The sequence below is a fragment of the Hirundo rustica genome, chromosome Z (assembly GCF_015227805.2).
Source record: "Hirundo rustica isolate bHirRus1 chromosome Z, bHirRus1.pri.v3, whole genome shotgun sequence".
Lineage (NCBI taxonomy): Eukaryota > Metazoa > Chordata > Aves > Passeriformes > Hirundinidae > Hirundo > Hirundo rustica.
In genome coordinates, this window is record NC_053488.1 from 38,141,237 (window position 1) to 38,351,617 (window position 210,381).

The 210,381-nt window shown below is 39.0% G+C and overlaps 3 protein-coding genes across 6 annotated transcripts; 1 reads left to right on the top strand and 2 right to left on the bottom strand.

The window, feature by feature from the left end:
- Nucleotides 1-4,688: 4,688 nt before the first annotated feature.
- On the bottom strand, nucleotides 4,689-154,867 carry FRMD3 (FERM domain containing 3). 3 transcript variants are annotated; one of them, XM_040090729.2, is made up of 14 exons: nucleotides 154,721-154,867; nucleotides 89,695-89,799; nucleotides 75,434-75,476; nucleotides 66,033-66,111; nucleotides 50,920-51,017; nucleotides 49,562-49,685; nucleotides 32,464-32,551; nucleotides 30,579-30,667; nucleotides 27,639-27,702; nucleotides 26,578-26,666; nucleotides 23,223-23,297; nucleotides 22,592-22,660; nucleotides 19,326-19,447; nucleotides 4,689-7,448 (listed from the first exon to the last, which is right to left on the bottom strand). In XM_040090729.2, exons 1-14 carry the CDS (start codon nucleotides 154,817-154,819, stop codon nucleotides 6,853-6,855), a joined length of 1,740 nt encoding a protein of 579 aa, XP_039946663.1. In that variant the 5' UTR covers nucleotides 154,820-154,867; the 3' UTR covers nucleotides 4,689-6,852. The 3 variants fall into 3 exon arrangements, with proteins under 3 accessions (XP_039946663.1, XP_039946664.1, XP_039946665.1); XM_040090730.2 differs by lacking the exons at nucleotides 89,695-89,799; nucleotides 154,721-154,867 and adding an exon at nucleotides 86,420-86,482; XM_040090731.2 differs by lacking the exons at nucleotides 50,920-51,017; nucleotides 66,033-66,111; nucleotides 75,434-75,476; nucleotides 89,695-89,799; nucleotides 154,721-154,867 and adding an exon at nucleotides 49,082-49,146 and having other exon boundaries at nucleotides 49,562-49,681.
- Nucleotides 154,868-169,386: 14,519 nt separating this feature from the next.
- IDNK (IDNK gluconokinase) lies at nucleotides 169,387-180,441 on the top strand. Its single transcript, XM_040090887.1, has 5 exons — nucleotides 169,387-169,499; nucleotides 169,624-169,654; nucleotides 170,019-170,105; nucleotides 173,747-173,790; nucleotides 175,719-180,441. Exons 1-5 carry the CDS (start codon nucleotides 169,459-169,461, stop codon nucleotides 176,077-176,079), a joined length of 564 nt encoding a protein of 187 aa, XP_039946821.1. The 5' UTR covers nucleotides 169,387-169,458; the 3' UTR covers nucleotides 176,080-180,441.
- Nucleotides 180,442-184,181: 3,740 nt separating this feature from the next.
- Nucleotides 184,182-207,902, bottom strand: UBQLN1 (ubiquilin 1). 2 transcript variants are annotated; one of them, XM_040090655.2, is made up of 11 exons: nucleotides 207,723-207,902; nucleotides 198,149-198,300; nucleotides 194,329-194,438; nucleotides 192,684-192,946; nucleotides 191,824-191,982; nucleotides 190,975-191,218; nucleotides 190,348-190,490; nucleotides 189,314-189,397; nucleotides 186,809-186,924; nucleotides 186,328-186,496; nucleotides 184,182-185,555 (listed from the first exon to the last, which is right to left on the bottom strand). In XM_040090655.2, exons 1-11 carry the CDS (start codon nucleotides 207,876-207,878, stop codon nucleotides 185,403-185,405), a joined length of 1,749 nt encoding a protein of 582 aa, XP_039946589.1. In that variant the 5' UTR covers nucleotides 207,879-207,902; the 3' UTR covers nucleotides 184,182-185,402. The 2 variants fall into 2 exon arrangements, with proteins under 2 accessions (XP_039946589.1, XP_039946588.1); XM_040090654.2 differs by having other exon boundaries at nucleotides 184,182-185,558.
- Nucleotides 207,903-210,381: the final 2,479 nt, after the last annotated feature.

The following is a 210,381-nucleotide window of genomic DNA, read 5'->3' on the forward strand; positions in this document are numbered from 1 at the left end:
ACTACACTAAATTTGGCAAAGAGGATTTGGTAAACGTGAAACCACTACAACTCCTTACTTTGTATATCTTTGGAGAGAATATAAATACCATAATTATCAAGGCTTTCTTGTGTATATTCAGAATTTTAAAATGTTTAGCTAGTTTTGAGGTCTACTTTATTAACCCTTCATAATGATTAAAAAAATTTAGGTTTGCTATATCCTTTTTTCTAGGTTGCTACTTTGTGTTGCATTACTTGAGCTTCTTGGGGGGAATATGTTGTGATTTCAGAGTTTTGCTGATCAATTTTTACTAAATGCACTTCTTGCTGCCCTGCCAAAAAAGCACTGATAATGCCAGAAGTCAATATGCAAAGTACAACCATAAGACCAGAGCAGTTACTCAGAGGCAGTAGTGACTCCTGCAGAGCCAGACTTTGAAACAGATGTTTCATAAGGGTCATGATGTTTTATAAAATTTTTGAGAGTGCTATTATAGTATAATTGTCTATAATTGTGGGGCTTTAATAAATATAGCAAAGTGAGTGCTGCAATGCAAGTCATAAACATTTGCACATATCATGCACTATTACAGACTTTAAGAAATCAGTCAAGCTGTCCAGCACACAATATTCAGGAATAAGTTGTATATGTTTTACAGCTCAGGGGCTATACTGAAGTTCAGTACAATTGTTTGTACATCCAGAGTGTGTATTAAATTTGCACATGAGAGGTGAAAGCAGAAGAGAGGCTTTGGAAATGACATTTTGACAGGTGGAGTTCTGTGCTTTGTGAAGGGTAATTGCCTAAATAAGAAACAGCAAAGGAGACTTTGATCAGAAGAGCAACATACATGAAGGAGGAATTCATGAGTACACGGCTGGCAGTAGAAGTTCTGTTTTCAGCTTCTGAGCTCCCTTCCCACATGATACATGCCTGCTGTGCTATTGTAAGGGCACTTAAATTGGCACAGCTATGGGCACTATGACAAGGGCTGTTCACACATTGAAAGATGAGTCCTTTCTCTGAATACTTATAGCACTTCCGTTCTCTAGAGACATGATGTTTTTTCTCATTTCTGAGGTTCCAAAATAAATTTTTGGGAAAACTGTGTGTGGAAAAGGGCAGGGGGAACTGCTGAGGAGGATGTCCCATACATCTGAGAATGCAAAAGTTGTGGGAATATAATAATGGTCCCAAATATATAGTAAGTAACATTTCTGGTGATCTGTTCAAACAAAATATAAGTCAGCTATTGTGGCTTAACAGCAGCTTGAAATTTCAAGACCAAGTTAGACAGCTATGAAACAAAATTGACTCAATCTCTTTTTCACTACTAGTTGATGTGTATTTTGGTTTTATGCCCATTAGTGCAGCAGATATATTTCCTTACATTACCTTTGTAGTTACAGTTCCCTGTGGTCATATCAGGATCTCAGGCAGAAATGGCACATGCCATGAGCTAGGTAAACCCAGTAAAGCAGTGGTGATGGTCACTGTGCTACTGAGTTGGGTATATCCAGTGGTTATACACCTTCTGAGTGAGGATTACAGCTACTGACTTAGCTCTCAAGGAGAAGATTTAAGCAAATTTGGTGCTTAGAAGGCTTTCTTTTGGTTTTGGCTTTGCAGAAGTTCTTTTTTCCCATACCCAAAGTGTATGTCATTGTGTGCATACAGCCCCGTCTCGAGGAAGAAGAACCTGAATATTCAAGCATCTGAAGATTTGAGAAAAACACATAATATGTCATTTAAGTTTCTATTGAGAGGCTCATTGCACTAGAAGATAATGCAAAAGTGCCTGCAGCCCTATCAAAACTTCTCATTAGGGAATTATTCATGTGCATAATACCGAAAGAAAATATTTAAAAATGGATTTAGAATTAGGCTTTTCAAGAGACACCATGTGAAGTAGAGCTTTTCACTATGAATTTGAAATAAGATATATAGTATTACATATGAGAGGCTTTCTATGTTCTGTCTACAGCTTTTTGTAGAAATAGGTGCCCTATTCAGTCAACGTATTTTATCATTCTTCTGTCCAAGAAATACTTACTATATCATTATATAATTATTGTACATTTAAATATATATTTAAATCTTTATATATCATTAAATAGATACAAAAAATGTACTTAATTATTCTTCATTCACAGAAATGTGACCTATTTCACCTGGATTTTTAGTCCATTTAAACTAGTGATGTCACTTCATCTTTTGCAACCAGCAATTAGTACGTAATATTTGTTCATCATAACACTGATGAGGATTCCTGGAGGCCACTTTTCTTCTCCAAAGCATCTGCCATCTCATGAGCTCAACAGACATTTCTTCAGTGGAATTAAAAGTGAGCTAATATGGGAAAGGTCAGAATGAAATAAATAGAACAGGTAATTTTTCAAGCACAAGTTTGATTTTTACTTTTATAACTGTGTTTTGTACTCCATCACTATATTATGCTGAAGCTGAAATTATATCCCACAAGCACTGAGCTGTAGTTGTTTATAGCAGTTATAGCAGTGTGATGAGTTGTGCCACAGCTATAAATTCATAATACACCCTTAAGCATCACAGGGCTCAAATAGTGCCCATGCTTTCTGGCAGTGAGCTACAAGACCTGTGGGCAAATTGTGAACCTTTGTAACAGTGCAAAATAGGATCACTGCAGGAAGTTCATCTGGCTGCAGTATACATTGATCATCTACCTTACAAGAAAGAAACTCCAAGCAAGACATCTTCTAAATGGCACAGGAGCTACCTCAGATTTCTGAGGACAAAGATGTTGAGGAAATCACCTTTGTAAAGGGGTAGTATGAAAGACATAAGACTATGGGATCAGTCTTGTAGTATGTCTCTTAACAGCTGTGACAGCTGAAAGGTACACGGGGTGTCTCAGACATATGTCTTTTTCCATATAAAATGACAGCTTTAGGAAATCTACAGCAAACCCATGCAAACAGAAGAGGAAATTACTTCCTCTGGGATTTAAACGCAACAAAAGCCAACACAACCAAACAAAATGTTAAGAAATGTACCTCGACTTCCAGATGAAGTCTCTTGCTTTCCAGTGCTTGTGATCTCCAGTCTGATCGGCACTGTTGTCAAGGACCTACAGTGACCATTAGCACAAAAGATGCAGCCTAATTTCTTCAAATGCACCTCTGGCATGACATTTCAGTGAGTTGTAATTTTAGAGAAATTTGTGTCATCATGCAGAAAGAATTTAGGGCACATGCTGAGTTTCTGCCCAAAGTAAAAATACTTTGTTTTACAAATGCTAGTTTCATAAATTAGAGACTCGAGAATACAATGTTGAGAAAGATATACTTTATTATTATGTTAAAGCAGGAACACAATCTCTTTTGACGGTTTTAATACAATCTACGTCCTTTTAACTGAATAAATTGCTAAGGTCTATTTAGATCTTGGCACTTTATCTATACAGTACAGCAATATCTTCATCTAAATGTTTTATGTGCTCAGAAAGTAACTTCTATTTCTCTTAGCTCCTCAGAATTATAATCAGTTAACTCCTCAGAATTATAATCAATTGCTTCATTGCAGACTGTAAATTTATTACCAAATGTTTTGCTCTGCCAGAGCTCCAAGTCAACTCAATGTAAGAAAGCATAGCTTTTCCTGCATAATGCCATAGCCAGACCTGCCTCTAAAAGGTTGCAGCCATATGTCCACTGCCAGGGCCTGACTGTAAAACCAGCCTCTCAGTTTTTACTCTGTAGCAATTTTATCTCAGGACTCTGATGTGGTATCTCTCACTCTTATGTGATAACCAGGCAAACCAAGTCTCAGTAAACGAGCCTGAAGCTGTGTCAATAACATCCTATTTTAAGGTTCTTTTTAGTGTCTCACCAGCTGATGAATAAAGAAAATCATACTGAAAGCATTGAGAGAGTTGTAAGATATCTGCACTATGTAAGTACTTTGTGACAAAAAGTATCATTAATAAAAGATCTTTCCCCATAAGAACTACATAACTACAGAAAGCTTTTCTCCAGTGTAATTTTATTAGGGATTCCTGCCATCATATCAACATACAAAACAATCAGGATGTTGACATATAGAAATGTGAAATTCACTGTACAAAGATAAGGCTCAAGTTACAGGTATATTTTCCCCTTACACTCCATTAAATAAAACCATTTTTTAATTCTTCCCAGAGTTGTGTTTATAAATGTTAGACAAACCACAAAATAGATTTCAAGTACATAACATTTTACCATATAATCCAAGCACAGACAGAAATACACAATACTGTACCTATAGATGCTCCACAGTCCAAGTCAGTCATCTTTACTAGTAAAAAGCTGCTACTCTCTCAATGTGCCCACCCACATCCTTCTATGTATGACATGGTCCTGGCCTTTAATTTATAAGACTCTCGTGACTTTTAATTAAATTACTTTGATAGACCAGAGAATATCAGGAAGAAAAGGTGAAAATTTTAAAAGGCCAGGTCTGAATGTATGCACATGGTTAGTAAATGCAAGCACGTGTGCACACACACCTGCATTTAACTCAACAAAAAAATTCACTGCACTGCACAATTTTTGAGATTATATTCTCATGCAACTGAGCTATTTTCTGACAAGAATTAAATCAAACATTACAATATTTCCACTTCTGGAGTGCTGTAATTCACAGGGACAAGACTGTTATAGCCAACCTTTTTTTTTTTTTTTTTTTTTTTTTTTTTTTAAGTGATTATCAGACTTTCTAGGAGGTTGAATGGAAGCATGTGTTCACAGTCCAGCAGGATGTCTGCTCTCACAGCCTTCACCCCTGAAAACACCTTTTCTTTGTTTAGCAACAATACAAATGAATAATTTCCAGTTAAGACCAAGTGTTTACATTTGTTCACACTCCATTTCTATTAGGCTGAATGATTATTACCTTATGGGAAAGGATCATTTAGCTGCAAGTAGCACAGGAAGAAACAGACGTTAAATAACTAATCATTAATGACTCATCTGGGAAACAGATTAGCAAGGACAAACAAAGACAATAAAAAAGCACAGTTGATTAATTTAGTCTTTGTTGGAGGGGAGATGAATAGCAATCCAAAAGTTTTCAGCTGAGGAAAGGAACTCCTAAGCCCTGGAAAAGTTCTGTCTTTTGAAAACTGGAGATTAGAAGGGAAGGGAAAACCGTCTATGAAAATAGTAGTTTTAAAACTAGACACTTGCAAAGGCTTACTAGAGAAAACCAAGCAAAAGAGATTCCCTCATACTGAAACTAAAGGAATTTATTTAGTAGGAATTAGACATGTGGTTACAATCTGTTAAATGCATATCTAGTAAAACAGCCTCAAATATGTCTCCAATTCATAAATGTCTAAGCAGGAGAAGAAGTCTGACGCCAAAATTCAAGTTCCTTAATTTAAATATGAAACAAGGCTGCACTAAGATTGTGGGAGAGGAGGAATAAAAACTTTCTTGTCTTAAATACAACCTCAGTGGTATATTTGAAGGCCTTCAAATGTTTTCAGCATCGACAAGATTTTACGTAAGTATATTCTCTAAGCTATATTGGAATACCTTTAGATATACAAATCCATGTTACACAAAACAGCATTAGATCTTGTAAATGGGCTCATAATAACAAGGAATGAGGTTAAGTACATGGTGCTATATGTGAAAGGAAGCATATTAGTATCCACAGAAAATATGTTGTCTTAGAGATTAGTCATAAAGGGCATCAAGCATGAAGATGCATCTCTTAAAGTGTTTAAGCCGTTTAACTGCGAGCCAGTGGATTATTTTTATATCAACTGTACAGCCTAATGCTTTGCTTTTTAAAAGATGTATGAAAAATTTATTCCTTTTTCACCTCTTCATCTTCTTTATTGTTTTTAAAAGTAGCTCACTCACCTACTGATTTTTTTTCTTTTTTTTTCTTTTTTTTTTTTGCTTACTATTATTGTCTTCTGTTATGTACAGTAATCTACATTTAGACTGAAGACTCAGTCTTTCTCTAAACACACTTGGACTCTCTCTATCTTGTAAAGACTTTCTACAGAACTGATAAAGTGGAAGACAAGCTGACAGATAAGAGGAAGGATCATTTCAGTTCTGCTCACTTCCCCAAATTTTAGAACTGTGCCTTTCAGAAATTCTTTTGCATACGTGCTGTCATTTCCCCTCCTCCAGGTAGCCCCTACTGAACTTGAGTGAACTTTCTGTGTGTTTCCTAAACACAGTCCCTTTGTATAAAGCTACATTAAATTCATTCATTCTCCAGCCATAGTTTAAAAACAAATAATTGGTAAAACGGTAAAAACACCCTACATGCCCCTCTGCATTATTCTTACCAATGTGAATAACACCATAAGTTGTCTTTTACGAAAAATTTACCAAAATATCTTAAACACATAAAAATGTAAAAAAACAAAGGGGGGGGGGGGGGTTGGTGGAGGGAACCCAAAACAAAAAACCCACAAGAACAAAAACCCCAGCATAAACATTGCTTGTATAGGCATTGGTTAGAAGAGATTGTTGTACTAAGGAGTATATTCAAAAAGATTTTCTTTCAATATCAAGAGTTTTAGTGTCATGGATTGAAAGGTTAAGGACTATGAAACTAATTATGACCCTGTCTTATATAATGTAATGAATGAGCTGGAAGTCTGAAATGTAATTGTAAAATAAAACTTCTTTTTGGTTATTGAGAGGTGAGTGTATAAGCTGGTAACTAAAATGGCAATTTAGCCATATATAAAGGGAACTTATGAACTTGAAGAGTCTACAACAAAAACTGTATGAAGGCAGCTGCCAACAGATGGGCCCAGGGGTGCTATGGAAACCTGTCACTGAAATTTTGAATATAGCCCTTAGTTGTATCATATTCATGTAAAATTTAAAAGCTACCCAGCATATCACGGATGAAATTTATTTTGCAAGCCATCCACTGCCTAAGGGGGCAGTAATATTCAATATGAAACTGCTGAAACTCTGGCGTCTGGCGGATTTCGTGGAGGAAAGAGATTTGAAGGTCCGACTCCAAGAGAACAAGGAAAAGCGGGAAAACAAACAACAGTAGTCCAAGGCCTACAAGAAAAAGTCTGGAGAAACTCTTCACAAAAGCATTCACCTCTATATTGCCCATTAGAAAGTCATAGCTCCATCTCAGGGCTCTTCGAGCTTCTTTCAGTTCTTCCTCCTCTGCAATTAAAAATGCATTTTCATCTGCTTCAAATTCCTCAAATGAATCAGTATCATCTTTCTCATTCTCTGCTCTTGTACAGGTATCAAAAAGCATGTCGATCTCATCATCAACGGGTGTGGGCAGCAAACTGGCACTTGGATTGTATACCAACTCTGAGATGGTTAATGGTTCCTCTTTCATCTTCTCTTCCTGTTCAATGGTAAGGTCAACATCCTTCCCAGTATCCTTTACTGGAGAGCTTGAAGTCACTGGTACTGGAATCTCCTCTTCCTTTGGCAGTTGGACACCTGAAAAAATGAGATTAAAGCAATGATACAAAATTTCTTGCAGCCTGGTGGCAAAAGTTAGCCTTCCAGTAACACCTAATAGATGAATGAGAAGAAGATTCTGCAATAATTTTGCATATTAAAACCAGACTGTACACAATTATCAAAAACCGGAAAAGCTTTTTGGAGAGGACAGTATCTTTAAAATGCTGCAGTACATCAGATCTGCTTAAGAGGGACTAATGCAACTACCGTTGATAATAGTGTAGATCAAAGCAGAAGAGAGCAGCTTATTTTCTACTGGAAATCTGACTTCTGGTATAAATTAATACCTACTACATGTGTGAATTGGTCATCTTTGGTGTATAATAGTAATAAGAATAGCAACAACAAAAACTACTAACTCCCATTGCTTTGAGTTAAATGAGTGTGGTAAGGTAATAGCTAAGGTTGAGAATAGAGCATGACATTAAAAAGAGACAACAGATTGTCATGATAAATTCATGTTAACAGTAAAATGGGCAAAAGGAGAGGAAAGTTAACACATGATATGAGGATTAGATATAATTGGAACTGCATTCTAATAGCCTCACCCGTTAAAAAAGCTCCTTCTTGAGTATTTTTTTTTTCCTGCTCATCTACTTCTTTAGCTCTTTTCTCTCTCCTCTAAATTTCTCTCTCCCCTTTACAGTGGAGACTTTCTTATGACACTATTCTCTGCTCAAGCCCTTTTCTCTCAAAACTTAATCTCCTTTTTCCAGTCTATCTCTAACAGCAGTAAGTCTGCAAAGAAGTTGTTAGGAGTTAGGTTTGTTCCTTTTTGTCTTAAAGAATTTTTTCCTATAACGTACTAGGAAACAAAGTGCTGGTACTTAGAGGGTACTTGACTAACACAAAAGACGTGGCTGAGGGAGGGGGAAGATCACATAAATTTGGGGGAGGGAAAAGGACAGGGTTGGGGCAGATGAGTGGGCTCTCCCTGCTCTCAGCATCGGAGAAAATGGTCAGGCTGCTGCTTGCTGCAGAAGTCCACAGTCACCAGAAAGTCTGGTCCTGGGAATTCTACCATCATTCATCATCTGCTCATATGCCCAGGAATTCGGAGCCCCCTTCACCTGCCCTGCTGGAGCTGGGCCAGCCCTGCCCAGCCATCGCGGCTTCTTCAGCACTGCTCACTTTGCCGGGACACCCCCTGCCTGCCGGGACATTCTCCCTTGTGCCTGCTGGGGACTCTCTCCGTTCCATCTACCAGCCTGGGAGTTTTCCACCATTCCAGCTTGGTGCTCTCGGGGTCCCAAGAGATCAGACTGCCCCAGGCTTTGTGAAACAAAGCCCCTGGAGGTTCCTGGTTCTGTTTATTATTAATGCTGAAGCTGTAGTTGTTTGTTTGCCTTGTTATACAGACTAGTAAAGGACTGTTATTCCTTTCCCCATAGCTCTGACTGAAAAGCCTCTTTAAACTTCTAAATTATAATAACTTGGAGGGAAGGGATTGGAATTCCCCCTCCTAGAAAGGCCCCACCCCTCCCTACAGATACCTGTCTTTCAAACCAAGACAGAATTTTACAGCTGTGTACAGATACATCAATACCTCAGTTCCTGCTATTAGGTCGTCGCAGGAGCGGAAAGGAGGACTGTTGGGCACAGTTCTGCCTTACAAAGCAAAGTTAAGACACCTCCTTATGGAAATTTCCCTTTTCAAGTATTCAAAATGGCCCAGATAGATCTCTTCCCCTGTAATTTATTGTCTTTTCCTTGCTCTCTAGACCTCACTGGCCATGCCTCCAGGTGAGGTTTCACATTTTGGCCAAATAACCAAAAAAGACATTTTCTGCTTCCTTTCATTTCATCACTGAACATAGCAACTTGGGTTAGCATCTGATGTTTTTTTCTTCCTGAGCTGGCTTGTGATGCATTCTTGTAGAGACAGCATATTACCAGGTATGGAGAAAGAGCAGGTGAGTTCCTTTCAGCAGTAAATGTGCATAGCTGAAATGAAACCTTGTCCTCAATAATTATTAATTCAATAATTAGTTTGATTTTCATAAGTTTAATTTTACTTCCTATCTAATAATTTCTTGCCTCTACTACTCTGTCCTCTCTTATCACAGCCAATTTAGAAATTCATCACTTTTCAGCATGAAACTTGTTTTCTGCTGTAACTTTTTTGTCCCCACCAGTCTTACATTAAGAGATACATTTGTCACAGTTGTCAAGAGAAGGATACAAACCAACTGAACAGATTTTAAGGATCTTTTTCCTTAGCATCTTTCCCCTAAATAACAGAAGATAATGTTGGATCATCAAACCATACAGTTACTTAAGAGTACACCCACAATATATTAAGTCACAAAAGCCAAATTTGTTTAATGCTAAGACCCAGCATTAAGAATCAGCACATATCTTTAGATACACAAGTACTATCATTTGTTTCTCAAATACGCTTTTCAATTGTTCTTAATATGATTAAAATTTAAGTTGAGCCACTTACTTAGACATTTCAAAATAGTTGAAAGCACCCAATTTTACTTTCCCAAATTTGTGAACTCTGGCCATAGGCGTCTCTGTACCAGCTTAAGTGCAAGGTCAGTAATATATCTTCATTATATTTCTCATCACAGATGACAGCTGCAGCTACCACAAAGAACGGTCCCCCCAGTTTATGATTCTTGAGCCTCCTCTTCCTCCCCAGAGTAAATTCCAGCTTGCGTAAAATACATAGTGAACATGAACAACAGATATCATATTAAATGTCATTAAAATGGTATTTTTCTCAAGTAACTTGCAAAGTTCTAACTATAAGATTAACCTGTTGGTAGAAGACAGCAGAGGAACCTTTTGTTGGTAGAAGACAGCAGAGGAACCTTTTCATGTCCATGTTTTTGTTTCCTGAAGGGTTTGTATTGAAATTGTAATTGTTGCAGCTCTGAAGCACACATTAAATTTACATTCCTTTATTTAATTTCAACTGCTAAGAAGAATTTTCAACTCCTTTATTTGATATTTAAACTCATTAAATCAAAATAACTGCATTTTATATCAGGAAAATACTATCAATATTTGAATCAATCAATATTTGAAAGAATATTTAGAATGGGCATTAAATGCTGCTTCTCCAGCAAGCTCATTTAATATCTTAAAAAATTAAATATATAAAGTTGTTCTTTTTGTTCCTTCGTATTCTCTGTAGCACCTCAACTTTTTTTAAGTCAAAGACTTAAAGAGGAAAGAACAGGCTATTAACCAGGATCAACACAACTGATTCCAGCATAGTTCCAGGCAAGTTGCAATATATAGATAAGTACGTCAGGCCATTTGTATTTGATGTTTTCAAAAGACAGAACTGTAAAATCATTATGGAAAATATAACTTACAAAGCTTATGCAGGCCTGAGAATATCATATTGAAGTACCAAAATTCCACAGTACAATGAATATTCCAGAAACACAATTTTAAGAGAGAAGAAAGTTTTTCTGATTTTTTACTTTTCAGATAGCCATAGTTCTTTTACTCAAGAGAGCCAGTTATCTGAAGTAATAAAATCAATTAAAAAAAAAAAAATCCTCAAAATGTTCCAATAGAAAAATAGAATATAAATTTAAAGCAAGACAAACTCTTTGATTATTCTAGTACTCTACTGCAAATCCTTTGTTACTATTCATACATAATTATTTTGGTACTATCCTCATAAGGCTATAATTTTATATAATTTGCTGGCAAGATTTTGAAAAGTCTACTACCTCTCTAACAATAGTTAAAATTTATGTGGTGTTCACATTTAAAGGACTATGAGCTGAGAATTAAATTACATTTGAGAAGAATCTCTTCTTTCCATTCTTTGGTTTGTATTCTTACTGGCACTTTACATGCCATAAATTAGAAACTTCTAATACATATTACTGGAATATCAGGTAGATAAACTCAGGTAAATTTCTTATATTTTCACAGTGAAAGCTTGCTATATTTTTCTGGCAACTGAACAAATTTTACAAAGCCAGACACCTCATTATCCTAGGTGAAACTCAGTATTCCTCTTCCACCAAATACTGTGATTTCTTCAAACCAGGAACATGAACAGCTGGGTAAAACATCAGATTACTGTGGTCATCTGCTGCGAACACAAACGTGCAAGAGGTCTGACATAAAATTTGTCAGCTGCTAGTATTTCTACAGGGGCCAAAACCAGCAGCTGAGGATTAACAAAATGAAGGGCAGCTCTAGCTCCACAATTCTTAAGAAGCCACAGCTGCTGGAAGTACAGCACCCCAGAAAAATGTATCATCTGCTTATTAAAAAATTCAGTTCACACGTTTTCTGTTGGCCAGATATCCTGCACATGGCTTTTCTTACCAGAAACACAACTACACACCTGTAACAGCCTTTTATATTGGAGAAAGGAACAAGTATGAATATACCCTCATTTTAAAGAGAGAAATAGGAAAGTAGATATGGTCCAGCGAGAGCAGTGCTAGGAACATTTCATACATGCATGTAAACTAAAAATGCCAGCCAGGCTGCAATTACAAGAAATGCTTCCTGTCCTTTTCATCTTCCTCTAGAAATATCATGTATCCTTTGCTTATTTTCCACGTGGACGAAATTCGTTTGTACTATGAATAGCATGACCTTTCAGAGGGAAGGAGAAGGTGATTTTCTCACATGAGCAAAGGGCCTGAATGTCACAAAGAAAAGGCAGAAAAATGAGACAGACTCTAGAACTGCATTGAATTTAACTATTTCCCTACACAGGATCTGTATCAAGCAGGATTTGCATCACAGCCAGACCGCCTGCCTCAGAAACAGGTCACCAATTTGTACCATACCCACATCTCATGCCCATAAAGGACACCTGTTATAGCTTTGCAAGGAGAGTTAATCAATGACAATTTATAGTAACTCCTCTTTAGGCAGTGACCTGGCTTTCCTGCTGGCCGTTAGCGTTTGCTTTAGTCTAATGAGAACTTCTAGAAGGGAGCAAAGCCCTCTCCCAGTTGCCAGTTCATATGGATTGCATGTTGTGTGGCATTACAGCTCATCTCCTAGCTGTGTTGTGTCAGTGTTCAATGTCATGGCTAGTACAGCCACTGAAGGCCACTGCTCTGCTTTTCGCACCCCACAAAGGGCAGCTAAAGCACAAAGGCAGAGGCAGAGCAAAGTATACTGCATGACAGGCATTCTGGGATGCCTGTCTTTAATCACCCTTTGGCCTGGAAGAGTTGTTGATCCCCTTCCAGAAACAGGATTAAGCAGCAAGAGGACTGAGGGAAGCATCAGGGAGAGACAACTGAGTATCATGGGAGCAGGAATGAGAAGACAAGATTCATCTGTCAGCAGTACAGAAAAAGGACCCGATGATGAGACGGCAGTGACTCAGTGTCCAGCACCACATCAAGGACGGTGAGGCTGAAAAGAGCTGAGTACTGATGTGAAAGCTTAGCACCCGAGCAAAAGGGCAAGTCAGACATTTCAGCAGTCCCACTCAGCTTGGGTGACTCCTCCTGGCACAAGTCAGATTTGTTCTGAAAGGCTCTCAATGGGGTTCTCCTGAGGAGTTATGTCCCACATTAGGAGTGTTGCACAAGCTACCTCCTGTGCTTTGGTGCTGGTATACATGTTTCAGATGCTGATATACTTTTTTTTTTCTTTCTTCCTGCACGTGTGCTTCAAAAGGAATAGCATATTAAGAACAGTACTACAAAATCAAGGTGTTTAAGAATGAATGTTGTCCCAACATACAAATCTCTTGTGATTGGTATCATATTAAACCAGCAAGATGTCTTGCATCTGTTTGGAGCCAGTATTAACCTCCGAGATGTAAGAATACAAAACACATGTCAATAATAATGCTTTTTCAATTTTGCAACTATTTTTGCATCAAGAGAATTAGGTGCATTCTCATAGATTCTACTGTTTCCTTTGAGTGGTAAATTCAAAAAGCAAAGACAACCAGGAGCTGTTGCTACTCAGAAACGAATCACTTCAAGAAGCAGTTTCTCCTGTATCAACTGCACTCACTGCTTTCTAATTTTCAGATATCAAAAGAGGAACAACATTCTAATCTTTGCCAGAACATTGTCAGTTAATTCTTTGATTAAAAACTAATTTCCACAATGAAGATTCAATGCAAAGATTTAATGTAGGTTAGTAAAAACTGAAATAATTCAACCTATTGGTGCCCAAATATCAAAAGCAAACAGTACTACAGAAAGAATGGAAAAACAAATTTTAAAATGTCTTATGATACTAAGGAAATGCACATATTTACTGACAGAAGGCAATAGATCTTTGGCAAGGGCATTTCCTAAATAAACCACCACTTTTCTGTCCAAAGCAATACTGAATGTTTTTTGTTCCTTTGGTTACACTTCTCTTGTGTGTAGTAAAAAAAGGAAATAAATCAGACTCTGCCCAGGCTGCACCTTCCTCCACCAGCCTCAGTACTATTATTCAGTATATGAAATTATCCAGTATCTAGAAAAATAAACCAAAGAAAGCTACAATCTGGAAAACTATTTGAAGTAACAAGCTGAACTTTCTCAGCTAGTGCATTCAGCTCACATTCAAAATCTACTGCCTTCTAGTTTAACAGCTATTTAGTTCTGTCATAAATTACTACAGTTTCAAAGTATTTCCCCCCACCTCAGTCCCAGAAAAATACAAAGGCAAAATTCCAGTCCCTCATTTGTTTCCAATTAATAAATAAATCTTTTGTAAGATAATACAACAAATTTATGTTTTGTCTCATTCATTCTCCACTTGTAACTTTGTTCTTGTCAGTAATTTGTCCTTATTCCCTGCTATACATGTTCTTTACAGTCCAGTTCCTTTCCAAGAGACAACTATTAACATAAACAAGGCTAAGAGGGTTAAAAAGGGGGGTTGAGTAAAATAAATGTAAATTTACCAGCCCTTCTGGCTGTGATCTTGGAGCCATGCCGTAGTAAACGAATGCACACTTCCTTGTTGCAGTGGTTAACCATCCGCAAATGAATGCTTCTCTTGGTTTGGATTTTTACAAGACATTTCACCATTTTGACTATTAATTCCTCTTCTCAAAGTCTTGTAAAAGCTCTAGCCATATCAGCTTTGACCTTTTATTAAGTTCCCACTGAGTTTTAGGAGACTTAACAGAAGTCACTCTCAATGAATCAAATGACAAGCTTCTAACGTGGCCAACAAAAATATCCCAGCAGGGAACAGAACCAGAGGTTATTTTTAAATGTTTCCAAATGCCTCATAATGTACAATACAAACTTTCACAGCACCCATCTCAGTTAGCAGTTGCTAGCATAACAGCTGAACCACACACAGAGGCATAAAAATATCTAAGGCACCAAAACATAGTGCAGTAAAAAAGGAGGCCAGCATTCATAGTCCTATTATTTTTCTAAAAGGCCTTAATATATCACTAATGTCAGTTCCCCATCACTGCCTGGAAATTATTTGTGAAACACGTAGATACAATGGAAAAATCCTATGCTGTGCTTACAAACCTTAGTCACAAAGCAAACCAGTGAGACAAAAACACATTCAATTTCTAGCCTAGAATGAAAGCTGACTTGCCCTTGTGAAAACAAGAACAGAAAATTTCTAAGTCTGGAAAAAAAAAATCTCTCTTTACATATAAGCTCCAGTTCCCACTTGAGGACAATTGTTAGACAGACTCTTATCCACCAGAAAGAAATGCTGTTTCAGAAATCTGGAAACTTCCCTGTTCCTGTCCAGCAGAGATATAGAGGTTCCCAGAAAAAGCATAATGCACCTATGGTGGCTGTTGATATCTTTCCCCAGCTGGGAGCTGGAAGGCAACCGTATGCATAACATCATACTGTCCTAGTGGGACAGAAACTCTTTCCTGGTACACCAAAGCCACAGAGAAGAGATAAACTGGAAGGAGTGTACTGATGGGGATGTAGTCTCTCACTTCCCAGAATACTCATCTGTAATATATGACACGTTGAGCTAGTGAGGCTTCATTGTCTGATGTCCTTGTTCTCTTTGTACCAAAAAATCAGTGATGTGCATGCAAATGTGCGGGAAAGAGAAGAGTAGGAGAGGGAGTCCTGTAAATGTCTACTTTACACTTCTCTCATACAAGACATCTGCTTCAATGAAGCTTTTGGAAAACATCTTTACGGTGGCTCCCTTCTCCACAAAGACTGCATAGTACGAATATCCAGCAGAGTTCCTGTTTACTCCTTCCTCTGCCAGAGCAAAGATTTCTCTCTTCCTTTCCTTCTCTGCAAGCACTTTCTTGTCGGTGTGAGGGAAAGAGCAAGTACCCCTTCTCTGCAAGCACTTTCTTGTGAGTGTGAGGGAAAGATCAAGTACCCCTTCGCTTCCCTATCTCCATTTTTTCACCCCTTCAAAAGAGTCTATCTTCTTTTCTCATTTTTATTCTCATAAATGTTGTAGCAAAACAGGATCATTAAATTCTAACTAAAACTCTTCATTGTGTACATGGCTACAAAAACTGGAAAGCATAAACTCTTACAAAAATCTAACCATCAATGTGTCCAATACGTAAAGAAAGATCTAGACAAGGGCTCAAATGTCAGCCAGACAAAGCTATGAAAGATTTCCAACATTTGAAACATTTCCAAATGCCTCATAACATACATTTCAAACTTCCACAGTATTCAGCTCAGCTAGCAGTTGCTGAACCATAGAGAAGCATAAAAATATCTAAGACATCAAATCTTAGTGCAAGGGGAGAAAAGGCCAGTGTGTTCCTGCATACTGATGTTGAGAAGTAAAAGCTATAATTTGTTTCATGTGACCATGCTTATGCAAAAGAGAAATGACCGTGTTAATTTCAAATCACTCCTCATAGTTTTATCTACACATAACTAAGGGAGAAATCTTAAATCTTACAAGTGACTCAGAAACTCCCAGCCTATACTAACCCTCAGCAAGAGATAATATAAAAAAAAAAAAAAAAAAAAATTGAAATAGTTGTACCTACAAAAGCTCTGTATGCCTCTCCTCTGCAACCGAATCTTACACAGCTGGGTATCCTCACAGAGACAGACTATTAGACTGATGGCAGCAGGTGTGTTCTCATTCCTGTGCACAGAACCATTGAGGCTGGAAAGATCATCAAGTCTGTTAACCCAGCACTGCTGTGTTCACCATTAAACCATGTCCCCAGGCACCACACCCACAAACCTTTTGAATGCTTCCAAGAAGGTTGATTCAACTGTGTCCATGGACAGTTTTTGTTCCAATGTCTGACCAACCTTTTTGTATGGAAATTTTTCTTATATCTAAACTAAACCTTCTCAGGTGCAATGCGAGGCCACTTTCTCTTGCCTGTTATTTATTACCTGGGAGACAAGAGCAATCCCCACCTTGCTGCACACTCCTTTCAGGGAGTTGTGGAGAGTGATAAAGGTCATCCCAAGCCGCAAGACTAAACAAGCCCAGATCCCTCAAATATTCCTCACAGGACTTGTGCTCCGGACCCTTCACTCACACCAGTGCTCTTCTCTGGACATTCTCCTGCCGCTCATTGTATTTCCTGCAGGGAGGGTCCCAGAACTGAACACAGGATTTGTGGTGCAGCCTCAAGAACCAAGTACAGCTCAGTTCTTGCTCCATCTGTAGCTGAACACATTATATTTCTTGTAGTGCTGCTATACAGATTCAGTGGCTCCCTTCTTTTACCATCTGATTTTGGTGAGACAGGTTACTGCCTGTCCTGATCACCTGGCAACTGCTTTGCAGGTGCAGGCGGTAGTCCATTGTCTGTGGATTTTCTAGCACCAGATGCTATCACAGCTTGAGTAGATTTTTTTTTTTTTTTTTTTAAGGTAAAACCATACCTCTCTAGTCACAAGATATTATTGTAGTTTCGACAAAGTGTCGAAAGCTCCTTTTCGGTCACTTGATACTTCTGTGCTGAGATTTCATGCATGAATTATTGATCTGATAACACTGACTTTTGCCTTTGGAACAGCAAAAGTGAAAATATGTTTCACTGGGCTGAGACACAGAGATACCAAGGCTGTTTCATATCTGTAGCACACCAAAAGCAGTTTCCCAAGGCAGTTGTGTCAGTCTCAGGGGGGCTAGATGCTTCCCCTCTCCCCACCTCCTGCTCATGCCCTTACCCCAACACAAGACCTTGGCTGACCCTTTTGATGAGCCACTCAAAGGTCAAGTCAGGAAATAACAGGACACTTTGGTTTGGTTTTGGTTTTTTCTGTTTTAGTTTGGTTCACTGTTGTTATTTGGTTTGCTTTGAATGTATTTTATTTACTTTTTGTTGCTGTGTTTTTGGGTGTTTTTTTTTGTTTTGGTTTGGTTTTTTTGTTTTTTAACCCCTTCTCCCAGTTCATGCTGGTATGATTAGTGCTGGTGCAAGGGAGAAGTTCAGAATCCACAGAAGCGAATGTTGGGAACTGAGCCTGCCTCACTGTTGGAGAGCTGTGAGATCAGTTCAAGCTGCAATTTGATAATATAGCCAAGTTTTCTGCAGGAAAAGACTGTAAAAGTCTAAATACTGTTAACTTAGCAGCTGGTGATATTTAACAACATATAAAATATGTAGTTAAATACTACCAGCAAATATGTCTATTAGCTCATCATTGTAACAACAATCTGTCTGACTGAAAAATGTGTAATTTTCAAACTTACGTAACACAAACATTTAAAACAAGCATTGTATGGTGAGCATAAAACAATAAGTCACCAGTTTCCAAAAGTGGATTTCATTGCCTAGAGTTGTAAGTGTGGTTACAGGATGCAAGCAAGGATTGGTGGTTGCAAGGATTGGTGGTTACAAGGATGCGAGCAAGGATGGGTGCAGCAAGCTGTTGTTGTTCTGCAGTGGTGACAACTGCCCAGAGGAAACACAGCAGTGGTACTTGGCTGCTAGAAGGCAAATTCTCAGATGCATGTATTTCACAGCAGAGGTAAACTAGTAACTGTTAAACTAACAGCTGCCACTACTAATTATAGTAAGGTATGCACACAGACAATGTAATTCACCCTGTTCTTGCTACATTCAGTGTCCAAACTCCAAAGAATGAACAAAACATGTTTATACAACTCCTATAAAATAAAACTAGGACATACTCCCATAAAAAGGAAAATACTCACTCAGCTATTTTCTGTTTTGCATTGACCAAAAAAAAGCAACAGCAAAGATATTTCCCAACCTTTGAAACAATTACTTCACTTCATCTCAAGCAAGAACCAGTGTCAGATTTCCTTTGGTTGGCTTCATTTTTACTAGGACGAAGGTAATTACCCTAATTTAAGCTGGCAGTGATGTTCATGTCATTGTCTGCAGTGACCACATCTCAAAAAGGAAGTTGTTCAATATGATATTTAAAGTATCAAGAAATAAAGAAATATATGGAAAGCATTGCTCTACAGAATAAATACAAACTGATCTCCCAAAAACATCCTTTTTCATCAAGGAAGATAAATTAACAAGATCTTTCCTAGCTGATCTTCAACCAATGTCCTTTTTTCTGTCAAGGAAATTAGCAGACTAAAGCAAAAAGAAGGAAATATAAAAGTAAAGGGAATTGAGAAAAACAAAATATTCAGCAGTAAAATGCCAGTTTTCACTCCTGGGTCACTGCTGACACTATTCAGAAAAATGTGCCATCTTGAGATATTAATTTCCTAAGATCCTTTTGCCTGACAAGTTAAAAGCTTTTTTGAAACAGAAATCAAATAGCAGTAACTTTCCTCACAATGTATCTCGCATAAGGCTTATGCACAGTTTCTTGATATAGTGATAACTTCTGAGTATGACGTACAGATGTTTAATGATGTATTCCCAATGAGGATTATTAGATTTTTTTTCCATATCCCTGAGTCAATATCACACCTTTTTCCATATGCTTTGTAATAAATATTGGCAGGAATTGGTAAGTGACGCACCTTCATCTAAAAGAACTTCTTCTTCCTCACAAGGAGAAGGAAGGAGAGGCTGCAGAGGTTCCATGTTGATTATGAGTTGCTTGTTCAAGGAGGGAGAGCTGCGACTCTGGGTAATGCTGGTTCTAAAAGAGCAGAGAAAACAGGGTCAGTTTGCTTAGAGGAAATAACTGCTGCCCAACAGGTCTCATCTCAGAACCATTTTGCATAAATTACTAGGCCTGGAGCTGTTGTAAAAAGCTCTACACATTGAATGCTGCTTTCAGCTGTGATATGTTTCACCCTCCACAGATGTAAACATTTCAACATCTGAAGTGTGAGAGAGGTTTTGTGCTGATTTACTTCCTTTACACTGCCTGACTTCCTTTTGTCTTAGGCAGTGTGCTGCTCCTCTCCACAGTGCACAGCAAACATTAGCATTTGGATTCAAGGAAGGAGAAAGTTGTTCCACTGTCTCCAGAACTGGATAAAGGATTTTTTACAGTTTGAGTACTGAGGATCAAAGGCTAAAGCAGGAACAACTGCATCCCCCCTGTGGTTTACAGATACAGAGTGCTCTCACTCATGCCCACGCACCCCAGATGCCACCTCTCCACTATTCCTCCCTGCACTCAGGCTGGTTCTCTTTCTTGCCTTACTTCACTGTAAAAGGTTTTCCTGGTAGCAGGTGTTGAATATGCTCTGGAAAGTTTCAGGAATGTTGCTGATTTTCTTCAATCATGGTGCTTATTAGCCTAAAAATACATTACTAAGAATATAAAATGGCTTTTTTGAATATGTTATCTAGAATTTACATGATATAGACCTGAAGCAAGAGTCCTGCAGTAAATCTTAACTATTATACTATAAAATACTTTCTTTGACAAAAGCAAAGATGAAATAGAAGAGTATTCTACTTGACTTCAAATGATATATTGATACAGTACTGAAGTTTCACAAAATGCATTTCAATTGCACACAAAAGGCTCAACTTAAAGTTCCACATAAACAAACTGAACAAAGAACCTATTGCAAGTCAGAAGATGGAACTGCATATTGCTGAAAGTTTAGGTAAACTTGGGACATGAGTGTCCTACTCTTAACCTGCACTACCTGTCAGTAAATATTCTGTGGGAATAAACAAGCTTTCTTGCTCAATTGCACATGACCAAGAGATCTATATCCTCATTTGCATTCTCTGAACACTCTCTGATAACTATTTAGTTTAAATTTTCACTATCCACAGAAGGTATTCACTCAGATTATTATAATTATAGTCACTCCAACGCAATGGTAAATCCGTAGGCTTTTTATGCAATCCCTGAACATTTGTGCTTGTTGTAAAAAGCTCTCAAGCAACACCCAAAATACAATTTGTGCATGAGAACACCCATAGGCTTCTGCTCCATACTTATTTACAAATATGCCTCCTTCAGTAATGCCCTGGAAGCAAATATTAAATCATTCGTTTTGTGTCTGTCAGAAGAACTTGCCACTGCATTAATCTTGTATGACTACACTCTCCATCAGATTTTCAGTATGCAGTGCTTTAAGTGTAATATCCAAAGACAAAAATACTGAGAAGTAACCTCCTCTCAACTGCATGTTTCTTTCTTAATGCAGCCATGGTAAAACTGAATTGACTTTGAGGGTGAGGGCACTTTACATAAATATATAGATATATGTTTACCTTCAATCAAATACTTTTTTTCTGAACGTTGTCCTTCTGAAAAGCCATCATTTCCTATCCCCAAATCCTCTTTCACAGAGTAACTTTTTTTAAAACATGCCTCTTTTTTTGAGCTGAAAATTTTCTATACATTTTGCCTGCTTGTGCTTTTAGAAGGATCAGCTACCTCTGTCTCCCACTGCACAACCTGAGCTATAAAAGCACCTGAAATCATTATATTCCTGTTTTTCTAAGAAACTGAACTTTGAGCTTTCATAATATTATAAATGCAAGCTTTGTAACAAGGTTAATGATAAAATATATGTATCAATATTTATGGGTGTTAAATCTATACAATGTTGCTTTATAAGCTTATTTGCTCTCTGATCTGTTTCCTTATAATTTTATATAATTATAATTCCTTTATAATTTAACACTAAGTTTCAAATTATATGTTTGAAATACTTCTAAGTAAAGAAATCAAAGAAAAGCAAAATATAAAATAAAAAATAAATGTATGAAAATCTTTTCTTATCCTGGAAAAAAGAAACCTCTTGGAAAGGAGGAATAAGCTAATTTCCTAAAGCGAGCAACTATTCTCATCTCAAATACGTTTGTGTGCCCAAGTATTTTACACTGCCTCAATGATGCATCTATATTCCACCTTCTGTATTATCATTTAGCACATTCCACACCTTCACTTACCCCATTTTAAAATGCAATCTGGAAAAACATGTTTGAAAGTATGCCTGCATGACTTAACTATTAATTACGTAGTAGGGCTGGACAACATATTGTAAATATTTACTGCAAATATATTCCCATTTTTTAATAAAGACAATCCACTTTTATCTCAAATATAGACAGAATATCGGTATTCAACAAAAAATAAATAAAGCATATTCCCCTCAACCATGACATCTCAACAAAATAGGAATATGGCTGCAGAATGTCCAGGATGTTAAGTAAACTGTTTTTTAAAAAAGTTTCAAATAGTTTTCCCTGATGGCCTCTTTCTTTTCTGAAGCGCTTTAATCAGGTTCTTAGGAATTTCTACTGCCATTACAGTTACTGATAAGGACCTGAAAGCATTAGTTTACTTGCAAAATCTAGCAGCCTATTTCTTACAAGCCAAATTTTCCTTAAAAAAAGAGGATTCTCTAGTATTTTTTTTTCTTTACTGAATGAACTTCATGCTTTTTAATCTGACTGCATTATGGAAAAACTATGAAGTGTACTTTTAAAGGTATCCATAAACATATACAAACCAAGAACTATGAAAATCAAACAAAATCCAGAAATGAAATCAGAATGTACTTTTCTGTCAGGATCATATAATAACAGATTATGCCATAACACAAAAAATAATATAAGTTATTATTCTGACTGATTAGTTAAACTCAGCTTCAAAGCAGCACAGGTTATGTTCTCCTTTATAGGAGACATTTGTCAGAATTTTGTAGCATTGTGAGACATATATTTCCTCAGGCTTGCATGCATAATTGTGGAAGCTCAGAATGACAGCCATTGATTGCACCTGATAGTAAAGGAAGGATAATATTTCTGTAGAGAACAGTAATCTTCCCTAGTCCTTAAACTTTAATACTGTGTCAAGACATACCTGTGAACTTCAGGAGGTTCCCTCTGGATTTTAGAGCTTGCCTCCACAACCTCTTTGGCTACTTTTCCACTGCATTAAAAGATGAAATGAATATTTGAGTAAATACTAAGATACATGCCAGGAACTACATAAATGTGAACAATTAAGTTACATTAAACAAAATTTTAAAAGAAAGGGAAAAAAATTGCAATAAAGTGCATACATAATGTCCCAGAATAAAATTGTGCTGACTACTTGCCTACAAAGCTACCAAAGGAAAACAACCCTTTGTAGTAGAGCACCCAGTGTGGAACTGGACTGTCTCTTTATCTCGCACTTGGTTCAGAGCTGCCCAGCTGCAGGGGATATAAAATCTCTGCACTGGCCACACATCTCTGTTTTTACAGAAGCTGCACCAAAAGTGGAGCCACCTGCTGTGGAATTACTCTTGACAGAATTGTCCATGTGAAAAATCCTGGTTATTTTTTGAGTGACACTAGAAAAGACAATAGAAAGACTTTCAAATCTCAACAGCAGCTAGGCATGAACAGACCCTCCAGCAGGAAGAGCTCCGAATTTGCCATGAGTAATTACCAACATTTTATTAGTTCCTGAAATTATTTACCATGAATAAGAAAGAGCAAAGACCCACCTATATCGAAATCTACTGCCTTTAAAAAATATCTTGCTGCTGGACATTGTCTTGATCTGACTGGACTTTGCGTACCTTGAAGAAAAATAATAGAGGCTGTCACCTTTTCAAGGACATGATAAGCAAAAATGAACAAGCCAAACTACAAGTTTTATTATTTTTATACCATAAAATAATATTCAAAAAATGAGCTTCTCAACTTTTTTAAGGCCTTTATACAAGCTAGTCTATGAAGCACACATAAAATCATTCAGACAGCATAGAATGACTGAACATGGAACAAGTGATTGTCATGAAAACAAGAAAATTAAATGCAGATGCTTGCTGCCTCTCTATGAATTTTCATTTCTAGGATGCCATGGTATACCAAAAGCCTCTGGACATGTCTCCTAACCACCTTGTTTATGTGAAAATATAGCTATTTCTGCTTTTCCATTAGGAAAACAAAGAAATAATAAAGACAACAACTTGTCTCCCAAAGTAGGTACTTTTCCAATACTTCTATTCAGTCAACCTCTTATGAGGCTACATCATACCCTACTGCTTCTCTGTAACCACCAAGTACACCGCAACCTTTTAGCACAGTCTTTTATAACAAAGACCATGGAAGAATACCTCACACATGCCATTTCCCTGATGATCTCTTGAAAAATGGCAAATTGATTTTGTACTGAGTCTCTCATTCCCAGACCCTAGTAAACAACTTTCCATGATTAATATCTGCTTGAATAATTGCAACAGGGACCCCTGAACCTGCATCAAGACAGGACTAAAGCTCTGTTTTTCAAAACATGTCATGTGATCATGACCTTACCTTAAATTACAAGTCTCAAACTCCCCTAGCTAGAGGAGAGGACAAAATTTAATTAAGGCAAAGTGTCATTGCCATGATTTACACAATCTATGTCTGCTTTAATCTTATTAGGATATCTTGTTGGTATTATACAGAACTTAAAAAAAAAGGGGGGATTTTTGCTGCCAAGTAACTCTATTTCTCTGAAATGTGTGAAAACTACTGTCTTAAGGCTTTACTTATAGTTTTGGCTTCAATTTCATGTTTGAAGGATTATTGTTACTCTTCTGCACTCTGCATATTAAACATTACAATTATTCAATCTATTGTTCACATCCCTATCCATTGAGTAACATTAACAATCTTCATTTTATTAAAGTCCTCTTCAAAGACCCACCAAAACTGAAACAGTTGGGCAAAACTTTAAGCAATCATTGTTAGGTAATAATTCCACTCCATTACGTAATTTGAAAAGAAGGAAAATAGATGAGAGAAAGGGCATTGAACACATCAAGGTCAGAAAAGAATGAGGTGGGCGGGGGGAGATGATCAAGGTGCCGGAGCAGATTCTACCCTGAAGTCAATGGAGGAAACTGTAGGGAAGGAGGCTGTCCCACTGCAGCCAAATACAGAGCAGACCTCCTCACTGCAGCCCATGGAAGACCCTACAGCAGGCCAACGTGCTCTGAAGGATGCTGCAGCCCAGGGGGAGCTCACACATAAGCTGACTCCAGGCAGGCATTGTGGCCCATGGAGAGAAACACGAGATGCAGCAGGTATATCCTGAAGGACTGCAAGCCCATGGGAAGGACCCATGCTTGAGGAGTTCATGAAGGAGATTGGAGTAGAGGAAGATTGTAAGAAGGAAGGGGAAGCAGGAAGGAACGGCAATCCCCATTCCCCATTTCCCTGAGCTGCTCAGAGCAAGGAGGACCATAGAGAAGTCAGAAACAAAGGAGTAAAGTTGATCCTGTAATGAAACAGGGGAAGGGTGGTTTTAGTTTTGCCTCTTTTGACAATTTGAAATGGAGTGAAAAGGTTAAAAGAAAGTCAAGTCTGTTTTTCCTGTGACAGTAATTGGTAAGCAATCTTTCTGTCTTTATCCAAAGCTATAAGCTATTTTATCACACTTTTTCCTCTTTACCTGGTGAGCAGAGGGAGTCAAAGAGCAGGCATCTGGCATCTAGCCAGGATCAAATCCCCTGAACTATGTATTTGTGACCAATGGCTGTAATAGTAACTATTTGGGTTTTGGTCACAAACCCCAAATAGTTAATATTACAGCCATTTACCAGCAAGAGCAGAGAGGTGATATTCCTGTGAGTTTCTGTGAGACAATTTTTACATTGAGCTAATTTCTACTCAAATTAATTTCTCTTCTTTAGGTGGAAATCATCTCCTATTCCCTACTTATTTCTTGTACCATAAAATAAAACTGCTCTAACACCATGCAGTATGTTCCTACTTAAGTCTACTTCTAATAGAAAATGCTTCCGGATAAGCTTCAAATCAGTCTTTATTTTTAGACTATATGTAGGCTTGATATAGTCTCAAGAACAGTAGACATTGACATAGATAATTAACAAATGCATCGTGCCAGCTCCTACTTCCTGTTTCTTTTTTTATCCAATTGCAAATATCAGTTGGATAGATTATATACTATTGTATCACTGTTGAAACTAAAGACAGACACTGCTACGAGTTAAAACAGGTCATTAACATCCAGGTTAGAAGACACATTTGTCCTACTTCATTTTCATTTACCCTTACAGCAGCTCCCTGTTGTGGCTGTGTGCCAAAACAGAAACAGTAATATTTATAAAATATGTGAGAGGCTGTAAGGAAACACTAAGTAGCATGAATAAGAGATACATGCCTAGAGGGAAGCATCAATAAACGGATCTAACAAAGTCAATGGAGGGCAGAGAGAACGCAGAGGGGTTTATAATGAGGAATTATTATTAGATTCTCTTTCATGGAATAGGGTAGTAGATATCACTTTTTTTTCTTTTGGCCACTTTACAGATTTTTTTATGTATCACAAGACCAGGTTATCTTTCAAAATATATGTAAGAACGTTTTCTTTTCTTAAATCATTAAAGAGAACTGTTTCTTTTTCAATCAATTCTTACTAAGCCTTGGATTTCAAGTGGAATAACAATTATTTCCCAGCAGAAGAATATAGAGAATCAAGCATAATAGACTTTTTCCTCCATTCTCTAGATGTTCCATACCAGGGCTAAGATTACAGCTATGTTCCCAGATACGAGTGCGGTAGTCGATCCATCCAATATCTCACTACTGAGCAGAAAAAGCATTGTGCTGGAGCCAAAACCCTCCTGTCTCATTTAGATTCTAAACAAATTCTAATACTCGCTTGAAGTGAAATAATATTCCCCATTAACTTGCATATTTTCTGTTTGCATTTTGCCTTCTGTTAGTTAAATGGAACATTTCACAATGAAAAATCTTCCACTCACATATTTTTTTTTTTTTTTTTTTTTTTTTTTTTTTTTTTTTTTTTTTACTTTTCATATGGATAATGACTTCAGGTGTACATACTTGTAAAAAGCCTGGTTCTCCACCCCACACTTCCAAAGATGCTTGCAGGCTGCTGGTGTAGAGGTATGGAATGATAGCACAGCCTTTTTCTAAGTGCAAGGAAAAGAAAGCAAATGAAAGTGAAAATGTTGGATTCTCAGCTATTGAAGTAGCTGTACCTAATGGCATCACCTTTAACCAGATACACTGAAGACCAAGTTTTCCTACATAGTGTAAATCTCTGGTTCACCCACAGATGCACAATCCATACATAGCTGATATTTAAACTGCCCAGAAACAAAAAGAGTTGCTTGGAGGCGGCATGGAAGGGCATATGTACAAGTGGCTTTTAAAACAACTATACAACTTGTCAGAATTGAGGGAAATCTCTATGTTCAATATTCTATATCACAAGTTGCTGCTCTACTTACCACTCACCCCTCCCTAATATTTGATGTCAGAATCTCCTTGCAACAACATGAGCAGTCCTGATACCTCTGGCATTATTACCTTCCTTCATTTTCTTACCTCACCCCCATACAAAATCATAACCGTAGACTATATCACTGATCTAGGGAAAGAACTGATTATAACATGCTGTAGGCAAAAATGTCTAGGACTTTAATGACAAGAGCCCACTGATAGGACTTCTAATGCCATGATACATACTCTAACTTTTTCAGCTCACCAAGGTTTGAGGATGGGATTGTAATTATCAAAAAAATACCTCACATTGATCCAAGTATCAATGCGTAATTGAATTTGCAATCATATACAGACATCTTCTATACTTTAGAGTGGGCAAGCTTTAGCACTTTAAAATAAATTAAAGCTTGACTTCAAAGGCATCCAAAACCATGAACAATCCACCTAACACAGCCTAAATATTAAGTGAGAAAGATCTCAACCCTTTGCAAATTAGACCCTTTTTTCAAAAATTACTCACATTCATTAATACTCTATATTTTAGTTACAATATTAAATACAATTATTGATAATTAAGAAGTTTGTTTAGTTAAAAAATATTATGTCTTATACAATCTTAATCAAATATAGAAGTTCTGTAAAATATTAAACATAACCTCTTTCTGAGCTCCAAACACATAAAATGTCTTCCCTTCAAATTTCAGTTTATAGACATCACACCTAGAAAAAGAAAAAAATATTTAGGTATAGCTAAACAAACAAACAAACAAATAAATAAATAAATAAATAAGAAAACTAGCATGTAAGTTTTGCTGATTACCCAAGTCAAGCAGGCTCTCAAATGACAAAATCCCTCAACAGGCCTTACAAGCTTTAGGATAAATTTATTAAAAGTTTAATTTTTTTTAGAGAACATAAGCCCAGAGTATTTCTTTTTCCTCCTTATGTACCTTTAAAGAATTAACTTTGTCTCTTTGAAAGTGAAGAGGAAGTTCAAGGTAGAAAGAAGCATATATTTATATTGTATTTATGGCACAGTATGTAATTCCTCTTACATCTTAAAATCTTACAATATCTACTGTAATAAAATTGAGGGAAAGACAATGTTCTTTTCTCTATACTTATTTCTCTGAGGCTTCATATCATGTCTTAGTAACCAACTATTTATTACAGAACACAACAAAAAATGTTTGACGGCACTTGTTATAGAGGGGCTTTTTGAGTTGCAAAAAATATCAAAATTTAATCAAGGTTGAGTTCTCAATCTACATATGGAATAACAGTGCAGCATAAAAAGACAATGTCATGTCTCTGTTCAAATTGTAATGGAAATTTTGCCATTACAAGAGTTAAAATGGAGACACTGTTGTTTTTCATAAATTTCCCTAAGAGTTTTGGATGTCAGAGTTGAAACAGGAATAATCTTGGAAGCAAGGACAATGCTGTACCTGAAATTTTAAAACAAGAGCTTTCCTTTTACATGAGGAACACAAAAATCATGGCTTTTGAAAAGAAAATCTCAAATACGAATTTGGGGTTTTATTGTGTGGTGCAGATTTCAGCTAAAATTAGTTCCAGCTATGTCTTGGGTTATGTAACCTAAAAATTTGTTTTCTATTTCATTTGTTGAAAGCTGTTTTTTCATTATCTCGTGTAACTCCTGGGGGAAGGAGGATGATAGCTTCTGATAATGGCCCAGCCATTAAAATCAGGTAGGGCAGTGTTTCTTATCTCTTTCACCACCCCTCCATCCTCCAGGGGGACAGCTTCTGATAATGGGCCATTAGGGCCCACCAATGACATGACACATTCCATCATCCCATTGTGAGATGCTCCACCCAGTGACGGAGGAGCCACCTGTTCCTAGCTAGGTAAAACTGGGACTGAAGACCTCCCGTTATCTGGTTTTTTTCCACTGAATTCCCGGAGGAAGACTGGACCCATCTCGTCACCACTGGACTTTCTACAGGACCATCTCTACTCCACAGAACCACATCTGCTACTCCAGGAGGAGTTATTTGGGGTGTTTCCAACACCCTGACCAACAGGGTCCCAAGGTCATACCCCTGACTCTGTCAGGGTTTTTCCAGGATTTTTGCTTGCTTGCTTGTTTTTTGTACTACTACGTTTTCATTTTCTTTCATTTTTAATATTCCTAATAAAGAACCACTTCTCCGATTCCTATATCTTTTCCCGAAAGCCTGTAATTGCAAAATTATAATAATTTGGAGGAAAAGGGGGTTACATTCTTCATTCCAAGGGAAGCTCTAGCTTTCCTTGGCAGACAACTGTCTTTCAAAACCAAGACAAGCTACTAGCACTTACCTCTAGGCCTCTGAAATGGAAGAAGCAGTACATAATGTTCAGATAAAGCTCACCAGAATGACCTTTCAGCCTCCACTGTAACACCAAGACAATTTATTGGCTTTTCCTCTATCATTGCTTTATTTTGTATCTAGTTTACTTTTTAATGCACTTAATAAATATGCCTAGATGGCCAAGAGGACACGTTAGTGGATTAATGTTGTAAGATTCATTTCCTCCAGTATGGCGGATACACGCTTGGCAAGTGCTACTGTCTCCTCGGTGTGGCATAGACTGACATTACTCTTATATTTTCTTTGTGCCAAAACCACAAACCACTGAAGTACTGTGACCACAGCTACCTGCAATTAACCCTGGGGAAACTATAGCAGGATTGCAAATGGATGGCTTTTGATAGGCATGTCCCCAGAGTTCCTTAAGGAACTCAGTTGTACAGACAGGTCTACACTGATGTTAAACGTCTGAGGATTTCAGTTTATTCAGCACTCAGGATGTTTCTAGAGATATGCAGCAAGGAGCCCAGCTTCACCTTTTTTTCACCTGCCCTTCTTGATCCTACAAGCAGGCTAAGAGCTCAGAGGGGGAAGAGTCACACCTAAGTAACTGTTAGCATGCATGTAGCAGCAGGGCTGAAATGAGATTATCAGTGTCTAAGCATGTCTTGCACCACACTGCTGAGGGAGAGGCCAGGTCTTAGCATCATCTGCAGAAGCCCAGTTTTACCTCCTCCTCAAATGTAGCTGACTGAAGCTAACAGATTAAGTCCAGGATTTCAAATAAAAGCAAAACCAGGCAAAAAAAGGACAACTGCATAAGTGCCCTTTTCTTAAAAAAAGAGACTAAAAACCCAAAAATTCAAAGGCATTCTCACCCCTGCCTCCTCTGCTTACCAAGTAAGTTCTTTTATTGTTTTCAAATTGAGGGTAATTAAATGAGGAAATAACAGTATTTCCAAGAGTGCAATAAAAGTTAAGGTGGACTCTTGTTAAGTATTCCAGATGTCTCTGCCAATAAACCTCAACTTACTCAGTTTTAGCATTTGTAAATTATGTTGACTAATGTACACTGTTCACTGGGAGCTGAATGATACCAAATCGTTGTTGTTGTTATTATTGTTGTAGTTGTTATCGAAAATCCTTTAAAACAGAAACATGATGGGGCAGGAGATGTAATATTCACATGGTTTTCCTTAAAGACAACAAATGAAGGTGAAGATGGTAGGAAGAGAAGTCATGCTTATTTATTAAAATATTCTTACATAATATGCTTACCATTTTAATAAATGAATTCTTTTATTCCCCTGGAAAACTACAAATCCTGCAGCTGTGAATCCTAAAAATGTAGTTGTCCCAAATGAGTCCTGGAAAGAGAAAAATAAACATAACTTAGCCCTCATCTAGTGAGTATTTCTTATGGATAGCATAAATTATTACTCCATTCTAGATTACCTCTATTTTGTTTTCCTCTTCAAAATAAATTTTGCCTTCAGAATGTACACTTCTAAAGGAAAGGGTTGCCCTTGGAAATAAAGACCTCATTTATTTCTAGGCATTTGAGTAACAATATCTTATGCTTTGTTTCCATCTACTTGTAGCTGACGACAAGAGGGACTCCTTAGGTAGACTTACCAAATATATTGAAAACGTACTTCGGTGTGTGTCCCATTCTTAAAAGGAGGACTAACTACAAACAGGGGATTCATGTCTGCTTCAACACTCATGTTTTTTAAGATTTCACAATACATTGTTCCTCTGCAAGTTGTCATGTTGGAAATACTGCTGACAGACAGCATTTACTAATTATAGGCTTCTGGTTTGTACTCATGTACTCTTCAGTACAAACCAGAAGCAATAGTGGTACTTGCTTTTCAAATAGAAAAGAAAAGTTTTAAAATATAACTCCACTCCAGAATAAAAGTTCTGGTTTATAATTTTGATTAATGATTGAGATTAATTTTATATTAACTGGATTTTCTCTCCATCCCAAGTTCCATATCCTCATCTTGCTAAAGATAATCCACTTTATTATGCCTTATATTTTACCAATAAAGTAAAGGGGAACAGAAACCGAGATGGTTCTGGAGCAGCAGCCACAGTATGTATGAAAGGAGCATGTCATAAGGACCCAGCAAAGAACCTTGCTTTGCAGTTCACTTCCAAAAGACAGGCAAATTTTACTTAGACATGGGTGATGAACCTTTAATTGTCCTCTGCACTACAAGCCCCACCACATAGGTAAAGAAGTAATTCCGAGCCAGTTATGCCCCAGTTTATGGGATGACTTTTGAAAATCTGCAGTATAGCTTCAAAGTTTTCTTCTTTCTTCATCACTGACTTTACTAAGCTCTGAACCAGACCCTGTCTTTCACACAGGAGCACCATTCCTCACAAAGTATATAAAAAATTTCACACAATTTTGTGTTAGAGCTGACTGCTTAAGGATGCTCACCACCAAAACAGCTAACTAAAGAGTACTACAGAAGAGATAGTATACGAGGCAAAGCAAAAGCAGCAGTTAAAACACAAACCAAGTCACTCTAAAAATAAACAGTGCAGATTATGCAGATACAACTAAGTAATTAAAAATGCATGCATACAATATAATCAGAACTGGTAATTAAGATCACCTTCTTATAGAGGACCACAAAATAACAAAGTGGGAAGTGGGAATGAGAAGTGGGTTCTTCTCCTTTTATATATTGTTCTTCCTAAGATTACATATTTTGGTGGTGTTTAAAAAACTGATCTGCCATGGACTATCAATGTGTTGCATCTTCTTGTCAAAACAATGGTAAATCCTGAAAATTTGGCAAACAAAAAAAAAAATCTTGCTTGAAGTAATTAAAAGAAACCTTTGCACTAAATGCAAAGAAATTATGAACTATAATAAGAGCTTATGCCATTGCAATCTCCTAGATTCTCCTGTGATGTTCTTCTGCTTTGTCTGAGGAGACCCTATTTGTGACTGATACAGGAATGTCAACCAGTGTTCTTCCAAGACTTGCACATAATTTGTAGTTCCAGGGCAGGTTTTTTTAGAAATTGCTCCCTATTTGTGCTTGATAAAAAACAGGGCTAAATCAATTCCATTACTGGCTTTTAACTAAATGTTAGTAAAAAAGAACCTTTATTAAAAGTTAGTAAAAGGAGCTGTTACCTTGCATGGATGAGGATCAACACCATAAGTTTCCAAAGAATTTGCTTTAAGAAGCAAGTTAAATTCAGCAACAGCTGGGCTCTGACCTCTGAAATTACAGAAGAAACTGAGAGTCTGACAGCAAGAAGAAATAGGAGAAAAAGACTTTTTCATTGGAGAGTTTAAATTCCTAAAGACAAAGGAAAGTTTTTACTAACATTGAAACTATTTCAATCATATTTTGTTTGTAATAAAAAGATTGAAAAATTTTCACGTATCTTCTTCTGCTGAACTGTACAGTGCCTGATGTTTTCAGGTAAATTCTGATCTTTTTTAAATAAATTCTGAAATAATAACAACTAATCAGAACGATCTAATATTCTATAAGTATTGCTTGCTTTTTTGATATACCCTCACATCAGCCTGAATATGAAACAAACCTCAGCATCTTCTTTCCACAAACTCTTGCTCCCCATCCCATTTAAAAGGCTTGTGCAGATGAACAAACATTCCTTCCAGTGCCAGTTATAAACACGGCAATCATATTACACTGCCTACTCAGATGTATGCCTAATTATAGAAGAGCCTGCTACCAACATGATAGCTCAGAATTTGTCAGCATTTCCATTTAGACAGCCCTATTTTTAGGGTGTCTACAATCAACAGTGAATATACACTAAAGCCCAAAATGTGGCATGAAGGCTTAGGGTCTAGAGTAAGCTTGATCTGATTTTTGGTAGCTATTGCAATTATAATAAGCTCTAACACAGATTTACCATGCCTATTTGAAAGTGAACTGTTTCAAGCATTATTCAACTTCTATATCTGTGTTACTAGAGCACGTGATTTTGATAAATAATAAAATTTTATGATAATGAACAGCGCCTAGGACCTTTAAAAAGCCAGACCTCATAAATACTTACTATACAAATTATTTAAAACAAAATTTTAAAAAAAAGAGCCATAAAAATTTTTCAAGGAGCATAACAATAGTCATATTATTATACACCTGAATTTTTTGTAAGTCCAGCCTCACATTGTGACCAATTGTACATAGGAATTGACATGTAATACTTCACTGTGTATTGCTGTAGCATAATTTCCCTCAAAGCCTGTTATTCCCGACCAGGTAGAAACCAACAAGCATTGACATATGATATCCAGTATCTGCCCAAAGTTCAGTTTAACAATTAAAACAACATCTAGCATGCTTGTGGACATCAAATCCTATTTGGAACGTAACAGGATGATGACCTGTGGCAATGTAAGTGTCAATAACCATTTCTGTTACAAATTTTTAAAACTCATCATTTTTACTTCCTGTTTATCATCTCCTAGTGAACCCCATGATATTTCTTGGGCTTCTTCAGTATTTGTTTGACACTATACAATCTTCACTTTATTTTAGACCACATTTTTGTGGATGTTTTACTTCTAAATTAAACATATATATATTAGAGAAGAAGTGGCTTTCTTTCTCTTTGATGTTTTGGTCTCTTTCTCACTATTCGCCAGTGGGGAAGAGCATGTGTTAAGGGGAACACCAAAAATTACAAATGTGTATTTACACAGTGTCCTAGGCTACAATGTATTCTACAATGTACATACAAAGTATGTATTCTATCACCATCTACATGAGCTATTGAAACTAGGTCGGGCCGTGTTTCCCTTGCCCCCTCCCTCCAGACTATCTTCTGTTAATGGCCCATCAATGCCCTGCTGCATGACTCATAGATAACTCCCTCCAGGAGCTATCTCTGTTTAATGGGCAATCAAGGACTCAATACATGACTGATAAAATTATATCAGCCCATTGTGAGATGCTCTGCCCAGGGGGAGGAGCCAAGCATTCCCACCTGGATATAATCTGGGATTTGGGACAGCACAGGCAGCCTTACCCACTGGATTCCCAGAGGACAAGAGCTGCCAGACCTTTCTGCAGGAACACTGCTTCAACAAGACCACTTCATCTGGACTGCTACCACCACGATTTTAGATTGTATTTTGACTCTGTCAGTGATCTTTTGTACTATTGAATTTGTTTTATTTTATTTTACCTTTTTTTCTTTCTTATTAAATTGTTTTTCTGACTTGGAGTTTCTTGCTGGTTTTGCCTTCAAGCCAGCACATATTTTTGATGCCCAACACGGGGCACGAGGTACTGAGAAAAGTCAGAATTCCAAATTTGTATTGAGGAAAAAAAAATAAGAAAAAAAAAAAAAAAAAAGGAAAAAAAAGAAAAAGAAAAAGAAGAAAAAAATAATAAAAAAAATTGTTCGCTATGATGCTCAACATGCTCATGTATGTCCTATATCTAGCTCTCTACATTTTCCCGTACATGGGGCAGTATCTGCCAATCTTAATGCTCATGTGTAGACCAGGGTATGGTACCAAAATTGCTTTATTAGTCCATTATGTCTATTCTATGATAGCCTCCGAGGCAATGAACGTCATTCAGAATATATATTCAATTTTGTTTTCTTATCTCGGTCCAGGATGCTACATCTGGGGCCTCAACAATTGCACCCAGCCCCTGTGGGGAATGGTAAAAAATTATTTTTTACAGCCTTTCAGGCCTGGCACAGCCGTTTTCGAAAATACTGAGTTCTCTCTGGGTGCCAAGCACAGCATAATATTGTTGTTAGTTCTGCTTTGTCTTCTCTGCACGCCTGCACCATGCTTAGAAATCAAACACTACATGGGGGTGGTGCAGCATCTCCTTGAGGAAGAGGGAAAAAGAAACAAATACAAAACAACGGCATCCGTGTCTACACAAACTATCACAGAGGAAACAGGAACCGCATCAATGCAGACTGTCACAGAAGGGAAAGGAGCCAAAAGGAAGGCGACAATGTCCGTGTCTACACAAGCTGTCACAGAGGAGAAAGAAACCAAAGGTGCCATCAGCATCTCCACACAAACTGTCACTGAAGCAGAACAACCTAAACCAGTAGCAGTTGCCTCTGTTCAGAAGAAGAAATCAAAGAGCAAATCAGTCCGCATAGTGACTGATGAGGATGTGGCAGGACCTTCGCACCCAGCAGAAGAGACAGAGCCAGAGATCATCACCCGCTCTCTATCCCTGGGTGAACTGAGTGACCTGCGGAGGGAATTCACCCGCCAGACAAACGAGTCCATCCTGACCTGGCTGCTCTGCATCTGGGACGCTGCAGCCAATGACACCATTCTGGATGGAAGTGAGGCCAGGCAACTGGGATCACTGTCCTGGGATGTGGTCATTGACCAGGGGATCGGGAGAACCCAACAAACTCTCAGCCTCTGGCGGCGACTGCTAACAAGTGTGAGGGACAGATGCCTTTGTAAAGAAGACCTTCAGGTGCACCAAGGAAAATGGAGCACAATGGAACAAGGTATCCGATGCCTGAGGGAATTGGCTGTGTTGGAGATCATTTTCTCAGAAGACGAGAGATTTCCTAAAAGCCCAGATGACGTCCAGTGCACATCGCAGATGTGGTTGAGATTTGCACGGCTTGGACCAGAGATGTACTCTCGTTACCTGGCAACTCTGCAGTGGAGGGAAGGTGAGGACAAGGCGGGTGTCTTGGTCAATAAACTAAGAATTTACGAGGATACTGCCACTGCCCCATTTTGTACCCATGTCTCATCCGTGGAAACAAGGCTAGCTGAGCAAGTCCAGAGTTTGATTGAAGAGGGCCATCAGAAACTGAAAAAGAAATTTAAGGAAGAAATTTACCACATCTCACCAGAACCAAGGCGAGATGTGGTAAATGTCTCTCTGCCATTAGGAGCAGGCATCCGCCAGTCAAGGAGAGAGGATATACTCCATGAGGTAACCTCTAGTCTCTTCTTCAAGAGCATGGAGAAGACATGAGGAAGTGGGATGGAAAACCCACCTCCTCCTTAGCAGCCTGGGTACATGAACTGAAAAGAGAGACACCTACCACAAAGAGCTCATCTCGAGTCAACGCTGCTCCAGTCTCTCAGGCACAGAACTGCAGACGGTATAGGAAGGATGATATGACTGATCCTCTTGAAGGGACCTCAGGAACATATTTACAGGAAGAGAGCAACGTGACCAGGAATGACCAGGAATAGGGGGGCCCTGCCTCTAGCCAGGTAGAGGAAAGGGACAATCGAATCTATTGGACTGTGTGGATCTGATGGCCTGGCACATCTGACCCACAAAAATATACGGCTTTGGTTGACACTGGTGCCCAATGTACCCTGATGCCATCAAGGTATGTAGGAACAGAATCCATTTCTATTTCTGGGGTGACAGGAGGGTCCCAGCAGCTTACTGTATTGGAGGCCAAAGTGAGTTTAACCAGGAATGGGTGGCAAAAACACCCCATCGTGACTGGCCCAGAGGCCCCATGCATCCTCAGCATAGACTATCTCAGAAATGGATATTTCAAAGACCCAAGAGGATATTGTTGGGCTTTTGGGATAGCTGCTGTAGAGACAGAAGACATCAGACCATTGAATAACTTGCCTGGTCTCTCAGATGACTCCTCTGCTGTGGGACTGCTGAGAGCTGAAGAACAACAGGGACCAATCGCCACAGCAACAGTACACCATCGGCCGACAGAGACTCTGTGATTCCTATCCATGAGATGATTCGTAAACTGGAGAGCCAAGGGGTGGTCAGCAAGGCTCATTCACCTTTCAACAGCCCTATATGGCCAGTGCATAAGTCCAGTGGAGAATGGAGACTGAGGGGGGATTACCGTGCTCTGAATGAAGTCACCCCACCGCTAAGTGCTGCTGTGCCAGACATGTTGGAGCTTCAGTATGAGCTGGAGTCCAAGGCAGCAAAGTGGTATGCGACCATTGAAATTGCCATTGCCTTCTTCTCCATTCCTTTGGCAGCAGATTGCAGGGCCCAGTTTGCCTTCACCTGGACGGGTGTGCAGTACACCTGGAACCGACTGCCCCAGGGGTGGAAACACAGCCCCACCATCTGCCATGGACTGATCCAGACTGCACTGGAAAAGGGTGAGGCTCCTGAACATCTACAGTACATTGATGACATCATTGTATGGGGGAACACAGCAGGGGAAATCTTCAAGAAAGGAGAGAAAATTATCCAGATTCTGCTGAAAGCTGGTTTTGCCATTAAGCGAAGTAAAGTTAAGGGACCGGCTCAAGAAATCCAGTTTCTAGGAGTCAAGTGGCAATATGGACGTCGCCAGATCCCCACAGAGGTAATCAACAAGATCACCGCAATGTCTCCACCTACCAACAAGGAGACACAAGCTTTCCTAGGTGCTATAGGTTTCTGGAGGATGCACATTCCTGAGTACAGCCAGATTGTGAGCCCTCTCTACCTGGTCACCCGCAAGACGAATGATTTCCACTGGAGCCCTGAGCAGCAACAAGCCTTTGCCCAGATCAAGCAGGAGATCGCTCATGCGGTAGCCCTTGGCCCAGTGAGGACGGGACCAGATGTGAAGAACGTGCTCCACTCAGCAGCAGGGAACAATGGCCTGTCCTGGAGCCTTTGGCAGAAGGTGCCTGGGGAGACTCGAGGCCGACCACTGGGATTCTGGAGCTGAAGCTACAGAGGATCCGATGCCAACTACACTCCCACAGAGAAGGAAATCTTGGCTGCCTATGAAGGAGTTCAAGCTGCCTCGGAAGTAATTGGCACTGAAACGCAGCTGCTTTTGGCACCCCAACTACTGGTGCTGGGGTGGATGTTCAAGGGAAAGGTTCCTTCCATGCATCATGCCACTGACACCACATGGAGCAAATGGATTGCCCTCATCACACAGCGTGCTCTTATTGGAAACCCGAATCACCCTGGGATTCTGGAAATTATAACTAACTGGCCTGAAAGTGAGACTTCTGGGTTATCTTCTGAAGAAGAGGAGGAGCAAGTGACACGTGCCGAGGAAGCCCCACCATATAACGAGCTACCAGAGACTGAAAGACAATATGCCCTCTTCACTGATGGTTCCTGGCGAATTGTAGGCGCTAACCGGAAATGGAAAGCTGCAGTATGGAGCCCCACACGATGAGTTGCACAAGCTACCAAGGGACAAGGTGGATCAAGTCAGGTTGCAGAACTTAAAGCCATCCAGCTGGCTTTGGATATTGCTGAACGAGAGAAGTGGCCAAGACTCTATCTCTGCACTGACTCGTGGATGGTCGCTAATGCTCTGTGGGGATGGCTGAATCGCTGGAAAAAGGCCAATTGGCAGCGCAGAGGGAAACCCATCTGGGCTGCTGAGATTTGGCAGGACATTGCCGCTTGAGTAGAGAAGCTGACCATGAAGGTTCAACATGTGGATGCACATGTGTCTAAGAGTCAGGCTAATGAAGAGCATCACAACAACGAGCAGGTGGACAAAGCTGCCAAAGTGAAAGTATCACAGGTGGATCTAGACTGGCAACACAAGGGAGAAGTATTCCTAGCCCGTTGGGCCCATGATGCATCTGGTCATCAGGGGAGAGATGCAACATACCGATGGCCTGTGACCGAGGGGTGGACCTTACTATGGACAGCATCTCACAGGTCATCCACAACTGTGAGACCTGCGCTGCAATCAAACAGGCCAAGCGGGTAAAGCCTCTGTGGTACGGTGGATGATGGTTGAAGTACAGGTATGGGGAAGCCTGGCAGATTGACTACATCACCCTTCCCCAAACCCACCAAGGCAAGTGCTATGTGCTGACTATGTTGGAAGCAACCACTGGATAGTTGGAGACCTACCCTGTGCCTCATGCTACTGCTTGGAATACTATCTTAGGCCTAGAAAAGCAGGTCTTGTGGAGACATGGCACCCCTGAGAGAATCGAGTCAGACAACGGGACCCATTTCAAGAACAGCCTTATAAACACTGGCCTAGAGAACATGGCATTGAATGGATAGATCACGTCCCTTATCATGCACCAGCTGCCAGGAAAGTTGAATGGTGCAATAGACCACTTAAAACTACCCTGAAGGTGCTTGGCAGGGGACCTTCAAAAATTGCAAAGTGGACTTAGCAAAGGCCACCTGGATGGTCAGCACTCAAGGGTCGCTTAATCGAGCTGGTCCTGCCCAGGCTGAACCCTTGCACACAGTGGATGGAGATAAAGTCCCTGTGGTACACATGAAAGGCATTTTAGGAAAAACTGTTTGGATTAATCCCACCTCAGTAAAAGGCAAACCCATCCATGGGATTGTTTTTGCTCGAGGACCTGGTTCCATTTGGTGGGTAACGCAGAAAGATGGAGAAACCTGTTGTATACCACAAGGAGACCTAATTTTAAGTGAGAACTGGGTGTAAGGTTTCATTCTGTATATGTGTACGAATAAGCATTTGTGTATATTTATCTATCTATCTGTAAGACTGTATTAATGTGGGTATGATGTAGATGGTCATAGAATAAGGGGTGGATTATGTCCTAGGTAACAATGTAAGATGTGTAGGTTACAATGTAAGATGTGCCCAAAGTATGTATTCTATCACCATCTACATGAGCTGTTGAAGCTAGGCTGGGCAGTGTTTCCCTTGCCCCCTCCCTCCAGACTATCTTCTGTTAATGGCCCATCAATGCCCTGCTGCATGACTCATAGATAACTCCCTCCAGGAGCTATCTCTGTTTAATGGGCAATCAAGGACACATTACAAGACTGATAAAATGATATCAGCCCATTGTGAGATGCTCTGCCCAGGGGGAGGAGCCAAGCATTCCCACCTGGATATAATCTGGGATTTGGGACAGCACAGGCAGCCTTACCCACTGGATTCCCAGAGGACGAGAGCTACCAGACCTTTCTATGGGATCTCTGCTACAACAAGACCACTTCATCTAGACTGCTACCACCACCACAGGGTATCAGGTTGTATTTTGACTCTGTCAGTGATCTTTTGTACTATTGCATTTGTTTTATTTTATTTTACTTTTTTTTTTCTTTCTTACTAAATTGTTTTTCTGACTCAGAGTCTCTCACTGGTTTTGCTTTCAAGGCAGCACACACAGCTAATATTTAAGGAGCAAGCAGCACGAAAAAAGCAATCAAACCAAAAATGCTTATATTTCCCCTCAGTGTTTTGGTAGCTCTACTAAGCTTTTTCTTTGTTTTAAATACTACGAAATCACAACTTCATGTGTCATCATAACTGTATGACCATAAATGACCCCTAAAAAGGCAATAAGCTTTCATGTAGCTTTCAGCAATTTCATGTAGCATCAACTACATTAGACAGAAGTAATTAACTAGTTTGACCTAAATTAATTAGAATAGTTATGTTGCATAAAAGCCAAACAAGGAGCATCTTTGTTTATTAGATATTGGGTCTTACAAAAACAAAGCATTACAAAATGCTTTTTTTTTTTTTTAATCCACCTCTGTTTACTAGTACAAAGGATAGTCAATCTTCTGGTTTTGATGGACCAAAAAAAAAGACAAGTAATTTACAACAATGTGGTTTGTACATTTGGGAAAAAAAATCTCAACTTGCTATTACTATTAAAGAGACATCTTAAAAAGTATTGTCAGGCTCCCCTCCTCCGCAGCCTCTGCAACTGTGACAGTTTTATGTACATCAAGTGAAACAAGCTGTGGCACTTGGGGGAAAATAGCAGAAGACATGGACGAATTTGATCTTAGCCGATTACAGACTAATCCAATGGCTAGAGTGCAAAGGTTTAAAAGAACATCACAAATCACAAGAGTCAAGGACAATATCAAATGAAAAAACTCCTCATTCATCTAAGGATTAACATTTAAGCCTGGATGCTTTTCATGTGTAACTTAGTAATGGAATTTTTCTTACTAAATAAAAATATAACTGCTACAAATCCTACCAGCAAACGTTTTTTTATCACTTATCTAACATTAGATAAAACTTTGATCTGCTTTGTTAAAAAGCCCTTAAGCTTTCTATATGCAAGAAACAGCCCTACACAAGAATTTTTCCTGAATTTATATATAAGTGTATTCACTTATGTGTTTTACAGTGGAAAAACAGGGACTATTTAGGCAACACATATTTGCTGTTTTGGAACCCTGTACTCTCAGGAAATTCAGGTCTCTCAGTGCATTTACTGCTCTTGACCTTATTTTTCAGTATTAATTCAGCATTAAGGGGCAGATATATTCTCTTTCTATATGTTGCAGGCACTACAGCACCCATCTGCCACATGACAAAGGTCTTGATCAGGACCAAAAAAAGAAACTACTACTTAGAAAAGTTTCGGCATATCATACAAATGATAAGAAGTGGATTATTTGTGAAATTAGAGCTCCACAGCCTTTAGCTATGAATTAATGATTCAACCTAGGAATCAATCAGTGCAAAAATTCCTAATAAAATTTTAATGAAACAAATACTTCAACAGAACACTGAGAAGTATGCCACACACTCTGTTTTAACTTGAGGCTAATGAGAAGTAGGCAATAGAGGATGTAAAAACTGTTTTTATTCCCCACAGGGTCACCAACTCAGAAGCACTTCAAACGCATGGAAGCTCAGCCGGGAATAACTTCCAGGGTGTGTCACAGTGATGGTCTACTTGCTTCACTCACTACCAATACCAATTCATTCTAGAAGTTTCTCCCCTTTCCTTTGAAGCATGTATCTGTTACATACTGAAGTCATAAATCTTAGCTCAAGTTAAGGATAACATAGCACAGGATTGAGCATTAACTCCTTTTGACAAAGAAGACCATGTAGCAAAAACAGCAAAGAATAAACATTTTCAATGTTATTCTCATCCTCTTGGTTCCTGAGTGCCATTAGTGAGGTCATTTGATTTGTCTTCTTTGATTCTGTTACTGACATAGAGATACTACTATTACCAAACTAGTAATTATAAGAACTACACTCCACCCTTTTGCCTCATCTCTGTGTTAAGAAAGTGTACTTGCTGCAGAATACCATAGCAATACTTCACTAGAGTATGTCCTATCTATGTTTAATTCCTGGACACTTGCCGTTTGTAAGGTGTATTTATGTCTTTTAATAAAAGAATAAATATGTAATACTGATCTGGCCTCTAGAAATATTACACTACCTCCATGCAAACCAGGGACACCAGCCACAATGCTTTAAACAACACAACCACTCTTTGTCCTGCCCTGCAACGATGGACATTTTCCTTGTGATTTCAGGAGAGACAACAGTAACAACAAGAAGGATGTCCTCCTATTAAATATTCTTGCTGTTATATCCCAAAGCTTGTAGAGGACTTCTCCCAGCAGAACTGAGTTACCTGAGGTTCTTTTTAACCTAAAATAAAACTAGAACTCTGCTAAAGAATCAGCACATTTAGCTGCATAGTACACTGAACGGCTTACCACATGAGTAAGTTTTTGCTGTTTCATCTTTAAATCTTTTTACTGAGCTGAGACTCCTGGTGTTATAAAATTACAGTGTTAATGATCTTGATCAGCTCTTACTTTCAGTTCAGAATATTTTGGTAGATAGTGGAGATGTGTTTAAAATAAATTCTTTTTGCTGCTATTTTTATTCACAACAACGGTACTATGTGGCATTGAAATAAACCTGTTATGATTACTAATGTTTTAGTTTTAGCAGAAAAAAATAGCACCGTGGTAGTGATAATTTCAAAGAAAAGCACTAAGTGAAGACACTGGTGAATTGCATTGTAGGCTGTGCTTCAGTTCAGCAGAATGATAAGGCCAGACTCAGCACATTGCCCAAGCAAGTAGTTCCCCAGGAACTGCCCAGACTGGCACTGGCAGAGGAAAGCCTTTAAATGGGTCTGTATACAAAAAGAAACGTTATCATCTAGGAAGTAAATGAATTGCTGAAAATTTGCCGAAATATACTAAACTTGGAAAGATGCAGAACACTTAAATATCAATTTTAGCTTTCACTGAAAAGCTGTTTTTTTCTCTCAGACAGATACAATCTGAATAAAACCCAAGAAACAACTTTAAAAGAATAATCAAACTCTTTTACTGGGTCTATTAAATGCTTATGGGTTTAATTTCACAGGATGCATGCTGTGGTGATACGTGCCACTTACATAAGTCCTTCTACCAGAACATTTCATATTACTTGTGTGCCTTCAGAGATCAGACTGAGATGGTGTCTCTGAAGTCTGAGTTCAGACACTTGTGTTTCAGCTTCACTTCATAAATTGATGCAGTGACACAGACAGCTTTAAGTGTATTCAGACAGAATACATTTACAGAGAGATGCAGTTTTAATTTACCTAATATTTATTTAAAATGTATTCCCATTATGTAGAGAAATCTTCTAAGCTTTCTGGTTTTATTATCACAGTAGATTAATATTTCTGGTCCAGACATACCTAGCCCATAAAGCCTTCTCCAAAGAGAGAAGAGGTAAGGAAGGAGAAGGGTAACAGAGGAAATAGTTCCTTCCAGCTGAAGAAGAAATTCGTACATTTTAAAATTTCACGCAGACTTCTGAAGTGTGTTAAGTATGCAGAACCTGAATCCAAATGTCACCATGAGACAGGCAAAACCAGTGACATTTGCAGATCATGATTATGACCACTCTTCCCAGGGAATAAAGAAGTAGAAAAATGCAGTGCACGCGCAAGTACACATACACACAAGAAAAATCTCTCCTAAAGCTAAAAAAATATCAATGTTGCCATAAATTTTACAAGATTTTCAACTCAGATTATCCTTTCTACTGAATGCTTCTCATAATTATATAAAAAGAAAAAACGCATGTGTTGATATAACTTTTCAGTTTTTCAAAAGAGAATGGGAAAGACAACTCCTTTGTCTGTGATGTTCCTTTCTCTAGATTACTGCTACAACTGCCTCTTCCATTAAATTCCCACTCAGGGAAAGCTAGGCCTCACACTAAAGCTTCTGGAAATATTCTCTGTACCATGCAAACATTAATCGAACAAAACAACATCTCACTCTTATTTTTTTCTAGTTAATGCAACCCAAATTAAAGATCAGTTTCTTGATTTGAATTGGTTTTAAGCATATTTCTGTCAGAAGAAATATGGTTCAGAAGGAAAAAGCTTAGAGGAAACCAGCTCACATGGAATCCTTCAGGGAAAGGCCAAGGTAAATAGATTCCAACTATCTCTCTGATTCATCCAGATTACAACTGATACAAATTATGGAGTGAAAACACTGGGGAAATGTACCAGAACAGAAGTAAATTATTCAGCTATTACACCACTCACAATGATGTTTTAATACTTAGAGAATTAGCTATTTTTGAAGCAGTGATAGATGCCAACATATGGCCTGACAGATAAATCTAAATGACTACACTGGGAAACTCTGAGGCAGCATGGGATGCCAACGCTGAAATGAAGTGGACAGTAGAGTCAGCACTCCAAAGTTTTCAGCATATTTTGTATAATTGAAGACTAAGGAACTAAGAAGACTTTGGGCTCTGAGGCCTGGAAGGCACTTATCCCTGCAGTAGCCCAAGCCCTGTTCTTTTCTGGATATCCCTTTCAGCTCCACATAAACCTCAACAGATCCTTGACCCCCAGAAAAGTGGTTTCTGTCTCCTGTAACATGACTTGCAAGTTTTGGAGCATACTGTCTGCCCTTTCAATTGAATTCTCTTGGTGTATATGAGGCTGTTAGATACCAATGTGATTAAGGTAGTACTAGAAGCTAAATATAGAGTGTTCATGAGTGGGCCACCAGCATTATGCATAAATCATATCATATGTACTTTTAATTGTAAGAAATGCTTAAATGAGATTAATTCACTGTATTCTGGACTTCCTAAATCGTAATTTAGTTTTAGTGATTTTAAATATTTCCAATGTATGTTGAATTTCAATGTATTCAGCATGCAAGAAGTTGTTTAACCTTGAATGAAAAGATATCAACACTCACAAAGGAAAGCATTTTCTAGCAACCACTGCCAAGTTTTCTGGGACAGACTCCCAGATTGTAGTCAGGCAGTAACATTTGTAGTTATGCTTGCCAGTGGCTCCACTAACAGCTGCACAAGACCTGGAGAGCCACATCAGTGAAGACCAGGATATCCTGTGCTCCTGCTGGCTCCAGTGTAAAAGCCATATGGGAGTTGATGGGAAGGCTAAGGTAACACAGTGAGAGTTAAAGCAGCACAGGAAATTGAAAAGTGCTTAAATCCTCACTGAGTAGTTAAATGTAGATGATGCAGCAAAGAATAAAAAGGTTATGCGCCTTTCAAAACAGATTTAAATAACACTTCCCATTTAGCTTGGATCAAAGACAAACATTAACTTGCTACTCTGGTTTTAAAGAAAATACTTCCTTTAGCTTAACATTTTGAATGGTTTTTAAGATAGCTATTATCAGAAAATTGCAGTGATTTCACATCCTCACAGGAAAATTTTCTTCTCTCAAGAGACAGTCTTTCACATATGAATTCTGCAAAGCATTTGATACACAAAGTAGAGACACCAGTCAATTCAGTAACACTTAGGTATCTTAAGCCTGCATCCACATTGGCCATCCAAGGGAATAAAAAATAACTTGTATTTACCTATATGAGATCAGCATTGAAAACAAGCACTTGAACAGGTCATGTAACTTTGAAAAAATAAATATTTGTGGGGGACTTTCAGATAAATTCAAGGCTTTTTACATAACACTTCCATAAATACATGGTGCAATATTTAATATCAGAACTAAAAATGAAATATTTGTTTTCAGACAGGATAGAAAAAGTGCTTGACTTTCAACCAGTGAGTTATTTAAAAAAGAGGGAACCCCCCCCACCACCTGCCCCATCCCCCCCACAGAAAAACAAACAAACAAACAAACCAAAAACAAACAAACAAAAACACACACACACACACACAAAAAAAAAAAAAAAAAACCACAAAACCAAAATAAAAACCCACTCAAAGAAACCCCTACCATAACACTAGTCCTATAAATATAAATTCTCTTGTTAGGGATGTATGTCAATATTTCCCTTAGAAATCTTTGTATTTTCCAGTGCCTAGCCTCTGGGAGCTCTGGCTGAAAGGTATCTTTCCAAAATTAGGGAACTTTATCAAAATAAGAAACTATTTAAAAGGACATAAGACCTGATTATCAAGTTCATTAGAAGGTATTCTTGTCTTTTGTGTTTTGTCTTGTTCTGTAGCCCCCCCTTGCTTAATGAAGGAAAAATAATTAATTAAAAATCACAAAACATTCACAGCTCAACAAACCTGCCCTGTATTTCTGTCACATTTATATTTTTGCAACTAAGTGCAACAAAAAGTCACATAACGTATTACATTTTGCTAAAATCCAGTGATGTTCTCATAGCCAAAACCAGTAAGAAATGACACCCTGTCATACATCTGCTTTAAGTAATTAAAAAAGGCTTCTAAATAACACCCAATAAGTCACTAGAAGCTGTCACAGCACCTGACTGTTGCTTCTGAGACACAACCCTCTTGATCTTCATGCATTTTCTAAAGATAAATTCTTCCATCATTCTGTAGGAGAGAAGATGGGACCAATGAACAGGTCTTAAGGATGTTGGCACAGTATTCAGAGAAGAACTGGCCTCTTCCAAGCCCCAGGGCTTTGGTGATATAGGAGCCTACCACTGGAGAGAGATGTCATCTTTGTTTACACATACAAAGAAAACAAGGAATCTGGCTCACTCAGCTGAAACTGAGAGGTAACAATTCCAAAGGCAGATGAATGGCAGCTGGATTAAAAAGGCTCTCAGTCTCATCTGTTCTTCTCTGTTAGTTGTCAGCTAAAATGTCATTCGAGTATCCTGTAAGAAAAGACCTGAGGACACCCTTGCAACTTTTAAAAATACTCACAGAGCAGCACAATATTAATCATTATCAGAAAATTCGACTTTCTGAAGAATGCATAGAAACACGTGTTAATCAATGCCATAGAGAAGCCTTTTTTTCCCTGTCATTTTTTCCCAGCTAGATGCACCGAAATCTGATCATCTAGCACTGGAACCCTCTCTATAGTTCATTATATGTCAGATATGTTTTATTAATTTGTACTGCTAGAATAGAGATCCATGTAATTAAATATCCAGAAAAAGGTAAAACTTCTGTGAGACTGGTAAATGTCTGATGCAAAAAATGTTAGAGGATGATCACTTGGGGGAAGACAAGGAGCTGCAGTGGGAAATTGCCAAATAGCAGCTACCCAGACAGCTCTGAAACTGCCTTTGTTTTCTGAAAATAGTCAAAGAGGTAAGGCACACCAGATGCTGACATAAACAAAGAAACCAGAAAAGAAAATGTTCCTGAGGGCTACAAGCCATTAATCCTAAAATTCATAGCATGTAAATTGGTAAAATATAGAATAGAAAGCAAATGAAAGAATATATAAGTGGAATACACTAGAAGAATTCTACAATAAACCATAGTTAGGCCTCAAACACTTTCTGGTTTTTTGTGGTGCTTCTGTTTGTTTGTTTGGGGTTTTTTTTGGTGTTTTTTGGGATTTGGGTGGTTTTTTTGTAGGAATCAGCAGACCCACAAGCACAAATGTCAGCCTGATACCATCTGACTTCCAAAAGGCAATAATGAATGGCGTCCCTTGACAAGACTACTGAAGAAATTCATGGACATCCTCACGTGCTGAGCAACGACTGACCAATTCCTGGAAGAATTCAGGACCTGGAGAATCCCAGAGGGATCTGTGTGAAAGTTTATAATGTTTAGTGTCACAGGATCAGACAGATTTCACCCATAGGAAAGGGAATGTAAAAGATGAGCTCAAAATGTGTCAGGGTTTTCATAACAGGAGAACTAGACAATTACATTCACAAAGGACGTGCAGAATTACACACACATGAAAAAGCAAACCAACATAGAAAAATACATCTCTCCCAGTGTTACAAAATATAAAACCCATCAGCACTGGCCTATCAGCTTTCCTTCTCTTCTCCTAACTTCAAGTAAAGTGCAAGCCTGTTCTTGAAAGACTGAATTTATCAGACTTTTCAACTGCATCTTGGCTTAACTGATGAAGTACCTTGGTTTTTAAAGGTTGAATTTATCCTTTTGAAATCTGTAGACAATGTATGCAAAAATACTGACAGTAAAAGAAATTATTCTTATTTTAAGATGTTATTTCTTTGGGTCTGTGTACAGTGCAGGCTGCTCTGCTTCAAAAAAATGTTAGATATAAGCCATTTAAAGCATCATTTCACTGAAAGAAATACTAAGAAAGTATATAGGTTTCAGGACGAATAAAAAGATAAGACATGTTAAGACTGACAAACTTATTGTCCTGAGTGTTGCACTTTTTTTGAAAAACATATTTTATAGGCTTCTGGAAATAAAAAATGTTAACGCTTTAACACCCCTGAAAAGGAATTTTTCTCCTTTCTTTGCATACATTGAAATATGAAAACAAATACAGGGTAAGTAAGTGCAAAGGGCCTTGTAATCTTCCAGTAAAAACTGTCCTTCTATTTTATGTCATTTATCATTTGGTTTTCTGCATATCCTATGCCTTTCTTCATATTCTGAGAACTATCCTCAATTAAGCAAGGTGCCAAGGCCTCATGAAATCTCCCTCTCGACATTCTGCATGTTATTCACTGACAACCCTGAAGAGGGTATAGTTGCACAGCTCACTGCTCCTTCTTTCCTGAAACCAAATTAACTCAAAACCCAGAAGATTGACTAATCTGTTCTCTCCTTTGCCTTTTGTTACAGTATTAAAAGTTTAGGACAGAAAAAAGAGCATGCAGAGAATTCTGGATCTCACCTCCTTAGTCTTCCAAGGAAGTTACTTAAATACATTTCTGTGTAATTCACCACTATGTTAACCACCTATAGATAAAATAACCTAATTATAGTTTCAACCAGGTCAATATCTATCAAGAATTTTAGAACTGCAGTACAGGTGGAAATTTCTGAGCAAAAAATGTGTTCTCATAAATGAAAGATGTTATTCCACTAATCAACTGGAGCAGCTCTGATCGTGAGAGCTGTTCCCACTAACCCACTAAATGAAGTCTAAATTACCAGCAGTCATGCAGGAATCAACTATGATTAATGAAGGTTAACAAGCAAAGAAAACCCCTTAAGCTGAAACCTTATTTTCAAATACAGCCTATCAGACAGCATATTGGTAGAACTTCTATTATAATCCATGGAACAAACCCTCCAAAGTTAACATGCACTGCTCGGAAATAGATAAAGGTATTTCTTCACTATCTTCTTACCAAACAGCATTATAAATTACCTGAATTCATTTTTATGCATTTCAGCTATTTTCTTCTCAAGCTTTTGTGACTGTTTGGGAAAAATCTTAAAGTCGTTGATGTAATTCTCTGGGTGTTCATCAGGATCATAATCACCAAGCTCAGCTGAACAGATCCAAAACACAAAACAAAACATAAAAATAGAATTGCAATGTTAATTAATAGGGAAATATGTCAGTAAACGCAATGTAATTCAAGGTACTTCCATGCTCAGTAGGAATTCAGCATCGCCCAAGAAATGCTTCTTTGAGGAATTTATAATTAACTGAAACAACAAAATCCTTCTAACTGTCACTACAATCGAGGAGTTTCTAGAGAAGTTCAATGCCTTTTGCTAATCAATTCAACTACTGAATTAATTAGCAATACTGAACTATTTTCTGTGGCAGAAAAAACGTTCTTTAAAACAGAAGTATCGGCAACGTTCTCCTTTGTGTATCTATTACTCTGGTACCAGGCAGAACTAAAATAATACACTCCTGATTCTCCCCTTTTTCACATGATTTATCTGCACTGGCATGGACTAATTCTAGTAGTCCTAATTTTGTTCTAGCATAGAAACACAGGCCACAATCTCAACCAGGCAGAACTTGATTTCTCTTCTAAAAGATATGTCACTTAGGTACCAAAACCTGACATTTGGTGTTCTAATTTTCTGAACGAGCCTCATTTAATAAGGCCTGGGCTCAGTTTTGGTTAGATACACTGCCTTGTAATGTATTCAGAGCTTCATTCAACTTAAGGCAGAATAAAGGGAACTTTCACACATATGGTTTCCCTAATCAGACATATAGATGATTATTCCTCTCAGTACAATTCATGACATATATCTGACTTTGGTCCTAAGGAAATGATGGAGAAGCAGAGGGGGAGGGGAGGAAGGGAAAGATCGGGAAGATAAAACAAAATGTCTTTCCCCTTGAATTATGTCTTCTATTTCTGTCAGAGATTCCATCATCAATCACACAGGTCTTCCTTAACATAAAAAAGAGCACCAAATGACACTTTCTCCTCCTTAATTCAAATGGAATAGGCTACATTTCCATTCAGGATTCAGAACAGAGTTTTTCTTTTTTGGTAAGTGGAATCTAACACTGATGCCATACTTCTTCATTAAAATGCTAAGATAACTTACTTGGTTTAATTTTTTTTAAAGCTCCAGTTCGTTGGCGAACTGGCTGAATTGCTTACAATGCTTTGCAGAGCATGTCAATATAGGGAAACAGTACAACAATACAGAAAGTTACTGTTAGCTGCAGTCACATGAGATTTGCATTGCTGCTTTGGCAGAACCAACATATTAGTGAAGAATTTAAAGAAGCCTACTGCTCATGCTCACCTTGGACAATGCAGGCACCCAAGTAGGCAGCATCAGAAAAGCAACACAGCAAACGACCATGGAAAATATCCCTTTTTATTTGTAGATATAAGAGGTATCTGAAATATAATTTTAAAAGTTAAGAAACAACGTGCTGTCTTTTTGTAGCAGATTTAATATATCAGTGTGAAACCAGCTGTGCAAATATTTTGGATCTTTATCTTGTTATTTTAAATGGCAGAAAAAAGAGTGAAAACACAACCACAAGGAAAGAATAGGGGTAAATAGGTGGGGTTTTTTTCAGTAACAGTGAAATAATAAGAACAAAAAGAACAAAAAAACCCCACTAAGAAATATCATAGAACATGCTTTATTTAAAATATATAGCTATTACAATGATCAGTAATAACGTGAAATAAATTACGGTAATGTAAGCTTATTTGAGCACCCCTAGTCTCTTTATATACAGGTTTACACAAGGAAATCTTTCTCTTGTTGAAACAAAATAGTACCCTGACCACAGTGGAGATTTTTTTTCCTCTTCTTTTTTTTGGTGGGTTTTTTTTTGTTGTTGTTGCTGTTTTTTGTTTGTTGTTGTTGTTTTGGTGTGTTTGTTTTTCTGGTTTTTTTTTGTTTTTTTAATCCGTAAAGAATCCCAGATGAAGTTTGAAGGCAGAAATAACTTCATGAGACCTAAAGAGCATGGGGCATCTGCCTGGCAGAGGGGGTCACCTCTCCCATTCATCTCTTTCTCTAAAAAAATGAGGAGAAGAAAACAAAAGGTTCCTTCTGCCTGTCTTCTGCGTTCTACCACAGAGGAACTTAAAGTTTTATTTATTAGCCAGTGGAATAGCACAGCTTCAAGGTCACGACTTTCTCTTCTGCTTTCTCCCCTGCAGAACAGCCTCCCACAGATGGATCAACCCACCACACAAGTCACTCACAGCTTCTTTTCCAGCACCTAGCAGATTACAGCCACACCACTCAGACACTTCACATCCCTGGGAAAATAAACTATTTAAACATTGCTTCTGCGAGACAAGATCTACTACCTAGAGAGTTCCATCAAGACTCAGTGGCTTCTGCAGACCATCGGGACATTCCTTGACACTGCCAGTCCTCTCTAACCTTGAGCAACATACACCACATACAGTCAATAAAAATGTGGTTTATGGGTAACACCAATGTCAGACATATTTTTTCCTAGCTACACCTGTTTCTGTTACCTGCTGATATCATGCGTTCTTGCATCGAGAGCAAGCCTGGAAATACTATCTGCAGGGCAAGAGAAACTTTTCTCCTTTCCTTGGACTTTTACTGAATATAATAAATGGGATAGAGTTATCAATGAGAAAAGTAATTTTCTCTCATTGTAAACACATTCCTTCACTGCATTACAAGGTCTACAGGATCTTTGCACTTCAGGGCATTTTTCTTTTATTTTGCAACACCTTTTTTTCCCCCCTGTAATCAATGTATAGTAACAGCTCACAAATTCACTTCCAGATGTTGGTACTGCTATTCTACAGGTTGATTCCAGAGTAACTACCTGTACAGGAAGTACCTGTACCAACGGCCTCAGTGAGATGAAGTAAAGGTTCTTAATCTGCGGTGACAATGTACCAGAAAAGGTACAGTATATTGAAGTAAGTACCTTGGGCAGTTGAGCAAGTCCCTACACAAAAAAAATTGGTAAGATTTTCCAGGGTGAAAAAATAGGATGCTGTTCTCCAGAGTGGCCATTAGCTTCAAAAGCACAGCTTGTTAGCCAAGCTGTGAGGTCAACAGAATAATGTATGCTATTTTTAAGCAAAGAGTTTGCTCCTGACCACAATCAAAGATCCTCAGTGTCATTTCCCAACAAACCCAAGCTGTGTGGGGGTCTGTCAACATCGCTGCAGGGAAGAGATGCCATCCAGACCCCATCTGGAGTACTGCACCCAGCTCTGGGGTCTGCAATACAAGAAAGAAGAGGACTTTTTGGAACAAATCCAGAGAAGAGCCACCAAATGGATCAGAGGGCTGAAGCACCTGACCTATGAAGACAGGCTGAGATTTCCAAAGTATGAAGAACAGCCTGGAACAGGACTAAAGTTCTAAGGAACTTTAAAGCTCTTTCAAGTGAAAAAGATAAATGTATCTTCAATGGAAACATTTTTTTGCATGTGTTGCAGAAGGCTTGTTAGACTTCAGATGCTTCCTGTAATCCCAATATAGTAATTTATGCCCCAGGTCAGCAAAAACTTATGAATGTGTATGTGACTCCTAAATTCACTAAGGTCTTATGTATGTACTTAAAACTCTATACACTTACAGAAATAACTTGCGAAATCAGATCTGGTTTTGCTTCTTAATGCATCCTTCAACCATAGCTGCTTTTTCCAAGCACTGGCATATCTTTATAACCTGATTTACAGCCCTATGTATTCAAACTTAACAAGAAACTGGTAAACTTATGCTTCAGTGCTTACACTCACAAATGTCTCTCATTGGAAAAACCTCATTTCCACCTATCATCTATTTGCAATACAGATGACTCAACTTCAGGCTGGCCAAGCCTTTCCTGTCATGCAGATTAAGGGTCAGCAATATCTGTTCTTATTTTTAAGCAGGCATCATGACCCCCAGGGACCATGTTGCTAGCTACTTAATTGACAATTTCTCTATTTTAAGATGTTCAGTGAGGTAAGAAAGCTTTCCCACAGCCAAACTTTGTGATTTGGCCACAGTGTTTTCTTAATTTCTTCAAGTCATTTCACTCAGTTTATTCCCATAGCAAAGGTATTGCCCAGTGTTGTTGCGCTCTTTACAGCTGACAGATATGGTCACCTCCAGAGATCCAGCAATTCTTCAAAAATTCTCAGCATAGTGTCTGACTTTGACTCCCTATTCTTTTCCACGGTATGGTGTGTACTCAGGTACAGAGCGGCAGAGGGCAAATGAATGCGTTTACAATATTCTTGGGCTGAGTACCCTTCTACCCAGAAGAATTTTTGAGTTCTTTATGCATACTAACTTCACATTTTGTCTTCCACAGTAGTACACACATCAAGTACGCTGCAGGAGCACCAGTCTTCCGTCAAAGCATATGAATCTCCCCTAAACACTAGCTACTACACACAGGCATGTAATATCACAAATAAGAGAACATATTTTCTATGCTTTAGAGCCATGACATGAAATAGGCTGAACATAAAAAAGCAGTGTGTCCAGGTGGCCAAGAGGGCCAATGACATTCCAACCTTTATCAAAAACAATGTGGCCAGATGTCTTGGTTTTGAAAGACAATTGTCTGCCAAGGAAAGCTAGAGTCTCCCTTGGAATGGAGAATGTAAACCTCCTTCCCTCCAAGTTATTATAATTTTGCAATTAGGGGCTTTCAGGCAAAGATGTGGGAAACAGGAGTAACAGCTCTTTATTAGGAATATTAAAAAAAAGAAAAAAAAGAAAAAAAAAGGAAAATACAAATGTAGGGGGAATAAAAAAGAAAACAAACAAACAAACCACACCCCAAAAACTACAAGCAAGGTAGCAAAAAAAATCCTGGAAAAACCCTGACAGAGTCAGGGATATGACCTGCCACCCTGTTGCTCAGGGTGTTGGAAGCAGCCCAAATAACCCCTCCTGGAGTGACAGATGTGGTTCTGTGGAGTAGAGATGGTCCTGTAGAAAGTCCAGTGGTGACGAGATGGGTCCAGTCTTCCTCCGGGAATTCAGTGGAAAAAACCAGATACCTTGTGTCCTTCAGTCCCAGTTTTTACCTAGCTAGGATCAGCTGGCTTCTCCCTCACTGGGTGGAGCATCTCACAATAGGATGATGGAATGTGTCATGTCATTGGTGGGCTCTAATGGCCCATTATCAGAAGATGTCCCCCTGGAGGATGGAGGGGTGGTGAAAGAGGTAAGAAACACTGCCCACCTGGTTTTAATGGCTGGGCCATTATCAGAAGGCATCTGCCTCCCTCCCCCGTGGAAGGGTGAGAGAAGGATAAAACATCTCCCAAAAGACAGATTTCAACAGATGAAATAGAACACATATTTTTAGGTTACATAATCCAATACACCAGAAGCACTAGGAAAATCATTCTCCCTCTGTACTCAGCACAGGTAAGGACACACCTCCAGTCTTGTGTCAAGTTTTGGGGTCCTCACTTCAAGGACAATGAGGTGCTGGAGTGAGTCCAGAGAAGGACAAAAAGACTGGTGAAGAACAGAACTGGAGCACAAGCTCTACAAGCAGCAGCTGCAGGACCTAAGGTTGTTTAGCCTGGAGAAGAGGAGGGTCAGGGGAGACATTATTGTTCTCCACAATGACCAGAAAGGAGGGTGCAGCCAGGTGTGGCTTGGTCTCTTCTCACAGGCAACCAGAACAAGAGGTCACAGGCTTAAGCTGCACCAGAGGAGGTTTAGGTTGGACACTAGGAAGAATTTCTTCACAAATGGGTGATTAGACTTTGGTATGGGCTGCCCAGAGAGGTGGTAGCATCACTTTCCCTGGAGGTGTTTTAAGACAAGGCTGCATGTAGCAGTCTGTGCCATGGTCTACTGAACATGGTGGGTTTAAATCATAGGTTAGACTCATGATCTCATATATCTTTCCCAACCTAACTGATTCTGTGATTAAAAAAATAATTATATTAACTGAAATATATTGCTTACTTATTTGTTAATACTTAAGAAAGATTTTGATATCTTTTAAAATAAGGAAAAGTCATCACTCTGAAATCATCAACTCAGGTACAGCAGCAGCCAAAAACAAAGCCAAGAGAATGCTGGGCATCACTGAGAATGATTGTGTGAAAAAAACAGAGGGGCGTTTTGCCACTACTTAAAGCCTTGAAGTAATCACAATTCAAATGTTTTACCTAGCTCTGGTCCCTACAGCCTGAGTGAAACATAGCTGAGCTTGATTAATAGAGAAGAACTAAAATGAATGAGAGGACAGAACCTCCCTTACAAGGCAAGATGGTGACCAAAGTCTCTCACTACAAAAGTGAGCCTTCTGAAATCATGAGGATAATGGGAAAGGCAAATGCAGAATTGCTATCCACTGAATCCTGCAACGATAGAACTAGGGGAAAACCCATGAAATCAGAAATCTTTCCTCTGCCCTTAAATCCTTAAGGGCAGAGGAAAGAAAGCACTTGACATCATAGATAGTAAACCAACTTTCTCAGAAGGTTGTGAAGAAAAACAATATTACCAAGTACAAAAAAAGAACGATTACACAAATATGAGCAAAATATCCAGAAAACACTACTAAAATGAACACACATAAATTTAAGTGTTGAAAGTCCTAACATAACAATTCAAAAAAACCTTCGGTGAATTTGAATGGGAAGGATATCATCCATTAGTTTTCTTGTTTTTCTGAACAATAGGAAAGCTCCATTCATGATAGCACGGCTTAAACCCAGCTTTCCATTTGTCAAACAGATACACTTGACAACAAGTATGCCACACTGATGTCAGTACAGCAGTTGCCCTTTTAACCTATCTGATCAGTCATAAGCCAAATTCTAGCAGAGGAATTAGGAACTGGGGGCACATCTATCATGATTTCAAGGTGCAATCTTCATCCAAACACAAGGAAAAGGAAAATTCTACTTATCTTAAAATATCTAGTACCAAATGTAGTAGGAATCACTTTGTTAGCTTATTTAAGAAACTGCATGACTAGTTCCATGTTAACAGACACCCGTAGAAAGAATCGCCCTTCTTGTTCTATGTCTTCCGAAGAAACATACTAATGCTAAGGACTCCAAACATGATGAAGGTATCAGCACTCCATATTTCCATTCTGAACCTTTGCCCCTCCTATACTGCCAAAATCATGGATACCTAGTAATTAAAAACAACAACACTATTCCTCCAAAAAGAAGCAGGGGGGGGGAGGAGGGGAAGGTGACTTTAATAACAGCTTTCAGTGATTTCAAATCTCTGATTTCTGCAGTCAGGATTATGACTGCCACTTGCATGTAGCAAGATATGGGTTTGTCCTCCTGGCTTCAGAGCTGGTCAGTGCCTGCATTACAGTGTCTGGTCTTTCCTTAGGAAAAGGCTGAAAAATTACCATCTCAGTGAGTTGCTTGACAGGGCTAATCAGAAAAAAACCCAATCTTTATTGTTATATAATAATTGATTTCACAAATGAGTAAAGCAGACAAAGGAGTGGTAAAAGATAAGCATATTTTTGGCCCCTGGACATAAAAGTCCCACCACGGCACAGGAATAGTCTTTTCTGCAAACACCATGTCCAGACTGCCTTTTCTCTGCCATTCTGCCTTTTCCTCAGAGCACCACAAGAAGAGCTCTGAACATGTATAAGGTTTCTTACCTCTCAGGCACAATCTCCACTGAAAAAAAATAAAGAGACCCTTCTTGGTAATTTTTTCCCTGTGCAAATTTTTTCCCCAAGCCTGCAGCGTCAAGTGCTCTTACTAACAAAACACTCATTTTTAAGATTTATGCTATTCAATATGATTGTGACTACAATACTATTAAAACTATAAACTCACTTGGCAACTGCCAAGGTAGCCTTGACAAAGCCAAAATAGACAAGTGAACTTTCATGGATATCAAAGCACAGCTACAACTGCACACTTCAAGAAGAGCAGAACAGGGCACCAGGAGGAGCAGAGGTATTCCTAAATAATGTCTGGAACAGGGCTAGCAGCACAGGCCCAGCTCATACGAACTCACCTTAGAGCGATTAACCTATTGCATAACTTTCCAACTTGTGAATAAATCATTTGATATTCAGGCATTAACAATCAGATCCATTCAGGCATCAACCACCACTGTCAACCTCAACTGGCCTCCAGCTTCTTGAGGGAAAAGGACCAGGCCCTTCCAGAACATGTCAATGTCAAGTACAGCTGATTGAGACTAGAGTTGACAAACACTGAGTGTGCCATGTTTACATAACCCAAGTCTTTGTAATTTTTAATGACTTCCAATTAAAGAATTTTTTCATCTGCTTTTCCTGCTATCAAAATACCTGCTACACTGATTTCTGACACACTAATCATTGAATAACTGCTTCTTGGATTAGGAAGTATGGATTAAGGGAAAAGGGCATGATGAAAGCTAGTTGATATAATTCATCTTTGGTTAATTCCACCACCTACTCACCCATGCCCTCTTCTAGAACTGTATTTTCTATAATAATAATGGATTACTGCTGATACATTATGACCTGTAGTATTTTAGAGCATTCCACTGGGACCTCAAATGACTTTATATTATCTCATTTTAATTATGCATACACATAAAAATGTAGGGATTTGCAGATAAGAGAGCATGAGGCCCTGGGATGCTTTCTCATATAAGAAATAAAAAACTGATTTATTTATTACCTAAACGAGAACAGTGAAGGTAAATAACAAAATAGAAATCTGTGCCAAAGTATGATCTTTGGATCTATCTGTTCATGCTTCCTTGACCATTCACATCTTGTTCATGTACAGCATCTCAGGTTTTCCCAGCTGTGGACCCTCTCAGGGATCTGATGTGTGAACATGAACAGGGAAGAAGGGCACAGAACAAAATATCTGTGATTTCTATAAAGTCTGTTGGGATGTAGTGTATGCTGCAGATTGAGTGATTTCTGTAGGCAAAACTTTCTTCACAGCAATTTTATATCTTTGCATGCCATGCCATCAACCTTGGGCATTATAGTGAACTATAGAATATTCTTTTTTCTGCACAGAGTTCAATGCACATAGCAAAAATAACCCCCTTCCCCATCAAGCTATCATGCTTTCTGGAAAAATAATGGGAATTAACCAAAAAGGGTTTTTTTTTTCCTTTTAAAAAAGAAAATTGAAAGAAAAATAAGTTAACAGTAATACCAAAACTGTATGTATTGAAGGCCTCTACACCCAGTCCTGTCAGGCTACAATGCAAATGTTGATTTAAAAACAAAAGAAACTAAAATTATGTTTTACAGGTATGTGTGGCAGGGGACAGGGGAGATGTAAAGATCTGGTGTCACATCGCTACTGTGTAATTAAAAACTGTCTCTTGCTACTCTCATTAAATATGCTCAATTATGCCAGTTCAATGTTATTTTCTAAAACTGAAGGACTTTGTCCTGACTTCACACCACCTGTAATTGAAAGACAACCAGACCTAGAAAGCCGCAGATCCAGAAAAGCCTGATATCCTCCACATACTATACATGGAGCAGAAGCCAAAGCCTCAGAGATGACCACAGCATACAGGAGTGTATTGGGTTCACATGGCCAAGCCTTGGTAACTGTGGGGACACAGGGGTGGCTTATGTGAGAAGCTGCTGGAAACTGCCTCTGTGCCCCACAGAGCCAGTCCATGGCAGCTCCAAAGACAGACATGCTGCTGGCCATGGCTGGGCCAATCAGAAATGGTGGTAACACTCTTGTGATAACAGATTTAAGAAGGAAGAAAAAAGTGATTGCACAGATGCAATCGTGCAGAAAACAGGGTGAGAACACATGAGAGGAACAACTTTGCAGGCACCAAGGTCAGTGGAGAAGGAGGGGCAGGAAATGCTCTGGTGCTGAAATTCCTCTGCAGCCCATGGTGCAAACCATGGTGCAGTATCTGTTCCCCTACAGATCCTGGAGATCCACAGGGATACAAAGATCCACTTGTAGCCCATGGAAAAGCTCCACATCAGAGCAGGTGGATGCAACTTTGATCATGGTAAAAAGTTGCCACTTTTTACAGCAACAGGTCTTCCAGAGTCAGGTAGACTCCATCTCTCTAACAAGGGCAAAAGGATTTTAGCCTATGAGTAGGCAGGGCTGATTGAGAGGACTTCAAACTAGGTTTGAAGAGGGAAGGGGATGAAAACAGGCTCTCCAGAGATGAGCCTAAGGTGGCAAGCCAGAGTCAGGGGTGAAATCAGCAGCCCAGCTGACATGCATGTACACAAATGCATGCAGTGTGGGTGACAAGCAAGAGGAGTTGGAAGCCATTGTACAGAAAGAAAACTATGATGTCACCATCATGGAAACATGGAGGGATGACTTACGTGACTGGAGTGCTGCAATGAACGGATGGTTATTTGCTCTTCAGAAGAGAAAGGCAAGAAAGAGTTGTAGAGGAGGCTCTGTATATATTAGGGTCCTGGTTCCCCACTCACTGGGGGAGTCCCAGATGACTGGAAGCTGGCCAGTGTGGCACTCATCCATAAGAAGGCCGAAAGGGGGATCTGGGAAACTATGGGCTGGTCAGCCTGACCTCAGTACTTGTCAAGGCTGTGTAACAGATCATCTTGAATGCCAGCAATTACATGGCACCAGCAGGATAGCCAGGGGATCAGACCCAGCCAGCAGGGGTTTTTCTTGACCAGTGTGATCTACTTTTATGATCAGAGATAAAGATCATATGGTGACCCACCTGGTGAATGAGGAAAAGACTGTGGATGTGTATACCTGGATTTCAGTAAAGCCTTTGATACTGTCTTCCACAGCACTCTCCTGGAAAAGCTGACAGCCCACAGCTTAGACAGGAGCACTGGGTTAACTTTGCTGAGTTAAGAACTGGCTGCATGGCAGAGCCCAAAGAGTGGTAGTGAATGGAGTTACATCCAGGTGGCCTGTCATTACTGGTGTCCCCCAGGGATCCATGTTGGAGCCAGTTCTGTTTAATATCTTAACCGATGATCTGATGAGGGGATGTAGTCCAACATTGACAAGTTTGAAGAGGACACCAAGATGAGAGTGTTTTGATCTGCTGGAGGGTAGGAGGGCTCTCCAGAGGGACCTGTACAGGCTGGATAGATGGACTGAATCCAATGATATGAGTGTGCCAGATCCTGTACTTTGATCACAACTACCTCCTGCATTGCTAAAGGCTAGGGACACAGTGGCTGAAAGGGACCTGGAGGTACTGATTGACAGTGGACTGAACATGAGCCAGCAGTGTGCCCTGGTGTCCAAGATGGCCAATGGCATCCCAGCCTGTATCAGGAACAGTGTGGCCAGCAGGACTGTCCCCCTGTACACAGCACTAGTGAGGCGATACCTTGAGTGCTGTGCCGAGTTCTGGGCCCCTCAATTGAGGAAGAATGTTGAGTTGCCCCAAACTGTCCAGAGAAAGGCAGCAAGGCAGGTGAAGCATCTGAGGCACAAGTCCTACAAGGGGCAGCTGGGGGAGCTGGGGTTGTTTCCCTCTTCCCCTGGAGAAGAGGAGGCTCAGGGAAGACCTTATCACTCTCTACAGTTATTTGAAAGGAGGGTGCAGCCAGGTGGGGGTCAGTCTCTTATCCCAGGCAACCAGTGACAGGACAAGTCCTTAACTGCACCATGGAAGGTTTAGGTTGGACATAAGGAAAGTTCTTCACAGAAAGGGTGACTGGGCATTGGAATGGGCTGCCCAGGGAACTGGTGGAGCTACCATCCCTGGAGGTGTTCAAGGAAAGACTGGATGAGGCACTTGATGCTATGGTCTAGTTGACCATAAATGTGTTAAGTCATAGGTTAGACTTGATGATCTCAGATGTCTTTTCCAACCTAGTTAATTCTGTGATGCTTGAGGAGGCTGTGAACTCATGGTAGGCCTGTGAAGAGAGGAGCCCCCACCAGAGCAGCCTGTTCTTGGAGGGCTGCACTCCATGGGCTGCAGCAGTTTTGGGAGGACTGCTGCCTATGGGATGGACCCACATTGCAGTCACAGAAGGCTGTTGCTCATGAGATGGACTCACATTGGAGAAGTTCATGGAGAACTGTCTCCCACAGTGTAGGAGGGGAATATCTCCCCCTGAGAAGCAGAAGAAACAGCATGATGAACTCATGATAACCCTCATTTCCCACCTCTTTGTGCCATTGAAGGAGCTGGTAGATATGGGAAGGATGGACAGGTGGGAGGGAAGATATTTCTAAGGTCTTATTTTACTTCTTATTATCCTACTCTGATGTTGTTAGTAATAAATTCAATTAATGTCTCAAATTACCCTCTTTTCCCATGATGCTGTTTGGTAAGTGATCTCTCCTGGTCCTTATCACAATTCATGGACCCTTCATAATATTTTCTCACCCCTGTGAGAGTCCTGGCTGTGGAGGAAAGTGAGAGAAAGGTACAAGAAGGGTCATCACACTACAAGAAGCATCATTCTTCTACTAAGGCTAAATGTCTTTCCCCATTTAAAAGATTATAAAAAATATATATACGCTGCTTGTGTTGCAGTCTGCTGAACCTCCAGTGCACATACAGAGGCCAAATCATTTAAGAAAAATAAGTTAAATCCTTACCACTCTCTCATCACAATTTTTTTAAAGGCGTTGGGAAAATTACCTAATTAAAAAGAAAAAGTATCTCTTTAGTCTTTCTCAAACGTGTTTCAAATGTGCAGCCTCGGTGCCATGCTGTGGAAACTATTTCCAAAAATAAGGACAGTTCTTCTAAATCCATGCTGACACCCATTAAGATGATGAGCTGAGAAGCCCTGAAGCGCATTAAGATTTAGACTTCATTGACAAGTAGGGATTCAGGTGATCTATCACTACATAAGCAAGAGAGGTCAACGCAACAACCCCCATGGCCTCTGGCAATATATTGTGAATTACAATCCTAACACCCGCTCACTTGAGAGAAAAGGGTGACCAAGGACTACACACAGAACCTCCCTTCCAGAGTGAGAGGCAGAAATATTTTCCACAGAATTTCTTCTTTAGCAGTAATATTTCAGAGTGCCTTGACATCCAAAGGCAGGCAGTGATTCTATTTCAAAAGCATAGCTATGGAAGAAGTTGTTAATTAAAACAAGAGAAGATGAAAGTAAGTGGCTGGAAAGGTACGTGACTGACAATATTCTTAGTTGTCCTTAGCAGTAATAAAATGCAGTAACAGGCAAGCACACAGCATCATCTGTTGCCCAAGGTGCTCCAAACACAGGATTTTTTTTCTATACCATAGACATAATGATAACTTCAGATAGGTCAATCTCCACCTCCATTTTCTGAAAATAGTTTCACATGTTAAACCACAGAGTAACTCAAGGATTACAGTCAAGTCCTACTTATAAAAGGTAGGACAGAAATGAAGCATCTGTAATCTGAGGGGACTACTCTAAATTTTCTTCCTGTTGTGATATATATCCTAAAGTTAATTCATGTTAAAAGATGTAAGATGTAATTCAACCCCTATAAATATAAGTTTTGTTTCTAATCCAGTATACCAAGAGTTAACTCAGATGAAAGCTGCCCAGAGAAGGGTGCAGGAATTTCTTTTGCCAGAAAAGACGTAAGAGGGACACGAGGAAACTATGATAGGAATTACCCGAAAAAGGGACACGAGGATGCCTCTGCCGGGAATCGTTAAGGGGAGAACAAAGACAACGGAAAAAGGAGATGAGAGCCAGGAGAACCAGATGATTACATCAGATCGATATCTCATCCGTCTCCTCCTGAAATTAACATCTTCATGCCACGCCTGGATCCAACCATTAACGGCATTGTTCTCTCCAGCTGCCCTATTCAGAATCCCAGAACTGGAACATGAATGTCTAATGAGGCTGCCTCGGAAGGAGGATCCTCGATGTCCCGAGTTTCTCTCAGCAATCCAGTGTATAAAAAGAGACTGCTCCAAACCAGAAATGTGAACTTGGGGGGTAACATACTAGCTAAGTGTGTTGCCGCGTTTACCCAGCGCCGATCCCGGGCTCGACGCTGTCCTTTTAATTGTGGCTGTCCGAGACTGTCATTTTGTCTCTCAATAAAATTCCAAAATTTTGATTTATCGAATTTGGTGAATCGTATTTATTACACTGTAAATGATGTCTAAATCCTGAAAAGCATCTCTAGCCATATTACACTAGTCTCACAGAAATCAAACCTTTACTCCATAGACACAAAGCTTCACATTCTGAATAAATGATTTTTTTTTTTTAACATAAGCTATTTCTATGGAAGAGTAAGAAAACCAGTTCTTTTTAGGAACTGTAAGTGTCTGTGATGTGTCCTAGATGCTTCATTAAAGATTTGTTCCTATGAAGTTTTACAAAGCATCAACAATAATCCACAAGGGATTAACCACAGGGTTAATTAACATTCTGAACCAGAGTGGCATGGCGACGTGACAAAATGTCTTACCGTAAAACTTAATTTCATTATTCAAATGGGGACCACAGACACCCATCAGATTTCCACCCAGCTGAAGAAGTGAGAGCAGCTCTGACATGCATAGGCACAGACAGTAACAGAAATGCAAAGGACTATTACTCTCACTCAGCTGACTGTACATACAGCTGCAAAATTCAGATGGCTTTTAAGTCAAAGGGTGACAATATTATTAATCTATTTTCAAAACATATTAAGGGAAAAAAAAATGCAAAGCAAAAATCTACCAAAAAGCCAACTAATCCTCAAGGTTTCATTACTGTCCTCCATCAAATGCTAACAAACATTCTTCTGCTTGAATTTCATCAATCATTGCAATTTAAAGAAAAATAAAAATAACTCCAGACATTCTGGAGCATCACCTTGAATCTGATCCTCAGCTTTGGTCATGAAGCAAATTCTCAGAGGTTGGTTACAAAACTGCGCTTCACTAGCTCATTTCAGGAGCATTTTCCGTATTTTGTTATTGTGTAAGACATATGGGCAGAGACAAAGCAAAGCTTCCCAAATAACAACTTTGGGAAACTGTTAAGATAATCAGATACAAAAATGTGTTGAGTTAATGATGTCTTGAATTATTTCTCCTTTTTAAGCTCTTAATGGTATTAATTTTTTTAATAAAAGACTATAACCTGTTTTTCACACAACAACCTAAGATTAAAAATTTGAAATATCCCAGCAAAAACTAAATTGTTCTCACAGCACAATACACATCAGTGAGCCAATTATTGGTGCTTTGCATTTCAATAAAACTTATCCTGGGAGGATATCCAAGAAATTTTAAAAAGTCAATTTAGACTCTTGAATTTGAAAGGTCTACACAATCATACTCTGGATTATAAAAGGTAAAATGTTCATCCAAGAACAAACAGTAGCAAATAATGAAAATCCACTGATTTCCTAGTTTACAACCTGTTCACTCAGCCAAAGTTTCAGTATTTCATCCAAGAAAAATAGCTATAATATGAATGGCATGCCCCAGCTGTTCTATACAAACTATAAATGTACCATTCAGCAGAACACAAGCTGTTTCTGAAACTTCCAGTATGAGGCCACTGACAATGGGATTACCCACATTAACAAAGGGCTCGTGAGCATAAGCACATGCAGTGCTCGGGGGAAGAATCAATGAAGAACCTAAGGCAACAAGTGCTGAGGCACTCGGTGCTTCTGCAGCATGCAGTCAACAGTCAGCAGCGTGGACTGCACACTAACAAGGTGGTAAAGCATATATACAGCCCTGCATAACTGGTACAGAGCTCAAAAGAGCTGTTACTTTCCTACATCCCCCCCCCCCCCCCCCCCCCCCCACATGCACTTCTTGGAAAAATGCCCAGAGCAACAGAATATTCACAATGGCCAGTAGGAAGGACAAAGTTCCCGTTCATTAAGTACAACTGTCGTACAAGCTGTTGTACAACTTCGTTTTCACAGCATAAACTTCAAAATTCCAACATAAGCAGCAAGAATTCTTACCCTCCAGAGAAGTTGTAGTTGAAAAATATTAATATATTGTACCTCAACATCTGTTTGTTAAAGGTCTTCACTACTTTGAAAAGATTGTCCTATTTGTGATCCTAAAGACACACCCAAGAGAAATTTAAGTGAGACTATCCATAAATCTGTTGAAATAGTTAGGGCTGAATTAAACTTCCCAGATTTTTTCAGAAGAGAAAAAAAAAAAAAAAAGGTAAAGAAAGAGGGGAAGGGACAAGGGGAAGGGGAACTTATCCCTTCCAGGGAAAGAACCAAGATAAATTTTGCCCAGTCATTTGAAAGTTCATGTATCGTGTAACTATTTGTCTGTATGTTATAGAAAAGTTCCTTTAAACTGATTAAAAAATCTATATGTATCACAGTAAAAAGAAGATGATCAGTGTTGCAAATGTCAGCCTATGCTAGTTATATCAGAAATAGCGAGCACCTTACTCTACACAACAATCTGCCTTTCTTGAACTTGTTAGCAATGCATATTAAATGCACAGACTAAAAAAAGAACCAAAACAAACAAACAAAAAGAACAAAAAATACCTGGTGAGCTCTTCTTTAATCTTCAAGGGCTCATGTGGGTAGAATTTCACTCTAAAGCACATGGTATATGGTGGATGAGCTGAAATGAAAAAAAGCATGAGAAGAGCATCAAACAAACATTGCTTAAGCTACCTTGAAGGAGGGACCTTAAAGAGCCTTACTAATGGTTAGTTCAAGCAGCGGTTCAAAAAATATTATTATATATCCTTTATTTTGGGGTGTTCTTTTTTGGCAAATGATAAGCAGTAAGCAATGACAACACTATAAAATTGAAGAAACCATTCAGTTAATGAAACTAAAGACAGTAGAAATATTTCTGTTCCCAGTATTTATTAAGATTATAATATCTAACTTTGAGCAATCAACACCCTGGTATCAACACCAGACCTGATATACAATCCTTTCAATAGAAAAGAAAAAGGGGAAAAAGAAAGGGGAAAAGGGGGAAACAGAAAGGAGAAAGAAGAAAGGATCACAACAGGAAACATTTCAATTTCACAGCAGTGCCTCTCAGGTACTTTGATTCAGGGCAAAGTGCAGCTATCTAATATTCTAGTTAGTTTCAAAATATTTTGGTCTTGGTATATTCTCAATGTACACAGTCAATTATAAATTTCCAAAACCTTGAAGAGATGGTGATTTTACAACAGGAAAAGGGAAGGCAGAAGAAAAGGGCAAAAAAAAAAATTACAGAGAAAATGGAAGACAACACGAGGTGAAATCAAAAATTGCTTTTTAAAATTGTAAATTATAACAGTAGTTAGTAAGCTACCAGAACATTTTACTGTACCATCTTCTTAAGCTTACCAGTTCATAGGCTTGTATAAACTTCATATAGTAATTAGTTCAACAATCATGATACTCTTCAAGTTACTCTGACTGCAGTATTTACCTCTTAGGTGCAGTTCCAGAAACACATCTCTGGATATCACACAGTTCCATGTTACGTACAACAGCAATAGAAAATAAAAATGCATTAAATCCTTTATTATGGTTGGTATCTTTTGGAAAGCTCAATTCTTCTTGAAGATAAAGGAATATTTTCCTCTTTGAAAATATCAAATTGTACTTATTTTAAGTACAGTCAGCCTCAACAAAACTTTTGATATCACTTTTTATCCCTTGTTAAAATAACTATTCATTTAGGACACAAAGAGGAATTTCAGAAGGGATGGGAAGGGAAATATGAAAAATACAGGGAAAAAAAATCAAGTAATCAGAAATACATAGAAATTAAGAGGAAATTAAGAAAAAAAAAAAAAAGCCTTAATTATTCTCTAGAAATGGTTTCAACTTTCACACTTTCAAATCTGGAGAAGCCTTCTGAAAGCTAGAGAAACTCTTTTCTGTGGGCTTTGCTGTCTTAGATGCAACTGCAGCATTGTATTACAATGGCTGGAAACAGTCTGCAAGACAGACAACGTTTTATCTTCCCTGCCCTTTAACAGCAAAGGAGAAGATAAAGTGAATTCACCGTCCCAGAGAGGAAAGCAGCCATGCAGAAACTCACTAAGGAGTCATGTTGCCTGGACAAAGCAAAACTAGCTTAGGTCATCTTAAATGGCTCAGTCACTCCTTAACAGCCATGTTAACACTAAACAAGGAAGAAGAACCTGCACTTTTAGAATACCGTTCCACTTAAAAAACGCAACAAAAGAGACAACATGTATTAAACAAGCAAGAGCTCTTCCTCCTGAGAGAAAAAAAAAAAAAAAAAAAAAAAAAAGGACTCTAATCTGCAGATTAAAAATTCATTTGGAAATTGTGATGCAGATATAAGAACAGTTAATGCATGTGTCTTCAGGGTGCTAGCAAATACAAGCCTACTGCCAGACCCAAAAATGTACTGAATTTTACCCAATTTTTGAGATGCCAATTAAGAAAAAAAAATTGAAAATCTGTCTGTGGTAAAAATAAATAAATAAATTACATAATAGAAGAGTCCCATTCTGGAAGTATGTGGTAACTACGTAAAAGTATCAGCTGCCCTATATGCAAAGAGTATCACAGTGAGGAAATGACAGCATACACTGCACTATAAAAATAGCTCACATTCATAGGAAAGGTTAAAGTAGGAAATGTTTTACTTGTAGCAGAAAAACAGTATGTGACAGAAGTACACATCAATGCACAGGGCATGCAGGAGATTTGTCAAGGCAACTTAAAGCCTATTTCACAATCTTTTCCTAGACTCAAGCTTCTCTAACAATATCCCTCCTCAGCAGTACAGCAATACTATTGCTGGGGGTTAGGTTTGGTCTTTTTTTTTTTCTTATAGAACTTTCCCCGTAAGTTGCTAGGAGACTAAGTACTGGTACACAGACGGTGCTTGACCAACACAAAGGAGGTGGACATAAGTCAACAGGGGGAAGATCAGCGAGATTTGGGGCAGGAAAAGGACAGGGCTGGGAGTAGCTTCGCTTCTTCTTGCTCTCAGCATCAGAGAGAAGAAGCCAGGCTGCTGCTTGCTGTGGGCGGAGTCCACTGTCAACAGAAAGTCCGGTCCTGGAAAATCTACCATCATCTGCTCGTGTGCTCAGGAATTCTGAGCTCCTTCGCCTGCCCTGCCGGAGCTGGGCCAGCCCTGCCCAGGAGTTGCAGCTTCTCCAGCACTGCTCTTTGTGTTACGCTGTAGCCCCACACTCCCCTGCCTGCTGGGACATCCCCTGCCTGCCAGGGACTTCCTGCCATTCCAGCCACCAGCCTGGGAGTTTCCACCATTCCAGCTTGGTGCTCTCAGAGTCCCAAGGGATCAGACTGCCCCAGGCTTTGTGAAACAAAGCCCCTCGAGGTGCCTGGTTCTGTTTATTATTAGTGCTGTAGTTGTTGCTGTTTGTTTGCTTTGTTATATTTACTAGTAAAGAACTGTTATTCCTTTCCCCATGCCTCTGCCTAAAAACCCCTTTAATTTTCTAAATTATAATAACTTGGAGGGAGGGGATTTGAATCCTCCATTCCTAGAGAGGCCCTGCACCTTGCTATCAAATACCTGTCTTTCAAACCAAAACAACTATACAAGTTTGCTGCAGCCTGCTAAGCCAAAATCTCTTCTCTATTGCTGTGCGAGAATGAAAAAAACAACTTGCAATTTGAAATGGTAAAAAGAATGATCGTATCATCTAACTCATCTCTGGAAATAAGAAGGTTCCCTGCAATTACAGAAGGAAAGGAAAACCAGCCACAATGAACAATGGTGAAGGAGGGAACTCCCAAAGCTATCCACTTTACTGTCCATCTTAATTTTAAGGTAGATCATAAGCCTCGTGTTCTTCCAAAGAGACATTTGATGATATGCAAACATTTAGCAAGGCCTTTGTCTTATAGATTTTACCACACTGGAGAAACGCACATGAAGACTTCACGTTCTTTCTTTGGTTTCTCTTAGCGGAACCCAAGACAGGCATTGAATTTTATCAGCTCAAGAGATATGACTGTCAAGACAGATAGTTTCTTAATTCCTTGAAAGTAAAATTACTTTTGACCACTTACATATTAAAGTGGAAACATTAAAAACAAACCTTTGCAAAACAGAGCAGAATTAGCAGAAGCACATTTCATCAACACAAAACTAGCAAGCACATAATCAGTTTTTTAATAGCTATTTCTTATAAGCCTTTTCTTTCAGAGGGTCCTTTATGTCTCAGATAAGGAGCAGCTAGCATTACAAAATGCCCAAGGCTCTGTCATAATTTCCTGTCATCAGAGTTCAATTTCTCATTAAAAACCATTCACAATTATAATAATTTCAAAGTATTTTGGTGTGGAGAAAATGACATTGAAGCAGAGCCATTAATTTGCCAGTTTATATGCTAACAGTACATAAGAAGTGAAGGAAAAAGTACAAATAAAATCACTTATGTTAAATGCTGAAACCAGTCAAGATCTAAACACTCATGGAGGAACTACACACAGAGCATAGTTTTCCAGGCAACTGGTTGTAGGTTTTTAAAGTTTATTTCATTTACATTTAACTAAGATACAGTATTCTATATACATCAAACAAGAAGGATATCCCTAAAGTATACCCAAACTAACACAACACCATGACCAGAACAAATAGGGATACAGGAGTTGCCTCCCTTGGTATAGACATTAGTAAGTAACAGACCGAGTTTCACATTAACTACTTTTAAGCAGTCTACAAAAAACTCCACACATTCATATTACCATTTTCTCCATAGAAAAAGAATCTGAACAAAGAAGAAAATATTTATGTGTGCTGGGGTAGAGTTAATTTTCTTTGTAGTGGCTGGTACAGGGCTGTTTTTGATTTGTGTTGAACATGGGGTTGGTTGATAATATGTTTTTTACTGACACCCTGGTGAGGAGACTAGGAGTGACTTGGAAGTTGGGAGGAGGCACAGACAGGACAGATGACAAAAGGGATATGCCAGATGACATGACATCATGTTCAGTATATAAAGTGGGAGGAAGAAAGAGGAAGGGAGAGGAATGGGAGATTTTTGGAGTAATTGTCTTCCCAAGTCACTGTTACATGAGGTGGGGCTGTCCTGGAGACGGCTGAACACCTGCCTGCTCATGGGAAGGGCTAAATGCATCCCATGTTTTGTTTTGCATGTGTGCACTTTTCCTTTCCCTATTAAATTGTCTTTGTCTTAACCCATGAGTTTTCCAGCTTTTACCCTTGTCTCCCTGATCCTGATGGTGGGGGACTGAGCGAGTGGCTGTGTGGGCCTTCACTTCCAGCTGGGGTTAAACCACAATGCTGTGAAAGATTAAAATAGTTTTTAAAAGCTGCTGAAAAACCTGATTGTGAAAAACAAAACTTTCAAAAAGTGTCAGCTGAAGATTTTCCATCTTTCTCTATTTGACTGACAAATGTAAAATTTCAATCTCCTTTTTACCAAGCACAAATGCTACCTTCTATAATGCACTGCACTGTCAGTGTTGGGGTTTTTATATTAAACATGAAGTATACAGACGGATACTGAAAGCCAAAAGCAGATGTTAAAATTATCTTCATAATCCTGATAATGCAACATTGCAGAAAACTCCCAGCATCTCTCCTTGATCTTACATATTATCTGAACTTCAATATCCTACAAAAAGTTAGTGAAATTTAAGAAACAAACAAGCAAGAAGACATATTAGACTTAAATAGTCTTCACATTCACTAGTTGTGCAGAAGCATCTCTGGGGAACCATAAGACGTATGCCATTGTTTCCATATACTTCTTCCCTTCCCAGATGAATCAACTGTACACCCATACTCCTTGCTGAGCATTTTTAAGACAGGCAGAACATGACTCAGTGTTTTCATGCATAAGTGATGCCAAATCTATCATAAATCTCAAATTAGGTATCTCCCACATTGCACTCATCAGTTACAGAACAATACAGGGCCAGGTGGATTTTTGTCAGGTGTTCATAATAAAGCTTAAAATGCTGTTATTAAATCTTCATTAGGATCATAGAATTCAGATTAGGATCGCACCATTCAGATAAGTGCCTGAAGGATTGGGAGTTTTGTGCATTCTCATTGTGAATGTATTAATGAATCTTATTTTTAATTAAGCTTTTCTTTACATGGGTACTGAGATCCCCAGGTTCATTCCACCTCCTTTCAGGTTTTAGGACAGCATTAGAGATCACAGAAATTAACTGAAAAATTCCAATAACCTGACACAGGAGAACATCCTTTTAGCATTACTCTTCTAGATCACAGAATTATATAGTGGTTTGGGTTTGAAGAGACCTTAAAGATCATCTAGTTCCAACCCTCCTGTCATGGGAAGGAACAGCTTGCACTGCACCAGGTTCCAATATGGCCTTGAACACCTCCAAGGACAGGACACCTACTACTTCTCTGGGCAACATGTCTCAGTTGCCATCAGTTGCCTCGCCATCCTCACAGTAAAGAATTTTACCCTAAATATGTAATCTAAACATACGTTCTTTCAGTTATGCAAGGCAGCAAGAAAAACATGGAAATTTATAACTCCTGCACATCAGAGAAACAGAAATAATTCTGTTCCACTGCCATCAAGAACAAAACGCATATTTTTGGATATTTCCCACCAAGCAGATTACAGGAGAGCTGCATATTACTATCCAGAATAACCTCTAAAAGTAACTAAAAATAGCAAGAGAGAAAGTGCATGGGAACACTCTTCTTTACTTAAGCATTAGTGCTGATGTGACTCAGGTTTTACACCATAATATTCCTAGAGAGAAAATAAGCAACAAACAATGTAAGACTGCCAAACAGAGAACTTTACTGCCAGCATTTGGGAAAGAATAACACTATACACAAAAACATGTAAAAGAACAGAAAAAAATTCTTTTAGAAGTTCTGTATTCTGAACCACAAAGATACAGCTTCCTTAGTCAACCTTTCAGAGAGTTTTCCATCACACTAATGGAAACACACTGCTCACAGCTGCTGATCATGGGTCACCAGTTGGCTTCAATCTGTACAAACAAGACTAGCAGTCGTTCAGGACATTTCTCAAAACTAATTTTTTCCCCTCTCAGGCAAAATTAGTGATAAAAATAGCTGAGGCACAGACCTAGACTTTACACATTATATTAAAGCACAAACATTACAATGACAATGGAAAATGCAAATACAGATGGTGAGAAAAAACATACCACGTCTTCATTCTTTTTGTGTAGCACCAGAACACATTTAAATATAGTTTCATATGCAATAAGACAAAACAGAAAACATTTTAAAAGATTCTTCCAGTCATACACCAATGTTACTAAATATAAACTTAAAGCAATTTTTTCCAAAGCCAGAGAAAATTGTAGCACATCACACAAGATCCTATGGACAACTTCAGAGGTTCAAACATACAACATTTTAGTCCACAGACAGAAATGTATTGTTGTTAGATTGTGAGTTCTGTACAACCTGACTATATAGAGAGATTATGCCTGAATGATTCACATACTACTGAAGCCCATGAAAGCTAGGACCCACTAAAATATATACTAGAGTACTTCTACTAGTCATTTTTTTTTCTGCTCCAAATATTTGTCAATATTGAGATGCATGAATAAACAGACTGAAAAATTTGCTGCTATGCTGGAGGAAAAGGAAGCTCCCCATAAATGGTAGCTGAGCTCAAGAACACTGCATTTTTAGTTTTTCTGCATGTATGCAAAAACTTCACAATTCTTTGTAAATCTAAGCATTCAACTGAATTGAGAACTTTTTGAGCCATTAGTATCATCAGAGAAAATTACTCATTGTTTCCTGAATTCCTTAATGCAAAGAAATAAAAGGAAACATCCATCTAGTACAGTCACTCTGAATAGCTTCCTGCCATAATTTCTCCCAGAAGTCATGTATAAATAATGTATGTGCTATTAGACACTTCATTGCTTCAGTTTTCAGACTTTCTACCTTCTACTAATTTCAGTCCTCACTTATGCCACCTGAGACTGGGATGTTTTGCAAATGAGTATCAATAACGTCTTCTTCTGAGTCTAGATCTTTTCATAATACACTGAATATCTTTAGATCAAATATCAGTTAACCTTGTTCCTTTAGAAATTGTTCAGTTTTCTACATTAATATAGCCTGTTTTTAGAAAAATAAGTCAAAAGGTTCTTGATGCCAAATTCATGCAAAAATGTTCTTGAAGCCTATTTGGAACATAATCTTTGTGGATTCTACATATGTTCAAAATACATATACATAGCCTTTTTTTTTTCCTTAAAGGATTATTGCAGCAACTGAAGTCCTTCTGTGACATAAGAGAAAATTAACTTAGACTAGTATTTTTAAATGCAAGATGCCAATCATACGGCTTATTCAACTTCTGTATCTAAGGCTGGTAACAAAAATCCTTTGTTTGGATCTCATTCTCTTTGGCTGTTGTTCTTGAGACCTTTTCACCATGATAAGCAACCTTATGCTAGCTGAATTTTATTTTACTTTTTTGCAAGGTATTAATTTGTTTTTAGAGTTCTGATTAGGATTCTATCACAAAAGCCACAGAAATCCTCTGATGAGGCCATCAAATCACTAATCTATGGAATTCATGGACTACCGTCTATCACATGTAGGCAACATCTATATGCAGGAAAGGTTGCTTTGAATAAGTCAAAATATCCTCAGCACATCTGTTGGCAGAGCCCCTGCATGTGTTGCAGTGCAAAGTACACAGGAGGAATGAGCCCTTATGGTTTGTTAGGTAAAATCAGTGACACAAATGCAGACCAGAGGACACAGTCAGGAAACTGTTCAATTTCTGATAACATATTGGAAGGAAGCAAGAGATTAAGATAATTTAAATTACTACATTCCTCTGTTCTTCCGTCACTAACATTGCTGAGGAGCACAACTTGGTTGTAATTTGACCTATTTTGAACTTAATTATCACTGGATAGTACTCCAGCTAGCTAAACACTAGATATAGAAGTTCACATTGAATATGCCAGATATACGGGTGTTGGCATATATACACATACGCATATATTGCACTATGGCTGCATCAATGGAAGAATTTCTTGAAGTATTCCATATAGTACAGTCAACATCCAGTATTAACTGGTTTTGAGAGTCAGACAATCTCTTAAGCCTCACCATATTTTAAAGCAAATACATTATCTCTCACACAAAAGGCTTCTTGTACTTACGCTTAAACCAGAAAACTGTATATAACTATACAAGCAATATAAGGATTCTCTTTCATTTCGTAATGTAGGTAGGTAACAGCTAAGGCACAACTTCTAATGCGTCATGTCAGTTCTCCAGAACTGCCAAATAAACTGTCTTCTGCTGCTGCATATAAACTTCTGAGTATCAAAGCACTTTTGTTTCCTGAAGAGGTCCTCACAGTTGGACTATTTAATGGAAACCATAGGCCAGACAGAACATTTCAAAAAGATAATAAAAATATTACATTCCTGTTTTAAAGACATTTGTTAAAACACTGATTTAAAGTTCTCCCCACCTGTGGCAGAAAGCTTGCCACTTAGCCCACAGTACCTGAGTTTGCTGGACAGTAACAATGATCTCAACACTCTGCATTTTCAGGAAGCAAGGGACAGCAGAAAGAAGGAAAACCAGAAAAGACGCAGAAACAATTGCTGCCCTCCATTTTTATTGCCATCTCCCAGTGGCTGATTGCATCATGACTGAAAATGAGAGCTGGAGCCTGCAGGTCTTCTGACCAGATCTGTCACCCCAAGTCTGCTGGCCTTTGGCTATAGCCATAAGCAGTAGGGAAAAGCTTTTGATCCACAGAACACTGTGAGATGGTGGGATCAGGACAGCATGGAGTTCTTAGGACTCCTTCATGTGCTAACATGAAGAACCTGTTTGCGCTGAGAAACAATGAAGCCTATTCTAAAGTACTGCCTGGAAGCACAAGAAAACCTTCTGTTATTTGAAAATCAGTTTAAAAACATGAGCTATCAAGACTTACATTTCATTTGCTTGAAGATGGACTTGTTGGGTTCAAGCCAGTGCTGGAAAGACAAAGCAGAGAACAGAGGTTAACATGGATCACAGCAGACAAAAATAGCCTTGTAAATGTACATGGTTCCAGAAATGAGAAGTAAGAATTTTGTTTCACTGAGACATATATAAATGACAAAAGCACCAGCATACTGCAATTGTACTGTATAAGCATACTTGATATCACCAGTGACTGTAAAATAGATGTAGTTGAGACAGAAATAAGACATATTTCAAAGACACATTTAAAGAAGACAGGTTGTAGCCCCCTGCTTGCAGTAGACATTTTAGTCTCATACTTCCAGTCCTTTTTTTCCAGAAGAACGATAATATCAGATAGTAGGGAAGACTATTCAGAAACACTGTCTCTTCCTTAGTGTTGTCTTCTACGTTTCTTAAAACTGAAGAATGTCTAAATAGTATATCTGCAGTCAAAACACACGGGACACAAACTATTGTTCTCGTCTAGCAATAACTAAAAATCTCAAGGGAAGAAGATTGCACTTTTCCAGGAAATGTTCACAATACAGACAGTTAAAGTACAGCAGAGAGATGTGGATGCTTATCAGTGGGTGCCTAACTTTACAGGAAAAGCTTTTGGCAGGAAGAGTTTCATATCTTTTTTTCATTTCTGAGAAAATAAACTCAGGTGTTTCCATAACCAAAAGTTAGGTTCACATTTTAGTTAAGAGCCTTAGCATATCCCCTGCTAGCATTAGCTGACCTGCTCAGGAAGATGTTTTGTCAGACAAAAGAACATGCTGATATTTGAGTGCCGCTTCTGACCACAGCCAGCAGCTTTTGTATTAGTATTTTTCATGTAAGCAAAAAATCTCCACAGTAAAATGAGATTTGTGCTGAGGAAGCAGCTGGTCAAAAGGCACAGCATACAATTTAATAAGCAGACTCAACACTGGAAGACCTTGCACTAAGGGGTTTCATTTTTTAACCCTTTCATTCTAGCTCTAAAACCCTTTGGTCCACCGCAGAAAGAAAACCTAGCATTTATTATACCATATGTAATACTTAAAATATCCTACATGGGCTACCATTTCTCCTCTTAACTTTTAGCAATTCTACCAGAGAAATGTCAGGGCTAGATATTTTGTAGGATTTGTTAATAACTGACAGAAAATTATTACTTCAAAATTTTTGACATCTCAAGAATTCAAATTAAGTCAGGATAACTAAGTTAGTTTTCTGAAAGAGAACTTTTGACAAAACAAATACCTTGGAAAGAACATTTTCAAATATCTGCAGTTTATGTGCTATGGTTGCTCAGAAACTCACACATATAATTTACAGAAGTACTGGAGACAGGCTCTGCAACTTATTTCTATTTGAAGTTCACTTATCACTGAGAGACTGATACAGAACCTGGTACAAACAAAACAAAAAACCAACAACCTCAAACTTCAAACAACGGCCACAACAAAAAAAAAACAACCCTCCAACTTTCTTTACCTATTCCATTTTCCTAGTACATCTCTTTTTAAGGGAAAAAGATGAAAGAAACAGAATTGAAACAGCAATGACAGTTTCACTGACTTACCAGAAATATCTAGGTAATTTCATTCTTTTTTTAGATCATACACATTAATTATTTATATGTTTCATTCTGAAAAATGGGGGCTGAGAGTTGCTCATTAAAAGGTAAAGACAGTCTGATTTAAGAAACCCTATACAGTCTGCAGCAGTTTATAGATACACAATCCAAAATGAATTCACAGATAAGAAACCAAGCCAGACATACAGATATACAAGTGCAATTTCCTTAACCTCCTCACAGACCCACACTACATCCACCAGGATCAGGCCAGTCCTAGATGAAGATTCAGACAATAAAGGCAAACTTGAACAGTGAGCCATGCTGTACTGACCCCAGGAAACTTAAAGAGTATTTATCCACTATTTTCATCTAACAGAAACACAACACCATTTTCTTGACATTTCTTTTTGAAATACCAAGCTGGAATATCAGCACAGATTAGATAAGCATTTAGAACTGTTCAAAAAATTAATCCTATTATAACAAAATAGTCATAGGTTAAAAAAGCCAATTTGCAAATATGAAACCCTCATAAAAACCGTTTGAAAAATGAAAGAGGGGAAACAGATTAAATTCCTCAAACCCCCAGGAATGCAGATTTACCCAGCATGTCCAAAACCAAACATTTCGCTAAGACCTGACCTTCACGGATTAAAAACAATTTGAAAAGACACCGTGCAATTAAGCAATCTAGGCTTTTGCATAGACAGTTTCTACAAGTTCAGAATTCTGTTGTGACCTTTTGTTGGTGGAAGATTGCAAACGCGTACACAGTTCAGCTGAATCTTCCAGAAAACTGAGGATCTACTTTAATTTGTGGAGACTTTCAAAGACACAGCAATTAGGTGCTTAATGCGCTCTGACTGTCAGGGGAAGATAAACACCTAATCATTGCTAATACTTCTGGAAATAGGCGCCCTTATATTTGTTTGCATATTTCAGTTTGAGTTTTAGGAAATATTTTTCCTTGAGTATTATCTTTCAGCCTTCCAGCACTGTCTATTAATAATTAATACCTGTGCCTCATCTCTACTATACAGTATCCAAGCTATATTTATTCCAAAAGTAGTTAGCTCTTAAAGTTAGGAGGAGATTAAGTTCCTGTAAATTACTCAAACTGTTTCTAAAGAAATTTAAATTGAAAAGTATTTGGTTTTCCAAAATGCTTTTTTCATGTAGCAATATTTTTTAACAATTTTCCTGAAGAAGAAAAAAAACAATCTTAGGTGAAAGAAAAATATAACATTTTGAGTGAGGTTGTCAAGATGAATTTTAGAAACATTTTAAATTTTTAGCTGAAAAAAAGAAGTCATTAATATGTATACCACACTGCCTTGCAAGAACAGTCCACAGATGTTTTCAGCTCTTCATTGTAAGGAGATATTGTACCTTTTATTGTACTTGATAAGACTAATGAAAAACCCAAGCAAAATTAGTCAGATATAAAACTGTAACTAGAGACAATCTTTTATTCTTTACTAACAGGACAGTGTGCAAATCAGGGAGAGAAAAAAACTCCAGCAATTTTAAGCAGTTTCATTTCTATCTCACATATTCGACACTGTAGTCCACAAAGGCTACCTTAATTGCAGGATGGCCTACACCCTGGAGGATGGCCTACAGGCTGGCCAGCCAGCTTGGCTTTACATGTGATAGTACTTAATGACCACCAGAAATCATTCCTGCAGGGGCTGAATTTCTTGTTTCACTGAAAGTATGTTAGCAACATGGTTGCTGCCCAATGGGGAAGAAAAGACATTGATCCTAATCCTGCTAACATCTCTGGTTAGGTTCCCGAGATTCAGGTGGTTTTAGAGTCCTTTGCCTCCTGCAAAGCCCTGAGCCGGATGCAAGAAAGAGACAGAGTCTTCAGGTTCTGATTTTCAAGGTTGTGCACTTTGTTTATTATTTCTTATCTTACAATTCTCTCAGTGCCCAACTAAGATCTGCGCAGCTGCTCGGGCATCTGACAACTCCTCCCACACTGGGCTGTCACTGCCTCTTATACTAATATATCTTGCAACATAGGAAGCCTCTCCCATGGACTGGGACCAAAGCCAGCATCTCCCTGGGCTCTGTGCCAGGGTCCCAGACCCCGCTGTCCAGGTCCCAGACCCTCCACGGCAACCAAAGCAATGCCCTGGACTCCAACACTAACACATTGCCAAGCATCCTGAGAGGAGATTCATGTTCAGCACTACTAATTTCTAATCTCTCTACCATAAGATGTTTCAGCAGCTGCTGGATATCTCAGTGATCAGACTCCCTCACAGGAAACAGAAAGATACATAAGAATCTTGAAGGTCAGTCATGGGATAGCTAACAAATCTTGGTGCTTCAAGTGCCAGTGATGCGTAAGCAAGCTATCACGAATATCACTTTTTGTGCTGGGAACCTAAAATATGCTGAGCATTGCCTTCTGATTAAGATTTCATTGCAGTTGTATGCTGTGTTTCAGACTAGTGCAATTTGTACTTCGTAAATAGAGCCTTCACCTTTGATCAGCCCTTAAATGGCGCTGAGTAGTCATTAGCGAGGCCAGGTGTGTTCTTGCTTAACCACAAATACTGTACAGCCAACGTGCTATCAGCTTTCACAGCAAAATCTCAGGGTGAACGAGGACACCCTGCAAGGGTAAAAGCACTGTTCTAGAAAGTTAACTTAACTCTACAAACACTGATATGCTTTTAGTAAAAACACCTCAGCCTGTTTCAACCTGTTTCAAATGAAGCCATTCACTGAGAAGGTCTGAGAGGACTGATCTTGGTTTTGATTCAGCACAGGACTAAAATTTTTAAAACAAGAAGCTGTGAGGAAAGAGGAAACAGTGATAGAATCATAGAAAGCCCTGGGTTGAAAGGAACTTTAAAGACTATTTTGTTCCACCTCCCATGCCATTGTCAAAGATACCTGTGACAAGACCAGGTTGCTCACTTTCATTCAACCTGGCCTTGAACTTCTCCAGGCAACCTATTCTAGTGCCTCACCACCCTGAAAGCAAAGTCTCTTACCTCTTCCAAGCCAAGAGGCTTTTGATTGAGTCCTTATGTTTGCAAAGGGAGCAGTTAGGAAAGGGTGACTGAAAGTGGCCAAATACCATTAATACTTAAATTTCGCTTGGCAAGCAATACTTAGCCAAGTGCTTGGATGTGCATACAGTAAAAGAGAAACAGAAGAACCTGCAGATTTTACAAAAATATTCCAGGCAAGGGCTGGATTGGAAAACTCTGTTTAATCGACAAAAAAGAGCAGGAGAATGGAGATATGAAACACTGCTAGGAAAAAAAAAAATTAAATGCCATCCTATATTAATCTTGAAAATGAATAGCTAATCTTTCTCATGAATGAAGAGCAAAATCAAGGTAAAATTGCTTTAGCGTCAAAGAAGTGGCTTGCATGGGGTCACCTGCCAAAAAAAAAAATATATATATATTTAAAAAATTATATAACATATATATTTTATGTATATATAAAACATATATATTATATATTTTTATATATGTATTAATAGCCAAAGCTCATGGAAGCTCAGACAGGGGAACTGATTAGGTTTCTACTCCATACAGGCACAAGAAATGCCAAAGGATCCAGGGCTTAACATGCGTGCCCTTCTTCAGGCCCTGACACTAATACTTTTTTCCTGTAGTTTCAAGAACTTCCATACCAAAAATATTGGCATTGTTCTGCTGTAGCAAAAGAGGTGCTCCCCTGTATTTTTGCCAAAGCTGGGACACTGATGCTATTTAGTGGCATTCAAATGAGGAAGAAACCAGGTACCTCACTATCACAAATATTTATCTGTTCCAGAAAAGGTAGTCATATACGCTGGAACAGAATCACCATTTGTATGATCCTGAACTGGAATTTATTAAATAAATTTCTGATTTATCACTTCTGTGTGTTGGAGTAGCTGAACTTATCTATAGTCTCTACATCAGTTGAACATCTGGCCATAAAAACCTGTGTATATTGATCTGTGTGTGAGCCACCACATTCTCACAGGCAACAGATTCAAAACTGATGGGAAAATAATCTTTGTTTTTATCAATATATCTTGCAAAAATATTTCATTTGCAAATTTAGTAATCTTCACACAAGATATTTAGTAATATTTCTGAATTAAGTGTATATATGAATATATCCTCTGCACGCTACTATTCATTTCTGTCACATTTTTGTTTAGTACATAAATGCAACTCTACTAGTAGAAGCAAGCTGCCATTTAACTCAGCACTTAGTCTGAAACAGTCTGAGGCAAGCATTTAGGAAAAAAAAAAAAAAAACCAAGAGCAGTGCTACCATTGCACTCAGTGGGCTTTTTCCACCAAGCCTCCACTAAAATTTGTTGGTAAAAGCCTGCAAAGATTTACAAATTTGTTCAAACTCCCGTTTCTAACTCTTCTTTCAAATTCATGACAGCTATAATGAGTTTTATAATTGCCCATGGTTTTCTAAAAACTATTTCTCAATACCAGTGAATTTATATTTAGTTTACTTTGGAGTGTTTCAGTTCTAAGGGCAACTTTTCCCTGACCACATTCTCAAAGCTAATTTACATCATACCTTTCTCTCTCATTCGCTTTTGCTTACCTCTCTGACTCTCTTACTCATTCTCTCACTCACCTCTTTCCCTAGCTGTATTATTTTTGTCTAATCCATTTCTGCATGAAATCTATTTCTATTAGATATAATTCTCACAACCTTCTTTGTTCTTTTTGCAGTTCTACCTTTTTTTTTTTGAACCAGCATGACCTGAAATGTACACAGCAAGCAGTGTTGCAGCAAGAGTTCATGCAAGCAATAACTTTTGTGTTAACTCTGTCCTAGAGTGGAGGTTCATATGCATAAGGATTAAGATTTCTACTAACCTATGGATCAATCACTCTAGGTTTCTGCTTATAATACTTCTGTTCTACCCCTTCATAGAGCTGGAAATATCTTCTCTGTACTGTATGGAGTATTACAACTCCTTATACAAAAACATAACTTCATTAAACTGAGGTTATCTGATGTGTCTTTCTGCCAGCCTTCATTGGATCTAATCTCTGATAACGGGACAGGGCAACTGAGAGGCATGCCACAAGTTTTTTATCCCATTATCAGTCTCAGTGAAGGTGGATACATCAAAGATCATAAAACTCATGCCATAACAACAGAAGCCAAAGTTCTCTTTGTTACAAGGCCTTTTGAAAGTTCTTTAGCCAACAGGCTAAAAGTTTACAAGCATCTACTTAAGCTAATCAATAAACACCAAACATACACCTTACAGCATACAACAATTGCTTGTTTTATGTTATTTGCAGCTCAGAATCTTTCTATGCTCCAAATATTTCAAGGCCTAAATTTCAGCTCTGTTTCAAACCCCTATCTATGTAAGCTTACTACAGCAATGTGAGACTCCTCTGCTTTTTCAGTTCCCACAATTCCCCCTCTCTGGGGGGAATTCCACAGTCATGTGGGACTAGGTGCACATTTTTAGAAACATGTATTACATAGCTGCTCTTGCTAAAGTAGAGATCAGCTGCATCCAAGATTTGTTGACCCTTCCTAAAGGTCTCTCTGATGAGGAACTGCTGTGTATTTTGTCTATATCTCCCATTAAAAAAAGAAGCACTACTTCATGGTGAAGAAATTAATTACCAACAGACCAGAGGCTACAATTTCCTCCCCGAGTAAATACTGAGTAAAGGCTGAGCTACTTAGTTTGTAGGATTAAACAAATATTCTGCCCAGGTCAATTGTAAGTGATATACTTTTGTATACAATTGGGTCTCCCCACCACCCTTACTTAGTGAAATAAATTAAATAAAATCTGACAAAAAAAAACCCCCTATATCTGTGTAGAATTGTCACCCAATATTCACCATATTTAACTTGAAAGCAAAATGAGAATTGTATTTGTGACAGCTCTCTAGGGGGAAATTAGCAGGCAGACCAACAAATCCATACTGTCCAGTGCCATCTTTCTGTCAAAGCACAAAAGAAGGCTCTGTCCTCTGGAAAAGTCAGAAAACCCCAGTGTACTCAAAGCTACCACTCAGGATCAGCTGCATAGAGGTAGTGTACTCATAGAGTAGTTCCACTAATTTGAAAGCTTTATTTTCATACTGCCAGACATACAAGCACAGAGCTAAAACCACTGCACTGCTCTGCTGCTTCCAGACAGCCCTGCAGCACACCCCTATGACAAATGCTTAGGGGTGATCACAATTTCAAACATCTCCATAGTGACAGGTAAGACCTCACAGTTGCTTCAGGGTCCTACAAAGCTTTTTTATGATATTTCCAACCTACCCCATGGGTAGCTCCAAGGTATTTCTGTCTAACCACCAACTCATACTTCCACATTCAAAAACAAAATCACAAACATGTGCTCAGATGGATCCACAGTAATGAAAAATAACAGGAAGTAAGTATTTCCAAGTTTAAATCATTGTTCAGGTGCCTTTCTGAAGGGACTTGAAAGACTATATTTTACCACATTAACATCTTCTTTCTGTTGAATCTCCCCTTGCACTCAAGAACAACGGCCTCTTTCAACAAGAAATCTACTCTAAAGAAGATGCTGAACAGCAGCTTCACTATATCATTCTATTCTCATCTTGTGCCAATCCAAAAAACACAAAGAAACTGCTCAATAAACCCAGGGTACCTGGCACAGAATTAGTCATTCTGAATTTCCACAAGTGCTAGAGTGTGACAATTGGCCTCAATATAGTATTTAGTACATGAAAAGGCAACAGGCATAATTCCTTGAGTCAGTAACAGGCATGGTTCCTACTAGAAACTGTTAAAAAGCAGGAACTCCAAATAATGGTTTCTGGGTTATTACAGTGTATCTCTCTTTACTCTCTTGAGATTTCCTGGGTTGGCTTTGGCCTAGTCTATTCACCAATATGGCAGCTTACTTTCATGAAACCATACAGGAACTTAACACTTGAGAACTATATAGAATCATAAAACATCAAGGCTGGAAGACACCTTTAACATCATCCAGTCCCATTTTTCACCCAGCACTATCACTACAACATTTGAATCCCTAAACCACATAACCCAGTAGCAGCTCCAGACTCCCCTTGAGCACCTTCAGGGATGGTGACTCCACCACCCACCCAGGAAACCTACTTCCTGACCATCCTAAGAGTGAAAAAATTTCCTAATAACTAATCTGAATTTCCACTGTCTCATATTAAGACCATTTTCTCTGTCCCTCTCGGTGCATACACAGTAGAGGAGACCAGTCCCCACCCCACTGCACCCTCCTTTCAGGGAGTTGTGGAGAATGATGGGGTTCTCCCTGAGCATCCTCTTCTCCAGACTAAACAAACCAAGATCCCTCAGCTATTCCTCATATGATATGCCTTCTTAGTTCTTTCATAAGCTATGTCGGCCTTCTCTCCAGCACCTCAAAGTCCTTTTCAAAGTGTGGCCTCATCAGTCCAGAGGAATGATCTCTGCCCTGGTCAAATTTGACCAAAAAGTAGCTTCAAATGTTACTACAGTTTAGAGGCAGGCAGATGGACAATGTGATCCCACATAATTTTCTCAGAAATCCTTGTGAAAGAGTCAACAGTTAATATATGAACACTAGGAACTCCTTTGTTCTCAGTATTATTGGACATAAATTGACATACCACAGTTTACTGCATACTATTAGTACTCCATGGACATTTATGAATCTACACTAAGGCAGTTTCTCCAAAGGAACATCCAAATGTGATGCTAAAAGATACAACATGATGGAGAACCTAAGATTTTTAACTGCTATTTCAATTTGATTTTATTGTCATTGTTACTTTCCTATAGATTCAAAGACATAAGAGATTCAACACTACCTTCTGTTAAGGGAGTCTTCCAGAGTTTGGTGGGGTTTTTTTGTTTGTTTTTTTTTGTTTGTTTGTTTGTTTTGTTTTTTTGTTTGTCATCTGCAGTAGAATACAGAAAACTACAGAAAGTTTTTTAAAGTTTAAGTATGCTCAAAGCATGCACACATGTTTATTTATGTAGGAGGAAAGGATTATAATAAAAGTGGAGTTGGCAAGAGAAGGAAATATATATTATTACTTACTTAAAAAATAATCTATAAAAACACCACCTGTTTTCCTACATTTCTAATTTTTTTTTTTTGACATAAGACAATTGGCTCAATTTTCTACATTTTTTATGCAGTCAGAAATCTTGAAACATTTAAATTTCAGAATGTGAAATATTTAAACAAGTCATTTTTTAAATTCTCAATCTCAGTCAAACATTTCAATACTCCTAAATGCTACATTTTTGTAGCATACTCTGCATTTAGAAGACATTTTGCATTTATTAAAGCTGGTATTTTTGCCTGCTTGAGCTCCCTCATTACAACACAAAAGGACTGAAAATTAGCTTTCAGAGTAGCTATGGAACATTTGCACAAAAAAAAAAAAAAAATTTAATAAAATGGAGGCAAGTATCACTGCTAGACTAAATGCCAGCAGGAGTAAATCTGTATAATATTTCATATATAAGTATGAATTATCTGGTGTACACCAGATAATAATATACCATTATTTCATATAGTTTAACTATTCAAAAAATTAATCAAGATTAATTCACCAAAAGCCAGAATTAAATGCATTTATTCTGGATAATGGTTCTTTTGGAACCATTGATACAGCCATTTCTGCGCAAACACGAAGACTATGCCGTCAAATATAAAATTCTACAACATATGAAGTGCTACAATAGAGGCATTTATTCCAAGATATTCAGCAAAGCAACATCCATTGTGTGCTACATACATCAGAATCAATAATAACGCTCCTAAGAAAAAGTTATGCCTTCTTGTTTCAGTCCCTATTACATCTTGTTTGAAAGAACAGTCAGAAGATGATGCCTAGTCTCTATCTTTGCCAATATAAACTCCTTCCATAAAATAATAGAGAGTTCTCCTAAAATTATTTACCAACCTGATAAAATATTTTTCCCCACTGTCTCCATTAGGACTGTCTCAGACTGTACAACTCTGACTTCCTTCAAGGACCACCTGCCTTGCTTAAGATTTCATTTTCTTTCTATTTTACACTATGATGCACATATATTATATCTTCCTAGGTTTTATTTCCTGTACTAAAATGTTGCAGCAGCCCTCCTGTTAGAGGACAGAAATGAGGCAAGACACAGACTTCCTGTTTATCACAGCATGAAAAGGGTCCTGGTTTATTCCTCTTTACAGCTCAGCCATCCTGACTCCAACTATTCACTGCAGCAAGCTCCTACTGTAGGTTTCCCTTGCAGCCTCTAACTGCTGGTTATTTCCGGATAAACTATGACTGCATGCATCTGTTTGCAGACTCTTACTGCAGGCTTTTACCTAGCTAGACTATGGCTGCAACTTCCAACAACAGGCTCTAACTGCAGACCCAGACTGACCTCACAGCAGTGACTCTCTCTCCCCAGGATTCTGATTCTTTTTCTTCATGATCCTCCATGATGAGCCCCTCATTAGCTAACCCACTCTCTTTTTTAATCACACTTATCTTTATTGAATACAGGTGTGACTCATCAGGGGCAAGGCTGGATCGGTAATTAACACAGCTGTTACTTATCAGGGATGAGGCCACCTGCGTTCCCTTCTCCTACACTAAAAGGGTGTGCCTTTCTTGAAATCAACTCATAAACAAGCTCTCCACTCTCATTATGTTCTTAATACACCTTCTTTCCTCCTCCCTTCTTCAGTTAAGTTCATCTTTCTTGAATACAGATATCTAGATCAGAGCAGCTGAGGTCTCATTAGAGTCTAATGATATTAATACCTTCCCAAAATACAAGAAGCAAACAAAGTGTTGTCTTTTACCATAGCCACGTCATGCACTAAAACCAGCCTAGTCAATAATAATTTTATTCATTTTCCCGCATGGCTTTATTTGCCACTGGGGCAGTGAAGTACCTTGTCACACATATTATTAATTGGTATAGCCTGAACTATCACTTTCCTTCAAAGTAATTGTGCTTGGTCAAACCACAAGGTTTAGATTCAGAAAGAAGCTGTTGCTGAAATCCGCCTACTGATCCTTACTGAGATACTGTTTGTGTTTTGTGACACATCTCACCAAGCCATAATAATGTACTGCAGAAAATGTGTCTCCCCTTCTCCTTGATGGGATTTGTAAGAATTCCATTAAGTCTTGTAAAATTTTTCTACCAAATTATTCCACTGAGCTTTGAAAATTTATTTTACAGAACTGTAAGTATCCTTATCTACAGTGGCTACAATCATGTATCATTTCTCCTGTGACCCACCACATCCTATACTTCCTATAGCTTATCTCTTTAACAGCATGCCTAGACAACTACTGATTTTTTTTTTTTTTTTTTTTTTTTTTTTTTTTTTTTTTTTTTTTTGTTAGATGAATTCCAGGCATCTAAACTCAAAACTGCTAAAATAAAAAACAGTGAGGAAAACTGTCACATACTTCATAAAGTCAAACCCACAATCTCCTTAGTTTTTTACAGAGCTGTCCTGGTTTTGGCTAGGACAGAGTTAACTTTTTGCAGTAACCATGAGTTGGGAAAGCCTGGAGATGTGTGGGCATGTCTGAATTATTATATATTCATGTCATTGCTGGGGTGCAGAAGTAAGGAATTCTTGGACTTCCAGGAACATACTCATGACAATATAAGATACTTAATACCAAAATAGCTTATTTTGATGGCTTGTAATATAAGAGACGAATGTACATTGCTTTCTACTCATAAACAAAACATTTAAGTCTGCACAAAGAAGAGTCCCTTATAAACCATGTCTTAATTAGTGACAGAATTTAAAATAAAGAAATAATATTCACTTAGGGAAGTTATCAATATTCTTGAAAACATGAGAGCAATTGCAAATCAGCACTTCAAAATGCACTTATGGAGAATATAAGTTTGTTAAGTATGTTTAACAAAATCCAGCTGAAGAGTTGCTACAAGCCACTGTACAACAGGTGGTAGCAGCAACATTCCCTAGTTGTGGGATACAAAAGGAAATGAAAACACAAGACTTTTTAGGTAAGAACATTTTTTATTTCTCAAATTGTCTTGTGCTACTAAGCAAGAGAAAATTTTAGCTTCTGCATTCTCTTCCATAAACTTAGCACTAAATTAGCCATAGCACAAGATGTAAAACAAGTGAATAGCCATGATGACAATGCAGTGAATTTAGCTAACAGTATAGGTAACAGGTCTTTGAGACATGGGAACTGCATGCCCATTATGATAGAATGGGCATCACAACGGATTTGGGGTTTTGGAGTTTTTTTCTGAAGCATCACCATTTTAAAGTATTCTGACAAAAAACCAAACCAAACCAAACCAAAACAAACAAACAAAACAAAACAACAACAACAACAACAAACACCAAAAAAACACCCCCACACTTTTATTTAAAAGACCCTCTCTATTTCCATTAATATTTCTGCAGATTTTTTGAGTGATTGTCAGAGAAAGTTCCTACAGAAGTAAGTGTTTGTTAAGTCTTTCTTAATTAGAGCCCGATCCAGTGCTCCACCTAATTTTCCTATCAATTCCAAAAGGGTGAACATCTCTATAATTTTTATGATTGTGAAGAATTAAGAACACAGGTCAGACTAACTGCTAATTATTTTTACTTTAAAAAGGGGCTGCAATGGAAATTAGCTGGTGTAGCTTTGCAAAGCTTTTTTAATTCTATGAGGCTGAGCTGATGGTGTTGCCCCAACTGCAGTGATTTTGGACAAAACTAATTGAGGTATAGCAAGAGATATCCAAATTATTTTTTTCCTCTTAAATCACAGCAGCTTCAAACTGGTAATTTTTTCCAGAGATTAAATGTCATTATATGTATCCAAGATATTTAAAGTCACATATCTAAGTCTTAATATTGAGACCAGCAGGACAACATGGTGAAGAAGCAGTTCTGAATTTCAGTGTCTGAGGAATTCTGCTTCCTGTGTTCACCATTTGCTCCTACTCTCATACAGTAGAAGTCATCTGAAGCCACGCAGGGGTTAGCAGTAGCAAATCACCTATAAAATACAACCTGCAGAACCACCTAACACCTAGGAAAGATGATTAATTACTGTACACAAAAATGCCTATAGCACAGGTCTGAGAATTTTATTGCAGAAATACAAAGATGCTTATCAGGAGGACCAACCTGACGAACCCCACAATGCTTGACAAATCACATCTATTTTCTGTATCAAAGATTTTAAATATATGCACCCTGTGATGGGTGAAATAGAATGACTGCTTTTACCTCATAAACATAATAGGAATTCTTATTCTTACATATCCCAAAAGTCATCACTAAGAGAAAACTAAAAATCCCAAATGCCAGTGCATTGTCAGAGCCTAGAGCTGCACTGTGCTGACTGAGCCATGCCTATAGATTATTTTCTAGTTTAAGTGCCCAGAACTACATAAATCAGAAAATATCATATACAATAATGATAATTGTTATGGTTATGGTGATGATGATGATGATAATAAAAATAATAATAATACATTAAGTGAGGGGAAAATTAATTTAATAATGCCACTTTAGGAACCTCTACAGATTATAGCCCAAGTACAAATACTCAGAGATACATAACTTTGCATTAGAACTCACACACTTATTTAAAAAAAAAAAAAATCAATTAACTTTACTTAAAAGCAAATTTAGTCAAGGACTACATACATACCCTCTGCTTCTCAGGGTCAACATATCGAATGCCAAAATAGTCTTTTTCCAGCAAGCTGTAATAGTTGCAGATGTGATCTATAAGAAACTGACCTTTGGTTTCCCTCTGTAAAAAGATAAAAAATTATGCATTATATTGAGTATTGAATTTGCTGTCTACAAATCTGTGCAAAGTGTCAAGAAAAATGGCACATGAAATTTGTTGTTATTCACATAAGTACAAGGATTGAACCATTTATCTTCTCTAAAATATTCAAGAGATTAATGATCAATACACCTCCTGCACATTCACAGATTGGTTAAGAAAATATCACTATTCCTATCTCAGGAAAACTGCTGCTCTAATGGCTACAAATTTGTAAAACTTAATATACTATTAGCAATCATATTTCTGTGGATGCAATAATGGCATAACAGATATTCATTTACATATAGAGTTTCAAAACACTCTGTTATTTTCTTATCACCCAAATTTGAAGGCAGATCTGAGTGTGAGTACTCTACTGGATCTTTGCACAGTGCCCACAGCAAGAGAGAACTGATCCTTAATTCCCTCAATTAAGCCAGAGCTACAGTACAAAAAACAAATGCCCAGATGGCTGAAAGAGAAGTTTTCATTTCTGTGTTGTCACTAGGTAATTGTGGCCTTATCAAATCTTACAGTTACACATGATACTTAACATACAATCTCATTCTTTCTTTCTGTTTCCCTCGGCCTCTAAAGTATGTGTCTATTCTCCTTTATCTGATGCCTAATATGGAGATACTACATGAGTTTTCACATTTCTTCTGATCCAGCTAATGTTACATGGTTTTTTTCTGAAATGTGATTTGTGTCAATATTAGCATGGGGCTAAAGCTATTTTCCTAAAGAGCCCACTCCAAGCAGACAAAGGTGCTTCACTACACAGTGGCACAGATCGCTGCATTTTTTTCCCTCTATGTGCCTACCCTGGTCCGACACTGAGATGTCTTTGCTGTGGACCAGGTAGTAAGAATCTACCCTTTGCTGACATGAAACTATTTGAATTTAGCTCTTTAATGTCTACTGAATGTAAACTACACAGAACATGAAATAATTCTGTATATAAGTAATACTTACTTGTCTTTCTCCAAACTACTCCCTGAAAACTTTGATGCTATGCCTTGTTCAAACTTTTTTTAAGAGGCAATTTAAGCCACAGAGAGCATGGCAAGCAAAATTGAAGGGATAGCACCTATGCATCCCGTGGTGCTTTCTAAGCCTGGGTATTGCTAGCATTTCCATTTTGCACAGAAGCAACTGAGCCAAAACCAGTACCATGGCCTTTTGGAGGTCATACTCTAAAGAGCAGAGGAAGCAATGGCCCAGGCACCACCACTGTCTGGTGAGACCTACGGCTTCCCACAGGAAAAATGAGACATGCTTCAAGACTGGAGAGTTAAAAAATAATACAATCTGTAAACTAAATTTTTGTTCTCTAACCTTTACAATTAATAAGGAATTCTCATGTAGGTAGAGTTGCTTGGTTTTGATTTCCATCACTCAACCAACAGATAACTGAATAAAAAGCACCCGCAGTTAAGGCCCTAGAGTGAGATGCATTGCCCTTCTGTACACTGAGGTTCCTGAGGACGTAACTTTGCCTGCCATAGGGACCTTCTCTCCTCCCAAATTCACTTCCAGACACAATGGAATTGCTAATTTCTATACAGGTTTCCTTTTCCTAGATGTGTGTGCCTCTGTTTCAAATGCTACCTGTGTAAGCTACCTGCTTCCCCTGCTCCTATCTGTCTCCACCTTCTATCTCCTATAAATTTAAGTCCTGTACTATTTCATACACTCCTGCTTGCCTGGAGGTTATCTCTGCCTTGTCTGCACATGTTGCTTCTATAATTTGTTTTCCTATTTTTAAACAGACATTGTCAAAGGATGCTAACACAATTTGTCTCTTCAGTTTGTGTCACGCAACCTCATGCTTTGCACTCTGCATTGTTACCTTTTTCCAAGTAACTTAGATGCAACAGGTTTCCTTGTGTAATTGCTCCCTTCCAGCCTCAAGACTTTTAAAAATCAACTTGTTTACTGTTAAGAGTGGTTAACGTGTTCACTGACATTTTTTTTGTGCTGTATGCAGTTACAAGTATGGACATCCTGGAGACAACATATAGAACACTTTCCTCAAAAGGAAAAGTTCTATCAAAGACTGAAAAATACAAAAGGAAAACTGTCACTCTCCTTGTAGCTGACAAAAAAAAAAAGGTCTACCCTTATGCAGTCATATTTCAATTAAGTGCTTTCTAACTTAAAATCTTTTAAGTGTCTGGAAAATTTTGTGACTATGAGAGACCATCAAAATATTCACAAAATTGCATGGTGACATTTCATTACAAAGGCAGTAGAAAATATAAACACATAAGTAACATTTAAGTTGCATACAGTTTTAAATTTGTAGCAAATTAAATAGGACTGGGAAATAACAGCTATTAGATGACTCAGGTACAATCAAACATGAAAACAGATTTTACCAGCAACAATGTACAAACGAAATCCATGTTTTAAAACACTGGAAATGAGGAAACCAGACTATCCGTGTTTTTATGTGACAATATTAGAGGGTGTTACTGGAAGAATAGTGTCATACAATCTTCTACAACAAACTACTAGGGTTCACATTCTAATTTATGAATTTTAAAAGCCTTTTGCTTCAGTCACCTAAATAATCACAAATTTCTGAGTTCCTGAAGAAACTGATAGAAGCATACATAATGTTTATACATCCAGTAACAACGTTCTGTGTCTAAAAGGAACTGATGCCCTAGTTTTCTTCCTTGGAAAATAGATGATGGAAACAAACCAAACAAAAAAGAGCAAAAAGCCTCCAAGCTAGATTCATGCTCTAGCAATCTTTAAGCCTTCCATCAACAAATAGAAGGGAATAGTTAATAACTTCACCCTTGGTTAGTATAACCCCTTTGGTTAATTACATTTTTTAAAAAATATTCAAGATGCATGAAAGTGGGCTAATTCAGCACATGCACAATGTAGTGAGAGTCTTCCTATGCGCCTGCAAATATTTCACTATTAAAGCCTTCTAGACACCTGAAATTTTTGAAAAAACACAGACCTTAACTGATACACAGAGGCAAATACTTGATATGGCACAAAGCACATCAAGTCCTAATTCATAACAGATTGTATGACAAGGATGGGTAATGGTGGTTAATTTTATTTTCTGCAAACACCACACAATGCTTCAAATTCTTCTGAGCTTTAGAATCTAACAATCTTTTTCAATTTATTACACATTGCTACATATTACCATGCTACAAGAGAAAATATTAAAACCAATTTTCATTCTTATTTGTGCAAAATCTGAATAACAAAAATTAAGAACAGCTAGTCATCCACAACAGAGCAGGGGAATGGATTTGGGTCAGCGAATAATGGTTATAAAATATTGCCTGAAATTTCAGACAATTGCCATACAGCTTTCCAATTAAGTGATCATTATTTAAGAAAAAAAAAATAAAATAAAAAAATCCCCAAACAAACAAAAGCAATCCTTAAGCCCTTCTGTACAAAAAAGTACTTTGCAGCAATTCAGAAAAATAATTTTATATTACATTTTAGAATGTCAGAACATGAAAAAATTACATAATAAAGAGAGCCATTATTTCAAACACCACAGAAGAATTTCAGCCACAAACAGTAATCTGAAAGTAAAAATCAACTTGCACATTTAAAATTTTTACAGGTCATATATCTGAGAATTACACCATAGTTCACTCAGAAACCATCTATTATTGTCCATTAAAGAAGATATATGCAAGCAGAAACAAGAGTCAGAAAAGTCTGTAAGCGAGAGATATGAAATGTCCTGAACTGTATACAATACATTGTTTTCAATGAAAGAATAACATTAAATAAGCCACTTTTTTCTAAGTCTCTTCATTCAAATATATCTGTCTCAAATGAGAAATATTTTCCTTCCGATTTTTGTAACCCATGCACTGGCTTTAAACAAAGTCCTATAATGTAGATATTCCACACACTCAAAACAAAAATTTGGAGATTTCTATAAATAATTTGAGGAATGTCTTTTTCCTAAAGCTGTATTTGAATATCTCACCTTAATACCACTAAAATCCCACAACAAACCCCAACACATATGCAACGGATATAATACCATGTAAATGACAAAGTCCCTGAACACACAAGGTCAGTTTGCAAATAACTGTTAAAGACTGCTTTTTAAGCTGGATCAAAAGTTTTCATTTCTATTGAAACATATGTGTATCAAATAAATTTGCAGCTGTGGCAAAAGAATTAAGCAAAACAGGGGATGTTCTCTACTCCAACAAGATATGGAAACATGATCACACAGAGTCTTCCATTGATGGACTCACAGGGCAACCTGAGTTTGTTCCATAGCTCTAGGAACTGAGTAATAAACTGGAGAAATGTTTCATTTTCCCTTCCAGACACTCTTATTACAGCTGCCATTTCTGCAACTCTGCAAATTATGACTGAGTAACCTAATTCCTTGGAAATTTCTCTGGTATACAGAAACAAATCCAAACAACAATCCTTGTCGCTCTTGAGCAGTTTAACACGTGATCCCCATCTCATGCTTGGTTTGGGGATTTCTTTTTTTATTTCAACTATCTTGATGCAACTTAAAAAACAAGGCAGAGTGTAACTTGTTCTACCAATTTAACAACTCTCCAGTGATGTAAAATGAGACCAAAAAGCCTTTGTGACTGCTTTACAAATCTGAAAGTGAGTGAAAAACTGCTTATAGCAGTTTAAGATCTTACATTCAGTGAAATGTTTTCCCTATTTGCAATAGCTTCACTGTGGAGTTCTGTGTCTATTTATCTGAATGTCGTCACAAGGAAGAGCAAGAATCAGAAGCAGTTTAAACACATTTCTGCTCTGTTATCTAACCACTGAAGTCCTGCCAGCTCTGCTTATCTCTGTCAGGAAACCACTCACATTACTAAGAAATGTGCAGAGTCATAAACACAGTATTTATTTGTACTGGGGATTTCAATCTTCATCCCATAAGTGTCTTGTGTGAATAGCTCCCAACAGTGACCCTCTGTGTAAAGCTGGTCACATACTTAAGTGCTTACTTAAGCGCAAAGCCACACACACAAAAAACAAAACAAAACAAAACAAACAAAGAAAAAACCACCAAAAAACCATCAACACAACAAACAAAGCACAATAAAGCTAACATTTCTCTCTACATTAATGGAAAGGCAGGCTCTCAGGCAAGGCAAGCTGTAGTTTGATTTTGTATGCTTGTTTTCTTCAGTGTGCAACATATTTTGAAGTTCTATGGATGTAAAAGAATTAAACACATGCATTGAAGAACAATCATGACAGAACCATAGAATGAAAAAAAATCCAGTTAGAAAAACTGATAAAATCATTGCCAAAAAAAAAAAAAAAAAAAATATCTTTACCCACTGAGAAATATGTGGACAATATGTAACAATCAAAAAAAGCAACAGAGCTAAACTGCATCTTCGACTGCCACACCTGACATTTTTAATTTCTCTTTGGACATCTTTGTAGTGGTTTTTTGTTCACCATATTCTGGTCTTAGTACTCATTCTTTTACTGTGGGAGAGAGACTAGGAGAAAAGCAAAGCAGGATCAAGCTTAAAAATAAACAAATAGTTTTATTAACACACACTAAAAGAATGGAAAAAGAAAGTTGGGGAAAAAAACTAAAAACAGAATGAAACCTCAAAAACACCCTTCTCCTTACAAACTGCTAACTTTCCTACAAAGCAGCATAAAGAGACAAAACTTGTAATTTTCAGTCAGTTTCACTATCTGATAACAGTCTTTCATCAATTCTTTAGGGGAAGAGTCTCTCTTAGAGTCATGGATCCCACTGACAACTTAGAACAGTTCTCTTGTGTGTTTTAAACTGTCACAAAAACAACTGCCCAGAGAAACCTGCCTTTGTGACCCTCCCAGGAGCAGTTTCCCAAGCTGCTTATGGGTCACGGGTCTTAGACTTTTGCATACTGGGGTGTCAGCTTTTAAAGATGAATAACTCCGAAGGAAAAGGATTCTTCATCTCAAGGCATAGAGACATCTTCTCACTTCTTCACTAGCTCAGAGGACTCCTCTAACTTTATCTCTGTTCAAGCATCTCATGGAATTAATATCGCTTAGTCCATCACAAACACCTTTGCTCAAATCCACACACAAATCTAAACAATCATCTCCCCAAATGCATATCTTTCCAGGATTTAAAGGGATAATCTACATATAAAGTTCATTTCCATGGCTCAAGAAGGATGGAATGACAAACTCTTCAACCCCCTGTCCCAATAACAGTCTTTTCACTTCTGCTCCACTGACTTCATGCTGTTTCTTCTTTATGTTCACTCTGTCCCTTTCTTTTCTCTCTCAGGGAAGGGTTAGGCCCTGGAAGCTTCATGTTGCCAGGAAAGGGTTAAACCTGCCCAGAGTATTTTCACTCCTGCGGTAGATGTTAGATGTTCAAGGCCAAGCTGGTGAGGGAGGGAAAAAGTCAAGCAGAAACATGAGGGATCAGAGCACCCGGGCAGTCCAGAATCAAAAAACCCAGTCAGGATCGTAAATGCCTTTTTTGCCCACCCCTCAGTGTAAATCAGGGAGGCTCAGCCTAAATGGTGCCCATAACTCTTATCAAGGCAGAGATCCCTCCCTGCTCTGAGGACGTTTGGAGCAAGTTGGCCAGGCCTCAGGCCAGTTCCCCCCACCAAAAAAAGGCGGAGGGAAGCAGCAGGCCCAACTCGATGTTACCTGTACCTGTGGCCAAAGAAAAAAAACAGCTGACCTGCAGGAAATTAAGGTGTTTTATATGGTACTTCCCAAGGTCGTAGCCGACATTTTTCAGTGGTTAAAACAGATACCAATATTCCAACTAAGCCTCTGATAGGTCCCTGTCCTTTCTAAAGCAATTCCCAGGTCTTGACCTGGAAAATCATTCCACATTCCTCTATGACTAAAAAACTGTACTAACCCATGACATCCTCTACCAGTAACAAGATAGTATTTCTTCCAGGCTTTTCATGAGAGAAATAACTTGAATCCCAGAAGACACACATCTTCCATTCCATCGACAATGGAATATAGCTCAGTATGGGGCCAGCTCTTGTATACCAAAGTACGGCTGTGGAAGAACATCTGGGAGCAGTTCTCTGCTCATCTGCATTTTGATACGGCTGGCATCACATTTGCATTTGTCTCCAGTAGAACAGCAAAAAAGTTCACTAAGCATCACTGGACTGGGATGTGCCCAAATTTCTCAGTACCTTCTAGATCAATTTTTAAGTCTTTCCTGAATAACAGAATCTGGAACAGAACCCTCATTCTGCAGCAACCAAAGTCAGTGAGGTGGAACAGACTCAACTCCAAGGTTGAGTAAAGGTAAACTCCAAGGTAAAACTGGGCCAGCCCTAACCCTGACAATCTCCAATGATCTCTGCAAATTTCTTATGGCTCTTTGGATTTACGGATTCATTGAGACTACAAATGACAGCAAGCACTCACAAGGTAAGACAGATACACGGACAAGTCCTTTGCCATTTTCTGTTCCTTCTTTGGAACAAACAGGAATATATGAAAATGCTTCATAAGAACAGAATATTGAAGAATGCCTTCAAAATATGTAGAACAATAAAGGCCTGCCTGTTTCATTCCTCAGCTAAAGTGGTAAAATTCTTTAAAAGGAATTCCTGACTTCCAAAATCAGCATCCTCCAGTATTTTATACTATTTCAAAATACACTGGAAGTCTAGTCTAGTCTAGTATATAACATTTACCACAAAATTTTCTCAGTTGTAAGAAGAGCCAGTTATAACTTATTTCTCTTTTGTAGTTTAAGTTCCAAAATAAATAAGGCAACAAACTTTTGCTGAAAGAAAACAAGCAAATTGGAAATGGAAGATTTTATTTTAGAAATAAAGTATTTATCACAGATTCTTCTTCTGTTAACAGTGAGGAATTCATTATAATTCTACAAACCTAAAACAAAGCAAAAAAAAAGGCCAATTATTTTTAATGAAAGGCACAAAACATTACACTGCAATAAATTAGCTTGCATTTACTAAATGGTCCTCTTCCAAACGTTATTTTATATTAGTTAAGTCTTCCAAAGTATATTTTGTTCAATATACTAGTTAATATTTCTATATTTATTAAATTTACTAAATCTATTAAAAATAATTTATATCAACTATCTAATTCTAGAAGATAGTTAGAGAGGAAGATTTTTTAAAATATGTCATTTAATACATTTTGTTATGTATAAAAGTATGTGAATAGATGATAGAAAACATTAGAGAACTAATGTCCATCTTATTTCATTGGGAATTTAGCAATCAGTAGTGATAAAGAATACTTCATGTCTGAGACACAAACTACCCATACTCCTCTGGTTTTAGACTTTATTTGGTCTTAAAGAACATAATTTTTACAAATATATCAGTCTTTAAACTTCAGTTTCTAAGCTCTTAATTTTCAGTTTCTAAGCTCTTAATTTTCAGTTGAGCCTGAAGCTACAGATACTAATAAAGGGAACTAAAGGGAAAAGAACCCCATAAACTAGTCTTTATTTATAGTTTCTTTTGGGCAAGAAATATACAAATACATCTTAAAAATAAAGGAGAAGGGAAAGAAAAAAAGAATAATGTCTATGTTAAGAAGAAGAGAAATAAGCAAGGAGCAATTTCAAGGCTGTATGTGTGAAAGTAGCTGAGGCAGTCCTATTAATCTTAAATGAAACAGCATGACTAAATGTACACAGCATTGAAAATTTACCCAGAAATAACTGCTGCAGTGAGGTCAGAAACATACTTGTCAAATTCCTCTTATGTGCTAACTTGTTTGGAAAACAAAGATCATTTGAGGTTATTTCTCTTTCTTTAATTTGCACTATTCATTTGCACAGATGGACAGACTTGTCCATAAGACAGCATATTTTTACTCTCTCTTAACTTAGAGGTCATTTTATGAGGATAATGCTCAAATAATAATAAATGAAGAGGAAAAGGAGAAAATTACACCAAAGAAAGAAACCCACAATGCCAGTCCCATACAATGAAAACTATTCTAAAAGCAGAACACTATGGAAAATGAAAACTATATTCTACTACAGGGTAAAACCTGGACAGCAGCAGTGAAGGCAGGTAACAGCCTTCACACAATCAGTTCTTGACCTCAGTGATATTCTGCAAGTAAATGACTCATGGGTAAGTTATAAATAATAAAAATAAATATTTATGGTTTGCATACTGCACCTCTCAAGTCTCCACCAGTCTGGCCAGCAAGCACCGAGGAAACCACAAATACAATACTCATTTACAGGGCTCATGCTCATTTTCTGTAGTGCACATGGGCATCACTTAGCCATTTAGGCCTTGTGTCCCTGAAGTGTCAGCCTCACAGAAGGCTTACGGCATTAACTGCTTGCTTCTGGTAACAGCTCCCATTAGCACAGCATTTGTGATGCCATCTGAGGCACTATTGATTTCTTAAAAGAAATTGTCCTTCTGTCAACAAATCTATCATTTTATTCAGTATCCAGCATTGTTCAGCAAACCTGACTCTGCTTCCTCTCTTTCATTCTTGACATCATACCACATCCAAGAAGGTAGATTAATGTAGTGGTTTCACGATCACTAAATTTTGGTCTTGATACTTACTCTTTCTGTGGGAGAGAGACTAGGAGAAAAACAAAGCAGGCTCAACCTTCAAATTAACAAAGAGTTTATTAACATACACTAAAAGAATAGAAAAAAAGAAAAGTTGGAAAAAAAACCCTAAAACAGAATGAAACTTCAAAAACACTCTTCCCTCCCTTTATGAACTATTCACTTTCTTACAAAACAACATAAAGTGACAAAACATGTAATTTTCAGTCAGTTTCACTATCTGACAATAGTCTTTTATCAATTCATTAGGGGAAGAGTGTCTTCTAGAGTCATGGATCCCACTGACAACTTAGAACAGTTCTCTTGTGGGTTTTAAACAGTCACAAAAACAACTGCCCAGAGAAACCTGCCTTTGTGACTCTCCCAGGAGCAGTTTCCCAAGCTGCTGATGGGTCATGGGTCTTAGACCTTTGCATACTGGGGTGTCACCTTTTAAAGATTAATAACTCTAAAGCAAGGGATTCTTCACTTCAAGGTACAGAGATATCTTTTCACTTCTTTACTGGCGCAGGAAGCTTCTCATCTTTATTTTTGTTCAAGCATCTTATAGGATATTACTCAGTTCATCACAAACACTTTTGCTTAAATCTACACTCAAATTAAAACAATCATCTCCCCAAAGGCGTATCTTTCCCATGATTTAAAGGGATGATCTAGAGTTCATTTCCACGGCTCAAGTAAGAATAGAACAACCAACTCTTCAACCCTCTGTCTCAACAGTCTTTTCACTCTTGCTTTACTGACTTCATGCTGTTATTCTTTATGTTCACTCTGTCCTTTCTTACTCTCTCAGAGAAGGGCTAAGCTCTGGAAGCTTCATGTTGCTAAGGAAGAGTTAAATCTGCTCAGAGTCTTTGTCTCTCTCTCTCTCTGTAGCTCGTGGTGTTAGATGTTCAAGGCTGAGCTGGTGAGGGAGGAAGAACTCACACAGAAACGTCAGAGATCAGAGCACTCAGGCAGTCCGGAATCACAAAAACCCAGGCAGGATCATAAACGCCTTCTCAGCCCACCCCTCGGTGTAAATTGGGGTGGCCTCGGCCCAAATGGTGCCCATAGCTCTTATCAGGGGCCCAGCAGAGATCTCTCCCTGCTCCAGAGAAGTCTGAAGAAAGTAGCTGTTGCAAACCAGCAACCTCTCCTTCCCTTCCCCTTCACCCAGGAGCCGATGGAATCCAGCCAGGCCTCAGGCCAGCTCCCCCAGCCCACCCCAAAAGGGGGAAGCAGCAGAGCCAGCTCGATGTTACCTGCCTCTCCCTGGCCAAATGAAGAAGAGAAAGGACCCACCTACAGGAAATTCACAGGGTTTTATATGGTACTTCCCAAAGTTGCAGCTAACAATTTCAGTGGTCAGAATAGATGCCAATATTCCAACTAACTCTCTGATAGGTCTCTGTCTCTTCCAAAGAAATTCCCGGGTCCTGACCTGGAGAATTATTCTACATTCTTTTATAACTAAAAAACCAAACTGTACTAACCCATGACAATTAGAGATTTCAAGAATAAAATCTCAGTTCCCACTTACAAAACAACAAAAAAGGCAAACCAAGATTTTAATAAAAATACCTAATGTCCCCGTGCACAGGTAAAGGTCAACAATCCTTCCTTAGCCTGAATCTTCTCAGTAGTTTCAAAAGACACAGAAAAATCAGTATATATTCAAGTACAAATCCAAGTACCATTCTTTAAATACGTCTTTTCCAACAGATGCATAGCAGTCTGCCCTTATTTTACAAGAAGTGTTTTTAAAAAAGGAAAGCAACCAAAAATTATTCTAGCCAAGCAAGACACCTTCCTGAGCACAGGCAAAAGAGACACAACTCACTTATGCTGCCCACATGAAAACAGCCAGCTGGAGCAATTGCAAGGATGCCCCTTCAGGAGCACATTCCAGGGCTCAGTTGAATGTATTGAACCACAACCATGGTAAGGGTTGTGCAGGACCAAACACACCTTTGCTTCCACACCAAGTGGGAGAGAAGGGCAGACTGCAAGAAGCTATGAGTAGAGCTGGGGAGCCCCTGCAAGCCCTGAGAGTGGCATCTCAGCTGGTCCCCCTCAAGCCCCTCACAGTCTGGGGTTATCCCCACATGTTGGTCACCTTGCTGAGGAAATATGTCATGAAAGCCTGCAAGCATGACAGGATGTGCATGGACTGGTGGGAGGAAAGGAGGAAGAAAAGTAAGAGCATGGAACATATCCCTAGAGGGGATGAAGTAATGCCTATTTGAAAGGCTATTAGAGTGATGTGAAAGGCTAACAGCTTACATAATAAACAGAATATATAACTAGATATTAGAGAAATTTGATCCATCACTATGTGGATTATTCCAGAATCACAAACCCAGCTGTGCAGTCATTGATCTGGCAATATTATCTCTGGTGCACACCCAGTCACAAGTGCTGCATCTCACAAATAATGTCTCTTGACAGACAAGACCCTCAATCATGCTGGTGAAGTCACCAGCTCTCAGTGATCCAGCTGAAGGTGCAATTCATACATTAATCTGTTGTGATAAAAGCCTAGATTAAAACTTTTGGTTAACTGAAGAGTCCTTACTGTGTTATGCACTTGAAATGTCAGATAGACGCACCATATAATTATATCATTATGCCTCAGAGGATACTTGTCATTATACTTACTGTGCATTTTCAAAAAATTTTTAGGGAAGAAGTGAGGATAAACACAAAGATCTCTGACCTTCTACTTATTTAGAATCCACCAGCACACATTTTTTTTGACTAATCACCTTGCTTATCTGTCTCAGGTAAATAAGTCCTTTCTTTCCACTTTTGGTAATATTTCACTATGCTTAATCACTTTTCCCATGTAATTTGACTGCAGAAATAACTTCAAGGATCATGTTGGCTCATTTCCCACTCAGCAAAGTGTTTTATTCTTGTACTTGCTTTCACCAGACTGTAGGAATAATTTTGCCATGAGAAACTATTTCCAAGCTGCTCAACTAGTGCTTTATAGACACATACGGTTAAATATATTTCTCTGTCAGAAATCATTACCCAGTAAAGAATCTTTCATCAGTACTTTCCCCCCTCATAATAATCCCAGTTGTTAAATGTTTGTTTTGAAGGAAAACAAGCATTAAATTTATAAGATTTGCAATTAAATCCTCAGAAGAACAAATTAATGGTAGATTGAAAACATTGGAGAAAGAAGTCCTCCAGAAGCATTCCTTGGACATGGGGCCTACACCAATGCACCTCCATGGTATTTAATAAAAGCCAGCTATTGGCATCAGGGCAGGAACTCATTCTCTGTGTCATATAAGTTTCTGTCTCCTTGCCAAAGAGAAAGCTCCCAATTCAAAATTTTTTGTAGTAGGGAAAGCTGGATTGATTTCTTTCTTTTTCTTTCTTTCTTTCTTTTTCTTTCTTTCTTTCTTTCTTTCTTTCTTTCTTTCTTTCTTTCTTTCTTTCTTTCTTTCTTTCTTTCTTTCTTTCTTTCTGGAAGTCATTCTGCCATTGAAAGACATACAAATTGCCTCATTAGTAGTAAAACCTCCATTCAATAGCATAGCCAGAACTACCCTTGCATTTGCAATCATCACCTCACAAAATTACAACAATGGTCTTTTTTTTTTTTTTTTTTTTTTTAACTCTTTAAAGAACAATTTATAAGAATACAGATTTAAAACAAGTCTTTCTGAATTTCCTTTAACTATCATCACAAAAAACCCAACACACTATAGAAATTCAAACAGAGGGCTCTACAGACTTATTCCATTAACCACAGCTGCAAAAAAGAAGATAATAAAGCAATACACTTTACAGACCCCATAATTGTTTCACCTTTACTAGACTTCATTTTCTCCCTTACTGTGTCAGATTCATCTTCATCTTTCCATCAAGTGCTCAGACTTCCTGTTCCCACACACTCAGCAGAGATCAAAAGAAAACTGACCTCACTTTTTACTATTTCAGTAATTGGTCTGTTTTTCACTTTTTCTTCAGTTGAGGAACATACTGACACACTATTAAAATACATCCTTTTTTACTAAGTTGGGGGAAAAAAGACTCCCAATTATGTGCTTATATAATAGAAGTTTTCTGATATGCTTCACAGTGGCTGGCATTTGGGGAAAGTATTGAAAAACCAGTGGATGCAGAGGAGGTTTATGCACACTGATCAATTTCCTTTAATCACCCACATTGCCTGTTACAACTGAACACAAAGCCCATTAAACAAGAAAAAAAAAAATCAGAAGATGATGCTCAACAGGATCACCTGTATTCATTTTACTATGTGTAGTGGCAGATTAAAAAACCATACATTGGAAACTACTTCTGGTACAAAAATAAACACATTTCTCCTAAGCAATTTTTTTTTCAGAGAATATGCCTTGATTACAGGTATTAAGCATCAAACCATAATTTTGGAAATAAACTCCTGTTCTCACACAGGTGATTATGGAGTGGAAGGAGACCTGGCAAAAATTATAACACCTAGTAACTTTCATAAATAGATGGTACAGCTGATTCCTAGGTCACAGTTGCATCAGAAAGGTTTCTCTTTAAATTCCTGTCACATTTAGAATTGAAGCAGAGCAATAGCAAATATCAGGAAGACAACTAAGCAACTTGAAAAAAGGAGTGAATGGCTTTAAACGCTATTGCAAAATAAAAAGTAAAGTAAGATTTCTTATTGTCCTCTGAGAGCAGAAAACCTGTGCTGAACCTCTTGTAATTTGGCTGCAAACTAAGGCGAAATTCTCCTCACCCCGGTCATCTACAGGTACTACAGGCTTATGTGAAAACAAACAAACAAACAAAACAAACAAACAAACAAAAATCTTAAAAAGTGTCTTAAGAAAGAGCTTGATGCAGTGCAAAGCTGATGTGCAGATTCTAAGAAGCGAAGCTCTGACAGATTTGTACCTGCTCTGCCGAAACTGACCGCAAAACCTCAGGATGAAATTATTTTATAATTAACCTCTTTTTCAAAACTGGAGAAGGTACATAAATGAGCAGATGACACCAAAGAAGAAAAGGTATCGTGTCTTGCAGCACAAGACAACTTTTTTGATATCTCTTTCTGCCTGACACATAGGTGCAAAAAGAACTTTCAGGAAATAAAGTAAGAAACAGGACATCATGGAAATTGGCAAGAGAGAAATCAGCCATTTCAGTGGCCTTGCACCCTTCCTCGTGGGATGCAGCAATCATCCTTAGCCATGTGCCATAAGTACAAGAAAAGCAGCAAGAAAAGCAGAGAGCAGGGGAAGACCACTGGGATTACCTCCGTTGGTTTGAGCATGGTAATGTCAAGGCTGTAGGTTCATCCTCATATGAGCTATTCATTTAAGAGCTGGACTTGATGATCCTTGTGTGTGCCTTCCAACTCATAATACCCTGTGATTCTGTGATTCTCTGAAGGCTTTGCCACCAAGTGCACTGCTGCCATTAACCCAAACCCACCCATCTTCACGTGTTCTCTGAAGAGAGAGGAACGGACTGCACTGAAAACTCAACTGAGAATGCAGAAGAGGTAAGCAAAACGGCATCAGAGATATGAAATCCAATTGAACAGGAAATATTTTTCTAGAAAATATGAAAGATTCAATTTCTTAAAAGGCATTTAAACTTTTGTTTAGTGCAGAAAAGACACTCTGCTCTCATGCTGCCCAGTCTCACCCCCTAGTCTTCTCTAACCCTTCCCAGTTCTGCTCATCTTCTTCTTCACCATGCAATAGTGGGTGGCCAGCCTTAGTGCATGCTGGTAGGTATCACACATCAAGGTACCCAGCAGCTAATCCTCTGAAGCTTTGTCATCTTCTCTCAGCAGCAAACAGAAATACAAATATAAATTAATATCAGCTTGCATGTTCTGAGCATTGAGTCTGCACACTGGGTTATAGGCATGGCAGGGGAACAGCACAAGTGGACAACAGTGCACATCTGTCAGAAAGCACCAACCTACTGAAGGACACACTTTCACAGGATGGCTGAAAGGTGTTTCAGTAACTCCAGACATTACGACCCATTTAAACACTGACCCCGCTGAACCTCTGCAGTGCATATCCGTACATGGCTGAACATATTAGTCTTGAAATATTTAATAAAGAATCTCTCATAGCAATGGCCAATAGATTAAATGTGTTGACCATCATCATGCATTTATTTAGCTCATTAAAGGCCCTTCCTTTTTTAGCTTATATAGCCTTTTCTACATACATACACATCACGTGTTTTTTGTGACTGTCTATACATATACACACATGTTCACACTCCATATATAAATATAAAAAAGATGTCAAGAAAAAGGACTAAGGGATTCCAACATTAGAGGAGGCCATTAGATAATTTGGCTATCTGCATAATTTGGAGCGTATAATATTATCCAACTGATGTCTCATACTTGCCAGCCTTATCTTTTGTAAAATGAAATAATTGCATTTTTTTTCCTACAGCATGTCTTCAGACAAAGCAGTCAGTTTAAAGTTTTTTTAAAAAGAGGTTGAAAATCTTCAGATTCTGATGCTAGTTACTTCTACTTCATTATGAGCTTTACAACACAAAAAACTTGGAAAAAACATGCTTCAGTTGTACTGTCCACATAAGACCACAGAGTACCATAATTTCCCACAAATGTTGTTACTAAAATAAAAATACTAAAATAAAAATACTAAAAAAGAGAGATGCCTATCTAGAACAATCTCTTTTCGTCAAATGGATTTAATGAAGGACTATGATCTATTTGACAGCATTCAAAAACTGTTGTTTTAAAATGTATACGTGCTGTCATATTTAATAATATCCACTTTATCACAAGCCAGAACACATTCCAAAGTTTAAAGAATAGTTTTCCTTAAAAAATTTTAAGATACAGTTTCATGCCTGTTTCATTGAGTCCCTAAAACGGTTATGACCAGTCAACCTGAACCATCATATTGGGTGAAATTTTTTACAGATCAACCAAAGTTTTAAAATATACAAGCACAACAATCTATGTCAAACATCTTGTTCTTATTCTTCAACATCACCCTTCAAAATTATTCAGAACTCCACAATCCAAAAAGCTCCTCATGTAATGAGCAGCTGTAGAGATTGTAGGCATCCTTTCCCCAAAAAAGTATGAAAAGACCAAAAAATCATTTGAAAATTGGAAATATCTCCTCTGCCCTCCAACAGCTGATGCTGAGCTAGCACCAAGGAAAGAGTAAAGGGGATGGATATCTTTTTTATATCAGCACTGGAAGCACCCAGTCAGTTCATGACAGACTAATGAAACAGAAGGCAGGTGGGCAGCTTGCTCTTGGGTGGAATTGTGCATTCTCACCCTTGAAAAGACAGGAAACCAGATGTCAGGCTATGGCTCTGCAACTGTCATGATTTCTGTCCCACTGTGGTACAAATTTTCAATGTTACCCTATATCAGGAGGAAAAATAGGCATGTCTCCTCCTTCCTGGCAGAATCAAGGGAAATCCCAAGAGCCATGCATTGAATTCTTAAGCTGAATTTTGTATTTGTCAAGGTTCTTAAATAAATCTCAGCTATGGAAACACAGAAAACTGATCCTGCTTACAGCAGGTGGCAATTCCATTCACTTTAGACTCCTTGTGTCCATTTCAAACTCTCCTCTGTTTCTATCAGAACATTCCCCAGTTGACTTCACCCTCCCTCATCTGCCACTTGGAACTATGAGTTCTGACAGAGATCTTTGACGTTACCAGAAAACTAGAACATGAAGATTCTTCCACTGAAAAAACTATTATTAGTTAACTACATTGTGCACATTAAGCAAAAAACCAACCAAACAAAAAAGGCAAAAAACCCCTCTGACAGATTAAGGTAGAAATTCCCATATTTTTTCAGCTTCTTTCTCAAATCACTGAAAGAAAAAATATAATACTCCAGAACAAATTGTTCAACAGGAGCATGTCTCAAACTCTCAACTGCACAATCAGGTCACAGCTGTCATACCCTCCTCTCGTTTCACACCACCCTCTGTTATGGGTAACACCAGGGGATGGCAGTTACAGCTCCCATTATTGAAGTAAAATCATTGTGATATTTGATCTACTCCTGACAAAATCACTTGCCATAAAACTGGGCAAGAATCTTTGGTTGAACTTAAAAACAAAATTTCACACTGAAACCATGAGCCCCAAACTAAGGGAAGTGCACACATCCCCTCAAAACCCCAGAAAGGGAGAAAAGAAGCAGTCATAATGTGTGAATATAGTTTCCTTTCCTTAAAAGACACTCTTCCCTTTTGGGGAGTGACTTAATATGCTTGGAAAAGAATAGCAAATGTGCTGTGTGACATGTAGCAAATGAAATAGTGCAGTCTAAACAGTTATCAATAAACTATTAGCCTTCAACAGCATCCTGCCAGGACTACCTAAATGAGAGCTCAACTCAGCTTTTCTCCTGAACATAGAGGTATTAATCTATGTCAAGGACAAAGTTTCAGCTTTCCTAGTGCAATACTCTTCTGCCTACACCATGGAAAAGCAAACATCTAAAGGTCATTTAAATCACAAGTATCAAATTTTAAATTGTAAAATGAATCCCTTTATTACATAATTATATCTGATCTACAAATCAGCACAACACATTCTACTGGAATGTCTTAATGAATCCAGACAATAAAACATAAACTGCAAAAAACTGTTTGTTTTACTGTGAAAATCAACATTGCATTTAACTGCAGCTTCAAGACAACACAGACTACCTGCTGTCTGAATTCTACACCAAATGTATAAATTACTCTTTATTCTGATAACCTATGACAAGCATCTGACAATCTGACATTTAATAAATTTTTGTGCTTGGTAATCCAAGGTTTAATGACAAATTGTCTCTATTTAATGAATTATGTTTTGACAGTTTTCCACCTTACCCTTGTTTTCCTATCATGTGCAAAAATAGCTGTATTACACTCCTCACATTTTGATGCCTATTTTGTTACAGTAACAAATAAGGTACTGTCGAACCATATTTTATTGTATTCTTCTAGCAATGAACACCCAAAATATAGCAAGAAAATCATCTGCATTATTCAGCTTGATAATCTAATCATGCATCCATTTCATCCACTTAACAACAGTATTTCAGTCAGGAAGAGAGTCTTAGTCCAGACTACCCTGAACAATTAGCCCCTCTGCAGAGGGCAAATTCTTATTAACTTTTCATCTTAATGAGATGACTGTTTCCTGGCAATGCAAAAAACCGTAGGTATAACATAACTCCTCCGGAAAGGAGTTGCATTAAGGATGTAGGAGGAAATTTGTCTGGTAGTAGCAGCATCTCAGTTGCTAGCACATTCATGGAAAACATCGAAGTAATAAAGGTACATATTTGTTTTCTTTTTAAGACTGGATTTATTTATTCAGATTGAAAATGTAAAGAGCAGCATCAGTGAATGCCAGAGCACGTCTGCCCTCAGAAATGCGTTTAGGGAAATACACTAGCTCTTTCCTAGATACATCTTAAGTTAATAAAACCCCTACTCTTGCACCTGCCAAAAGCATCACAGGGCAATAGAAAGGCAAACTGGAAACTTTCTTGCCTACAGTGGCTTCTCAGAGAAGCTCACAGGTAATTCAAGGTCTTATTCAGACTATTAATTGCAGTCCAATAGGTCCTAAAGATCACATAAAGGAAATATGAACAACATTTTTACCCTCCTGACAGTAATTTTTGTTACAACCCAGGACAGGCAGATGATTCCAGTGGTGAGACACTATTATACAGGGTAAGGGAAAGCAGAATCATCACAGAAAAGAGAGGAAAAGATTACTATGGGATGCATCCAGCAACTGACTCAGCTTTTTCCTGGGAGAGTTTATTGTGGCTGCCTCTACACCAGCTTCACTGGTGACATGGTGGAATGCAAAAATAATATTCAAACATTCAACACTAATTCACTTCAGGGTGTGCCATGCCTAAAGCATGTAACAATGAGAGTTGTTCTGTTGACAGCAGAACCAGCATAAAGCAACATACTACTATTGTCTCAGTAACACCAGCTTCTGGGCTAGCAATACAGACATTCAAGTTACCATGGCAAATTTTTCATGGTTTTCAAAAATGCATGTGTGAGAAGAATGTCGATGAAGAAGTTCATTAAGCCCTTCTAAATCACTAAGTAGTACAGCTCAATATATGTTCAGATTTCACTTTTAAAATTCTAGCTGAAAAGATTATTTTAGGGGATCTCTCCTGCAAAAGGTCATATTTTAAAGTTATTTATTAGACATGTTGGATCCCACTCTGAAAGTGTCACCAACATTAAAAAAAAAAAAAAAAAAAAAAAAAAAAAAAAAAAAAAAAAAAAAAAAAAAAAAAAAAAGGTCACAGCCTAATTCTGAATTCTGCAAGGGTCAGTTGCTGAAGTAACTTTACATTTGATTGAGTCTGAATGAGTTAACAGCTAGGAGGAGGAAAAAAGAAAAAAAGTATGCGCCACACAGCATTTTGCAGTCTCAGGCTAACATGTCAGCCTACAATGCAAGCTGCTATTCACACATCACAAAAAGGCTCTTCCCGATAATCTGTGGAGCTCAAATTCATACACAAATCTGACAGTCAAATATAGAAATCAGTGCACAAATTCTGTTGTCTTAGTCTCAATAAAATTCAATATATATGTAGCAGGAGTTAACCAGAGTTACCATTTCTTGCATTTGCATGTGCTTACATAATTTTGTTAACCTCCATTTGATTGGGTTTTTCCCTGTTTCAGTGTGTTAAAAATTGCAAAATGGCAGTGTTGCCCATCACACGGACCTCCAAAGGTCTGAAACACATGCACATGTCATGGTAATGCCATGTACATACTTCATGCGTTCTCAGGAGAAGGTATAAGAGAAACAGATTTGGAAAGGAAAGGTGTGTGCCTAGATTACACTGCTCACTAGCATGTCCTCTGTGCGGGCCAGTAACAACCAGAAAGCTGTCAGCAGACACAAGTCTCAGTAGTAGCACAATGAAAGTACACTTGAAAGAGGCTGAGCAAAGGCATAAAGCTTTTTACCAGCCCTAACCAGCAGCTAGGACAAGTGTGAAGGTTCAGCACTCAGGATACACAGGGATGTGTAGCATCCCAAGATAAGCACGGACCTACCAAGGATAAAATGGCTACTGACTCCAGATTGCTGCATTCCTTTAACTGACTTGCAGAAGGAGCCTTTGAAAAGTTTACTATATTCCCAAAGGAAAGCCAGAAAAAGTAGGTTTGTTCTCAGTATCAATTTAGAGTCATGGGAAATTACATCAGGGCATTGTTCAGCAATGGTATGAACTGGAACTAGTAGAACATGAGGAACAACATCTTCAAGGCAAAAGGATGAGTAAATTATGCAATGAAACAGAATGATTAAGCCTCATTTCTTCACTCTGCTTTCATGTATACCAAATACATCTGTGTATTAATTTCATTATTATTAAGTTTAAAATTAAAGTTTTCTAGAGATGAAAAAGCTGATTAATTACTGCTGCTTTTATGTTCATTAGTTCAAAAGTAAGCTGACCAATAAGTTGCATAAATCTTAAATATTTTTAAAGTAGCAGGGCTTGAAATTTTCTTTGAAATTCCTCAGGAAAGTGAGTAACACAACAGATCTCTATTTTGCACAATCCTTACACACTTTGATCTTTCTTTCCAGGAAATTCCAGTTCCTCTTTATGTTTTAGCACACCTAACGCTACCAAAAACACTTCAAATGAGAGAGTGCACATTCTAAAAATTCAGCCTACAGGAATTTGATATTGATTTTCTTTATTTAAACATTAAAAGGCAAGAAAGCTCTTTGTATTTAACACTTTGTTGAAGTTAGCTAATCCATCATTGAGTGTCATTGAATATCATTGAATTGCATTGAATTAAATTGAATTGAATTGCACAATCATCACTTAAAGTAAAAAAATAAAGCCATTTAAATAAAATAAGAGGAACAGAAAATCCATTATTTTGAATAATCTAAATCTAGCATTTAGCACCAATTTTTCCTCTAGTAAACAAACATGAAGCAAATAGGTTTGGCACATATGATCTATACAGTAAAAATAGCAAAGGAAATGCTTTCCCAACTCAAAGTAACATTCTGACCACTACTGCAGCCGTGCCTCCAGTGCACTGCCACTAAGAGGAATTTCTCCACAGCTTCACACAGCTCAGTGATGATCTTACAACTGATCTCAGTTCTCCTCTGCATGTCATTGCTCAAAGAGCTAGCAGGGAATTATAGTAAATGCTCTACAGCTCATGGCAATTAAATACTTTGCTCTGATCTCAAGAGCAAGTCTCCATTTCTTTCACCAGAGACTTGATGCTTGTAAATACTGATAAGAAAAACAAGAAGAAAACACATACACAGAAAACAACAAACTGAAAAAGAGAAACATGCCAGGAAACTGAAAACTAGAACAAGTAAAAAACAACAAAAAAACAAAACCAAACCAAAACAAACAAACAAACAAACAAACACCTCAACTGCAAAGCCACGCAAATATGGGGCAGATATTAGAATTATACTTGGATCATGTTTTTCTCTGCTCATTGTGGGGAGGTTAGATTACAGGGCCTTTAAATGTCCCTTCCAACCCAAATTATTCTATGATTCTATCATGCTGTGATGATGATCTATTTTAAGGATCTCTGCTTATAGCAGAAGTGGCCATCACATCATAGACAGGTAAAAGAGAAAAGAGTTGAGGATCTACTAAAATCAAGAACGTTCTTCCCAATTTCACTAATCTGCAATAGTAAGTTTTTCTTCTCTGCTCCTTTAGGCAAAATTTATTATGGACAGCATTCCTGCCAGCATGGCCTCTTTCCATATTTTCATGCTCTATTATTACTGAACACTGGCACTGACCAGTGATGACTTGACAGCGCTTATACTTACACGGGGAAATCTAATAACAAAATGTATTTACAACTGCAGGTCAGAAATACTTGTTCCTTTCACAGGTACTGACAGTTCAAAGCATATTTAAAGATCACTATGGGGAAGTTAAAAATGAAAATAGTGTAAATAATGGCTAAAGATGATTTTAAAATGTACAAGTAAAATTAATTACCGATATTTCTCAAAATTTTAAGACCTTGTATTGAATACACATTGCAAGTGAACATGAAAAACCAAAATGCTTTATTGCAGGTTCTAAAAAACCTGAAGCAACAAAAAGTAAAGGTGGGGGGAAATTCTCAGTTTATGCTCCCTCAGGGTGGTAAGAAGAACGAGAGAAAAAAAAACCTTTATGATTAATCAGAGAAACTCAAATATTTTCTGGAAAGGAGTATTTCTCACTTTTCATGTTCCCTTCTCCTATCTACTTGTGTATTCACCATTCTAAGCTTGTCTGTACAGAGAGATTGTTTAGCATTTCCTGCAACAAAAAAAGGGAAAAAACCCTAGTAAAGTGATTTGTGATCTTCCTACTTAAATCTTGTGCACGATATTCCCATTGATCTGTCCTACAGTTCACAGATTTACAAATTAAGGAGGTGAAGTCACTGCTGCTGATAGAAATTGTTTCTAATAAAAATATAAATATAATTTTTTTTAAGAGGTAGAAAAGACACTCACTTCTTTTTAAAAAATATTACTTAATGGAGATTTAAAATGAATGGACAACTACAAAAATTGAACATGCAAAGGGTAAAGAGTGGAAGCAGTCTTTATGTACACCATTGAACTCCTTCATCACTGAGAAAACTGCTTTTATAGAAGCTTAAGCGCTCAGCATTTGTCTCTAGCTTCAGCAGACTGTGAAACATGAGTAACCAACATAATACCAATCTTTATGACAGCGTCCCTTTGGAGGATCTGTATGCATCTTTTTGCAGAAGCCAGGCAAAACAACATCTTCACACTACATTACCAAATTGGCCATATACCACAATATCGCAAAAATATATGAAAAGAAAATTCTACAGTCCTTCATTTAAGAGCTTAATACATGCCCCCATCTTTGTCACATAACACTTCTGACAAATATTAATAGAAACAATTCTCTTAGAGCAGCTTTGTGATGGTTATTACAATGCTTCCTATTTCATCCAGGAAATAAGGTATTTTGAGACAGTTGGAGAAACGGAGTTTGGGAGCCTGAGACTGAGGATTTCAATGGCTCTTGGTGAAGGCAAGTTCAGTACTTTGCCCACATAAATATATATCCTGAGAATCTGTGAGGGTCCAGTTTTGAAAACCATAGCCACACATACTTTTAAATTTGGGGGGTTTTCCTCACTAAGGGGTTTTTCTAAATGAAATGTAAGTGAATTTTTAGAGATACTCCCTCTACACATAAATTCTTCCTTCACCTCATCTGTCTCCACTACAAACCAGTTCCCAAGGAACTACTCAAACATTTCCAAGAGGATGCCAGCAGAAACACGTACCTTGCTTGGCAGTATAGGCTTATATTTGCTGTTCACTTCCTCTGTCTCATCCTTCTGCATACCAATTTTGGACCCAACCAGCTCAGTGCCACAAAGATGTTAATACTATTTAAAACAAGCCCCAATAGACTAATATTTTGCCAAAATACCATTTTGTAAGTTTTCAAAAAACACATTTTTTGTCCCCATATGACAATCCTGCATGTTTCCACATCAATCTCCTAGCAGAAATACGATGTGGCATCAGCCAGTGACTATTATTCATCTGTAAGTCATTTTTCTTCAGAAATATGCATGAACTAGGAATCTAATCCCTGTAAAAAATTCCAAAGATATTGCATTAAATAGGAATAAAACAGAAGCACATTATTCTTTAAGGATGATAGACGCACGTGTCCCATTGGTCTCATACATTGCTCTCAGAGAAGCTCTGCCAAACTGTTTTGGGGAGAAGCAAGAAAAGCTTCGCACCACTCATTCAGCTTCCCACTTGCATACCAATTTTCAAGTGTAAGCATGAGAAATTAACAAGTGTGACCCTGTATTACAGTGATGCCATTCATTTCATGTAGATAACTCTGTTTTAGATAAATGCAAACTTTACAATTGCTTCAAATTTTACAGGTTCTTTTAAAATAAAAAGTTACTTACTATAACCAAATACTTTACATATTGTAACATAGGACCTTAGTACAAAGAAAACGTCTATAAAAGTTGATATAAAGAGACAAAGTGTATTCCTAAAATTTTCTTAAATAAACTTTCAGTAACAAATATTGGTGCCTAACAAGGGCAAGTTCACTGATATAACTGTGACATCAGAACTCAGAGAACTGTTTACACGTTTTAAAATACTTGGCTTCTTTCATTCCACACAAATTGTCTTTTTAAAAAGAATATTAGTATGGAATGTAAAGACGACTTAAAGTAAGATTACTGTACATTATTTTTAAAGCATACATTTGTAAATTACCCCAGAGAGAAGCATAGGGTAGAATCAGGGTATGCAGTATGCAGTAAGCATAAATTTCTAAAGGGAGGTGAACAGCACTTTCAAATCTGTAAAATCATTGCTACAGAGAACCAACCACATTAAATTTTGTGAGAGGTGGGTAAAAACATGGAAAATGGAAGCAAAGACAAAGTGGCACAACCATGACTTTGGTTTTTGCTGCTTCAGTGTTTTCCTTTAGGTCAACAACTCAAGAAAATGTACACAATTTATGCTTTCATGCAGAACTGGGGGAGCAAAGATATTCACCTACACATAACTAAATTCTAAGAAGGCCATTCATATGCTTAAATATTTATCCCAAGTGTCTCTCAGGTAACTTCTTTAGCTAAAGACCCAGTGTTGTTATTTTCTTCATACTTATTTTTCTGCCTCTAACACCAAACTCTGAATACAGTTAAAAGTATATCACACCCAAGAGAAAAAGACAGAAATCCATATGGGAGTAAAATACAGTTCTGCAATGGATCACATCAGTAACTACCTATTTAAAAAAGTGCACTACCTCTTGATCCTCCTTAAACCAATGTCCGCATATTTCAAAGAAGGGCAGTGATTGCAGACTTCTATGGGAAGGAAACGGCAAGTTCAAAAATGCACAGTAGATCGAATCAAAGAATCACAGAACAGAACAGTTTCGGTTGAAAAGGACCATCCCATGGGCAGGGATGCCATTCACTAGATCAGGTTGCTCAGGGCCCCATCCAACCTGGACTTGAACACCTTTGGGGATGGGGAATCCACAGTTTCTCTGGGCAATCGTAATCCTAAATAAAGCACTTATTCAGTCTCTCAGGCTTTGCCAGTGAGGTGGCAAACAAAAAAAATCTGGGAGGGAACATAGCCAGGACAGGTGACACACACTGGCAGAAGGGATATTCCACAACATAGAACAACTTGCACAGTATATAAAGTGAAGGAGTTATCTGGAAACGGGTCTGATAAGTGTTTGGAAATGAAGTCTGGCATCTGGCAGTGGGTGGTAAGAAACTGTACTGTCTATCACTTGTTTTTCCTAGAGTTTTATCCCTTTTCTTAAAAACAAACAAACAAAAACACACACAACACACAAAAAACCCCCACTTATTAATTTTATATATTTTGTTTCAGGGATTTTTTTTTTTTTTAACATATTTTGTTTCAGTTGCTTAACTGTTCTAATTTCAACCTACAAGTTTCCCCTTTCATTCTCCTTCCCCTTCCACCTGGGTGAGGTGCAGTGGGGGCTGTGAAAAAGTGTGTGCCTGATGCATAGCTGCCATCTGGGCTTATATGATGACAGTCAGTTAAGCCATTGATATAAAGATACAAAAATTTGATAAAAACTAAAATGACTTAAAACAGAAAAACATAAAGTGATAAAAAGTGAAGTGATAAGCGGTAAGAGATAAAGGGTGTTCAGCTTTTCTGCTTGCAAACTCCACCTCACACTTCAAGTGTTTATACTAAGAAAATGGCACCTTGTTTAGTTCAGTATTTGCTGGTACTTGAATTTTCTTAGTTAGATGAGCAGTATAGCAAATTTTAAGCCAGTAGCAGAAACTTGAATTTCATCCAAGAAATCATCTGATGCCTGCCAGAAGAGTCCCATTCCAAGTTGCTGGTGTTTCTTTACTTGGTACTGCATTGTGCTACTTTAATGTATGCCAAATGTTTAATCCCTAGCTGCTACTGCTGGTGTAGCATTTGCTCCTAAGAGAAGGAGAAGGTGCAGCTGCTAAATGGAGATGTTAGCAAAAGCCAGGTTCATTATCTTCCTTCTTAGCACCAGTATTTTCCCATTACACCTTCCTCTTAACTGGAAAATCAGGAAACATTGTTGCTAAATTATCCAGGTCTCAAGTGGCTATTGTGTATTTTCTGAGAAACGGCATTGCACTATGACTTCCACTGCTCCTGAGAAGATCTGTGAGAAGAGCTCAATAATCAAAATGTCATAAAATAACTTATAAACCCACTAGAAACTGCCCTTATTTCAAAATTGGTCAGTAGGACTACTACTCCATGTTCTCGCTTTTGTAATTTCAATATACTTTTAGCTGATATTAGCAGCTGAATCTAGAGTGAGCACAGATTATCACAGCATGTAATCTGAAAGTTGTGATTATAAATTTTCAGTTGGAATGCACATTTGCCTTAGTTTCATTAATTCTGCAAGAACAGACATAGGAAATAATGTGAGGTTAGGAGGAAAAGAAAGTAGAACTGAAAATAATAAATCTTATGTTGCAAAGTTTATTGCCTAGCAGATATTGCTAAGAGTAATTGTCAGTATAAAATTCCAGGATTATGTAAAAATCTTTAGGGATTGTAGGTATTTCAAACTGGTTTCTGGACTTAAAATCTCAAAGTCCAGATATGCTGGAGATAAAAATGCTGACACTAAACAGTCCAGCACCTTTTAAAACAATTGTAAGTATGAAGCCTAACAGTCTTCACATTTTTCTTCTTTATAACTCTAAATATTACAGTCAAATGTATATGACACTGTTACTCTCACATTTCAAGCTACTTTCCATTTTCTTTGATGGTTTTGTTGTATTTAATACATGCCAAAGATAAAGGGGAGATTCAGAGAGAGCAAGTGGTGGGGGGGAAGGGGGGAGAGGGGGCATATGTGTAGGGCAGAGGAGCAGACACAGTTTTAAATCTAGACATTTCTTCCAGACAGAGGCACCTCTGTTGACATCAAAGAAAGCTGTTTAATAAAGCACTGCTAACAACTGAACCTTGTGAGAAGGCTTATTCTCTACTAAATCAAAATTTAACCAGAGCACCTGGATTGAGCTACTGGTCTGTCTGATGGCCCAGCGCAATGAGGAGAACCTGTCCTAGGTCAAGAGGATGTCAGGCCACGGCCTTTGAAGCTCACCTAGGAATCCTGTTCAGTAGCATCCTGTGTGTGCTGACAGCACTGGTGGCACAGTGCAAGCATTCCTGCTGAGGAGCTGCTTCTGCAAGCAGGCATGGTCCTCATTTCTGGAGGCAATTACGATGCTTGCACAGCCAGATGACAAGCTGACAAGTAAATCATGCTCTAGTAGAAAATTCTCCGTGAACATGCAGAGTTCTCATGGCTGCAGTAGGACGTCACAGTTTGAGGGATCCCATGAAGGCCTTCTAGCAGGAGGGCTAACTGGGAACAAGACTTTTGCCTATTCTTAGTCCATTATAAAAAATGTTCTGTAGTAAGAATTAGTGTCTATAAAGAATTAGCATTTTGAAAACTTGCAAAAAGGTTTTTCTGTAGTGCATGATGCTAGGATGAGGCAAAAAGAGAAGGGAAAAGTAAGGACAATCCAGACGAAATGACAATATTTTATGGTATCATGTTACTAATTATAGGTTTTTAAAATTATTCTAAAGCTGGACTTCTAATCTTTCCAGTATAATAAATTTCAAATAATAAGCATTAAATGTTAGGATCAGCTCTCAACCTCAGAAGTTCACAATGTAATATGGGAATGTGTCTGCATTTGTTACCCTTGTCCTGCTGGAACATCACTGGACTGTTGACCTTTGAAGTACTTAATATTTTAAAATTTAAGGCTACTATCTGTTAATACCAATACAATGGTGATAATGAGCAAAATTGGTGAGAATTTTTTATCTTTGTTGTGTATCCCCTAACTGCTGTTCTTAGGAAAGCTAACTTCCATTAGAAAGGAAAAGGGGGAGGATAAGAGGAAATTCAAATGTAATTGAGGTTGATTGTGAGAACTATTGCAGTGGTATCACCATATATTGCTAGCCCTTGTGCGTGTAATACAAGAAGAACATTTGGTGTACTGAAAATTCTGTTTTTCTATAATCCTATGGTGGTAATATTTAATAAAAATTGCTTAAGGTGCTGCATACAAAACTCTTTTAATATGGTAGATATTACTTTTCCTGTAATCAAAATTACTACATGTTTTGGATGTATCTTTTATTTACCAGCTACAGTACCTCAAAATGTAAGGGGTGTTCTGCTTCATGTTAATATTGTTCCCGAAATCACCACTGACAGAAACAAAGTTTTTCTGTCTTAAAACAGATTTGCTCCTTTTCTTGTCTAGACTTCATCCAGCATTTTGAAAACTATTTTTAGTGTTTGTGGGACGACTGTTCTACAATCATTCGTCCTCTTGCCTCTGTCAGTTCTTAAATGTGTGAGTCAGGAAAACTCTGATGTGACCATGCTTCTCAGATGATTTGTTTATGCTTTAGGGTTTGTATACATGTGGGCTTCACAACACGTTTGTGAGGGAGAATATTTCCTGCATCCATACGTACAAAGAGCTTTTTTGCATATAAGTAATTTATGATAGCTCCTGAGACTTTAAGCGGGAGCATGAGGGAGGAGCCTAATTATATCTTTAGCCTAATTACATTTTGAGTTTCTGTTTTGATGTATTTTTAATCCTGATATTGGTTGACGCAGATTAGAGGTTTTGACGCAGTATATGCCTTCAAAGACATTTCATCTGTTGGCTTAGAAGTTGAACCACTGCTTGCAGTGAGCTACTGCTGGTACACAGCAGTAGGTTCAGGAATGTTGAACTCGTGAATTAAAATGAGGTATACTAATCAAGGAATCATCAAAATATAGAGCTGGTACTTCACAGCTTCTTTGTCCCTTAAGCCTATATACACAAGTCATCTGAAAAAACAACTATGCTTTGTTTTCATGGAGAGGAAGGGAAACTTCACCCTCATTTTTAAAAGGAAGATCAAGGGAGTTATAGCGCAGGAGCCTCATTTCTGTGCCTGGGAAGACAATGGAGCAGACCCTCCTTGAAGATTTGCTAAGGCACATAAAAGGCAAGGAGGTGATCCAAAGCTGCCATATAGCTTTATTGAAGGCAAATTGTGCCTGACTAGTAAGGTGGCATTCTATGACATGGCAGCAACAATTTACACAGGAAGACTGACAAATGTTAATCTGCCTAGAGTTCTGTAAGGCCTTCAACATGGTCTCATGTGACATCCTTGTCTCCAAACTGGAGAGACAAAATGGATTTGATGGATGAACTATTCAGTGAATAAAAAAATGGACTGGATGGACACAGGCAGAGGGTTGTGGTCAATGGCTCTACACCCAGTTGGAGGTCAGTGACAAGTGGCGCCCATCAGGACGCATTAAAGAGACTGCTGCTCTTTAATGTCTTTGTCAATGACACAGACAGTGAGACCGATTGCAGGTGACACCAAACTGACTGATGCAGCTGACACACTTACAGGACAGGATACCATCCAGAAGGACCTGAATAAGCTCAAGTGGACTCATGGAAATCCCATGAGGTTTAACAAGACCAAATGCAAAGTCTGCACCTGGGTTAGGGCAACCCCTGGTATCAACACATTGTCCAGCTGAGGGATGAACACATGGAGAGCAACCCTGGGGAGAAGGACTTGGGGTTGTCATAGTTTTAATTTTAAACTGGGCAGAAACACTAATTAATGTAGCGGTTTCACGTTCACTAAATTTTGGTCTTGGTACTTACTCTTTCTGTGGGAGAGAGACTAGGAGAAAAACAAAGAAGGTTCAAGCTTAAAAATTAACAAATAGCTTTCTTAATACACACTAAAAGAATAGAAAAAAAAAGAAAATTGGAAAAAAACCTAAAACTGAATGAAACTTAAAAAACACTCTTCTCTCTCCTTACAAACTGTTCACTTTCTTACAAAACAACATAAAGAGACAATTTATTTTGTAAGTTAAATTGTAATTTTCAGTCAGTTCCACTATTTGACAATAGTCTTTTATTAATTTATTAGGGAAAGAGTATCTTCTAGAGTCATGGATCCCACTGACAACCTAGAACAGTTCTCTTGTGGGTTTTAAACAGTCACAAAAACAACTGTCAGGAGAAAACCTGCCTTTGTGACCCTCCCAGGAGCAGTTTCCCAAGCTGCTGATGGGTCATGGGTCTTAGACCTTTGCATACTGGGGTGTCACCTTTTAAAGATTAATAACTCTAAAGCAAGGGATTCTTCACTTCAAGGTACAGAGATATCTTTTCACTTCTTTACTGGCGCAGAAGGCTTCTCATCTTTATTTTTGTTCAAGCATCTTATAGGATATTACTTAGTTCATGACAAACACTTTTGCTTAAATCTACACTCAAATTAAAACAATCATCTCCCCAAAGGCGTATCTTTCCCATGATTTAAATACAGAGTTAATTTCCATGGCTCAAGTAAGAACCAACTCTTCAACCCTCTGTCTCAATAGTCTTTTCACTCTTGCTTTACTGACTTCATCCTGTTATCCTTTATGTTCACTCTGTCCTTTCTTACTCTCTCAGAGAAGGGCTAAGCTCTGGAAGCTTCATGTTGCTAAGGAAGAGTTAAATCTGCTCAGTGTCTTTGTCTCTCTCTCTCTCTGTAGCTCGTGGTGTTAGATGTTTAAGGCTGCACTGATGAGGGAGGAAGAACTCACACAGAAACATCAGAGATCAGAGCACTCGGGCAGTCCGGAATCACAAAAAACCAGGCAGGATCATAAATGCCTCCTCAGCCCACCCCTCGGTGTAAATCGGGGTGGCTTCGGCCCAAATGGTGCCCATAGCTCTTATCAGGGGCCCAGCAGAGATCTCTCCCTGCTCCAGAGAAGTCTGAAGAAAGTAGCTGTTGCAAAACAGCAACCTCTCCTTCCCTTCCCCTTCACCTGGGAGCTGATAGAATCCAGCCAGGCCTCAGGCCAGCTCCCCCACCCCACCCCAAAAGGGGGGAGCAGCAGAGCCAGCTCGATGTTACCTGCCTCTCTCTGGCCAAATGAAGAAGAGAAAGGACCCACCTACAGGAAATTCACAGGGTTTTATGTGGTACTTCCCAAAGTTGCAGCTAACAATTTCAGTGGTCAGAATAGATGCCAATATTCCAACTAACTCTCTGATAGGTTGCTGTCTTTTCCAAAGCAATTCCCAGGTCCTGACTTGGAGAATTATTCTACATTCTTCTATAACTAAAAAATCGAACTGTACTAACCCATGACAGGGATGCTGGTGGGTGAGAGGCTGGACATGACCCAGCCATGGGCACTCCCAGCCCAGAAAGCCAAATGTGTCCTGGGCTGCATCCAAAGAAGCGTGGGCAGCAGGGGACAGAGGGGATTATGTCGCTCTGCTCTGCCCTGCTCTGCTGATACCCCAACTGCAGTGCTGCATCCAGCTCTGGGGTCCCAGCACAGGAAGAACATGGACTGGTTGGAGCAAGTCCAACGGGAAATGAAGATGACCAGAGAGTTGGAGCCCCTCTCCTGCAAAGACAATCTGAGACAACTGGGGCTCTTCATCCTATAGAGAGACGGCTTCAGGAAGATCTCATTGAGGCCTGTCAGTACCTTAAGGGGGCTTATAAAAAGAGGAAAGCCTTTTAATATGGGCATGTAGTGACAGGACTATGGGCAATGTTTTTAAACTGATGGTGCAGTTTTAGCTTAGATGTTAGAAAGAAATTCTTTACTCAGAGGGTAGTTAAGCATAGGAGCACAGTGTTTCTTCCCCCTTCTTCCCCTCATGAGGAAGCTATAGACTGCAATGAGCTCTCCCCTTAGTCTCCTCTCCTCCAGGCTGAGCAGACTAAGTGACCTCAGCCACTCCTCACACAGCTTCCCCTCAAAGGCCCTTCACCATCCTCACTGACCTCCCTTAAATGCTCTCTTAACAGTTTAATGTCTTTCTCATATTGTGACACCCAGAACTGCCCCCAGCACTGCAGGTGAGGCTGCCCCAGCTCAGAGCAGAGCAGGACAATCCCCTCCCTTGCCTGGCTGGCGATGCTGTGCCTGATGCACCCCAGGACAGGGTTGTCCCTCCTGGCTGCCAGGACACTGCTGGCTCATGTTCAGCTTTGCCAGGACCCCCAGGTCCTTTCCATGGCATTGCTTTCCAGCATCCCATTCCTCGGTCTGTCCATACATCCAGGGTTGCCCCATCCCAGATGCAGGAACCGACACATCTTTGTTATACTTCACATCGTTCGTGACTGCTGATCTCTGGTTTGCTTAGGTCTCACTGCAGGGACTTTCTGTCTTTGAGGATGTCAAGAGTTCCTTTCAGTATAGTTGCAATAATTATCAACATTATTCTCTTACTGAGTCCCAAACAGCATTGTACCAGCTACTGAGAAGCAATTAACTCTACCCCAACCAAAACCAGGACACTGATATTCCACATTTAAATTTTTTCTTCTCCTTATCACATTTTGAAATAAATCACTTGATTCAAATTACTTTGCAGCTGTCTAAAGTACTTAATTGTACAGTACTGAATTTCAGTGCAGTAGTTTCAGTACAATATTGAAATGCCCTGAATACTGTCCTTATGCACCATTGTGTTACAACTCCATAGCAACCATGTTCCATCTTCTCCACAGATTGGTCACCAAACCAAGACCTTTCATTTAATCTTGATAGTACATATCTTGCCTAGCAAACAGTATTTACCATGCCTATTCAGCTAGGCAAAGGAGAAAATTAGCTCACGTGAAATACTGATCCAATGAGATCAGTATTGCTTTGTGACAAGAATTACACAGCAGATGCTGTCTTTTGCTAGCATGCAACTTGGCCACAGTTCAGCTGGTCATGCCTGTGGTTTCCCATATGCTGTATTTTATTTTACGTTTCTGTTAAAGAGAGAAGCTGGCTAATACAGAGACTGTATGTATCATGCCAGCAGATCTGCCCCCTGGTAGAAATGACTCTTTCTATCACCCCGCTGCAACAAAGGGAGGTGCAATTCACACAAGAGGGAGGAGTCAAGTTGACTGGGAAAATGGACTTCTGAAAATTGCCCTAAAGATATGAGTTGAATTTTAGCCAGAGATTTTCACAGATGAAGGTGCAACTTTTACTCACGTACCACTAAGCAACACTGAAAGGCTAGTTCAGACTGGATATTAGAAAAAAATCTTTATCATGAAACAGTCTGCCCAGGTATGTGGTTGAGAATTCCAGCCTTTGGGGTATTTTAAAAGATACATAGACATGCCTCTCTTAGGGACATGATTTAGTGGTGACTTGGCAGTGTTATTTTTATGGCTGGACTTGAAGATCTTGGAGGCCTTTTTCAGCTTAAATGATTCTATAATTAAATACAGAAAAAGCCACTAAAGCAGATGTCTCATACTTTAAGTATGATAAAGTTCCTAATTGTACAAATCACTTATTGTCCAACAAGGGAACAGAAAAATTCAACCCAACAATCCAGCTATTAAAAAAATAATTATGACCCTTTGAAAAGACCCTGAATTAATTAACAATAGTTAAACAGGAAAACAATAAAAAATTGCAACTTACGATCTGTTATCCTTCTTTAAAGCTTTAGAATAGGTGTTTTTCTTTTCAAATCCATTTCTGACCACAGCATCACTTTCTACATTCTCCTTCATTTCTTACTTTTCTTACTCCAGTTCAGTCATCGTTCTCTTTCCTTACTTCCATTTTCTCCAAGTAAGATTTATCAGTAAGAATCATTACAAATTAGTAAAAGAAGACTTTACAAAGAAGGCACAAAATATACACGTGTAAGAAAGAAAGCAAAAGTGAAGGTGACTGTCAGTAAGAGTAGGCTGCAGATTATTTTGACTATAGTGCTGTAATATGTTGTAAAATGACAGCAGTGCAAACACAAAAATAAACCTACTACATGCACAAAATCCTATATTTATTTTGAGATTTTTTTCCAAATAAATTCCTCAATGTTTTGAAAGCAGTGGCTGATACTGAACAGTTCTATTTGCTTACTTGGTTGCTACTGCTTAGAGATTTCCAGCATGTTAAACCAAGCATAAAATTATTTTAAATGGCAGATTCTGGTCCACAGCCAGCTTGCACTTTGCCAAGGCTCCACCAATGGCCCAGATATGCAGTGCCTTTCACATTCTGGCAGGAAATTCTTCCACCAGTCTCCCTGGGCTTTGGGAAGTAGCTACAACATGCTGCTTCCGTTCCCAATTGCTTAGAAAACATGCAGTGCTTTTTGGCACTGCAGAGCTGGAATCAGCAACTACTCCCTGATGCTTGTCCTTGTGGACAGTGAATTAATCAAGGTCTACTTTCAGTAGACTCTAATTAATTACGTAGTTCTTTGTTAACTGTGATATTCATAGAGTAAATATCTCAATGACCAAGTCAGCATGATTCATAAAATAATTTCAGATCATCATGGGGATACGAGATTTTTACCCAAAGCCTGTGAATGGGGCTTTGGGAAGTTGGTAATTGTGAACCATTCCAGTTGTGCTGAATCCAGCCCTCTAGAAAGAAACTTTTTGTAATCTCTCTACAAATCACCTTTCGTGAAAACTTGTATCCGAAGAAACTATTGTCTTCAGTGTGTTAGGAAAGTACATCTTAGCTTCAAAATGAGTTTGTATGCCAGGAGAAGGAGAGATAGGAAGGTAGAGCAAGAGAGCTCAACTAGTGACGGATTCTACAATACTGGCTTCAAGCTGGTAAGTCACAATACCATGCTGAATGAGGCAGTAGCAGCTGAAAAGACATACTTGTCAGGCCATACAAGTCATTAATTTCCTCCACTGAAGTACCTGTGCAACTTCATATGGTTGGTGGTTGCCCAGACCCCTGATTTGTCAAGGTCTCTTCTGCAGGGCCTCCCTCCCCTCCGGGGAATCAGCATCTGCTCCCAGTTTTGTAACATCTGCAAACCTGCTCATTATCCCTTCCAGTCCTGTGTCCAGGTAATTTATGAAGATGTTGAAGGGCAGAGGGCCAAAGATGGAGTCCTGAAGAACCCCTCCAGTGACAGATTCCCAGTTGGATTCACCCCTTTCTCTGTAACCCTTTGTCCCTGACCTGTGACCCAGGTGCTCACCCATCCCATGATGTGTTTATCCAGCTGTGGGCTGGACATTAGGTCCAGAAGGATCCTGTGAGTGTCAAAAACTTTACTGGCTTCCCTTGGTCAGCTGTGTGTATTACCTTGTCATGAAAGAAAATAAGGTTTGACAGAAGATCAAGCTTTGCTCTTAAAGCCATGCCGGCTATGACCAGTGACTGTATTACCCTTTAGTGTTTTTCAGTAATTCCCAGCATAATCTTCTCCATAATTTTCCCAGTCACTGAAATGAGACTGACAGGACTGTAGCTTCCGGGATCCTCCTTTTCATCCTTTTTGAAAATGGGGGCATTTGACACATTTCAGTCAACTAGAAACTCTTCAGATTCTCAAGATCACTCAAAAATCATTGAGACCTCACAATGACAGCAGACAGTATTGAGTACTTTAATATTCTCAGATTAATCCCATGAGGCTCCATAGATTTTCAGGTATCCAGTTGGAGCAGCAGATCCCACACCACTTCAAGGTCAACTGAGGATTTATGATTGTCACACCCACAGTCCTCCACCTCAGGACACTGGAACTCCCAGAGCCTACCATTAATGTTGAAGACAAAAGCAAAGAAAGCATTTAACAACTCTAGCTTGTCTGTGTCCCTGTTTATGAGGTGACCATCCTCATTCTGCAACAGGCCAATGTCATTTCTGCATTGCCTTTTGCTTTTAATGTATTTTTAAAAACTCCATTTTTGTCCCCCATAGTTTTGGCCAGCTCAACTCCAGTTGAGCTTTGGCCACACAAATTTTCTCCCTGCAGTGATGAGCAGCATCTCTGTATACTTTCCATGTCACCTGACCTTGCTTCCACTGGGCTTACACCTTCCTTCTTCGCCTTATCACTAAAAGATCCTTGTTCAGCCAAGCCAGTCTTCCACTTTGCCTACTTGGCCGATGACATTTAGGAACTTCTGCTCTTGTGCCCTTTGGAGGAGGTGCTTAAAAAGTGACCTTCACTGATGTACCCCAGCACCTTCAAAAACATTTCCTACAGGAACTCACTCACTATTTCCCTGAGAAACCTGAAGTCTGCTTTCCCCATGGCCAAGGTTGAAGATTTGCTGTCACATTTCCTCTTGAGAACAGAAATTTTAAACTCAATTGCCTCATAGTCACTGTGGCCAAGACAGTGCAAATGACAACTTCACATGCAGGATGATCTTTGTTAGTGAGCAACAAAAAAAATCCAACCTGAACTGGCACACACCAAAGAATTCCAGGAAGGGTTCTGGTAGATATGATTCTTCATCTGCAGATTGACTATAGCAGAAAATGCAGACCTTGCCATATTACACATGCATGTGAATACTTTGTCTTTTGTGAAGATATATTTTTACATGCATTTTTTTAAAAAGGGTGCCAACAATTGAGAATATTAAAAAAAAAAAAGCTTCTGGATTACTACAAATTAGGAATAAAACAGAGAACTTAGATTAATACAATAAGATTGCTTACAACCTTGTGAAGAATTATCCATAAAGCAAAGAGATAAAGGCCAAAAGCCCAATTCAGATTTGCTGAATTTTGCCAGTACCGTATTAAGCAAGTTTTGAGTATTCAGTATGGCTTAAACCAATGATTCTGTCCCAATCCTGAAGACTCCTTGTACCTCAAGTATATCCCCAACCATAACATAGATACTATCACGAAAAAACTTCTAAGATATACTGTTTAACTGAAATAGGAAAAATAATATGAAGCTTACACTGAAAATTAAATGTTCCATGGATAATTTTTGGCAAAACTTGCTCACTACTCTACAACAGAAGTGTAAGCACATCTTAATATTCAAGCTACAACTATACCTTGAGGCGTACTACAGTGACTAGAATGGAAATATACCAAACTTGTATGATGTAACTGGACTGCTGCAATGGAAATATACCAAATTTGTATGTTGCAACTGGACTGCTGCCATCTTAAAATGTTGGAAATGGCATAAATAGGACTAAAACTGTTTTGAAAGCATTCTATAGTCCCAAAGAAAGAATACCTGCCCAGTGATGCTGATAAGGAAACACATAAAGAGGATAACGTCAGAGAAAGCTCAAATGTTTCTCCACAAATACAATCTTGTCCTTGTTGCATCAGCAACAAAGCAAGTCCTTGTGGTCCCAGCTGCCTTCCTCATGGACCTAGAAAGATTCAGGTACCTAGAGTAGACAGCTCTACTGCCTAATACAAGTGGCATGACAAATTATCCCTGTCCTGTGTTGCCTTCACCATCATTCCCAATGAACTCCATCTTTTTCCAGGCTATCAATGAAACACTGTCCTCTGTCCAAGGCAAGGAAGCAGCCAAGGTAGCAGAGGCCACCACGGTGTGGTCAGTAGCCCTGGTGGCACAGCCACAGGCCATCACTGTCACCCCTCCATCAGATCTTGAGGTACAAAGGGATATGTGAAGTACGTGTAGCAACGCCATGGTTCCTGCTCTTAACACTGCATTGCTAAAACCTTCAACAAGAACTAAACCTGTGTCCTGCCTCCTTCCCAAGAGACAAGACATCCATGTAAAGAGTGGGTGTGCAGTTGTGTATGAGGAAATGAAAACACTCTCTGCTCAATAACATCACAGACAGATAAAATTTATTCAAGACCAGAGATGTTAAATGACTGAGACTTTAGTCACACACCAAAAGATAATGGGCCAGAAAGGTTTCTCTTTTAAACTATCATGTGGTTCAGAAGCTGAATAATTGAGCTGGAAATTTCAGATAGTGATAGCAGCTTCCAGCCTTCAAGGATTTTCAGAATAATTTTAATCCACTGCCCCTAAATAAAAAAAGAAAAAAAACACTTTAAAAATAAAACCCAGATAAATAAATTAAAACACATCCTTTCCGCATATAGGTGAGACATACCTCACTTAGTGTAGAATTTCATATACATGCACTATATGTGGTAGTATTAGCAGTGGATGTGGGTAATACAAGCAGTGGGTAACACTGCTTGGGGAAGGATAACTTTGCTAAATTAAGTTGAGTTCAATTAAAAGTTAAAAGTTCTCTACAAGTGACACATGTACACTTTCTGATTTTCTCACTTCAGACACATATAGCTTCTTTAAAATAAACAAGTAAATATATTGAAATCCACAGATAAATAAGTAAATGTTTTTACTATCAAGTAATAAAATGTACTGATTCCCATTTAACCAAAAACTTTTGTTGATACAAGAACATCTTTTGTGATCAATAATTCAACCTTTAGTATTGCTATATAGAATTCAGAGAAGTACTGAGCAGGAAACAGAAAAATGTTCATAATAATACTTTCTATATATTATGTTTCATGAGAATTTACATGCCACAAAATTTCTCTCTTTTTAACTGAAATAAGTGTGTTTAGAGACTCATGCTTAAATACACTTTACTAATCTTTCATATAGGTTAAATTAGATTTATGAAAATGGAAGAAGCTAAAAGTCTGCTTTAAATTACTTACAAAAATCATATTATTAATGGGCTTGATTACTTTTTCTTCATAAGCAGGGTAAGACTTGTATCTTGAAAAACACTTATGTCCTATTCTCAGAATGAATTTCCAATCTAACAGTCTCTCTCCTGCAAAGTACTTTCAAACATAATTTTGTTATGATAGAAAGAAAATAATACAAAAATAGGACTGACACACCATTGTGACCTTTCTTTAAAGACTATTATCTGCTTTGAAAGATCTGTTTCAGTAAATGTGAATACCTTGGACCTTTATTTCTGTCTCTTCTTAATCGTAACAATTAATTAAGAAAAACACAGCCAACACAGCCTTGCAAATTCTCTTTAAATTGATAAATCACTCTGTTTTACAGGCCAGTGGCAGGAGTGCCCAGGAACATAAAGCAGTACAGTAGCACAACAGCACCGTCAGTACACGCACCAGCATTCTCAGCCCTGACCCACCCTGCACCGTGCAATCACTGACTGCAATCACAGACATCTGCATTTGAAGGCAGAATTTATCCCACAAGATGAACTGCAAAGGTGGAACTATTTACAAAAATCCCTCATCAGGCATAATTTAGAGTAGCAAGGAATGATATTCAGTTCCAAACTAGTCAGGATTTTTCCTTGCTAATTTTTGTCAGTAAAACCTGAAGGCAAACTGCCACTTGAGCCATTACACACATTGAAAACCACTGAGAAAGTACACTTGATTTAAAATAGCAACCAGGAAACTACTGACACACAAAATAAAAAATTCCATTTTAATATTTGCACTTTTTTCCTTTAGATTAGTTGTCTGTAGTTGCTAATCTTCAAAAATGTTATCCAATTTAACCATGTCATTATATTGAATATACATACCAAATTATTTAGGTAATTAAATAGTACCATGTCTAGGTTGAATACTTCCATTTCCATTTGGAAGACTTCCTAAAGCTCGACATTTCCATTTGTGTTCTGTTTTAACAGGAATAAGCACAAGAATTCAACTGAAAAGTAAACAAAATAAAGTCTACTAATTAAAATTAACTATGGCTTGGAAGTGAGTTGAAGGTGTGGATTGTCTCCAGTACTATTTTATGTATGTTCCTGGACTTATATTTTTTACTTATAATTTCTTCAGTTCTTATCTGAAATTTCTTTCTGAAATTTGTACAAGACATTGAGGTGAACAATCCGTGCAATTGTTCAAGGAAAGCTATTGCTGTCAATACAGTATATAGAAATACTATTTAAAAGTAGACATATTTTTTAGATTTTTCGTTTTGGAAAGTGTTGTATGTTTTTTAAATTTGGTTCTGTGAAAGGATTCAAATTTCAGATTCCATTAAGTATTTAATTATTTAATTCTCAATATTGCGCAGAGAAAATGAAGCAAAGCATCTATAACAACTACTGATTTTCCTGCTCTCTTAAGACAATAGAATGGTTTGTAACTTTCCCTTTTTCCTTGATTGCAACTCAGAATTGCAGACTGGACTAACATCATCACAGTTTGCACCAGGCATAAAATCAGCTTTATTACAGTATACATTAAACAAACAACCTCAATATTTTGAGTGCTGTAATAAGACTGTCTATGTGAGAAATCTGTAGCCTTACACAAACTATTTATTTGGCCTGACAGCAGTTCAGAACTGTTGCATAAAATTAACTTTCAAAGCTCATGTGATGCTCCTGTGATTTAGGTAGAGAATTGTCAGCTTCTTGAAGAAACACTATTGAAGATACTCATTGTAACATTTAAATTAGCTATTGTACTTACTGGAAGTTCAAGACTATCCATAGCTCTGTACCAGCAGAGCTGGATACAATATTCCAAACCTCTGTTAACTTCAACACAGCAAGCTGAGAAAACACTTACAGTATGTTTAAAAAAAATGAAGGCCACCATCAAAATTAAGTCATGCCTCTGAGAATATGACCATCTTCAGTGTAAGCTAACAAAATTGTAAGAATGCACACGTATTTCAGAGCATCTGCTCTTATGTACTGTTCATGTGCAGAGCTGTCATGGGTTGGCACAGTTTAGTTTTTAGTTATGGAGAAATGTGGAATGTATTTCCTGGTCAGGACCTGGGAATTGCTTTAGAAAGGACAGGGACCTATCAGATTAGTTGGGATATGGGCATCTGTTTTGACCACTGAGAATGTCAATTGCAACTTTGGGTAGCACCCATATAAAAACCCTGATTTGCTGCAGGTCTGCCCTTTTTCCTTTGGCCAGAGAGAGAAAGGTAACATCGTGCAGCAGCCAGGGGTTGGCCGGGCCCCACCGCCCTGGCCGGTGCTGGGCTGACCCGGGCCCCGCTGCTGCCAGCAAGGGGGAACAGGTCCTCTGATCTCTAATCTTCCTATTTGAGTTCTTCCCCCCCTCATCAGCATAGCCTTGAAAATCTTTACCCCACGAGCTGCAGCAGGAGAGAAAAGACTCTGGGCAGATTTAACCCTTTCCTGGAAACATGAAGCTTCTCTGAGAGAGAAAAGAAAGGGACAGAGTGAGCATAAAGAAGAAACAGCATGAAGTCAGTGGAGCAAGAGCGAAAAGACTATTGGGACAGGAGGTTGAAGAGTTTGTCATTCCATCCTTATTGAGCCATGGAAATGAACTTTATATGTTGATTATCCCTTTAAATCCTGGAAAGATATGCATTTGGGGAGATGATTGTTTAGATTTGTGTGTGGATTTGAGCAAAGGTGTTTGTGATGGACTAAGTGATATTAATCCCATGAGATGCTTGAACAGAGAGAGAGATGAGAAGCCCTCTGTGCCAGTGAAGAAGTGAGAAGATATCTCTGTGCCTTGAGATGAAGGAGCCTTTGCCTTTGGAGTTACTCATCTTTAAAAGGTGACACCCCAGTATGCAAAAGTCTAAGACCCATGACCCATAGGCAGCTTGGGAACCTGCTAATGGGAGGGTCACAAAGGCAGGTTTCCCCAGGCTGCTGTTTTTGTGACGTTTGAAAAACCCACAAGAGAACTGTTTCTCGGTTGTCAGTGGGATCCATGACTCCAAGAGAGACTCCTCTCCTAGGGGTTGGTGAAAGACTGTTTTCAGATGGTGAAAGTGGTGGAAAATTACAGGTTTTGTCTCTTTATGTTGTTTTGTAGGAAAGCTAACAGTTTGTAAAGAGAGGGAAGAGTGTTCTTGGAGTTTCATTCTGTTTTGTTTTAGTTTTTTCCCCAACTTTATTTTTCCATTCTTTTAGTGTGTGTTAATAAAACTATTTGTTTATTTTTAAGCTTGATCCTGCTTTGCTTTTTTCCTAATCTCTCTCCTACAGAAAAAGAATTAACACTAAGACCACTACAATAAATTTGGCCACCAGAATTTGGCAAACATGGACTACAAGAGCCCAGATTCCAAGGATAATTTAAGACAATAAAGGTGACTCATGTATAATCCATGTATATTCCACATATCCTCCACCATGTTGCTTCCACTGACTGCATTGGAACCACTCGGTTTCATTGACCTTAATGCACATTGGAGTAGTTTTTCAAAAAGAGCTAATAATTTCTCCATACTAGAACTGCTAGATATTCTCTTTCTTGCCCTGAGCTTTTGAAGTGGTTTGCACCTGAAAGCTAATCTATTTCCTGCATGATGTTTTGCATTGAAAATTTTCTTCAAGGGGATGTTGCTAACTGGTTGAACAAACAGAAGTTGTACACGCCTTAATCTAAAATTTAAATATTTTTAGCAAGCTCTGTGTATTATTCATGGTATGATTTTGCCTAAAGCTGATGCAAATCATAACCCTATTCCCACAGTAACATAGATTAGCTGTAAAGCACCACACATAACTTCTAACTTCCCTCCAAATCCACTCTGCTAGGAGTTGGACAAGCATGGATTCATCCAATTAGTTATATGCTTACTTAAATGGCATTAAGTGCATTTTAAGATACCTAAACTTATATGCCTTCATATTCAAAGACACTGGCTCACTTAATTTTTTGATTAATGAACACATTAATTAATGAACACATAATCTGTCATACAGCTTACTTATAAGTGATTAAAAGAAAAAAAAAAAAGTACGCTAAAATTTATATGCAGTGAAAAGTACATGTATTTGAAGATCCCTCTCCTACATCACTGGTATCAGTAGTAAGGAGAGCACTACGTACACCTATATTCACTTCTGATTATCCAATGAAGTTAAGAAGAAATCTGCTGCAAAATAAGTAAGCCTCTTTCATAAATCAAGTATACCACATTGAACGTTACACATAATATCTCTAAGTAGTTAATGAATAATGAAGTAAGAATAAAAATTGTTTTCCTTCACATATTTGTTCAGGAATAGAAAACTGACACAGTGAGTTGGCAGTCTTCACCCCACAATCTTAAATCACACTAAACATTCCTTTAAAGATAACTGTGAAATGTTCACTTAAAGATAATAAAGTTATTTAACTTTGTAATTTTCTATCAGACATTCTTTATACTGCTGTCTTTCAGCACTAACATATAAGCTGATTGTCTCATGCTGAAAGCCTGTTATCTAGTCTAATTTTAACTATTCTAGTTGAGTAAACTAATCTAGTGTAATTCAACTTAATCTAGTCAAATACCTTATATAAATCAACAGAAACACTGAAATGTTGTTGGTTTTTTTTTTTTTCTTTCCTAAATGGAGTTTAATTCTCCCTAATACCTCAACTTCTTTTTTTTTTTTCCAAAACAGCAAAGTTTTAGAAGAAGTCAATTGGAAGAAGTCAGTTGGAACTTCTACATTGGAAGTTAATAAGCAGCTCGCCTGCTCTTGCACCTTATGCAATGTTCCCTAACATTTTGCTAAACCTCTGAGTTTTTCACATTAAAGTTTTCACATTAGAGATGACAGCCATTTTTGATTGTCAAAAAGTGTAAATTTTTTTAAGACCTCTCAAGGTCAGAGTACACATGATTTGTTGTACAAAAGTATAGAAATTTTGTAGTACTTGAAGTGCTCAGTTGAGTTGAAAATCAGTTTTCAAAGTTGTAGATAATTTTAGAGACAACCACAAAACACAGAAAATATAAATCTAGATGATACTATCCAGAAGACTGTGACCCTGCCAGCACACAACGGGGCAGTAGCAATCAGTCAGAATTCTCCATGCCAAATTCAAAGCAAAGAAGTATTAAAATATAATTTATTAATTGCAAATGGGATTCAACTGCTAAGCATTCAGAGATTTATTACCTTCTTGGAAGCATACCTAATACACAACCAGCTTCACAGCCTATGCATCCTTGGCAGGTCAAGGAACACTTTTAAAAACTTCTTACTTGTTCAGTTCATTTTGAAGTATGACAAAGTTCATGCTCTCATAACACGCATCTGCTTTTTCTCCTAAAATCATATTCTTACTACAAATAATCATTATTCATCCTAGCCCCTAAGGAGACAAAAGTATAATAAATGAAGATATTATTTCATTATTGTTATTATGTGACTACATTATCCCAATAGCATATTCTCTAGTCTGCCAAATGTCATTTAGCTCCACTGGTATCTTTCCAAAAAATTATGCAAAGGTATTTCCATGGTCTCCAGCTTCAGCATATTTTTTATGTAGTCGAAATCCCTGGTTCTCATGGTGGACTTCAACCACTCTAATACCAGTTGCAGGAGCAACACAGCAAAGCACAAACAATCCAAGCAGTGGTTGGAAAGCGCTGATGACAACTTTCTGCTACTGGTGATGGAACGGCCAACTAGAAAACTGTGCTGCTGGACCTTAAACTATATAATAAGGTGTTGTAGTGCATTATTTGGGCTTATACTGTATTTAATTTTTGTATTGGGGTTTGAAATGGTTTCTTCTATACCATCATGTATCACGGGGTTTGTCCCTGCTCCTTCTCCCGTCCCATCCTTCTGCACTGGAATGTCATCCAACTCTGTTCCACTCCCACCTTATCCCTGATTGGGTAGTGGCTTGTCCCTGCCTGTAGCCCCTTCCCCCTGGGTAAAAGCCATGGGACCATGTGGAAATTGCTCTCTACCTCTTGGGACCAGGACAGGGACAGGAATTGTACTGGGCTCCTGACCCTGCAGGGGCAGGACCACAAGAGAAAGACTGAATAAAGCTGTGATTTCCCCCTGGACCAAGGGCAGACTTTCCTTTTGCCATCGACAGGGACCTGCACTCTCTAAAGAAAAAGGTTTGCAGTCTCTGGGACCTTTTGGGACCCCGAAGGGAAAAATCCTTCCGGCGTGGATTCTCTCTCAAGCTAGCCAGGGCAAAAACAGAGCCAGGGAGAGAGCGACATTAATAAGGAAGGTCTAGCTGCAGATGTGAAGGCTCTGGCAACCTTAATTATGGTGAACATAAGACCATGGAACTCTGTATTGCTTGAGGAGGAAACAACTCAGGGCTTCAGGAGAGTTAACTTCAGTCTCTTCAGGGATCTTCTTTGAGGAATTTTATGTGAACATGCTCTACAGACAGGAAGAATCCTAGAGAGCCAATACTCAAAAATCACTTCATCCAGGATCAAGACCAGTGCATGATGAGCAAGGAATTCCTGTCAAAACTCAAACCTAGGCAGGAGATAGACATGAGGTGAGAGAAAGGACAGATCATCTGGACTGAATATTGTGATGTTGTCAAAGTTGTCAAAATGCAATGTTGTCAAAAATGCAACAAGGAAGTCCAAGGCCCATTTGGAATTAATCTGGCCAAGAATATCCAGGGTAGCAAGAAGGGCTTTTTCCAATTCATCAAGGACAAAAAGAAAAATGTGAGACTGTTTCTGTGCAGAACAGGAACCATTGCAACAGAGGCTGCAAAGAAAGCAGAGATACTGAATGCCACCTTAGTTTCAGTCTTCACTGACAAGACCAGCCCTCAAGAATCCCTGACCCAGGAACATCATCTGAAGGAAGAAACACTTTCCTTTGTTTGATGAAAACTGGCTTAGAGATTGCTCAGGTAAATCTGATATCCACAAGTCCATGGCCCTGATGGGAGGGATGGGAGTCCCATGAATGTTTGAGGGATATGACAGACACTGTAGATGGGCTGCTCACAATCATATTTGAAAAATCATGGTGATCAGGAGGGGTGCCTGAGGGCTGGAAGAAAGCAAACATCACTTTGGTCTTCAAATGGGCAAAAAGGAGGATCCAGGTAACTGGAACTTGGCCAGTCTGCCTCATCTCAGTCCCTGGAAAGGTGATGGAATCCTTGATGCCATCTCTGGGCATCTTGTGAAAGACAAGAAGGTGATAAGGAGTAGTGAGCATGGATTTACCAAAAGGAAAGTCATGCTTAACCAAACTGGTTACCTTCTGTGATGGGACAGTTGGCTGGATGGATGAGGGGAGAGTGGTGGATGTTTTCTACCTGAACTTCAGCAAGGCTCTAGGTACCATGATATCATAAAAGGCAAAGTCAGGAATACCACCTTGATGAGTGGATGTGGAGGTGGATAGAGAACCAGCTGAATGGCAGAACCCAGAAGGTAACGGTCAGTGACACAGTCTGGTTGGAGGCTTGTCACAAGTGGTTCCGTTGTGAGTCCCCAAGGTTCAATAGTGAGTCCAGTGATTTGGAGGGACCGGTGCCTCCTCAGCAGGTCACTGACAGCACAAAGCTGGGAGCAATGGCCAATACCCCAGACTGCAGCATTGACAAGATGAAGAGATGGGCAGAGAAGAATTGTCTGAAATTCGACAAGAGCAAATGCAGGGTCCTGTACTGGGGAAGAATAACCCCAGACACCAGCTGGAAAGCTGCTCTAGGAAGAAGGATCTGGGGTTCCTGGTGGACAACAAGCTGTCCATGAGCCAGCAGTGTGTCCTGGTGGCCAAGAAGGCCAATGCTGTCCTGGGGTGCATTAGGAAGAACATTGACAGCAGGACAAGGTGGGTGATCCTGTCCTTCTACTCAGCCCAGGTGAAGCACATCTGGAGTGCTGTGTCCAGTTCTGGGCTCCTCAGGACAAGAGAGACGTGTAGCTCCTGGAGCAAGTCCAGCAGAACATGAACATGATTATCTGCAGGTAACCTTCACCCACCTGTTCCCAGTTGTAGCTCAGCCTATCAGGTACTTCTCAGGACCCTCTCACTTTGGGCCTCCTTGTCTCCTTCCTCATGAGTGAGAGAGAATTACAATCACCTATCCTTCTCAGCTCCCACAGTACATTTCCTAAACTTCCAAAACAAGGAACTGCATTTCCTTCAGGTCAAACCTTTTACAGAAAAAAACCTGAATGCAAAATATATTTAATTATAATGTTTCCCTCATTTTCCCCTCTTTTCTTGGCAAAGATGTCCATACGCAGTGACCACCACACCACACTGCCCTGAGTAACTTCTTCATCTACTGGTCTCATCTACTGGTTCTTCATCTAGGCAACAGTCTCAGTTAAAGAACTTGGGTTCAGAACCCTGGCTCAGAAAATATCTCACATGCATTTGATGATTCAATAATTATTGCCTACCTTTGTGAATCTGTCCAGCTGAACATATTAACATTTATTGGAAAAAAGGCTTCAGACTGCTATGTTTTCCCTCCCATTTGTCATGAACCAAGAGCACATACAGATTCAAGTACAACTTCTCATCTAAAGAGCATCAAGCTATTTTGTTTATATATATTACACGCTATTCCACTCTGTGTCCTTAGACATGGCAAGGAAATGTATCTTACTTTGTGTTTGCAAAGCAAAACGGGGTTCTTATCCATGCCTTGGGTTCTGTGGCACTATTGTGATAATGTGATAGTGCAGTAAACACTGCTGTCACTGCCCACGGAAAGGCGCTCCACATGTTTCATTCTGTTTCAAGCTGTCTTTTGCATGTTGGCCCTTAGCTGCTCGCATTCATTCAGAGACAACTGAAGCATCTGAGTGTTAGTTGTCTGGTGTGGCTTTTTTAAATTACAGAAATGAAATAAGAGATATTCTAAATGAAAATTGCTCAAACCTTCACAACATACATTTTTAACTTAAAAATGGCAAATTCCGCAAAAATAAAATGGTAACATCATAGAGAAAACAAATTACTAGTATGGAGGAAAATTGTTAGCAGCCCATTTTGTAAAAAAGAAGAAAAGGGTAGACTGATAATCTATGACAATTCTGGCACTGAAGAACAATGGGCTCTGAAAGAACATGATTTTGCTTTCACCAAATTACAAGCCCCTGCGAGGCATATGGTATGATTTCTGGAAATTCTGAATGCTTCCTGTGCTTCTCTATTTGTATTCCCAAATGGTTGTCTTGTAAACAATGTCAAAAAAGAGAGTGCTTCAGATGATCTGGTGCTCCTGAGGTCTGGCAGTAACATTGCAGTACACAAGGTCATAGCTTGTGAGAATGGCAAAGATACAGGAAAGCTTAATGCTTAACATTCCTCAGGGACACAATATCTACCCCACATAGCAGAAAAGTGAATTTTTCAATTAAACCCCACCAACTCTGGAGCAGTGACAGTATAGAAATAGCTTGCATGTCTGCTTCAATCCTGAGAACTGTGGGGGGGGACAAAGTGACCTTGCAAACCTGGGGTGAGTATTACAGCTATGCTGTGATCAGTGCAAGCTTCACCTCCTGTCTCTGCAGAATGGGAGAGGCTCAGAAGGCAGATCATGAATAAGAAGAATGGTAACTCATTTTTCCACACTACTCATAGTAAAGCACATTCTCATTCATGAGCTCCGCAGAAGACAAGGTCTAGTGCAATGCAAGACACTATCCCACACAGTCACATGAGGAACTAAATGTATCTTTTGAAATACAAATATCAGAGAGCATATTCCCACATGAATGTATACACATGTATAGAGGAGAGAGCATTCTATCTCAGATTTTTGAATTTTACTGTCATCCTTGCAGAACTCAGAAAGTGCTCCAAATTAAACAGGCATTACAGCCTCTCTCCCAACAGCAGCATTTATCTTTAAAATCTCCTTTAATCCTTGAAATCTACACTTCTCAGCATGCACTATAGGAAGATTATAAATAGCTATTAGGAGATTAATATTCCTACTAAAACCATAAAATTCATGGGACGTATCCCTTACTTCTCTGAGGGACTGGATCACATCAGTCAGCCCACTTCCCAGGCGCAGCACTGGCAATGACCCTAGGTTAATGCAGCCCCACTTCAGGCATTCCTCAATCTCATATTGCTAGCCCATTAAACTGAAGACCACAACTGCCCAGTCTGGCTAAACATTCCTACTGCTCATGTCTAATTTTTCACCAGCTACTACTGCTGTATCCTAAATGCCAAATGTTTCATCAAATCTCCAGACCAAGACCAAGGCAGATGGAATGCAACAGGAGATTTGTACCTCCACACACTCTTATATTCTTTCAGGAATAAAGGCAGTCACTCAACATACAATTTTACCGTTATATCTTGCAACATTTTATTAATTGCCTCACTGTCAGAGAACTCTTCCAGAATCTGCTTAATCAAAATCTCACACCAGCTAAGCCATGGGATGTTCCCAGTGCACAAAAATCAGTTGTAAACATTTTTCATTTACTTAACAGAAAGCATGTTCCATGCCAAATCTGTAGCTGTAGCCCACATCCTTTTTGTAGCCTTCAACATCTGTGATCTCCCTATACAACAAACAAAATTTGACTACTAGCATATGCTCTTTTACATTTGGGCCTCTAATAAGGTGAAGGATGTGATCAGTATTACAGCAAATCTGGCACCAGTTAAAGCAAATCTGCATAGATGAAGGAGCAATCATTAAGGCTTTACAGACACACTTTCCTCCAGAGTGTCTAAAATCCTTTCTGCATGCCCTCAAGTGCTGGAGTTCATTTTGATCTCTGGTAGCTGAAAGATGTGCAAAAGGAGGCACAACATTAACCACAGACTAAGTGCTTTAGACGGCGTTTTTTTTATTCCAGTGACTGCATAAAATATCTAGCTTTCATGAATTGTGTCAGAATGATGTTTACTTTGAACAGAAGTATACAATTATCTTGTTCATAAAGCAGAAACCCCTCTCTCAGCAAGAAAATTCAACTCATGGTTGCCATATTTCTGCAAAGAAATACTGCTACAGGGATCCCACTGAACCTTTGGGAGGACAGTACTTTGCCTTTTATTTCCCACCTTTCTTAAGCTGATCTATTTCAGGAATGCATGGGCAAAGCTTCACAGTCCAAAAAGAGAAAAAAGAGAAAAATAATATCCTGTAGAAGCAGATTCAACTTTAATTACAAAGCAATATCAAATTTGTACAAACAGAATAGAAAACCAGAATTTTTAAACTGGCTTCCCCATGGATTCATAATCTTTCTGCATCATCCAGTCTGCAGGATAAAACACTCAGAATCCTCCTCCAGCAAACGTTTTGGCTACTGCGTAAGCAGGAAATCCTCTGGAGACAGAGAAGGCAGAGGGAGGTTAGAAAATGCAATTTCTTCTGCATCTCTCAGCAAAGTGCCAAACATTATGTAGGGCACAAACCAGTTCTGCAGGTTCACCACAATCACAGCTCTTCTTGTCTTCTTTGAGTACTGCAAATTCAATCGGGAATTTCAGGAAGAATTTACATGTCACCGTAAACCTGTTTGTTCTTTAAAAAACCAGAAACAAGGAGAGCAGTTTAAAACCCATTTTGACGCAGTGAACAGAACCAAGAAGTTCTTTTCTCAATAGATTACCTTTGTGACCAACTGTGAAAACACAGAGTTTTGCTTCAAGGGAAAAAGGTTAATAAAAATTATAGTAGTGATACTGAGACAGGCAGCAAGGGAACCACAGAGGTGTCTCTGAGGCAGTAGAGGAGTGAGGACATCACCAGCAAAACCAAGAACCTCCTTGGGAATCAAGAATTACTTTTTGGGCCACACCTGTCAACACCTGGTAGAATTTTGCTACTTCTTGGAATACCACTGGAGTACAGCTTGGCTAAGGAGAAGAAGGGCAGAAGAACAGTTTTTAGAAATCGGTGTCCTCAAAATTACCAAAAGGTCCTCCTGCGAAGGGTGGGGAGAAGAAGAAAGAAGCCAAAGGCAACTAAATCCACATCTGCATTTTCCCTGTAATTTTCCAAACAATAAAAGATAAAGCTTTTAAAAGCAGATTAATAGAAAGACATCAAATGCAAGTTCTTCCATCATCAGAACTCAGACTGTTTATGGAAAAGCTAAAAAGAAAATATAACTTTCTTACAGGTTTTGGATTACAATGGTAGTTCTAACCACAAAGGAAAAAGAGCATTCACGGAGTAAAAAATAACAATGAAAAAGCGGATGTGGAGCTATGGATGAAAAACCATTCAGTTTGTGTCTATTTTTTCAGAACAGAGATATCCAGTGAATTACCTATGGCCTCATGACAGAAAACTATGTACCATTTCCTGGACATGGTGCATAAATAAATTCTAGCGCAAAGATACACACATACACATACACACACACAAAAGAAACATTAAAATATGTGAATATTCATACCAAATAACATATTAGCAGTGCTGAGTTTTAACAGGAAGAACAGAAAGTTTAGTTGTCAAAAATATTTTTTTTTCTCATGCTTTGTGAAAGAACCTGCAGGACCTAGAAACATTTTCACTATTTCTGAACCATCCCAGTATCATTCAGGATTTCACATGAGAGTGCGAATTAAAAGAACAGGCAAAAATCTGTACTGTAAATACTGTAAGTTTTTAACTGTAAGGTTTTTTTAAATCTCAATGTAAAAATGCATAAATACCATTAAAACTTGGGAAAAGATGTTTTAAAATGTGCTTTGGGTTGAGAGGCATCAGCCAAGAAGACCACAGAAATTAAGATTTTTTTTTTAAAATCACTTAAAATAAATTAAACTTTTAAGAATAACCTAGTTATTGTGCAAGAAGGTGTAGAAATTGAAGCTTTTAAGGTACAATGTAGGTATTGTACCTTAAAATCAGGTATTGTAAACCTGATTAATGTAAAAGAACTGAAAAAAATAGAGACAGTTAGGGTATTATAAAAGCCTTACAACAGACTATTTAGGAAATACAGACTATTATAGGAAAATTATAGGGTGTGCACAAACACACAGATATACACATTACCCTATGCAGAGAGTATGTTACAAGAGCAACAAAATATAACAAGCAAGTCAAGATAATTCACGGAGCAAATAAATTCCAAAAGATTACCAAAACAAACAAACAAGTCAACCAGCCAAACAAAACTATTTTATAAACAAACAACCAAACCAACCCAAAAAAAAAAAAAAAAAAAAAAAACAACAACAACAAACCCAAACCAAACCCAACCCAAAAAAAAAAAAAAAAACCACCCACCAAAAAAACCACCACACACCACAGAATATTGCATGGGACTTCTAGCCATCACTGTCCAAAGACTAACTCCAGATCATTATTATCAAAATGATGATCCAAAAAAAAGTACCTGGGGGTGAAAAAAGTCAGTGGGACAGAGGTAAGCAATGATTTACAGAACCTATAACAATTTTTTGAATAGTCTCTGTGAGATAATTACAGGAATTAGCAAACTGGGGAATTGTTTATCAATCAATCTAGGTTTCTGTTTCCAAGACAGTATAATGCCCCACTTCCGAAGAAAAAGTAGAAATCATAGCCTGGAGGTGCCACAAAGAGAATCTGTGAAAAGGACTGAAAACCATCTAGTGGACTGAGGAAACAGATAACGAAAAAGAGGTGCAAACAGCAAATCAGATCCCGGCCTCAGAAGGGAGTCTGTGTTTAGGAATGGATTTGTTATCTTTACCCATTACAGGAAAGGCAGTAATATAGGAGTTGCCAAAACCCAGAAGTACCAATCAAAACCAATGTGGCTACAGAGAACTGTAATTCCTACTTCCCCTTCCTCCCCAATCCAATCCAATCCAATCCAATCCAATCCAATCCAATCCCATCCACCCAATCCAATCCAGCCTCCTGTAGTTCTTCCTGCATTCACAAGATGGATGAGACTCTAAAAGAGTCAGGAGAGAGCAAGTTATTTACACAAACCTATCTGAAACAGAACTCATCCTTTGACACCTGAAAGCAAATGTGAAATATAAAACAAGGAGGGGGACATACTAGATTAGTAAAAATTACCTCAGTGGCTGTGATTGTAGATTTAAAACCTAGGTGTCTTTTCCCTGGAAAGAATTTCTGCATAACAGAAGGAAACAAAAGTACAGGTGAAAAATGCTGCTATCCTTGTATTTTACCACATAACAAATTAAATCTCTGCACAACTGAAGTCTTGTTCTCTTCCCCGTGAGCACAAAGGGGACAGAGGGGTCTATACCTTTATTGAAACAAAGTTGATTTCTGCCTCTGTCTCCTCTGTGGACACTGGCCTTAGGCAGCATGATTTTCTGCATGCCCACAAATACCATCCTGCTACTGGAATTTCTCTTCTACAGCAGCATTTTTACACTTAGGTTAAAACTCAGGCCAGCTGCATGACTTATTTTGTGAGGTCTCATCATCACAGTATGAATTAAGAATTCCCTATTGTGTTTTCACTGCAATTACACCATAAATTCTTCTGGGCAAGATACAAACCAGACTGGTTCTCAAGAAGGTAAGAGGATGAAAATTGCTACTTCTTTGCTGCATATAATGTGTGGTTTGGTCATTTTACATTTGGATGTGCCACTCCTCTTGCTTTAATCCCACAAGCCAGAAGCATGGTTTGGTTTGGGGACTGACAACTTCTGCTCAACTCTTCTCAATTCTGGTGGCTGCTAAGTACCAACTGACAGATCACATGAGAAAACTCAGGAAATCCTGGAAATATGAGTGGATTCTCCAGTCAAAACAGAAAACCTCCCAGGATATGCACCTAGCAACTGGCAGGGGCACTGGGAGCTGCTGGTGTGATTTTATCTGAATGGCTGAATCTGCACACTGAATCACTCATGGTACCATCTGTAAAAGCCTCTGCTGTTTCCTTCCCTTTCCATGGATTAAACTAAAGAAAACGCACACAGAGCAGGAGCAAGTAGGGTCAATGCGTGTGGTGCACGCCACCGACTGGCACGCTGATGTCTCAAAATAAATTCTTGAAGTGACTAAAGTTCAGGCTGGCTCAGCACAGCTTCAGAGTTTAACTCACAACCCAGCTAGCTGTCCCATTTAACACAAGAGCAACTATTATCCTCTGACTATGCAGTATTTATCTTTGTTTCTCAATTTTAAATTAATACCGTGAATATGAAAGATCCACTGCCTTTTGTTCTGAAAAGCCTAAACAAATAGGATTACAAGTATGATCTGTAGCATTTTTGTGGCATGCATAGGACTTGATGGAGAATCTCATCTGCATTTTTACAAGTACTCTTCCAATAAAGAAACAGCCACATGCCATTTATCACTCCTCTATAGAGCTGGAAGCATGTGTCCATAAAAATTAAAACCAGACACCATTAATTGAAGATGTGAAGAGTACTTTTGTATTAGAATCTGTTGCTAAGAGCACTCAAATGAAACAACAAAGACACACGCCCCACCGCCCCCCCAAAAAATTAAGACTGTCATCACAGAACAGATTACAGGTACAAATCCAAGATTACAGCCACATATCCTAAATGCAGATGTTTTGTAAGCACCTACTAAAACAAGTATGACTCCTGGCCTAACTACCAACAACTGTTAAGATCCTCCTCAAAGTTCTTCAGATTTTCCACTTAAAATGAAAGTGCCATGAACACAGCTATCATTTCACGTTTTAGTATCAAACTATAAAATACATTTTTAGTCATTTAAAAAATCTCCTTCTTCTTTTTTTTTTTTTTTTTTTTTTTTTTTTTTTTTTTAATGGAGATTGCATCTATACTATCACTACTGAAACCCTCCAAGCATTTTGGAATGCTGAAATCCACCACCCATGCCAGCAAATGGCTAGGACACTGCCTGACAACAGTACTGTTTCTCCTCATTAGCATTCTGGCTGACTAGTTCCCAGGTAGACAGGAGAGTCCAGGAACCATTCCCAAAATGCAGTTCACACATAGACACTCTCTTTTGGAGACAGAAGTCTAGGAGACAACTAGTCTCTGCACCTGGAAACAAAAGGAATACACACCACTTCAGTCTGAACTTCATGCATCAATGTCCTTACAATTTCACCTTATTTATAATTAATAAATTATTATGTCCTGTTGTAAATTCTTCTGACACTGTGTTTGGAAGGTGAGGGTATTGTGTGTTTGTTTTCATTTTGTAATCCCATTTCTTTTCTGATTTATGGTGTGTGAAAAACGGTGAAAAGTGGGAGTATAGACTGATGGCATGAAGATTTTACATGGTGTCAGAAGTTCCAAAGTTATCTTTACAACGTTGCCATTTTATAGCAAGTTTACATATTACAACATCAGGAAAAAATTGGCCAGATGGAAATCCCCTTGGTTTGTGTTTCTTAAAGTACGATTCTAATCCAAAGAAAGTTGCTATGGGGAAAATATCATTGTGAGATAATATATTTGAAAGGAGCAAAATTCATCTTCAATACAAATCATTTACTTGATCCCAGGGTTCAAACAAACAAGGGAAAATAACAGTACTTTTAATGAAAGTGTTGACTCATTTGACATATTTTCCAAAGGAAGCATTTGAAGAGTAATGGTTTTGCAGCCACTTAGTACTTTCATATTTTACTGCAATTATTTCAAACCGGTGGACTTCCACCTGTTGTAGGAGTTACTTCCATTTGTGAACGTTCCTGCTGAAAAAAACTTTAAGGTATACTGCCCCTTCTCATTTCTGACCATGAACAGCCTTGAGAAATTTTATATGTTTACTTAACCATATATGGATTGGTATGCTACATTTTCTCTCAGGTATCCAGAGGGGAAACTTTTCCTCTAAATGTAACAGTACTAGATCATCAGTGTTTATTCTTCAGTAACTCCCATAAGCAGCAACCGCAACTATGATGGTTACTGTTCACACTTGGCATACTACTGCTACAGAACAACATGTATCTTGAAATGGCAAGCACACTGAAATGGCAAGAGCTGATTATCAATACACCTCCACACCAAAAACATGTTAGACTCTGAAAAGAGAAAAACAGAAACATCTTTAGGAATTGAATGCCTGTAGCCGGAAAAGATAACATAAACTGACAGTGGAGGAGTGAAGAAAGAAAAGTGTAATGTTGCTATTATTATTGTTGTTGTTGTTGTTGTTGTTGTCATTATAATTTTTATTATTATTTCATGCCAGAAATAAGAAGATTAATATTCATTTATTTACTGCTGAAATATTAAAACTGTTTTTTTCACTATCAGACAAGGAATTAAAAACTCAGTGAGAAGAAGGAACAAAAATTGTAAGGTCTAGAATGGGTCTCTGAGAAAGCAAGGCTAAGGAGAAAAATGAGGCCGTATTTTAGCAATCAAAAATGAAGGAACAGACAAAAAGCCTCAGCTGAAGGAAGAACTGCAAGGAGATATATTCCATATGCAGCAGGGAAGGCACAGCCAAAGCTATATTCTGACAGCTTGACTTTAACAGGAAAAGGAGAGAAGCATTATCTGGACGTTATGAACATTGCCAACAGGTTGACATTATCCACACTCGGGAATGGAGAGGAAGTGCAAAAAAGGAGAACAAGAAGATGAAGAGAACTATTTCAGTATGTTTGATTTAATAAGCCAAAATACCCAGAAGAACAAGGACCTGTGCTAGAGAAAACAAGCATTTTATCACAGAGATAATCACTTTCTGGTCTTCCAACCCACCCTCTTTTGTTGAGGAGGAAGAGAAAAATCAGCTGCCATTTTTCCTATTCTTTAACCTAAACATTTAAGACTTGAGTTTATAATAGAGTATCTGTTACAGGGGACCAGCAAAAAACACTCAGACTCTCTATTTCACCTTCCCACAGAAAAGGCATTAATCTCTCCTTTTCTTAAAGCTCAAAGTTCAGGAACATTGATACAAACTGTTAAATAATTTCTGACCTCTACAGGAAATTCAATCTAGGAAAATAAAACCAAAACATGAAAATACATTACTTCCTTACAAATTAATTATTTTGGCCAGTTAATTCTGCCATATTATTTCTTCTTGGCTGCCTCCTCTATTCAATCTGTTTCAGTACACTGAAGATGCTTATATAGATGAGGGTGTCTCAAGGTACAAGAAAACTGTGGTGAGGTGCCAAAAGGCCTTTCAAGACAAAAAAGTGCATGGAGTTCCTGCGAAGCATTCTGTATCCCACAGAGCCACTTTTCTACCACACAGGATCAAAATTATGCCTTGCAGTTCTGAGACATAAGCTGTGCTGCACTGTGCTATTGATTTTCCAATTGCCTTTTGTTATTACTTCAGCTCCACCTCTACTGTTCAGCCAGTGTTCAAACATGCCTGACCATGAAGAATGTTAAAAATTTTATGCAAAGCTGAAAGAAAAATGAAAGGAGGGTAAAAGTGAAAAGATTATACTTATATTTTAAACCGGCAAGGCTCCTTTTAGCTTGTTCCTTTTATAGAGACAGCTTTGTGTAAGGATACTGTGAAAAGTGCATATTATATGGCTCTACGCAAGATATTTACTATATGTGTTGTGTTGTGTTAATTGTTGGTGTTCTATTAAATTTTTGATAGTATAGTAAATGAAGTTTTGTAGTTAAAATGTAGTTTTTATGTACCAACCACAGAAAAACGTAAATCTTTCAGAGAAAAAAAGAAGTTCCTACTTCCTTATCAGAAGAAACCAACTTCTCCTGCCTTGCTCAGCCCTGAAGACGCCACAGAGATTAAAGGAAAAAAGTGATACTAACCAGCGACAATTCTTTGTTTAAATAGAGTTTATGCATCATGTATGAAATATATGAATATTCAACAGGCTATTTCTTTTAAAAGATTGTCCTTTGTTAGCAGAGGTCCTTCTTCGGAGCTTTTTTGCTTGAAGAGGCACCCAGACATCTGTAACTTTGTTTTTTATTGTCTCGTATTGTTCTAACTCTAAAATTGTTCCATTTTTTTACTCTAATTCTATTTTTTTATAACCATCTTATTTACTATTAAACTTTTAAAATTTTAAAACAAGTGATTGGCGTTTTTCACAGATACCTTTATTTTTAATAACTTTTTTACTCTAAGCTTCAGTACCAGATCCACCTACATTGTTTCTTTTTATTGAAACACACCTTCATCTTCAGTCATGGATTGGGCAAGTCTTTAGGCACACATGCCTTTATGTACCAGCAATCAAAATATGAACCACAATGTCAATCACAACACAAAACAAACTGGCAGTTAAAAATTAAAGGCAAGATTATGGTCTTTAAGACAGAGAATTTTCATTAATCAGACAACATGAGAGTGTGGAAAAAACGAAATTCATCATTAATAAGCTTTAGCCAACATTAAAGCTGCAGTTTAGTATACATTGGATAAAATCCTGTATAAACCAGCTTTGTGAGTATTTTCAGTTAAAAATAGCAAGAAAGAACAACAGAGTTCATGAACTGGCAGCAATGTGGCAGTATTACACATAGATATGTGCCTTTTCTTTATCAGAGACAAAGAAACTAATGTTAAACAAATACCAAGTTTCGGAAACACATACCAAAATTCATCAAAAGAATTAATTTCTTCATTTTTAATGAAAACTCTCAACACCCTAGTAATCTTCTAGCAGCATGCTCTATTCCTGTTTCCTTTTTAGCCATGGAAGGAGCTAAGAGCACATCCTTAAGGACTATTAATGTATAAAAACAAAACCAAATAAACTAACTCCAACAAACAAACAGAAAATAAATACGCTATAGCAACTTTAATCAAACACGTGCAATTACAACAGAGATAGATTTAACCCATAGGCTTAGCTTAATTAGAGTCTTCCCATGTACAACTCTCACCAACAGTACCCCTCGTAACCGTACTATTAGTGGCTCAAGCATGAAGTCAGGAATACAAGCAGCCCTAGTGAGAAGTTCCTAAAATGTGTCAACAGAACACAGAAAATAACTCTTCCTGATTTGCATCTCCTTCCTTATCTCAGCTTACTATTTTGAACCGTTGTAGTATCAATCCAGTAGCTCAAGGCACTTGCTAGTTACGCTTCTGACATCGCTTACCGGATAAATATAAATTCACTAAATCTCCTGCCTTCTCTCTGCATAATCCCTTAACCTCTCCCTTTCCACAGCTATTATTCTCTGCCTTCTTTTCATCTCTGGCCTCTCCACTATTTACAATCTACCTTCTCAGGCTTCAGCATGTTGGTGGGCGTTTTTTTACATTTCATTGAGGGATGGGAAATCTAAATAGTGTTCTCTGGTTAGCAGATGTCTATTAGATTTAGCATTTCCCCGCAAAACATAGACCAAGCAAATACAGAGCAAATAGGCAACTTTACAGTGATCAATGTGCTACAAAAAGAACCAGACAAAACAGTGTATGTCACATTTAGAAGAAAATCAGGGAAAAAAAAAAAAAAAGTCAAGCAAGTAAATTATTAGCCAAAGTGCAGGCGGCAGTATTCAAACTACACAGAAGCTGCTCCTAAAATTAGATTAGTAAAGCACAAGACCATTCTACACTACTGAACTATCAGTAGCAGAAGGAAGAGAGCTTTCTCAGATTTTATCACCTTCATTTTAAATTCTGCAAATAAAGTTAAAAGGTCTAAGTATCACAGACCTGATTCCTAAACCAGTTCTTAAAAATAACATCTTTTCCTTGCTCAAAATCTGGACACATATAGAAATTCAAGTTTTTTCTATTAAGCAACAATCAAATAACTATTTAGATACAATGAAAAACAAAACAAAACAAAACAACACCCAGTATTGTAGCCAACTGATATTCTTGGGAATATCAAAACAGATTTTTGTGCAGGAAAGCCCATACAAAGCAAAACCTGTGTCATTAAAAAGACCCCATTGCGACGCAATTTTATGTATGGGCTGAGGAACAAGAAGACCCAGTCATGCAGTATTTCTACAAATAAACACACAGACAGCAAAGGTAATACCACTTTCAATAACAAGCTCCAAATGACAGGAAAGCTTCAGTCATGCCAAACTTATCTTCACTTGTAAAGAGCTGCACCTGAACATCTCAAGGAGTAAAGCAAAACTTGAATGAAGGAGTGAGCAAGTGGCATGAGCTAAACCAACATTCGGTCTAAGCTATTGCTACTAATGGGATAAATTGCTGCATGAAGTTGTTGCTTGAAGTCTGCAAAAATGGAAGTTTTTGTCATTATGTCATTGATTCACAAGAGAAGTATCCAGAAAGGAGGTCTTCTTGCTGCTCCAGACTCATTTCCAATAGTTTTGAAGACCTACTTCCCCCACTGCCCTCTTTCAAACCTTGGTTGTGTGGTTTATCAGGCAGGCTGCACATGCAGGTCACCTCTTTCTCTTGCAAATGGAAAGAGACAGTGGCCACAGGCCCTTCAGGCTGTTTTTCGTAACCTCTCAATTTTAGCTGTGCTACAGCAGCTTCACCCTACTGCTGCTATAAGACTGACTGAAGGTCACAAAGAGCCTTCACAAACAAAAATCATGGGAAAATAAACATCACCACAAGAATTAGTTAGGTGTCCCTCAGGCCCCAGCCCATTCTTATGTCTGTCACCCCTTCATCGGTTTTACAGTCACAAAGTCTCTCAGATGAGGACAACGCACTGAATCTTGACCTTTGAGCTACAAACAGCCTTGAGCAACTTGGTGACCTACATGGCAGATGCACAACTCAGTAACTACTTGGCTGGAGTCTGAAAATGCATGATTCACTTCTGATTCTCCCCACACTGCTCCATATGCTATCACTAGACTATCTGATAAAAAAATGTGATTTCCAAAAGCAGACTTTATTAGCTTGGTGGCTTATGAAACACTGCTTTGAAAGAACTTTAATAATAAAAAGAGAAATGTATTTTCTTTTCCTACCTAAACACTGAGACTTATACAATGTTTGATTATCTCTTTTTCTGGTCCAGAGATGGGTCTCCTGAGAGGCATTTTAAAAACTTTTATTCCATTTTTGGGTGAGATTTTACAGATGTTACAATTAATGCCATCACAATCAGGAGCAAAACTATTTCCTAATTACAATACATTATAAGTGTTTCTTGACCTATCAGCCTATCAGCTTTTGCTACACAATGCTGCTAATGCCTTAAAGCAAATCATCTAAAATTACCCCTCGTGGGTCCTAGTACAATACATCTTTCATAGTTCTATTTCTCCAGAGTATCTAGTCTATTTGCAAGGCCATCATTTGAAACTTGTTTCTAGTTACATTTCTCCCTCAACATTGACTGTCCTATTCCACAGTCTTTCTAAGTCAGTGTTTCTTATCTCAGAGTTTGCATATAGATGCATAATATGTGAGTCCTCTGTCAGGCTTTGAGAATTCTCTACAAATCCATTTCTCACAACACAAGAAGGAAAAATACACACGTGTGCATATGCAGCTTTAAAATATATCTGTTCTGGCTTATTTTTTCTAAAACTACCTCCCGGTGTATTAGATAAGTAACACAATTCTGGCTGCATATTTTGTAGGGCCAAAGATCTACAATGCATTTGAAAACTAGCATACACCTCCGCCCAGAAGCGGTACCAGAGTCCTGTGATACTAACCTTTGCATACAAGCCAAGTGCTGGAAAGGTGTACTTGGAAAAGTAGGATTTGATAAAACTTGGTGTGCTGAACTGCAGCAAATCATATCTACACACCTCACCATCCAGACTAGATGCATACCTCCCCTCCCTTTTCCCTGAAAATGCACAGCTAGAATTTCAGTTGTCACACTCCTTACTGCATCCTGTGTGCCTAGGAGATTCTGAAGGCATTTCTCAGTGTCGTAGAATTAGGCTTTCTTATCCTCTTACTGACCAAAACACAGCTGTCCAACATGTTCCAGCAGGCACAACCCTGGTATCTCTACTATTAACCCAGCAGCACATCATCTGTCCATGTGACTATTTTGTCCCAGTGAACATACATCAACATATAGATGTAATAGGTGTGTGGGGGTTTCTTTCATTTAAAAAAAAAAAAAAATAAATAAATTAGTATTGCTAAAGCTCCTAGCAAGTTTTGTCCACATTATGAAGCACAAATACAGGTCTGACAAAAAGACTAAAGACAAAAAGTTGAGTTGTTTGGGATTCATTAGTCTAGTATCATAAAAGCTATGTGCACTCGGGAGGATAAAGAAACAGGTAAGATATTCACACAGTTTAAATGTTTTTAACAGTGTGCAGACTCAGAAAAACAAGTTCCAAATGACATTATAACAGAATTCAACCTTCAGAATCATTCTTAGAACTCTAATAGTTAAAATATTTTCAACAGTGATTTTTCTCCTGCCTGCAGAATGAGCCACAACAATGCAATACTTGTTCTGAGTCCATTGCCTCACCTTGCTCAACATAACCTAAAGTAACTCTTTTTTTCTACCCTGTAGGCATTGAAGGGAATACTCTTAATCATGTAAATCTGTTGAATACTTCCAACTAAAGAGCTGTCATACCACCACCTCAGATTCTGACCTTAAATTTATGAATTTGTAAAAAGACTAATTTTAAACGTCCCAAATAAGATAAGCAAAGCTTGCATTAAGCTCCAAGAAAAGACTCTGAAGCCCATGCTGCTTCTTACCCAATAAATCTTATAACCATGCTCTTCATTAATAAGAGCACTAGAATGATACACATACAAAATGTTTTCAGTAATTTCCTGTTACTTCCAGATTACATGCTGTTCGAGAGTAACTAGCATGCAACCATGGACTGGGAGAGCTGTGTGTGTAGAGCCGCCCTGCAGAAAGGGATCTGGGGGTGCTGGTCGGCAGCAGCTCAGGGTGAGTCAGCAGTGTGTGCCCGGGCAGCCAGGAGGGCAAACCCCATCCCAGGCTGCACCAGACACAGCAGCACCAGCTGTGGTTGGGATCATCCTGCTGGGTTCAGCCGCGGTGCTGCCTCGCCCTGAGTCCTGTGGGCAGCGCTGGGCCCCGCAGGTTGAGAAGGGTGGGAAGGTCCTTGAATGGTCCAGAGGAGGACAGCAGAGCTGGTGGAAGGGCTGGAAGGCACATCCTGTGAGGATCGGCTGAGGGCTCTGGGTTTGTCTGGTTTGGAGAGAAGGAGGCTCAGGGGTGACCTCATTGTCCCGTACAACTTCATTAGAGGGGATCTGGAGAGGGAGTGCTGGTCTTTTCATCCAGCATCCAGCAACATGGAATGGGAATGGGTCAAAGCTGTACCAGGAAACTGGACATCAGGAAACATTTTTTACTAAGAGGATGATCAAACACTAGAGCAGGCTTCATGGAATTGATGCCTCAAACCTGACAGTGCCTTAAAAAGAGACACCTGGGCAATGCCCTCTGTAACAGGCTTTATGTTCTGGTCAGCCCTGGAGAATCAGGCAGTTCAACTAGGTGATTGTTTTAGGTCATTTATAACTGGAACTATATTACTGTGTTCTGCTATTAAATAGCTCTGTTGGAACTAAAAACCATAGTTTGGTCCAAGCAAAAATGGAGCTTGCATTTCATGGTACTTGGAGTTTTTCAGCTGTAATGGTCTTAGTATAAGATTACCAGCTCAATTTAAAGCTGTAGTTCTTTCTTTCAGAGAGACAGAAATACCAACAATGAGTGACAAACAACTTCCAAGACCACTCACATCTTCTGATCCTGATGCCAAGTTCATCTCTGTTATTCTGTGAACACTATGGAAATTTCAGAAGGTAACTTGATTGTGATGCTTGCAATTAAATCTGTAAGAATCTGTAAATCTTCCATAGTGTAACCAGACTTATGGTTCCTGTTAGAACACCTGAAATACCCCTGCTTTCACACATTACAAACATTGCTGCTCCACCTGAAAATTAGAGAGTCCTCACTGTTCACATCTTTATCGTTATTACTTGGAATAAAGGAATAAAAAAAGGGACTAAGTAATTAGGAAGAGGGACTACGGCGAAGTAGGGTGGGTTTTTTGTTTTGTTTTGTTATGTTTTTGGGGTGGGTTTTTTTGTTTGTTTGGGTTTTTTCCCCAACCACACAGCAACTACTATCACTGAAAAGACTGCTCCAAGTTATCTTTTGTCTTAGATGAAGAAGAAGAGGGGGCAGAGCTTCATTTTGAACTCTGCCCGCTATCTCGGTAACGGCGATTCCCGACACCGCACGCCGCGGGCCTTGCTTCCAAGGAAGGGCTTTCCCGTATCGGAGAAAGAGTACTCCCGCACATGGGTTCCACAGCCTGCGGCACCGTCCGGGGTACCCCGTTACTGCCTCACCGCACGGGGAAGTCGCCGCCGGGATTTCCCTCCTCGCCCGGGCCACTGCAGCCCAGAGCGCTCCTCCCGCCCGCGGGGACGCTGTGCCGGGCGTGCCGGAGCCCGACTGATCCCGCGGCTCCAGCAGCGGCCGGGTGGGCTCCACGCCGTGCAGTGCAACGCCGTGGCGCAGCACCGGGAGACGGCGGAGCAGCCGCGGCTGCCGCGCCGCAGGTGCGCGGAGCCCTCACCGAGAACGGGGCGTGCGGCGAGCGGAGCTCCTGCCGCGGCCGAGCCGAGCCGAGCCGAGCCGAACCGAGCCCACCCGAACCGAGCCGAGCCGAACCGCAGCCCGGGCCCTGCGACCCTCGAGCCGCCGCCCGGACCCGGCCCCCAGAGCCACCGCCCCCCGAGCCGCCCCGCCGCCGCCGCCCTTCCGCGCCGGCACCTGGATGTGGCAGGAGATCTCGGAGTCGTCCAGCAGCCGCACGGTGCATTTCATCTCCGAGCTCAGAGACCTGATGCTGGAGCTCCGGAACCGGATCATCCCGGCAGCCCGCCCGCCGCTGCCGCCCCGCAGGCAGCCGCAGGGGGCCAGCCTGCAGCGGCGCCCGGCCGACCACGGCTCGGCACGGCGCGGAGCGGCGCGGCGCGGCGGCAGCGCCACCACTCAGCCCCGCGGAGCCCCGCCGCCGCCCGCCATCCGCCCGCCCGCCGCGGCTGGGGCCGCAGCTGCGTCAGGATGCGCTCCGCTGGCCGGCCTCAGCATCCTCCTGCGCCCGCCCACGGCATGGCACGGCGCGGCCCGCGGGGACACCTCTCTGCCCTCACCTGCTCCTCCCGCTTCTCCGCCCCACCGGTCCCGGCTGGGCTCCCTGCGCTGCTCCATTTCGTCGGGCCGGCAGGGCCGAGAAGGGAATGGTCAGCGTGATTGCTTGCCTTCCCCGCCACAGGCGTGCTTCGCCTGGGGTTGAGTGCACCTGAGCGACTGTACTCTGGTGGGAATGAATGCCCGATGCCCTGCAAACGGGGGACATCCCCCAGGCTGCCGGCGGGGAGTGGAGTCCCCACGCAGCCTGGACGCCCATGGCGGGAGTCTCCAGCGTACCCCAACACAGCCCGAGGCAGGAGGAGAAGACATATATAGGGTCATATAAAGGAAGAGTGTACCCTAATGAAACAGAAGAAAACAGAATGCAACTTACTGTAAGAGTGCAAGCCTTGGAAACGTGTTTTCTCAAGGGGAAAAAAATGACCCTTTAGGGAGCAGCAGTCACACCCCATTTGTTGTCTAAGTGGAAAAGAAAGCAAAATATGCAGTGGTTTCACTACTACGTTCTCCATCACAAAAGGGTGTGTAAGCTGCTGGCAGCTTCACTACTATGCTCTCCATCACATTCGTGTAAGCTGCTGGCAGAACGCAACCTCCAAACTTAACCAGCCTTGAAACAGGGATCGGCACTGTGTTAAAAAATTATCACATTCCTTTGAAATATGAAATGAAAAACAGCTAGGGCAAAATGGAACATGACTGGAAGTTTACAAATATAAAAGAAGGACTGACAGTCACAAAGAAGGTGCATTTCAGTTATTTTGCCTAGTTGTCTGTGATTACCTGTAAATGTCCACATTTTGAAAATTGTTCTGTGTGAATGTGTTGTTCTTTTGAAAATCCTGTGTAAAAAGCCTAAGTGCTGTTACTGCTGTAAGCTCTTCCTTTGACTTTCTGCTGGACTGCCAAAAGCAGGAAATACAGGCAACCGCAAACAAATGAGAAATATATAATGCCTGCTACCATCAGCTAATAAATATGCAAAGGCCTTTAATGTGGAAGATAAAAGAAAAGCTATAAATACATGCTTCTCAGAAATGATAAATGCTTTCAATTGCATAGTGAATAGTGAAGCAAACCAGTGAGTATTTAAAATATATTATTTGCCTCAGCAGCCACAGTCAGCCCACAAGTTATGGAAGAAGGTTGTTAGCAGCTGAGACCCAGATGTGGGAATCTACTCATTAAAAATAAAATAACACTTTATGTCTCACAGTCTTGCGAAATGGGAACTCAATAGCAAGATTTAAGCCCACACACAGATTCACTCTCAGGTGACACAGATTCTCCTGCTTCTCATAGAGAAGGAATCTTTTCTTTCTAAGCCAAGTATTTTAGCTCCCCTTCAGTCTCTGCAGCACACATTTCTCCACCCAAAAGGGGAATTATAAGAAGGAGATGAGACGATGATGAAGATTTAGTGAGCAGGTCATAGTCTACCACTGTGTGAAGTGGGGTTTTGCTTTACTTTCAGGACCACATGGAGAGGGATGAGCTTTTCAGGAGTTCTCAGAGTTACAGGAACAGTGATGACTACAACATGAAATCTGCATCCCCAAACTGTTTCACAGCAAGTGTGAACTATTGTGTAGCAACAGCAGCACAACTGCCTGAGCCCAGAGCTCAGCAGAATTTTACTTGCCTGTTGTAAAAACAGGTCACTCTTGTCTTATTGGTCACTTTATCTACCTCTTTAATACCTCATACCATGCTGACCTGAGGTACCAGAGAAGTCTGTGAGACAAGTAACCTATTTCTGTGTTTCAGCTACCACAGCAATAGTTTTTACTGCACAGAATGTGGCAGCCGTTTAACAGGAAGACACTAGATAAATGAAATAATCAAAACCAAATACTCCACCCAAAGAGAAAAACCAAAGAACAACCTAAAAAACCCAACCAAGCAAGGAAAAGTTTTTTGTTTGAAAATCCAAACACTGCCCAGTTGCAACTTCACTAAGTAAATCCATCAGATGAATTGTACATCACATATTAGGACTACCACACCTTCCTTATTCAAAAATCATTCTAGACTTTTTTTTTTTTCTTTCCCTTACAAAAAGTCAGGTATTTGAAGAACTGTGATTAAATAGTATGGCAAATATAAGAAAACACAAAGCAACAAATTTATCTAATTTAATTCAGTTATCAGAAAATGCTGAGCTGATGGAGTAATGGGGTTACTTTATGATGCTTGTATCCCCAATTGTCTCTTCTGTTTATGCTGCATATTAAGTTCTGTACCTTTAAGACTGGTTCTGAGAGAGAAGTGGAGGAAAAAGAAGCATGGTGTTTGTTTTCAAAAACTGCTCTCACTCATCTGCATTCTGCTCCTGGACTGTGTCATCTGCAGCACAGACAGACAGTGGGACAGAGATCTGCTTTTCTTTTAGTTAGTTGGGGGTTTTTTGCTAGCTGAGGCAGAGAAGTTCCCTGGACTGTGGGTTTTGGTTTTTTTTTTTTTCCCTTTTTCTGGGAACTGATCAGCATGCTCTGGACTGAAAACCCAGAAAAATACCAGGAGCTCACACCGGTAGCCCACCAGGGCCCAGGACACAGCATTTTCCAGTGCAGGAGAGACTAATAAGAGACCGTGCAAGCAGAACTATCACCCATGAAAGGACTTTCTGATTTTTGCCATCTCTTCGAAAGTGTAAGAGGTTTTATTGTTTAATATTATTCTCCTTTTTTTTATGTTTGTGAATACTTGGTAGATAAACAGTTTTTTACACTTTTCTTCTTTTCCCAAGCCAGTTGGGAGGAGGGGTCACTTGAATCTGCTTTTCTAGAGGAGCCCCATTTGGAGATTTCATCCCAAAATTTGCCCTAAACAAGGACAAGTATATAAAAAAATATTCTGCTTGAACTTGTAGAGTATGCTCCTGACCTACAGGAAGGTTAAAAGATACTGCTGCCAAGTTGCTGATAAGACCATGGCATGTTATTGACGGGATTATTGAAGCACTCACCTGGCTTTGTACTGCAGACATTGGAAGTTCTAACAGGAGATCTCAATATCAGGTAATGCCAGCTGCAAGAACTGATGGGTGAGGGTGGTGGAAATTAATTTTAGATTCATCAGTCTCAGAAACACTCAGTGCAATAGCCACATTCCCATTCTTTCTTCATCTAACTGGTCACTGAATTACTTTGTTTTGGGATGAGTACATGTGCATGGCCTAAATGACAGTAGTCTACTTACCTAGGAACTGCTGCCAGACACAAGTTTTGTTTAGAGACAGCAGGGAGCACTAATGAGCTTTGATAGCTGGATGAGTCTGCACAAAGCCAAATTACAGAATATAATAGTCGAGCATTTTCTCTTCAGTGGCTGATAATAACTTTAATAATATAGAGCAACTTTAGCTCTTTCAATTAATATTTAACATCTAGCCAAATATATAGACATTTGATTTGTATTTGTTTGGGTTTCTTCCAAATACTCGAAGATTAAACCATACTTAAAGCATACAACTGCTACGGGTATAAACACTGCCTGCCATGGGTCAGACCTTGAGTTCCAGCATGGGTAGGTCAGATACAAAATCACTGACCCCACAGGGGTGCTCTGTATGACACACTAACCTCATTCCCCAAGGCCCACACCTCCCCATTGCCTCATGGGGCTCTCACAGCTAGGTAGGTCATTCGCTGGCACAGCAATTAGCCATTGCTAGGAGATCATGGTGCCATAAGTAAATGGTGACTTTTTTGTGAAGTCTGTGACAGTTTAGATTTTACTCAGTTCCCTTCTACAATAGGATTAGAAACTCCAACACTAAAACACTTCATGTTTTAGCGATGGTCTGGGCATTAGGCTTCTCCAGAACATATCCTAAAGAATGGGAGTGCGGGGTTGAGCTAGCAATGAATCAATAGTTCAGGAAGTAGGGTCCTGTAGTCAGGAAAGTGTGAGTTTTGCTGTTAAAGGCACAAAGTCCACAGGAAAGCTGGCTTCCTACGTGTCCTAGAGATCCTGTTACAGAGCAGAAAGTTTGAATGACCTCTGAAGGACCTGTTTCACGAGGCAAAAAAATCACTCATACCAAGGCCAGATTTTTTTTGCATATAATTTGTTATCTTCAAGGGGATTACTTCCGAGACACACGCTGTATAATAGTAAAACATATCTAGTAATGTTGTAATGCATTAATGGGGTTTATATTTGTAATGTTCTTTCCTATCTGTCCCTGCCCAGCAGTGCCCACCCACTCACTGAGATATAACCTAATCCTGTTTCCTCCCACTGAACACTGATTGGGCGGTGCCTCTGGGTCTCGCCTATCGGCCCTGTCCCCTGGGGGAAAAAGCCATGGCAGGGGAGGGGCCAGGGCTCTCTGGCAGCGGCTCTCCATCGGGAGGGGGGTCTCCAAAGCTGAGCAGGACATAAGAATAAAAGCAGAAATATCCCACCGAAACCAGAGAGTCAAGACTCTTCCTTTACCTTCGGCGGCTGCCTAGTCTCGTGGGGAAGGCTGCATAGTAACTAACCTGAAATTAGCAGTGAGGTAATTGAAGGGCTGGGCATACCAAGCAGCACGCAAAATACGAAAACAAATAAGAGATTCCACGCATATGGGATCTCTTTTGTTTCAGTCTTAAGTAGTCATCTAAAAACAATCACTTCAGATTAAAAAAAAAAAAAAAAAAAAAAAAAAAAAAAAGCAGGGGATTGCATCTTGAAATAAAAGGTTTCTTACATCTAAATATTACATCAGTAATTTGAAAACTATACATAAAATATTAATACATCTATCTAAAAGAACCCTAAAAGTATTACAATGTACATAAATGACAAAGAAAATGTATTTAAATAGCAAAAGTTCTAGTGTTCACTGGAGGCAGAGTTGAATAAGAAGGTGAAACAAATTCACATAGGGTTTCTACTTTTATTTTGCATTACAAAATCAGTACAAAACCATCACATATTTGTTGCGTGAGTGAGAAAGCAACAAGATACGTAAAATACTACGTTATTTGACTGCAGTATAAAAAGACTCAGGATTTTCATGCATATACTCCTAAGAGAGCTGTCACTCCCTAATCCACTAAAAAATGCAGGGCTGTCTGTGATATATTTGGCCACAACTACCCCAGTAAAAAAAAAAAAAAAAAAAAAAAAAGACCTGGAGTGTTATTGAGATCTGCAGAGCTGTATCACAATCTGCATGGCACTGATGGTCCTGTTGGTCTCCACATTCCTTGGGTGCACTGGTGCGCCCCAACCATGGCTTAGAAGTGGTGAGTCAGAAGCAGATATTTTCTTCCACTGCTTATGTGTGGCAATCTCTACAGAGATTCAGAACAAAGTACAAGAAGAACATTACAGTACTGTCCTCCAGCAGAGAATGACAGGTTGAATTTACTGTACAAACTCAGCAAATTTTCTGCAGATGTCATCTGGAAGCTCAAACTCCAATCAGCATTTGTCTGAACTAAACTGAATTGCACAATACCACACTTGAAATTTATTGATGGGAGCAAACTTTACATTGATTTTAATCTACATAGTACAGCTTCCAAAAAGGCAAATGTCAGCTTTCAGCCTTTGTTTTGGAGCATACAAAGTCAGTGAGATGATTCTTGTGATTCACTGGGTCCTGGGACTTGCCAAGAATTTCTTATCAGTGGGATCAAAATGTTTCTTTGGTACTCTATTCTTTTTTCAGGGAATATATAGCCAGGTGTTCTAATCTAATTCTAATCTAGTTAGTCTAATATCCTTCTCTGGAAAACTACAGCAGGCAGTGTACTCTCTCAGCTTCCCATGCATGTGTCTCCTCTGAGGACCAAGTTTCTTCACAAAAATTTCTTTCTACAGGTTCTCTCTAGCTGCTTTCACACAATTCATTCAGTACTCTTACAGGCTTGTTAACAGTCCCACAGAAACCCTGCAGGTACCACTGCTGAAAGATTTACAGGTTTTGCATGTGACACAACCAGGTGTTTCAGAGGTCTACAGTTATTTAGTAGCTAGAAGAACCTGGCTGTCTCATGCTGAATGCAGAGTGGCTACCACATCCATGTATCTTCTTAGTCTATGATGAATTTTTAAAAGATTACCATACCAATGATTTGGTAATCCAAAAAAAAGGCACTCTCTACCTCTTGATCAAGCTCCAAATCACAGGTCTGTTCTCCTGACCATATTTATGCATAGAAAATCTGACCAACAAAAAAGTTCATTTTTTGAGTAGATAGAGATATATTGCAGGCAGTATTGATAACTGGAGAAAAAAGGTACTGCCTATCTGTAGCTTGAACAGTTCTTCCTTTTATAGAATTTGTCTAAATAAATTAGTAAGACTCCAATTAAAATACAGTCTAATGTTACAACAAACCACTTTTTTTCAACATTATTATTGCAGGTAGGATTAAATTTAATTCTTACTGTAACAATAGCAGTCATCATAAAATATATAAAAACTATATTAGCATCAGTTACCTGGTGACAAGTCCAGCAAAATATTCAGAGCCAGGCTTTGAAGAGCTCTCAGCATCCCAGAAACCCTGCTTAAGGAGCACACAGAGAAGCAGTCCCACCATACACTTTTCTGTGCATCCTTTCATACTGTTCTTGTTTCAGATGCTCATGGACAGAATTCTCTTGCAGTAACATCCTGTTTCTGTGGCTGCTGCACATGTACTTTGAAAGAGCTCCAAGAGTGTAGACCAGTTCTTGCTGGATTTATAATTCCTTTTCTTCTTTTGGGTTTATTCTGGCTTTTAATACTCCCATCATATGATTTGAATTTTACATCATCTATCTGCAGTGGTGGTTGTCTAACTTCAAATATGTTTATAGCACTTTTCCACCCAGAAATGAGCCTCAAAATTGAGGTCTATGTGAGGAATTATATTTTACACTGTGTATAATTTACATAAATCAAGGTTAAGTCCAGCAAAATAAAATTTCTGCTTTGCAAAATTATGCCAGGTTCTAGCGCCTTTTGTGAACAAAGTAAGTGTTACAGGAAAAATGTGTATGATATACATCATGCATTTCAAGTTTGTTCACCTTGGCAGCATCTAATCTGTATCCAAAATCTGTTATTAAAGTAATTAGCACCATGATTTTTAAATAATAATATGCAACAACATACTGTTTCTGATACAGCTCTTTCTAACTTCTGGATTCTGTCATTAATTCCTTTCCAAATTACTGTATGGACTGTTGCTTTTTATTGGTCTGGCTCTTCTAATTATGTAAAAGCTAATATGGAGTTGCAATTAACTTTATTGTTGAAATTCCTTGTACATGAGGGGCATAAAAGCTAAGTATGCTTGTAAGTGATTACTAAATAGAGGCTTGGATACCCGGGAAGAGATGTGGACTAACTACATGGAAAAAATTCATCAGAGACACTAAGATAGCATACTTCAAAAGCCTTCAATAGTAACTTACTTATTTGTTGAAGAAGCATTTTAAGATACATATTCTCCCTGCCACTTTCCAGAGCCAGCGGGTGGCTCCATCTTACTAATTCTTTGAGTGCTTCCAAAATTAATAATTCTACATCAGTGCATACTGTTGGTATTGTAAGTGATGTTGAAATATAGACTACATAACTTTTCCATCCTGGGTCTTATGAGACAAATACAGGATGAGAAAATAAAATAATAAATCTCTTGCAAAACCTGTACTTCCAGTGGAGGCCAGAATCTTTTAAAGTAACAAAACTCTCCTGTAGAAGCAACTTTTACTCTCACATGGACTGGAATAGAAACAGTAAAGCTCTCCTAGATGCTCTTTTCAGGTCTGCCTGATTTCTTTTTGAAGAGAATACAGAAAAGAAAATAGTCTTCTTTATTTCTGGTCTGTCCCTACAGTAACACTGAAATTACTCCAGACTCCACATGCCTGTGGCCTGCAAGCAGTAGCTGTGCATTACCTCAGCTAGCAGCCTACACACAGCCAGAAAAATCCATGTATTTTCCTGACTGTGCTCTGAGAGTCAGACATAACCCCTTACCTCTCACTGTCAATTTTGAATCACACTGCTGCAGCTCTAGTTGTTACTCTGGACTGAAATTACTGTAATGTTCACATTTTTTATGCTCTCAATATAGCAAATAAATAAAATATTATTTTATAAACTAAGACAATTTTGCTTTTTTGAGCACTTCTTTGGAGTATTTATGTTAATCCACTCATTTTGGTCACATTACATGAAGAAACTTTTATATGGTAAAACACCTTGATTTTTTTATACACAATTACATTTGGTGTCACCTTCGTGCAAACCTGGAGTTGGTATTGAAAGATTTAACTAGGATTACACTGATAAACTCAAGTCCATAAAATGAAGAAGTTTTCAAAACCTAAGGAACAGCCATGTAAAAAACCCAACTAATTTTCCATTTTTTATCTACATTAATTTTATTGAAAGTCAATCAGCCAGCCATTATAAGTAAATAATAGTATTTCTTTTGCTGTTGTTAGGAAAATTTAAATAATTTAAAAATAACAACTTCTTTTAGAGCTATGTGTATTTCAACTTTGGATTAATGTTTTCTCAGGCTTCTCTGTACAGAAATTAGTGAGCTAGGACATGTTCAGGTCATAGTATGGTATGAAGTACTGCATTCGTCTTTTACCTATAATTAGGCTCAGATGATTTTGTCATTCCTTCAGCTTTGCAACCAAACTGAGAACATACTTGTGGTCACAAGCAACAAAGAAAAGCTGCTCCTATTCCCTCTTACCTATTGTTTGTGTTTATACTGCAAACTAGAAAAATAAGAAGAGTTATCTATAATGCTCCATTTTTATTTTGTGGACCCCATACCCTAGAGCTCTCAGCTTCAGTGTATAAAAAAGGGGTGAGGTAATATATACAAATACTTAATGTGATTTCAAAAACATTCAACACCTTTAGTTTGATTTTCTGATCCCAAATGTCTGAATGTTTGGCTCATTTATCTAAATGATGATTTTTTTTTCTCAGTACTGGCAAATCCTGCCATTATGCACTAAATTCTCCTCAGAAAGTACTTCAGACAATGTATTGACTGACTTTGCATAGCAGAAAACAAATTCTGAAAATTGTTGGTAAAGTTCCAATCAACATAGCTGTAATTTGATGTTTATTTACTTCACAATGAGGACTAACTGTGACCAACAGAACACCGCAGTATAGCTTCTTTCAGCTACTCTCCTCAGAATGAACACATTGTATTAACACTCTCTGCCTCGTATTTACTAACAATGTATATTCAGGATTTGATTTGAACCCCTAAATGACTCCACAGATTTGGGCCTCAGCTGCTTGAAAAACAGTCTTACTCCCCTTAAGATTCAGGAAGCTCAGATTACTCAATTTATCTGAGCCTCTACTTTTACAAGAAATAGTTGTGCATGATGATGGATGTTCCTGGCAAGCTTTAAGAGGCCTGTGCACTTCTACAGTAGTTCACCATTATACTGTGATAAGTTTCCATTAGTAATTGCCATGGGAATGTTTGTTTTGTTTTGTTTTGTTTTGTTTTTCTAGTTTGAATTTGACAATATTCTGAATACAACAGACATTGTCTAGTATCCATGGGAAGGAGATAGATACAGTAAAGGCAAACAGAAATAACTCCAGGAAAATTAAATTCTCTCATTCATATTTCATGTTACCCTTCTCTAAAATTAGGGAGCTAATTTAAGTAGAAGATGAAGCTTTACTGAATTCTATAAATTCAGTATTAGTCAATTAGTCAAACCAGAAAGGCTCAGAAAGACACTGAAAATACTCCTAATAGCCATAAAAGATGCCAAATGCCATTTAAAACACTATTTAAAGATATTCTGTCTGAAAAGTTTTTGTGGGGTTGAGAAATACTTGATGGGTTTTTTGGTAGGTATTCTCAAGATTTTTGGCTTTTAATTCTAGAATGTTCATCCGTCACCATTATATTGTAATTTCACCTATTACTATATATAATAAATAAAACATCTGAAGAAGTTTACATTCCATTGTCTCCTATTTCAGCTATATGAATGTACTCTGGAATGCATGAAACCTTACAAGATTTTTTATAAAACTACATCAGAAATTTGGAATCAAGTTCTACATTCTGACAACATTAGAAATAAAAATAAATTTAAATGAAAGGGAAAAAGCACCCATGACACCTCCAGTAAATAATCTTCAAAGAATAAGCATCAGGACAAATTTCCTAAGATGTATATATATCACTAATTGATGAAGACTAATATGAAACTCTTTCATGTTATTAAAGGACTAATAAGTATAAAAATATTTAATAGTCCTATGACTAGAACAGAGTGAAAGGGGAAGTCTCACTTACATGAAAAGGATCCACATATTTTATTTGATTTACAACTTAATTAAGCACATCTTAAATGCTTAACTAAAGCATATACCATCTGATGCTGTTAAGTCAACCATTTGGCTGATTTTTATCCAGTCATATCTCCAGCAGACTACTAACACGAATGATACCAGCACAAATCACATCAGGGACACAAGCAGGCAGTCTGAATATAATTGCCTTCTTCACATTGCCTATAGGTTCTTGTTTTTGTACAATTCAATCAGCTTTCTCCAGATCTTTTTCTTCTCCCTGCAGCAGCATCTGCAGAGCACACTGCTGCCTGTACAGTGCATGCAAACTCTGCCAGTGCAGGCTCATGTTATGTTATCCTGGGATAGAGTAAAAGAGAACCCTTGGCAAGACTCCCTGCATGAAAAAGGATATAAAATAGCAATTAGATAACACCACACCAGTCTAATATGGCTCTTTTTCCAAAATGCAAGGATATGAATGATGAAAATAAAAGGTATCAAATAGAGAAGCTTGTTAAATCTGGTTACAACAAAAGCCACTGAGTGTGCTCTGTAGGCAGGTTTGTCAGTTGCTCTTCATGTTAGCAAAATCTGGGGAACAGAATGGTCCCCCCATTATCCAGGAGGAGGCAATCAGAGAACTGCTGAGATGCTTGGATACCCATAAAACTATGGGCCCAGATGGGATCCATCCCAGGGTGATGAGGGAGCTGGCAGATGAGCTTGCAAAGTCAGTCTCCATCATTTACCATCAGTCCTGGCTCACTGGCAAGGTTCCAGATGACTGGAAGCTGGCCAATGTGACACCCATTCACAAAAAGGGTGGGACAAAGGTCCTGGTAATTATAGACCAGTCAGCCTGACCTCAGTACCTGGCAAGATAATGGAACAGTTTATACTGAGTGTCATCACACAGAATTTGCAGGATGGCCAGGGTCTCAGGCCCAGCCAGCATGGGTTTAGGAGAGGTAGGTCATGTTTGACCAACCTGATCTCCTTTTATGGCCAGGTGACCTGCCTGGTGGATGCAGGAAGGGCTGTGGATGTTGTCTAGCTGGACTCAGCAAGGCTTTTGACACTGTCTCCCACAGCACACTCCTGGATAAGCTGGCAGCCCGTGGCTTGGACAGGAGCACTCTTGGCTGGGTTAGGAACTGGCTGGATGGCCGGGCCCAGAGAGTGGTGGTGAATGGTGCTGCATCCAGCTGGTGGCCAGGCACCAGTGGTGTCCCTCAGGGGTCTGTGCTGGGGCCAGTTCTGTTCAATATTTTTATTGATGACATGGATGAGGGTATTGAATCTTTGATTAGTAAATTTGTGGATGACACTAAGCTGGGAGCATGTGTCAATCTCTTGGAAGGCAGGAGGGTTCTGCAGAGAGATCTGCCCATCTGGATGGATGGGCAGAGTCTAATAAGAGGAAGTTTAGTAAGTCCAAGTGCTGAGTCCTGCTCTTTGGCCACAATGACCCCCTGCAGCGTTACAGGCTGGGGAAGGCGTGGCTGGACAGTGCCCAGGAGGAAAGGGACCTGGGGGCACTGGGGACAGCAGCTGGACATGAGCCAGCAGTGTGCCCAGGTGGCCAAGAGGGCCAATGGCATCCTGGCCTGGATCAGGAATGGTGTGGCCAGCAGGAGCAGGGAGCTCATTCTGCCCCTGTACTTGGCACTGGTGAGGCCACACCTTGAGTGCTGTGTCCAGTTCTGCGCCCCTCAGCTCAGGAAGGACGTTGAGATGCTTGAGCACATCCAGAGGAGGCAACGAGGCTGGTGAGGGGCTTGGAACACAAACCCTGTGGGGAATGGCTGAGGGGAGCTGGGGTTGTTTAGGCTGGAGAAAAGGAGACTCAGAGGTGACCTTATCACTCTCTACAACTTCCTGAAGGGTGGCTGTACACAGCTGGGGGCTGGGCTCTTTCTCCAGGCAGCAACTGGCAGAATGAGAGGACAGTCTCAGGCTGTGTCAAGGGAAATATACGCTGGGTATTAGGAAAAAGTTTTTCACGGAAAGAGTGATAAAGTACTGGAATAGTCTGCCTGGGGAGGTGGTGGAGTTACCATCCCTGGACGTGTTTAAAAAAAGACTGGATGTGGCAGTCAATGCCATGATCTAGTTGAGGTGTTAGGGCATGGGTTCGACTCAATCATCTTGAGGGTCTCTTCCAACCTAGACATTCTGTGATTCTGTTGTGAAAGAGTGATTAAAAGTTCTAATTCTGGGAATGGGAATAGAAATTGTGATGCTTCCGGGGTCATAGTGACCACTGGTATTTTTGAGCTTGTTCATTTGGATCTCCCAGCAACTCTTATCCAAATGAAGCATTTTCCCTGTCTCTTAATTAATAAGCCAACAAATGGAAAAGATGCATATAAATTCAAGTACTTTAGCACAATCACACAGTTATTATAGTAAAATACATATCCAGTCACATGGCTTTAAGAAATTGTTGTAGTCTGTTAGTAACTTGAGAACTATCCTGTTTCAGTAATAGCTTAATAACTTTGAAGGTTCTGGTCTTCATTAAGAATTTCATAATAGGTATGTGAAATACAGGCAGTTCCAGATCTGAGTAAAATGATCAGAGACAGGCAACAATTATCAAATAAAAGAAAACAAAAAAAAAAGCCCATATATCATTCATAAAGTTATTTGAAGTTCCATGCAAAGGAACTAAAATTTCATGCAGACTGGGAGACTTGATGTACTTTCTTAGAACTTATTCCAAGGTTTGATTGACGTAAAAAATATGAAAGGGACACACACATCATGCCCTGCTGAAGCCACTGTCACTGGGTGGAGCAGCGCTTACAGGTGCAGCAGATGCTTCTCTGTCGCACAGGAAAGCGCTGGTCAGCAGCATCACTGCATTTGATTCTTGCAGGGCTTTAAAAATGTTGCTAGGTCAGATATATGTACATGATAATAGTAAGAATACTTGCTGTCTAAGAGAATTTTCACAATTTTCCACAACCTCAGCCCTCTTCTCAGCCTGGTGAGGCTACATCTGGAATGCCATGTCCAGTTCCAGGCTTCACAGAGCAAGAGAGTCATGGAGCTCCTGGAGCAGATCCAGCAAAGGGCTACAACGATGACTGAAGGACTAGATCATTCTTTTGAAGAAAGGCTGAGGGAGCTGTTCAGCCTTGAAAAAAAGATGACTGAGAGGGGACCTTATCAATGTTTATCAGTATCTGAAGGGAGGGTATCAAGAGGATAGATCCAGGCTCTGCTAAGCAGTGCTGTGCAACAGGACAAGAAGCAGCGGGCACAAACTGAAACACAGGAAGGTCCACTCAAACATCAGGAAGCACTTTTTTACTGTGAAGGTGACTGAGCACTGGAACAGGCTGCCCAGAGAGGTGGAGTCTCCCTCACTGGAGATACTCAAGAGCTGCCCAGACAGAATCCTAATGTACTCTATGGGGTCCTGCTTGAGCTGGGGTGTTGAACAAGATGACCCCATCGTGGTCCTTCCCAGCCTTACCCACCAAGTAATTCAGGGATTTAAAAGTGTGAGTGGATCAATGCTTTAAGAAATACTAAAATGGAGTTAGCCACAGCATGGCTGCTGCCTTAACTAAATTTTAAAGGCAGACCTTTACCACCAAAGGATAATATAGAATTCAACGGGCATCACTGAACACTTTAACACAGACTAAAGAAATTATTTTCTATTAAATTTGCTTATGTTGCTGAGGCTGCAAACGGTGAATACCGCGCTAGGAACCGCCGGAAGAGAAACGCCCGACCAAACAAAGAGAGAGAAGCCTGAGACAAAGAAGGTTCGGGACAAGGTCAGGTAACTTCAGCTCACGGAGCGACTGCGGGGAAAGAGAGCGGGGATGTCCCAGGTTCCCGCAGAAGGGCAGCGGACGACGGTGCCGGCCAGCCGCGCGGGGCAGGAGGAGGCGCTCCGGCCGCTCCCCGCACGGCCGCGCCGGGGCCGCCCCGCACCGGGGGCCGCGGGCGGGCCGCCCCGCCTCCGCGGCACAGGCCGAGGGCGGCCCAGGGCGGCGGCGCAGGAGGGCAAAGGAACAGCGGCAGAGCGCGCCGGGCCGCCATGGTGCTGGTGGTAGTGATGGGCGTCAGCGGCTCAGGGAAGTAGGTACCAGGCGGGGGGCGGCGGGAGCCGTGCTGCGGCGGTGCAGGGGGCTCGGCGCTGCCGGAGCCCGCCGGTGCGGGTGCGGGCGCGGGCGCGTAACCGGACCTTTGCGTTTCCCCGCAGGACCACGGTCGGATCGCGGCTGGCAGAGAAGGTAGGAGCGTGTGGGAGCCACCGCCTCGGAGGCGTGCCGGAGCGGGCAGGCACCTCCCTGCGCCGGGCCGATGGCCTTCGCCCGGGCTGCTGGTCCCCAGAGCCAGGTTTGGCTGGCACAGAGTCGCCTGCACCGACTTCGGCTCAGTGCCGTGATGCAACAGCCGTTGTTGCTGCCAAGCTGCTTTAGTGGTTTTGTTTTGTTTTTGTTTTGTTTTGTTTCTAATCATCATGCTATAAACGGTGATTCATACTGTGGTGCAAGACGTCTGTAATTTCTTAGGTGTCGTCTTTGTAAATTCTGAAGTCATTGTTACCTCACCTGATCTAGTTGAATGATCCATAATTAATTTATTTTTTCGTAGTTGGGATGGAAATTCTACGATGCAGACGATTATCATTCTCTAGAGAATAAGAAGAAAATGGAAAAAGGGATACCACTAAGTGATGAGGTACCTTGAATAAGCCCTGAAAAAACTGCTGTCCACACATTTATTTCTGTAACTTCATGCACATCTTGTTGAAGTAGATTGTGGTTTACTATGTAGATTAGTCTGACTGTAAACACAGGTCTGCACTTGGTAGGGCAAGGGAGGCTTCTTGTGTCAAAAAAGGATTCTGTGTAAAAAAGTAGTTTATCAAATGCTTGTCAGCTCACAAGTAGTATGCTGCTGTTTCAGGATTTGTGAGAAATCTCCTCCTCTACAGTCCACACACAGAGTTGCAGTTTTAGATTAGAATCATAGAATCTTAGCATATTCTGAGTTGGAAAGGACCCACAAGAACCACAGAATCCATCCTGTGGCCATGCACAAGAAAACTCCAAAAATTTGTTATCCTTCTCTCAAATCACTTATCACCATTTATCACCACTCCTGGTTAACTTGGGAGGTCCCAGATGACTGGAGGTTGTCCAGTGTAGCCCGTCTACAGGAAGGGTTGGAAGGAGGATCCGGGGAGCTGCATGCTTGTAAATCTGGCCTCAGTGTCAGGGAAGGTTATGGAACAGATTGAGTACATCACATAGCATATACAGGAAAACCAGTGCATGAGGCCCAGCCACCAGGGGTTTGGGAAAGCTAACTTTACCTCCTATATCCAGGTGAACTAGTGGATGATGGAAAGGCTGCTGATATAGTCTGCCTGGACTTTAGTAAAGCCTTTGATGCCATTTTCCAAAGCATCCTCCTTGAGAAACTGGCTTCCCATGTCCAGGATGAGTACACTGTTCGCTGGTTAAAAAACTGTCTGGGTGGTTAGGCCCAGAGGGTGTTGTTGAATGGAGCTATGGTTGCTGGTCAATCACTGCTGCACTGTTTCCCCAGGCATCAGCATCATGGCCGATCCTGGTTAACATTTTTATTAATTATATTGATATAATTGAGGAGATTGACTGCATTCAGTAAATCTGCAGGTGACACCAATTTGGATGAAGTGTCAATATGCTGTAGGGTAGGAAGGCTCTGCAGAGGGATTTGGACAGCCTGGGTCAATGGGTTGAGGCCAATGATACAAGTTTCAACAAAGTGAAGTGCCAGGTCCTTTGGGTCACAACAGCCCCAGGCAGGACTACAGGCTTGGAGCAGAGAGACTGGAAATCTGTCCAACAGAAAAGGGCCTGGGAGGGCTGATCAGCAGCAGGTGAACATGAGCCAGCAAACACTCAGGTGGCCAAGAAGGCCAATGGCATGCTGGCCTCTATTAGCAACAGTGTGGCCAGTACAGTGATTGTCCCCCTGTACCTGTACCTCACATTGGTGAGGCCACACCTCAAGTGCTGTGTTCAGTTCTGGGCCCCCTAATTCAGGAATGACATTGAGGTGCTGGAGTCAGTCCAGAGAAGGGCAAAAAGGCTGGTGCAGGGTCTGGAACACAAGTCCTGTGGTAGCAGCTGAGGGAGCTGGGTGGTGTTTTTACCCTGGAGAAACTGAGGCTCAAGGGAGGTTTTACCAGCCTCTAAAATTACCAGAAATGAGGTTGTGGTGAGACAGGAGTCAGCTTCTTCTCCCAGGTAATAAGGAATAGGACAAGGGAAAATGGTCGCAGGTGGTGCCAGGGGAGGTTCAAGGTGAATATTAGGAAAAATTTCATCACTGAAAGAGTGGCTTAGCATTGGAACTGGCTACTCAGAAAAGCGGTGGAGTCACCATCCCTAGAAGTGCTTAAAAAAAACAAGAAAACACTTAATGCTATGGTTGAATTAGTATGGTGATACTCAAAGGTTGTGGACTTGATGATCTTGAACATCTTCTCCAAGCCTAATGATTCTATGATTCTGAATTGCAGCATGTGCCTGAGAGCACTGAACAAATGCTTTGGAACGCTGTCAGGCTGGTGCTGTCACCACATCCCTGAGGACCCTGTTCCAGTGCCCAAACACCCTCAGGGATGGGCCCCTTTTCTAAGATCCATCGTAAACCTCCCCTGACACAGCTTCAGGCCATTCCCTCAGGTCCTGTCACTGGTCACCACAGAGAAGAGATCAGTGCCTGTTCCTCCTCTTCTTCTCATGAGGAAGTTGTAACTGCAATGAGGTCTGTCTTCAGTCTCCTCTTCCCCAGTCTGAACAGATCTAATGACTTCAGCAACTCCCCACATACCTTCCCCTCAAGGCCCCTCAGCATCCTCAAGGCCCTCCTTTGGATGCTCTCTAATATATTTATAATTTTCTTACATTGTGTTGCCCAAAACTGCACACAGGACTCAAGGTGAAGCCACCCCACTGCAGAGCTGAGTGGGACAATCCCATCCCTTGACAGGCTGGCAATGCTTAAAGTACTAATAGATTAATGGTACAGCTTGAAAAAAAGGATTTTTCCATTTGCCATCAATTAGGGCAGAATCGGGAAGAATTTTAAAAAGTTTATGTCCATTGCTTCTAGAGAAACATACACTTATGAATGTAGATAAAGACTTTTAAACAAAGAATATAAACTAAACAATCCTGGTGAGCATATGAAATCAATCTAAAAGCATATGGAGCTTAAAAACAGGGCAAGATGCAGTAATGAGATACTTTGAAAAAGACTTTAAGAATTTACCTGTAATTAAAAAAAAAAAAAAAAAATTGCAAAGCTGTGGGGTTTTTTGTTTGTTTGTTTGTTTTTCTTTCTTTTTTTTTTTTTTTTTTTTTTTTTTTTCCCCAGTCCCTCAAATCTTTTGGGAGATGTCCTTAGCGAATTTAGACTGAAAAGAAATATTCTAGATTCTGGTTAAAAACTGGGATATTTCACTAGTGGATAGAAGCCTTTATGTTGTCTGTAGCATTGTACACTTGAATGACTAAACCATTGGTGTGTGGTGCTCAGCAAGAGGAAAGCATCTCTTCTGAAAAAGGAGAGGAGCAAAATTGTGACGGCCTTCTTGAATGCCAAGGAGAAGTTACTGTGTAACGACAGCAACAAAAAATTGTTACATTTATTTGTCCACGTTATCATTCTTTGTGCTCACCCAGCAGTAACAGCACTGAAAGATTAAATGGAAGCAGTTGTTTAGTACTCATTAGGCATGACTGAAGTTTGTGGCAGCTTCAAATGTCCAAGTAAGTAAGCATCTGATCGATCACTCATGTTTGCCTAAGTAATGGGCAAAAGTTTTGAGAAACTGTGGTTGTGGCTACATTTATTTGTGAGTGCTACTGACATAATTATTGCAGATAACTAAATTTAGATCTGTTTCTGAAAGCTTCAACTTGGATTCAAAATGGGCATAGGGTGTGTGTATGACACTATATCAGAGAAAAGAAACAACAACTCTAGCTGTACATCTAAATAGTGTAATAGAAGCAAGCGATAACAACTGTTTTTCAGAAGTTTCCAAGGTGCATGCTACACTTGCATATATTTACTTCCATCATATACTTGTAGAGGCCTCTAATATTAAAAGTACAATTCCGCTAAAAACATCTTATTCATAATGTGCCAAGCATTTCTTATTAGCCTCCAGGCAGTGGTAGCAAATCTGTACAGGAAAAAAAGATTCAATTGTCCAATGTAATGCTAATTTTTACCTCTAGTCAGATATCTGAGATGCTAGTAGCAATTGTTTCAAAATAATTTCTCAAGAATTTTTAACTGTCTTGTTTTCTTTCTAGGACAGGATTCCTTGGCTTTGCACATTGCATGATATACTAAAGAGGTAAGAGAATACCTGCTTTAAAAAGTTTAGCTAAAAGACAGGAGTACCAGAAGTTTTTCCCCATTGCAATGCAAAGCAGAAATGTAAGTGGTAGTGTAAAGAAATTCTGCAGCTAGTAAAGTAGTTCTATTTTTACTAATCTAAACTGTTATAGTAATTGCTGATGGTGAGCTAATCCCTAAAAAATAAAGTGGGAATTGTTGTTGATGATTGTTTTTCTACTATCTGTGTAAAAATAATTTCAAGGATCCAGTTTATTAACAAGCCTGACATTAGCTACTTGCAAAGAACAAAACCCCCAAATACACCAATACCAACAGTAGAATAAAATACTGCTATTTGGAATAAGATACAGTGTTGAGTTTGTTTGACACTGGTTTTTTGCTTGAATGTACTCTTGCTAATCTGCAGATGACACCAAAATGGGAGGAGTAACTGATGCAGAGAGACCTTGAAAGGATCGGTAGGAACCTTTTAAAAATCCTGCCCCTGGGAAGGAACAAGCCCAGGCACTGGTAGGGACACTGAGGGGCACTCAGCTGGGAAGCAGCAGAAAACAGTCGGAGGGACCCATGGTGGACAGCCCCAGCTGGACACATGCCAGCAATGTGCTCTTCTGGCAAGGCAGGCCAGCAAAATCCTGAATCCTGCGCTATATTAGACTAAATGTTGCTAGGAGGTCAAAGAAGGTGATCCTTCCCCTCTCCTTTTGCACTGGTGAGGCCGCACTTGAATCGCTGTGTCAGTTCTCAGTTCTTCATTATGAGTGAGGCATGGACATAATGGAGAGCATCCAAAAATGATGAAGGGACTGGAGTATGTTCCAAACAAAGAAGAGGTTGGGAGGACAGGGACTGTTTAGACAGACTTTACACTTACTTGTGCACATTAAGTGAGCATACCTCATTGGAGCACGGGTTAATTCACTGAGAAATTTGTCAGGATTGATTTGCTGGATCCATTGCTTTATGTTATGTGATAGCTCAATGCCACTGCCCAGCTCTGGAAACTTTACAAAACCAACTATATTTTAAAAGAGCCTAATACCAATGTTTAATTATTAGTACTTATTAGTAGCTGAGATTGTAACTGACGTACCTAGGTGATAATGGTAGGTATTAGAAATTCTTACTTCTCTTTGAACCAAAATCTGATGACCATTGAATGATTCTTAAATAGGTTTGTACCTGATTTTAATTTTATTACAGAATACATTTTTTTAGGCAGGAATTTCATTCACTCTTCATAGAGATAACTAATTCTGGATTTGCTTTTTGGTGGAACAGACACACCCAGAGTTAAATGCTTTGTTTTAAGAAACCTTATCAGCAGAAAATACACGTGCAAAGCATTCACTGCCCTGCAATCTCTTGTTTAATCTGAAGTGACTATATATGCAATGCTGCCAATGAGTTGCAGGAAATATAAATTCCAGTTGAATCCAAGACAGTGACAACAGTTATTGAAAATATTGTGTAATTAAGAACAGTGGTCTGTACTGTTTATCAGCCACTTACCTTCAGAGAGAATATTATAGTAATTTTACAGAAAACACATAGGTGTTTCTATGGATATTTAGAATTGTTCCTATTCTCAGCAATTAAAGAAATTATCTTGACACTTCCTTGTGCTAGAATTGAATTTAATTTAGGAAAGAATGGTGGCTAATAGACAAGGTCCCTAAAACTGAGATTTTACCAGAAGGCTGGCTACCTTGACCTCACTTTCAAAACACATCTTTACCTGGACTGGAAATTTAGTTTCAAAATCCCATCAAAATTACTCAAATACCACCGTCAAAATGCCAGTACTCCAAGAGCTGTCCTTCTTGAGGAGCTAGAGTTTGTCTACCTTGTTCAGCAGAACTAACAAGCTATTTTTGTTATACCACATGTAATGTAAAGGTTTTTGCTGGTTTTTTTTGATAGGGAAGACACATGTAGACAAGATACAATTCTGGCCTGTTCTGCACTGAAGAAGATGTACAGACGTGTGTTAATTAGTGGAGCATCTGCAATTGAAAGCAACCAGCCAGAGCAACCACGAGAAAACTCAGCACTGAAGATCCTCTTTGTTCATTTGGATGGACCTATGGACATCATTGCCGGCCGCCTGGAGAAGCGGAGAGGTCATTTTATGCCACTTGAACTTCTCAAGTCTCAGTTTGATACTCTAGAGCCACCAAGTGCACCAGAAAACTTCATAACTGTCAGTCTAGAAAAATCTCTCCCGGAAACAGTGCTAGTGATTGAGAGCGCCATTCTTCAGGGTGAGGCTTTGCTGGAGTAATTTTCTGAATGACACATACAGAAATTCTCTGAAGGAGAGGCTATGAGACAGGATTTTAATTATTAAATTTATTTCTAAATCCAACCAACTTATTTTTAAGAGCTGGTTTACTACTCGGTTTTATCATGGCTTTGTAAAAGACATATAAGATGTAATTTACAAGAACTGTTAACTTTTTAAGCCATTCACTCTATGAAGTTAAAATTCTCATTTTACTAAGAGCCTGCTTTTGAAGATCCTGGCAAGGGTCACACAGAATGATTTATTTTCTTCATTTTAATATTTACTCTGTCAGACATTGAGATGGGCACATCTGCTATTACAAGATTAAATACTTTACAGCTTTGTTAAAAATAATGTAATTTTCCTAGAACAGGCAGGAATATGCATGATGACATTCCATACGTGACTCACTGCCAGATTTTCATCAAATTATAGGGTCTGTGTTTGTATCCTTGTTGACCTCACCAGAGCACTGATGACTTCATGAGAACTTTTCTGATCTCTTACTGTATGTATTGACCACCAAGCTGGAAAATGTGTGAAAAAAGGTAGTGGTGGTGGTGATACAAAATACAAAATTTAATTTAATTGAAAGCTTTAGAAATAAAGCTAAGTGACATCACACTGGCTCTGAACTTAGAGCTTTCATGTACAAAGTGTACAAATCGCAGTTGAGTGTGAGTCAACCAGTGATACAAGGTGAATGCAACGTTGATAGACATTTCCGTCTCTTTGGAAACTTTACTCTTTTGCAGTTGGACCTTCTCCTTTGCTTCCCAATGCTGGTGGGAAGACGTGCCAATACAAGACATGACTTTTCAGCTTATGAAAATTTCAGACAGTTTCTGTAAGAAAGATTTGAGTCTTGTCTGAATGGAGACATCTCCATGTGCTGTCACACAGATTATTTTTAGTGTGTCATGCAATTTTTTTTTAATTCCTGGGATGATGGATGAACTCCTGTAGAACAGCTCATGTTTGAAAGCATCTTTAGCGTAATTTCTACCTGAGTAAGTAGTTGAAAAACATTAGTCATGGTTCCCCCATGTATGAAAATACTAAGAGCTTTGTGGTTTACTAAACAAACTACTGTGCTTACATTAGTGCAATAAATGGGCATTATCTTACTGAAAGCAGCAATTTTTAGAGACAGAGTTGGGATTTTAGGCATTAACCTACCCAGAAATGGTGTTTTCCTGTTTATTTGTGACCTGAAGAGAGAATACCAGGCAGTTACCAGTTTTAGTTTGTTGCTGTACACTATAGTGTGCTCTCACCTCAGAGCCTGTTTGTTCCAAGAGCCAGGGTAAAAGTTTAAGACACAGAGGCAAAGTTAAATGCATAGGATAGGGATGTCTGTATGCTTCTTTAATACCCTCAAATTTCAGAGACCCATTTCTGACCAAGTGACTTGTCAGACCTGTAAAAATTTTGTAGCTATGAAAATCACAGACACAGCACCCTCTTGTGGCACGTCTGCTGGTAATGAGGTCTTCGTCTTCTCCAATACACCATTTTACAAACAGTTGACTAATGCACCAATTATTACAGATTTATGCATTCTTCTTTCAACACAATAAAGCCATACCAGGACACTCTACAGCAGGTGCATCCTGTCAGACACAGATATGATCAGACCTTTAAATAATTTAATTTTTTTTAAGGGACATTTTTAGGTATGAGTTCTGAGGCAGCCAGATTGATTTTCAGATTTATTTGTCCGTATTTATACAATACTCACAAAGTGACTTCACCAAAAGAAAGTTGTACTCAACAGCTTAAAGAAGTTCTCTGACAAACACTTTTATGTAAGCAGCTTGGATTTTGGAAGGCTTCTAAACAAAGTAGTATGTTTGTACTTACAGGCAGTTCATGCTTCTTCAAATTAGGTCAGAGTATTTCTCAGTCTTTGCTTCTATGTTGGGAGTATTTCCTTCCCTCACCCTTTTAATATATTTGCATTTTGCTTTTACTTACAAGATACTGCAAAGAAGGTTGTTGACAACCTAATCATTATCTGTTACCTGCTATTCTGAAAGAAAACAAAGCATTACTTCTGTTCACTTACATTCTATGCATTAATTAATAGATTAGGATGTGAATTATCCCAATACTAACCACATAAAACTGCTCTCAGATTTTAATCAAGCTGTGCACACATGCAGTGGAAGAAAAAGGTAGCATAACAATCCCTACCCAAACACAATCCTACAATATTTAATTTACTTGATTTTGGTTTCATTTGTTTGGGTTTTTTTGTTTTTGTTGTGAGGGTTTATTTTTTGGTGTTGTTGTTGTTTTTAAACTAACACCACTATTCTAGGGATGTCATATTTAATACAGCTTATCTGGATGCAAGTGCTCTGTGTGTATTTTGAAATTTTCATTAACAAATGCAGCAAAAACAGAAGGAGGAAACACCTGGAGTTAGAAATTGCTGTCTCTAAGCACATATTATCTATGCAAGGTACACGCACTATACACCCTCATAAATTTGTGCTAAGCACAGTTAGTAACATGCTGTATCCATTACAGCATAAACTTTTTTCAGTGCTAAAATGAGGAAATAAAAATGAAATGCTATCTATCCCAAACTGCACAAGTTATCTATACAGGCAAAGGAACAGACTATCTGGCTGCCACCTCAACTATTAATTGCTATGGGGGGGTTATTAATATTTTTATTTTATTATGCCAGGTTGTGGTACTGGGGGAAGGTGGGGTTGGTGGCTACAGAAGTGGCTTCTGTGAGAAGCTGCTGGAAGCTTCCTCCATCCCCTGTAGAACCCATCCCAGCTGGCTCCCAGATGGACGTGCCACTGGCCAAGGTTGGGCCAACCAGAAATGGTGGTAACACTCCTGTGATAACAGATTTAAGAAGGGGGCAACCCCCCTGTCTCCCCCCATGATTGCACAGCTGTAACTGCAGCCAGAAAAGTACAGGGTGAGAACACGTGAGAGGAACAACCCTGCAGACACCAAGGTCAGTGCAGAAAGAAGAGGGAGGACATGCTCCAGGCACCAGAGCTGAGATTTCCTTGCAGCCTGTGGTGGAAAACATGGTGAAGTCCCTGCACTCCATGGAGGCTCATGAGGATGCAGAGATCCACCTGCAGCCTGTGGAGGAGCCCCACACTGGAGCAGGTGAATGCCTGAGAGGAGGCCATCAGCCTGTGGGAAACCTGTGCCAGAGAAGGGTCCTGGAAGTGATCTACACACCTGTGAAGAGAGCCCATGGTGGAGCAGGTTTCCTGTAGGATGTGACCCTGTGGGGGGCACACACTGGAGCAGCCTGTCCTTGAAGGACTGAAGGACTGTACCCCATGAACAGTGACCCACGTTGCAGCAGCTTGTGGAAACTGTTGCCCATGAGATGGACTGAGATGTTGGCGAAGTTCATGGAGAACTATCTTCCATTGTAGGGACCCCACACTGGAGCAGGGGAACAACTCCTCTTCATAAGCAGCAGCAGAAGAAACTTGTGATGAACTGACCATAACCCCCCCTTTCACTGTCTTCCTGTACTGATGGGGCATAGGAGGTAAAGCTAGGAAGGAGGGAGGAGTAGGGGGAAGGTGTTTTTAACATGTTTTTACTCATTATCCTGCTCTGATTTTGTTACTAATAAATTCAGCTAATATCTCTTATTCCAGCCTGTTTTTCCCGTGACAGTATTTGATCAGTCTCTTCCAGTCCTTATCTCGACCCCTGAACCATTTTTTGTATTTTTTCTCCCCAGTCCAGCTGCAGAGGGGAGGGATACAGTGGCTCCGGTGAGTGCCTAGCATCCAGCCAGGGTTAACCCAGTACATGCCATCCATTTGGTACACTAAACCAAGCAGAGAATTAGGCAGACCACATCCTTCACAAAACTAGCTATCTTGAATTCATATTCCCAATAGTGAATGCATGCATTTTAAGTCTTTTAAATTGTATTTGTCAGTTCAGATTATCATAACTTTTAGATTTTTTGGTTTGGGCACCACTTTTTCTAGCAGGATTTTGATGATCAGGCAAGGCTGTTTTGCAGACAATCCTGTCAAGTCACATAGTCCACAGCAGAGGAAAAGAAGAAAGGAAAATGAAGAGACAACCTTCAGGCACACATGCCCTTCTGGTCCAAAACGCAAGCTGCAGGTTTCAAATACAAGTTATCTAAGTGCTCATCTGAAAGAAGATGTAGGTGGTAACTCTGAAGAGAGAATTTTAAAGAGAGCTAGATAAAGGGGCAAGGGGGAGAAGTGAGGAGGGGTGAACAAATATTGTAAAAAACCCAAAACATTGTAACATAATCCTAAACCAGTAGGTGTGGGTTTTCTTTCATCATTAAAGACAAAATAAAAAGTCTATCTTATCTATAAAGCTTATTCTGCTTGCTATATTTTCCAACAAAACTAAAACTTCTCCTATTAAAAAACAGCTCAGTGTTTTTACGACTGCTTATCAGAAAGCTAGTTTAGTTGAAAATAGTTACTAATAAATATTGATTCCACTTCAAGAAGCAAGCTTAACTGAAGACTCAGTATAGAATTTAGGTCAAACTTCATCTCTTGCTGAATTGGAATGAAATTTTACTTCAAAGGTATCATCTCTTTGTTTGTAACAAGAAACTGAAATGCTTAAAAAGGGTGAGCTGAATGATGTCTCAAGAAAGTATTTGTGCTCCATTGATTAGATTCATTGATTTCGTGTCTTGGTAAAAACTGTTCTCTTCCCCACATCACTCTTGCCTTTCCATCTGACAGACTTTTTGGATGTCATGGACTGTATTCTCAAAAAGATCTGCCTATTGGATGATGAGGGAGTCTTAACTTTTTTTTAATTCAAGTAATGCACACTTAAGTCAAATTAGTTTCTTTGGAGATCCTAATACTCACTGTTAAAACAACTGTAAAAAGGTAGGGATTATTCTACAGAAACTACTTGCTCTCTATCTTTTCTTATCAGAGGGTCCTGTAACCTACCTCCCTAAGGTGAGAACAAAATGATGGACAGAGGCTAGTCCTTGCTTGGGACAAAAGGCAAGACGCCTTGCCCATCTCACCCTCTCTTTATGTGCCTCTCTGTACAATAATTACAGATAAGGAAGGTCATGCAACGGATGATGAGGATGAAGGTCCAGAGGTGTTATCAAGGCCAGACAGGCCTACACCTCATAACAAGATCAGTTCCATGAGGAGGAAAATAATGGTTGTAGTGGTAGATGGTCCCCTTCTAAGGGGAGTGGAAGTTCCAATATGCTGTAAGAATATTCCCCTCAAGGAAGTTTGCTACACCCCTGGAGTCAAGGTTAAGGATGTCACCAGAAAATTTCCCATCCTGGTACAGTGCTCAGACTGCTGATCCTCCATGAGAGTAGTGATGAAGTCACAACATGTAGTCAGTCCGAAGGCCATCAAAAGAGACTTCAAGGTCTTGGGACAATTGGTGAGGGAAACAGGGGCACAGGTTATTTTTTCCTCCATTCTTCAGTGTGCAGGTATTGATTGAAAGAAATGGATCAAGTCTATTAACATGTCACTCTGAGGCTCACATCACTACCAAAATTTTGGGTTGACAATGGGATAGCTAAGACAGCACCATTCTTGCTGGGATCAGATGGGATCAGAAGCATCACCTCACTTGAAAGAAGATGGTCTTTGGTCAAGGGTTAGCAGGAGTCATTGATACAGCTTTAAACAATTTATGACCGGGAGGAGGGAGGCATAATCCTATTTAACATTGGTAATGTGTTGGATGACTTGCCATCCCATTTATATCAGTTAGGTGCCAGAGACAGCAAGGCACCTAGAGTCTGGAGAGGGATTGCAGGTCAGCAGGAGAGCACCTGGAGGGCAGGACAAAGGGATTCCAGTCACTCCAGAGAGAAAGTAATTTTCACTGGTGGGCTCAACTTAAATGCCTCTGTGCATCCAGTGCAGAGAATGAAGCAGAGACATATGCATGCCTGCAGGTCTATGATCTTACTGTATCGTGGAAACATGGTGGCAACTCCTATGACTGGAGTGTTGGAATAGAAGGATAGTCTCTTCAGGAAGGACAGGAAGGGGAGACAAGGAAGAGGCGTCAACCTCTCCATCAGTGACCACCTGGAGTCCATGGAGCTCCACCTGGAATGGACAAGGAGCCAACTCAGAACTTATGGGTGAGGATTAAAAGCAGGGTAAGTACAGGTAACTTCATGGTGGAGGCCTGCTACAGGTCACCAGATCAGGAAAACTGAGCCAATGAAGCCCTCCACAGGCAGAGAGGAAAAGCCTCACATTCACAAGCCGTGGTCCTCATGGGGGATTCCAACCACCACAACAGCGATTTGGAGGACCAGGCATAAGCACCTTGTGTTTTGGCTCAAACATTGTGACTGTTGCAACAGGGATGTGTTGATTGGACTGCGAGAGTCCTACAGAGGTGGGGCAGTCAGTGCTGTTCTAATCTGTTCCTTTTCCTTCCGAAGTTGCTAAGCTTGCAAGTCTGACTTGAGACTTATGCTTAGTGCACCTGTGTCAAGAAAAGGGTCAAGTTCCAGGCAGTGCACCTGTGTCAAGAAAAGGGTCAAGTTCCAGGCACCTTACTAAAAGGGGCTCCAGGACACCACGGTCCACTAACTCCTTCTTTTCCTGGGGGCTCTAAATAACTGACTGCACACATGTGAACAGTACAGCAAAAATGGCACAAAAAAATTTCTATTTTACATGAGAGGCATATACCAGGTAAACCATAAAGGGAAGGGGACTGGTCCCCAGCATTCTCTGTCAACCCCAGATCCAGACCATCCACAGCAGCAAGACTGACTTCTCTCTCTCTTTCTCCCTCTCTTTTCCATGTATTCTCTCCTGCTTTATCCCAGTAATCATATTCTACCACTTACTGAACACCTGAAGTTTATTGTGAGATTTGAGAACTAGTTTGAAAGTTTGTTGTAGAAGCTGAGGAGCTTGTTAGCCAACACTTTTACAGCTAAATAATGGGCTCATTACTGGAGTTAAGGCTACTGTATAGACATGTGGAACTTCTTAAGACAGATGAGAATTTACAAGAAACATCACACACACTTCCAAATTGTGACAGCCTGTTGGAGGCTCAGGACAATAGAGCACATGTACTCCAGGCGGTTCGCTGATGACAACTGCCCTCTCCAACTGGTAAATGAGCCAAGAGTGCTAGGCTGGATCTTGTTCACAGGAACAAGGAACTGCTGGGGAATGTGGAGCCCAAGAGCAGGCTGGGCTGCAGTGACCCTGAAATAGAGGAGACTGAGACCCTTGGCGCAACAAGGCGAGCGAGAAGCAAGGTGACTGCACTCGACTTCAGGAGAGCTGAGTTTGGCCTCTTGGAGGCCTTGGTAGAATACCATGGGACAGTGCAGAGGGCTGGATGACATTCAAGGATTGTTTCCTAATAGTTCAAGATTAATGCATCACAACAAAGAGGAAATTAGAAAAGAATGTCAGGAGGCCTGTATGGATGAACAAGGAGCCCCTGGACAAATTTAAAACACAAAAGAGGTGGCTTACAGAGCATGGAAAGAGAAAAAAGTAGCCTGGGAGTAATACAGAGAAATTGTCCTAACAGCCAGGGAGATGAAATTATTGTTAATGCTGTTATTATTAGTATAATGAGAGAGAGTGAGGAGAAAAACCCAAGAGAAACAAATGATGCACAATACAGCGGCTCAGCACCCACTGACTGATACCCGTCTGTTCCCTTCACTGGCAAGTGCCCCAGCCACACTGCCCAAGTTATAGAAGGTGAGAATAGGGACTGGGAAAATGAAGAATGGCCCTATGCATAAGATCAGGTTCAAGAACATCGAAGGAACCTGAAGGTGCACAAGTCCATTAAACTGACAGAAAAGAGCAATAAAAAGCAGATTAATTTAAACTTTTATTCTGCTATCCCCACTTAATCTAAGCTAGAAGTCTTCAACAGCATCCACCTCTTACCCACCTCCTTCCACCTCACACCACAGGAGCTGTTTACTAGTTTTAGCACAGAGCTGGTTAAGTATTGCCAGAGCTTGAGCTCACTCAAATGCTCTCAAGATGGACTGTCATCTTGATTTTTAGGTTATGATCAACTGCAAACACACTGAAACAAGATGCTTAAAGATATTTTTTAATTCATTTATTACCCGTGCACAAGAGAAATAACTACCAAGAGAAACTCAAAAGCTCTACAGTATTTTTTTTACTTGGTGTTTAAAAGTAATTAGAGTATCACATGACCATGAATAGAAGCAATTTCTCCAATTACAAATCAGAATACATGTTAAAACCTCAGTGGAACAAGCCAAATAGCTGTAGAAGCAATTCCAGAGTACAAGGCCATGGCTCTTTAATTTGGATAAGGACAAAAGTAATTTACAGTTAATCTGTAAATATTGAGATAATGTTATAATGTAAGTTTCTGTACAGTTAAATGTAGAGAGACAACCAGAACCAGTAATTCTAGTATATTTTAACTGAAATTGCTTAAGCATTTTTTCTCAGATAATTAGCAAAGATCCTGGGCAATTCCGTACCAAATTAAAGTCCTGTAACTTTTTTTCTTGGTTTTGCTTTGAGATTTTGGTTTTGTTGTTTTGTGTTTTGGGTTGTGGTGGGTTTTTTTTGGTTTGTGGGGGTTTTTTTGTTTGTTTTTGTTTTTGTGTGGGTTTTTTTTTTGTGTTTTTTTTTGTTTGTTTGTTTGTTTGTTTGTTTTTTGGTTGGTTGGTTGGTTTTTTCATGCGTTTTGTTGTTGTTTTGGGGGGTTTTGTTTGCTTTTTCATTACTTACAATTTCACTCTATTGTATTGTGTAAATCTCCAGAAATGAGCTGTGTTGTATATATTGTGTTTATACAATTTAAAGCAGAAGATGGTAGATTACTCAAGTGGCATAAATCTTCCAGCATTTTGCCAGTCGAGAAAAAAAAGGTGCAAAAATCCCAATAAGCAGTATTGGTATCCACAGCTTCAATTAATTTGTTTCCTTTTTAATGTGTAATCTACAGAAATTACTACTGAAAGATACTGTTTAAGTAGTAAATAAATTCGCCATTTCTGGGTCAGACAAAACTAGTTCATCCAACCGTGAAAGCTGATATGGTTTCCAAAAAAATCACAAATAATGCTGAACAAAAAGAACTGATGCACTCAAAAGTGAAAATGCATTGATTCCCACTGTCTGAAGAAAACTACTGCGTTCCACCTTCAAATGCATCAGACTGGTTTTAGTTATAACAGGACAATCCCAAGAGTCAGAATGAAATAAAGCAATTTGAAAGATTATAGAGCTGTTATCAAAAATAAATTACATTTTTTCAAGTTAAAAGAAACACTGCTATGAAGGCTGAGAGCCAAGGAGCCTTTCAATAGCTGCATTGATGTCTCCTCCTGTTGCTATTAGTGCTTGTAAATTTGCTTCACGGTTCAGAAAGCCCATTGCGCTCAGCTGTTCCAGTTGTTGCTGAAATCGAACTTCTGGATTTTGTAACTGCTAAGAACAAAATTTTAAGCTATAAAAGCATAATACATATTTAGCAAAATACATGCTTTAAACACAGGGGGGTTCCACACCACACTGTCTTTTCTAATTTTTGAGAACACCTTTTTCAAGTTCCAAAAAATATATTCAGACAAATTTAATTAGCAATTGAAGATTTTTTTTTTAACAAGCCAGCACCATCAAATTATCTACACTTATATAACATTCCTGAACTCCAAGAAAAACTGTCTGTTTGATAGAAGAGATTTCAAATTAAAATGGGTACATGTAGATCCCATTAACAGTTTCTCAAAGAAATGCATATAGCTGTTTTTTTAAAACAAAACAGAGTTCAACCTAGCAATGTGGAACAGCAAAGATTATGTTGTCAGCAATCTTGAAGATCATAGGCTTTGTTTTTCCTTGACAGAAAGATCACCTCTTCTGTAACACTTCCAAGTATTTGTTGACTAACCAAAAACCCTGATTGTTAGAAAGCTTGAGTCTTAAGGCAAACTGTTAGCTGTGCTCTATAGGAAGATCCCGTTTACACAAAATCATGGCAAAGTTCTGCACTGTCTCAATGGTATGCCCTTTAGAGGCATGTTTTTAACCAGGACAGAGCATTTACTTGCACAGCTGCAATAGCACTTTTAAGCCTCCTCTACCGACCTTCGACCAGAAGCATCCAGTGCTCCCCCCGCAACTATCTGTCTTCTTTCCAGTGTTTTACAATTAAAAACAAAAGTAAAAATATGTAGAATATAATTATGTGCTTTACCTGAGCATTTGCACCAGCAAGTGCCTGCAACATCTGATGGACAAACTGCTGGTGACTAGGTTCAGCAGTTCCTGAAGCTGGCCTTGTATTTTCAGTGGAAACAGAACTAGGTACAGTGGATGCTGTAGGAGCTCCACCGCCTCCCACTCCACCCAAACCAGGATTAAATCTGCATAAGTTACAAAAAAAGAAATACACCACTTGAATAATAAATACTAGTTTGTCTCTTGTCATTAGTTAGTGGGTACAAATTCTGTCAAAGAGAGAATAATTTGAGTAAAGTACTGAGACAAAGACCAGAGTTACCACTGTTTAAAATTGCATAACACTCAAGTGTGACAGATTTTAAAACAAGTTTAGTTAAACTATAAAAAGGCAAGAGGATGAATCTTTAATAAAGACTGTACAAATCTCTAAATCTAAAAAGAATGCACAACACAAGGGAATACTTCCTGTCCAAATTTCTAAGATCAGTTCTTACCCTGGTATCAGCCCCGGTGCTTCTGTTGCTAATGTCTGCAAGCCCTGCTGAATCTGTAGCAGAGCCTGCATTGCTCTGGGGTTTGACATAGCTGATAACGTGTCAGGATTCTGCATCTAAGAGAAGGAGAAAAACTATTCATTATGTGCAGATGCTCCAAGGTAAATTTTATTGCTAAATGTGTTACAGAATATGACATAATTTCAGAACTTGGCTTTTGATTTTGTAGTTGAATATTACAGGAAATCTTTCAGTTATTTTTAATTCTGTGAGAAAACTTCCATAGAAGGTGATCACTTAACTCTCTAGATGTAGAAAAAGCCTTTCAAATGAGAATTATACAAGAAGTATTTTTCATTATAGATCTCAATCTTTCAAGGCCACAAGACTGTGTTAATACATTATTCTAGAATTAGCCTCCTATATCATACTACTAGTAAGCAACAATGCTGAACATGATGAAACCTGACCAATAAATAGCTAAGAAAAAGTACTTAGTTCCTTTTTCCTACTTAATTTCAGATCACAGCAATTTGATTGTGAATATTTGTACATATCTCATATCTGCAGTGGTCTTACAGCCTGAAATGTAATCAAACACACCAGCAAGCAAATGTATAATACTCAAGGGTTCTCAGTCTACTGTGACTTCAATTACAAATTGGCTTTCACATCATCAAGTAATTTAGAAGGCAAATCCTTTTCATTTCAGAAATGGAACATCCAAACCCCTCATTATTTTAGACACAAATTCAAAACTAGTGGCTTATGCTCATGTTTGCATAGAGATGCAACAGGTTAGTGAAAAGTAATGTTTTAGTTACAAATAACGAAGTTATGGGAATCAGACCAAAGAGCCGATAGGCTTACTAATCTTGGCACCTTTCCCCTGGCAACTAGACCAGATTACTTTTGCTGAAAAATCACATTTGATTCATGCGGAAATCACAAATTTAGGTGAAACTTCCTCTAGTGCAGAGCAGAACTCCAGAACAGGACACGAAGAACTCTAATCTAAGTACCTAAAGAGACTTCAAAAGAGCAATTAATATTCTCCATTCATCCCTTGGACTTTTATCTTCATGATAGCTAAAAGTCAAAGAATAACTAAATGTATAGTAGATGAAGATTACTCAGATTTAAAGAGGTAATCATTTTGGGGTCTCCAAAGAAACCTGCTGCAACTACTTTATGAAAATATTTAAATTGTGACTTACTGTCTGATATTTGAAGCTGTCTTACATAAATGGTGGCCCAACAATTCTTAGAGCACTTAGGTGACCTGGATCTCATCTCTATTAATGTTATTAATTCCAGTAGCAACCGTTCTTCCCTAATTCTGCTGGGCAATTGCCCTTAATTGCAAAAGATGCCTTCCATTATGCAGATTCCATGCTGTCTCCCAATCCCATAATATAAACACAGCAAGAAAACACAAGTTGAAATATTACCAACAATCTGAGAATATTCAGATATTTCTCCACACCTCACCTGCTAATGCTGTTAATCATCTAACTTTAGACAGTGAATACAACAGAGAACTATCTGTTCAGATAAATTCTAAGGTGATAATAAGAGAAGGAGATACACAAAGGGAACAGATATGATTCCTACTGTGCCTTCATTAATTACCAATTACTCACAGATTTCAAAACATAAATGTGGTACTAGCTCCTCAGATACTACAGAGTCATTAGAAAGCAGTGGCAATACTAAACACGACAGCCATTCATGTGATTCAAACAATATTGTCTGAATACTGAACATGATCGTTCATGTACGTGCTCATTATTTTACTCATAAAACCTCGTGTGTAAAGTCAGATCTTGGCAATGTATATTTACACTGATTTGCAAGGACTGCCTAACGACAGAACTCATGCAGTGGATTCCTACAAAAAACTTTCTTGCTTTTATTTAGGGAACACAGTACTACTACACACTGTGGCAAATAATACCACACAGATACCTGGGCTGCCGACACAATGTTGGTATGAGCGGAAGACAGTGGTAGTGCAATCTTTCCAGGAAAGACTTCAGAACCCACTTCTTTTAAATTAGTTAATGATTTGGGTCTTTCAAGACATGGTCTAGGACCTCTTTCCCACATATTTATGGCAGTTTTAAAGAGGCATGAGAAAAGCATACTGAAACTTCAACTAGTAGTGTGAAAACTACTATTATTTTTAATTTGTGAAACAAATCTTGTCACGAACAGGTGTTTTCTGGCTCTTGTGCAGTAAGAGCATTTATTCCTTCTAAGCAAAGAAGCAAGAACAAATCTTAGTAGTTGTACTAGTCATAGGTAATAGTCAGGTTTAATTTTTGAAAGCGATGAAGACATCAGCAAGAGTATTATCAAGGGACAATCTAACTTAGTATCTAAAGCTAATGAGAATATATTACAGAATCTAGCTATTAGCCAGATCAAAGACAGGCACCAGTTTACTAAAAATATTGCTCATTGACTTGAAGACCTTTATTAATAGCTAGTATCTCATCTTACTTGCTGAAGGAAAGTTGGAAGTTGTTGTCTCATTTGTTCCTGAAGTTGAGGATTTCCAACAAACAAAGGATTATTCAACATCATCTAAAGGACAAAAATATTTAACTTCAAAGATCAAGCAGTAAAAACCACTGGAGATTTAAAGGCATGATAATACAGTAATAGTCTATGAAAATTACCTCACAGAATAATAATAATCTACTCTGGCTAACACTTTCTGGGCGTGTTTGTCTTTTTTTTGGTGGTTTTGTTTTTGTGGGGTTTTTTTTGTTTGTTGGTTTTGGTGTTCCCCCGCCCCCCCCCATTGTTTTTTGTTTTTGTGTGGGGGTTTTCCTGTAGTTTTTTATTTTGTTTTGTTTTCATTTTTTGGTGGGTTTGTTTTTGTTTTTTTTTCCTTGTAATGGAATGGATTTACAGATACAAATGAGGCTGTCTGGCCAAGCATTACAAGAAAATCCTTTCCTGTTCAGCCTCCACTACATATCTAAGTAAGAGCTTTGCTGTAAATATCACCTGAAGTCAAGGATATTTCCAAGTGAGTAACACAGAAGAAATAATATTTTTTCAATCTCAGTTCAGAAATTGACTTTCAATATTATCACTTTAAATAAAAATTGAAAGCACTTCTACAAAACCAGTCAGAATTATAATCAGAGTAATATCTAGGTATGGCACCAAGTCCTCTCTCTTCAATTCTTCCAAACTAGTGGGGGTATTTTACTGTTAGCTCTACCTTAATTTATAACCAAAGCACTTGTTTTGTCTGTTTCTAATGCTGAAACACAAGTTTAGGGCTGCACAAAACATACACAACCCCACAAGTTATTTTAGAAGCATGTCAGGCATGATATCCAACTACAAATTGAAGAAACTCACTGCAACAAGTTGTTGAAAGTAAGCAGGTAATAATTTCAGGGAGTTAGGAATTAACATTAAAAACAGGCCCATTTGCCACAGTCAGTTGTTGAGCTTTTGGGTTTTGTTATTTTTCACTTTAATACACACAATATATTACTATACCAAATGCAATTTACCTGTACTGCAAGATCAGGATTCTGGCTTAATGACTGCATCATGCTTCTCATGTAGGGTGCAGATAACATATTCTGCATAAGTTGTGGGTTTTCTGTTATCTGCTGTAATAAGCTCTGCATTCCTGGTGTGTTGAACATACCAGCTTAAAGAAAAGTTAAAGGGCACTTCAGTACACATCCTGACTACCATCACAGAAAGTAGACTGTCTAAACTCAGAATATAACCACTTGGCTCTCATGAGTTTAAGACCCCGAAATTTACCTCAGTGTGGTTCTGCTTACACAGACACATCTACTCTAGAAGTTAAGACAGATATTGTACCCAATGCATATTCCCATCAACTATCTACTTTATTAGCTGTTTTTCCATTTGCCTCAGAACAGAAAAAATACTACAATTCATCTACAAATTTGTTACCTTTGTTATTTTAAGGCAGTATACAAGTATTATTATCACTCAAAAAAATTTTTTCCTGTTTTTCATCAGAGGACTCTGATAAAAGCAGAATATTCTAAAAAAGTAAATAGTAATAAAAACAAAATAAAAACCCCTCTTCCTAATGAAAGAATTGTTTCAGCAAGTTTGCAAGTATGTGCAAATATATACAGTTGCAGTAACAAACACACCTTCAAGCCCAGGTCCCAAATTTGGTCCAGTTGAGCTCTGTCCTGTAGTGCCAGAAGTGCTATTTTCAGCATTACTGCTGTCACTGCTCTCACCACTAGTGCCAGTATTTGTTGTGGAAGTCTGCGAGCTGGACTGAGGAGCCCATGGATTCGGCAGAGGATCTCTATTTTCTGTACGAGATGGCTGATTGTCCCCTCCTGCTGATGAATTGCTTACTAAAGAAGCAAATGGGTTACCTCCAAACTACAAAGGAAAGCAAACATTTATCATCTACAAATTTCTAAATCATACATGAAAATAAACGTTTGTGGCTCTTAATCAGTTATACTTACCATTCTATTGTAATTAAACCTAAATATTGTGAAAAGACACTATCAGTGAGAGATACTAGGACACCCCAAGAAATTAAAACACATTTCTTTTTGAAAGCAGTGTTGCTACTGCACTGTAATTTGAACACAGTAAAACTGTGTCTTGCATACTGTTTCTGACTCTAAGGTCTTTCACTCTTCTCATCTTTAGTTAAAAGTTACTAAAGACACTCTTAAAAGGTTTTTTTACTGGACCTCCAAAGCTTAAGGCAATGAATTAAAGGAAATAAAAATTAAATAACAAACAAATCTATTGACTTTAAACTATCTTCTCAATCACACAAAGTGACAGCCCTATTTCTTCAGGCTCAGAACAACACAGGATTTTTAAAGCTCTTTCCTCTCAAAAGTAAAAGGGTACATAGCAACTTCAAGTTTCAAGAATTGTTTTGTCAAGTAAACACCCAGAAATTTAAATTACTTCAATTCTTTTACTAAAAAATGTTAATCTCCATGTCATTTGTAATCTTTTCTCACCTGTTCCTGTGCTGCATTCAGTATTGGCTCCTGAATGTCTGTGTACATACGACGCAAGGCATTATATCCCCCTGGTATACTTTCAAGGTTGCTCAAGGCTCGGTCCTGGTTTCGCATCATTTCCTGCATCATTGCAGGGTTTCTAGCAAGTTCTAGTGTCTAGAGAAGTGGAACATTTAATCTGTATTAATAAGAAATCCATTCTAAAGTGAAAATGTCAGCATTTGGCAATATCTCAGTTACCCGTGTCTAAACCAGTTTAAAATTACGATTAAAACTGAATCAACCTGCCAGCCCAGTGTGAGACAACACAATCCAGTACTTAGCCAGCATTCTACCACAATTCTTACTATTTCTAACATCACTACAGTAGGCAGCCTATAGTATAAAATTTAAAATAAATACATACAGTTTCAAAAGCATCTGTAAATCTCTTCAGGTTTTGACACATTTTCCGACACAACACGTCTTATTTATCTTGTAATTTAAAAATCATTGATAAGTACCCACAGTGAGATACAATGGAAATACGCAGTATTTTGGAGAATTACTACTTATGGTAAAATTGCTGGCTAGACGATAGTTTTCAAGGGCAGACAGCCACATCTAGTTCTATCTTCAGAAGACATTGTTCCACAGTATTCAATGACTTTCAGAAACTATGCTGCAGATTTTCTGAAATATCAGTCTATTTTGGACATTAACAAGAAGAATGTAGACACTGGTTGTCTATGGCAACCTTTTATGGATTTTGAACAAGATTAAAGATTTCAAAAATGTTCACACACTCTAATTCCTGCTCTGTTGTTTACATTAACAGCAGAATCACAAGTCATGAACAAATAGATCTTTCTACATACCTGTCTCATTAGATCTGGATTATTCAGCATGTGACTGATTTCTGGATTTCTCTGTATCAGTTGCTGCATTTGAGGATTAGCCATAATTAACTGCCTCATCAGGTCGGGATTTGAAAGCATGCTCTGAACAAACGGATTCTCCATTATCTGAACCATCATTTCCGGGTTGGACATAAGTTGTCGTTGCATCTGACTTTGCAACTCAGAGAAGTTTGAAGTATTTAAGCCCAGGCTACTCAGGCCTGCCAAACCTCCAAGGCCACCTTTAAGAGGGTGAAAAAATTGTGACTGACTCTACTTCCAACCACATCCAGATTCTTTCTAGATACAAAATACTTGAACGTATCTCCTACTTCAACAGAACAAAAATTAATGGTAAGTCCCATCTTTTGCAAGGCTGTTCAGAAGTTACTCCCCAGGAGTTTGCTTCCTTAAACAATAAGACACGTAACTAAAAACCCAACAAGCTTTATTCTTAAATAAAATTTGTTATAATTCCAACAACTTTTCTTCTCATTTTCCAAAGCCAAGATACAACAAATGTTTGAGTTTGGGGGTTTTAGGTCCATGTCCCTCCCCCTCCACCCACTTAGCAACTTCATTTGCAATAATCAATTAACTGCCTCCTCTTGGTTAGACTATGACTAGGAGAGAACTCCCAATATGAGTAATATTTCCTGTTCTAATTAAAAGCAGGGCCTATGTTCCTCTTGGTAGTAATGCACCAAGAGCTAATTTTATTTTGAATTTTTGTGCTTTTTTGAATGAAAATAAAAAGTTTCAGAAGGTACCAGACAGACTGAAGAATCATTTAAACCTAAGAAATCTGCTTACTATAACTGGCCTTTCCAATTCAACCTCTTCCCCACTCCCAAATGCAAAAATAAAGACATAAAGAATGAAACAAAACCCCACCACAGCTATGGAAATACGTTATCATTTTTAGGCCAGCAGCCTCTTCATTCACAGAAGTGAGTGAAGACCCATAATACTATCAGACTTGAAACCTGAGAAACACTTGATTGTAAGATTAGCAACAATTTTGTTGCTTTTATTGCAGATCTAGGCTTCATGTTACAGGTCCAAACTTCTGTGATTCATCTGTATTCAGGTAATAGTAATTCAGATGCACTTTTAAGAAGTACAGGACACTGGAAGGAATTTCATTACCCACAGTGCCAAAATCAGTAGCACCCTACCACCAAAGGTGAAACAGTATAAATCTGAAGTTTGTGGTGAAACACTGGCCCCGTTTATAAAGGGAGGTGATGGATGCCCCATCTCTGGAAACACTCAAGGTCAGGTTGCATGAGCAACTTTGAGCAACTTTATCTAGTTAAAGACGTCCCAACTAATTGCACAGAGGTTGGACTAGATGACCTTTAAAGGTATCCCTTCCTAAACCTAAACTATTTTGTGATTCTATATAAAACTAACAAAACAACTCTCCTCTGGTAACTGACTGATCAGAAACCTACAGCCAATTCAATATATATCTCTAATCAGTTTTTTGGCTGATGTGCTTGTTTGGGTTTTGTTTTTCAAGTTCTGTCTACATTGTAATAAAGCTTTGGGGACTATTACACCTGAATCCAGGAGAAGATACCCACTATGCTACCTAACAATTCTACCTAAATATTCTTACCCAAGCCAAAAGGGTTACTATTCGTTGATGCTGGTGTTGAGGTGCTTGATGTTGATGTGGTAGCAGTACTCCCACTGGTGTTTGCCTGTTGAGCTGGGTGGTCTTGCGACCTAAAAAAGCAATTTTAAAACTTTTATAGAGTCTAACAAGTTATTTAAAATAGTGCTGTTAAATGTAGCTATAGTATTATACTTGAAAATCTTAAATTACATTTTGATTCTTGGTTAAAACCTAATTATCCCCAGATGGTTTCCTGTAATAACTCTTTCGCAGACACCTGCCATGTCATCAGTTTTTCAGAACAGTAATTTAAAATAGTTAAAAAACAGATAGGTATCACTGGAGCCACCACCACCTTCTCATCCTACCCTGTGATGCCTGACAATGAACTTGTTTTCTCTGTCCTTACCTTGCCTTAACGGATCCCTGTCTTATTTCACTATACTCACATAACTACCGATAACATGCCCACACCTTGAAGAAATAAAGCCTGAAAAATTTAATGTGGAATTTATTTCATGCCACATCTCTAATAGGATGCTTTACTGAATGAGAAATTCAGTTAATGTCACATTTTATTAGAAGACAAATCTCAGACTCTCAATAACCTTTAAGACTTCATGGACAGGCTGATAGTGAAATCACATGAAGCTACAGCCAGCGTAATTTAGCACAGGCACGAAAGGCTGCTCAGGCTGTATACTCACCACACCCTTCTACTGCAGGCAGAAAGACAGATGTTGCCATGTAGTAAAAGATATCAAGGAACTGAGCTTGAATTAACATAACCTGGCCTCTCTGTTCTAAATAAAATAAACTACTTTAAAACCCAGATCGATTCTCCACTGTGGTTCAACAATCAATAAATGCTTGTATTTGCAGTACTACAGAATAAAACAACTTTCATAACTATGAATTCAGACTTCACAAAAAGATTTGAGAATTTGACGGTACACTAGACTTCATACTTCAGTTCACCTTGGAGGACCTTTCTCCTGTAACATAAATTTGATCTTGCTCAATTCAAGCAAATATCAGAAAAAAAAACCCCAACCCTGCAAAAAAAAAAGAAAGCTGCCTTAAATCCAGAAATTCTCCTGAGGTTTCTAAGAGCTCTTTAACTTCATCAGCAACTGCAAACTTTGAATACAAGATGACTATACTTAGCCAAACAGCTATAACTTGAATGAGAAATATTATAGACTGTACACTGATCGTGATCCTCCTGCTAGAGATATTTGGTTTTCTTTCATCTAGAAAACAAATACATCTTTCCTCCATAAGCAAAAGAAAAATATTAAGCATAAAATCCTATCCGTATTTTCAACTGAGAAACTGTTTTGAGAAGCAACTACGCTGCTTCATGTAACAGAAATGAAAGGTCCTCAGAAGTGTGACAGAAAAGTAGACACTGAAACTTGCAGTGCAATAATGCTCCCATGCAAATTGGGGCATATTCTCTGAAGATAATGGCTCATGTGAGTGTCAAGCCTGTTAGCCTCCAGTCTTTCAGCAATATTCCCATCAACTGCACATCCACTTTTATACCCATCTTGCCATTATGTTTCCTCTCAGCACTTGTGAACAAATGATATCTGTCGACCAAGAACAGAAATTCAGAAATTCAATGTATCTTCACTGCCCACTGCTAATCACTCGCCTCTACTCTGACACTGTAAAAGATAAACCACAAGATTTCTCTTGTGAAAGTGAAATCTGTAGCATTCCAGAAAATGTAGCACAGTAAAAAAAAAAAATTTTTTTTTTTTTTCACAAGGGTTGGTTGGGATATATGAGGATTCCTATTTTGAAATTACATATGAAACACAGCTTAGAAGGGAAAAGATCACCTTCAGATCCAGTTTTGGAAAAGATCTTTTATTTATTCAGATACATAGCAGCAACAGTAACAGCAACAGTCAATAGAAGATTAAATGGCATAGGGTAAGGCAGCTGGGAACAAATCAATCTTGATGGCAAAAAATTAGCACCTCCCAGGCCACACTGGCAAAGTCTAAATCTTGTCTTTTGAGACAAGCATAAAATATAGATATTTTAGCAAGAATACTACTGAGATATTTAAGATAATGCTATACTTTCTCAGAGGTGATTTTCATTCTCTCCAGCAGGTTTTAGCATGTTTTTAATTTATTCAATCAAAGCTACTGGGTGAAAACTTCAATGCATCATTTGAGCACAGCACAGGTACACACAAAAGATACATAGTTCTTTGTTCACTGTTTTCCCAGACATGATTAAAACATTCTGGAGATAGTGGAAATACACTCTTCTAAAATGATTCCAAAAAAGCAGGCACGAGTGAAGACAGGGAGTGCAGTGCAGGAACTTATCAAGGCAGATGCAGGAACACCAAAAATTCCCCAAAAGCTACGCATTTGACATTTCTGTTCCTGGGGGTTCCTCTGTTCAGAGGCAAAGTGCAAGAAGGTCCAAGTGGTATTTCAGTATGTATATGATATTTCAGTATAGCTATAGTAGGTGGAAACGATAAACCCTCTGAAGACTGTTCAAGTCAAAAGCATCCTTGCCAATACTACTCATGATGCCTCTCTGCTACACTCAAGACTGCATGAAAAAAAAGCAATAAAAAAACATAGCAACAGCAGAATACTCATTCAGATGCACAGGGCACAGAATTGCAGTATTACCTAATACTGTGTTCAAGATTGGCATGGCTTCTATCAGCCTAAATTTCAGGTGAAGGAGGCACACGGCAGGAAGGGGAGACCTCTGACAGTATAAACACATATTTTGACGCCAGGACAGAGAACGTAACTCTTCCAGGCATGAATATAGAACTGAAGGTATCAATTTCAAAACGTACCTACATTTAATGCTAATGATAGTAATTTCAACAAGAATTTGTATTTAATCCTAATGTTACTAACCAGCCTTTGTGTCTTGGTAAGGCCTTGAAAGGGAAAGCCTATTTCTGTTCTCTCCTACACCCCATGCCCTTTCCTTCAACGTCTGACATTTTCACATCCTCGCCACAAATAGAAAAGATCTAAGTAGAACAGGAGTGAAACCACTTACACTCTAAAAGAATGAACATGTTATTGACTAATACCAAACTGCTTTTGAGAAATCTATTACTCTGGTTGTTGGAAGGATTTTTGGGCACTTGACAGGAAGGGCACATATCGCAGCCAACTGATACAACTTTCCAACCTTCACTCTAATGCTTCTTCAACACAGGGAAGAAAAAAAAAAAAAAACAAAAAACAAACAAAACACCAAAACCAAAACAAAATAGAAAAAAAAAATCCCAAACCACCTTAAAATCTAAAGACAGATAAATTCATTACACTAAAGCAGTTCTTAAAAGTTTTCCTTTCCTCTTTTACTAAAACAGAGTGTCTATTCATTGTGTTGGTAAAACAAGGGGAAAAAATGCAGAGAAAGAAAAAGAAAGAAAAGATTCACTGCAAGTTTTCATGTGTGAAAAGAAAATCTGCATAACATACATTAATGGACAGTAAGAAATGATAGCTAACAACTGAAGAAGCTGTTTTGAAGCCAAAACACAGCCACGACTTTAAAAAAAAAAAAGCTATATAACAAAAAAACAACCAAGCAACAACAACAAAAGCAAAAGACATGTATTTAGAAATACAAACAAAATTAAAATACAATGTAAATGAAGAAAACCACTGTAATTTCATAATTCCACTGTTGTCCTGAAGCAGCTGTAACTAAGGAGCTGATTAAGGTGATTTAGTCAAATCTAGTTTTGCCCCACAGAAAGTTATTAATAATGCAGAGAGTTAAACAGAAGACCGCTTGTTACTAAGGTTACCTGTTCTGTGTTTTGATAACCAGGTGAACAGTGAGTCCATCATGAATTCCGTGCTGAGTCAAAGTATCTTGGTCTTTTAAAATTTTTCCAGCAAATATCAACACAAGCTGATCAGTGTGGGATTTGAAACGCTTAGAGATTTCTTCCTTGAACTAAATAAAAAAATTAATATTATACATTTATGTAATTAAATACTGAACTGCATTTTTTAAAAATAAGAACAATCTGTTTTTCACATTTGCTATATTACCTCACTTGTCCTGCATATTCTGTATTTCACAAACTAGAAGTATTTTTGTTTCCTGAACTTCTTTTTGTCCATAGGAAGATGGGAAATATTTCTTTGTCATTCAGAAAAGGAAATCAGAAGAATTTCACATCAAGATCATTAGTTATGAGTCGTGACAACAAAAATCTGATTTCTCTTGAAGACTACTGTAACTTCAATCAGGCATGCACCCATGTTATAAATACATACTAGTATATCCAGTACTTAAACACACCCATATGTATACACATGGTAAAGCACACATATAATTATATACTAGCAAGTACACAGATACTAATGTGCACACCACTGAAGCCATCCATTGCTGAAGGACTGATTATGCAACATCACAAAGAGGATAAATCTGTCTAGACATTTGCTGGAACTGAGTATACTCTCTTCTTAGACATATTTTTGCTGTCTTCCTTCATGTGTCAAAACTAGCATTCCTTTCCATACAGACAAAAGTTATACCTTAGGTGGCCCTGCTTTCTGATTCAATCCATGACACAGCCCCATGAAATGCAACTGCAGCCCAGGGCACAGTGAATAAACATCTTTTTTCATTTCATTGGGAAATCATTACCATACCAGACCTTTTACAAAAGAGGCTGCTTGCTAAGTGTTAAATGTCCTTTTAATTATCATGTAACAATCCAACCAACAATGTCAGCTCATTTGCTTTATTGTTCTAAAATATAAGTTTTATTTCACTGCAATCATACTATGCCTTGTGGTATTATTAAGGTGTTCAGTCATATCTGGGCATAGGAAAGGACTCAAAGCTGTGAAAATAATGCTTCAACATACTTGACACCTAGTGTATTCATGGAAACTAGTTAATTGTACTCCTCTAGTAACTGACTACAGTAAAAATAATGTAAAATCATTTCAATTTTTTACATGATTAGAAAAATATGTGGAGAGAAGCACCATGGGAATCAGTCTAAAACACTGGACTAATGTCTAGACAGAAGCCTGGTTTTCCTAGGGAGAAATGTAAAAAGCATTCTTAACTAGAGTGAGTTGATTCAAGGTCACATTCCCCTCAAGCATGGCAACTTGTAGATTTGACGTGAATTAGAAAAAATCCAAAGCTTGTCTTGTTGAAGCACTTTGCCCAAATTGCCATTTTACCTCAAGTTATCTTGTTTACAAAAACCGTTTGTTTTTTTTTTTTTTCCTCTTTGAAATGCAGGAGCAGTATCGTTTTTCATATTGAGAACACTCATTGGCTTTTTAGCAGCACACCATCACTTTTTGTTTATACTCTCAATTCCATGACAAACACCCTTATCTTCACAGCATCTTCAAAATAATCACCATTAACAAAACTTGTCTTTTTTTGTTCTATGTTAAAACACATGGAAAAAAACCAACCCAACTCTCTATGAAGCAAGCTAGGACTTTTACTACACCTGCTCAACTTGATTGCCTCTGAAGGTTTTTGCAAGGTATGGATGGACACCATAAAATGTTGATGTCTAATGCTGAACAAATGCATACTGGTACCCAACCTAGTCAAAGTAAACATCTGTAACCAAACAAAGCAAATATCTGAATACACATGAAGCAGAACAGCTGACTAAACCAGATATCATTTTGCACTGTCACTTTGCAGAGCAGACCCATAATTTAAACATTAACCTATTAACATCTGACAACCTGGCCTTGGAAGGACCTGGTAAAGAGTTATTCCAGGTAAAATAAAAGTATTAACATTCAAACTCTCCTTTGACATATTACCACCACATAACTGTTCAAAAGCTTCTGTTGACTTATTTCATAACATCAAAAGCAGCAACTGTAATAACATTACTATCCACTCACAAGACAAAGTGCTGTGAAAAAGTAATAAAAAGAAGAAAGCAAATGAAAAAATATTTTCCCAAATTCTCTCAACCTCAGCTTAATAAGTCATATTTAAAAACTAAATTACAGTAATAACCTGGAAGAGGTCTTGGCCAATTCAGATCAAAGTCCCATTGAAAGTAACAGAAAGCACGCCCCTAAAACCTTCAACTACTTTGAAAATATTAAGCTATAATTTTATCTAGATGACTGTAAACAAAAGTTTGGTTGCTGACTCTCCCCACATGAAACTCTTTTGAATACAATAGAGGTAACATGGAAGAAGACGTTTATACATAGAAGGCTGAACTGCAGTTTTCATTCCCAGCAGTCCTTCAAATATTTCTACTACAAAGATTTTGAAACAGCATTACCTTGTTCAGCACCACTGTTTCAAAATACACCCATAATATTTCAACTTTCAACTGTCTTTCCTAATTATATACACAGTTAAGCATACTGGCTGAACTCCAGTCTGTCTTACACCCACACTGAGCAGTCTCAGAAGCAAACTTTGATGAGCTCCAGCTTTTATACAACAGAATTAATGGCTAAAGGTCATGCCGACCCAAGAAGTAGGGAACCAAACACACTCATGGCCACAGCTGATAGCTGTGGTTTCCTTTTGTGATGAATCATGACCTGGTCATCTTACAATCAACTTAAAGTGAGTCAGTAAAAACAAGGTTTCATTGCACAACTCTAGGACACTATACAGGAAGGAAGACAAGAATTTCTCATTTCAAGCAGGAATACAAGCACTTTTGGCCCACAACATATAAATTTAGCACAGAACACACAAAATGAGGCTTCTACATAAGAGTATGCTGCTTTCATGTGTCAATGGAGTTACTATCTTATGGTGGCTTTGCAATGACCCATTCTAGTTTCAAAATAAATTTATTTCCTCAAATGTCTGCAACCAAATCAAAGTCACAAAACCCCCACATTTCAAAACACAAAGTCAGATTCTTGATGAGCTTAAAAAGCCAGCAGCCCATAAAGGGTAAACTGCATCAGCGGATAGTAGTGTAAAGGGCTCACAACTCAAGTCCTAGCCATTTCTATTCCTCCCAGGGATGCTTCAGCAAGCCACTGCACTTCTCCAAGGCTTTCTTTGGAGAAGCAATGCTTCTCCATAAAAGCACTTGGCAATCTACTCTCTCCCTGATCCTTATGTACCTGATCACTGGCAAAGCAACACAAGCTGAAAACTCCATTTACAATAAGCACTGTCCTGGCTCAGGCTAGAACCACGGTTCATTTTTGCAGCAGTCAGGAGGGGGCATGGCCAGTACCCAGAGGTTATTCTATACCACCTCTTGTCATTGACAGCAGCTGGGGAAATGGAATTTTTCCCAGGGAGAAGGAGTTCCTTCTGGTGAAGAAAACATGGTGGAGTGAGATGTCTGTTACTAAGGGAGTTTTTTCCATGTGAATCATTGATTTTCTTGCACCCTCTGCCATTAGTATTGTTGCTGTTAATATTTGTTTTCTTATCTCATTGCTGTTTCCAGTAAATTGTTCTTATCTCAACCTGTGATCTTGACCTTTTGTGCTTCCAGCTCTCCTCACCAGCATACCTTGGGTTGACTGACAACTTAAGAAGAGTGAAAAGAGAAAAAAATCTTTGTAAGTTACATGACACTAAGATTCAACTCAAGCCATTGAAGTTTTTGTGCTGCATAAAAATAGAAAATGCTTCAACTCTTCTCTTTCGCTGTTATTTTCATCTAAAAAACTCTCAACTGTATTATACAACTCTTAACTAATTTATACAACTTTCAACATTATTTAACAAATAAAGCACTGGCTCAGGGGGAGAGGGAGGGGGAAAGGTGGCAGAGAGTGGCAGCGTGGTTTGGAAAGTCTCAGTGGGGCCACTGATAAGGGAATAACACTCCTAAAAAACAACGGCACTGTTTAGCAAGAGCCAAAATCGGTGTGTTACCAAGATTTTTCTCTTACTTAATACAAAACACAGCATTATATCAACTACTAAGGAGAAAATTAACTGTATCATGTATAGTCAAAACCAGAACACCATGTCACCATATATTCCAAAATCTTGAGATTTTACTCTAACTTTACTCCCAGACAATGACCCTTTTTCAGAGACAAGATTTATAGTCACTAGATTGAAATATTGACTGGTTTTAAAAATCTTTACATGACACCTCTACTACAGCTAATTATTCACTATGGTTTTCTATGCTGTCGACAATTTTGAAGCGTACACAGGGCAGTTTTTTAAAATTGCCTGACACTCCCCACCAAGAGTTATTTTAGCAAAACAAACTCACAGGACAAATGCAGGCCCTATCTGACACAGATAGCATTTAAAAAAATAATACTTTAAAAAAAGAGAGTATCTTACTTTTATTCAGATAAGTATCTACACAAAAGACACTTCACAGTACTACTTAAATAGGTTTCCTTATTTTATTCTGTCTGCCAGTCAATCATCAGAAAACACTTGTTGTGTACTATGATCAGATAACTGGTACCTTTGAGTTACATCTAACTAAGCCAATAGTCAGGAAAGTCAATATACTTTTATTTCTGAAGGTTCTTCTATCAAATAATCACCTACCACCGCTCTGAAACATTTCTGGTATCACAAAATGAGGAGAAAAACAACCCCAAGGTAAGAAATATGTATAATCAGAGTCTATCATGAGGCAGACTCCATAAAGAATCACACAGATGTGTTACAATGCATTGAGACACTAGAGGATGGAAAACCTAACACTAAATGCTTTTTGTATTCAAGTGCCCTGAGACACCTGAAAAACAAAAGAAACCTGAATCACAGTCCTGGAAACAAAGAACAGACTGGATTCCATTATATAGTTCCAACCTATTTTGTTTGCACCATTCAGTAATCCCTGGATTACAGAAAAACTGTGAAACAGAATTAGATAATGTTAAAAGAATTGCTCTTATAAAGTAAAGTTTTTTAGAAAGTAAAACATTACATAAAATATTAAAAGCATATGCAAGCCAGGAAAGATGCTCCATTACCAAATTACCCAAAGCTTTAACAATTTAACATTTACACGTGTGTGAGCTTTATAAAGCAGAAGAATACCAATTTAGGATTGCAAGAATCAGGCACAAAAATGAAACCCTGGATTTATGGATTTGAAGTTCAACCATAACTGTGCTGAAATTTTAATCAAAAAATTTAGAAGCTCTCCACTTGACAAAAATCAGTCTCAACACAATGGATACGTTTACTTATAATGAAGTAGCTCATGGATTTTATCTGTAGTTTAGTCTAGTGCAGAAAGCACATTTGTGTTCAACTACTTTAAAAAACACACTAGAAGCTGTTAAATATGCTGTTACTGAAAACTGCGTTCCATACTGAAGAGATATTCTATTTAAAGGTTGAAGCTAAATAAAAATGGGGCAAAAAAACCCCTAAATCTGCAAAAGAATCTATTCTGTTTTCTGTGGAACTATAAACTCAATTTCACTAACTCTTCCTGATGGGCATTGCTCTGAAATTTTCATAGAGTCAAAGGACTGACAACCATTCTCTGGAAGAACTTCAAGCTTTTGAAATTGTTAGCACAGAATAACTATATCCACTGTTGGTTTGCCTACAAGTTAATAACACACAGCTAGGCATGTTACTCTATTTCAGAGCTGTAATGCTCACAGAACAGACAACTCGATATCTTTCAGTGCGTAACACACTCACAGACAGTAACCCTGGACCAGTTATGATAAACTCATGAATACTTCAAATGTCAACAAAGGGCACTAAAACAGAACCAAGAAGCATCAGCAAGCTTTAACTCTCCTAAAACTCCTTCATTCTAAATGATGAAGGTAAAACCCCCCTGTTTTTCCATGTAACTGGTTCCAGCACCTCAACATCCAATCCAACAAACAATTCAAGTCATTGACTAAGACACGAAGGCGATGAGTCGTTCCCAAATCGAGCACCCTTCTTCTTTGTATACAGGCTTTACAAAAAGGAACACACTAAGACAACTCTGCTAAGCAAGAAATTGCGAAGATTGTATTACCACAAACTCAGAAAATAAACCGAAGGAAAAAGCACAGGACAAGAGACAATTTTAGTGAGCTGGAGTATCAGCACTGTCAGAGTTAGTTAAAGTGAACAAGTTTATAGGTATTCATCTTTTACCACTGCGTATTCATTAAGCTCTGAGCAAGATCAGTATCATACCCAGTCAAGAATGCAAACATTTGCTCCTTGTCCTAATACTGAACCAAATTGTCAGCACAATAAAATAGTTTTCAGAGGATAAAAGACAGATGGACAGCAGTTGCAATCAACTGACCTCCCAGAGTGGCTTTGTACTTAGTTTATTTTCCACACCAACCTGCATACTCACTGTTCTAGCTGCACAACACAAGATACAGGAAAAAAATCTTGACAGAAAAGTTGCAGACCTGGTTTACATTAATGAAGCAACATAAAATACAACTTTTTAGCCCTATATTTAGCCCTGATGACATGAACTATTTTCCTAGAAAAATCTAGGATCCTGTTCTAGTAGTATTCTGAAATGACTGTAAAGAAATAAACAAATGAATTCTTTAAGTTCTAATGTTAGCTACAGAAATATACTGGGGGAATGTCTTTTTGGGTTTGGCTGTTTGGGTTTTTTTTTTTTGGTTGTTGTTGTTTTTGTTTGTTTGGGTTGTTTTTGTGGGTTTTTGTTGTTTTTTGTTGTTTGTTTGTTTGTTTGTGTTGGGTTTTTTTGTGGTAGTGTTGTTGTTTGGTTTTGTTTGTTTGTTTGCTGGTTTTGGGGGGCTTTTTGTGTGTGTGTGTTTTTTTCAGCCTACAAATTACTGGCCCACCTATCTCAACAAACCACGTGCTGAGCCCAGATGCATTTCAAGAGATGTGCAAGTTGCCTGGTATTTGAGATTAACCTATTTTCAAGGCTGGCTCTAGAAACATTACATCTACTGCTGATGTTTATTATTATCAGCAGCTCATTTTTGCAGTTTAAGAGAAAAAGGCAGAGTTAAGTCACATTACAGGGACAATGCATTTTTTAGTGTCGTTACACTGCCTGGGACTTCAATCCAATGGTAAACCCAGCAGAGCAATCTTCCTTCACAGGAATTAAGCCATAACTGCAGATCTAATATTTTAACAGCAGCTCCAAAAGAGACAACACTTGGGAGTTTAAGATACCTGTAGACAACAAAGACATCTGAAGTAATGTTCTCTGTTAATTCCCTAAACATGCATGACCGCTTTCACTAAAAATTCATGCTCTTGATTGGTTGTACAACTATTTCAGTTTGTGACAACTGTTTATTTGAAAACCTGGCAGCTCCAACAATATTCAAATCTGAAACAAACCTGTTCAAGTCAAATATATTACAAAATTCACAGCTAAAGTAAATCTCTTTATTATTTCCAAAGGACTCAAACTAATGGCTGACTGCTTTTTAGGACAAACGTAATCCTCAGGTTAGATTCAGTTTATGAATCTCTTTTAAAATATCCTAACAAAACAAAAGCCCCAAAACTGCAAAATCTTTTACAAAAACTGCATTGATGCTGCTCACAAATCTATGGAGAACAGAGAAGTGAAAAGCACCCCTTTCAGACTGAGATTGCTGGGAAAGCAGTGGACAACATTAAAAAGCAAACACAGTCATTTTACTTTGGGGAGAAATGCCTAGATCAAGCTTGCAGAGAGAGTAGCTCACAGCACAAAACACTGCAGCTTCCAAAAGACTAGAGAAGAGAACAGTTTTAATGCATTGGCATCTGGAGGAAACCTCAATGAATCTCAGATCTGGAACACTTCTAGCCCAAATGCTAATGTACAAAAAAACAAAAACAACACAACAACAACAACAAAAACCACCAATCTGAATTTAGATTAGATGTAAGGACAAAAAAATTTGAAAGAAATATTAGCATTTCCTCTATTCTCAGCAACTAGGTGAAAAAAAAGTCTGACAGTCTAGCTGAAGTGCTAGCACTACATTTAAAATTTTGGAGCCTTTACTTCATCTTTTGTATCTCCTTCTATTAACCAGAAGTGTCCTTCATCTCACACTTAAGGATCTGTATCTAGACATTTGTGGTGCTTTCAGACATGTAATCTTTTTTTGATGAGGTCTGCAACACCAACAACACCAAAAAGAACTGTGGAAGCTGCCACATTTACAACCATTTCAAGGAGAAAAAACAGGAAATCCTATAGAAAATAAAAGAAGTTCTGAATCTAGTAATGTCTACATCCTTTACAAGCACGAAACTCTGCATTTTTACATTTTGATAGCATCTTTTCTATTATTTGCTGCTTTCTAATTTAAATAAATGAAGTTATAGTCAATAATTGCACAGCAAACCTACAAAACCAGAAGACTTGCAGGAAACAGTGTTGATGAATGAGCAGGTGTCACTAGTTTGAGACAGAGGCAGCTGGGGACAGACTTTAACAGGAAGGCACAAGATCCCTAATAACTTGGTTATCTGACAGTAGGGCCATGCTAAGTACCATACCCGTAACTAGCACATTTAAGTACAGGAGATGGCAGATTTTACACAGTACGAGGTTATGACTAGCCAAAGTTGAAGGCCTACTTGCTGCTTTTCAAGACAGTGTTAGATCAAAATAACCACTGGAAATACAAAGATAAAAGTGACCACATATGCTTTCTACAGTCATGTTAGCCAACCAGTGAGACAACTACCACCAAAACTAGTCAGATCAACAGGACAACTCACAGCGAGAAAACGAGACAAGAGAAGGCTTTGGGATGGCCTAATTGTGGCTTTCCAGCACCTGAAAGGAACTTACACAAAAGATGAGGCAAGACTGTTTGCAAGAATATGTGCTGACTGGACAAGGGGCAATTGCTTCAAACTGAAAGAGAATAGGTTCAGATTAGCAATTACGAAAAAAATCTTTACTGTGGGGGTGGTGAGCCACTGGAACAGGCTCGCCCAGAGAAGCTGTGGATGGCCCATCCCTGGAAGTGTTCAAAGCCAGGTTGGATGGCTTTGAGCACCCTGATCTAGCTGAAGGTGTCCCTGCTTTCAGGGGAGCTGAAACGGGAAAAATTTTTAATGCCTCCTTCCAATCCAAACCATTCTATGACTCAACGACTTCACGAATGAGCTACATCCACCTTCCAGGCCGGCCCTCTGCAGTGCAACAGAGAGAGAAGTCGGTGACGAGGGGACGAGGCGGCACGTTTATCCACTAGCCCCGCTAGCCCCAGACGGCCGCAGTCCTCTCCTGGGCCGGGATCGGTGCTGGTGCTCGCCCAAGAGCGCCCGGCGCGACCCAGACGAGCAAAAGCTGCTTTGTCACCGGGAAAGGCCCTCGCCCCGCGCTGCCGCAGGCGGGAGCTGCGAGCCGGCGTTCTCCCCCCACCGGGCGGCGCTCAGCTCGGCCCCGGCCCCAACGTAGCCCCACCGGCCCCGAGCCTGCCCCTCACCTGCCGGATGCTGCTGGTCTCGGAAACGGCGAACTCCTCCTTCTCCTTGGGAGTCTTCACCGTGACTTTGATGATCCGCGGCTCGGAAGCACCGGCGGAGTCGGGGGTGGGGGAGCCTGGGGAACCCCCCGCGGGCCCCTCCGCTCTGTCCGACATAGCCGCGCGCGGGCGGGGCGGGGCGGGGCGAGGCGGGGCGGGGCGGGACGGGGCGGGGCGGGGCTGGGACGGGCAGGGCAGGGCAGGGCAGGGCAGGGGGTCTGGCCGGCGGCTCCAGGCGAGCCCTCGCGCCACACCCGCGACACCGGAAACGGCCCGGCCCGGCGTCCGCGCGCCGTGATGACGCACTGCAACGGGGAAGTTACTAGAAAGGGGTGCCGCCCGCGCGCGCTGCCGGCGCCGCGCGCGCTCCCGTGGGGGTGCGCGTGCCCGCGGCGACGCGCCTCGGAGCGCGTGACTCAGCCGGAACCTCCGCGGCGCCTTTTTAGCTTTGGGCTGTCGCGGTGCCGCCCTTTGTCCATCTCCAGCCTCCACCGCTATCGCTTTGTGAGGACGCGTCTGGAGTGCCGTGTCCAGTTCTGGGCTCCCTCAGTACGAGAGGAGAGAGGCAAGGAGCTGCTGGAGAGGGTCCAGCAGAGGGTCACAAAGGTGGTTTGGGGTTTGGAGCATCTCTCGTATGAGGAGAGACTGCAGGAGCTGAGCTTATGTAGTCTGGAGAAGACTAAGAGGGGTTTCATCAACACGTCTCAAAGGTGGGTGCCAAAGAGAATGGTTCCAGACTCTTTTCTGTGGTGCCCAGAGAAAGTACGAGGAGCAATGGCCATAAACTAAAACACGGGAAATTCCACTTCAGCGTGGTGAGAGGAATGACAAGATTTGTCTTCACAAACAAGCCCCAGGTCTGCTGGTAGATAAAACTAGCACTGAGAGATAGGAGAAACAAGGGGAAGGATTCTACTGATTGGTGAATGGAAAAGAAGATATTTGTTTTTACAAACAAACCATAAGTTTGTCTATAAATGAAATTGGATATTGAAAAATGAAAGTAACAATGGGGAAAACCCATAAATCCCATAAGAATTAGAAATATATGGGGTTATACATTAAAAGGGGAATCTTAGGTCTTAAGCATTTCGGAAAGTCTGAACCTCTCAAGTACCTAAGCCAATGGGGAAAAAGAGAGGGAAATGTGTCCAGGAAATTAGGATAAAATGGAGGCTGTATCCTCCAAAAATCTGAGACACCCCAGGGGAAATGCCCCATGGCCTCTCCTTTTATTCGAATAAAGTAAAAGGACTCCTCTGTCTCCTTTTTGGACGTAAACCTCTGGTGTTTGTGGATTAATTTGCCTAACAATGGGGAACAACTTTACAGTGAGGGTAGCAGAGCAGTGGCACAGACTGCTGGGGAAGATCATGGACTCTCCCTCTCTTGAGACATTTAAAAACCTGTCTGGACACATTCCTTTGTAACCTGTTCTAGCTGACTCTGTCTTGGCAGAGGGCTTGGACTGGATTATGATCTCCAGAGGTCTCTTCCTAACAGTTCGGTTACTTGGTGTGCTTTTAGATTTCCTCTGTGTGCTCTAACCACTTAATTAAGGTGGTTAAATGTGGTACTTACTTTAGTGGTACACTATTAGCAATGCTAATAGTGGTACTCCTATAGATGGTAAAAATAGATGGTACAATTAGTGTGAGACCAAGCCTTGTCAACAAACTATGATGCTTTCAGTGTGACAGGATCCAAGAGAATAGTTTGAAGTTGTGTCAGGGAGGTTTAAGCTGGATATTAGGAAAAGGTTTTTTGCCCAGAGGCTGGTCTGGCCCTGGAGCAGGCTCCCCAGGGAAGTGGTGACAGCACTTTTGTAGTCACTCACAGCTGCTTTTGCTGATGCCTTTGCTGGGGATTTTGTTAAGTGACATAAACTGCCCAGTTGCAACAGTCTCTTCCGCCCCTACACGCAGCAGAAGCTGACCCAAGTCACGGGAAAGCTTAGTATTTATTGTCAGATGCAAGGGATGTGTGCTTTGGATTTTCAGTAAATCCATTCAGGTCACCAGGAGTTTCCCATCTAGGATCTGGGAGTGCAGGTGTTGGCCATGCAACTGTGGTTTGATGCAGGGGTTTGATGTTGGAAGATGCAAGAAAACTAACTTGGCATAGTTTGTGAACCTACATCAATGAAATAATTAAATACCTGTTGCTTTTGAGTTACTTGTCCCCAGCTAAATAGTAATTAATACTAGACATTTACTGCTTTAAAGTAAATGCTTTAAAGGCATTGCTAAGGTAGCATCCCATGGCTGGAAATCACACCTTCCTCAAACTTGGACCAAAAACCCCTCAAATACAAATTAAATTTGCACTACCAAATTCGGCATTCTCCCCAAATATTCTTGCCTCTCAGGAAATTCAAGGTGTCTGTTCCTGTTTTGGTGTAAAATACGTGTACGGCTTTGAACTGTAGAATCAAATGTCTTTTTTTGCTTAGGTGAGAACAGATGTTTCCCACAGTAGCCTGAATCATGAGACAATTTGCTGGTCTGCTCTGCTCTCGGGATAACCTCTCAGACACTCTTTGTAGATTGGTTCACCTAGTACTGAAAAAAGTGTAATGCAGCATGGTAGGCTCCAAAATGCTCAACATTTTTACTAAAAG

Coding starts and splice junctions, on each gene's coding strand:
- FRMD3 (XM_040090729.2), bottom strand. CDS start 154,819: ATGATCCGGTTCCGGAGCTCCAGCATCAGGTCTCTGAGCTCGGAGATG. Junction 75,477..89,694: donor TTGACCCTGAGAAGCAGAGG/GTATGTATGTAG, acceptor TTGTCTTTCCAG/CACTGGCTTGAACCCAACAA. Junction 23,298..26,577: donor GAGAACCAGGCTTTTTACAA/GTATGTACACCT, acceptor TTTTTCTTCAAG/GTACGCAAAGTCCAGTCAGA.
- IDNK (XM_040090887.1), top strand. CDS start 169,459: ATGGTGCTGGTGGTAGTGATGGGCGTCAGCGGCTCAGGGAA. Junction 169,655..170,018: donor GATCGCGGCTGGCAGAGAAG/GTAGGAGCGTGT, acceptor ATTTTTTCGTAG/TTGGGATGGAAATTCTACGA. Junction 170,106..173,746: donor GGATACCACTAAGTGATGAG/GTACCTTGAATA, acceptor TTTTCTTTCTAG/GACAGGATTCCTTGGCTTTG.
- UBQLN1 (XM_040090654.2), bottom strand. CDS start 207,878: ATGTCGGACAGAGCGGAGGGGCCCGCGGGGGGTTCCCCAGGCTCCCCC. Junction 194,439..198,148: donor GTTATCAAAACACAGAACAG/GTAACCTTAGTA, acceptor TTGCTTTTTTAG/GTCGCAAGACCACCCAGCTC. Junction 190,491..190,974: donor TTTGGGACCTGGGCTTGAAG/GTGTGTTTGTTA, acceptor CTTTTCTTTAAG/CTGGTATGTTCAACACACCA.